The sequence below is a fragment of the Microcebus murinus genome, chromosome 14 (genome assembly GCF_040939455.1).
Source record: "Microcebus murinus isolate Inina chromosome 14, M.murinus_Inina_mat1.0, whole genome shotgun sequence".
In the NCBI taxonomy this organism is placed as follows: domain Eukaryota; kingdom Metazoa; phylum Chordata; class Mammalia; order Primates; family Cheirogaleidae; genus Microcebus; species Microcebus murinus.
In genome coordinates this window covers 78299836-78588193 of record NC_134117.1, presented here as the reverse complement: position 1 = coordinate 78588193, position 288358 = coordinate 78299836, and the positions used below count along the sequence as shown (strand labels likewise).

Here is a 288358-nt window from a genome sequence, read left to right as displayed (position 1 = left end):
AAGTGGACCACCTGGATCTCAGGACGTCCTGAAGTTCCACTCACTCTTCTAACATGGAATATTTTTTCACTTCTATTCCCAATTCCCAAGTTTAGGAGTGCTTAGATAGTGTAGTGGAAACAAGACTTGGCCCCACGTTTATTCTGTTACCCTGTGCAAATCTCCCCCTCTCCTCTGTTTCTCTATCTGTGGACAAGGACTGGGGTCTGCCTCTCAGGCCGCTCACAGGCACCACCCTGGGAAGGAGGACGGAGTGTGACGCGTCCAGGGCCTTGGGCAACAGCGGTGGCCAGAGGAGGAGGGCTTGTTGTCAGAGCAGCAAAGCCCATCAGCAGACCTAAGCCTGCCATGACGGTTAGCCCAGAGTCTGCAACCTGTGCAACTGCTCCAAAGTCCTCTCTGACCTGGAAGGACTTGACATACGAGGACGAAGTGGCGTCCTGCTCCGGCTGGGCTCTGCTCTCATTCCCAAAGAGCCAAGCATTTTCAGTTACAGCCACATCCAAGCAAGAAGTCGGGGGTGCCTGGCTGGCCCCAACCTGCCTCTGCCTCTCCCTTCTTCACACCCCAGCCTTGGTTTGAGACAGGGGTATTTGGACAGCCCCAGCTCCTCAGGTGGGCTGAGTTTAGGGTCACATCTGCTGCCGGGTCCCTTCTGGGAACTGCATTTCTGCCTTGTACCTAAGGGTCAATTCCCAACAGGGCTCTGTTCCTCTCCGGCTAGAGCTATTTTTGCCCAAGGGAGTAGCCCCCTACATCAAGGCTGGAGACCTGACCCAGAATCTGCCTGGGGGTCAGGCCAGCCTGCCACCCGCCAGCCTTCCTGAAAGTCCACGTCATCCTGTGTGTGACCATCATGTCCAGCTAGACTCCCTAATGGCTTTGGGGGCTAGGACTACTGCCTGCTGTCTGTCCTGTGCCTCCTATGCCAACTGTCCCATGCCACCTGGATATGTCGTTTTATCTGTTAGCCCCCCATTGTCTCCCCACTGATGTTTGGCAGGTTGAACTACAGACACAGTACTTCTCCCTTCGCAGCTCCTTCCATGTCCAACCGGGACAGGAATTTGCTCCACTCAAGTTTCAAGGGGAGCCCGGAAGGAGCCATTAGGCAAGTCCTCGAGAATTCCAGATGTGGGAGTTCTTATCGGAATTCCTGTAGCTGACTGACACATGGAGAACTGGTTTGCAGAGGTTTGAAGGTCAAGCTGGAAAATTCTGGGAGCACAGTAGAAAGGATGAGGTGAAGAGAGAGGGGCTTGCTGTTGGGAGTAGTGAAAGGAACCTTTGACAGACATGTAACTGAGTAGCAATCAAGTTCTAGGTTCTATGTGGGAAACAACAGGGAACAGTGTAGACAGGGCCCCTCAGACCCTTCTGGAGCTGACAGGTCCACTGGTTCCACTCTCACAGGAAGATCAGGAGGAAGAGGCAGGTCATGTGTGGGAATCAAACCAGAACCAGGCCTGAAGCCAGTTCCTCTGAAAGCTCGAGGCACAACAACTCTGCACCTCTGCCACCAAGCCCTCTGCTGTGTTGTGGCGCTCGCCCCCAGCCAGCACACCAGGCCCTTCCACTCGGTCCTCCAGGACAGACATTGCTTCCAACGAGGCTGGAGAACACCCTAGCAGCATCAAGACATCCTCAATCCCAGGGCTACAGACAAAGTCAGAGGCTTTACCCAGACCTGCCCTCACTTCTAATCCAATTCCAAACCCACCTAGAAGCATGAAGCCATGGGGTTGACAGGTTTCAGATTCCACTGCAAAAATGCTTGTGTACCACAGTTGAAATGTGTTGGCAATTGACTTTGAAAAGGGCTTTTTGGAAATGCAAATCAATGACACTTACTGGATTATGTCTTCAAAGGGACATGGAATCTAAACCAAAAAGTGAGTATGAGCCAAAGAAGGCACTCCTTGGCCAAGCCTTGTGTCTGTTAGAACCCTACTGAATTTGGGGTTCTGACCCTTTCTCAGACCTTGGCCAACCAGAGATTGCTCACCCAGAGTCCAGTACAACTTCCCATCCTGAGAAACGAACGATCAGAACATTTAATCATCTTGCAGAGAACAACTTCAGTGACTTAAGGGTAAATGCAGGGTAAAGATAAAAGGCTTGCATTTTACTTGATGTACAAAGGGATTTAAAAATTAAGAGGAAGTCTCTAGGAAAGGCACCCCAGGGCACGGGCATGGGGAAGACCCTGTGGTTGACTAGCTCTGACTCCCCTTAGGCTGGACCTGAGGACAGAGCCAGGAACCCCCCTGAGCAGCCTAGCACCATATCACTGAAGCCTGCAAGAACTGTCTTAGTCTGTTTTGTGCTGCTGTTACAGAATACCATGGGCTGGGTAGTTTATAACAGAGATTTACTGATTTATTAAATAACAGAGACTTATGTGTTACAGTTAGGAAGGCTGGGAAAGATCCAAGGGACCACATCTGGTGAGGACTTTCCTGCTACATCATCGAGTGGCAGAAGGAAGCAGGGCAGAGGTGGCTAGACTGACTTTTATAGCAAACTCACTCCTGTGACAGCAACATTAGTCCATTTGTGAGGGCAAAGCCACTGTGACCTAATCACCTGTTAAAGGTGCCACCCTCAACACTGTTGCATTAGGGATTAAGTTTCCAACACATGAACTTTGGGGGACACATTCAAACCACAGCAAACTCTTTGCAGCAGGGAGCTCTGGCCCATCGTACAGTGAGAAAACTAAGGCCCTGGGAGGGCAGGGTTTGCCCACCATCAGAGTCTGGTGGTCTGGAGCTGGGCTCACAGTTGCTCGTGTCCAGGGGCACCACCTGACCGAAGAGCGCACTTAGGGGGCATTTGTCTGTGCTGGAGCTGCAGCTGCGGCTGTCCTGGCGTGTGGTGAGAAGAATGGGAGGGACTGGCTTCTGTCCCCAGCCCTGCATAGCCTCAAGCACTGTGCTGTCATCTTTGACTCCTTTCCTCCTTGGCAGAATGAAGCAGACAGCACATACAGAGTTTGCAGGATGATTAAAGGAGATGAGAGATGAAGCAGGTGTGTGGGGCAGTGCCCAGCATAGTGACAGTTTGTCACTATAACTGCAACCAACCAGCTGTAGATGCCTGCTTAGCACCTACACGTGGCCTCCGTCCTACCTAGGGAATGTCCACACCCAGGCTTACCCACCTGGTCTAAACAACAGCTAAATCGCTTTGGCTTCATGGTGAAGGCAGCAGGGAAAACAGTCTAGCTGTGGCTTCTTTGTGACATTCCCTTCTAATTAAGTAGGTATAAAAACCACGCAATTTTAACCACAAACAAGCATCCAGAAACCAATCCACATATCATGAACAAAAGTGCTTTCAGATGACAGAGGCATGACTGAAAAGCTTACTGAGAATAACCACACTTCATAAAAAACAAAATTCATGATTCAACCCTGCCCAGAGGGTGAGGATGAGGATGAAGGTGGCCGGCTGAGGCCATGAGGTGATCAGACCTCTTTCTTCCCAGGAGGCAGAGCCCCAGGTGCCCAGGCGGGACAAAGAGCCCATTAGAGGGCACAGGCCTGGGGCCGGGGTGGCGCAGGGTGCAGGGCTGGGAAGCTGGGCCTGGGGCACTCACAGGGGAGCCCAGGCCCCTGCTGGAAGTCAGTCACAGGAAGCGTCAAGGAACATGACGTACGACACCAGGCTTTGCAGATGTCCTGCTGAGGTGCCAGGGAATTGTGGCTGCAAGAGAAGGACACATTTGGGACCCAGAAAATGCTCTTTATGATGCCAATTTCGAGAGTATGGGGAGTTCATAAAACATGCGGGGGCCTCTGGTTTCTGACTCCACTGTGAAAACAATGTGAAATAGAGCAGCATTTTCACTAGGCGGAGAAAACAGAGTGTTCAGTCTGAATTTCTTAGCTTACAGGTAATTTCTGTAGGGCCACAGCTGTGCCTCCAGTGGTGGCCCGTGAGACCGAGTGCTCTCCTGTGGAAGGCTTGGCCAGGGGGTGCGGACACCATGCATTCCCAGGAGTGTCTTCTGATTCCCTCCAACGCGGCTGCACTCGCATCCTCTCAAGGACCTTCGAGGTGGCATTACTGCCCCATTTCTCAAATGGGGAAACTGGGTCCACAGAGAGGCAGGCCTTCCCAAGGCCAGCAGCTGGTCAAGGGACGGGAGGGGACTGTTAAGTCAGACGTGCGTCTTGCTCTGAAGGTGGCTCGCGTCCTGCCTGTCTTCTAAATGAGACAGGTGTGTGAACTCGGGGACCACAGGAGGCTAGGTCCGTCTCCCCAGAAGCCATGTGGGTTAGTCCAGACCGTGGTGACTGGGTCTGGGCTCAGGGCAGAGTCGTTATGCGCCAGCCTGAGTGGACAGATGCATCAGGCATCAGTCTGGTCATCTGTGGGGCAGAAAGGGCTCCTGGGTGCTAACAGGTGTAGGAGCTACCCTTTATCAGGCAAACCCTGCTCAGCCTTTAGAAAATACTCAGGGAACCAAAGTCACAAGGTTGCCCAAATAGCCTGATGCTTCCATGTCCTCTGCCTGAGTTTCTGTTGCCCCAGGAAGCTGGCAGGCTATGCCCTGTGGCCAGCACTGCCTGTTCCCCAAACTTGCTTTTCCAGGTGTGGCCCGTGGGCTGGCAGCCCAGGCACCACCTGAGGCTTGTGGGGTGCAAACCATAGGCCCGCTCAGGGCTGCTAAACCAGACACTGGGAGCCCCGTGAGCACGGTGAAGAAGGAGAGGCACTCACTGCCCAGGTAGCGCTAGGGAGCACTATGCCAACTTGTCCCCTGAGGCACTTCCTGGCTGTGCCCTGGCTGTGCCTCCCCTTGCAGCTGGCCGCAGCATTCAAGACTGAGGGTGACTGGCCTCACAGTGCCCCAGATCCCTGCCTGTCAGTGGGATTGGCACCCGTGGTGCCTGCGCACTCAGATTCTTGGGAGGAGGAAATCAGGCCAGGGCCTGACAGCCCACAAGCACCGGGCTCCCAGCCCTTCTGCTTGAGACATTCACTTTGCTACACATGCAGCTTGGTTAAAGTCACAGCTTACCAGCTTGGGAGTCTTTAAAGGGATTTTATAACCTCTGCTCTGAACTCAGTAAGGGTTCATTTAAAATTTATTTTTCATTTATATTTCCCACATTGCCCAGCTTTATAGCAACTGTTACGAACTAAGCAGGCTCTGCATAACTCACGTGCCTGCCAGCGCTTGCGTTCATTCACGCAGCCACTCAGCCAGGCCAGGCGTCTATGGAGGACCCCCCTGTGTGTGGACTCCCCATCTCAGCATCAGTTAGGACGCTCCCTCTGCCCTCATGATCCAGTCAGCCTTAGAGAGTGATTCGGTGCAGGATGGAGGGAGAACTGGCTTCCCTGGGGAAAAGAAGTCCCTAACCCAACCAGGGAGGAGGCCTTCCCCAGAGCAGACGACAAACAGGGCCTGCAGCTGGCCCCGCCCCTCTCCCACCTATCCTTCTTGCTAAGAAAACCCCAACTGTGTATATCAAGCAGAGAGTGGGGAGAAATTCCAGTTTGTTAGAGGTTTTAAACAGCAAGATATTGTATTTGCACAAAAAGAAGTGGCTGTCTTAAAAAGGAAGGAAATTCTGTCATATGCTATGGCATGGATTAACTTTGAGGACATTATGTTAAGTGAAATAAGCCAATTGAAAAGGACAAAAACTGTATGATTCCACTCACGTGAGGTTCCTAGAGGAGTCGAAAATCTCAGAGACAGGAACTGGACTAGTGGTGGCCAGTGGCTCGGGAGAGGGCGACAGGGAACTGCTCTTCCATGGGCACAGAGTTTTCAGTTTTGCAAGATGAAGAGAGTCTGGGCATGGATGGTGGTGACAATTGCACAGCAAAGTAAATGTACTTAATGCCATTTAATTTTTCACTTAAAATAGTTAAGATGGTCAATTTTATGTTGTGTGTATTTTACAATTAAAAAAATTTAAAACAAAAGAAATGATTATGATATATTAAGGAGAAAGGAGAGAGAAGGAGGAGTAAAAGATGCATATGCTTATTCTCATCACTCAAATAAGTGAAAAAAAACCCAATTTAAGGTCAAAGTTATTCCTTGGCTTTGTAAAGGGCATCAGATGCTGAGACAGATAGACCTAGCTTCTTATCTTACTCTTCCAGTTACTGGCTCTGTGGACTTTTCCTCTGGGACCCTCAGTCTCTTCACCTATAAAATTAGCAAAATGATATACGAGTTGTTGCAAACCCTCACTAAGCTATCATTAAATTCTCTCTATAGCCTGGTATGTCCTTCAAACTCTGTAGAAAGAGGTCTATAAACTGGCTGTGAGTTTACTCACCCCCAACCCCTCGATTGCAGAGGAGTTATCCAGAGTTCCCAGTGTACCTCACAATTAAAAAGTCATATAATAACAAAACACTTTCTAAGTCATTCCAAAAATGTTTGTGCTGTGACCAGAGGTGCTATCATTATTTAACTTGGGTGTCCGAGAGTACACAGGCAGTTCTTAATCTTGTCCTTGAATACCCTAAACTTGCCAGGATGGTTGCAAAGCCTTGCTCAGTGTTGAAGTCTGCCGTCTGATGGTACGAGCTAGCCCAACACCTCCTCATATTGACTAGTGTCTGCTATTGAATGCTGTCCTCAACTTTAACCTTTCTCCTAGGTGAACTTTGCATGAATTGTCTATTGCTACATAACAAATTGCTCCAAAAGTTTAGTGGCTTAAAACAATAACAATCATTTATTTTGCTCATAAATCTTCCTCCTCTGGGCAGTAGCATTGCCTGTTCTCAGGTGTCCTCATTCCAGGCTCAAGTGACGAGGTGTATAAGACTCTTTCTAGAGTCTCCCGCCAGAGAAAGGGCTCAGAGGTGGGACTGAGCACAGAGGGAGCTGAGCCTCCAGGGACAACACCCAGGGAACCAGGGTGGCCTCCAGGCAGTATGTACAGAACCCCTTCCTTCTACACTCCTGAACTGCCGTAGTCTGCTAGGAAGAAAGGGGTGTGGTGCGACTAAAATACATTCGCAGAAGACTGGGTCAAACAACATTAAACAAGCTTCCTTACATCATAAATGTCACGGCACTGGAGCAGCTGCTGTGATACCAGTACCATCTCTATCACCCCCGAGACTAAAGGACTTATTCTCCAAGCTGCTGGGAGATCTGTTGGTAGCCAGCCCCCAGTGCCCTTTTAGGTCTATTTCAGCTAGAGAGTCACCTTGGCCCCTGCCCTACCTCCTCCCGAGAGCCTTCTCCCATGGCGGGCCAACGCAGGACATGAAGTCTCCATCACCCCGTCTGCCAGTGTTGTGTGGTTATCTAGCTCAGGGTTCCTTGAGGGGTCAGCCAGGTCCTTCTCCCTCTGCTCTGTCCCTTCCACAGGTGCTGATCCCAAAGTGTCCCCAAGCCACCTTCTGACATTAGACCTCAGAGTTTCCTCCCAGGGGGCCTAGTCTACAGCCACTCTGGTACCCAGTGTGGGAAAAGTAATATTTGACTGAGATGTGATTTTGGCTGCTCTTTTTAGAAAAATATTGCTATCTATGTTAAGGAAGTCACTTCCTGTCCCACGTTTGTGCAGCAGGAACTGACACTGAATTTCAGCAAAGGCCTTTTCACGTCTATTGAGATGACCTCTCTTGCCTGTAACCTGTCGCTACAGAGCATGGAAGGGGCGGTCGCTCTCCTTTCTCTTTGCCCAGAGAGGCGCACTTTGTGATAGAAGCAGATCATCTTAGCTCACGTGGGTGGCGGAGAGTCATCTCAGCAGAAGAGGGAGAGGGTCCCCACAGCGCCTTCCAGCCTGCAGAGCCCCCAGCGGAGCCCCCACCTCCCACCCCCCCCAGGCTTCTGACCACTGAGGGGTGGCTCCTCGCTGCTGACCTGGAGCAAGGCACCATTTTCAGAGGCAGCTTTCTAGGTCCACATCACAACACAAGTGACAAAGACAATGGGGCCCGTGGTGGCTGCCTCCCGAACCCTGCCTCTGGACTCTGCCCTTGGCCTCAGTGCAGGGCTTCAGGGAGTCCATGACAGCCACCCACTGTCCCTGGACACTTGTCTTTCATTCATCTCCATACCATGCAGTGTTGTGCTCTTCTGAGCATTTCATCCTTTTGGCTGAAAACAGTGGGTCTTTTATTTAACTGAATAGAAAGGATTTATTTGGACTTTTGCCTAAAACCACAAAGAGGAGGAGGTCACTAAGTCCTCCGGAGGGCTGGGGCCAGGACCTGCAGATGGGGTGGCTTTGGGGGCCACTCTTACTGCGCACCTTTGTAAGTGAATACACCCAGACTCAGGGAGGTGGTTTCATTTGCTAGAAGTCACCCAGCCAGAAACTGATGTACCTGGAATTTGAACTCAGGAAGTCTAGATCTGCAACACCCCAAGGTTGACAGTTGTGCTTTCAGTGCCCAGTACTGTCTTAGTCCATTCCAGCTGCTACAACAAAATGCCTTACACAGTACAGGGTAATTTATAAATGATGAAATTTATTTCTCATAGTCCTGGAAGCTGAGAAGTCCAAGATCAAGACACCAGCAGATTTGGCTTCTGGTGAGGGCCTGCTTCTCATAGATGGTGCCTTCCGTGGAGCCCCACGCGGCAGAAGGGCAAACAGGCTCCCTCAGGCCTCTTTTATAAGGGCACTAATCCCACTGACAAGGGCTCCACCCTCATGACCTAATCACCTCCCAAAGGCCCAACCTCCTAATACCAACATATTGGGAGTTGGATTTCAACATGAATTTTGGAGAGGCACAAACGTTCAGACCATAACAAATACATATATATATTGAACAAATGAATACATTTTGGAAGTTTAATTTTTCCTATGAGTTCCTTCATTTTATCATGTGTTTCAATTTGTCAACATAAGAGTTACAGTTTTCTCTCAATTCTAATTAGACATGTTTACATGTCAGTCTCCACCCCTATATATTCCCTTGGCTAGACTTGCCAGAGTTATGCTCATTTTGCTGTTGGTTTTCAAAGAATTGAGCTGGGACTCCTCCCTATGCCCCAGGACCCAGAACAGTATTTAGCATAGAGTGTTCTGGGAAAGATTTGGAGCTCCACAGAGCATCCAACCAGGATTTAGGTGCTATTAAGCAGGGAAGGAAGATGGGTAGGTGGCCGGCCAGGGATACCAGGGGCTTCAGGACAAAGGGCATCTTCTGAGACAGAACTTGCCTTATGGGAAGATGGAGCCACATGTGGACTTGTGAAGGAATGTCAGTGCCATGGTGGTCCCATAGGAGGGTCTTGGGGTGTCTACTGGTGTCAGAAAGGAGGAACAGAGAGGACAAAATACCTTCCACCGCAGAAAGCATTCCCAGAGTCCAGGCAGTGGTCAACTCTTCCATCTTCTTCACTATTCCTGCTTGCAAAGGAGGTGAGAAATGCAGCCTCTCTCCTGGGCACATCGCTGCTCCAAATAAAACGGGGCTGCCTCAGCAAGAGAGAGGGAGCAAGGGATGCCGGGCAGGCACCTACAGAGCAGCCTCTGCCTCCACCACCCTGTCAGCTGCCCAGCATTCACGCATGCTCTTCTTAGCCACAGACCACATGCTTCCCCTCCTTGAGGGACACACCCCCCAAGTGCCACCAGTTGCCACAGGTGACCCAAAGTCCTGAGTTCCGTAATGGACAGCCCTCTCCTTTGGGTATCAGCATGGCTTCTCGTGGCTGGGGAGCTGCTCGCCTGAAAACAATCACCCTCCCCAGCACCTCCATGTGAAAGGCAGAGAAGGACAGGACAACCCCAATAAATACTCAGGAAACCTTCCCACCTGCTGCTGTTCATAGCGACTGTCAAATCCTGCTTGTCAGAGCGAGGATTCCCTCCCTGGCACTGGAGTTGGCCCTGGTTCGTCCCCCTTCACAGTCTCTTCCGAAATGCAGAGTCCCCTTCTCCTTCCAGGGAGCTGCACCCGCCCTGTTGGTGCAGTTCGGAGGCATGAAATCGACCTGGGGGATAATGATCTGTAATCTCTACGTTCATGTTTGGCAGATGACGCTGTGGAGCTGCAGGCTGGGTCCAAGCCCTCTCCCTGCCCCTGAGCTCAGGGCTTCTTCCCAGCTCCTCAGAGCCCCCAGGAACTAATAAATCTGGCAATTCCTTGCCTTGTGATATTGGATTTAACCATGTGAAACTGCCATTTTATAGGCTGAAATGGTCAAATGACAACAATGGTCAATGACAACAAATTCATATTTCAATTTCATGTGATTCAAGCTAATACAAATGTGAGTTATTCATTTTAAATGAAGAGGGTGTCTTCATTTAAAACTGGATTTGACATGAGGGAGTAACTTCATATAAAATATTTACACAATTACACATCACAAGCACTCAGTGAATACTGACTGTTGGTATCATCACCAAACATGTAACATCAACAAATGTTAGATATTGTGGAAAGTTTAACAGCAATTGGCAGAGGTATTTTGGACTCCAAGTTGCCCTGGTTAATAATTCCTCTACTGTACCCAGGATCAAATAGTGTTGCGTTCAGTATTACACTATCTATTGAGACTGCACAGATCAAGCTCTCTTTATCTCAGATTTGGCCGCCTTTGTTCGAGCTCATTCTGGCTGAGCATTATACTTGTTTGGAGCAGTTTTTCGGAGTTGAATCGGTGTCTTGCAGTGAGGCTTTGACATCAGCATGACTCCAACATAGGGGAAGAAGCACAGCCAGGTTGACATGCAGAGTCTGTGACATTCTTTCTGGTGTCGGTGCTCATAGTGGGCAGGGATCCATTCTTCAGTGTTCAGGAGTGCTCAGCAGGCAAGGAGGGGACAGACCCTGGCTAAGGTGGAGGTGACCCCTCCCTGGTGCTGCGGTGGGAGGCCCCGGGGGCTGGTGCAGTGGGCAAAAGCAAGGCTATACAGTTCTCAGGATGGAAGTGCACCGCAGCCCCGTCCGTTCCACTGTTAGTGGCATTGGGATTATGTGTGGCTTGGGACAATTGCATAAAGCTGTTATTCTTCTCTATTTTTGTAGACATAAGCAATCTCTCTTATATTATTATAGGTTCATAGGGTTATTTTTTTCAAAGTGTTATATGTCTTGATACTTAAATTATCTTAAATAGGGTCAACAGGGCCCCTTATGGCCCCTTTTGACATTTCCTGCGTCACTGTTCTTCAAACTCTTTCTTACTTTCCTTACTTTCTGACATCATCTTTTAATTTCCCTTCCCCAGACCTGGAATCAGCTATTTGTCCAAGAATATCTGGTTCATCTTAGTGAAGAGTAGTATTTAGGTCTGGGTCACTAGATAGACTCTTTGACTTGCTATGGGTATATTGGTCTTTTAGTAGACAGAGCTAGGAAGGATGGTTGGATGGGGGGATTTCATACACGAAATCATGAATTTATAGTGATATTTTCAATTCAAATGTAATGGAATAGAATATTTTCTTTATTTCAGTTTTTACTCATATCCCCTTGTTTATAGTGAACATTTTAGTACTCAATATTAGTATAATTTGTATTTGTTTTAACTTATTAATATAATATCCATTCTATTTCTTGATCCATGAAATAAATATAATCAGTATCCTGTGATTTCTCACTAAAGAAATACGTAATTTTGTGGCCCTAAACTTCTTTCCACCTCTCTTCACTCTTCCATGTGCTAAACATTCCATGGCTTTTCGATTTTCAAAGTTTTATCATTTATATCTTGCCCTGCAACCATAATTATGTTTTTCATGATTTATTTATATGTTGATTATGAAAATTAAAAACAGATAAGTAGCCTTTTTGAAAGTATGATTATATATTCAGTTGAATCCTATGAATGAACTTCCTTATATTCAACCTTCTTTTATCTACAAAAATTATGCCAATATAGTCAGATATTTTTACTAGTGAAACATGTACATAAAGATAAGAGTATTTTCCTAGGCCACTGAAGATTTGCTCTTTTACTAAGACAATTTTAAGGTTTAAAGTCAAATAGATTCCCTTTCTTAAATGCCATTAATTGTTTAAGGTTATGCCAAGTTTTAGCTTGTTTCACATTTGTACCATGACTTTCCTTTAGAGCTCTCTGTTTTGTCTGGAGGGTCTGATTGCCTTTCATTTTTCTCAATGGCAGAGGGATCTCTTGCCCTCTAAACTGCATTTATAAGACATTTGAACTTTTAATCATATTTTTGTCAAGTTTATTAAGGTTTTGGGGGCTGCTGCCCAGCTGTCATTTAAGGATTTCTGTTCATTATACTCCTGGGTTTATTGCATTGTTTCTTAGAATGTTTCTTGGTTATGTTTTCTTTATTTTTTTATTGAATATAATCAAATGATAAAATTTGGTGTTCTTTTTTCAGGGAGGGTTCAAGGGTAGTAAATTTACCAAGTCCTTACAAGATTGAAAATATCTTCCTTTCACTCTCATACACAGTTGACAGATTCGTAAGTAAACAGTACATTTCCCTTAGCACACTGAAGACCTCTCTGCATCTGATTCCAGTTTTTACTGGTGTTGGCAAGAAGTCTGATGCCAGTTTGATCCTTCTTCTCAGACAACTGTATCATTTGTTCTCTTCGGAAGCTGTTAGGGTTTTCCTTATGCTCTTCCTGTCTTTCCTGCGTGTCAGCCAGCAGTTCCTTTCGGTCTGAAGATTGTGTTTTGCTTCAGCCTGTGAGAGTGCTCTTCTGTGCTTTATGAAAATAATTTCTTCTCCATTTTCTTTGTTCTTACTTTTTGGAACTTCTCTCAGATGGAGGTCGGAGGTTCTGCATGTCACTCTCCAGTCCGCTCCGCTCTTTCCTGATGTGTTTTCATCTTTCTGGTATTGTTCCATGTCCTGGGGGATTTGCTCTGTATTTTCTCCTAGGCCTTATGCTGAATTTGGAGGTTTGAGGAAAATGCAATTTAACTTCTGTACATGTTTTACATTCTCTGCTAAGAGGCCAAGAAGTTTTTCATAGCAGATTTTTTTTCTTTCATGTTTTGTGGACACAAGAACATAATGTCTTCTTTGAGTGTTTCTGAGAATAGTAATCAGAATTTTACAGCACAGATAGCCAAAAGAAAAGCTATGGACATATAAGAAAAATCTGCATGAAAGTAGATAAAAGTATCAGGGAGAAGATAATGGAAAATACAATATAACATGGAAATAATTGGTATCTCAGAGAATTGCTAAGTAGGAAAAATATGTAAGTATTTGAAGATATTAATGAAAAAAAAACCTGAAATGAAAGAAAATCTTAATCTGCATGTGAAAATGCACATATCATGTAAAAAACAAAATAATTGCAAATCTAGACAGAGCTTGGTTAAGAAATCGTATAGAAATGATATATATAGAATACTTCAGGCCAAAAACAAAAAGATGAGTTACATATCCTACATTCCTACAGCCACCGTCAATGTTGAAGACAATAGAGGAATTTCTACCAAAGTGTGTGTGGGGGGAATGGATGTGTCCCCAAAACTAGGATGGACAGCTAAGTTGATATTAAATTATAAAGGCAATAAGAGGACATTCTTGAATGTAAGAAAACTCAGAGAATTTAAACACAATATTTTTTAAAAGATAAAACCAATAACAAAAAAATTCACTCAATGATGGAATTCAGAGAGCCTAGAAACCTGCAACAGAGAGATGAAATCACAAATGCACAGTAGAGTTCAGCGTCTGCACCGTTTAGCCATGTTTAATCTGGTTCTGGAAGAGGAGGAACCCACTTAACATACAAGTTCCTTTTCCCAAAATTGAAAGTGAAAACAAAGTCAGAATTTTTTAAACCAGTGGCCACATAGTAAAAGCTACATTGTTGCCCATTTATTTACAAAGCAAAGTCATGATGATGGTATAAAAGTGATAAATGGTGCCTTTTACCTTTTTGATGATGAACACCGTTGTCAGTGTGAGAACCACCTCCACTCGCTCTGCACAACAAGGGACAAGGCACGGAAGATGGGGGGGCAGGCCGTGTCCCCGCATGGGCACCAGCATTGTCAGCGGCTGGTTTTTTCTCTGTTTTACTTTTGTCATTGGTGTTCTTCCCAGTATGCATTGTGCCCAAACTCCCAAGGCCCCTGCTGATACACTCACTTCTGCTTCCTTCCCCGTCCCTTCCATCACCGGTGTCATGGACGTCTACATCACTGCCCTCATAAACACTCCTCGTTTTCCTGGTCATGACCCACGGGGCGGTGGTGTGACGAAGGATCGGCGTGGCCGGGTGGCTGGCGTCAACCTGGACCTCCAGATTACAGCCCTGCTGGGCTCATCGCTTCCTGCCACTGCTCTCCCTCCTGTCCCAGTGGTCGCCCTCATTGCCATTTCCCAGGGCTACCCTCCCATCACTGCAAACACGGGTAGAAAGAAAAGACCAGGACTTCTTGGCCTGGGGAAAGAAAAGGCAAAAGAAGAAAAAGAGAAATGAAATAAGCTGTTAAGGGTTCCTTGGTGGCATTGAGTTCTTCTAAACACAAAACTAAGTCTAAAGAATTGTGAGAAATTACATGGTATCAGTTCTGACAATATGAAAATGACAATATGATGAAAATTGGAGCAGAGAAGGAGAGATGAGAATACACTTTTAAAAAGTAATTTCCTCTTCTTCCTTGGTGTGAAACTAAGAGAATAACTAAATACTGTTGAACGTAGAATCTTATGAAATAGCAAGTAATTTAAATTTATAGATTCAATAACTAGAATAAGCAAAGGCACATGTATATAATCATATACAAATACTAAACAATATCTGCTGGTATTTAAATTTTTCTAAAGGAAATTACAAAAAAGTGTAAAAATGATGATAATTGAAGAGAAGAAATTGAGGGATGGGGGAGCAGAGACACTCACTTTCATTGCTGTATGTCTCTAAACTGACTTTGCACCAGTGCTTAGGCATTGCGTGCAGATGAACATACATGATATACACACAAATGCGTGCACACACAGATGCTCCTTGACTTATGACGGGGTATGTCCCAATACTCCCATGCTAAGTCAAAAATATCTTAAGTTGAAAGTGTGTTTTTGACTTACGATATTTTCAACTTGTGGGTTTATCTGAACATAGCCCTGTCATAGGTGCAAGAGCATGGCGACCTGCATGTCACAAGCCCTTCCCTGCCTCACGGAAGACAGGGCTGAAAGCCACTCTGAGCTCTCGCACCAAACCCTGTGTTGCTTTAGAAATGCGTCTTTCCTGTCCTGGAGACGGGCCTGTGTCTCCAGAAAGGGAAACGGGAGCCACGAGAGGGAGGCCCATGGCCGGCCCCGGTGGCGTGCCGGCCAGCCCGCTTCTCCATCCTGGGAGCCGCGCCTGGGCCGGTGCTGCCCTGCAGGACCACGCCGAGTGCCCGCCCCTCCAGCAGGTGCAGCATGGCGGGTCTGGGACAGCCGGGGACAGCCACCCTGCCTCGGCCCCATGCCGGGGCAGAAGGGTTCACCTGCTTTTGAGTATTCTTACTACAAACAAATTACATCCAATTACTCTCCTTTCATGGGGACTCTCAGAAAAAGAGATTATTTGAAAATAACATAATCACACCACAGATAAACTTCAAATTAGATTTACTGGGCAGTTAAGTTCAGAAACAGCTAATTAGGGGAAGAATTTTCCAGCGTGGGTTATTTTGACTGCCAACCCCACCACCCACCCACGCCATCCTCGTGCACCACACACGGACCCGCCCCCAAGCGCCAGCATCAGCGCTGGGGGCCGGGAGGCCCGGGGAGGGTGGGCTGCAGTAGCAGTGCTCATGTGTGGTCTTGGGCCCTGTGTCTGCAGCCCTCACACTGCGGTTCAAATCCTGTTATTCTGTCCTGCCTTCCTTGCATTCCCTTTCACAAATGCTCTTTCTCCTGACTACGATTTCTGTCTCCTTGTCATAGCAGGTGCTATGACCTCTCCATGCTGGAGCCCCCTCGTTCTACCAGCACTGCCCCAAGGAAAGGGGATCCTATTTGTCAAGTGCCATGATGTCCCAGACACATCTGATACATTATTTTGCATAATTGCATTTAATCTCCATGACGATTCTGGGAGGCAAACATCATGCCCACTTTCTAGATGAGAGAGGTTCAGAGGGATGCCTAGCAGTGCCCGAACCAGACAGACACGCCTGGCCCAAGGGCGGGGCGCCAACGTGCCCAGGCCGCTGCGGTCTCTGCCTCTCACGGCTGCAGCTCCTCCCTCTCCGGGGCCCCAGCACTGGACCCATGGGCTTCCTGCCTGTGGCTCTGACAGGCTATCTCCCTGTCCTGGTAGAAATGGTTATTTATGTCCCTCAGGGCAGTGCTGTACATAGGTCACAGAAGTGGATCTCTGAGTGACATCAGAGAGGCCAGCCACTTGGGACCAAAATACATCCATCTCTGCAAAACCTTCTACACCTTTAACCTGCCTGCCTCCCGGTGACCCATGAGAGCCCAGGGGTTCTCCAACACTTTCCTCCAGGGCCTACTTGGTGGTCAAGGGGACATATAACACACACACACACACACACACACACACACACTACACACACACATCCCTGGGCCTCAGCCGTTTTCACAGTGCTAATGAAAATGCCACAATCTTCTCTCCTGCAGGGAATACAGAAGTCCAGCTGACAATCCCGTAATGGTGACTATTTTGGGAATGACCTTGGTTCCCTAACCGCCCCCGAGAAGCATTCAGAAAGCTGCCCCAGTGGGAGGCAGGCAGCTGACACTGACCTCCCCAAACCCCCCTGGGGGAGAGAAGGATTCTCCATAAAGATACTGAGGTGTTATTAAGAAGGGAAGTGGCAGGAAAAATAAATAAATAGATACTCCAGGAACAGGCCCAGATCCCTGCAGGGCAGGGGGTCGTGGTGGATGTCCAGTGGAGACGTCTGTGGCCGGGCACGGATGTGCACATGGACACATATGGAACACCTCCATGTGTTCTCGTTGTGCAATCCACTCAGACGTCATGAAGCTGCTGTCATTATCCTTGTCTTACAGGAAAAACACTCAGGGCTCACCAAGATGAGGAGATATACACAGATTTACTTTACAGTTTATTAACCCAAGCAGACTAGAACATCAGAGTGAATAGAAAATGCATGTTCTATAGAAAACTTGGAAATGCATTTTCTTTAAAACATTTTATATGTGCCGAGCTGAACGCGATGTGACTGCACTGCACGTGAGCGGACTCCCATTTGACCTGCTGAGTGTGCTCCCGTTGTCATAAGGGAACTAAATTGACCAATAGTCCATGGAGCTCTGCAAACAGCTGAGTCTCCCGGGAGCTTTGCGACTTGAGCAAGTTGAGAATCACTGGCTGACGGGATTCCGCCCAGCTCCTTCACTGCGTGTGCAAACCTCCTCCCCAGCACCCGGCCTTGGCCCGAGGCAGAAGAGGCGAAGGGTATTCCAGAAAGCCACAGAGCTTGTGTAAAGGACGAAAGTCATGCAAGGGCACCTCGTGTTCCCAGAGTGGGACGGAGTTCGGTGTGATGGGGCTTGGGCTGTAAGGTCAGGAGGGCAAGGTGCGGGGAAGGCCTCAGGCCAGAGCAGAGCAGAGGGCCTGGCTTCCTGGGACGGGGATGGGGTCTCCTCCCACCGCAGGCAGGAGCCCATGGCACAGACAGTGCACGGGGAGATGTGTGAGCGGTGTCCACCTAGAGGGACCTTGCTGGCCACTCGATGGCAGATGCATTTAGTGGAGAAAGACGGCAGAGGCCGAAGAGGCAGCAGCAGCCCTGAGGAAGGTGGTGAGAAATGGGCAGGAAGGAGAGGGAGAGGCCGGCAATGAAGTCCTGGTGGACATCCATGTAGGCTGGGCGGGACCCAGGAGGACCCCAAGCTCTGCGACGGGATGTGGCTGTGTCCAGGAAGCATGGAAAGGAAGGGATGGGCTCCACTCGGTGTCTAGGGCAACCGTGAGGACACTTTACCACGGCAGTGTCACGCCCCTAACCTGGACCCAGCTCAAATGCACAGGAGCAATGTGACTTTGCTAGCAGAAAAGGGGAAGGCTGCTTTCGACGCACCACTTCGCCGGGCTCTGTGCCGCCGCCGCCCTCTCTTCTCCACGCCTCTGCCCGCCTGAGGCACGGCCGCGCAGGGAGGCTGGATGGCGAGCCGCGGCCACGCACTCATCTGATTCCCTCTCCGTCCGCCCTCCTGCCCGCTCGGACCTCAGCGACAGGCCTTCTCTTCCCTCCCACAGCCGCGAGGGTCAATAGAAGTCAGGAGAGAGCTGTTCTCTCCAGCCCCTCGGGGGAGCGGCAGCCGGGCCTTTCTTCACGAGGTGCTCGCGAAGACGCGGCGCGCTGAGAGCCGGAGCCAGGCGCCCTGCTGCTGCCGCCGGTGTCAGAGCCTCTTCCAAGCGCGCTCTCGGGGAAAGACGCAGCGGCCCTGCAAGCGTCTGCCCTGGGCCGGGGCTGGAGTGAGGGGCGCCCGGCGAGCCTGGGTCTGGGCGTGCGAGTGGTTGGGACGCAGCCGGCATGGCCGAGGGCCCAGGCAGAGAACACAGGACGCGGAAAGGAGCCGCGACCAACTCCTGCCCACCTCACGAGGCCAGGAACGTGCTCGGCGCCGCACAGACGCTGCGGCGCGGCCTGGGCTTCCCACGGGCAGCACAGCTGGCCCAGGAGGGTCTCCCAGCCCACCGCAGGGACCCTGAGAGCACCAGAGGCCGCTTGGGGAGCTGGAGCAGGTGCTCCTGCCCTCTCGTAAGCCCTTGCTCCTCTGACCCTGCAGCTGGGACCTGCCCTCTTCTCTCACCCCTGAGACTCATCCCTTGCCAGGGCCGCCGGGGCTCGGGAGTGCTCCTCTCGGTGCCCGGCAGAGCCTCCCAGTGCCCAGCGCTGCCCCGGCAGGCCCCTCCATCAGTGCTTCGGTCAGTGAGCCCATCACTCAGGCTTGCCTAAGGACCTCCTCTCACCTCGGCTCCTGCCCTTTCCACCACATTTTACCCTGCACCACCTCCACCCCACCTCAGAGATGCCAAGCCTCGCGGAATACCACACACCTTATTAGTCATTTGCATCTCAGTGTGCCTTGGGTGGCCAGCCCCTGTCCTCAGAATGTTTATTCATTGGTGAACACTTGCTGATCCTCGCCCTGCACCAGACGCTGCGCTGGCAGGTGGAGTGGAGCGGTCCCGCCTCTAGGAAGAGAGAAGGCCCCTGCAGCGGAAGCTCTAGGTGCAAGTCACCCTAGAGGCACTGATACCTGCTGTGGGGTCAGATGGCCCAGAGGAACGTCACCAGGAAGGTGACATGGGATCAGGCCTGGGAGGATAGATAGCTTTTGTAGGCAGAAGAAGGAAACACCAAGGAGACTGGAAGAGTGTGAACCAAAGCAGGGAGTAGGAATGTGCCAGGCTCTGAGAAACAGCTGGATGCCCAGGTAGGAGAGACAGGGGAGATGCTCTTGGGCACAGGTGGCAAATGGCCTGGAATGCTAAGCTAAGCTGGGACCCACCACCGGGGACAGGAGGAGATTACATGTGGTGGGGCAGGGAAGGGCCCAGAGCAGCTGAGCGGGCAGCCCAGGGTGTCAGTGGCAAGCGGCCACATGAGTGGGTGTGCCAAGACAGGTGCAGCCGGGTGGCTCTCATGACACCCCTGCAGTTTGTCCCACGCAGCCAAGCAGGGTGGGGCAGCAGGGAGCTTCTTCAGGACAGACTGGGCCAGGGGCTCTGGAGACCACCCCCCCACACAGACACCCCCATCATCTGGTCCGACCCTTTGTCTCTACCATGCCCTAGAGCACCCTGCCAAGGAAAGGTCGAGTGGAGTTGCACCATGTTTCTGTTTTGTCTTCCCTGCTTTAACCACCTAAACTCATTGGGAAATGGCCCAGCTCACAGCAAGGATGAGGAAGGCACTCGCGTTCTCTGGGCCCAGTTTCTGAGCACACGGTGGTGCCCGCGGCCCGGCAGTGCCCGGCATGCCCGCTGTGCCATCTGTGGGGTCCCCTCCAGCCGGGAGGGCCACTCTGGCCTGGGCAGGCCCAGCGCGGCCCGCCGCGGGAGCCCTCTGCTCGTCACGCTCCACTGCGGTTTCTCAATTGACTGTGACGTCGTCTCAGAAACCCTATTTGGCATCAGAGTTACAGAAGATTGTTCTCCTAGGGCACTGCAGAGATGTTCAAAGCTTGCCTCCCAAAGATGACCGGAATTTGCTTGAAGTGTTAAAAAAAATAAACAAAACACAAGGCAAATAATACCGCTATTGTCCTTGACTCTCAAGTGCAAAAACTAAAATCCTCAGACATAAAGCAATCTTGAAAAATCTTATGGCATTATATTCTCTTTAGAACTGAGGCCAAAAACTATAAAAACTTTCCTCCCTGAGAGGGCACCGTCAGCTCAGAACAGGAGAGCACGGCACAGGCGCAGGGGAGAGTGCAGAGGCGCCCAGGCCACTCCAGCCACCCGACACCCCCCAGGGCCTCACAGGCCTTAGCACGGCGGGGGTTGGAGTCCCAGGAATGAACAGTCTGCCGTGCAATTTCAAGTGGAGCACAGTGCTATTAAGAAGGGATTAAAGTGTGAAAAGATTGGGAGTTTGCCATTGAGGGGTCAGGGAGGCCCCCTCGAGAAAATGCTGTCAGGGAAGAATGCTACAGGACAGGAAGAAATGAGTGGTGCAAAAAGAAGGAGGGAGCAGATGGAATGTGGGTCTGAGGAAGGAGATGAGGTCGAGGAAGGCAGAGCCCAGGCCATTTAGGGCAGGAATCTCTGCGAAGGGCCAGGTAGGGAATATAGGTTTTTGGCCATATGGTCTCTGTTGTAGCTACTTAACTCTGCCAGTGTAGCATGACAGCAGCCACAGGCACTACATAAGTGAATGGGTGGGACTGTGTTCCAATAAAACTTTATTGACAAAGACAGGCTAGATTTGACTAGAGGGCCAGAGTTTGCTGCCCCTTGTTTTGGAGCCCTGTAGGCCAGGGTAAGGACTTATTGTAATGGGATGGAAGCTCTCTGAAGGTTTAAGCCTAAGAATAAAGTGATATGAGCTACACTGTAGAAGATCATTCTGGCCCTTGTACAGAGAAGGAACTGTATGGCAAGGGCAGAAGCAGGAGGCAGGGAGACCAGCTTGAGCCCATTAAAGTCCTCTGGGCAAGGGAGGCAGGAGACTGGCTCCTGTGCTAGGAATTTAAGCTGCTCACTGTGCCCCTTAGAGCTCCCCATTGGTCCATGATAGGATTGCACTTCCCACCTTGTGAATTTTGATATGACCATGGGATTAGCTTCAGCTGATAGCATGTGAGCAGTAGGAACCTCTAAGAGCTAATGCACTATTTGCTCTTTCTTTTCCCTACCTTGTTGACATTGTGCTACAGATTCTGCCAACGTGGGTCATTGGGACAAGGGGATAACTTGGAGCAGAACCCCCACAGACCTGCAACACATGTGTAGCAAAAGCACGGAATACACGTTTGCTATTTTAATCCACTGAGAGTTGGGTGTTGTCTGTCATTCTGTCGTGACTGCTTCGTGGCAGGTTGGGTGTGCTAAGGGTGAATTGTCAAGGTAAAGCTGACTTGGGAATTATTTGCAGGGTGTTTGAGAATAAGAGAAACAGAGGACACCTCCTAGGGAATTTGGCCTGAACCATGTGTTCACCTGAGTGAACAACGGCTCCGATTAATGAGAAGCAGAAGGCGGGGGAGGAGCTTACTAGTGGCTCGTCACACACCAGCTGCGTGACAGGGCGGCGTGGCTAGATTCCCCAGCAAGTCTCCTTGTCTGCATGATGAGCATAGGATAGCATCTGGTTCCTAGAGCCGTCAGGAACCGTCAAGGTTATACTTTATGCAAAGTGCTTAGCCTAGACCCTAGCAAAAGGGAGCTAGTCAATGTCATTACCCCTATTGTTGTCATCATTATTGTCATTATTATTATCATTATCTTAAGAGGTTACTTGTTTCGAGTCAATCCCTTGTGCTTGGTTAGTTCCAGGTACTCTGAAAAGCCAAGCTTCTGGACATGCAGAGCTGGTCTGGGCCTGGCCTGGTCCTCCCTCCAGCCCTCCGCTGGCCCAGATGCTAGCCAGCCGAGTGAGCTCCTCCCCAGCTAAGCTTCACAGGGCTGTTGATCACCCAGAGGGAGCCCGCCCGCTTCCGCCTGCTTGGCGCAACTCCAGGCGTCCAGAGCCAGCCAGCGTCGGCTCCTACTTCCCCTGAGAATGCAGAGCAAGAAGACATCCTGCCTGGCATGGCTCTGGCTCTGCCTTCTCTCCCTTCTGATGTGCCCTTCCCCAAGGGGGCAAGTGTAATCACAGCAGGAGTTCTAGAAAGTTCTGGAACAGTATCATAAGTCAGTTACATCTATCTGGTCATTAAAAGGACTGAAAACATGCTGAAGTAAGTGGCTATTTTTCCAAGGTCAGGATGCCACACTTGAGGGGTTGTGTAGCCCCCACCCCTTCAGAACCAAGTCCCTGCCCCCCAGTTGCTGGCAGTATGCAGCCGGGGTGACGGGCACACGCCCCAGGGCCAGCCCACACTCAACTCGGTGCAAAGGCCCTGTCTCCCCACCTCAGTTCAGGACTACGGCCAGGCCATGCCTGCGCTTGCACGCCCTGTGATTGGCCGAGGCGCCGCACCGCCCGGGCCCGGCTCGCTGCCTGCCTAAGCAGCCGGCTGTGCCCGCGTCCGCTGCTCTGGACGGTGCTGGGATTTCCTGCACGCAGATCTCAGACTCAGAACCTGCTTTCTAGAAACCCTGGCCATGACAGGCCGGTTGCAGTTACACAGGCCAGGACCTAGGTCACAATGGCCTGAGGCATTTTGTCCCACAGGGAGGGGAGTCAAGTCTCTTATCCCTTAAAAACAAACATATTTACAGGAGAAGAGAAAAATCCTTAGAGTTACCCTGAACACTATATGCAATTCTTGCCTGAAAGGTCCTGATGTCTTGAGAAAGTTCAGTGTCGGGGGCTACAAGGTGAGGGCCTGCCCATGCTGCAGGGAGGCCACATGCCCCTGGTCCCCTGTGCAGGCCCTTGGCCCCATAAAGTCCTCCTGAAACGTTCCCCTCCACCCCTTGGTGGAACATGCTTCTAGCATTAAACCATGCTTCTCAAACTTGCTGTCCCAGATGAACGTCTTTGCTCGGGCGTGAGCAGGGGCAGGGGGAGAGCGTGCATGCGTGTGAAGCTCTTGCAATTATGTGCAAAATTGTAGCACTTTCTTTTGGAGAGACAGAGAGTGTTAATTGCTTTTATCAGATTCTCAAAGGCCTATGACCCCAAATAGATGAAGACCCATGGTTGCCCCAGGGAAATCGCTGAGCTGCTGAGCCCCGGCTCCTGGTACAGAAGAGAGCCCAGCTCCTCAGTCTCCAGAAGACTGGCCATAGGGCTGCTAGGCACCTGCAGTGAGCTGTATTTAGACGCAAGACACCATCTGGAGAGTTGTATATAAAATGCACACATGACGCTTCATAAGGCTGGCGCTGCCCTCCTGGTGCACGCCCCAGAATGCCACACGCCAGGCACAGCCAGCCCGGGAGCTCCACAGGCAGGATTGATGGGCCCCATTCTTCCTGTGGCTCCAGGAGGTGAGTGACATTCCCAAGTTACACACCCTGAGGGTAACAGAGCCCGGATCAGAGCACCGTCAGGCCAGTCAGAGGCCAGCTCTGGTCCTTGGAGAGTAGGGAGTGAGCTGAGGGGAGACAGGCTGGTGTCAGGGTCCAGCTGAGGCTCCTTGGCTGCTTACCTGGAGCCAGTGGCTTCAACTCCTTATGACACAATGAAGGGCCTGCTACCTGAGTAAATCAGCTAGTGTCAGTAAAGGGCAAGGACAGGACATAGGCCTCAGTGATGGGAGCCGGGGCTGCCCCGCCCTGGCCAGGCTGCTTCCAGCCCCCCGGATCCTTGAACTACTGCCGTGTGCAGAGAGCCAGGGCTGCCTCCCTCCGTAACTGTTCTTGCCAGCCGTCACTCTCTACAAAGGCTCTGGGAAAGCCACTGCACTGTGTGAGGTGGCATTTTCCAAAGATACCCACAGGACCCCCATCCCACGTGCGCGTCTGTGTGTGACCTCCCACTCCCTGTGGGAGCGGCTCTACGACCCCTTCCCTTGCAGCTGGGCTGTGGTCGCCACAGCTTGCTTCTAGCCCACAGAATGTGGCAGAAGTGACAGTGCGGTGGCTCCCCAGGCAGGTCATGTCAGGATGCTCCCTCTGGAACGCCAGCCATGTGCTGGGAGAAGCCAGGCCCCCTGGAGAGTCGGTCTGCTTGACAATCCCAGTAAGTCAAGCCTTGTGGTCACCCCAGCCCAGGTGCTGCCAGGGGGTGGAGAAGCCTCTGGCTGAGTCCTGCCCCAAGCCCTTCAAGTCCTGCACAGTTTCTCACCGTCCCGATGAAGTCCCGGACATCACGGAGCAGAGACGCGCCAGTCCCGCCGTTCCGCATCCAGCGCCTGACCGGCAGCATCTGAGAGCGTATGAAATGGCTTCAATTTGTGCCACTCAGTGTGAAGTGCTTTGTCACAGGAGGGAGCATGGAGTGTTTGGAGGCCCCTTCTGGAGAGCCCTTCACCCGCTCTCCTCTGCCCACTCCCTCTCAAGGTGGTGGTGAGTCCGGACATGGTCCCTCCTCTCCACCCCCATGGTGGCTCCAGGAAGCTCAGAAGCCAAGCCATGAGGCGCTCGCGTGGTCAGATGGAAACACAGTGTGGCGTGGTACAAGGCCCCAGCCACCAGTGCAGACCAGGCCGCACGGCCTCAGAGGCTGCTGTCTCCAAGCCCCACTGCAGCAGGAGCTGCAGCCCTGCCAGCCTGTGTGTGGCATGTGAGAAGAGAACCCACCTGTAGACCGGCTCCTACCGCGCCATGTCCCAGCTCTAAAACCCTCCTGCACGGAGGGGAAGGAGGCGCAGGGCACCCTCCGTCCCTCCTTTTCCTTCCCGCTGGACCCCTGGCCTTTGGAGCACGAGGTCAATCTCCCGCGGTGAGGAGGGCAGGAGGGGCCTGCTGGAACCTCCCAGGAGGGGAAGGCGCATTCCAACACAAAGACTGCCGAGCCGGGCCGGGTCACCTGCCCTGTCTGAGTGCTTCTTCTCCTCATGTAGGGCCTGGCAAGGGATCCCAGTTCTGAGAGGCCCAGGAGCTACCGCAGGAAGGTTTGTAAATGAGCCGGATATGAGATAACATTGTGGTGTCATAAGCTTCTTAGGTGTGATAGTGATGTTGTGGATGTATTGGAAAATGTCCTTACCTTTAGAAACTGCAAGCTGAGGAGTCTGGGTGTGAAGGCGTCATATGCACAACTTTCAATAGTTCAGCAAAGAGAGGTGGAGCAAGATGGCGGACAAATAACACCACCAGACAGAGTGTCTCTGCAGAAAAGACAGATTCTAGCAGAAATTAGAGGAAAGAAGCAAGAAGACGAGCATACAGCAGACAAGGGCCGGAGGGAGGGGTACCTGAGATGCCGGGAGACTCCACAGGAGGAGGCTGCGGAGGAGAACTGGAGGCTGAGACCACCGGAGCAGCCCGGAGACCAGCGGCAAGGGTAGGTGGATTTGCTGTTTCCCCTCCCCTCCATTTGGGACTGCTGGTGGGCTCCCCAGCGGGTGGAGAGACCTGCGGACACCAGCCCAGAGACCGCCGCCGCCAGCCAGCGGTGAGCCTGTAGCAGACGTGGTACCAGGTTCCCAACTTCCTCCGGGCACCTCCGTGTGCACAGACCCGAGCCTTGCGGCAGGCGCCATACTGCCTCCTCCTCCCCTCCGCCGACCCTACCCACGGCTGCCCAGAGAGACAATACAGCCACCAGCCAGAGGCACCTCCAGGGAACGGGACCTTCCCTTTTGGGACCCTACAGCTGACTCAGGGGAACTCAGACTGTGAGCTCCCTACCCGCCAGCCCTCCCAGGTGCTGCTGGCATGGTGTTCCCAGGAGAACGGTGCCGACTCAGAGGCTGAGAGACACAGACCCAGCTTGGGCTCCCTGTGGGTCAATTGGGACTAGAAATCCTCTCCCTGGTAGGGATACAGTTTAAACTCTGGGACCCAGAGGTCGGACCTGCAGACCAGATCCCCTGCACCAAGGGCTAGCATTGCCCGGGGCACAGAAGGGTTATACGTGAACAGCCTACTGAGGTGTGTGTGCCTCCAGGGGTGGATCGGCATCCTAGAGGGCAACCCTCCTCACAGGAGGAGGCTGTGCACCCAACCCAGGTGGCATTCCTGTGCAGGGAACCTCCCCGCTGACATCATAGTCCTGGCAGGCCTGGTGGCTTGTGGTCTGGCCTGCTGGCAGAGGCCCAGGAGTAGCTGCGGACTTGGGGAGGGTGGAAAGAAGCGAAGCCCGCTCCAGACTGCGGGTCTCAGACAGCCCCACCCCCACACCCAGACTTTCTGGCTGAGCAGGACCATTCCAGCCCCGCCCTGACAGTTTTCCCTGGAAGCAGAGAACAGAACTTTGACCCCTGCTAATGGCCTGAGGGCAGGCTTACCCAACCCAGCTCCGCCCAGAACAAGAGCTGATAACAGGACACAAAATCAACAGCATAGCCTGTTCCTCCAAGCAAACGCCACCTACTGACAGGGACGGCATCTTGCACAGCCTTTCCATGGCACCCACTGACTCAATATACAGGGAGTGGTCCGATTTCACCCACAGACACCACCTAACGCCTCAGAAACTAAACAAGGTGTGTGAATACCCAAACAATAACTTAAGGAAAGAAACAACAACTGATCGACATGGAAAGAAATCAGAGAAAGAACTCAGGAAATATGAAAAACCAAACGGAAAACACACCCCCAAAGAGGAGCAACAGCCCCCTAGAAACGGACACCAACCCAAATCAGGCAACCAATATGACAGAAGAGGAATTTCGTATGTGGATCATAAGAACACTCACCCAGCTGCAACAACAACTCAATAACCAACACAAAGAAACCACAAAATGCCTCCAGGATAAGAGAAAAGAAATAGACACAATGAAGAAAACTTTAACCGAACTCCTGGAAATGAAGAATCAATTCAAGGAACTACAAAATATAGTGGAAAGTCTCAAGAACAGGGTAGATCAAACAGAAGAAAGAATCTCAGAGCTTGAAGATAACACCCTCCAATTAAATAAATCAGTCACAGAAATAGAGCAGAGAAACAAGAGAAAAGAGCAAAGCCTACAAGAGCTGTGGGATTATGTGAAGAAACCTAATGTGAGGGTCATAGGGTTACAAGAAGGGGAAGAAGACAACACTCAAGGGTTGGACAAGCTGTTTGAAGATATAATAGAGGAAAATTTCCCAGGCCTTGTTCAAAATCTTGATATACAAGTTCAAGAAGCTCAGAGGACCCCTGGGAGATTCAATGCAAACAGGAAGACGTCACGACATGCAGTCATCAGACTGACCAAAGTAAATAGGCCCTTCTAGGAGCTGTAAGACAAAAGAAGCAAGTAACATACAAGGGAAAGCCAATTCAAATAACATCAGACTTCTCTAATGAGACTTTACAAGCAAGGAGAGACTGGGGCCCCATTCTCACTCTACTGAAACAAAACAATGCCCAGCCTAGAATATTATTCCCTGCAAAACTAAGCTTCGTATATGAAGGAGAAATAAAAACATTCTCAGACAAGCAAAGGCTCAGAGAATTCACCAAGACAAGACCAGCCCTACAAGAAGTACTTAAAACAGCATTACGCACGGAACATCATAATAATAACCCACGAATATAAAAACAACCAAAACCCAAAGATATTAAAGGCAAGATATTACAATGGCTCAAGACAGAAATCATAGCAACAACATCCAACCCAACAGAATGATCAGTAATCTACCTTACCTATCAGTTCTCTCAATAAATGTAAATGGCTTAAACTCTCCACTCAAGAGACATAGGCTGGCTGAATGGATAAGAAAATACAGGCCAAGTATATGCTGTCTTCAGGAAACACATCTAACCTGCAAGGATGCATATAGACTAAAAATAAAAGGGTGGAGATCAATATTACAAGCAAATAGAAGCCAAAAGAAGGCTGGTGTGGCAGTTCTAATTTCAGACGATTTAGTTTTTAAACCAACAAAAGTAGTAAAAGACAAAGAGGGTTATTATATAATGGTGAAGGGCACAGTCCAACAAGAAGAGATAACAATTTTAAATATATATGCACCCAACTTAGGTGCACCCAGATTCATAAAGCAAACCTTACTGGAGCTAAGCAAATGGATTAATAGCAACTCCATTATCGCCGGAGATTTAAACACCCCACTGACGGCATGAGACAAATCCTCCAAGCAGAAAATTAATAAAGAAATAATGGACTTAAACAAAACTCTAGAACAATTGGGTCTGACTGACATTTACAGAACATTCTACCCAAAATCCACTGAATATATGTTCTTCTCATCAGCTCACGGGACATTCTCTAAGATTGACCATATCCTAGGACACAAAGTAACCCTCAAGAAATTTAAAAAAATAGAAATCATACCATGTACCTTCTCAGATCACAGTGGAATAAAAGTAGAAATCAACCCTAACAGAAACTCACATTTCTACACAAAAACGTGGAAATTAAACAACCTCCTACTAAATGATTACTTCATAAATGAAGAAATCAAGACGGAAATAAAAAAATTCTATGAAGAAAACGACAATGGAGAGACAAGTTATCAACTCCTCTTGGACACACTAAAGCAGTTGTGAGAGGAAAGTTTATCTCCATAAATGCCTATAACCAAAAGACAAGAAGATCACAAATAGACGATCTAAAGAAAGGACTCAAAGAGCTGGAAAAAGAAGAACAGACCAACCCCAAACCCAGCAGAAGAAGTGAAATCAACAAGATCAAATCAGAATTAAACGAAATTGAAAACAGGGAAGCTATTCAGGAGATTAATAAAACAAAAAGTTGGTTCTTTGAAAAAATAAACAAAATGGACACACCATTGGCTAAGCTAACGAAAAGCAGAAAAGAGAAATCTCTAATAAGCTCCATCAGGAACAAAAAAGGAGATATCACAACTGATCCCAAAGAGATACAAGATATAATTTATGAATACTACAAAAATCTTTATGCACACAAACTGGAAAATGTGGAGGAAATGGAAAAATTTCTAGAAACACACAGCCTCCTTAGGCTCAACCAGAATGAAATAGATTCCCTGAACAGACCAATCTCAACAGCTGAAATAGAAACAGCAATTAAAAATCTCCCTAAAAAGAAAAGTCCCGGTCCAGATGGCTTCACACCTGAATTTTACCACACCTACAAAGAAGAACTAGTACCTATCTTGCAGAAACTATTCTACAACATCGAGAAGAACGGAAAACCTCCCCGACACCTTTTATGAAACAAATATTCCTCTGATACCAAAACCAGGAAAGGATGCAACAAAAAAAGAAAACTACAGACCAATATCCCTAATGAATATAGATGCAAAAATTTTCAACAAAATCTTAGCTAACTGAATCCAGACACTTATCAAAAAAATAATCCACCACGACCAAGTGGGCTTCACCCCAGGGATGCAGGGATGGTTCAACATACGTAAATCTATAAATGCAATTCACCACATAAACAGAAGCAAAAACAAAGACCACATGATTCTCTCAATAGATGCAGAAAAAGCTTTTGACAAAATTCAACACCCTTTCATGATACGAACACTTAAGAAAATAGGCATAGAAGGGACATACCTAAAAATGATACAAGCCATATATGACAGACACATAGCCAACATCATACTGAATGGGGAAAAATTGAAATCATTCCCACTTAGAACTGGAACCAGACAAGGCTGCCCACTATCTCCACTTCTGTTCAACATAATGCTGGAAGTCTTGGCTACAGCAAGTCTTTCCCTACGGACAGGAAAATGGAATCAAAGGTATCCAAATAGGGGCAGAAGAGATCAAACTTTCACTTTTTGCTGATGATATGATATTGTATCTAGAAAACCCCAAAGATTCAACCAAGAAACTCCTGGAACTGATCAATGAATTTAGTAAAGTCTCAGGATACAAAATCAATACACACAAATCAGAGGCATTCATATACGCCAACAACAACCTAATTGAGAACCAAATCAAAGACTCAATTCCCTTCACAATAGCAACAAAGAAATTAAAGTACCTAGGAATATACTTAACCAAGGACATAAAAGACCTCTACAGGTAGAACTATGAAACACTGAGGAAGGAAATAGCAGAGGATGTAAACAGATGGAAATCCATACCATGCTCGTGGATCGGCAGACTCAATATCATCAAAATGTGTATACTACCCAAACTGATCTACAGATTCAATGCAATACCTATTAAAATACCATCAGCATTCTTCACAGATATAGAAAAAATAATTTTATGCTTCGTATGGAACCAAAGAAGACCCCGAATATCAAGAGCAATTCTAGGCAACAAAAACAAAATGGGAGGCATTAATATGGCAGATATCAAACTATACTACAAAGCTGTAGTAATTAAGTCAATATGGTATTGGCACAAAAATAGGAATATTGACCAGTGGAACAGATGTGAGAATCCTGATATAAAACCATCCTCATATAGCCATCTAATCTTTGACAAAGCAGACAAAAACATACGCTGGGGAAAAGAATCCCTTTTCAATAAATGGTGCTGGGAAAACTGGATAGCCACCTGCAGAAGGCTAAAACAGGACCCACACCTTTCACCTCTCACAAAAATCAACTCACGCTGGATAAGAGATTTAAACCGAAGGTATGAAACTATTAGAATTATAGAGGAAAAAGTTGGAAACACTCTCCTAGACATCGGCCTGGGCAAAGAGTTTATGAAGAAGTCCCCAAAGGCAATCACAGCAGCAACAAAAATAAATAAATGGGACATGATCAAACTACAAAGCTTCTGCACAGCCAAAGAAATAGTCATGAAAGTAAACATACAACCTACAGAACGGGAGAAAATGTTTGCATCCTATGCATCCGATAAGGGACTGATAACTAGAATATACTTAGAACTCACAAAAATCAGGAAGAAAAAATCAAATAACCCCATTAAAAAGTGGGCAAAGGACTTGAACAGAAACTTTTCTAAAGAGGACAGAAGAATGGCCAACAAACATATGAAAAAATGCTCAACATCTCTAATCATCAGGGAAATGCAAATCAAAACCACAATGAGATATCACTTAACCCCAGTGAGAATGGCCTTTATCAAAAAATCTCCAAACAATAAATGCTGGCGTGGTTGTGGAGAGAGAGGAACACTCCTATACTGCTGGTGGGACTGCAAACTAGTTCAACCTCTGTGGAAAGCAATATGGAGATACCTTAAAGTGATACAAGTGAATCTACCATTTGATCCAGCAATCCCATTATTGGGCATCTACACAAATAATCCAATGACACTCTACAAAAAAGACACCTGCACTCGAATGTTTATAGCAGCATAATTCATAATTGCAAGGCTGTGGAAACAGCCCAAGTGCCCATCAATCCAAGAATGGATTAATAAAATGTGGTATATGTATACCATGGAGTACTATTCAGCTATAAGAAACAATGGTGATATAGCACATCTTATATTTTCCTGGTTAGAGCTGGAACCCATAATACTAAGTGAAGTATCCCAAGAATGGAAAAACAAGCACCAGATATATTCTCCAGCAAACTGGTATTAACTGAGTAGCACCTAAGTGGACACATAGGTACTACAGTAATAGGGTATTGGGCAGGTGGGAGGGGGGAGGGGGGCGGGTATATACATACATAATGAGTGAGATGTGCACCATCTGGGGGATGGTCATGATGGAGACTCAGACTTTGGGGGGTGGGAGGGGAAATGGGCATTTATTGAAACGTTAAAATCTGTACCCCCATAATATGCCGAAATAAAAAAAAAAAAGACTAGAACCAACCCATGTAAAATTCATTGTAGTGTTAATCATAACCCTAGAATGGAAAAATAACTTTCCAATAACTATAGAAATTTTTAAAATATATGTAAAGTAACAATTCATACAGAATTAAAACAAGTTTTGAAATAACATGTAAAAAAATGCTAACTGCTTACCTTATGATATTAAATGAAAAAATAAAGATACAAAGAATAAAAAAAAATAGTTCAGCAAAAATAATAAATGGACAGACAGATAGATGTGTATATAAATACGGCCAAATGCAAATGGTTGTTGAATCTGGGTCTAGTGCCTTCAAGGCTCTACTGTACTATCCTTTTAACTTTGTGTGTGTTGGAAATGCTTGTAAGAGTGTTGAGAGCAAAACCAAACCCGTCCAAGCTGGTGGACGGCGCGTCATCACGCCTCCCGGAGACTCGAGTGCCCCGCAGCCTGGCTCGGAACAGGAAGCGGAAAACAGGAAATGAAGGCAGACTCAAGAGCATAAACATTTTGCGTGGGTGATTGAAAGAAAATTCCCCTGTGTTCGTGGTTCTATGTTTGTGTGTTTGCAAATCAGAAGTAATTTGGAATAGCTGGCAAAGCTTATGAAAACCAAAGCTCTTCACACATTGCTACCCCAAGAGAGGGAGGCTTCTCCCCCAAGGGCCCCGGCTTTAGAAGCTCCCTCTCCCCTCCGTCCCCACCACCACCCTCTACCCTGGGCAAACGAGAGCCCCACCTGGATTTATCCATTGGTGCTTGACCCAGTGCATTTAATAAGCTGTTAATCGTGCTGCCAGAGGCAGTTATTAGCATTTGTCTATAGTCCTTTCAGTGATGTGCATTTCCATGAACGCTGAGTGGCCATGAAGCACAATAGGACATACCTGTCAATTAAGGCTGCCATGTCCACAGGTCGTAAGGAGTGGCTTTATGAGGAGAGAGAAATCCAGAAAGACTGAGCTGAAAGACCAGAGAGAGCAAGTCTGGGAGAGCCTGTGTGCAGTCGCGTGAAGGACAGGGGGCCGGTGACACACGCACGCGTGTCGGTGTCACGCACAGGCGGGGAGTGGCGGTCTTCCCAGTAATTAGTTCCATGGAGGGTGGCCCTTCTGGCCCCCAGTGTGCAGGGAATGTGAAGGTGCGAGGCGACGTCATCGGCACGGAGTTCCGTCAGGAGACGTGACCGGCAGGAAAGACGTGCAGTGCACGCCTGTGGCGCGCGTTAGGGCAGACAGCTCCGCCCTGGAGCATCTCTTGCAAACCTAAACCCCTCGCTCACCAGGAAACCGGGGGTCTGTGCTGCCGCATAGCTGAGGACACGGTTTCCCCTTGGCCCAGAGCTTCCTGCATGGGCTGGCTTGGTCTCACCACGACCTGCTTTCTGCTTCCCAAATCCGGGCTCCTGGGTCAGGCGCGGCCTGCCACTAAAGAGCTGGCCCACCACCGTGCAGGGTGGACCTCCCCGGTCTCTACAGATGCCTGAACCCAGGCATGTGGCCCTACATGACTCACTGCTTAGGTGACAGGAGGTTCAACTGCTTTCTTGGGTGACAGTCTTTCTTGTCACCATCCTGTGGTTCAACTGGCAGAGCTGGGGCCACCTTCTCAGGGTCTCACATCTCCTCACCGTGCAGCCCTGAGCTCTGGCCCTTACAAACCCTCTTTTGGTACATTCTCAAAGTATTTACCTAAAGACCTGGATGTGACAAACGCACACAAAGAGTAGGAGGAAAACCGGATACAGAGCTGAGGTGGGGTGGAGGTGGGGTCCGAGCAGTCGCGGTCTGGGTGTGGCCCTGCCACATTTTCAGTGCAGACCTCATGGCCTCAGCCAATGGACTCCTCCTCCCTGAGTCTTGCTTTCCTCTTCCAAAAAGTGGAGGTGAAGTAGTGCTTGCCATGTGCGGTTTTCATGAAAATTAACTGGATGTGTGAGGGCTCAGCACCCTGCCCCGCCTGGGGTCAGCCCTGACAGGGACCAGTGTGCAGGGTGACCCTTTGCAGGTGCCGCAGTCCACAGACTGCAGACGCCGGGACATTTACTCTCTGCATCGACTTTACTTTGAGGGGGCTCTTCAGTGGTATTTGAGACCAACAAACGTGATAGTGCCAAGTCAAAGTAACTCGGTCACTTGTGGTCTGAGACTCCACTCTCCAGGTAAACACATCTTCGGCGGAAGCCCAGGGGCTCTTCTCCTCCCCGTGTCCTCCCTCCTAGCTCCGGCTTCCAAGGGCGGACAGAGCATGGGGGTCACTGCTGTCCTGCCGCCCATCTCTGTGGGGTGAGAGCCACCTCCTCCAGCTCTTTGGTTTGCTTCCTCAACAAGGGTGATCCGTGGGGTGTGTCCTTGTGACAACAGGGGGCCCCTTGTCCATGAGACTCCTGAGCATGAGGGATCTTGAGAGCATCTGGTAGTGACCCTCCCACCACTGGTGGACCGGTGTTTGTCCTGTCCCCTCACCAGGTAGCCTCTGAGCTGGCACCTCGGCCCTGTCTCCCAACAAATCTCATGGGGCCGCAGGACTGGCTGTATGTGCAGGTGACCAACACAGATCACAGGTGCTGCCCTCAGGGGCCTCTGTCTGGGGTTTAACACACTGTCATTGCTGACTGCCCCCTGGAAAGTCTTCGTAATCTTTGAATCCGTGTTTCACAGTGAGGTCAGATGGACGGAGGAGCACACACTGGGGCTCTCAGCCTCGGCACAGGCGACCCCCCTCATTGCCCTTTGCTACCTCCCAGGGTGGGTTCTTGGACATCAGCTGTTCCCAGAATCTAGGATCCTACTGAACCACCCCCACCCAGTGACAACTGCTACCCTCTGCCCCCGACGGAGGCCTGGGTGTAGATGGGGGAGGGTCAAGGTCAGATATGGGTGTCCCATAGCATCTTGGTGGGGAGGCATGACAGTGGCCATCCACACACAGGCTGTCAGCACCTCGGTGTGTTCAGCAGGTGACTTGGCAGGTGCAAGCCTCTCGCTGATCCCCAGCCCAGGTACCAGTGTGTCCTGCTGTGAAGATTGCAATGCCCTGGGTCCCCTCTCCACTGCATGCTGGGCAGCAGGCCCACCAGGAGAGAAGATGTGGGGCTCAATGTCCCACCCCTGGTGGCCAGGAGCAACTTGTGAGGGCCCCGAGTATCCCCAAGCTGGAAGGAGCAGGACATTCAATAGCTAATAGAAAATGCCACAGGAAGGAGAGAGACTGGAAGACAGAAAATCTTTACAGTGTTGTTCCTTTAATGGCCCTTTGCTGCTTTTTGAACAGGTCTGGCATTTTCATTTTGCCATGAGCACCCCAAATAATGTAGCTAGTCCTATGGTAACCTCCAGACACCTTCTACTTCTCTCAGGTGCCTGGAGAGCACATTGTAAGGTGCACATGTTTCCAGTTATTGCTTTGCTTTGTTAGTGCATCACTTCACACGCTGCACGATGATTTTTATGGTTGTATTGCCATTATTATTGTGCATGCAAATAAATGACCATGCAGAAATGAAATTTTATAGTGTCTGAATCTGTTAAAAATCACAAACTGTCATTGAATGAGTTATCCCAAACGTTCCTTCCAAATATCTCTCCATTGTAAAACATATCTGTGGTTTTTAAATCAAGATACATCCAAATATAAATGTAATAACTAAAATCATTGAACTCTTAGAACATGTATGCATAAATCGTCATGAACTTGGATTTGGCAAAGGATTTTTAGATATGATACCAAAAGCACAAGCAACAAAAGAAAGTAGATAAATTATAATTCATTAAAGTTAAAAACTTGATGGTATCCTTTGATAGATCAACATGAAAAATCAATCCACGGAACAGGAGAAAATATTTGCAAATCATAAAGCTTATAAGGGACTTATCTCTAGAATATAAAAAGAATATAATAAAAAGATAAATAACCCAATTTTAAAATGGGCAAAGGATCTGAATAGATCTTTCCAAAGAAGATACACAGATGTCCAATAAGCATGTGAAAGGGTGCTCAACCTTTGGCCACCAGGGAAACACAAATCAAAACCACAATGACATACTACCTTGTATCAGTAGGGCAAATATAGTCAAATGGACAGATAATAACAAGTGTTGGCAAAAATGAAACCTTCATACACTGCTGGCAGAAATGTGAGATGAAGCCACTGCTTTTCAGAACAGTCTAGAAGTTCTTCAGAAAGTTAAACATATAGTTACCATATGGCCCCACAGTCCAGTCTTAGGGATATACTCAAGAGAATTGACAACGTATGTATACACACGCACACACACACACACACACACACACACAACTTGTACATGAATGTTAATAGCAACAATATTCATAATAGTAAAAAAGTGGGAACAACCTCATCAACTGATGAATGTATAAACCATATGTGGTACATCCATATGACGGAATAGTATTCAGCCATAAAAAGGAATGAAAAACTGATTCATGCTACAAACATTCACCTTAAAAATGTCATGCTAAGGGAAAGAAGCCAGACACAAAGCCCTATATAGTGTGCGATTTGATTTATAGGCACTACCCATCACGGGCAAATCTACAGAAACAGAGAGTCGGTTAGTGGTTTCCTGCAGCTGGGGGGTGGGGGGATCATGGGGTGCAGGGTTTTGTTTGGGGGTGAAAAATGTCTTCTAAAATTGGCTGTGTTGATTGTTGCACAATATTGAATATACAAAAACCCACTGAATTGTACATTTTAAGTGAATAAATTATATAATATGTGAGTCATATCATAAAAAGCTGCCTTTTAAAAAAGATACCTGTGGCTTTGGTGACAAGCATGGTACTTTTTCCCTCCAGCAGCCCTGCTACATGGCATGGGGCACCACGCTCCGACCTCGCGCCCTCCCCACTCCCAGTCCTCAAGTCTCCTTTGGTATGATTGCTTTTGTGTTGGTTGTCTGTGCTTCCTGGAAACCAAGCAAAGCCTGCCCCCAGCCACCACCACCCCTGCTGGCAGCGGCATACTGTGATAGGGTGTGAGTCTGCTTCCAGGCTGGGGCTTGCCAGTTGCCCGGGACACGTCTGACCCAAGGTGTGAGAGGAGCCTGTCTGGGGCGCACCCGCACTGCTCCAGCCCCTGCGCTCTGCACAAGGTCAGATATCCATGCTCAAGATCACACCCTCGGGCCCTTTATGCTGGCAAAGCAGAGGTGGATCTGCATCCCATTCAGCGACAAGCCCTTGCTTGCACAGTGCACAGAGTGCACAGTGGCACAGGGCCTCCACGTCCCCATGCTTTACTTCAACAGAGAGCAGGCATGACATCCTTCCTTCCACTTCTAGGTAAGCAGTGTCCACCTCATTGGTCCCCTCAGAAATTAGCATAGGCCTGTTGTGAGTTGACTTGTCACACTGTAGTTCCAGACAGATGGCAGCTAAAATTCACTCCCCCTCTCACCAGTCATAGCCTGTTCCCCATCTCCTGGAAACGGTTGGCATTAGCTGGTTCATCACCCCTTCATCTTCCAAGAAAACTTAAACGTCCAAGTTCTTCTATGTCCTGTTGAGAGGCTCCTCACTGGGCGGATGAGAGCTTTGCCTGAGGTTGTCATGTGGTTAAACTGTCGCCAGTGACCGACCGATGCCTCCTGAGAACATGGACAACAAAATGGATTTATAAAAGTAAACAGTGCCTGCCCAAACCCCTACACAGATGTCACACACCAATCCTCCCGACAACCCCCCAGGCTTCTGGGATGTTGAAAGAAGTTCTCAGAAGAAACAATGTTTTTCTCCTCTTTTCTTTTATATGGAAAATCAAAATCAAAGCAACACTCTAATTAGCCCTTTGAAGAAAGGAAACAATGGCTCACAATTTGAGCTTGGGCTTTGCATGCAAAAGTGGGAAAAACTTTTCTCCCTGGTCTTCCCTTCCATGTCATCTGGGGTGCACAGGGCACTACACCTGCAGACAGAGCTCCTGCTGCAGGGAGGGGCTTCTGGGGGTCCAGACCATGTGGACACTCGGGCCTTGGTTAAAGAGAAAGAAGTGGTAAAAGGGTAGAGTGTGCAGAAGAGGGGCAGGCACGGGAGGAGCTCTCAGGGACACTGGGCAGTCTGTGAGTGGCGGCACGTCTGGCCGTACGCGGTGAGAGCCGCAGGGGTTGCAGGTTGGGAAGCAGGCAGCGCTATGGAAGTAAGAGCAGGATGTGAGCGCGTTTTAAAGATTGCTCTTTGGTCTCCATCTTCTACTAATTTGTCTGTGAAAGGGGAGAAAGCAAGATCAGATTGACAGCCCAAGAGAGCTCTCGGGATGTGAGAAGGTGTAAGTGCCGAATCTCGCTCTCAGCTGGGGAGGAGGCCCCAGAGGGGTGGAAACTGCCAGAAGGCGATGCAGGAGGCTCGCCTCCAACAGGAGGAGGCCCGCCCCTCAGAGCCCACAGGCCAGCAGAGGGGCAAAGGTGGGAGCCCTCTGCGGCCTGGGAAGGGGTACAGAGCTTTTCACGCTGGACTTGGTGGATACAAAGTCTATCCAATTGTCACCTTCAGTCACCTTGGGCAAACTCTTTCCACTTCACACTGAATTCTCGGACCTTTACATGATCTCGCCCAGTGAAAGAAAGAAGAACGAAGAAGAAAAGAAATCACTTTCACAACAAATATTACCAAGAATTATATATTCTTAATATATAATCTCTATAAATTAGTAAGAAAGAAAACTACTAGGAAACGCAGGAATAAAAACAAGAGGACTTCTGGCTTCAGCTCTAAAACGTAAAGAGTTTAGAAATCATCACTCCATCCTCACAAGAAAAAGCTGGAAAACTGAAGATTAACAACTTTTCTTGGACCCATCAGAGAACAGAGGTCACAGGGCAAACCACCACCTGGGAATGCGGGCGGCCGGGCCAGGCCAGCGTCGCGGCGAGCTGAGCCAGAGCTGGCGGGATGGTCAGGGCAGTTCTGAGGGATTACTGGAGGTGGAGTGTGGAGCAACGCAGCCATGAGAAGCTCCAGGGGGCTGCAGTTTTGGGGTGTCTTGCTTTCGTGGGCTTTACCTCTAGGAACCCCACTAGGTTGTCATGCTGAAGAGCTCAGAAAGTTCCCCTTGTGGCTCTTGCAGGGGGCAGGGAAATGACTTTCTTCAAAGAACACAGTGTGGAAAGGCATGTTTTTAAAAGAGTGACTCTCAGCGGAGACACCCGCAAGGCTAACCCAACCGGGCGGTCAAGGTCCTTCTCAACAGTTACGCATAGAGCGGAGGACAGCTCACCTGTCTCGTTCCCTTGACACATGGACGAGAAGGGCCCCTTTCCTCTGTGGGCCTCCTTCCAAGAGCACAAACCCCGGTGTAACCATGAGAAAGACATCAGACAAATCCCAACTGCAAGACATTCCACAGAATTCCTGATCAGCACTCCTTACAACTGTTGAGGTCATCTGCAGAATTCCTGATCAGTGCTCCTTAAACTGTCAAGGTCATCAAAAACAAGAACCAAAGAAACAGCCACCACCAAGAGGAGCCTAAGGAGACACAATGACTATATGTGAGGCGGTGTCGTGAACGGGATCCTGGAACAGAAGGAGGATGTGAAGTGGAAACTAAGGAAATCGGCCTCGAGTGTGGGCTTTACTTACGGCGATGCACCCGTGTGGTTCATGGGTGGTGACAAACGCACCACGCTGACAGCATGACACGTCAGCAGTGGGACCTGGGTGGATGCAGGAGCTCTCTGTGCTGCCTTCTCTGTAGTTCTTAAATTTAGAACTGGTATAAAACTAGAAGTTCGTTTTTAAAGTAATGAAAACATCTGTGGCATCTTAATAATCAAACAAATATAAATTATGAGGTATGAAACTTTCTCATTACACAGTAATCAAGATATAAACTTTAATATTAATCAATGCTGGCTTGGGTGGAATAAAATAGATACTCTCTTATGTTACTGTCAATTAGTGTAGACTTTTGGAAAGCAAGCTTTGCAATATAGATCAAAAACACGTTAAGCCTATATATAGGCATCTATAGTAATGAAACAATCAGAAACCAGGTAAAAGACTATTTGTAAAATTTTACATTTTTGTAAAATTAAAAATAGTAAAAACTGAAAAAAATTAAAAAATGGCATAGTAACTAGTATGTGGGCTATCACTCTGCTGTGACTCATATAAAAGCTGGACAGAACATATAAAACAACTTCCTGGCTGTGACCCGAGAGCAGAGCCCGCTGAGTGCGCATCTCGGCTGACTTGCCCCAAGGCACCCTTCAAAGGGTAGCCCGGGGTGTGGAGCCAGGGGAGCAGGCTCTTCACTTTCATGCAGGGCTATTCCAAGAAGGCAAAGATTATTCAACACTTGAAAGTCTGTCAATGGAATAGCAAGTTAAAGAAGAAAATTCATATGATTATTTTAAAAAATATAAGAAATGCATTTGAAAAAACTAAAAACCCATTTACAATAATGACTTTGAGCTAAACAGGAGTGGAAGGGAAATTCTTTAGGGATGGGTATCTCTATCAATAAAGTACTAAAAGGTGAATGATCAGTGTATTTCTGCTACAGAAAGAAATGAAAGAAGGCTGCCTCTCGCCAGCACCACTATTAAACATTCAACAGATACTGAAGTGTTCATCAAAGCAATAACACAAGAGCTGTTTACAAGAAGTACGAATATGGGAGCAACACTGACATCATTAGCAGATAATATTATCACCCAGGAAACCCAAGCGATTTACCTTTAAAAAGCACTTTATCTACTAAGACATGCAGCAACATCTCCAGTAACACCTGTGTAAAGAAAATGGTAAGACTTACATACAAAAAGAAGGCCCCAAAATAGATGTGCTGTGTCTCTAAAGGAGACACTTAACATTGAGATATACATCCTCCCAGAACTATACATTTTGAGCCATTCCAGTAAAAATCCAAACAAGATTTCTACAGAATATGAACAACTAACCCAAACTGCACCTGAGCGTGTGACCGAGCCAGAATGGCCAGCCAGTTCTGGAGCAGGGTCAGGCCCGGGCCTAGCTCACCAGACATCACGCCATGACACCATCGGAAGCAAGACACAACAGCTTTAGGTGAGAAAAAGACAAAGTAAAAGTGAAGTAGAATGGGGGTGATATGAAAAGGTGACATTTCAATTCAGTAACTAAAGGACGATGAGTAACTGGCACTGGCTCAGCTGGGGAACCACCAGTGTGGGGATGAAAGATGGTCTCAAAGTCTCGAGACGCCTCCCATGGAGAGGTGGGGGCTCGGCCCCTCCCTTTGCATCTGGGCTGGATTGTCACTGCTTTCACCCACAGAGTATGTTGGAAGTGGCGCCGTGCCGGTCACAGCTCTGGCTTTAAGAGGACTGCAGATTCTGTTTCCTCAGTCTGGAGCCCTGTGCTGCCCTGTGAGAGGTTTGATTATCCTGAGTCCGACGAACTGTGGGGAAGTCCATGGGGCACAGAGGAGGAAGGCGTGGGCCACCCCCTCATCTCTTCCATTCTCTAGCTGAGCGCCCAGACTTTGAGGACCAAAAGCAAGTCATTACTGCTGTTCCCTGTCCCAATTCCTAATCCAGAGAATCAAATGATGTAATAATAATACTAGTGAATTATTGGTTTAGGGTTAACCAAGTTTGCAGGTAGTGTGTCCTGCAGTAATAGCTAACTGGAATGACTTACAGGGAAAAAAAGATCCCTTTCTACACTACATATTTCAAAGTAATTTCCAAAGGAATTTAAATATGTCACTTATAAAGTGATAAAATATTAGAATAAAACTAAGAAGACTAAGAGTTTACATTGCTAGCAAGGAGGTGGGGAAAGGGCTAATTTCATATATTTGCTAGTGATAGTGTGAATTGCTACAATTTTTTGAAAAGTGGTATGCAATATCTATTAAAATTATTAAATCTGAAAATCTAGCTTACGGAAATCCAGTTCAAGTTCTCGCAAATATGTAAGAATCTCTGCAAGAGAATGTCTATCACAGCATCATTGGCAATAGTTAAAAGACCCAAAAACCTGAGACACCACCACCAGGGTGGTGGAGTCAGTCACACCACCCCTGCACTGTGGCACGCTGCAGAGCTACTAAATGAAAGCAGGCTAGGTCTGTGTTGGTCAGCTCAGGCTGCAATAACAAATACACCATAGGGTATGGCGCTTAAACAACACAGTTATTTCTCACAGTTCTGAAGGCTGGGAAGTTCAAGATCAAGGGCTGGCAGTTCTGATGTCCGGTGAGGGCTTCCTTTCTGGTTTGCAGACAGCGGTCTTCTCACATGGCTGAGAGAAAAATCACCTCTCTCACCTCTCTTCCCATAAGGGCACTGACCCCTCTCATGAGGGCTCCTCCTCATGACCCAGTCACCTCCCAAAGGCCCCACCTCCCGATACTATCACATTGACGCTTAGAATTTCAACATATGAATTTAGGGGGGACACAAACATTTAATTCATAACAAAGTTGTGCCGAAATACACACCCACACGAGTACAAGTAAAATAGAGATAAAATGGCTACATTGCATCAATGTCACTATCCTGGTTGTGATTTTGTACTACAGTTTTGCAAGATGTTACCATTGTAGGAAATCAGGTAAAAGGTACACAGGATCCATCTGTGTTATTTTTCACAACTGCATATGAATCTACAGTTAGCTCAATCAAAATTTAAATTAAAAATATTTTTAAAACGTTGTAATGAAATCTATAAGGTATAAATAATTAGCTTCAGATGTATCCAAAGGTCGTCGTCCCACTTTGGTAAAACAAAATAAAATCAAACTCCATTTATTAGAATACATATTTATTAATATATGAGCACCGAGGAAGGTGAGAGAGAGACCTCAACTGCCAACTCTGGCTACTTGCAGAAGCTGGCCTGGAGGTAGAAACAGAAGACATCGTTAACTGATTTAGTCATATACTCTGTATTGAGGTTTTTGCTATATTAGGGTGCATTTTTGTAATAAAAATAAATATTTAAAAGACCTAAATGGAAAAACACACACACACAAAACTTTAGGAGGAAAAAAGACATTTTTACAACTTTAGGGTGGAGATTCCCTTCCCAAGAAAGGAAGATTCAACACCCAGAAGCCATAAAGGAAATAACAACAGATTAATCTCATAAAAATTAAAAACTTCCATAGATCAAAACACATAATAAAGTTTAGAAACAAGTAACATGCATAATTTTCTAACAAAGGATTAGAAGCCCCAAATAGCTCTTACAAATCACAAATGGTAAACAATACGATAGAAAAATGGGTGAAGACTGGGACAGATCGTTAAGACAAGGCAATAATACTGAACACTAAGATGGGCTTTTTCAGTCTCCCTCTGGCCCGAGGCTCCAAAGGTGAAGAATAACACAGCAGGTGCCAACTAACCCCAGGTGTAAACGCTGGACCTCTATTTCAGGACCTGCTGAAAGGATGGTCTGATCCTGTCCCCTCACCCATAGGAGAGGCAGAGAGTTGACTGTATCCCCTGAGCTTCCTGTGAGACACACACACACACACACACACACACACACACACACACACACACACAGGAGGACACACACACACAGAGGAGGACTCACACACACACACACAGAGGACTCACACACACACACAGGAGGACTCACACACACACACAGGAGGACTCACACACACACAGAGGAGGACTCACACACACACACACAGGAGGACTCACACAGAGGAGGACTCACACACACACAGAGGAGGACTCACACACACACAGGAGGACTCACACACACACACACAGGAGGACTCACACAGAGGAGGACTCACACACACACAGAGGAGGACTCACACACACACAGAGGAGGACTCACACACACACACAGGAGGACTCACACACACACAGAGGAGGACTCAGACACACAGAGGAGGACTCACACACACACAGAGGAGGACTCACACACACACACACAGGAGGACTCACACAGAGGAGGACTCACACACACACAGAGGAGGACTCACACACACACAGGAGGACTCACACACACACACACAGGAGGACTCACACAGAGGAGGACTCACACACACACAGAGGAGGACTCACACACACACAGAGGAGGACTCACACACACACACAGGAGGACTCACACACACACAGAGGAGGACTCACACACACACAGAGGAGGACTCACACACACACAGAGGAGGACTCACACACACACACAGAGGAGGACTCACACACACACACAGAGGAGGACTCACACACACACACACAGAGGAGGACTCACACACACACACACACACAGAGGAGGACTCACACACACACACAGAGGAGGAGAGGCGAGCTGCCCCTCAGCCCGCGCCACATGGAGTCTCGTTATGAGAGGAACTTCAAGAAGGTTCCGGAGTATGACACATGTCCTTCAGAAGGCTGAGGGGTGGGGGTGTGGCACACCTGCTCAGGGTGGCCCAACTGGAGTCAAAGGACTCTGCTGAGAAGGAAGGGCCCAGGGCATCAGGACCCCAAATTAAGGGTGAGGGGCACTCCAAGGGACCCCAGTCAGAGACCTTGCCTCTGTCACGAGAACGGCCACGTGGCCCACAGCAGACGGCGTGCGCAAACGCCCAGAGCGCCCCTCGAGAGCGCGCCAGACACTGCAGCAGCCCTGCCTCTCCCCTGCCCGCCCTCCCGAGTCCAGGCAGAAAGACAACGAACGGTCCCTCTCGGGTGGGGGAGGGCGGGGAGGACAGCTGGGTCTTCCCCGGCAGTGCCCTCGGGCTGCTCTGGATGGGGTTGAGGAAGTGTCGCCGGGGTAAAGCCCACGCTCTCCTCACGCTGGTCCTGACGGCGCGGCGCCCCCGGAGCGGCCAGGCAGAGCAGCCCAAGTTCAACGGCATCGCGCAGACTTTATCAGCGGCAGGCAGGGGAAACCACAGAACGTATTTGCGGCTCGGTTCTTTCCCCGTCGAGAGCTGTAACACTAGCTGTGCACTAGCCACAACACAGCTGTCCCGGGGCTGGAGCAGGAGTGTCACTTGAGCCCAGGAGTTTGAGGTTGCAGTGAGCTGTGATAATGTCACGGCACTCCAGCTTGGGCAACAGAGCGAGACTTTGTCTCCAAAAAAAATATACAAATTAAGACAAAAGGTATTTTTCTCCATTCAGAGAGGCAAACATGCAATGCACTGATGTTGTCACAAGAACATGGGGAAAGTACTCATGGATCATACTTTCCCCATGTTCTTGTGACAGAATTAAAGAGCGATCATGGAAACGTTGTGAATGGCCACCTCTGGGAAGGTGGACACGTGAGGAAAGGTTTGGTGAAGAGAAACTTTCATATTTTTCTCTGAGTAGACTTCAGTGCTATTTGATTCTTTGTGATGACAATGTACTTAGTGTTTGTATGATAAGCATTAATAAATATTAGGAGAGTTAAGAGAAGAAAGAGTGCTGTGGAGGATGGAGTGGACGAGGGGCGCTGGGCGGGACAGGGATGCCCAGGAGGGCCATGAGGGCCAGAGCTGTGGACACAGGCAGATACTATTTCCACGAAATGAGAACCAGTTGCTTTTACAAATAATAAAATAAACGTTCAAGGGATCATTCTGAACTTAAAAAGTACTCTTGGAAATTAAAATGATAAATATATAAAGGAATAGCATAAAAGAAAATTCAGTAGAAAGATTGAGGAAAATCTTTTAAAAGGTAGAACACAAACAAAGAGATGAAACATAGGACAGAAGAGCTACAAAAATTAGAGAATCAGCCAATGAGGTCCATAATTAAAAAATAAAGTTTTATTTCTTTTTAATTTTCTTTTCCTATTTTTTTTTTTTTTACTTTGAGAGTATCAGAAAAATAAAGTTTTAGAGAAGAGAACACAAAAAATATATGCAGTGGGGAGAAAGGCAGTAATTAAAGAAAATAATAAAATAAAATGTGTCAGATTGTGAGTAATGGTCATGAGTCTCCAGTTCGAAATGACCCGCTGAGCACTTTCACTTGAAATGAGATGCGCACCAGAGCACTCCCAGGAGACAAAGATAATTCTGGAAGATTTCAGAGAGGAATCGGGCCCCAAGTAAAGGAAGGGGGATCAGAAAGACATCTGACTTCTGGAGGCAGGCCTGTGAGCTGGAAGGCATGGCCACAGCTTCAAAGTCTGCGCTTGAGAACCTCCAACCAAGCTGCCATCAAATGTGAGGGTGGAATAACCAACTTTTGCACGCAGGAGCTCTCAGAACACATGCCACATGTGCACAAAACGTCTTCCAGGAAACTACAGGTGGACATGCTTCTCCAAATCTAGGGAGAAAACCAAGAGAGAACCTATCATTCAGCAAGTAGGGATCCAACACAGGAAAGACAACGGTTTCCCAGGACCCCAGAATGACAGCTGGGCAGCTGGGTGGAGCAGCTCCTGCAAGGGTGGGATCCCCAGGAGGCTGGGGCGGGGCCTCCGCAGCTGGTCTGCACGCTGCAAAGAGAGCCCCCTTCTGGCCTAAGCTAGGGATGAATAGGGATAGAAAACCAAACAGGAGAACCTGGGCCACTGTTTATTCCAAGTAAAACAAGAAGTTGCACAGAATAGGAAATGTGCGCTACGTGGTTCAACTGTGAATCACATGAACACAGCCATAACTATGTAAAGACCTCATATTGCTTTGGCCAAAAATCACGCTACAGCTACCGTGACGGGCGCGGTGGAGAGAGCGCGCATATGCTCAGAGGGGGTTCCCAACAGCTGCGTCCTCCTCTTCCGCAGTAGGAGTTCATTAAACCACATCTACACCGGGAAATCAAGAAACAGCAGTCCAAGCCTGTGGCAGTGAAGTGAGGGAGACAGCACAGAACAAACACAGAATTCAGAGTCCCTGCCCCGGGCGGGGGAGGGATGCTGGCTTTCCTCACCAGCCTCGCATGGAGCAGGGGAAGGAGAATGGCGTCCAAGGAGGGAGAGACATCCCAGTCTCAGCTCAGGAAGACCCCGGGCCACGCCATAGGGCTGGGCTAAAGCCCACAGCGGCAGGAGAAGCTGGGATAGTGGGCTTTGAGGAACAGAGTGGAGAATCCCGTCCCCAAACCCAAGTCCTCTGGTGAATTCTGGAATCAGTGCAGTTGTTAGACTCAAGGCAAACGGATCTTTTGGGGTATTCTCCTTACACAATAGAGCTTCAAAATATACTATGGTTTCAACTAGTTACCTTTTCTGGTCATTTATGTGCAAAGTTTATCCTGAGGTTTAGGACCCCTAAGTTCTTGCAAAGACCTGAGGACGCCAGTCTAGGAGGCATGGAGATGACAAGTGGAAAGTGGTGACACCAGTGGGACAGACCATGCGGTGACATGTGTGGGATCTCTCTATGCCCATCCAGCTCTGTTCTGGCCTCCCTTCTGGGGGCTGCAGAGGGGCAGAAAGCAGAGGCTGCCCAGAGACGCCCCCACCCCCCTGTTGTTCTGCAGATGCAGAAGGCAGGCGTGAGGGCAGGAGCAGGGAGCCCGCCACGGAAGCTGTGAGCAAAAGGAGATCGTGGAGACTGGGAGGGAGGCAGCACCCAGGGGGCCCTAGAGGAGAGGAGGCCCTGCCCAGCTTGCTGTCGGCACCAAGGAAAGAGACCAGACCTCCAAGGGCAGTGGCTGTGGGCAAGCATGGCATTTCCAACTCCTGCATAGGTGGCTGTCACCTTGGGGTCCAGGCAGGCCGCGCCCTCCACATCACGGCCTGCACGGGGGCTGGCAGGTGTGCCTGCGGTTCTCGCGAGACCCCAGCGCCTTCAGGAGCCTGCGATGCGGAGCGAATGTCCTGCAGACTGCGTCTCTCGGTGGACTGAGCTTCTTCCAGAGGCGGACGTGCCACGAATTCGACGGTGCTCGGGAAGCAGGGCGCATGCCTGCCACCTTGGCTGTTTTGTCGTTGTTTTGAATGGCTGATGCCTTTGCTCCAGGAGAGGCCACTGCCTGGCCTGGCCCCAGGGCCGGTGGGGAGCTTCCCTGCAGGCTGCGCTGCCCCCGGGCTGGGCAGTTCCCCTGGAACCCGCTCCCTCGCCTTTCCATTTTTGCCTCTCTCTGCCCTGACAGCGAAGTCCAGAGCCAGCTGTCACAACCCACCTTTGACCGTCGAGACGCGTGGCTGTGGGAAGGATCCGCAAGAGCCAGGAGGTTCTAGGTATGGGGGGACGAGGAGAAGATCCAGAGACAGACACACCTCGAGCCCCCACAGCCTGCGGCAGGCGGAGCCCTGAGGAGCCGTGCTGAGCGGGACAGAGGAGGGAGCGAGCGCCCCACCAGCGTGGGTTTACCTTGCTTGTCTCCCCAGGCGTGGCCACCAGGGGGCCCCCAAGCCAACGTACCCAATCACACCGTGACCATGGCCTTGTGGCCCAAATGCCACATGGAAGGGAGCTTGTCTTGCAGGTCCTGCCACGGGGACCCAGACTTCAGAACTCGCCTGCGACAGACCAGTGGGGCAGAAAGACTGCACCTGGCGCCTCTGAAGTCTAGGCCTACGGAGAGTGCTGGGAGGCGCAGGGCTGTGGACCCACAGTGGAGGTTGGAGAAAAGAGCCCCCAGGGCAAAGGCGCTGAGGCCTGGGACAGTGCCCTTCCAAAGCACCCCACTCTCAGAGGCGCCCTCAGGACCCCCCCAAACTCCGCCAGCCTCGGCGAGAGGGGCCTGAAGAGCCAGCTGTGGCACAAAGCCCAGAGGCTGCCTCGGTGCGCTGTGCGCCCTGGCAGCCTGGCGCCCTGGGCCAGGCCCTGTGTGTGGGCCCTCTGCCCCGCCCCCACGCGCGGCCCCTGTGCTGCTGAAAGGGGTCAGAGTTGCACTCGCCTAGTGCTGGGGCTGCGGTCGAGGGCGACCCCTCCCAAGGGTTCATGGTGGGTTATGGTGCGTGTGGGGAGACCTCCACCAGAGTGGAGCTCCCTGCCTCCTGTCCCTCACCCCTGATGGCTGGTGACAGTGCTGCCACTGTCCTAGTCTGGGTGGGACAGAGCCACAGAAAGGCAACACACCTCGTCCCCCAACCCAGGACTTATTTCCTCGTGGCTTCTCTCTCTGCTCTGGGTCCGTTTGTCCTGCCAGCCCCCATGTCCCCATGTTGTTTCAGGGGCTGTCCAGGGTGCAGGGGGCAGCCCAGTGGACCCATTCCTCCGGGGACAGTGCCGGTGAGCAAGCGGACCCTCCTCCTGTTATCTCTCTCCTGCGTCTCATTTCTCAGCTGGATGTGAATGGAGGAGGGGAGCAATGGGGTGTTTTTTATGAGTCCCTTAAAACCCCAGCAACCCAACTATGTGCCAGGCACAGTGCCGGAGCCCTGTCCATGCCCCAGTCATTGTACACTACAACTCCCTGGAGTGGGATTATTGCCCTCCAAACCCGAGCCTTGGTCTCTGTGGTCACCAGCCCTGCACTCTGTCCTCCCTGCTACAAACGCCCGTGGGCGTGAGCGTGCTCGCCTCCCAGGTTTGGGTCAGGAGCCCTGGGGACCAGGTGTCGGGGGCGGCGCTGGGGAGCATCAGCGAGCCTGGGCTCTAGAGGGCCCTGTGCATGCGGCGCTGATAGTCCCTGCAAGTGTCCTGGCTCCGGCTCCCGACAGCCACAGATGGCGTGGTGCGCACAGCCCTGTTCCCGCTCTCCTCAGCCCACACGCTCCCCTCAGACGATTTCAACCGCAGCATGGCTCCAATTCCCAGCTCTCTACTCAGATTTACGTCTCCCACCCAGACTGTGCACAGGGCTCCAGACGCACCCTCTACCCGCACACACTCCCTCTGCCGCCGCGGCCCCACATCTGCTCCTCCTCTGGCGCGCTCTGTCTCAGGACACAGCATGCACTGTCCCCAGGCACTGCCCCCTCGGCCCCCAGGTCTCGTCAGGACCTAAGGCAGGTGGGGTCAGCTGAGACCTGGCCCGCGGCACTCCGTCCTGCCCAGCTCTGCGATAGCCCCTTTGCTGGTCTTCTATTTCCGCCCCGCCCCGTCGGCTCCATGCTGTGTGCTAGCCACGGTGACGGGGACGGGACGGTTCTCAGATGCAAATCTGATCACCCCACTCTTGCTTACAGCCCTTCAGGTCTTCCCAGTGCACTCGGAGAGAAATCGGATGGCTGGCGTGGGCCGCGGGCACTGCCGGGCCGGGCCTTGTCCGAGCTCCACTGGCAGAAGTCCGCTCTCAGGTTCCGGAAGCACCAGGTCCTTCTCACTCCGGGTTCCCACACGTGCCCCCTGCCTGGCCTCCGCCTCCCTCTCTGCGCCTGCCAGTGGCAGCGCCCTCAGCCTAGAGGGCGCTTCCCGGGAGCCCACCCTCAGACTGGCTGAGGCCCTGGCCCTTGCTCCCATGAAGTGCAGGGTGGCTGAAAACACACTTATTGTGATTCTAATTTTAATTTGTCACCAATACTCGTGTACTGATGCTCTTCCCTGAGGCGCCACGCCGGCCGGCCTCTCCTCTGCGCCCTCGGCCTCACACAGGCCCCGCCCGCAGCAGGGAGAGTGGGCGTCGAAGGAGCGGCCTGCGTGGAAGTGTCTGCTAAAACAAGTCACAGACTACTGAGAGCGTGCGTTTCAGTAGACTAGACCTTCAGAGCAGCCTTAGGTTCGCAGAGACGCGCAGATCTCTCTGATATGCCCCGCCCGCAGGGGCACCCCAGGCGGGGCCTTTGTCATGAGGGTGGGCCTGCAGCGGCACAGCCTTGCCACCCGGAGCCCGAAGTCGACACCAAGGTCACTCTTGGTGTCCCGCACCCTGTGCGTTTGGACCAGTGTCCCCACCGCTGTGTCACGCAGGTAGTGTCACTCCTTAAAGTGCTCTGCGCTTGGCCTGTGGGTCCGCCTCCGCCAGCGCCTGCCAGCCACCCATCCTTTCATCGTTTCCATAGCTTTGCCTTTTCCAGAATGCCATAGAGTTGCAGGCAGACAGTGCACGGCCTTCTCAGATTGGCTTCTTTCTCTCAGCAATGTGCATGTGAGGTTCTTCCATGCCTTTCCACGGCTCGATGGCTCATTTCTTTTCAGCACTGAGTAACGTTCCGTTCCCTGGATGTGCACCGTTTATTTATCAGTCACCTAAGGAAGGTGCTTCCGAATTTTGGCAATTACAAATAAAGCTGCTGTGAACATCTACGTGCAGGACTTTCCGTGGACACAAGTTTCCCACTCCTTTGGGTACATGCCAAGGGATAAGATTACTCAGTCACATGGTAAGAGCATGTTTAGTTTCTTAGCAAATGTCAAACCATCGTCCACAGTGGCTGCACCACGCTGTGTTCCCACCAGCGATGAAGGAGAGCTCCTGCCCTCCATAACCTCCCAGCATTCAGCGTTCCCAGCGCTTGGGATTTGGGCTGTTGCCCTGGTGTACAGTTGCATCTTGTAATTTGAAATTCTCTTATGACATATGATGTTGAACATCTATCCATGCGCTCATTTGCCACACTTCAGCCTCTTTGGTGAGGCGTCTGTTCTGGTCTTTCATCCATTTCTTACTCAGGTTGTTCATATTTTGTTCAGTTTCAGGAGTTCTCTATTTTGGATGACAGTCCTTTATTAGATGTACTGTTTGCAAATATTTCCTCACAATCTGTGGCTTTTCTTCTCATTCTCTTGAATTATATTGACTTTTAAAGACAAAAAATGAATCTATTTTAAAGAGTTTTCAATAAGACAAAATCCAGAGCCTTCTTCCTAGTTCCAGAAGCAACACGCAGTCCTGGTTGGGAGGCACCCTTGACCGGAGACAGCAGGGTGTCAGGAGTCACAGCGAGATGAGATGCAGCTGAACCGAGCGAGGATGTAGCCCAGCCCATCGTCCTGGCCTGCTGGGTTGTGACCACTCATCCCACGTCCCTGTGTGGGCCCTGCCGTCCTGAAGCCAGCACCCAGACTATGCTCTGGGTAGGAAGGCCAAAGTCCACCCATAGAGGCTCCACCACGTAGGCCTCCCCTTCCACGTAGGAGGCAGTGGTCCCTCTAAGAAGAAAAATTCCCACTCTTGGTCATCCCAGCAAAAGACAGCACCAGGGCGCCAGGTCAAGCCCTTCCTCAAGGTTCCAGGGAGCACTCTCCAGAAGGAGCAGCAGCCAGTCGACATGCCCGTGCGTGAGCCTGGCACCCCTTTGTTTTAAAGAGAGTAGAGGTGGACCACTAAGCTTTGGGGCCACCTGCTTGGTTTTGTGCTCTCTTTGCTCCAGTTTTTTCCTCATGGGAGCACTTGTGCATCTCTCAGCTCTCCACGCACCCAAGCCTGCAAGGGTGGGAGCACAAGGAAGCAGGACCCCTCCCACTTCTCCCACCCCACACGGTAAGGCCAGAGCCAAAACAGGAGGTGCACTTGGTGCAGAAGACCCCAGTGCGGGGCCTTGTGTGCACAACCCCACCTGAGAGCCTTGTCAGGAGACGGTATGAGCCAGGACACAGAAAGGGGTGCAGGCATAGAAGCCAGGCCCTCTTCACAGGCCAGCCCCAGAGGCAGTGCAGCCCAGACAGGTGGTGCCCACTTCTTTTTCTCCCCCTCCCTCCTCCTTTCTCGCTGCTGACTGTTCTGCTGGGGCCCCTGGATCATAGGTCAGGGATCGTGGGGGGACCCTTTCAGACTCATCATGTTGGAGCCGGCCACCAAGTTGGGCCCGGTGCCCAGGGTCCTGACCCCCGCAGCCCTGAGAACGCCCAGGTTGAGAATACCTGTGGGCAGTGGAGGTGCGGGCAGGATGAAGAGTTGGGACTGGATTCCCCTGGCCGATCTCCTTCCTTGGCACTCGTCTGGCAATCACAGGACAGGGTAAATTGGGCACGGAAAGCAAAGAGCTGGGGCAAGCAGGAAGATGGCTAAGGAAGAAGGGGTGGAAACAGCCCTTGCCCCAGTGAAGGGAGTTGTGGGGTCCTCTGGGAGCCTGCAGTTGGGGCGTGGCAGCCACAGAAGGGTCTTTTGCTCCAGGAATCAGGAAGGACAGGAAAATCAGCCAGCCGGAGTGTAGGCCCAAAGCCCAACTGTCAAAGGATGTTGGCTCTGCCTCCTGCAGCTGTGCGATGGTGTGTTGGCACAGATCCTTGCCCGCCCTCCCCACCGCTCCCCGTCCCGTACCCAGAGACTACTCGGAGCAGCAAGGGTGGGCCAGGCTCTGCGGACTCCTGAGATGGGGCAGATGGGGGGGTGTAGCCCAGGACTGATGTCAGAAGGAGATTCACCTTGAAGCTAATGGCGGTTCTAGGACGACCCCCACATCTGCAGGAGCCCCGGGACCCAGAGCCGCCCTAGCCACCTGCAGAAGCCAGCTCTCAGTCCCAGGTGCTCCCTCCCGCGCCACGTGGGGCTTGGACGGGCCCTGCAAAGTGAGTAGATAGCCTTCTCTTTCTCTCACAATACACCTGTCCCCGTCAGGTGGCACTGCAGTGACTCAGGCAGGTGAGAGAGCAGCTCAGGAGAAGTTCAGTTGCAATATGTTGCTACTGCATCCATAACCTGGAAAGGTGCTTTGAAATGTTTCAATTAAACAAATGAGAAGTTATAGTCTCCCACTTTGGACAAAAGTATGATTTTGTCATACTTAAACTTTTAATTAAGGAACTAAGAAAAATTTAAGATAAAGATTAATGGAATATAAGTTATAAAGATAAGTGATGGAGCCAATAGAAATTATTGTCAATCAGATTACACTTTTAAATGTTCAGATTTTATCATAAAGAAGAAGAAGAAATAAATGGCTAATAAAAATAACAAGGCTCTTGAGATGTTTAGTAATCTAATTGAGATAAGTGAGTCCTATGGCAATATTGCAAAGATTTAAATTTCTTTCTGAGTTAGTCAAAACCAACAACAATGAAGAAAACACAGAACTCAAACATGTCACTACAACATGGGCACACACGTGAATGTCATCACTCAGCACGTAAGCTAAAGCACCATGTAGAAATCTTGGCATGCCCTAAAATCGTGCGGCCCAGAAATGAAAGAAACATGCTACACATATTCCACAAATCTGTCAATAATTTGCTATAATTTATGCATTACCAATTAGTTATGAAGTTGAAAGAAACTTTTCTAAACTATAAATATTTTTTTTAAATTGGCCTGCCCTGCCAGAGGAAAGACTGAATTGTCTTTCTATTATGACTCTAGAAATCATTGTCATGCCATGGGGAGAACTGAAGCACACAGCCAAAAATGGAAAAAGGAAAGTATCACAAGAAGGCTGTCTAGAAGTTAGGAAAGTAGTAAAAATTATGTTTTTAAAGAGTTGTGTGATATTTACATTATTTATCAGCTTTTTAAATGTGTAATTTATTTTGATTGCTGCATTATTTAAAATGAATATTCACTTTTATACCTAGTTTTGTATTCATAATCTTGTATTGTTTTTCTTTAGAAAGTGCCCCAGGTTGAATAAGGAATAGCAGAACCCAGACGGGTGGTGGCTGACAAGGTGACAGGGATGGCCTCAGACAGCCTTAGCCAGGAAGCTACCTGGTGGCCCTGGGACCCAGAGCCACCCAACCACCTGCAGCAGCCGGGCGCTCCCTCCTGTCTCAGGTGGGGATTGGACTGGCTTCTGGTGCCTGGTGTCTAGTCACTAGGTCAACTCTGGGTCATTCCAGCTCTGACTCTTCTGTCAGGGCTGGCGGTGGCACACGCTCCTGGAGGGCAGATACATGACTCCAACTTTCTGGAGGACAAGTTGGCAATAAATATTCAACGTGTTCATGCCCTTGGGTCCAGTGATTCACCTTCCAGGAGTCGGTGAACAGAGATGACGAGAGAAGCAGACAAATATGTGAGTGCAATGAAGTTCCCGTGGCCTGTGTGACACAGCAACGACACAATAGCACAGTGCTGACAGAACAGCATCTTACTGTGTTTCCCTTGCCATCAGGCATCCGGAACCAGGAGAAGCCTAGCAGCACATCCACTGAGGTGCTCTGAGTGGTGCCATTTGGGCTGGTGGTTATTTTCTCCTATATGCATTTACACGTGTGTGATAGACGGAGGACTTTGATAATCAGAAGAAAATGCCCTTTTGAAATGAACCAGTTGTGAAAGGAAATCAATCAAACACCCAAACTAGAAGGCTTTACATATCTGCTCCCGGAGAAATGTCTCAGTACACGTCAGTCTTTTTTTAAATAAATGGCTTTAGCAGACTGAAAAAGGAGCCCCACCCACCTCCTTTCGCCAGGCTCAGACACGTGATTCCGTAAAGTTCACAAATAGGGCGGCCCTGCGAGACTCCCTGTGTCCCAGTGCGGGGCAGCGCTCACCCATGAGGTTCGTGGACCAGGATGCCTAAGAGAATAGCCTAGAAACTAGGGAATAACCTAGAAACACCCATCTTCTGACCAGGGGTCCCTTGCTCTGTCCCAGAGAAGAGAAAAAATGAATAATAGCCCACACAAATGAACTCATCTCACCTTCCTGGCCTTGGCAGACTCTTGTGCAAAGTGGGGAGATGGCCTTGAGTGGTCTCCCGGAGCTGCCCAGTTCAGCCACATGGGCATTTGTACAAAGGAATGCTGTCTGGCCTGGAGCCTCGTGTGCAGGACTCAGCCAGGGCGGGGTCCACCCCACCCAGAGTGACTGCCCTGCTCCGGCTTCAGTGTCACTCATCTTGCAGCCAAACTGCCTGCGCTAGCCTTCCGGCGTCTCTCGTGAAGCAAGGCTGGGATTACGTAAATGCATAAATTAAACATGTTTTGCAGGCATAACTTATTAAGCAGAGATGAGGAAGGGAGCAGCCAAAACATATTATGCACCTTCTGTGTGCCAGGCTCCTCCCAGTTTCATGGAGTCCAGCAGCCTGTATATATGAGGGGCAAGCCTGTGAACTTGGCCACCAGCTCTGAGTCCCAGGAGGCGGCTGAGCAGGCGGGGACAGGCTGGTGCTGCCACCCAGTACAACCTGCCTCCCTGCGGGGGGTACCCGCATGGGGACCTTGGCATGGATCTTGGTGCCTCAAGGGTGTCCACACTGGCCAGGGGAGCCCTGGAGCCCAATCCCAGGATGGGAGGGTACTGCAGAGAAAAGTCGGGGCAGGAGAATCAAACTAGAGATTCGATTCTGTGCACAGTGCAAAGGGCTGCCCAGGGGCAGGCCAAGAAGTCAAGAGCACAGTGTGGGCTCAGAGCACCTCAGGTCACCAGCAGGGAAGGACGCCCCCAGAACTGAGTACCTGAACATAGTGTGACCCCGTCCTCCCCCGAGGCTCTGCACCCACACACTCTCAAAAAAGCCCATCTGGGCTTTTACACCAAAGGGCTTTTATGTGCCTATCAGCTCACCAATGCCACCGACAGCCACAGAGATGAGATGGGGCAAATGCCATCTGGGAGCCTGTTCAATCTTTGATCCTATTCATTATTCAGGCCAGTTTGTGATTTGGATGGACCATCTGAGTAACATAGATGCTCCATCTGCCGGGGAGCATTGGGTGGGTGCAGGCTTCACGCTCACTCTGAAGAATGTAGGAAGAGAAGAATGGTCAGCACCTTGGAAAATCTGGGGAAACTGAGGACCCTGGAGTAAAGGTGAAGGGTTTAACTTACTCTGAGTCCCAGCTGGTGAAGGCAGATTTGGAAGCAGCTAGAAACCCACACTGTGAATAACTGTGGTTTGGCTTTGGCCCCCCACATTGCTTGGTTACGGGGTTCCAAACCTTCTACCTGGAAGCGCCCCACCACCAGCCTCTAATGAATTGCACTCGATATCCGACCGCGTCCCCACCTCCCCCCGTCATGGCTGCCCCGAGTCCAGCCACAACACTTGGGCACAGCACTGCGGCTGCACAAAGCCACTCTGTTATGAGATGCTGGGAAACAGTTTGCAAAGCTCCAATATTTATTACTTTCCAAATTTATCAGGCTCACCCTTCCAACATGGAAAAATTCAGTTTTGATTTTGTTGTTGATGCATCCCAAAGGCTCAGTCTGTGTCTGGCTAAGGCTTGCCCGGAGTGCTAGAAGACGGTTCTTCTCCTGAGCTTGGGCTCAGAGAGGGCCGAGCCTTCCTGCGCGGCCCTCCCCTTCATCACCGGCTGCGCAGAAGCCCACCCGACCACGCCGGGCCTTTTCCAGCACACCCTTGAGCCAGCCAAGACCTTCCCCATGTGCCCTTCCTGGCGAAAGGAAATCTACACTCTCAGGAGCCATGGTCACAAAGCCTTCTGGAGCCCCTTGAGCCAGCCAAGACCTTCCCCGTGTGCCCTTCCTGGCGGAAGGGAATCTACACTCTCAGGAGCCATGGTCATAGAGCCTTCTGGAGCCCCTGGCTGTGCGCACACCATTAGCAGACAGCACTCTCCCTGGCCCTGTCTCCCCAGCGCTGCGGGGAGCCAGGCAGGCCCTGGCTGCAGAGAGGCCAGTCAGGAGCCAGCGGCCGTCCAGCGGGGCCCAAGTCAGGCAAGGCCCCGGGAGCTCGCTGCCCAGCCCAGCCCGCGGCCTCGCTCACTCGCACACCCAGCTCCAGGTCTGTCTGACCCCGTGTCCTTCACTGCTTTGGTTTGTTTCTGCCTCTATGTCTGTCTTTCTGTCTCCCTTCCTCTCTTCTCCCTCACGCTTCATTCCCCTAGGGAGGGTGGAGTTCCCTCTGGGTCAGGGGTGTGCCTGGCAAGGCAGCCCGGCCTCTCCCGCCCATGAGAAGAGAGCCCCAAAACCCCTCAGGTTCCGGGGGGCCGATCCCGCCCGTCCCCTGCCCAGACTCTCTGGATCACTGGCCCTGGGGTGGGGGGCTCCTTCCTGGTCCCGACGCTCAGTCCCAGTGGAGACCAGCGACCTTAAGTGCCTGTCACATCCGTCCCTCATGGCGCCTTCTGGAGCAGCGGTGGTGGAGAGCCACAGCCAGATGGAGGCCGGCAGGTCTCGGGCTAGGCAGGGCGGCCCACCAGCGCTGGCGGTGAGTCCCCGCAGGGCACAGCGCAGGGACGGGCGGCACAGTCAGTGGTGAGTCTGCGGGACTCTGCCGCCGGCGAGACGGGCCAGCTCTCCTCCACACGCCTCCACACGCCTCCACACGCCTCCTTTCGTGTCTGCTGCCAGATCCTGCAGTGTTTTCAAGAGAAACTGCAGATCCGGATTTTTATATGAAACTGTTGACACATAGCTCAAAGTTGTTTGAGAAGCACGCTGCAAGCCAAATAGAACATGTCGCGCGACAGACCTCGCCCGCGCAGCACATCCATGCCCTGTATTCCTATCCCCTAACGCCCACCCCAGCCCAGCACCTGCGGGCCGGGGCAGGCCCTCCGCGCAGGCCCCTTCCTCCAGCGGCCCAGCCCGGCCACGGCCACGGCCAGGGCCACGGCTCTGCCCTCCCAGGGCTGCCCCAGCCACACACGACCCTGCCAGTCTGCGGCCCCCAGGCGGGTGGGCGCTGGCCTGTGGCCCCAGCCGGCCTTCCTGCCTCTCAGCCTGCACGGCTGGTCGCAAGCAGAGGCAGTAAGAGGGTCCATGCCACGGGAGCCCCAGGAGCACCAGGCTGCGAGGCAGCGCTTGCTTGGCTTTCCTGGCCTGCGTCAGTGCCGGGCCGCAGCCACCAAGGAAGCTCGGCGGCGGCCCCAGCCTGGGAGGAGACACGGCTGCGCCGTCACCGGCTTCCCTCCCCTTAGCTGTGGGGCGAGAGCAGGTGCCCTCAGGGCCGCCAGCCTCTGTGTCCACTGCCTTAACGGAGATGAACAGGACCAAGTTAGAGAGATGACACGACTCCCTCGCAGTCCCCTCTGCTGCAGAATCCTGGAATAACGGCAACGGCGCTGACAGGTGGCCGCGCTCGGAGGGAGGCACGCCAATGGGGCTGACACACCTTGCCTCTCCTACTCCCGCGCGCCGGGACTGTGTCACCCATGTCCACCCTGCCTCGCCACTCCCGTCGCCCAGGTGGAATCCCGAGCTCCAGAGCAGGGGAGCTCTCTGCCTCCGCAAGAGCCCGGATTCAAGTTGGGATGCTCACAACATCAAGCCCGCAAGCTCCAGGGCAGAGAAACCAGAAATCCAATGGAATCGCCCAGATTTAATCCCAGGGCAGGGAAACACCCAGGACAGATGCCAAAGGGTGCTTGAGGCGGGCTCCAGATCAGCCTTGGGCCGCACAGCCGTCCCCAGCGCCCCGTCCCTTGTTCCCCTGTCGCCCGCACAGCCGTCCCCAGCTCCCTGTCCCTTGATCCCCTGTCGCCCGCACAGCCGTCCCCAGTTCCCTGTCCCTTGTTCCCCTGTCGCCCGCACAGCCGTCCCCAGCTCCCTGTCCCTTGATCCCCTGTCGCCCGCACAGCCGTCCCCAGCTCCCTGTCCCTTGATCCCCTGTCGCCCGCACAGCCGTCCCCAGCTCCCTGTCCCTTATTCCCCTGTGGCCCGCACAGCCGTCCCCAGTTCCCTGTCCCTTGTTGCCCGCACAGCCGTCCACAGCCCCCTGTCCCTTGTTGCCCGCACAGCCGTCCCCAGTTCCCTGTCCCTTGTTCCCCTGTCGCCCGCACAGCCGTCCCCAGCTCCCTGTCCCTTATTGCCCTGTGGCCCGCACAGCCGTCCCCAGTTCCCTGTCCCTTATTCCCCTGTCGCCCGCACAGCCGTCCCCAGCGCCCCGTCCCTTGTTCCCCTGTCGCCCGCACAGCCGTCCCCAGCTCCCTGTCCCTTGATCCCCTGTCGCCCGCACAGCCGTCCCCAGTTCCCTGTCCCTTGTTCCCCTGTCGCCCGCACAGCCGTCCCCAGCTCCCTGTCCCTTGATCCCCTGTCGCCCGCACAGCCGTCCCCAGCTCCCTGTCCCTTGATCCCCTGTCGCCCGCACAGCCGTCCCCAGCTCCCTGTCCCTTATTCCCCTGTGGCCCGCACAGCCGTCCCCAGTTCCCTGTCCCTTGTTGCCCGCACAGCCGTCCACAGCCCCCTGTCCCTTGTTGCCCGCACAGCCGTCCCCAGTTCCCTGTCCCTTGTTCCCCTGTCGCCCGCACAGCCGTCCCCAGCTCCCTGTCCCTTATTCCCCTGTGGCCCGCACAGCCGTCCCCAGTTCCCTGTCCCTTATTCCCCTGTCGCCCGCACAGCCGTCCCCAGCGCCCCGTCCCTTGTTCCCCTGTCGCCCGCACAGCCGTCCCCAGCTCCCTGTCCCTTATTCCCCTGTGGCCCGCACAGCCGTCCCCAGTTCCCTGTCCCTTATTCCCCTGTGGCCCGCACAGCCGTCCCCAGCGCCCCGTCCCTTGTTCCCCTGTCGCCCGCACAGCCGTCCCCAGTTCCCTATCCCTTGTTCCCCTGTCGCCCGCACAGCAGTACCCAGCGCCCTGTCCCTTGTTCCCCTGTCGCCCGCACAGCCGTCCCCAGTTCCCTATCCCTTGTTCCCCTGTCGCCCGCACAGCAGTACCCAGCGCCCTGTCCCTTGTTCCCCTGTCGCCCGCAGAGCCGTCCCCAGTTCCCTGTCCCTTGTTCCCCTGTCACCAGCACAGCCGTCCCCAGTTCCCTGTCCCTTGTTCCCCTGTCGCCCGCACAGCAGTACCCAGCGCCCTGTCCCTTGTTCCCCTGTCGCCCACACAGCCGTACCCAGTTCCATATCCCTTGTTCCCCTGTCCACCTCACAGCCGTACCCAGCGCCCCGTCCCTTATTCCCCTGTCACCCACACAGCCGTCCCCAGTTCCCTGTCCCTTGTTCCCCTGTCGCCCACACAGCCGTCCCCAGTTCCTGTCCCTTGTTCCCCTGTCGCCCGCACAGCCGTCCCCAGTTCCCTGTCCCTTGTTCCCCTGTCACCAGCACAGCCGTCCCCAGTTCCCTGTCCCTTGTTCCCCTGTCACCAGCACAGCCGTCCCCAGTTCCCTGTCCCTTGTTCCCCTGTCCCCCGCACAGCCGTCCCCAGTTCCCTGTCCCTTGTTCCCCTGTCGCCCGCACAGCCGTCCCCAGTTCCCTATCCCTTGTTCCCCTGTCGACTGCACAGCCTCCCCAGTTCCCTGTCCCTTGTTCCCCTGTCGCCCGCACAGCGGTCCCCAGTTCCCTGTCCCTTGTTCCCCTGTCACCAGCACAGCCTTACCCAGTTCCCTGTCCCTTGCTCCCCTGTCCCCTGCACAGCCGTCCCCAGTTCCCTGTCCCTTCTTCCCCTGTCACCAGCACAGCCTTCCCCAGTTCCCTGTCCCTTGTTCCCCTGTCCCCTGCACAGCCGTCACCAGTTCCCTATCCCTTATTCCTGTCGCCCGCACAGCCGTTCCCAGCGCCCTGTCCCTTGTTCCCCTGTGGCCCGCACAGCCATCCCCAGTTCCCTGTCCCTTGTTCCCCTGTCGCCCGCACAGCCGTCCCCAGCGCCCTGTCCCTTGTTCCCCTGTCGCCCGCACAGCCGTCCCCAGTTCCCTGTCCCTTGTTCCCCTGTCACCCGCACAGCCATCCCCAGTTCTCTGTCCCTTGTTCCCCTGTGGCCCGCACAGCCGTCCCCAGTTCCCTATCCCTTGTTCCACTGTCCACCGCACAGCCGTGCCCAGCACCCTGTCCCTTGTTCCCCTGTGGCCCAAACAGCCGTCCCCATTCCCTGTTCCTTGTTTCCCTGTCGCCCGCACAGCCGTCCCCAGTTCCCTGTCCCTTGTTCCCCTGTCGCCTGCACAGACGTCCCCAGCACCTCGTCCCTTGTTCCCCTGTCGCCTGCACAGCCGTCCCCAGCGCCCTCTCCCTTGTTCCCCTGTCGCCCGCACAGCCGACCCCAGTTCCCTGTCCCTTGTTCCCCTGTGGCCCACACATCCGTCCCCAGCGCCCTGTCCCTTGTTCCCCTGTCGCCGGCACAGCCGTCCCCAGTTCCCTGTCCCTTGTTCCCCTGTCGCCCACACAGCCGTCCCCAGTTCCCTGTCCCTTGTTCCCCTGTCGCCCACACAGCCGTCCACAGCCCCCTGTCCCTTGTTCCCCTTTCGCCCGCACAGCCGTCCCCAGTTCCCTGTCCCTTGTTCCCCTGTCGCCCGCACAGCAGTACCCAGCGCCCTGTCCCTTGTTCCCCTGTCGCCCGCACAGCCGTACCCAGTTCCCTATCCCTTGTTCCCCTGTCCACCGCACAGCCGTACCCAGCGCCCCGTCCCTTGTTCCCCTGTCGCCCACACAGCCGTCCCCAGTTCCTGTCCCTTGTTCCCCTGTCGCCCGCACAGCCGTCCCCAGTGCCCTGTCCCTTGTTCCCCTGTAGCCCGCACAGCCGTCCCCTGTTCCCTGTCCCTTGTTCCCCTGTCACCAGCACAGCCGTCCCCAGTTCCCTGTCCCTTGTTCCCCTGTCGCCCGCACAGCCGTCCCCAGTTCCCTGTCCCTTGTTCCCCTGTCGCCCCCACAGCCGTCCCCAGTTCCCTGTCCCTTGCTCCCCTGTGGCATGCACAGCCGTCTCCAGTTCCCTGTCCCTTGTTCCCCTGTCGCCTACACATCCGTCCCCAGTGCCCTGTCCCTTGTTCCCCTCTCGCCCGCACAGCCGTCCCCAGTGCCCTGTCCCTTGTTCCCCTGTCGCCCGCACAGCCGTCCCCAGTTCCCTGTCCCTTGTTCCCCTGAAGCCCGCACAGCCGTCCCCAGTTCTCTGTACCTTGTTCCCCTGTGGCCCCCACAGCCGTCCCCAGTTCCCTGTCCCTTGTTCCCCTGTGGCATGCACAGCCATCCCCAGTTCCCTGTCCCTTGTTCCCCTGTTGCCCGCACAGCCGTCCCCAGTTCCCTGTCCCTTCTTCCCCTGTCCCCCACACCGCCGTCCCCAGCGCCCTGTCCCTTGTTCCCCTGTGGCCCGCACAGCCGTCCCCAGTTCCCTATCCCTTGTTCCCCTATCGCCCACACAGCCGTCCACAGCCCCCTGTCCCTTGTTCCCCTGTCGCCTGCACAGCCGTCCCCAGTTTCCTATCCCTTGTTCCCCTGTCGCCCGCACAGCAGTACCCAGCGCCCTGTCCCTTGTTCCCCTGTCGCCCACACAGCCGTCCCCAGTTCCCTATCCCTTGTGCCCTGTCACCTGCACAGCCGTCCCCAGTTCCCTGTCCCTTGTTCCCCTGTCGCCTGCACAGCCGTCCCCAGTTCCCTGTCCCTTGTTCCCCTGTGGCCCGCACAGCCGTCCCCAGTTCCCTTTTCCTTGTTCCCCTGTCGCCTGCACAGCGGTCCCCAGTTCCCTGTCCCTTGTTCCCCTGTCGCCCGCACAGCCATCCCCAGTTCCCTGTCCCTTGTTTCCCTGTCGCCCACACAGCCGTCCCCAGTTCCCTGTCCCTTGTTCCCCTGTGGCCCGCACAGCCGTCCCCAGTTCCCTATCCCTTGTTCCCCTGTCCCCCACACAGCCGTCCCCAGTTCCCTGTCCCTTGTTCCCCTGTCGCCTGCACAGCCGTCCCCAGCACCCCGTCCCTTGTTCCCCTGTCGCCCACACAGCCGTCCCCAGCGCCCCGTCCCTTGTACCCCTGTCGCCCACACAGCCGTCCCCAGTTCCCTGTCCCTTGTTCCCCTGTAACCAGCACAGCCTTCCGCAGTTCCCTGTCCCTTGTTCCCCTGTCGCCCGCACAGCCGTCCCCAGTTCCCTGTCCCTTGTTCCCCTGTCGCCTACACATCCGTCCCCAGCGCCCCGTCCCTTGTTCCCCTGTCGCCCCCACAGCCGTCCCCAGTTCCCTGTCCCTTGTTCCCCTGTCGCCAGCACAGCCATCCCCAGTTCCCTGTCCCTTGTTCCCCTGTCGCCTACACATCCGTCCCCAGCGCCCCATCCCTTGTTCCCCTGTCGCCCGCACAGCCGTCCCCAGTGCCCTGTCCCTTGTTCCCCTGTCGCCCGCACAGCCGTCCCCAGTTCCCTGTCCCTTGTTCCCCTGACGCCCGCACAGCCGTCCCCAGTTCTCTGTACCTTGTTCCCCTGTGGCCCCCACAGCCGTCCCCAGTTCCCTGTCCCTTGTTCCCCTGTGGCATGCACAGCCGTCCCCAGTTCCCTGTCCCTTGTTCCCCTGTGGCATGCACAGCCATCCCCAGTTCCCTGTCCCTTGTTCCCCTGTTGCCCGCACAGCCGTCCCCAGTTCCCTGTCCCTTCTTCCCCTGTCCCCCACACAGCCGTCCACAGCCCCCTGTCCCTTGTTCCCCTTTCGCCCGCACAGCCGTCCCCAGTTCCCTATCCCTTGTTCCCCTGTCGCCCGCACAGCAGTACCCAGCGCCCTGTCCCTTGTTCCCCTGTCGCCCGCACAGCCGTACCCAGTTCCCTATCCCTTGTTCCCCTGTCCACCGCACAGCCGTACCCAGCGCCCCGTCCCTTGATCCCCTGTCGCCCACACAGTCGTCCCCAGTTCCCTGTCCCTTGTTCCCCTGTCGCCCACACAGCCGTCCCCAGTTCCTGTCCCTTGTTCCCCTGTCGCCCGCACAGCCGTCCCCAGTGCCCTGTCCCTTGTTCCCCTGTAGCCCGCACAGCCGTCCCCTGTTCCCTGTCCCTTGTTCCCCTGTCACCAGCACAGCCGTCCCCAGTTCCCTGTCCCTTGTTCCCCTGTCGCCCGCACAGCCGTCCCCAGTTCCCTGTCCCTTGTTCCCCTGTCGCCCGCACAGCCATACCTTGTTCCCTGTCCCTTGTTCCCCTGTCACCAGCACAGCCGTCCCCAGTTCCCTGTCCCTTGTTCCCCTGTCACCAGCACAGCCGTCCCCAGTTCCCTGTCCCTTGTTCCCCTGTCGCCCGCACAGCCGTCCCCAGTTCCCTGTCCCTTGTTCCCCTGTCGACTGCACAGCCGTCCCCAGTTTCCTGTCCCTTGTTCCCCTGTCGCCCGCACAGCGGTCCCCAATGCCCTGTCCCTTGTTCCCCTGACGCCCACACAGCCGTCCCCAGCGCCCTGTCCCTTGTTCCCCTGTCGCCCGCACAGCCGTCCCCAGTTCCCTGTCCCTTGCTCCCCTGTGGCATGCACAGCCGTCTCCAGTTCCCTGTCCCTTGTTCCCCTTTTGCCCGCACAGCCGTCCCCAGTTCCCTGTCCCTTCTTCCCCTGTCCCCCACACCGCCGTCCCCAGCGCCCTGTCCCTTGTTCCCCTGTGGCCCGCACAGCCGTCCCCAGTTCCCTATCCCTTGTTCCCCTATCGCCCACACAGCCGTCCACAGCCCCCTGTCCCTTGTTCCCCTGTCGCCCGCACAGCCGTCCCCAGTTTCCTATCCCTTGTTCCCCTGTCGCCCGCACAGCAGTACCCAGCGCCCTGTCCCTTGTTCCCCTGTCGCCTGCACAGCCGTCCCCAGTTCCCTGTCCCTTGTTCCCCTGTGGCCCGCACAGCCGTCCCCAGTTCCCTTTTCCTTGTTCCCCTGTCGCCTGCACAGCTGTCCCCAGTTCCCTGTCCCTTGTTCCCCTGTCGCCCGCACAGCCATCCCCAGTTCCCTGTCCCTTGTTTCCCTGTCGCCCACACAGCCGTCCCCAGTTCCCTGTCCCTTGTTCCCCTGTGGCCCGCACAGCCGTCCCCAGTTCCCTATCCCTTGTTCCCCTGTCCCCCACACAGCCGTCCCCAGTTCCCTGTCCCTTGTTCCCCTGTCGCCTGCACAGCCGTCCCAGCACCCCGTCCCTTGTTCCCCTGTCGCCCACACAGCCGTCCCCAGCGCCCCGTCCCTTGTACCCCTATCGCCCACACAGCGGTCCCCAGTTCCCGGTCCCTTGTTCCCCTGTAACCAGCACAGCCTTCCGCAGTTCCCTGTCCCTTGTTCCCCTGTCGCCCGCACAGCCGTCCCCAGTTCCCTGTCCCTTGTTCCCCTGTCGCCTACACATCCGTCCCCAGCGCCCCGTCCCTTGTTCCCCTGTCGCCCCCACAGCCGTCCCCAGTTCCCTGTCCCTTGTTCCCCTGTCACCAGCACAGCCATCCCCAGTTCCCTGTCCCTTGTTCCCCTGTCGCCTACACATCAGTCCCCAGCGCCCCGTCCCTTGTTCCCCTATCGCCCCCACAGCCGTCCCCAGTTCCCTGTCCCTTGTTCCCCTGTCGCCAGCACAGCCATCCCCAGTTCCCTGTCCCTTGTTCCCCTGTCGCCTACACATCCGTCCCCAGCGCCCCATCCCTTGTTCCCCTGTCGCCCGCACAGCCGTCCCCAGTGCCCTGTCCCTTGTTCCCCTGTCGCCCGCACAGCCGTCCCCAGTTCCCTGTCCCTTGTTCCCCTGACGCCCGCACAGCCGTCCCCAGTTCTCTGTACCTTGTTCCCCTGTGGCCCCCACAGCCGTCCCCAGTTCCCTGTCCCTTGTTCCCCTGTGGCATGCACAGCCGTCCCCAGTTCCCTGTCCCTTGTTCCCCTGTGGCATGCACAGCCATCCCCAGTTCCCTGTCCCTTGTTCCCCTGTTGCCCGCACAGCCGTCCCCAGTTCCCTGTCCCTTCTTCCCCTGTCCCCCACACAGCCGTCCACAGCCCCCTGTCCCTTGTTCCCCTTTCGCCCGCACAGCCGTCCCCAGTTCCCTATCCCTTGTTCCCCTGTCGCCCGCACAGCAGTACCCAGCGCCCTGTCCCTTGTTCCCCTGTCGCCCGCACAGCCGTACCCAGTTCCCTATCCCTTGTTCCCCTGTCCACCGCACAGCCGTACCCAGCGCCCCGTCCCTTGTTCCCCTGTCGCCCACACAGCCGTCCCCAGTTCCCTGTCCCTTGTTCCCCTGTCGCCCACACAGCCGTCCCCAGTTCCTGTCCCTTGTTCCCCTGTCGCCCACACAGCCGTCCCCAGTGCCCTGTCCCTTGTTCCCCTGTAGCCCGCACAGCCGTCCCCTGTTCCCTGTCCCTTGTTCCCCTGTCACCAGCACAGCCGTCCCCAGTTCCCTGTCCCTTGTTCCCCTGTCGCCCGCACAGCCGTCCCCAGTTCCCTGTCCCTTGTTCCCCTGTCGCCCGCACAGCCATACCTTGTTCCCTGTCCCTTGTTCCCCTGTCACCAGCACAGCCGTCCCCAGTTCCCTGTCCCTTGTTCCCCTGTCACCAGCACAGCCGTCCCCAGTTCCCTGTCCCTTGTTCCCCTGTCGCCCGCACAGCCGTCCCCAGTTCCCTGTCCCTTGTTCCCCTGTCGACTGCACAGCCGTCCCCAGTTCCCTGTCCCTTGTTCCCCTGTCGCCCGCACAGCGGTCCCCAATGCCCTGTCCCTTGTTCCCCTGACGCCCACACAGCCGTCCCCAGCGCCCTGTCCCTTGTTCCCCTGTCGCCCGCACAGCCGTCCCCAGTTCCCTGTCCCTTGCTCCCCTGTGGCATGCACAGCCGTCTCCAGTTCCCTGTCCCTTGTTCCCCTTTTGCCCGCACAGCCGTCCCCAGTTCCCTGTCCCTTCTTCCCCTGTCCCCCACACCGCCGTCCCCAGCGCCCTGTCCCTTGTTCCCCTGTGGCCCGCACAGCCGTCCCCAGTTCCCTATCCCTTGTTCCCCTATCGCCCACACAGCCGTCCACAGCCCCCTGTCCCTTGTTCCCCTGTCGCCCGCACAGCCGTCCCCAGTTTCCTATCCCTTGTTCCCCTGTCGCCCGCACAGCAGTACCCAGCGCCCTGTCCCTTGTTCCCCTGTCGCCTGCACAGCCGTCCCCAGTTCCCTGTCCCTTGTTCCCCTGTGGCCCGCACAGCCGTCCCCAGTTCCCTTTTCCTTGTTCCCCTGTCGCCTGCACAGCTGTCCCCAGTTCCCTGTCCCTTGTTCCCCTGTCGCCCGCACAGCCATCCCCAGTTCCCTGTCCCTTGTTTCCCTGTCGCCCACACAGCCGTCCCCAGTTCCCTGTCCCTTGTTCCCCTGTGGCCCGCACAGCCGTCCCCAGTTCCCTATCCCTTGTTCCCCTGTCCCCCACACAGCCGTCCCCAGTTCCCTGTCCCTTGTTCCCCTGTCGCCTGCACAGCCGTCCCCAGCACCCCGTCCCTTGTTCCCCTGTCGCCCACACAGCCGTCCCCAGCGCCCCGTCCCTTGTACCCCTATCGCCCACACAGCCGTCCCCAGTTCCCTGTCCCTTGTTCCCCTGTAACCAGCACAGCCTTCCGCAGTTCCCTGTCCCTTGTTCCCCTGTCGCCCGCACAGCCGTCCCCAGTTCCCTTTCCCTTGTTCCCCTGTCGCCTACACATCCGTCCCCAGCGCCCCGTCCCTTGTTCCCCTGTCGCCCCCACAGCCGTCCCCAGTGCCCTGTCCCTTGTTCCCCTGTCGCCAGCACAGCCATCCCCAGTTCCCTGTCCCTTGTTCCCCTGTCGCCTACACATCCGTCCCCAGCGCCCCGTCCCTTGTTCCCCTATCGCCCCCACAGCCGTCCCCAGTTCCCTGTCCCTTGTTCCCCTGTCGCCAGCACAGCCATCCCCAGTTCCCTGTCCCTTGTTCCCCTGTCGCCTACACATCCGTCCCCAGCGCCCCGTCCCTTGTTCCCCTGTCGCCCGCACAGCCGTCCCCAGTGCCCTGTCCCTTGTTCCCCTGTCGCCCGCACAGCCGTCCCCAGTTCCCTGTCCCTTGTTCCCCTGACGCCCGCACAGCCGTCCCCAGTTCTCTGTACCTTGTTCCCCTGTGGCCCCCACAGCCGTCCCCAGTTCCCTGTCCCTTGTTCCCCTGTGGCATGCACAGCCGTCCCCAGTTCCCTGTCCCTTGTTCCCCTGTGGCATGCACAGCCATCCCCAGTTCCCTGTCCCTTGTTCCACTGTTGCCCGCACACCCGTCCCTAGTTCCCTGTCCCTTCTTCCCCTGTCCCCCACACAGCCATCCCCAGCGCCCTGTCCCTTGTTCCCCTGTGGCCCGCACAGCCGTCCCCAGTTCCCTATCCCTTGTTCCCCTGTCGCCCACACAGCCGTCCACAGCCCCCTGTCCATTGTTCCCCTTTCGCCCGCACAGCCGTCCCCAGTTCCCTATCCCTTGTTCCCCTGTCGCCCGCACAGCAGTACCCAGCGCCCTGTCCCTTGTTCCCCTGTCGCCCGCACAGCCGTACCCAGTTCCCTATCCCTTGTTCCCCTGTCCACCGCACAGCCGTACCCAGCGCCCCGTCCCTTGTTCCCCTGTCGCCCACACAGCCGTCCCCAGTTCCCTGTCCCTTGTTCCCCTGTCGCCCACACAGCCGTCCCCAGTTCCTGTCCCTTGTTCCCCTGTCGCCCGCACAGCCGTCCCCAGTGCCCTGTCCCTTGTTCCCCTGTCGCCCGCACAGCCGTCCCCTGTTCCCTGTCCCTTGTTCCCCTGTCACCAGCACAGCCGTCCCCAGTTCCCTGTCCCTTGTTCCCCTTTCGCCCGCACAGCCGTCCCCAGTTCCCTGTCCCTTGTTCCCCTGTCGCCCGCACAGCCGTCCCCTGTTCCCTGTCCCTTGTTCCCCTGTCACCAGCACAGCCGTCCCCAGTTCCCTGTCCCTTGTTCCCCTGTCACCAGCACAGCCGTCCCCAGTTCCCTGTCCCTTGTTCCCCTGTCGCCCGCACAGCCGTCCCCAGTTCCCTGTCCCTTGTTCCCCTGTCAACTGCACAGCCGTCCCCAGTTCCCTGTCCCTTGTTCCCCTGTCGCCCGCACAGCGGTCCCCAATGCCCTGTCCCTTGTTCCCCTGACGCCCACACAGCCGTCCCCAGCGCCCTGTCCCTTGTTCCCCTGTCGCCCCCACAGCCGTCCCCAGTTCCCTGTCCCTTGCTCCCCTGTGGCATGCACAGCCGTCTCCAGTTCCCTGTCCCTTGTTCCCCTGTCGCCTACACATCCGTCCCCAGCGCCCCGTCCCTTGTTCCCCTCTCGCCCCCACAGCCGTCCCCAGTTCCCTGTCCCTTGTTCCCCTGTCGCCAGCACAGCCATCCCCAGTTCCCTGTCCCTTGTTCCCCTGTCGCCTACACATCCGTCCCCAGCGCCCCATCCCTTGTTCCCCTGTCGCCCGCACAGCCGTCCCCAGTTCCCTGTCCCTTGTTCCCCTGACGCCCGCACAGCCGTCCCCAGTTCTCTGTACCTTGTTCCCCTGTGGCCCCCACAGCCGTCCCCAGTTCCCTGTCCCTTGTTCCCCTGTGGCATGCACAGCCGTCCCCAGTTCCCTGTCCCTTGTTCCCCTGTGGCATGCACAGCCATCCCCAGTTCCCTGTCCCTTGTTCCCCTGTTGCCCGCACAGCCGTCCCCAGTTCCCTGTCCCTTCTTCCCCTGTCCCCCACACAGCCGTCCACAGCCCCCTGTCCCTTGTTCCCCTTTCGCCCGCACAGCCGTCCCCAGTTCCCTATCCCTTGTTCCCCTGTCGCCCGCACAGCAGTACCCAGCGCCCTGTCCCTTGTTCCCCTGTCGCCCGCACAGCCGTACCCAGTTCCCTATCCCTTGTTCCCCTGTCCACCGCACAGCCGTACCCAGCGCCCCGTCCCTTGTTCCCCTGTCGCCCACACAGCCGTCCCCAGTTCCCTGTCCCTTGTTCCCCTGTCGCCCACACAGCCGTCCCCAGTTCCTGTCCCTTGTTCCCCTGTCGCCCACACAGCCGTCCCCAGTGCCCTGTCCCTTGTTCCCCTGTAGCCCGCACAGCCGTCCCCTGTTCCCTGTCCCTTGTTCCCCTGTCACCAGCACAGCCGTCCCCAGTTCCCTGTCCCTTGTTCCCCTGTCGCCCGCACAGCCGTCCCCAGTTCCCTGTCCCTTGTTCCCCTGTCGCCCGCACAGCCATACCTTGTTCCCTGTCCCTTGTTCCCCTGTCACCAGCACAGCCGTCCCCAGTTCCCTGTCCCTTGTTCCCCTGTCACCAGCACAGCCGTCCCCAGTTCCCTGTCCCTTGTTCCCCTGTCGCCCGCACAGCCGTCCCCAGTTCCCTGTCCCTTGTTCCCCTGTCGACTGCACAGCCGTCCCCAGTTCCCTGTCCCTTGTTCCCCTGTCGCCCGCACAGCGGTCCCCAATGCCCTGTCCCTTGTTCCCCTGACGCCCACACAGCCGTCCCCAGCGCCCTGTCCCTTGTTCCCCTGTCGCCCGCACAGCCGTCCCCAGTTCCCTGTCCCTTGCTCCCCTGTGGCATGCACAGCCGTCTCCAGTTCCCTGTCCCTTGTTCCCCTTTTGCCCGCACAGCCGTCCCCAGTTCCCTGTCCCTTCTTCCCCTGTCCCCCACACCGCCGTCCCCAGCGCCCTGTCCCTTGTTCCCCTGTGGCCCGCACAGCCGTCCCCAGTTCCCTATCCCTTGTTCCCCTATCGCCCACACAGCCGTCCACAGCCCCCTGTCCCTTGTTCCCCTGTCGCCCGCACAGCCGTCCCCAGTTTCCTATCCCTTGTTCCCCTGTCGCCCGCACAGCAGTACCCAGCGCCCTGTCCCTTGTTCCCCTGTCGCCTGCACAGCCGTCCCCAGTTCCCTGTCCCTTGTTCCCCTGTGGCCCGCACAGCCGTCCCCAGTTCCCTTTTCCTTGTTCCCCTGTCGCCTGCACAGCTGTCCCCAGTTCCCTGTCCCTTGTTCCCCTGTCGCCCGCACAGCCATCCCCAGTTCCCTGTCCCTTGTTTCCCTGTCGCCCACACAGCCGTCCCCAGTTCCCTGTCCCTTGTTCCCCTGTGGCCCGCACAGCCGTCCCCAGTTCCCTATCCCTTGTTCCCCTGTCCCCCACACAGCCGTCCCCAGTTCCCTGTCCCTTGTTCCCCTGTCGCCTGCACAGCCGTCCCCAGCACCCCGTCCCTTGTTCCCCTGTCGCCCACACAGCCGTCCCCAGCGCCCCGTCCCTTGTACCCCTATCGCCCACACAGCCGTCCCCAGTTCCCTGTCCCTTGTTCCCCTGTAACCAGCACAGCCTTCCGCAGTTCCCTGTCCCTTGTTCCCCTGTCGCCCGCACAGCCGTCCCCAGTTCCCTGTCCCTTGTTCCCCTGTCGCCTACACATCCGTCCCCAGCGCCCCGTCCCTTGTTCCCCTGTCGCCCCCACAGCCGTCCCCAGTGCCCTGTCCCTTGTTCCCCTGTCGCCAGCACAGCCATCCCCAGTTCCCTGTCCCTTGTTCCCCTGTCGCCTACACATCCGTCCCCAGCGCCCCGTCCCTTGTTCCCCTATCGCCCCCACAGCCGTCCCCAGTTCCCTGTCCCTTGTTCCCCTGTCGCCCGCACAGCCGTCCCCAGTTCCCTGTCCCTTGTTCCCCTGTCGCCTACACATCCGTCCCCAGCGCCCCGTCCCTTGTTCCCCTGTCGCCCCCACAGCCGTCCCCAGTGCCCTGTCCCTTGTTCCCCTGTCGCCAGCACAGCCATCCCCAGTTCCCTGTCCCTTGTTCCCCTGTCGCCTACACATCCGTCCCCAGCGCCCCGTCCCTTGTTCCCCTATCGCCCCCACAGCCGTCCCCAGTTCCCTGTCCCTTGTTCCCCTGTCGCCAGCACAGCCATCCCCAGTTCCCTGTCCCTTGTTCCCCTGTCGCCTACACATCCGTCCCCAGCGCCCCGTCCCTTGTTCCCCTGTCGCCCGCACAGCCGTCCCCAGTGCCCTGTCCCTTGTTCCCCTGTCGCCCGCACAGCCGTCCCCAGTTCCCTGTCCCTTGTTCCCCTGACGCCCGCACAGCCGTCCCCAGTTCTCTGTACCTTGTTCCCCTGTGGCCCCCACAGCCGTCCCCAGTTCCCTGTCCCTTGTTCCCCTGTGGCATGCACAGCCGTCCCCAGTTCCCTGTCCCTTGTTCCCCTGTGGCATGCACAGCCATCCCCAGTTCCCTGTCCCTTGTTCCACTGTTGCCCGCACACCCGTCCCTAGTTCCCTGTCCCTTCTTCCCCTGTCCCCCACACAGCCATCCCCAGCGCCCTGTCCCTTGTTCCCCTGTGGCCCGCACAGCCGTCCCCAGTTCCCTATCCCTTGTTCCCCTGTCGCCCACACAGCCGTCCACAGCCCCCTGTCCATTGTTCCCCTTTCGCCCGCACAGCCGTCCCCAGTTCCCTATCCCTTGTTCCCCTGTCGCCCGCACAGCAGTACCCAGCGCCCTGTCCCTTGTTCCCCTGTCGCCCGCACAGCCGTACCCAGTTCCCTATCCCTTGTTCCCCTGTCCACCGCACAGCCGTACCCAGCGCCCCGTCCCTTGTTCCCCTGTCGCCCACACAGCCGTCCCCAGTTCCCTGTCCCTTGTTCCCCTGTCGCCCACACAGCCGTCCCCAGTTCCTGTCCCTTGTTCCCCTGTCGCCCGCACAGCCGTCCCCAGTGCCCTGTCCCTTGTTCCCCTGTCGCCCGCACAGCCGTCCCCTGTTCCCTGTCCCTTGTTCCCCTGTCACCAGCACAGCCGTCCCCAGTTCCCTGTCCCTTGTTCCCCTTTCGCCCGCACAGCCGTCCCCAGTTCCCTGTCCCTTGTTCCCCTGTCGCCCGCACAGCCGTCCCCTGTTCCCTGTCCCTTGTTCCCCTGTCACCAGCACAGCCGTCCCCAGTTCCCTGTCCCTTGTTCCCCTGTCACCAGCACAGCCGTCCCCAGTTCCCTGTCCCTTGTTCCCCTGTCGCCCGCACAGCCGTCCCCAGTTCCCTGTCCCTTGTTCCCCTGTCAACTGCACAGCCGTCCCCAGTTCCCTGTCCCTTGTTCCCCTGTCGCCCGCACAGCGGTCCCCAATGCCCTGTCCCTTGTTCCCCTGACGCCCACACAGCCGTCCCCAGCGCCCTGTCCCTTGTTCCCCTGTCGCCCCCACAGCCGTCCCCAGTTCCCTGTCCCTTGCTCCCCTGTGGCATGCACAGCCGTCTCCAGTTCCCTGTCCCTTGTTCCCCTGTCGCCTACACATCCGTCCCCAGCGCCCCGTCCCTTGTTCCCCTCTCGCCCGCACAGCCGTCCCCAGTGCCCTGTCCCTTGTTCCCCTGTCGCCCGCACAGCCGTCCCCAGTTCCCTGTCCCTTGTTCCCCTGTCGCCTGCACAGCCGTCCCCAGTTCCCTGTCCCTTGTTCCCCTGTGGCCCGCACAGCCGTCCCCAGTTCCCTTTTCCTTGTTCCCCTGTCGCCTGCACAGCCATCCCCAGTTCCCTGTCCCTTGTTTCCCTGTCGCCCACACAGCCGTCCCCAGTTCCCTGTCCCTTGTTCCCCTGTAACCAGCACAGCCTTCCGCAGTTCCCTGTCCCTTGTTCCCCTGTCGCCCGCACAGCCGTCCCCAGTTCCCTGTCCCTTGTTCCCCTGTTGCCCGCACAGCCGTCCCCAGTTCCCTATCCCTTGTTCCCCTGTCGCCCGCACAGCCGTCCCCAGTTCCCTGTCCCTTGTTCCCCTATCGCCCGCACAGCCGTCCCCAGTTCCCTGTCCCTTGTTCCCCTGTCGCCCGCACAGCCGTCCCCAGTTCCCCGTCCCTTGTTCCCCTGTCGCCCGCACAGCCGTCCTCAATTCCCTGTCCCTTGTTCCCCTGTCGCCCGCACAGCCGTCCCCAGCGCCCTGTCCCTTGTTCCCCTGTCGTCTGCACAGCCGTCCCCAGTTCCCTGTCCCTTGTTCCCCTGTGGCCCACACATCCGTCCCCAGTTCCCTGTCCCTTGTTCCCCTGTCGCCTACACAGCCGTCCATAGCGCTCTGTCCCTTGTTCCCCTGTCACCCTACAGCCGTCCCCAGCGCCCTCTCCCTTGTTCCCCTGTCGCCGGCACAGCCGTCCCCAGTTCCCTGTCCCTTGTTCCCCTGTCACCAGCACAGCCGTCCCCAGTTCCCTGTCCCTTGTTCCCCTGTCGCCCACACATCCGTCCCCAGTTCCCTGTCCCTTGTTCCCCTGTCGCCTACACAGCCGTCCATAGCGCTCTGTCCCTTGTTCCCCTGTCACCCTACAGCCGTCCCCAGCGCCCTCTCCCTTGTTCCCCTGTCGCCGGCACAGCCGTCCCCAGTTCCCTGTCCCTTGTTCCCCTGTCGCCCACACAGCCGTCCCCATTTCCCTGTCCCTTGTTCCCCTGTCGCCCACACAGCAGTCCCCAGTTCCCTGTCCCTTGTTCCCCTGTCGCCCGCACAGCCGTCCCCAGTTCCCTGTCCCTTGTTCCCCTGTAACCAGCACAGCCTTCCGCAGTTCCCTGTCCCTTGTTCCCCTGTCGCCCGCACGGCCGTCCCCAGTTCCCTGTCCCTTGTTCCCCTGTTGCCCGCACAGCCGTCCCCAGTTCCCTATCCCTTGTTCCCCTGTTGCCCGCACAGCCGTCCCCAGTTCCCTGTCCCTTGTTCCCCTATCGCCCGCACAGCCGTCCCCAGTTCCCTGTCCCTTGTTCCCCTGTCGCCCGCACAGCCGTCCCCAGTTCCCCGTCCCTTGTTCCCCTGTCGCCCGCACAGCCGTCCCCAGTTCCCTGTCCCTTGTTCCCCTGTCGCCTGCACAGCCGTCCTCAATTCCCTGTCCCTTGTTCCCCTGTCGCCCGCACAGCCGTCCCCATCGCCCTGTCCCTTGTTCCCCTGTCGCCTACACAGCCGTCCCCAGTTCCCTCTCCCTTGTTCCCCTGTGGACCACATAGCCGTCCCCAGTTCCCTGTCCCATGTTCCCCTGCCGCCCGCACAGCCGTCCCGAGTTCCCTGTCCCTTGTTCCCCTGTCGCCTGCACAGCAGTACCCAGTTCCCTGTCCCTTGTTCCCCTGTCGCCTGCACAGCCTTCCCCAGTTCCTTGTCCCTTGTTCCCCTGTCCCCTGCACAGCCGTCCCCAGTTCACTGTCCCTTGTTCCCCTGTCGCCCGCACAGCCGTCGCCAGTTCCCTATCCCTTGTTCCCCTGTGGCCCGCACAGCCGTACCCAGCGCCCTGTCCCTTGTTCCCCTGTGGCCCGCACAGCCGTCCCCAGTTCCCTGTCCCTTGTTCCCCTGTCGCCCGCACAGCCGTCCCCAGTTCCCTATCCCTTGTTCCCCTGTCCACCGCACAGCCGTGCCCAGTTCCCTGTCCCTTGTTCCCCTGTCGCCTGCACAGCTGTCCCCAGCACCCTGTCCCTTGTTCCCCTGTCGCCCACACAGCCGTCCCCAGTTCCCTGTCCCTTGTTTCCCTGTCGCCCGCACAGCCGTCCCCAGTTCCCTGTCCCTTGTTCCCCTGTCGCCCACACATCCGTCCCTAGCGCCCTGTCCCTTGTTCCCCTGTCGCCCGCACAGCCGTCCCCAGTTCCCTATCCCTTGTTCCCCTGTCCACCGCACAGCCGTGCCCAGTTCCCTGTCCCTTGTTCCCCTGTCGCCCACACAGCTGTCCCCAGCACCCTGTCCCTTGTTCCCCTGTCGCCCACACAGCCGTCCCCAGTTCCCTATCCCTTGTTCCCCTGTCACCTGCACAGCCGTCCCCAGTTCCCTATCCCTTGTTCCCCTGTCACCTGCACAGCAGTCCCCAGTTCCCTATCCCTTGTTCCCCTGTCGCCCACACAGCCGTCCCCACTTCCCTGTCCCTTGTTCCCCTGTCGCCCGCACAGCCGTCCCCAGCGCCCTGTCCCTTGTTCCCCTGGGGCCCGCACAGCCGTCCCCAGTGCCTTTCCCTTGTTCCCCTGTGGCCCACATAGCCGTCCCCAGTTCCCTGTCCCTTGTTCCCCTGTCGCCCACACAGCCGTCCCCAGTTCCCTGTCCCTTGTTCCCCTGTCGCCCCGCACAGCCATCCCCAGTTCCCTGTCCCTTGTTCCCCTGTCGCCAGCACAGCCGTCCCCAGTTCCTGTCCTGACCCGCGGGACCTTCTGTTACTCGCGGGGGCGAGGGGGACCGTGCCTGAAAGAGATGAGCGAGAGAAAGAAACGAGACCAAGCGAATGATTGTCAAGGTCTGCTTTACTTAGATTCTTAGTAGGTTATATAAGCATACAAAAACAAGGAAGTAGAGGCAAAAAAATAGAGTGTTAACGATGAGGCTTGGGTCTGGGTTAATCAGCCCCAATCAGCGTCTTATCGGTATCCTGTTTTTGACTGGTTACTCATCTCCAACCTGACAGGTGGTCGGGAACATTTGCAGTCAGCATACCCTGGAGCATCTCGTGGTCAGCACGTCATGGACTGCGTTCTTCTCGGAGCTATAGCTGGAATTTTCTAGGGCGAAGTCCGTGTGTAGGACGAGTCATAGGGGAGTTGAGGGTCTTTGAGGGTCCTTGCCTCTAACATCTCCCCCTCTCCTTATTAATATGAGGGAGGTTTATATAAGTTGGTGGAGAGCCTGTCTTAGGCTACGCGATGTGCTTCTGCGACCAGCACCCCAAATATAAGATCTGGCGATTAATGTGAAGGTGAGGCCTCTGTCTTAGGCTATGTAGGTGACATCCAGCTCCGGCACTTCTGATTATGAAGTGTGCCCCCGGGCATGGACCTACAATATTCCCGTCATGGAGTTACCTCACAGCTGGCGGGGTGTGCACCTGGTACACGGCATCGCGATAATCCCGTCATGGGCGTCTCCACAGCCTTTGGAACCAACTGCGTTCCATGTCTGAGGCGAGGTCTGAGAAATTTAGACCCTCTGTGGCTGAATGGGGAGACTCTGTATGGAGGTCTTCTCTGGAGCCTCTTTGTTCTAGCCGTTGGTAAAACACGGAGACCGATTTTTGTGTGGCTGCGTCTACCTGTGACTTGACAAAGTTGGTTAGTTTTTTGAATGCCCAAGGCCCAAAGGTGAGGAGCAACAGAAAGCCTACAAGCGGCCCTAAGACACTGGGAAGCAATGTGGATAGCCAGGGGGATGTGGAAAACCAATTTTAATACCATGCCTCACTTTGTTCTCTCTGTTTCTTTCTATTTTCAAGGCTTTGTCTAACTTTTTCAATACTATCTTCTACCAGGCCTGTTTTGTCTGCGTAGAAGCAGCATTCTTCTTTGAGTGCTGCGCACAAACCTCCCTCTTGGAGGAACACTAAATCTAAGCCTCTTCTATTTTGTAACACTACCTCAGAGAGTGAAGCAAGGGACTCCTTGAGATATTTTAGACCTTGCTGTAGCTCTCGGAGGTCATTATCGATGGCTACAGAGAGCTGTAGGTATTGTTGATTGGAGGTGACTAGAGAGGCTATGCCTGTTCCAGCCCCTGTGGCACCAAGGCCTAGAACAACTGCGAGTGTTATGGCCGTGATGGGTTCTCTTTTTACCCGGGGCATTGTGGTGCCGCGCTCCCAAAACTGAAGTAACTCATTAGCAGGATGTACAGTGAGCCTGGGGAAGAGCATGACTAACACACAGTATTCTCTATGCTCAAGAAACGTTGCAGAGACTACATACGGGGTAAGGCCGGAAGAACAAGCAAAATAAGAGGTGTTAGATGCCTGAATATACTGAAAAGTGGAGTTGACAGTAATTGACTGATTACATATTTTTTCTAAGGGTGCGGGGGGAAGCATTCTTGGGCTAAGAAGGCAAAGGCCTAGGCCTGTGACTTGGCTGAGTGTTAGGCCATCATGGGTCTCTAGGCCCCATCTGAGTCTGCTGGTGTCATTAGTAAATAATGGCTCACCAAAAGTAGCGACGCCTTCATAGAAGGGAGGCCGGGGGGAGTAGCATACCCAACACTCCTGATATTCTGAGTTGTTGGCCTCTCGGATGGTCCTGACAGAGTCGTTGACTAAGGAGAGAATTAGTTCTGCAGAGGAGGGGGGCCCCTCGGGCAGGGTAGGTTGGTATAGGAAGGTGCTGAGCAGAGGAGGGGACACAGTTGGGGAGGAGGGTAGGTCCCTGGAGGGACCGTGAGGTCGAGGTGGGTGTAGGTCGTGGTTAGGACCTATTGCGACCACAGGACCTCTGGGGAGGCTTTTAATTAACTTGATTTTAAATGTGAGACCAATGTTTTTTCTAGATGTGTAAAGTCTAAGTCCCCACTCAAATCCCCTGGACTGAGCCCAGGAAACCTTTTTTCCAGCTTTGGTGAATGAAATCAACAGTGGGTTGCACCACTGGTTTTTACACTGAGGGTCAGTGGGGGGTTGTGGGGCGTAAGGGGATGAAGGAGCTCGACGGGGAAACTGCTTTTTGACGGTGATATAATCCCAGGAAGAGGAGGGATTCCAGTAGGCATCACCGGTGGTCTCACAGCCCCAGGAGGCACAGAAGAAGTCAGGGGCGTAACCACATTGATAGTTGTTGGTGCGAGGCCGATGAGCCCCTGGGCAAACATAAAAGTCTATATACCTTGTTGCGGAGCGTCCGGCTCCCGAGGAACAAAGGCCTGGGGAGGAGTCAGCTGTCGGAGGAGCTGGCTGAGGGGCGAAAAGTGCGGGAAGGCCCCACGCAGGGTCTTTAGCCCCAAGAGCTAATACGCATAGGTCAATTTCTAATGGATCCCATGGTATAACTGCAGAGAGACGTGAGGAGGAATTAACAACGTCTCCTGCCTCATTAATTACCTGCCATGTATAGTTGTAGATCTGATGGATGTTGGTTGCGATGGTGCTCTTGATCACGACTAGAATCAGGCATAGGAGAGGCAGCGCCTTTTCTCGGGGAGTCATTGTATTTCTGGAAGAGAACAGAATTAAGAATTCTTCTCAGGGGATTCCCTGGGTGGGTTATATAGCTTAATCGCTCTCTCTGGTAGCCATCTGGCGTTTCCTGCCTGGGTATCATAGATGCAGGCATGTCCTTTTCCCCATATGAGGACAGGGTCAGGCCCCAGCCATTTGCCTGTAAGCGGCTCCTCCCATAAGGCCTGTGCATAAGTATCTGTGGTGGATGGGTGCCAAAGGCGGCCGGCGGCCGTTTTGCCGGCAGTGTCAAAGGTGAGAAAGTTTAAAATGAACAGGGCATGATTAAGCAGGGTTTTGGAATTACCTGTTAAAGGGTACAAAATTCCTCCTCCCGATTGTAGTTTGGAGAGCATATTTTTTAACGTCTGATGAGCTCTCTCTACAATACCTTGGCCCTGAGGGTTATATGGAATGCCTGTAATATGCTTAATGCCTAGCTGAGCACAAAAGCTTTTGAAATTGGAACTGATATATCCCGGGCCATTGTCAGTCTTAATAACTTTAGGCTGAGGGAGGGAGGTGAGACAGGCTATAATATGACTAATAACGTGGCGGGTGGCCTCGCCTGTTTGTAGGGAAGCAAAGATAAATCCACTGCAAGTATCTATAGAGACATGTACATATTTAAGCTTTCCGAAAGGGGGGTAATGAGTGACATCCATCTGCCAGAGCTCCCCAGGGATCAGGCCTCGAGGGTTGACTCCTAGGTGTGGCTCAGGGAGAAGGGTAAAACAAGCCTTGCATTGGCGGACGATTTCTCTGGCCTGTTCTCTAGTAATGGAGAATTTAAGCCTGAGGGTATGGGCATTGAGATGGTGTAAATCATGAGCCTGGCGTGCAGCGCAGACAGGATCAACAGTGATATTGTGAACAGCGCCTGCAACGCGAGTCGCCTGATCAACAAGATTATTTCCAGCTACTAGAGGCCCAGGAAGGCCAGTGTGGGCGCGAATATGGCCTATAAAAAAGGGCGCGGGACGGGAGTGAATGAGTCCTTGTAGTTGCTGGAACATTTGAGTGGTATTGTTGGAGGGCCGAATATGAGGCACAGTTTCTAAAGTGGCGACAGCATGAGCAACATAAGAACTATCAGTATATAAGTTAAATGGTGACTGATCTACGTATTTGAAGACTGCGACTAAGGCTGCTAACTCAACCAGTTGAGCAGAGGAGAATCTAGTGGGAAAACTGCGGACCTGGCCATTAATGCTATAGGCCGCGGTGCCTGAGGAGGATCCGTCGGTAAAGACTAAGACGGCTCCTGGAATGGGGGAGACTTTTGTTTTCTTGGGAAATATTATAGGTGTCCGATAGAGGAACTGAATTAGTTTATCAGGGGGGTAATGATTATTTAGTTTGCCCTGGAAAGACGTACAGTTAACTGCCCAATCATCATCATTCTGTATTAGCCACTGAATTTGGGAAGCATTGTAAGGAAGTATTATGATATCTGGATCCTTTCCAAAGAGCTTAAGGGAGTTTTCTCGCCCCAAGCGAATAATTTTAGCTACTAAGTAAGGGTAGGTGGGAAGGACTTTAGGGGAGGAAGCCGATAGGTGAACCCAAAAAAGAGGCTTGCCCTGCCAAAAGAGTCCCGTGGGCGAAAAGGGGGTGGGGAGGACAATGAAGTACAGGTGGGAATCTGGGGAGAAGTAGCCAATGGCCTGGGCATTTATGGCCTGCTCGACTAAATCGAGTGCTTGCTGCCCTTCTTTAGTTAGGGAGCGGGGAGAGGTTGGGTCAGTATCTCCCTGCAGGATGTCAAATAGGGGTTTTAACTGTCCTGTGGTGAGTTTTAAATATGGGCGAAGCCAATTAATGTCACCTAGAAGATGCTGAAAATCATTAAGGCATTGAAGAGAGTCTTTCCTGATCTGTACTTTTTGGGAGAGGACCTTATTGGGGAATAATTTAAAACTTAGGAACAGGTGAGGGGGGCAGACCTGAATTTTTTCAGGGGACAGGCGGAGGCCTCGAGCTTGTAAGGCCGAGACAACCTGCATAGTAACTTGATGTAAGGTTGCCTCGTCGGCTCCGGCTAAAAGAATGTCATCCATATAATGAATTATATATATTTGAGGATGTTGAATTCTAAAAGAATCAATTGTCTGAGCTACATATTTTTGGCAAAGGGTAGGGCTGTTGGCCATGCCTTGAGGCAATACTTGCCACTGGAAACGTGGGGAGGGTCCTATACAATTTACTACCGGAAGACTGAAGGCGAAGCGCTTACAGTCATCTGGGTGCAATGGTATGGAGAAAAAGCAGTCTTTTAGGTCAATGACTATTTTATAGTAGCCTCTGGGGATAGCTACGGGTGAAGGCAAACCAGGCTGGAGTGCCCCCATGGGAACCATTGTTTGATTAACAGCCCGCAAGTCTTGTAGCAGCCGCCACTTGCCAGTCCTTTTTTGGATGACGAAAATGGGGGTGTTCCATGGTGAAGTAGAGGGCTCTATGTGTCCGGCAGCTAATTGTTCCTGCACCAACACTGTAGCTGCGGCTAGCTTGTTAGATGGGAGGGGCCACTGATCGATCCAGACAGGTGAGTCACTTTTCCAAGTGATTTTATCTGCCTGAAGTGCAGGGGGATCAATGGCCCTTACAAAAAATGTTCTTTGAACCCTAGTCCTGATCTGTCTGACTTAGGGGGGGTGGTCAGGGGTGTTCTTAGTCCCTGACCCTCCTTGCCTAAGCCCTGTCCTGGGAGGAATCCCTGTTTAAGCATTTGGCTGGCTACAACTTCATTGGGGCTGCACATAATGACATTCATTTGTGCAAGGATATCACGCCCCCACAAGTTAACAGGCAGGTTTGGGACTACAAAGGGTTGGGTGGTGCCTTTATTTCCCTCAGGGTCTTCCCATGTTAAAATTTTTGAGCTCTGGAGAGTATTATTAGACTGTCCTATACCTTGTAAGTGCGTAAGGGAAGGCTGCAATGGCCATGATCGAGGCCAGGTGTCCTGGGCAATAACTGTGGAATCGGTGCCAGAATCAAGAAGGCCTTCAAAAAGTTTACCATCTAACTTTAACCGCAGGGTGGGTCGCTTTTTGGTGATAGCTTGGACCCAATAGAGATCAGAAGAGCCAGGGCAGGAAGCACCTCGGTTAGAGGTGATGGCTGGGAAGGACGTATTAAGGGGCAAGGGCAACGCCTGAGCTAAACGCTGTCCCTTAGAGACACACACAGGGCCTGTAAGCGCGCTGGCTAAGATGTTAATCTCCCCAGTAAAGTCACTATCTACTATGGAGGGGTGGACTATGAGCCCTGCAAGAGTAGAGGAGGCTCGGCCCAGAATAAAAAAGAACATATTAGCCAGTGGGGGTCCAAATGAGCCAGTAGGCAAAATTTGAACACCATCCTCAGGTTTTAATATTGTGTCGGAGGAGGCACACAAGTCCACTCCTGCGCTCCCTGTGGTGGCTCGGAGCAGTCTAGGGGCTGGGGATCCTCTTGTCGGCTGTTCCCCGAGGCCGACTGAAATTGAATAGGACAAGGGGAAGGGCATGTTGGTCTCTCAGGATCATTAGGAGAAGCGGACTCTCCGGTCGCCTCTAAAGAAGTTCTCAAAGCAGACCGCGACACGGGTCGGAGGCAGAATTCTGCTACAGAGAGCAGCTGCTTTTTATTGGGGTCTGAATCTGCCCCTTCAACAATATCTCTGATTAGTCCCCAGTACGAAAAAACAGATCCAGGGACGGCATCTGGGCCCTGACTTAGAAGTAAATCGTTTAAATCTCTACCTACTTTTTGCCATTTGTGTGGGTGAATCTCAGGTCTACCAATAATAAACCAAGGACAAGCACAATCAATGAACACAAAAAACTTTACTAAGTCTTTTTTCTTAAATCTCTACTTACTTTTTGCCATTTGCGTGGGTGAATCTCAGGTCCACCAATAATAAACCAAGGACAAGCACGATCAATGAACACAAAAAACTTTACTAGATCCTTTTTCTTAACTCTAATTCCTCTCTCTCTGAGTGAGGCCTTGAGATCCTTAATAAAAACGGCCTCCTTAGACAATGAATGGCCCATCTCAATGGGGTGACAATGTAAAATTTTACTCACCAGACCGTCGACTCTGTGAGCGGCAGAACGAGGGTCTCTGTAGGGTTTCCTTCGGCCGAAGAGCATTCCGTGGCGTCACCCGACAAAAGTCCGTACCTCGAGCCCCACGTTGGGCGCCACTTGTCCCGACCCGCGGGACCTTCTGTTACTCGCGGGGGCAAGGGGGACCGTGCCTGAAAGAGATGAGCGAGAGAAAGAAACGAGACCAAGCGAATGATTGTCAAGGTCTGCTTTACTTAGATTCTTAGTAGGTTATATAAGCATACAAAAACAAGGAAGTAGAGGCAAAAAAATAGAGTGTTGACGATGAGGCTTGGGTCTGGGTTAATCAGCCCCAATCAGCGTCTTATCGGTATCCGGTTTTTGACTGGTTACTCATCTCCAACCTGGCAGGTGGTCGGGAACAATTGCAGTCAGCATACCCTGGAGCATCCCGTGGTCAGCACGTCATGGACTGCATTCTTCTCGGAGCTATAGCTGGAATTTTCTAGGGCGAAGTCCGTGTGTAGGACGAGTCATAGGGGAGTTGAGGGTCTTTGAGGGTCCTTGCCTCTAACAAGTTCCCTGTCCCTTGTTCCCCTGTTGCCCGCACAGCCGTCCCCAGTTCCCTATCCCTTGTTCCCCTGTCACCCGCACAGCCGTACCCAGCGCCCCGTACATTGTTCCCCTGTCGCCCGCACAGCCGTCCCCAGTTCCCTGTCCCTTGTTCCCCTGTCGCCCACACATCCGTCCCCAGCGCCCTGTCCCTTTTTCCCCTGTCGCCTGCACAGCCGTCCCCAGTGCCCTGTCCCTTGTTCCCCTGTCGCCCACACATCCGTCCCCAGCGCCCTGTCCCTTTTTCCCCTGTCGCCTGCACAGCCGTCCCCAGTGCCCTGTCCCTTGTTCCTCTGTTGCCCGCACAGCCGTCCCCAGTTCCCTGTCCCTTGTTCCCCTGTCGCCCGCACAGCCGTCCCCAGTTCCCTGTCCCTTGTTCCGCTGTGGCCCACACAGCCGTCCCCAGTTCCCTGTCCCTTGTTCCCCTGTCGCCCGCACAGCCGTCCCCAGTTCCCTGTCCCTTGTTCCCCTATTGCCCACACAGCCGTCCCGAGTTCCCTGTCCCTTGTTCCCCTGTGGCCCACACAGCCGTCCCCAGTTCCCTGTCCCTTGTTCCCCTGTCGCCCGCACAGCCATCCCCAGTTCCCTGTCCCTTGTTCCCCTATTGCCCACACAGCCGTCCCCAGTTCCCTATCCCTTGTTCCCCTATGGCCCACACAGCCGTCCCGAGTTCCCTGTCCCTTGTTCCCCTGTCGCCCGCAAAGCAGTCCCCATTTCCCTGTCCCTTGTTCCCCTGTCGCCTGCACAGCCTTCCCCAGTTCCCTGTCCCTTGTTCCCCTGTCCCCTGCACAGCCATCCCCAGTTCCCTGTCCCTTGTGCCCCTGTCGCCCGCACAGCCGTCCCCAGTTCCCAGTCCCTTGTTCCCCTGTCGCCCGCACAGCCGTCCCCAGTTCCCTGTCCCTTGTTCCCCTGTCGCCCGCACAGCCGTCCCCAGTTCCCTGTCCCTTGTGCCCCTGTCGCCCGCACAGCCGTCCCCAGTTCCCTGTCCCTTGTTCCCCTGTGGCCCGCACAGCCGTCCCCAGTTCCCTGTCCCTTGTTCCCCTGTCGCCTGCACAGCCATCCCCAGTTCCCTGTCCCTTGTGCCCCTGTCGCCCGCACAGCCGTCCTCAATTCCCTGTCCCTTGTGCCCCTGTCGCCTGCACTGCCGTCCCCAATTCCCTGTCCCTTGTGCCCCTGTCGCCCGCACAGCCGTACCCAGTTCCCTGTCCCTTGTTCCCCTGTCACCCGCACAGCCGTCCCCAGTTCCCTGTCCCTTGTTCCCCTATGGCCCGCACAGCCGTCCCCAGTTCCCTGTCCCTTGTTCCCCTGTCGCCCGCACAGCGGTCCCCAGTTCCCTGTCCCTTGTTCCCCTGTCGCCCGCACAGCCGTACCCTGTTCCCTGTCCCTTGTTCCCCTGTCCCCCGCACAGCCGTCCCCAGTTCCCTGTCCCTTGTTCCCCTGTGGCCCGCACAGCCGTCCCCAATTCCCTGTGCCTTGTTCCCCTGTCCCCCGCACAGCCCTCCCCAGTTCCTTGTCCCTTGTTCCCCTGTCGCCCGCACAGCCGTCCCCAGTTCCCTGTCCCTTGTTCCCCTGTCGCCCGCACAGCCGTCCCCAATTCCCTGTCCCTTGTTCCCCTGTGGCCCGCACAGCCGTCCCCAATTCCCTGTGCCTTGTTCCCCTGTCCCCCGCACAGCCCTCCCCAGTTCCTTGTTCCTTGTTTCCCTGTCGCCCACACAGCCGTCCCCATCTCTATGTCCCTTGTTCCCCTGTGGCCCGCACAGCCATACTCAGCGCCCCGTCCCTTGTTCCCCTGTGGCCCACACAGCCGTCCCCAGCGCCCTGTCCCTTGTTCCCCTGTTGCCCACACAGCCGTCCCCAGCGCCCTGTCCCTTGTTCCCCTGTTGCCCACACAGCCGTCCCCAGTTCCCTGTCCCTTGTTCCCCTGTCACCCACACAGCCGTCCCCAGTGCCCTGTCCCTTGTTCCCCTGTCGCCCAAACAGCCGTCCCCAGTTCACTGTCCCTTGTTCCCCTGTCGCCCGCACAGCCGTCCCCAGTTCCCTGTCCCTTGTTCCCCTGTCGCCCACACAGCCGTCCCCAGTGCCCTGTCCCTTGTTCCACTGTCGCCCGCACAGCCGTCCCCAGTTCCCTTTCCCTTGTTCCCCTGTCGCCCGCACAGCAGTCCCCAGTTCCCTGTCCCTTGTTCCCCTGTCGTCGGCACAGCCGTCCCCAGTTCCCTGTCCCTTGTCGCCTGTCGCGCACACAGCTGTCCCCAGCTCCCTGTCCCTTGTTCCCCTGTCGCCCGCACAGCTAACCCCAGTTCCCTGTCCCTTGTTCCCCTGTGGCCGGCACAGCCGTCCCCAGTTCCCTGTCCCTTGTTCCCCGTCGCTGGCACAGCCGTCCCCAATTCCCTGTCCCTTGTTCCCCTGTGGCCCGCACAGCCGTCCCCAATTCCCTGTGCCTTGTTCCCCTGTCCCCCGCACAGCCCTCCCCAGTTCCTTGTCCCTTGTTTCCCTGTCGCCCACACAGCCGTCCCCATCTCTATGTCCCTTGTTCCCCTGTGGCCCGCACAGCCATACTCAGCGCCCCGTCCCTTGTTCCCCTGTGGCCCACACAGCCGTCCCCAGCGCCCTGTCCCTTGTTCCCCTGTTGCCCACACAGCCGTCCCCAGCGCCCTGTCCCTTTTTCCCCTGTTGCCCACACAGCCGTCCCCAGTTCCCTGTCCCTTGTTCCCCTGTCACCCACACAGCCGTCCCCAGTGCCCTGTCCCTTGTTCCCCTGTCGCCCACACAGCCGTCCCCAGTTCACTGTCCCTTGTTCCCCTGTCGCCCGCACAGCCGTCCCCAGTTCCCTGTCCCTTGTTCCCCTGTCGCCCACACAGCCGTCCCCAGTGCCCTGTCCCTTGTTCCACTGTCGCCCGCACAGCCGTCCCCAGTTCCCTGTCCCTTGTTCCCCTGTCGCCCGCACAGCCGTCCCCAGTTCCCTGTCCCTTGTTCCCCTGTCGTCGGCACAGCCGTCCCCAGTTCCCTGTCCCTTGTCGCCTGTCGCGCACACAGCTGTCCCCAGCTCCCTGTCCCTTGTTCCCCTGTCGCCCGCACAGCTAACCCCAGTTCCCTGTCCCTTGTTCCCCTGTGGCCCGCACAGCCGTCCCCAGTTCCGTGTCCCTTGTTCCCCTGTCGCCCGCACAGCCATCCCCAGTTCCCTGTCCCTTGTTCCCCTGTGGCCCGCACAGCCCTCCCCAGTCCCTGTCCCTTGTTCCCCTGTGGCCCGCACAGCCATCCCAGTTCCCTGTCCCTTGTTCCCCTGTGGCCTGCACTGCCATCTCCTGGGCACTGTCCCTTGTTGCCAGGGCAGAGGTCCCCACCCCTAGCAAACTTCATCTTGCTGGGAGGCCCTGGGGCTGCGGAGGCCAAGGAGGCTGGGGATGGTGAGATGGAGCTGAAGTCCATGCTGGGACTGAGGCAAACCCTGGGGGAGGCCCCGGCCTTCACGCTCCAGGTGGCTCTCCTGTGTTTGCGCAGTGCCGGGCTGCAGACTGGACGCCTCTCCTCCCCTGCTTTCTTCCTGCACCCAGTGCTGGGTGTGTCTTGCCAGGGATGTGCATTCAGTTCTCAGGCCGAGCAATGCCGAGGTGCCCAAGAGCCCCAGTTGCCCCAGGGTGACAGCCTGTGGCATTATTGGCAGGGGAGGTAATGAGGTGAGGATGGTTGGTCAGCTAGGACTGGGGCTGGATTATCATCTAAGGTATGCCAGAGAGGGGCACGCACTCAAAAAATGTACAAACTTGCTTTCTAGCTGTTGGAAGTGCTTCCTGGGCTGTCTGGTGGCACAGCACTCCCTGTTGGTCACACTGATAACGTGGCTTCCTTCACAGGTGTCTCTGCAGCAGGGACCTGGAGGCCTGGCCAGGGAGTGCTAGGGTGGGGTAGGGGTGGATAGGGGTGTGCATGCATGAGCCATTTCTCTGTCTTCTCTCTCCATCACACACAATTATGCCTCTCTAGAGGACCCGTGTGCCCACTGGCACCACTTACAAACCAATCACATAGTCAGTCAACCAATTGCATGTTTACACTGGCCTAGACTCCCCTTGTCCTGATGCCCCCTGGCCTCCCTCCCTGTGTTCCACTGGCCAGAGCCCTCCTGCCCCACCTCCAATGCCCACAGCCCACGGAACTGGCCCTCACCCCCTTTTCCTCCAGGACCTCATGCTCCCACCAGGACAGGTGGCCCAACCAGCGGGCCTGGCCTGCGCCCCCTGCCCCCTCTATCCCACACCCCACATGCACTCTAGACCTCTTGTCTAGGCAGCGGGAGAGCGAGCACCTCCCACTGCAAACCCTCTGGGAAAAGAGCCCAGGTTCCTCACGGTGGCAGGTAAAGCCTTAGGTGATCAGACCCAGCCTAGGACACAGCCCTGCTGGCCCGGACACCCCATACATCGCCCTCTGAGCAAGCCAAGCACTGCATCACCAGGCCCTGAAAACACCTGCCACCTCCAGCCTCACAGGCATTGCCACACCCCCCACTGCATAGGACACCAGCTGCACTGAGCCCCCGCGTCTGGCCCCCCTGCCTGTGGGCCGACTGCACGTGGACCCACCCGCCAACTTGCCACACAGACGCCCAGGACCAAAAGCAGCCACGCCCAGACACCCTATCTGTGCCCACCCTCATGCCCACGAGCAGGGCTCTGTGCAGAAGGAGGAACACAGGAGGCGGGAGAGCCCACCCCTATGCTCACCCCCATGCCCACGCCCAGGGCTCTGTGCAGAAGGGGAAGGCAGGGGGCGGGGAGAGCCCACCCCTATGCCCACACCTAGGGCTCTGTGCAGAAGGGGAAGGCAGGGGGCGGGGAGAGCCCACCCCCATGCCCACGCCCAGGGCTCTGTGCAGAAGGGGAAGGCAGGGGGCGGGGAGAGCCCACCCCCATGCCCACGCCCGGGGCTCTGTGCAGAAGGAGGAAGGCAGGGGGCGGGGAGAGCCACCCCCATGCCCACGCCCGGTTTCCCAGGAGAAGTTTTCAGAGGCATCACATTCACCCTGCAGCTTTGGCCCTCCAGGAGGGCAGCGGCTGGGGAGAGGTGAGACGGGGCAGCTGGCAGGGCACTGTCCCGCCTTGGCTGCTGGAGCCAGTCCCCACCAAGCTCAGCCATGGGAGGAGGTGGCAGGGAAGACAAGGCCTCTTACCCGAGGGGCCCAGCAGCCCGTTTGAGCAGCGCCCCTCAAGCAGAAGTTTCCCACATGACCTTCCAGGCAGGCTGAGCCCTGCTGCCACAGCAAGCCCGCCCTCGCTGGCACTGTATCTTGGCCCAGGGCTCAGGGCAGGCTGTGGCGAGAGGAAGCAAGAGGTGGGGAAAGGCTGCACAGGCTTGGCCAGGCCCGGCTGGCAGCAGCCTTCCTGTGAGGACTTCTGGGCCCCTGCGTCCTTGGACATCTCCTCCCTCTGCCCGGAGCTGGCTGGTCATGGCCCGTGTGGGTTTGGAGCCCAGCAAGGTTCAGCCACATCACGGGGCCCCTTCCAAGCAGCTATGTGACTCTAAACAAATGCCAGGACCTTGGGTCCCTTGTGCCCTCCTGGCTAAGTCAAGCCTGGAGGCCCGTGTGGAGATTAGAGGGAAAACACGCACGCACAGGCCCTGGAGCCGCTACCAGCGCATTCTCTCCACCTCAAGTCCGTTTGCCCCCAGACTTGCGCTTCCTGGGTTTTGGCTGAGTTGGGCCCAGAAGCTGCCCTCCGCCCCCTGGACACCTGCCTCCCCTTGGACGGCAGGGCTGGGTGCTGCCACTTGGTCTCCGGAACAATGTTCGGAGCAGTGCTGGCCCCCCCCCCCCGAGTCGCAGCGATGGTGCGCCTCTCTGTTCTGGGCACATCCACGCCCCCAGAAGCTTCCTCACCCGTCCCACCAGGCCCTTGGGACTCCCAGCCCTCTCCATCCCTCAGACAGGCTCTGCCGAGAGCCCAGGCCCCTGGCAGGGCCAATGTGCTTCAGCAAGGGCTTGTCTGGGGGTGGCAGGGGCACACAGGACCCCTCCATGGTGCTCTGGGGGAGGACCCAGCCACCTGCTTGTTCTCCCCGGGGCCCCTTTGGAGGGAGCCGCTGTCCTGCGCATCGCATGCAGTAGCTGGGCTGCCTCTTACCAGCGCCTCCCCTTCCCCAGCCCAGGGGCACAGGGCCTCGCCGCTCTTGGGCCTTGCCTGCTGCGCTCCTTGGAACCTTAGGTCGCAGGTGCTGACAGCTTGGTGTTGCCTACTGAAGGTCTCGCAGGGTCCCTCTCCCAGGCCTGGCCACTGGGCTACCTAAGCACCTGCCTGCATGGGGTGTGGCATGTTCTCAGGGCTCTCAGCCCGACCCACCTGCCCACCTGGCCCACACCTGCTAACTGGCTCTGGGGTCTCCCTGCTATGCCCCTGTCTTCAACCTCCCTCTTACAGCTCAGCTCCCCCATTGGATTCAGTCCTGGGATTTGGAGATCTGGCCTTGACCTCTGGCTCACCCCAGACTATGCCTTGGACTTGGCTCTTTGGCCTTTTCTTCTGGCACATGCTCAGGTGGGCTGCCTGGAGCCAGTTTGGACCTCTCAGGACGCCTCTCCTTTGGAGGTTGGTGCTGTGGACAGGAAGGCCAGTAGGAGAAGGGTGCTGTGGCACACGGGGACACTGGGGACTGTCATGACCGGTGCTAAGCCCACCGCTGCACAGGGCCACCGGTTGCGCTGGCCTCCCCTCCCTGGGGCCTGCGTCTGCCCGGCAGTCTGTGACCTCGGGGTTGGCACCCTCCTGGGGTACCAGGAGGTTGGCCAGCAGAGGGTCCTGCAGGAGGCAGCCTGCTGGGGACTCAGGCCCCTACCCCAGCTCAGGCTCTGCTGCCCCACACGCAGTGCAGGAAACCCCAGCGTGGACACGGAGCATGGCGCATCTATTCCGGTTCCCTTGGGAACATGAGAAATATTCAACATGACGTCTCAGTTCTCTTCAAACAATATCTAGTGACCTATACAGGGCATTTCGCTAATGCCAAACATCTGAGTCAACAGTGAAAATGCCTCTAGTCACTTGGATGGTTCCTACTATCCAGATGTCAGGCGCCAGGTGAAGTGGGGAGGGCCCCAGAGGCCATCGGAGTGGTGACGGTCACTCGGGTAAATGTGCACATCTGGACTCATTTCCATCACTCGTGATCACACCAGGCAGGATCAGGGGCCCCAGGGAGGATGGGGGACCCCAGATCCTGCCCTCATCTTGGCCCTGGGAACAGAAAGGCTCTGCACCCTCTTCCGGGTCAGAAGTGCCCACTGCGAGTGCCCGGCACACAGAGGGCGCGGAGTGCGTGCTGGCGACTGCTGCTGACCTCCCTGCAGGCTCCGTCCCCACTGCACACCGGCCTCACCTCGGCCAGGGAATCGCGGGACAACGGGGAAGCTTCTCCCCACCCCTCGGGCAAGTGGGCCAGGTGCCAGCACCGAGGGCCGGGGCGTCCTTGCCAGGTGTCCAGGCTCCTGTCACGCTTCGCTCCCACCCGGGGGCACCCTGCACTTTCTCACTTCCTTTGAGACAAATCAAACTGAAGAGCGTTGGCTCGCAGCGAAGACGAGCCTATTTCATTTGCACACGTTTTGGGGAAGGGGCGCAGTTATTTTCTTTCTTCTCCCTGGGCTGCTGGCAATGGGCTCTGGGAACCGCTCCGAGGGACCTATGGCTACTCCCCGGGGCAAGGCAGGGCAGAGCTGGATTGACTGCCAACTGCCACGGCCCTGAGATCAAAAGAGAAACTGCTGCTTGGGTTCTCCAAAGTCCAGCGGCAGTGGCTTTGGGGCACACTGGGGCCTTGATGGTGCCTGACAGTCTCACAGGCGCTGGCCGCGGTGGACCGGCAGGCGGGAAGGGCAGATCCCGAGTCGGCCAGGTGTGTCTCTCCCTGGGTGCATCCGGACTCCGGGCAACGGATCAGGGCCCAGGGGAGGTGGGTGCGTGTCCCCAGGCTTGGCCCCACTGGGCGTACCACACAGTGGTGGGACCCGGAGGCAGCCTGGACCTGAGGGCGTCCTAGAGGACAGGGCCCGACACATGCTGCAGCGCAGTGCCGGCGGTGGCCGCTGCCCTGAGAGGGTCCTCTGGGAAGAGGCGCGGCCTCGCCAGCGACTGCAGGGAGCAGAGGGTGCGCCCTGGACACAGACCGGGGCAGGGGCCCCTTGGCGGCCTGCCCGCACGGGGTCTCCACGGAGGGTGCGGGGCGTGCGAGGAGCTCTGCTAACACTTCTGTTCTGTCTGAAAAGAAACAAGGAAGCGGCACTGCTGGCTCCCCAGCCCCGCACGGGCTGCCCCGCGTCTAGGAAGCTCTGGCCTCCCGCCCCAAGCGAGTCCTGACGCCCGGCCCTCTCATGAGGCCTCTGCCGCTCGGCTCCGGCTCCCTGCCCTGCCCTCCTCTCCCTGCAGCCTCCTCACCCGCTGCCCCCCCAGCCCGCCCTCCCCACGCAGTGCCACCCGGGGCATCCAGTGCCTCCCGAAGGCGGCTGCTGTGACAGTCCCCGTGCTATGGTGGGGAACAGCCCCAGACAGCCTGCTGGCCTGGGGCAGAGCAGCGGCTCCGCGCGGCCTGTCTGGCCCAGGGTGCTGCAGCTAACCCCTGGGCCACGGCCTCTGGGCCACGTCATCTAAGGGCTGGGATTCGCGCGGTTGCCTTAGTCCCAGGGGCTAAAATGATGGGTGGCACATAGTGAGGGCTTCAAACATATTTGTCGAATGAAAGAATTTAGACCCTCTCTTCAGCCTCCCCGGCAGCGGGTTTGCAGCCCCAGATCCGTGCACCACAGCGAGAGACCATTGTCACCTGGGAGCACTGAACTCTTGTTGGTTCTGAGCTGGCACTGAACGCTTATCAGTAAAGGGTCCCCACTGGCTGCGCCAGAAACCCCTGGGGCCTGTGAAAGCAGTGCCCCCGCCCCCGAGTGCGGGTCAGCCTGGGCTGCCAGGAGACAGAGTCAGGCATGCCTTTGGGTGGAGCCAAGCAGCAGGCAGTGTGGAGTGTCGGCTGGAGATGCTTTCCTGCCCCTCTGTCCTTCCACCCTCATCTTTCTCCCGTTTCCAACATAGCCTAGAAGTCAGAGACCTCCAAAAAGTTCTCACTGAAGAGACAATGGTTTGTTACTGAAAAGTTCAGGGTGGTGGAGGGAATAATTATGGTTAGAACTTGGGTGGAATTCCACCTTCTCTCTTAGGAGCTGTGTGATCTTGAGCAAGTGTCCCAACCTCTCTGAGCCCTAGATACTTCTGGATCTACAGGGCCGGGCTAACTTCATGACATACTCATCAGTGATCTCATTCCTTTGTCCTGTGTTCTGGGTCACTTTGGATCAGTTCCAACCTGGAAAGGGCAGGGGACCCTCCGGACAACCCCCATGTTCGAAGCCCACCTTCCCACTGTCCTGCAGCAGCCTGTCCACAGTCCCCCAGGCCTCGGTACAACTCTTTTGTGAGCATAAGGTGAGCTACAGAAGTGTCCTTGTCCAGTCTCAGAGTATTTTATTGCCAAACTCAGTTCTTAAAATCTTACCATACTTCTTAGAGCAAGTGATACTTGACAACTTTATCAGCAGTCACCTTAAATCAAGTGTCGTTTACGGTGCCAAGACTAAAGATGTTTCTCATCATAAAAAGTCATTTCAGTGATGAAAAGGCTGTTGGGAATACCTTTCGAGAATTCGCCAGTGGTACTCAGAGGGCTTTGGGTTTGCCTAACAGGGAGGAATCTCCTCTTAATAAAGGACTGCAGGGTCCAGATGTCGTCTCAAGGGACAGAAAGAATTTCTTCCCGCATGCTTTATGAGAAAGAGGGTGCCTGGGACATGACTTCCACTTCATTTGAGGAAACACAAATTATCCTGATAAGTAGAAATATTTTCTAGCAAATAACCTGCTGTTGCAAATTTTTAAAAATAGCCGGGCGCGGTGGCTCACGCCTGTAATCCTAGCACTCTAGAAGGCTGAGGCGGGTGGATTGCTCAAGGTCAGGAGTTCGAAACCAGCCTGAGCAAGAGCGAGACCCCATCTCTACTATAAATAGAAAGAAATTAATTGGCCAACTAATATATATATAAAATTAGCCGGGCATGGTGGCGCATGCCTGTAGTCCCAGCTACTCGGGAGGCTGAGGCAGCAGGATTGCTTGAGCCCAGGAGTTTGAGGTTGCTGTGAGCTAGGCTGACGCCACGGCACTCACACTAGCCTGGGCAAAAAGCGAGACTCTGTCTCAAAAAAAAAAAATAAAAATAAATAAAAATAAATAAAAAAAAATAAACACAGTTCCATGATATGTTTCGAGTTCAGTGGTTGCAAAAAGAGCTTACAGGTCGATTGTCATCTGGGTACTGGGAAACTCAACATGAGTATTGATTCAGCAATGAGGTTAATTTTTAAAAGGCACTTTTAATTTTTTTGTTAATAAGAAATGAGTTAACTTCATACTAAGGCCATATACAATGTGGAACATACTAAGTGGTAAAGACTGGCATAAAGTGGCAATCTACAGGCGTGTGGTGTCTGCATCTGTTTGCCACCTGGGCCTGTCACCACACCCCACGGAAAGCACCTGGTGACCTTGGCGACTTGATCTGCAGATTGGGGACGACACCTGCCTCTCAGCGTTGCTTGTTCATTTCTGCAACAACATTCCCAGGCGCCCTCCCGTTCTAGGCGAGCCCCCAGCAGCAGGCGCCTGGCTCCCCAGGCTGGGCCCGGGGCTGGGGGTCCTTACCCCACACCCTGAATGACAGCACGCAGCCACCAGCTCCGAATACATCCCTCCCTCCTTTCCTCCCTTCCTCCCTCCTGGCTCCCTCTTCCTTCCTCCTTCTCCCTCTCCCTCCTGCTTCATCTCCTCCCTCCCTCCCTCCCTTCCTCCCTCCCTCCCTCCCTCTTTACTCCACACCTCTGTACGGAGCATCTTGTGGGCACAAGCCAGGGGCAGTGCTCCTGGACTGGTGATGCAAGAGTGAGCACAGTCCCGTCCTCACAGCACTTAACGTGCAAAGCAAGAAGAAAGAGTAAATAAACACACAAGCATTTGAAGTTGAACACAAGTTAATAAAAGCAGGGTAAATGAATAGAGGGTTGAGTCTCAGGTCTTTTCTGTCTTTCCCCTTTTTAAAAGAATCCCCTCTGCTCTCCTACTGATGGGAGGAAGGTGCCCACTGAGCCACCTTCCTCCTATCCCACTAGCCCAGGCCAGGACATCCAGAGGGACGTCCTGAGAGCTCCAAGTGGAAGTGGTGGCCCAAGGGATCAAGTGGAAGTGGTGGCCCAACGGCCCGCCAGCTTGCACACTCAGCTGAGGCCCAGGGAGCATGGCCACTGCCCCCGTCCAGGGCCCACGCAGGCTGGGTGGGCTTGGGTCTGATCAGTACCCACGGCGGAGAGCAGAGAGCAGGAGAGAGTGCGGGCATGGCTGAGAAACAGGCCACACTCCCTTCCACCCCACATGTGGGTGGAGGCGGGTGCCCCGGTGCAGCTGAGGGGCAGGACTATGGAGGTGGGCCCAGCTCCAAAGATGAGTATGGGGCAGTTTCGCAGGGCCTGGGACAGATGCGTGCTGCAGCCTGGCGGGCAGCTTGACCGTGCCAGCTCAGAGGGCAGGCTGGGCCATGGAGGCTGGCACCTGTGGGTGGGCCTCCAGGCTTTGGCTTGTGGAGGGACATCCCCAATGCCCAGGATGGGCCTTCGTCCATGATGCGGGCCTGGCGGAGAGCCAGCTGGGTGGGGGAGCAGCAGTGGAGTCAGGAACGAGGACAGGAGTGGTCCCCCAGCCTGGTCCACCTCGAAGGCAAGCCCAGCTCAGGGCACTCAAGGCAGCTGTCCCGTCCCAGTGGGGCTGGCATGGGGCTGCGGAACCAGTCTGAGGGTCAAACCCACTTCTGCCCCTATTGGCTGGGTGACCTTTGGCGATGCGTCCTAATCTGTAACTTGGGAACAATGACACATGCCTCTCAAGGCTATTTCGAGAATTGGTGAAATCAGAACCTCTAGAGGGAGTGGGCAGAACACGGCCGCTGCTGTGAACAGTGAGTTTACAACGGCCAAGGCACACGGCGGGGGCTGTCCTGCCCTCTGCCATCCTGCCAGGCGAGGCCAGCAGGCGAGGTGCTGCAGATTCTCATCCTGCCCACCTCCCCTGGCCTGTCACAGCTCTAAAGCCCTATCACTAGAGGCCATGAGATTTCAAAGGAGCTTCTTGTCCAGAGCCATGTTGCTCTGTCCATAATTAGCACAAGTTTCCATGAGCTCGGCGAGGGGCCGGAGGCACTGCCCTGTGGGCTGGTTTGTTAGTGTAACACATTCCTGGGGCTTTTGCACCCCCCCCCAGCTATGCCTCTGCAGCCCTCACCCTCCCTGGCCCCTGCCCTCAGTGGCCCCTGGGCCCTCATTAGGGATTAGCGCCCTGGGCCCTGCAGTGCCTTGGCCGTGCACTTGAGGACGGGTGCTCTGCCTGCGCCCCTGAGCTTATCAGTGGTCCTTGAGCAGTGTTTGTGCCGGAGAAATCAAAGCAGGGCTGGGCGGAAGTTATGGACTGTGGGTGTTGTGAGCTAATTAAAGACTCGGGGTCAAGCACCAGGAAGAGGACACAGACTTCTCCCACCGCTGTCCCTTTGCTAATGGGACGTTGACAAGCACAGACTGGGCTGCGGCTGAGAAAACCCATATTGCCAACAGCCTGTGCGAATTTGATAAAGGGTGACAGTGACAGACCTTGCTTAACCAAGCGAGGCGGGGGACGGATTCTCCTTACTGGGCAAGGGGCCTGTCACAGAGGGTGGGGCTGCTAGAGCGGCGGGGAGCACACCCCAGCAGCCGACTGTCGTCCACACCCTCCGCCTCAGAGCCAGAGCGAGGGGCCTGTGGGGGACAGTCTCATGTGGACAGCACCACATTTGTGACCTAGAAGGAACTGGAGGACAGTTCTGAGTGTCTATGTCTCCACCAGTAAAAAACAGATTAAAATTCAAGGACAATTCTGAACAATGGAAAACAGCCAAATCGGCAGGAAAAACCAAACGTGACACTGAGCAGCTTCTCCGCTGTCCTCTGCCCGCCAGGCGCTCTGCCCACCCACTGCGGGCTCCTCGACGGGTGTGAGTGGGGCTGCGGTGCTCTCCCTTGCCCTGGGGTGAGGTAACACCCAGGCGTCCCCATGCTCCCTCCTGCTCCACATCCGCCCCGCTTCCAGCCCCAGACAGGTAGACCTGAGACTCCTCCTGCTGAATCCAAAGTAAAGGCTACGAACATGTGACCTCCAAGGTCAAGATCTGGTGATATAGGTCCTGCCAAGAGAGCTTGGCGTGGCTCTGGCACAGACAGCAATTGTACACTCAGTTCCAAAACTTCCGTGGACCAGTGAAGGGGGTCACATGAGCACAGCCCCACCCCCTTGCCAGGCCAGTGGTGCTGCAACGGCCTCTAGTCAGGACCCCCGAGGTGGCACTCGTCCCCCAGTTCAGAGAGTCAGTCATGCCCCAGGACTGTGTAGGGCCCCACTCAAGGCACCCATGTGGCCCCTCCCCCAGGGGTGTAGGACACTCTTCAGGCCCCCTGCGGACCCCTGGGGGGACAGGGTATTCTAGGAGGCCTGGCTTGGCCTCAAGCCTGCAGGGAGCAGGTGCTCTATGGTGCAATCTGGGGATCCCCGTGGCATCTTTCTGGGCCCCTGCTCCCCCCGGCCATCCACACCCATTGTTGAGCATATTCCTCAACTTTTTATCCCTCAAACCAGCTTTCCCTGACAGAAGGCCTCACACTAAGTACATGCCACTATTTTATAGGACAGGCTCCTCAGACTAAGGCCTGCAGGCAAATCCACCTGCTGTCTATTTTTGCCAGAGAAGTTTTACTGGGACGCAGCTGTGTCTACCCACTTGTGCATCGTCTGCGGCTGCTCTCAGGCTGCGCAGCAGAGTGGGTCATTGCAACAGGTCGTGTGGCCTGCAGACCCTAAAGTATTCACCATAGGACTCTTCACAGAGAAAAACTTGCTTTCTCCTATTCTAGGAGGTTTATAAAAATTTTTCTGGCATGTCCTCATAATGTCCCTGGGCAATAGACCCTGAATTCTCTTTACAGCAAAGCCACTAAGGCCCGGCAAAGGTCAAACAGCTCCTGCAGCTGGGAAGGAAGGGAGGAGGACCTCACATCCTCACCCGCCTGTGCTGAAGACCACGCTCTTGGCATCTGTCATATCTCATCTTTGAAAGAGGAAGTTGAGGGTGAAACATCACCTTGCTCCCGTTGCTGGTGCAGCCAGACCTTCCATGTCTCCCAAACCAGCAGGAAGGCTAGTAACAGATCCCAACTTGTCTCCGTGGAAATCCTGGTTAAAATCAGAAAGCTCATGACCCTATCATCTCCCAAGATCCAAAAAATTACCCACGCAGACAACGGCCTCCTTCCTCTCCTTCCTTGGTTTGCGACATGAAAGTCAATCATCCAGTGATCTGCCTCCTCCTCCCGGGCGTTGCACACTTGGGGCTGAGCGGTGGGTGAGGCTAGACTGATGCCCCACACGGTCCTTTCTGGGACCATCAGGTGTCTCCTCCTGGGCAGTGGAGACACAGGATGGGAAGTCAATTTGAGGCTGCAGAGAAGCTGCCCAAGGCAGCACCTGTGATCACTCAGTGAGGGCCTCTGGAGTCAGGGACTCAACAGACCTCATCTTTAGTCTCTGTAATTTTCCAGAAAGCAGATGAACTGGGCGCTGGTGGCCTCTTGCTCTCCTTGTTGGCTGCCAAGCCTCTGAACCCCTTCCATGCCTGGAGAACTGGCCCTGTGTGTGAGTCCTGTGGGAGGTAGGGCCCAGCCAGCACCACACCATGGAGGGGCAGGCTAGACTCAGCACTGTCCTGCCCCTGTGCCCGCTTGGGTGAGTCACCTAAGCTCTGCCTCCCAGCAGTGAGCTCTGCCAGGCCTGGGGCAGGGGTGCCAGCAGCTGAGCCCCCCCCATCCTCCCAGCTGATCTCGGCATCCAAGCCTGCCTCGATTGCTGCCTGGTCTGCAAGGCTGTGCTCCAGGCTTCTCTGCCAACCGCCCCACCTCCGCGATAAACTCATTTACTACTGATGTCGCCCCGTCCACCTCATGCAGAAACGGAGCTTGCAGCTCTTAGGTGGCTTGCCCCAGTGACACAGCTTGTCCCTAGGCAGACTGGGGTCAGGCCCAAGCCCCCCCGCACTGGAAAGCATGCACCTGCCCCACCAGCCCACACTACCACGCATGGAGCAGCACCGTTTGTTCTGGAACCTCAGAAACAGGCCACCTCCACGTGTCCCAATGCCCATCTCCGCTTGGCCCCAGCCAGGGCCCTGCTCATGGATTCTCCCAGGCCCCTGAGGTGACCTCTTGAACTAAGCCTGCCTTCACGGGGAGCACTGCCAAGTCCCTGGAGGGTCAAGTGAGTTCCAAATGGAAGTGGGGTGCTGCATTGGGTGAGGACCAGTGAGGAAGGGAGCAGGTGGGCTGGGAAGGCACAGTCAGCCTGTGGTGGGGTACCACAACATGAGGACACAGGGGGACCCCAGACACCGGAGGGCCGGGGGGGGGGCTGAGCGGGGAGCTGCGGGAGCAAGCTTGCTGTGACCTGCCATTCTCCCAGAGCAGGACAGGCCGGGTGTGGCCACAGGGTGGGTCCTGCAAGTGTGGCCCGGCGGCCGGCCGAGGCAGAGGGGAGGTGGCCTGGGCACAGCCCGGGAGCTCCCAGCACCATGGCCAGTCGTCAGACAGGGGCCTTCGGGGCTCAGAGACTTGTTTTTATTTTTTAACATGACACAGTTAGTTTCCTGCCCACACCACTCTCTACACAAGTGCAGAGGGCTCGCCTCGCAGTCTCAGGGACACAGGCGTCAAAGGCTCAGTCTCGACACACGCTTCCACAATAGCTTAGGCAGGGAAGACGGAGGAGGCAAGTCACATGGGTGCTCCAGGAATTGACTCGTCACCTTCGTGCACGTGTCGTTGGCCAGAGAAGGTCACATGTCACAGCTAACTTCAAAGAATAGTTTCCTATTTTCACACAATCCTACTACATGCCCCAAAGAAAGAAATGAAACATTTGTATCACCATTGCTGACTGCTACAGTCTAACTGTAGTTCTTTTACAGAGGATCTTTTCTTTCTGACGTTTTTTTTGTTTCTAAATATTTTTAATTGAAATATAATAATTGTACACATTTATGGGGTACATATTGATGCTTTGATACATGTAATGTAGAGTGATCAGATGGGGTAATTAGCAGATCCATCATCTCAAACATTTAGTATTTCTTTTGTGTTGGACACAAAGCTTTTTGAAACTATATGTTATTGTTAACTATAGTCATCCTACAGTGATGCAGAACACTGGAACTTATTCTGCTTCTCTCGCTGTAATTTTGTATCCTTTAACAGAATCCCCCGTGCCTCCCATCCCCACCTCTCCCAGCCTCCAATATCCTCCATCCTGTTTTTTACTTCTATGAGGCCAACATCTTCAGCGTCCACGTGTGAGTTAGGACACAGTGTTTGCCTTTCTCTTCTGGCTTATTTCACTTGACACGACATCCTCCAGCTCCACCCGTGTTGCTGCGAGCGGCAGGGCCTCCCTGTTCACGCTGAACAGTGCCCGTGTGTGCCTGCCACCCGCTCTCACCACTCGCCTGCTGCTGGGCGCTGCGCGGATTCCACGCCGGGCCCTGTGAGCAGCGCCTCTGTGGCCGTGGGGTGCAGGTGCCTCTTCAGTACACTGACTTCCTTTCCTTCGGCAATCTCCCCGTAGCCGGGTTGCTGGGTGCTGTGGCAGTTGTGTTCGCAGAGTTTTGAGGGGCCCCGTGCTCTTCTCCACAGCGACCGTGCTGGCCTACACTCCCACCCGCAGTGTGTGCGAGGCCCCTTCTCCACATCCTTGCCAGCGTTTGTTATTTTTTTGTCTTTCTGATAATAGTCATCCTGACTGGAGTGAGATGATAACTCGTTGTGGTTTTGATTTGCATTTCTTTGATGATGAGCGGTGTTGAGCACTTTGTATATTTTTTGGCCATTTGTATTCTTGCTCATTTTTTAATCGATTGTTCACTTTTTTGTTGTTCAGAGATTTCCTTTCAATGCCTAAAGCTTCGCTCTCTGAGCCTATGGATAGGTCAGGTGTGGACCTTACCTCCTCACCCTGCCTGCTGCACCACGCCCTCCAGCCCTGGCTGCACTGACGCTGGACACTAGGGGGAAGGCCAGACTCCTTGATTCAGGCGCCTGAGGCCCTGCTGTTGCTGTTCCTGGCCAGGTGTCTTTGTCCGTGCAAGTCTACCAGGTGTGTGTCCCTCAGCAGGCGAGTGGCCCTTACCCACTTGGTGTGAGTGTTCGGGAAGTGGAAGGGACATAGGGTTTTGCAGGTGACCACGCCTGCCATGGCAGCACATGGTCAAGTATCTCACACACTGTGCCCAAGGCCACTTGTCTCCTCATGTTACAGGAGGAGACAGGTGGCCTCCTGAATAAGCTGACAGGAAGATTAGAGATCTTGGTCCCCCCAGTAGTAAAGGTGAGTCTGGGGCTCCATCTCAATGAGGGGCTGTCCGAAGCAGGCTTTTATCAGCGAGACTCGCCCAAGACCAGGATGGCAGGGCCACTCCAACCTGCTCTCGCCACCACCAGGAATTGTGAAGTTTTCCACTAATTCCACAGCTCTCCCCTGTTCCTAATCTAAGCATTCAGCTTCACACACACACACACACACACACACGCACGCACACGCACGCACACACCCGACCTACATTTAATACACTCAATAATCATCTCTGCTTGAATCGAGGTGCCCATCTGTGATGGGCATGGTGGAGGTGACTGCTCATGACCACAGAGCCACCCAGCACAGGCCCTTCCTCCATGTGACCCACAGGCCAGCCCCGCTGGAAGGGGCGGTGGGTGGCGGGAGTCATTTCCTCAAGCATTTGATGGAGGCTGGAGGCAGCAGCCAAGCTCTGTGGCGGGCTTCCAGGCAGAAGGTGCAGACACTTGCTCTGGATGAATGACCAGGACCCAATCTTCACCCTTCAAGGACAAAATGGAGCAAGAGCCTGAGAAGTCCAACCTCATGGCACCGTTACGAGCCAACACATGGGAAGGACGAGGTCATGGGGTGGCGTGGCCCCGCCCATGGCAGGTGCTCCTAGCAGTAGCAGCCGCAGCCGCCCCGCCTTATCTCAGGGACATTGTCGTCTGCATTGTCCCTGCCATCAACCTCCCCAAGTTTTCTGTTCGATGTGGTCAGCCGTGCCTGCGAGCCGACAGCCGTGCACAGCCGGGACAGTGACTGGGAGGACAGCAATGAACACAAACCCTCCCTGGGTACCGCAGAGCTGTCATGAGCAGCTAGGCTCTGGGCACCAACCATCCTTGCCCCCTCCTGGAGCGCTGCCAGGCCGCTGAGGTCGCGGCTTGATGAAGACGATGACGGCCACTGCCTGGGCCAGGCGGCGCAGCTGCGCAGCTAATCAGAGCTCCGCTCTCGCCGGGCTGCGTGACTGGCGGCAGGTGCTAAATGCAATTCAAATAAAATGTGCAGCTAGTAAGGACAGTCGGCGAGATGTTACAAGTCCCCTGTCCAAGTTCTCAACAGGAATTCGAAGGCAGTTTGGAGGCCTGAGAAACTGTGACTCAATTTCTTGTTTCCCTTCAAAAACAAGTAAAATGAATTCAAGTTTTACACAGTTTATTTATTCTCACTTTTGTAATTTAAAAGTAAGATGCTGAGGCAACCAGCATGCATGTCCAAGACACCTGTGATGGGCCACAGAACACAGCCCACTGGCCCGGCCCCTCTGGCCTGTCCACACCCTCACCGTGTATCAGCCAGACCTCCGCCAGCACGGCTCGCTGGAGCGGGCGTGGCGCCACTCCCCTGCAGAGTCCGTCAGGGCTCTCGTCTCCTCGGGAGCAGAACTGAGCCCCGGCTCTCCATGGCCTCGCCCTCGCCACTCCCGCCCTCGCCACTCCCGCCCTCGCCACTCCCGCCCTCGCCACTCCCGCCCCCTCGTGGCTCCAGTCATGGGACCTTGGAAACTCTCAAGCCTAGCTGGAGGGTCCCCACCGCCTCCAGGTCTTAGCGCCCTCTGCTCCCTACACTGGAGATCTTCCTCCCTCCCTCCTCCCACACTTCTTTCTGTGCCCACCCCTCCCACCCACAGCACCATCCTGACACCACGCTCTCCACGAGCTGCCACCAACATCCCCTGTCTCCTGCCACCACCAAGTCAGGGACTGTGATGCCTGCACCTGCGGGGTCCCATGGGAGACACTGGACATGCCTGGGCCATCCTTTTGTCATGTGCTGTCACTTATTAGCCAGCACGTTCCTCCCAAAGCTCTACGAGTGACTGTGGCTTGGCCAGTGCCCACCCTCTGCATCCTCAAAATAGTCCCAGTTTGTGACTTCATTTCATAAAGAGACCCCATGACCACCACCAAGAGCCAGAGCCACAACAGAAAGGCAGATGAATGCACAGACAATAGAATCAAGTGGAAACCCTCCCCACCACCGTCCAGGGAAGGCCAGCCCAAGCACCTGCTCAGGTTCCATCTGCTGTGAAGTGACACCTGGTGAGGACGGGCTGTTACCTGTCCACCTCACCAATAAATACATGGAACAGTCACCTGGAGAAGCCAGGTGAGTCCTAGAGTCACCTGTCTCAGTACTGAGGGGACCCTCAAGGTCCACTGGACCCAGCTCTTGTAGGGCTGGGGGACCCTCCTGCATTATCCCCGAAGAGGGAGTCCAGCTTCCCAAGACACCCCAGGGGAGGGACTTCTGGCATAAACAACAGGCCTGAGGTCAGAAAGCCCCTCCTAAGTCTTTGCAGACCCCTCCTGTCCCTCTCCTGGAGCTACAAAGCCACCCGATGAAGTGTGGCCCTGGCAGCAGGTGCACCTGCTCTTTTCCCTGCCCCTTCTGGACACTGTTCGAGGCCTGTCTCTTTCCTGCTCAGCCTGCAGAGGGCATTCACGGGGTGAATGAGCAGCACTGAGCAGCACTGAGGAGGCCTCAGCCCCATCCAAGGAGTCCTACCTCTGTGGAAGAAGGCGGCATGGCCCTTGCTGGCCGTAGGCTTCCCTCTTCCCTGCCCAACTCCCTGACTGTGTGAGGGACTCTGCACACAGTGTCCCTATTCTTTTCCATCCTGTCTTCAAGCCAGAGTAAGCCCAGTGAAGCAGAGACCTGAAGGCTGTGCTTCCACGAGGCTCCTGGCCCCGCCCTGGTCTGCTCATCGCTGCTGCTCCGGGGGAGCCCTGCCAGCTCCCCAACATCTGCAGCCCAACTCCCTGGCACCAGACTGCATCTCAGTCTAGAAGTTCTGCAGGCAGCTCAAGCACAGGTCCCAAACTGAACTCAGTATAGAATTCTCCAAACTCATTCCTCCTCCCACTCCTGCTCCAAAGAATGACATCACCGCCAGCCCATGTCCACATCAGAAACCTGGGACTCATTTAAGGCATCTCCCGGCCTGGTCTCCACCAGCCATCAGCAGACGCTGTGGCTGCGTGGGCCTGACATGTCCCAGCTCCAGCCCGCTGCCCGTCGCTTCCCTCATTTAGCCCTCGCTGGTCTCTCTGGTTCACAGCTGGCTCCTTCCAGGCCACCCCTGACACAGGTCTGAGATGGGCTCTCGAAAGGTCCGACATGATCGTGTCATTCCAGTGCTAAATCCTCAATGTCTCCCGTGAGTTTCAAGGGAAGCTGGAAGTTCATGCCACCGTGTGCGAGGCCCTCACAGCCTGGCTCACGCCCGCGCTCCTATCTAGCCACCATTCCCACCTGCCTACTCACCTTCTCTGTGACCCTCAGATTCAGACCCCTGTCCTCTGGCTCCAGCCTGAAGGGCAGCGGCCCCCAGCCTGAGTGTGCCCCAGGATTGGCTGTGGGGCCTGCTGAGGCACGGAGTGCTGGGCCCCCTGCAGCATCTCTGATGCGTAAGTCCAGACTGGGGCCTGAGAACTTGCATTTCCAATGGCAAATTCTCAAGGGTGCTGCTGCTGCTAATCCAGCAGCCACACTCCAGGAGCTGCCGTGACTGTGCTTCAATAAGCACCAGAGAGAACTCAAACCTGCCAGCCGAGCGAACGAACGGATGAGCAAGTGCACGAGCGGCATACTCTGTCCACCAAGTTTCGCAGCCAGTCCTTAGAACCCTGTTGATCAGTTCTCATGCATATAAGTGAACTCGGGTGGAATTTATGCATGAGTTAGAGGAGACAAAGCTACACCCTGCCTTTAACATAGTCTGAGCTTCTCTCCGTGGCCGGTCCCACTGTGCGCCTGGGGGACCGGCATCTACCCCAGGAGCAGAGGTGAGAATTGGAGGGCCTGGGCCCAGGACCTCGGGACACGTTTCCATTACATCATTTGGATTTCTTTATAGACTGGAGAGTTTACAACATCATCAAAATACATGTTTTTGTGACTCTCCAACAGCCCTGATTCCCGCTACCATGTCCTGTTCCCAGGCCACCGCTAAGCACAGTGGACACGTGCCAGCAAGCGTCTGAGCTCTCAAATGCACACAGCATGTCCCTTCTCATGGGAGTGGGGGCTGGAAAACGGAAAACAGGGTGTGGAAGGCCTGGAAAACACAGCTCTGCCAGGCTGCTGGAGCCGGGATCGGTGTGGGACAGCCTCCACCAGCCAAGCCGTAACCGTGGAGACTCCACGTGTTTCCAGAGTCATGATCGGCACAGCGAGGCCCGTGCCCAGCACAGCCGTGCTGGCTGCCACCCACCCTGCTCCAGCCACCGCCAGGCAGAGCCGGGGCTGCTCCGCTCGGTCTCGGACTCTGGTCAGGACTCGCTGCAGCCGCAGCTTCACCCCACCCTCCTGCGTCTGGCCTGGCCGCCGTGCGATCCACGTCCGGGGAAAGCCAGTCTGTGGTGACACGGCCTCCCCTTGAGACCCGCCAGGTGGCAACGGGGACTCCCAGCCCTTTTCCAAAGAGGGATTCTCCCCATGTCCTTGAGATGCATTTCTCTCTGGCGGGGGCTGTCACAGGCTGAATTGTGTCCCCCAGATGCAAGCGTTGAAATCCCAACCCCTGGAACCTCAGAATGTGCCTGTTTGGAGGCCGGTCTTCACTGAGGTGATAAAGCTAAAACGAGGCCATCAGGTAGGCCCTAACCCAGCATGACTGTGCTGCTGCCCAGGAGGGAGGACACCGACACGCAGGGAGGGAGGACCACGTGAGGACACGGAGAAGGCGGCCACCTGCAAGCCAGGGACAGAGACTCAGGAGAAACGCACCCTGCCACGCCCGAGCAGACCACACGGCGCTCAGGCCGCTGGCCGGCGCAGCCTTCTGCCAGGGCGCGCCAGGCTGAGCATGCCTGTGAAGGGCGCCGGGCCGAGGTCCAGGGCTGTCCCTGCGGCCCGTGCCCTCCCTTCACTGGGCAGGATCCTCAGCTCTGTCCCTCCGAGGGCTCAGCCCAGCCCTTGCTCTTGAAATGCAGGCGTGTTCGCCAGGAGAGGCCTTTCTTCCAGGCGGCCCGCCCTGCCTGAGCCCCGGGGGCCAGAGCCGCCCGCGCCGCCACCCAGCACCGCCCAGGTGCCGCGGCCACCCAGTCACCACGAGCGCCCTTTCCTCTCTGCCTGGGTGTCAGCCTCCCCCAGGGGTGCCCTTGCCCTTCCCACTCCTTCCACAGGGCCCCGCAGGCCGCCCCGCCTCTGGGTAGGACCGGGACCGTGCACCGTGAGCCGGAGACATCGGCAAGTGGGGAGAAGGGGGAGGTTAGAGAAGGGCTGACAGCAATTCTCTGACACCAACGGAGGACCCCACAATTCACTCCAATTCGGACACTAACTGCCCAGTTAGTGCGGACCCCACAAGTGAAAGGCTCTGCCCTTCAAGACAGCCCCACTTCAGATGCCAGCCACAAATCTCAGAGCCCCCAGGCTACCTGCCCCTCTGCCCAGCAAACCACGTATTTGGGGGTTCACGCCCCCCAGGTTTGATGATTTGCTAGAACAGCTGACAGAACTCAGGGAAAGGCTGTCATTACAGCTTATGAAGGACACAGACGAGCAGCAGACGGAGAGGGACCCGGGCTGGGCACGGGCAGCACCGAGCCTCCACGCCTGCCGCCCACCGGGAGCTCCTCCGCCAGGAAGCTCCGTGAGCCTCCTCAGGTCAGGGGTTTTCCTGGGGCTCGTCACACCAGCGTGACTAAGTCGCTGGCCACAAGAGGGAGGTCAGAGGTGGGCGGGGCTGGAGGTCCCAACCCTCTCATCAAGTGCCAAGTGCTCCGTCTCCCTGATGACCACCCTGTCCCAGTCCACGTGGCCACCATGACAAAGTGCCATAGGCCGCGTGGCTTAGAAACCACAGAGAGTGATTTCTCGCAGTTCTGGAGGCTCAGGTCCCAGACCAGATGCAGCCTGGCCGGCTCTGGGGGGGACCTCCCCCAGGCTGCGGACAGCCGACTTCTCCTGGGCAGGAAGAGGGCGCGAGCTCTCTGGGGCCCTTTTGTAAGGGCACTAATTCCATCCATGAGGGCTCCACCCTCATGACCTAAATTAACTCCCGGAGGCCCCACCGCCTAATCCCATCACGTTGGGGACTAAGATTTCAGCCTCTGAATTTGGGAGGGAGGGACGGAAAACTTCCATCCACCGCACCCCCCTTCCAAAGTGACCTTCAGGGCTCCCGGGTCCGGGGCGCCCTCGCATGCAGACGGCCCGTGGCAACTGCGCAGACGCAGAGCGGGAGAGCCCGCCCTGTCCCGCGTGGGCAGCCAGGCTGCTGGCCACTGGAGGGGCAGAGGCTGCTGGCACTCCAGGGCCCCACCATATCTGCTAAGTGACAGGGAGCTGTGGAAGCAGCAATGGCACCGTGAAGAACGGCCACTTTGCCGTCCACATGAGTGTCACTCCTGGTGGGAGCACAGAGTGCAGCTTCAGGGAAGCTGCTCCCCAAGTGTGCGGGAGGCAGCATAGGCGGAGTGGGTGGAGGGGAGGACCCCATAGTCTCGGACCTGCAGCCAGGCACGCACGACTCGGTGAGTGAGTGGCGGGGGGGGCAGAGCAGGGTCCAGCCTTCCTGCCTGGGCCGGGCCAGCAGCCTGGGGAACGCCGTGCGGAGGCCGGCGGGCGGCTGGGTGTGGCTGCTTTTCTGTGACAGGCCGAGGACGAGGGAGCAGAGACTGAGCAGCCACTGCACGCGAGGACACCGGTGTCTGGGGCTAGAGTCAGGGCTAGAGGCACAGATGTAGGGGCAGCCACGCTGGGGCAGCCACGAGGGCTGCCAGGGCCTCTGCTGAGTCCCCGCGCACGCCCGGCCCGGCTCTCCCCCGCGCCCTGGGCACAGCCCCCCGGGCAGGAACAGGGAGGCTCACAGTCCCCAGGCCTGGCGGTGCGCGGCGGCACCGTCCCTGTGCGGCCTTGCCGGGCAGGGCTGCTCTGCCAGCAGGTTTCTCTAAGGGTTCAGCGTGGCCACCCTGAGAAGCAGCAGGCTCACAGGCAGGTGCGCCGCTCTGGCTGGGTGGGTGCTGGCTAGCCCCACCCCCCTCGATCGGGCCATGTTTGGTGACCTCGGGGAACGCGGGTGAGATCTAGGATTCCTGGCTATGGGGACTGATGTCATGCTCTTCTGACTGGGTGACTGCAGGGCCTTCCAGAAGTGCAGGGTGACAAGCCTGCCACCCTCAGTCCCATCAACCCCTCCCAAGATCTTCCTTCCTCCCTGCTCCAGTGCCCTGCACCTGAGGTTGGCCCTGGCGTGCCCGCTGGGGAGGCCCTTGCCCTCCTCCCAGGGCTGAGGCCCAGCCTCCTCCCAGCAGGGCACGTTCAGAGTTGTTAACTTGAGCACTTTGGGTGCCCAGGGGGCAGTTGTGGAGCCAGGCTAGGCAGCTTCAGGCCAACCCCATGACCATGTGTAGCCTCAGTTCCCTTCTCTGTGAAGACAGGCAGGGGCAGAGGAGCCGACAGACCTCCATGCCCTTCCATGGAAAGCCAAAGGGATCCCAGGCCTCCACCCAGCCTGGACGGCTCTCCAGGGCCAGTTACAGGGATTTGGCCCAGAGGAGGTGAGGGCCAGAACCCGGCCTGTCCAGCGGCAACAGACTGGTTTCCCTGCAAGGCCAGGCAGGAGTGGGAAAGAGCTGAGCAGGGGCCTGTGGGGGCTCGGCCACCTCTCACAAGGGGGCAGCCACTGACTGCATCTGTGGCCTTCAGGCTGCGACCTCATGTGCACAGGGTCTGACCACGCCAGCCCTGCTCACGCCACTCTGGGCTCACAAAGCCCTGCAGCCCCTGCCCTCCAGACAGGGCAAGGAGCAGAGGCCCGACTGCAGAAGCCCCTCTCCATCTGACTCCAGTCTTCCCTCTGTCCCTGGTCCCTGAAGCACCCACAAGTCCCCTGCTCCTTGCACCCTCCTCTGCCAAGCTCCCCAGACTCCCCTGAGGGCAGGGCCCAGGCAGTGGCTATGGAAGAGGGCAAGCTCTAGGGCCCAGGCCCAGCTCCCTCCACCTCCTGGCTGTGTGTCCCTGGGCAGTTGCCTAAGCTCTCTGAGCCTGTGTTTTCTCACTTGACAGGTAGTTGTGAAGATCCAAAGTGCCAATGCGTGTAAAGTACTTTGCAAAGGAAGCCTTCCTTTCCTTCCCAAGGTGAACACGAGTGCAGCCGTGGGCAGCGGAAGGCAGGTGCAATATTAAGCTTGTGCTCAATTAGGATGGGGTCTGACAGCAGCAGTTTCATCTGTTGACCGTGAACTTCTGGCCCAGAGCAGAGCAGGGGCACAGGCCCAGCAGCGGAGCATGTGTGTGGGGAGTCCCCACGTGGCAGCCACACAGGCAGGTAGCGCCACCTCGTGGACACGCCTAGCACTGTGACTCAGGATGCTGGATGACAGTGACACCTGCCCCCACGAAGGCACAGCACACCGCAGGCGCTAGCACACCCACCGCACCAGATGTCTCCCGGCCTCCTCCCCTTTGGAGCTGGCCACCAGCAGCCACAAAGCCCGCTCCCTTTCTCTTTCCCAAAGCTGATTTGGGCTGCGCGGGGACAGCCAGACTGTCTGAAACGGGGGAGGTTTGCCAAGGGCAGGCGAGTGCAAACCAGGCTCCAAGCCCAAGGTGCCACACAGAAAGGTGAAGGGCCTCGCTTGCGCCCACTGGGCCAGCACGAGACTCCGGCCCCAGCTGGCGGCTGGGCGACTTGCTTCCTGCGAGCTCCATGAGCTACTCCACTTTTAACACGTCTGTCTGATCACCTTCCTTCTGGAACTGACGTTTTACCTGAAATGGAATCATGCTGGCTCCTAATCTACTTAGAGTCCCAAGATGGTTTTCTAAGTGACACCAGAACCCCTATTCTCAGCAGCTATTGTCAAACCCCCACCCTCCTCCGCCTCCTCCAGGCAGTGGAGTGTGTGTGTATGTGTGTGTGTGTATGGCATTTGTGTGTATGCATGAGTGTGTGGTGCTGTTGTGTGTGAGATTGTGTGTACATATGTGTATGTGAGGGGTATGTGTGTGTACAGGTGTCTATCTACCTGTGTGTGTACAGGTGTGTGAGTGTGGCATATTTGTGTGTTTATGTATATATGTGTGTGTATGTATGAGTGGTGTGTCTGCATATGTGTGCATGTGTATATGCATGTGTGCATGTGGTGTGTGTATGTTTTTGTGTGTGTGTGGGTACATGTGTATATGTGATGTGGTATGTGTGGTGTGTATGAATGTGGAGCAGTTGTGTGCTTATGTGTGTATGTGAGACTGTGTGTACATGTGTGTATGTTGTGTGTAGCATGTGAGGGGTGTATGTATAGGTGTATGCGTGCATGTTTGTGAGTGCAGTATGTTTATATGTTTATAGGCATGTATGCAGGTATGTAGTGTATTTGTGTGCTTGTGTGTGTGCATGTGTGTATGTGGTGCACATTTAGTGTGTGCACTGTGTGTATGTGCTTTGGAATGTGTGTGCACATGTGTACGTGTGTGTTAGTGTGTGGGTGCGTGTGTGTATGCCATGTGTGAGGTGGCGTGCGGAACGTGTAGTGTGCATGGTGCATGGGGTGTGCGGCACAGACACACACTCAGAGAGAGACAGCGCGTCCCGGTTCTGCGCTTGGAGTCTGGGCATGCCCCTCCTGGTACCCACGCTCTCGTGGACCCCACACCTAGTGCCTGGTTTCTAAGGAGCAGAATATAGCACAAGTCACAGGATACCCCTGCCAAGATCAGCTTACAGGAAAGGCCCGGGTGGTGCTGTGTGCCCTCTCCTGCCTTCTTGCCCTGCAGGGAGCCCAGTGCGTGCGGTGGCCTGGAGAGCCCATGTGGCAGGGAACCGGGATGGGCCTCACCAGCAGAGATGACCGGATCTCACCAGCAACCACTGGAGCGAGCTTGGAAGCGGACCCTCCCCTGGAGATGGCAGCAGCCCCAGCCGACGATGGGCCTTTCCTTCGCCTTTCTGAGCCCCGTCTCCCTGCTCTAAAACAGGGCGTGGGTCATAGGTCATGCCTACCACAGTGCTTGACAGCAAAGAGGCAACAACAGTTCCCTTTTTCCCTTCCGCATTGAGAGGCAGGCTTGGCGCTGCACACCCAAACAGCTCTGTTCCTGGCTGGCAGCTGGCGGAGAGCCCACCCCTCCCCAGCCAGGCGGCTGGAGGACCAGGGCCCCAGCAGCAGGCTGGAGAGCAGATCTGGCCATCAGCTCGGGCCTCCCTCCACCCAAGCCAGGCTGGGGAGCAGCCTGCATTCCCAGCTATGGGAGCGCCTCCATCTCTGGCCTCACCGGTGGGAATGGGCCCTTCTTGGGACACACTCAGTCAGCCACCGGGAGCTGTCTAGACCACGCTCTGACAGTCCCAGTGGAACCTGACTTCCGCCTTTGCCATGGCGAGCCCAGGAGGAGGCACCCAGCCATCACCCACCTCTGTGGGGGGACACACCTGGCTATCCCCCATTTCCCCAGCTTTGCCCCAGGCAACCCCAAGTCTTCTATCTCCTGGCCAAAGGGTGGGAGGCAGTCTCTCTGCTCCCAGCTCCCTCCCCTGCTGCTGCTTGAGCTGCAGGCCCTTGAGTAGGGCCAGGACTCGACTCTCCAGGACAGGCGCTGGGAGCAGCATTTCCTTCCCCAGGGAGCCTGGCCAAGTCCCTCTGCTGTCCTGATGCGGAAAATGTCGGGCGCTGGGACGCGGCTGCTAGCCGCCTCCCTGTCGCTCTGCATCTCTGCGGGCCAGCGCTGTGTGTGGCCGGTTGGAGGGCACGCTGCTGGGGCCAGGCCCCAAGGTAGAGCCTCCTGGGGCCCCGAGTGCTGGAATGCCCCCGGGCCCATGTGCTTCTGGGCCCTGCGCGCTGACGTCCGCTGTCCAGGCTGTGCTGGGCTCGGCAGCCTCCTGGCATCCAGCTGCGCTGGTCACATGATCCTGATTGGGTAATTTTTGAATCCTACTGTTGCTGATTGGATGTTAAAGCTTATTGCTGATTGGATGTTAAAGCTTGTAGTTGATTGGATGCTTTTTGAGCCCTATCAAGGGTATAAAAGCAGGAGGAGAAAAAGGAAGGGGGTGAGAAGGTCAGAAGACAGGAAGAGAGCTTTAATACTAAGTGTGCTGAGCTCTGCCAGAGGAATAAAGGCTGTTCTCCGACTCTGTGTGCCGCTCGGTTCTTTCCCCGGTCAAGAGCTATAACACTAGCTGTATACCTGCTGCAACAGTCCCTCAGGACAGGTGCGTTGGCCACCGGCTCTGCAAAAGTACAGAGAATTCACCTCTGAGACCCTCCACATGTTGTTATCTTGGGTGATCCACCCTGTAACACCCCTGGGAAGGTGTTTTTCCTATTTTCTAAATGAGAAAAGTAGAATGTTAAGGGTCAGAGTCTTTGGCAAGGTCATGTAGCAAGGGTGGCCGTTCTTAAACATCACCCTGGGTTTCTGTGACTCTTTCCACTGAGAATGGGATTTATGCCCTCTCTCCTCCAGCCTGGGCTCAGTGGCTGCTCAGAACCTAGCAGGGGTGGTGCTGGGCCCACTTTGGGCTCAGGCTATAAGAACCCAACAGCTCCACCCCCATCTCTTGGGATGTTGCTCTGGGACCTGAACACCCTTCTACAAGGACGCCCTCGTGGTCCGTGCAGAGGCCCCCAGCCCTCAGCTCCAGCTCAGCTCCCTGCTGCCAGCCAGCCATACAGTGAGCCCCTCTAAGTGGCCCTCCAGCCCCGTCCAGCTGCCCGCTGACACCGTGTGGAGCAGAGACCAGCCGTCTCCACTAAGCCCCACCCACACTGCATTTCATGAGCTAAATAAATGTTGTGTAAACTGCTAGGTTTGGGGGTAATTTTAAGTAACGGATATAGCAAGAAGGGCCAACACAGCTCAGCTGACATCAAAGTCCACCCTCCTTTTTATTCCCAGCATGGCTGCCACCCTCACTGCCACTGCTTTAGTCTGGGGAGCTTATTAAGGGGAACAGAGAAGCCCTGAAAAGACCCTTAGACTGAGCTCTCCACCTCACCAGGGCCAGCCCCCACCAGGAAACTGCTCCCAGGCACGCCCTCACTGCACATCATCCTCAGCCCTGTGGCAGGGCAGAATTCTCAGACGACTCCTCATGCCCCTTGTCCTTGCATAATCTTCTTCATAAGAGTAAAATTTGTGACTATGATAAACTGTCACTATGACAATCATATTACTGATTTGGCAAAAGGACTTTGCAAATGTTATTAAGGTTACTAACCAGTTGACCTTAAAGGAGACGCCCCCTCCCCCCACCGAGGGCCTAACCTAATCATAGGAGACCTTTAAAAACAGGGCATTTTCTCTTGCGGTGTGAAACAAGATAGTCAGGAATTTGCAGTGTGAGGGGCTTGGCCACTACGGGTGTTCTTTACTGAGATGAAGGGGCCATGTGGCCAGGACCTGGAAGCAGCATTTAGGACTGGAGTGGCCCCGAGATATCAGCCAAAAAGAAAATGGGTGCCCCATTCCAGCAACTACAAGGACCCAAACTCTGCCCAGAGCCTGAGCAAGCTTGGAAGCAGGTTTGTCCCCAGAGCCCCAGATGAGAGCACGGCCCAGTGCACTTTGATCTCAGGCTGCGGGAGCCTAAGCAGGTGGCCCGGCTGAGCCCGAGAGACCTCTGACCCACAGAACTGTGAGAGGACAAATGAGTGTTGTTCTAAGTAGCTCACTTTGTAATTTGTTACACAGTAATAACAAAATTGATAGAACCCCATTCTTTTTGTTTCCAGATTCTTCCTTCTCCAAAAGTATCCTTTCATTTTTGTAGATATCCTAAATGGGGTGCAGTGTAGGCCCTCAAGCAATGGCTGGGGTGTGGGTCTGCAGCCTTGGCCAGGGCTCCTGGGCCAGCCCTTGGGAGGAAGGGGTTCTGCCGGTCAGAGGGGCCGGGGTTGGGCCCAGAATGGAACGCCTTAGTGGCCATCCACCGGGCTCCACGGCCTGGCAGAGACAGCACGGGTGGGCTGAGCCTGTGGGTACAGGGCACGGGCTCCAATTATCAAGCCCCTGTTAGGGTGACTAAGCCCAGCCCTAATTTGCTAGACCCTGATGACCTGGACTCTCCCAGTTCCTCATTTCCAGGACAACAACAGCACCGTCTGTTCACAGCAGACTGTCCTCCTGAAGGACAGGTCCCAGACACCTCATACACAGCAGTCTGCCCTCTGCCGCCCCGGCTCCTCACTCACCCCAACCCAGCCTGGCTCTCAGAACAGCCCCGCACACCGGGGTGCAGATGGGGCTTCCTGCACCCGAGCCCTCCCGCCTGCTCCTCCCCCGTTCCTGGCCACACTCAGGAGGCAGGCGACACTACAGTCCCACATTGCACAGGAGAACCCCAAGCTCAGAGCCCTCAGCACAGAGCGTGGGCTTCAAATGCAGACCCAGAGTCTTCAAGTCACTGCATGTCTCCACAGGTGCCTTTTGGTTTACAAGGACAATGGTTTTGTCTTCTATCGCCACTAAACCTGTCCCCTTCAGCAGGATGCTCCAGCCTACATATACAGCAGACTATTAAGAAAACTGGTCTGATAAGTCCAAGCTTGAAGACGATTCTCCATGTCCTTACTATTTGTCTTACCTATATGTTTTTTTAGCTTATGTAGAAGTAAATGAAAATCTCCTATTATGGTTATAGTTTTGCAATATCTTAAGACTGTCATGTTTTCTTTATGCATGTTGAGACAATACTGTTTTGATATCCTGGAGCTCCACTGTCCAGGGCATGCAGCTCATAACGACAGGCTGTTCCGTCTGTCCCACACTATTCCTAGAATGCCTTTGCCTTACATTCTGTTTTATCTGCTTTTAGTATTGCTTTATTGTCATTATTTTGGTTTGTATTTTCCTGATATATTTTTTCTACCTCCTGATTTTTCTGTGCAGTGTTGTTTTAGTTGTGTCACTTGTAAGCAGCATATATTGTAGATGGATTCTTAAAATTTGAATCTGATGATATCTGTCTTTTAATAGACAAATGCATTTGTTTACTTTTTTGTTGAGTACTCAGATTTCTACCTCAGTTATTTTATGGATTCTATTTTCCATAATTTTTCACTATTTTCCTTGCTTTTTTTCTCTCTCTTTTTTTCTGGCCTAGTGAATTTTTGCTTCTCTTATAGTTTTGAACTCACACATTATTTTTCTGCTCTTGTAGTCAGCACCCTCACCTTTGCAATCTACATCCTGGACTTAACCTTTTTCTCTGAGAAAACCTAAATTATTCATTACTATCCCTTTCTAGGACAACGGGGACCTTGCCAGACTTTAATCCCCTAATCACTCTTCTCCTCAGTGTGCTATTTTTATCTGAAGTCAGCTTTACCTCGTACCTTCAGATGTCAAACACTGCTTTCAGTTTTCTCAGTCAGGAGTTGATTCCAGCACGCCACAGGTTGTGGCGCCTCGCGCCCCCGCGCGCCCCCGGCGCCCCCCAGGCCCCGCCCCCCCCCCCGCGCGCCCCGTGCCCCCCGCATCCCCTGCGCCCCCCGACCCCGCCCCCGCCACGCGCCCCGTGCCCCCCGCATCCCCTGCGCACCCCGGACCCCGCCCCCGCCGCGCGCCCCGTGCCCCCCGCATCCCCTGCGCACCCCGCGCCCTCCGGACCCCGCCCCATGCCCCCCTTATCCCCTGCGCACCCCGGACCCCGCCCCCGCCTCGCGCCCCGTGCCCCCCGCATCCCCTGCGCACCCCGCGCCCTCCGGACCCCGCCCCATGCCCCCCTTATCCCCTGCGCACCCCGGACCCCGCCCCCGCCGCGCGCCCCGTGCCCCCCGCATCCCCTGCGCCCCCCGCGTCCCCCGGACCCCGCCCCGTGCCCCCCCCCCGCATCCCCTGCGCACCCCGGACCCCGCCCCCGCCGCGCGCCCCGTGCCCCCTGCATCCCCTGCGCCCCCCGCGCCCCCCGGACCCCGCCCCGTGCCCCCCGCATCCCCTGCGCCCCCCGTGCCCCCGCAGGCCCTCTGCGCCTTTTGCCCTCTGCGCGCCCCGAAGATCCCCGCCCCCCCCCCGCGCCCCCTGAGCCCCCACGCCCCTCACGCCCCGCGGATCCCCGCCCGCCCCCACGCCTGCTCTGTGGGGGCGTCCCTGCAAAAGCGGCTCAGGCGGGTGAATGGGCCTCCACAGTCTCATTAACTGACAAGGTCCCCCAAAAGGCGGTCAGATTGCAGGCACCGCGACATGGTGACTGAGAACAACTGCGAACTACACACCGTTCACTGCTCACTCCTTGGCTCACAGATCACGACCAGAGATTCAGGTTCCCTTCCCAGGTCCGCAGCCGCTGTTCCTCGCCCCTGCAGCCCTGCGCAGGGCGCCAGCCCCTCGTCTCCTGGCCATATCTTACAGAACGGAATGTTTTAAAAAAGGGAATTGCCTAAGAAAATATAAAACATGTGGCAGAGAAATGAAAAGCGGGCCAGGCGCGGTGGCACACGCCTGTAATCCTAGCACTCTGGGAGGCCAAGGCGGGCGGATTGCTCCAGGTCAGGAGTTCGAAACCAGCCTGAGCAAGAGTGAGACCCCATCTCTACTATAAATAGAAAGAAATTAATTGGCCAACTAATACATATACAACAAATTTGCCAGGCATGGTGTAGCATGCCAGTAGTCCCAGCTACTCCGGAGACTGAGGCAGGAGGATTGCTTGAGTCCAGGAGTTTGAGGTTGCTCTGAGCGAGGCTGATGCCATGGCGCTCACTCTAGCCTGGGCAACAAAGAGAGACTCTGTCTCAAAAAAAAAAAAAAAAAAAAAAAAAAGAACTGGAAGCTGAGACCACCGGAGCAGCCTGGAGAACAGCGGCAAGGGTAGGTGGATAACTCACCTTTCCCCTCCCCTGCATTTGGGACTGCTGGTGGGCTCCCCAGCGGGTGGAGAGACCTGCGGACACCAGCCCAGAGATGGCCGCCGCCAGCTAGCGGTGAGCCTTTAGCAGACGCGGCACCAGACTCCCAACTCCCTCGGGGCACCTCCATGTGCACATTCCCGAGCCTCGCGGCAGGCACCATATTGCCTCCTCCTCCCCTCCACCGACCCTACCTGTGGCTGCCCAGAGAGACCATACAGCCACCAGCCAGAGGCACCTCCAGGGAAGGGGACCTTCCCTTTTGGGACCCTACAGCTGACTCAGGGGAACTCAGACTGTGAGCTCCCTACCCGCCCGCCCTCCCAGGTACTGCTGGCATGGTGTTCCCAGGAGAACAGTGCAGACTCAGAGGCTGAGAGACATAGACCCAGCTTGGGCTTCCTGTGGGTGAATTGAGACCGGAACTCCTCTCCCTGGCGGGGATACAGTTTGAACTCTGGGACCCAGAGGTTGGACCTGCAGACCAGATCCCGTGCACCAAGGGCTAGCATTGCCTGGGGCACAGAAGGAATATACGTGAACAGCCTACTGAGGTGTGTGTGCCTCCAGGGACAGATCAGCGTCCTAGAGGGCAACCCTCCTCCCAGGAGGAGGCCGTGCGCCCAGCCCAGGTGGCGTTCATGTGCAGGGAACCTCCCTGCTGGCATCACAGTCCAGGGAGGCCTGGTGGCCTGTGGTCTGGCCTGCTGGCAGAGGCCCAGGAGTAGCTGCAGAGTTGGGGAGGGTGGAAAGAAGCAAGGCCCGCTCCAGACTGTGGGTCTCAGACAGCCCCACCCCCACACGCAGACTTTCTGACTGAGCGGGACCATTCCAGCCCTGCCCTGACAGCTTTTCCTGGAAACAGAGGACAGAACTTTGACCCCTGCTAACGGCATTGGTGGTGCCTGAGAGCAGGCTTACCCAACCCAGCTCCGACCAGAACAAGAGCTGATAACAGGACACAAAAACAACAGCATAGCCTGTTCCTCCAAGCAAACGCCACCTACTGACAGGTACAGCATCCTGCACAGCCTTTTCACGGCACCCACTGACTCATAATACAGGGAATGGTCCAATCTCACCCACAGACACCACCTAATGCCTCAGAAACTAAAGAAGGGGTGTGAATACCCAAACAAAAACCTAAAGGAAAGAAACAACAACTGATCGACATGGGAAGAAATCAGCGAAGGAACTCAGGAAATATGAAGAACCAAATGGAAAACACACCCCCAAAGAGGAGCACCGGCCCCCTAGAAACGGACACCAACCAAAATCAGGCAACCAATATGACAGAAGAGGAATTTCGTATGTGGATCATAAGAACACTCACCGAGCTGCAACAACATCTCAATAACCAACACAAAGAAACCACAAAAAGCCTCCAGGACCTAGAAGAAAAGTTCACTAAAGAAATAGACACAATGAAGAAAAGTGTAACTGAACTCCTGGAAATGAAGAATCAATTCAGGGAACTATGAAATACAGTGGAAAGTCTCAAGAACAGGGTAGATCAAACAGAAGAAAGAATCTCAGAGATTGAAGACAACACCCTCCAACTAAATACAACTGTCACAGAGATAGAGCAGAGAAACAAGAGAAAATAGCAAAGCCTACAAGAGATGTGGGATTATGTGAAGAAACCTAATGTGAGGGTCATAGGGTTATCAGAAGGGGAAGAGGACAACACCTAAGGGTTGGACAAGCTATTTGAAGATATAATAGAGGAAAATTTCCCAGGCCTTGCTCAAAATCTCGATATACAAGTTCAAGAAGCTCAGAGGACCCCTGGGAGATTCAATGGAAACAGGAAGATGTCACGACATGCAGTCATCAGACTGACCAAAATATCAACTAAAGAGGCCTTTCTAAGAGCTGTAAGACAAAAGAAGCAAGCGACATACAAGGGAAAGCCAATTCAAATAACACCAGACTTCTCTAATGAGACTTTACAAGCAAGGAGAGACTGGGGCCCCATTCTCACTCTTCTGAAACAAAACAATGCCCAGCCTAGAATCTTATTCCCTGCAAAACTAAGCTTCATATATGAAGGAGAAATAAAGACATTCTCAGACAAGCAAAGTCTCAGAGAATTCACCAAGACAAGACCAGCCCTACAAGAAGTACTCAAAACAGTGTTATGTACAGAACACCATAATAAAAACTCACGAATATAAAAATAATCAAAACCCAAAGATATTAAAGACCAGATATTACAATGGCTCAAGAGAGAAATCATAGCAACAACATCCAATCCATCAGAATGAACAGTAATCTACCTTACCTATCAGTTCTCTCAATAAATGTGAATGGCTTAAACTCTCCACTCAAGAGACATAGGCTGGCTGAAAGGATAAGAAAATACAGGCCAAGTATATGCTGTCTTCAGGAAACACATCTAACCTGCAAGGATGCATATAGACTAAAAATAAAAGGGTGGAGATCAGTATTCCAGGCAAGTGGAAGCCAAAAGAAGGCTGGTGTGGCAGTTCTAATTTCAGACGATTTAGTTTTTAAAGCAACAAAAGTAGTGAAAGACAAAGAGGGTCATTATATAATGGTGAAGGGCACACTTCAACAAGAAGAGAGAACAATTTTAAATATATATGCACCCAACTTAGGTGCACCCAGTTTTATAAAGCAAATCTTACTGGATCTAAGCAAATGGATTAATAGCAACTCCATAATGACCGGAGATTTCAACACCCCACCGACGGCACAAGACAGATCCTCCAAACAGAAAATTAATAAAGAAATAATGAACTTAAACAAAATGTTGGAACAACTGGGTCTGACTGACATCTACAGGACATTCTACCCAAAATCCACGGAAGAGACGTTCTTCTCATCAGCTCACGGGACATTCTCTAAGATTGACCATATCCTAGGACACAAAGTAAATCTCAAGAAATTTAAAAAAATAGAAATCATACCATGTACCTTCTCAGACTACAGTGGAATAAAAGTAGAAATCAACCCTAACAGAAACACACATTTCTACACAAAAACGTGGAAATTAAACAACCTCCTACTAAATGATTACTTCATAAATGAAGAAATCAAGATGGAAATTAAAAAATTCTATACTCCTACACTGCTTGTGGGACTGCAAACTAGTTCAACCTCTGTGGAAAGCAATATGGAGATACCTTAAAGCGATACAAGTGAATCTACCATTTGATCCAGCAATCCCATTGCTGGGCATCTACCCAAAAGATCCAATGACACTCTACAAAAAAGACACCTGCACTCGAATGTTTACAGCAGCACAATTCATAATTGCAAGGCTGTGGAAACAGCCCAAGTGCCCATCAATCCAAGGATGGATTAATAAAATGTGGTATATGTATACCATGGAGTACTATTCAGCTCTAAGAAACAATGGTGATATAGCACATCTTATATTTTCCTGGTTAGAGCTGGAACCCATACTACTAAGTGAAGTATCCCAAGAATGGAAAAACAAGCACCAGATATATTCTCCAGCAAACTGGTATTAACTGAGTAGCACCTAAGTGGACACATAGGTACTACAGTAATAGGGTATTGGGCAGGGGAGGGGGGGGCGGGTATATACATACATAATGAGTGAGATGTGCACCATCTGGGGGATGGTCATGATGGAGACTCAGACTTGTGGGGGGAGGGGGGAAAGGGCATTTATTGAAACCTCAAAATCTGTACCCCCATAATATGCCAAAATAAAAAAAAATAAAAAAAATAAAAAAGAAAAGCGATGGTGCATTGAAGAGGCATGTGTGCTTCCAGCTACTCTTCCCAAGTGTTTTACTTTCCATTCTCCATGTTTCTAATATTCTAGATGACAGCGAGCTAGATGCATGCTACTTTTACTATATTTTCATCCTCCGCTATATTTAAAACCAACAGTAACAGGAGTATTTAATGCCTTCTCAAAGGTCACTGTGAAATGGCAATTTGTCCCACTGATTAAACTTGTGTTTCCTGAGCTCAGCCTCCAGCCCTGCGCGTCCGCGCGGTGCGAGCGAGCAGGCGGGCACTGCGGCTCACAGCTCTGTCGCCGAGAGTCAGAGAGCAGCAGCTCGTGGCCTTTGCTGTATTAATATCTTTATATCTCTACGCTTGTTTTCAGCTTTGCTGATGTGAAAATCAAGTCGTAATCATTTTCCGTCAGCACTTTGAAGTACAAAACTCACTCCGGCATTTCTGGCTGTCGATAGGAAGTCTGTTACCACTGCCATTCCTTTGAAAGTCACCTTTTCCTTCTTGCGCTTTTATCCTCTTTGCTTTACTCACTGTCCTTTTTGTTTTGAAAGAACTATAGATTCCCGAACAGTTGCAAATAGTACCAAGAGGTCCCACGCAAGCTTCACCCAGTTTCCTCCTCTGGCCCGGCCGGACCTGGCGATAGCACGGCGTCAACACCGGGAGTCGGACGCTGGCACGTTGTGTATACATGTGGGCCGGTGCCAGCTGTCACTTGTGCAGATTCAGGTAGCCACCGCCACAGTCCAGGAACAGGCTGTCCCGCGAGTTCTCGCGTGGGCTTTACAGACACAGCCGCCCACCACCGTCCCTAACCCCGGGGACCACTGACTTGTTCTGCACCGCTACGATACTGCCATCTAGGGAATGGTATAAAAATGAAATCACGGGGCGCGCGGATGTTGGCGCTGACTTGTTTCCACGGAGCGTCCTGCCCGCCACCGGCGAGCGCCCAGAGACCGACCTGGGCCTGTGCGCTCTTCCGCAAGGCGCCCCCGCCCCGCCCCGCCCCACTCCACCCCACTCCACCCCGCCCCACCCCGCACTACCCCACCACCACCCCGCCCCCACGCCGCCCCCGCACCCCCCCACGCCCTGGCCCGGCCCCGCCCCCACACCCCCTCCCCTCCCCGTCCCACCCCGCACCGCCCCCGCACCGCCCCCGCAGCGCCCCCGCACCCTGGTCTGGTCTGGCTGTCACCGTCCTGGCGGCTACACGCAGAGCCGCCGCACCGGCTTTCCTGGGGGCGGGCTCCGTCCGCCCTCCGTCCCAGCTGCAGACTCGCGCCTGGCCGCCGCACGTTCGCCGGACGACAGCTACCGGGCGGCCAGCCCTCCCTTCCGTCTGGAGCCGGAGCCGGGTGGCGCGCCCTCGCTCCCGCCCAGCCGCCCTCCGGGTGCGCCCCGGGCCCGCCCGGACTCTCCACCCCGCTCCGGTCGTGCGCGCCGTGACGCCCGCAGGTTGCGCCGCCTTTCCGCCGCCTCGCCTCAGGAACGCCGAGCTCCGTGGGTGGCTGCCTGTGACTCAAGGGCCTTGTGCCACCGCGCACGTCGTCCTGTGGCTTGGCACAGACGCCTGGGACACTCGTGAGGAAACGGTTAGCCTCCTTTCTTGAGAGCCCCTTGCTGCAGTCCCGCTGTGTCCTCTGTGTCCGCTCCGCAGCGGACACCACGGGAACACCGCCGCCCCGCAGCCCTCCCGCCGCCCCGCAGCCCTCCCGCCGCGCCGCGATGCTGCGCTCCTGCTTCCCCGGAGGACGGCGGCCCGCACCCCTTCCGCTCACCGTGCGTCCACTGATCCCGGACCGGTGAGGTGGGCACCGGCCTCCCGCCGCGCTGCTGCGCTCCTGCTTCCCCGAGGACGGCGCCCCGCACCCCTTCCGCTCGCCGTGCGTCCACTGATCCCGGACCGGTGAGGTGGGCACCGGCTTCCCGCCAGCAACTCTTCCAGAACTCGGCCCCCCAGGCCCTCGGTGGCCTCAGTTCCACTCCGCAGCCACGCACAGACGCAGTCTCGCCTGGGCTCCTCGCCCTCAAGAGCCACGCCAGCTCCATCGCCATGCCCTCTGCCGCCCCCCGCCGCCCCCGGCCTGCTCTCCTGCTTCTTGTCCTCACAAAGATCGCCCCTTCCCGTCCTGCAAGGCCCTCCCGAAACCGTGTCCACTCTGTCCGCACACACAGCCCTCCTGACATTTGTCTGTTCCCACCGTGTCATTTCAGCGAGCCCGGGTGAGCCGCCGCCAGCCTCCCCTGTCGCTCCTGGCCCGCAGCGCGGGAGGCTGTTGGGCTGTGAGCCCCGTCCTCGCGCCAGCCGGCCTCCCGGCCCGGCCTCCACCTCCTGCTGGCTTCCCGCAGAGCCGAGGCAGCTGTTCCCAGTCTTCCTCCTCTTCCCAAGCCCACAAACCCACCCCCACTTCCTGAACTCAGAGCAGATGGATGCTCTTTATAATTTATTGATAATTTCATACGATAATGACGTTCTCACCTGCTCTCCACTTCTCCTCGGAATGTCTCTATCTTCCCCCAGTGTGTCTTTTTCTGAGAAATTACTCTTCCTTTTTTCAAGACTAGCTTTTTCCTGGACTATGGGCCCCTCCCCTCGCCTTCCTGAATCCTTCTTGACCTTCTTCCATTTTTCTGTCTTATAGCTTCTTTTTAAATTTTTAATTTTTTAGCTTTATTGAGGTTTAATTGATATACAGGAAATTACACACATTTAACGTCTACCTCTTGATGAGTCTGGGCATATGCACACACCTGTGATACCATCACTACAGCCAAGGTGCCAAACGTAACACCTCCGGAATTTCCTTGTGTTCTTTTGTGGGTCACTTTTTAGTGTGTGAGAACACTTAACATGAGCTCTATCCTCTTAACGTGCACAATATCATACTGCTAACTGTGTAGGTACTGTGCTGTACGGCAGGTCTCCAGAATTTACTCATCTTGCATAAGTGAAACTTTATTCCCATTGAAAAACAATTCCCATTTCCCCTCTGCCCAGCCCCTGGCGACCACCCTTCTACTCTCTGTTTCTGTGAGTTTGACTACTTCAGACACCTCGTATTGATAGAGTCGTGCAGCATTTCTCTTCTGTAACTGGCTTATCTCACTTAGTAAAATGTCTTCTAGGCTCATCCATGTTGTCACAAACGGCAGGGCTTCCTTCTTCCCAAAGGCTGAATAATATTCCATTGTGTATGTACACCACGTTTCCTCATCGGTCCATCCACTGATGGGCACTCGGTCGATTCCACATTTTGGCTATTGTGAATAGTGCTGCAGTGAGTGTGGGGTGTGGATACCTCCTCAATATCCTGACTTCCTTTCTCTGGGACGTGCATACCCAGCAGTGGGGTTGCTGGATTATATGGTAGTTCCATGTTCCGTTTTTCGAGGAAACCCCATAGAGTTTGCGTAGCAGCTGCTCTAGCTTACATCCCCACCAGCATGTGGGGTGTGAGGCCCTTCTCCACTTCCTCACCAGCATGTTACTGCCTTTTGACTCAAGCCATTCTTTTTGATTTTCATTTCTTTGATGATTAGTGATGTTGAGCATTTTTTCATTTACTTTTTGGCCATTTGTAGGTATTCTTTTGAGAAATGTTTATTCAGACCTTTGCCCATTTAAAAATCAGATTATTTGATATTTTTTGTTATTGAGTTGTTTGTATTCCTTATGTTATTCTGGTTATTAATCCCTCATTAGACGCATAGTTTGCAAATACTTTCTCCCATTCTGTAGATTCACTCTTTGTTTCCTTTGCTGTGAAGAAGTTTTTTAGCTTAATGTGATCCCATTTGTCCATTTTTGCTTTACTTTCCTGTGCTTTTGAGGTCTTACTCAAAAAACGTTTGCCCAGGCCAAGTCCTTTAGCTTTTCAAACTGGGACATTTTTGAGAGGGAAAAAAAGTGTCAGTAATAATTGCGTAGGACAAAAGGTGCCAATGGGACTGTCCTAGTCACCCTACCCTCAGTGACTGTTATAAGAGTATGTGTCATTTGTTTTAATCAGGTATGATCAGACATAAAGGCGTAGAATGACTGTCATGATCTCTAGAAAGTGGAGGCATGGCACTGTGCCGGGCCACATGGGAAAGCACTGGTCGGTCAGTGGTCAGAGGGGAATAGGGAACTATTGGCAAGTGCCTTTATTGTGACTTCACGGGAAGGAATGGGCGAGGCAGGGGAAGCTGGCTTAGGATTGACTGGTTTGAATGACTGCAGAGGGCCCTGGGCCACAGGGGCTGCCACAGCTGTCTGGTACCTGGCTCCGGGTGATTAGGGCAGGTGAATGGCAGTCCTGAGTGTGAGAGTCCCACAGCTGGGCTGTGAGCTCTGGCTTGGCTGCTTTGTGTGTGAAAGTCACACTCTGGGGCAGTTGTCTACTCTCCCAGGGCCTGGCCAGTCCTGGGAGGGCAGCAAGGCCCCAGCCTGCCAAAGCATCAGAACACAGAAAGTTCGAGACATGACTAACATGGAGGCTACCACAGTCAGGGGAGAGGCTTTTCCAAAAGGCACGTGCTCCACTCCCGCCTCACTTCGCCCTACCCCGGCGAGAACGGGCACCGTAGGGAGCCAGAGCCAATGACACTCATGTGTGCACGTCAAGTGTGCCGGGAAGGGAGCCGCGAGCCACTGCTTTGCAGGCGCGTCCCTCCCACATCACGCACACTGGGCTCCTCTGACGCCTCAAGCCCGAGTCCCACCCTGCTGCCTGCTCCTGCGCTGACTGCCATGGTTTCCACCCGGAACACCCTCTCCCCCTCTTCCTCTCCACCTACCAAACACCCAGCTTTCGTCAAGGCCCCGCTAAAAGGCGTTTCCTGGAGACTCATCTCAGGCCCCTCGCCCGGCTGTGTCCCGGCAGCAGTTTACGCTTCCCGCCAGCGCCCTCAGCCGGCCTGCGCCGCCCCTCTGCCGTCAGGGCGCCGGCGTCCTGCCCCGCTCACCTGGGCAGCGGGCCGCAGAGATGCTCTTGGAGTGAATGGTGCTGCCCTCCGGGGACCGTGTGAGTGTGGACGTGCCAGCGCATTATTCAAACCGGACAGAAGCCCTGGGGGACATGCCGTCCGCAGGGAACACAGGCTTCCTGGGCGCACAGACACTGCTGAGCAAGCAAGCCTGGCTCCGGCCTACACACAGTCACAGGCTGCTGAGCTGCAGCCTTCTCTCAGCTTTAGATGCAAGGGCCCTCTAGGGGAGGAAAAGGGAGTTTGAAGCATTTTTTATTTTTTTTGTAATTTATGTACTTGACCCTTTTTGTCTCCTGGGACTGTGGTTTTGGAAAACACCAATGTAGTCTGAGAGGGGTGCTTTCTGGAGACCAGGGGGCTGTGCTTAAGCAGCGGGGGCTCCCACAGCTTGCAGATCACATCAGTGGGACCGTCGCTTGCTTCACCAACGTGAACCTATCCCAAACCTCCAGTTAAGGTGACCTTTGCCCAGAGAAGCTAAGATGTCCCATCTGCTCCTTCTCTTTGGTCACCCCCAAGGACATAAGCTAAGCTGATCAGCTTTCAGTTCCCTGAGTACGCCTCTCTGCTTTCTCACTCTGCTCCAATTCCTAATCTCTCTCATACATACATCACCTCATATAACTATATAATCCACATATGCACATATATATAAACCACATATGTGAGGTTGGAAATGCATATGTATATATTAGACTAAAAAGACAGAAAGAAATAGAGACAAGTGGTGGACAAGGTGGATCTGTCACGGTGCATGGGTTCCACTTTTTCAATAGTCTCACATGTTCTGCATTTCAAATCTACCATGATTTTCTTGTCAGTTTACTCTCCTGCCCTCCACAATGACTACTTCTGACCTTCCCCATTCTCCTCCAATGTGTCCTACTGTCTCTCCTCCTCACTCTACGCAGATTGCCTTGCCCTTGTTGTCCATGAGGAACTGTCTTCATGGTATGAAGTCCCAACGTGAGGGAGGGCCCAACCATGATTCCCCGCCCCCACCCTGCACACACAGCCCTGGTCTCCACCAGGCCTTGGCCTTGGCCTGCTGAGCTCAGTTTATGGAGACCCCCCCCCCAGCCCTTGATATCTGATCCACTTCCCCTTGGTAACTTTCCATTGGCTATAAACCTCCAGCTGCCATTGGTCTGTGCAGAGCTGAGCTCAGTGCTGTACTGAAGTCCCTTTCCCTCCCACAGTAGTTTGAATGAACTCTCTCTTGCCGTCTTTAATAAATACCCAGTGCAATTTTCCTTGGCTGGCTGTGAACATGCATAGGCGCTAGGCTGGCCTCACGTGGCTATCTCGGGCAAGTCTTCAGTGTTGCAGGCTGTCGTTTCCACATTTGTGACATGGACATGCTGCCCACAAGGCCCTCCGAGGTAAGGCTTCCGAAAGGGTCAGAGGGTGACTCACACAACGTGGCGTGTGCCCCACGAGTCAGCCTGGATCTGCAGTGGTGCGTGAGCACCCACGTCTGAATGCACAGTGTTCTCCTTCCTTGTGCTGCGAGCAGGGCTGGTCCACACAGCCTGCAGCAGTGAGTGTTACTGACCCACATTTGTCCTCTCGGCTCTGGGGTGGCCAGAATAAAAGACAGCTTCTCTAAAATCCTATGAGCAAGATAACTGGGGGGAAGGCAGGAGGGAAGGGGCGCTGGTCAGCTGCTGCTGAGTGCCCGGCTCTGTGCGAAGCAGCCCATGCACGTGGGCTCAGCAAGCCTTGCCCTAATATGGCTCCGTGAGTGGAGATTGTCACTGTGTCCCAACTGGGTGCTCATCCACATGGCCTCTCTCCTTTCACCTGGGTGCTGAGCATTAGCGTGGCCCATGCTGCCCCATACCAGTGGCTCCCCAGGGAGCAGAGACTGCCGGTCTTCTTGCGGGCCGAGCCAGGACTGGCTCACAGTCATCACTATGTCCTCATTTTGTTGGCCAGCGCGTGTTCAAGATTCGGCTCCAGTTCAGGGCAGGGCAGGACTCCACCCTTGAAAGCAGAGCAGTGCCTGTGCACGGCGGGAGCCAAATCCGCAGTGGCATCTCCAGAGACCCTCTGCTGCCCCCTGAACCTGGAGGCTACTCCTTGGGGAAGGGTCGTGGTGGGTAAGCTGTTCACAGAGGCTAGGAAGCAAGTATTGGACACCTGTGGGATCATGGGCAGGAAGTACCTTCCTGGGCCAGGTTCCTGTGCTGCCAGACTCAGAAAGGAACAGGAGGTTCCTGATACCATTAAGTACTGATGAGACGAAATGAATATGGCAGAGTTTAAATTATGTTTGAAACAAGGTTGTTATCACAGGTAAATAATGAAATTGTCAACCCAGCAACTTGTAATGCTGTGGTCTGTGGGTTTTTATTTTTCTTTTTCAGTGGGGTTGGACATTTTTGTAAGAGGAAATTCTACTTGTATTATTAGAGAATGGCAGTTCTGGAGTTCTGAAGGAGGGTTCAGTACTGAATTCCAGGGCAAATACACTCGCTTACAGTCACAAATCCAAGGTGGCCCTTAGCAGGAACCACGGCCTTTTTCTGTCTTGGGTCCAGCTGGCCCTGGGCCACAACAGCTGGCCCAGGAGAAGCCTGAGGACGGGCAGAGGTGGCCTCTGGGCTTGCAGGGGAGGCAGACTGGCTGTGCAGGTAGATCGCAGTCCAAACCTCTCCTCCCAGCCTTTCCCGGAGCAGAGCTTCTGGGGCAAACCCCTGCCGGTCGTTCCCCTTCCCCAAACGGCTATGTTTTACAAGGTGTTAAGTTTGGGGTGGGGATTCCTCCATCTGTGCAGTTGGCCCAGCTGAAGGCATTCCTGGGACAAGGACTTATGACCTGCTGAGTGCCAGCATCGCCCGGCCATGAGGGCCCAGAGGAGGCCCGGCTGGGGTGCGGCTCCAGCCCAGCAGGTGCCGCCGAGGCCCTCCAGGCTGAGGCGCCTCTTTGTGGGTCCCCAGCTCCCCGTGTGCTGTTGCGGCCTCGAAACCCTTTGAGCTGAAGGCCCTCTGTGTCCTGGTCGCCCAGGGAGTGAAGTCCGTGGTTCACTGCGACACCTCAGAGCAAGGCCTTCGGTCCTGGAGCTTCTTTGGCCTGGGCAATGGCCTCGTAAGCTGGAAGGCCCCACAGCCTTGCCCCACTTGGAGCCCGGGCCGCGGTGAGCGGAGCCTATCGGTCCCGAGACCAATCGGGGACCTCAAAGGAGCCTTTTTATTTGCTAGGTCCTCCCTCCCAGACCTGGGCATGAGGCCAGCTCGCCCTGCCTTCCACCCGGGCAGAGGCAGTGCGAGCGGAGAGCCCTCCCAGTCGGCCTGGCCTGGCTGGGCTGGTCGCGTGGGGCCACGCCAGGCTTCTGAGCAGTCACCTCCTTACAGGTGTCCTTTGGAGACAGGCTGTCTGGGAAGGGCATGTCCAGTGTCTGTTGTGTGTCTCTGCACATGTGCAAGGCGGGGGGTGCACAGGTGGGACAGGGCCTTGGAAGGAAGGCCATTTAGAGGTGGGTATAAAGGACCCAGATAAGGCCTGAGCAGACAGCCTCCCTCCCCCTTCTTGGAGAGTGCGGCTCCCACCCCCTCAAAGCTCCCCGCGGACCTGCTTGCCTTGGAAGCTGCCTGTAACTCTGGTCCCCCTTGAGGGCGGGAGTCAGTAGCCCAGCAGGGCAAGGACAACTAGGGCTTGCAGTCCGTGTGAGCTTCTGGTCCCACGGCCTGCATAGGCCCATAGAAGCCACCTGAGCAGCGAGGGATGCTGGCAGGTAAACAACAGGTGGGCACAGAACGTAGCAGGAGAGCTGCTCATTTCAGTTCCAGCTCAAGGCAGAAAATGAGTCCATCAAGAGAACTTTGCTTCCCCCACACCCCGCACGCCTGCACAGCCCTCCTGCATCCCGTCTCAGGAGAAGCCCGAGCCTCTGACCCCAGCCCTGGAGAGCCCAGGCACGAGCGCCCGGTGGAGAGCCAGAGGACCGCGGTGGCCGGCCGGCGCTCCAGGGCAGCAGAGCCTCCTGGGCTGTGGTCACACACGGCTTTGAGTTCTCCGCTCCAAACCAGAGCCAGCAAATCTCTCTTGGAGGTTGTTGTGAGCTTCGGAAGAGATGCTGGGTGGGAAGTGTCCGGTGTCACGCTGTGACCCTGGCCCCTTCCCTGTTCCATAGGGAGCACAAAGCCCTGCACTGCTTCCTCTGACCGGCCTTGCAAGGAGCAGGCACGCAACTAATTTTAGGGTTAGAATGAGCTCGTTCTGCTACCCATTCTCATAATACTTATTTAACAAATCCTTCTGGGGGCCAGAAAATACATTAGGTACTGATAAGACAAAATGAATATGGCGAAGTTTAAATTATGTTTGAAACAAGGTTGTTATCACAGGTAAATATTGAAATTGTCAACCCAGCAAACAACTTGTGATGCTGTGGTCTGTGGGTTTTTTTTCTTTTTCAGTGGGGTTGGATTTTTTTGTAAGAGGAAATTCTACATGTATTATTAGAGAATGGCAGTTCTGGAGTTCTGAGAGGTTTGCCTGTTCTACGCCCAGCCTGGCGCTGGTCTCCGCGGTGCAAGGGACTGTGGATTAGAAAGTGACAGGTCAGAGTATGACGCAGTAAGAGATAGACTGAAACACCGGAATGGTGTGTTCAGTGGTTCCCGACCTTTTTGGCACCAGGGACCGATTTCATGGAAGACAATTTTTCCACGGACCGGGGCGGGCAGGAGGATGGTTTATGTATGATTCAAGCACATTACATTTATTGTGCACTTTATTTCTGTTATTGTTACTTTGTAATATATAATGAAATAATTATACAACTCTCCATAATGTGCAATCAGTGGGAGCCCTGAACTTTTCTTGCAACTAGACGGTCCCATCTCGGGTGACGGGAGACAGTGACTGATCTGACGGGAGGCGGGGCTCAGGCTGCGATGTGAGCCATGTGAGCGGCTGCAAACACAGACGAGGCTTCGCTGGCTCACCCACCGCTCACCCTGCTGTGTGTCCCGGCCTCCTACAGACCAGAGACCAGTACTCTAGATGGGTCAGAACGATTCTGGCCTAGGGAAAACAGTTACACCGTAGGGGCCTCAGATTCTTACTGATATTTGTGAAAGGATGAGCAGCCACTTCTACTTAAGGAAATGCCCAGGATCCCCTTCCTACCATGGGAGGGACACGAACACAGACCACGCCCACTAGGAGGGCCCGTGGCCCGGCGTGCCAGAGGTGACAAGGCTCTCAGCCCAACAGCAGTGCCGTGAGGAAGCTTGCGCTGCTGAGCCGCAGTGTTGATTTAAAGACTGTTTCTGTCTTTGTTCTCCCTTTGTCCCCATTTTCTTGTTTCAGATTGTGCTCGGGGAGTGGGCAGGGCTTTGTGTCTCATGTCACCTTTTATCGTCACTGGCACCTTCTCCTTCGGCTCCCTGAGACAGGCAGGACAGTGGGCTTGAAGCATTTGAGCAACTGCACATGCAGAGTGGCACCCTAGACACAGTTGACATGCACCTTGGCCTATTTGACTTTTAACCAGTATCTTTGGTCTATCTGTTATCAGCAAAAGCTGCTAAGCAAGGCAGGGATTACAAAAATCATAAGGATTAACTTGGCAGATTCCCCGAATGCCTGGGACAAACAGCAGCGCGAGTTCAGATGTGACCTCTGCATGGCACACTCTTCACTACCAGCCTGCTTCTCTTGAAAAATGGCCTGGAGAGAACGGGACCACAGGTGCCGTTCCGTCTGTCAAATGTTACCTATTTAACAGCCCCATTGGGCACTGCAGAATAAAATTCAATGTGTCTCTTTTCATTCCATGGAAAAGGCAGGCTCCTGAAGACCCTCTGTGACATTACTCAGGCTATTTATTTTTGGCCCTATGGCTGCAGTTTCTCCAAAATCAAAAGGGCACTGTGGTGGCCTTCTCCTCCAAAACACTAGGAAAATGCACAGTGAGAATCAGGTACTGGCATTCATGCACTCATCCAGAGCCATTGAGCCTGAGGAGCAGGGCCATCCCTAGAGGACAGCGTTGGTGAGGACGGGTTCAGGGACAACAAGCAACATCCCCTCGGCCCTGACTCTGCATTAGCTGGTAGAGAGAAGGAAGAGCTGCCCTCCAAAAAGGAAAGGAATAGCCAAGGAAGACACTGGACGAGAGGAAGCAGACGACGGGCAGTGGAAGGACACTCACTAGATGGAAATTACGGCTTCCACGCAGTAAGAACAAAAGGAGAGAAAGGTCCTCCCAAAAAGGTAACAGGATAATAAAAGTGGTTTAAAAGTGAGTTGACAACAGTGCTTATGGAAAAAATTGTTGTTCCTTAATGTCCCCCAACCCTACTATTTTGTCTTCCTGCTGGCAGGTCATTAACAAGTTAAAGAAACAATGAAATGTGATCACTCCCCATTTGTGTAAGAATTAAGTTTCAACACAATAGATTCCTCCCTGACAACATTCAATGTTAACAGGAAGTACAATGTCTACAAAGGTTTCCAAGTGAGGAAAGAATGATACATGAATTTTGTCCAGCTGAAATGTCATGTGTGTTGAGTATAAATACGTTTTCAAATATGCCAGAAATCAAGAAACATAGGATTCATAAGGCATCTTGCAAAAACTCATGGAGGATGAACTCCAAGCAGGCTATGAGTAATGAAATTCCTATATCCCAGCTCAAGAGACAACACACAAGTTCATCACTACATCATGCTCTTCAGACATTTCATTCACCTTATGCTATATTCATAATTTCATACCAGAGGCTGAGTGACGGCGTCTTCATGCGACTTCTCCTCCGCTCGGCCCTCACGTGCCAGCGTGCCAGCACGCACTTCGGAGCTCCACCAGGGGCCCGTTGGACACCGTGTTTCCCAGACTCCTCTCACCACAGAGCCCTCCTCTCACAGGGCTGGGTTCTGAGAGCAAGCCTTAGCGCTGCGTTTGAGGACTGTGTGCTTGTGTCACACGCCAGTGTCTGCAGTGTGACTAACACTCCAGAACACCGACACCCCGTGCAGGGAAGGCCACAATCTCTCTGTCCCCGGTGCTCCCGCCAGCTCACATCTACTGAGAACCGTCCGTTGAGGCATCACACAGACAGCAGTGACTCAAGACCAAATAAAGCACAGGGGAGCCTTTGAAGAGCTCACAGGAAAGTCGTAAATCGATAGTTATGCGATGTTATGTTTGCCATGGCAGTGCCAAACCACTGTAGTAGTAGTCTAGGGGGGAAAGTGACACAAATGTGTTTGCTTCACAAATCTGCACACATTTCATTACCTTTCTCACATGTGATAGGAGACTGCTGGTGATAAATATGACCATGTGCCCGTCTGCCTTACTCAGAAGACAGGTGTGTCGCCGGGCACCTGGAGAAGTGCGGGGATACACGCATACCTACAGGAATCCACGTGTCCGGGGTGAACAACCAGAGTGCACGTGAGGACTAGAAGTTCCACCTCTGTGACTTTCCAGGACCAGAAGTCACATAGAGTCAGGCTGGAGCACAACCCCAGCCTCTCCCCACCCGCCTGCTTAGGGTCTCCCAGCCCACCTCCCAGTGTGGCCATGCCGGCATCCCTGCTTGCCCTCTGGGCCTCTGCACACCTCACGCTCTGGTTCCCCTGGCAGGACCCCTCCTGCCACAGGGGCAACTCCAGTCGTAGCCTCACAGCCACACGTGCTGTGCCTTTGTCACTACAGCGATGAGCTGAGAACTCTCCACTTCTCATTAAAGCCCTGTAGAGGCCCAGCATTATGGTGTCCCAGACTATCTGTCCTTATCGCGCTTGCACTATTTTATTTGACTTGCATTTACACTTCATCATCCTGTCTACCCACCCTCAACATGACATTATTTCCCTTTAGGTCTAGATCCAGAAAAAATACAAGCAACCCCGCTCAACACTGGGCCTTCCTTACAAATGCCTTATTCATGGTCCTTGGCTCTGTCAGGAGCCTTGGCTGTCTACCTCCTGGACGATTCTCCCCACAGAGCTGGACCTGAGAAATCAGGGGTGGCCATTGTCCTCAAATGTCATGGCAAGTAGGGTGCTATGTAGCTCTGGAGGAGGCAGCAGGCAGTGCCAGGGGCCCAGTCATTGTCTTCTCCAAGAGATCATTAGAACCCTCATAATAATAAGTTCCTCCCACAAGTATGCCAGCCCAGACATTCTGGGTAGGGCCCAACATGCCCAGCTCGGGCACGTCACTTAAGGCAAGCAGCTCGGGCAGTCACTAGGGGACCCGCACACCACTTGTTTTGCAGGCCAGTAATGCTCTCTCCGGGAGGCCATGCTCTGTGATGTAGCCCTTTGTTGGCAATGGCTTTAATGTTCTGCTTCATTTTCTGCTTCATATAGGCTGAATTCCCAGTAAATAAGCACTTCAACACCAGGAGAGTACTGTTTGCTGCTAGAAGAGATGTATTTTCATGGAGAATGAAATAGCTGTCAACATACGCATTTCTGTTTGGCCTGTGAAGAACCTTCTATACATCTGATTTGCACCAGGACTGGTTTCGATTTCAGTGGTGATCCTGAGCAGAAAGGAGACTGGCAGAATTTTAAAGGTGCTCTATGGGGTACAAGTCACCAAATCCACTTCTCCATATTTGAAAAAGAATTTCTGCATAGTCACCAGTAAGGAAGATATGTTATTTTGCATAAAGGGACATTTAGTCAGTTCCTTGGGGTTATTATCTCCAAGGCTAAATGTGTGGTAGACTCAGTCTCCCCAGTTATACTCCCATTCATTATTCAGAAGACAAGTCCAAGACAGTACTTGAGTTGTAGGAGAGAAATAGTGTTTTACCATGAAATGCACGTCTGTCGTAAGTTTGCTGTAGACATCCTCTAGCAATTCCTTTCTATTCCTAGCTTGCTAAGACTTTTCTTTTATAAAATAAAGAATGGATTTCAAATTTGATTAGAATTTTTTTCTATATCTATTGAGCTGTCCAGAGAAAGGGCTCATGGAAACAATATTCCCCAAGTTCTTACATGTTGATATCAGTTTGCACCCTTTGTCCGTCAAGTTCAGTTTTTCTAGACATAAAATCTTTGGCTTATAAAATCTTTCTTTGGAAACCTTAGGTATATTATTTCATTTTATTTTGTCATAAAGCATTACTGTAAAAGAAAAAACTCCTGATGATAATCTAATTTTCTTTTCTTCATATTCTTTATGTGTAGATGCCCAGGGGATTTTTTTCTTTTACATCAAACTTCAGTAATTTTACTAAAAAATTCCTTGGTATTGATCATACTCATTGGATATTCTCAAGTACGTGCTGTGATATCTCAATATGTAATTTTAAGTTGTTTTATGTCAGAAATATTTCCTTTAAATTATTATTCAAAATACGTCTAGAAATATTGAATTTGTTGTGAACTCTTGCTTTGGTTTTTTTCTTTAAAACTTCTATTATCTATATGCTGTCTTCTTTGCCTACCATTGACACTTGTTAATGCTCTCAAATCCTGTTTTCTTTCTCCATTTTGTTTTGAAATTATTCTTCCTAAGTTTTCTATTTCTTGTAAAGTATCAGTTATCAAATGTAGTTACTTGTGTTCATCCTAGTTTAGTCTTTTTTCTAAAATTTTTGTTTCTAATTCCTTGATTTGTCATCTCATTTTGAATTTTTCTAATCCTCTGTGTCTCGGGTAATTTTCCTAATGTCTTTAAACTCATTTTGAATATAATAGTAGAGGATTATTTTTCTGATCTGTTTTTGAGTATATTTTTCTGATGTACCTTGGTTGTCTGTAGGCCTACCATTTAATTCCTTAGCCTTTTGTTCATTATGGTAGCTTGTATGAGATTTGATGATGATACTTTTCTATTGCTCATTTCTATGTGAGTTTAGTTTCCCTGAACTTCTAGGTGGCTTGTCCAGACGGCTCTTGTCACCTCACTGAGCTATTCTGACGTCTTCCACTCTGTACCTCCCACTCACTTTCATGGGGACCTTCTCTTCTCTTCTGCCATATTCTCTCTACTCTACCCACGTTTGCTTCTAAGCTTCCTCCTCAGTGTGTGGAAGGAGCCTCGGGTGGTCTGTGTTTAGAGGAGGTAAGAACTAGACTGACGCTGTCCTGTGCTCCGTGCTCTTGTCCACTGTGGAAGTGAGCAATACCTGCTGTCCTCAGCGTAGCCCACCACACTTCCAGCAACAACCTGCTGGCTCTTTGGGCAGTGATCAGGTCCATCCGTGTGTAAATAAAATGGGTCCTTCAGCACAGAGTTTGAGGAGCGCTGCCGAAGGAGTCAGAGGAGGGGAGGGCAGTGTCAGGCGGCTTCATGGAAGAGGTGGGGCCTAGGCCGGGCATGAAGAGTGGTCAGAGTGGGAAGGAATGCTGGCGCTCCCCAGGCTCTGCCCTTGGCCTCCCTCTCACTTTCTCTGGGGGCTCGGCCATTCTCACGCCTTCCAACATCATCTTCAAGGAAAACGTTATCCAGATCTGAGTTTTCGGCTCAGACATCATTTTTAACATCAAACTTGTAAAGCCATTTGGATGTCCTATAGGTATAACAAATTTAGCATGGCCCAAACCAAGCGCGTGACTTTCCCCCCAAACTTTGTCATTACATCTCACAAGTTAAATTGTGTTTTAATTCTCAAATTAGTTAAAAATATTTTCTAACTTCTATTGTGATTTTTTTCTTTGACCCATGGGTTATTTAAAAGTACATTGTTTAATTTCCAAATATTTTAGAATTTTTGAAATATCTCTATGATATTGATTTCCAGTTAATTCCATAAACATACTGTATATAGTTCCATTCTTTTGAATTATATTGAGACATTTTATGACCAAAAATATAGTCTTTTTGGTAAATGTTCCATGTGCACTTGAAAAGAATATGGTTCTGTTGTAGTCTGATGCAGTGTTCTATAAATATCAATTAGGCCAAGCTGGTTAATAGTGTTATTCAAATCTTTTATATCAGGCGTCCTCAAACTACAGCCCACGAGCCACATGGGGGTGTTTTTGCCCGTTTATTTTTTTACGTCAAAATAAGATATGTGCAGTGTGCATAGGAATTTGTTCATAGTGTTTTTAAACTATAGTCCGGCCCTCCAATGGTGTGAGGGACAGTGAACTGGCCCCCTGTTTAATAAGTTTGAGGACCCTTGTTTTATATCCTTAGTGGTTTTCTGTCTAATTTTCTATGAATTACTAAGAGGCAAATGCTGAAATCTCCAACTGTAATTATAGATTTATCTATCTTCCCAGTTTTATCAGACCTATCAGTTTTTGCTTCATGTATTTTGAAGCTCTGGATTTGAAATGCTATCTTTAGCATATAATAAATTCACAAATATAAATGAGTCTGTAATTATCTGATCTATGTACCCCTGCACCAGCATCTTGCTGTTTCAATTACTTTGACTTTAGACAAGATTTTCTGATCATTGCTAAGGCAAATCCTCTCCGTTCCCCCCAGGTAGCTTTCCTTTTTCACCAATATCTTGGCTCTTTTCATGTATTTACTGTTCATTTAGAATGAGAGCATCAACTGGTCAAGTTCTTGTTAAGTATTGCATATATTTTATAACATATTTATTTCATATATCCCTGTTGCTCAGAAATATTCTTCCTATTGAACACATAGAACAGTGGTTGACAACTTTTTCTCTAAAGGGCCAGGGGGCAAATTCTTTAGGCTTTATTAGCCACATGGTTTCTACCAATACTATTAACTCAGCCGTTGTCATGATGGCACAATGACAGCCACAGACAACATGTAAACAAGTGGGCATGAAACTTCATTTACAAAAATAGGCAACAGATCAGAGCTGGCCAGCAAGCAATAGTTTGCTGACTATAAGGAGAGATTAATAGATATAAAGAATGATTAATTTTTACATAGTTATCTGGTATCCTAACTTCATAATGAATTTCCTAATATTATTTTTCAGTCAAGTCTATTATTTCTATGTGAGCAAATATATAAACAAAAGATCATTTCCTTCTAGTTTTCCAATATTTGCAACAATTATTCTTGTGTAGTCTTATTGCTTTGGCTAGATAGCCTGGAGCAATCAGCTGTAGTGTTTTTTTAAATAAAAAGGCTATGTTTTTTCACCTTCAAATGTGATGCTGTTTGTTCCTTAAAAATGTTCTTTATCATGTGCAAGTTTCAGATATGATGTTGTATTAGCTATCTTTTAAGATCCTTCTAATTCAAACTGTTTCACTATGAGGTAATCTCTGGTTTTTGATGGTGGCTATGGACAAATGAGTGCTCCATGGAGCACTCCGTCACCCCTGAATACCAGGGACCTGTTTTCACTTCATGGAGACTTTCCAAATCTTCTGGTTCAATTACTCAAACTTCATGACAACAAAGAAGAAAACTAATTCTTCCCAGGGATTAGAAAAAATTAAGTAGGAAAAAAACCTTTTTTGTTTTAGAGTTGTTCAAGGTGTTTTCCTTTGTGGTTTTTTAGTAAAAACAAATCAGTGAAATGACCTTTGAGTACCAAAGGTAAATTTAATTTAAAATTCAATAACATTCTATGGAAATTCAGGTGAAAAGTCCAAAGAAAAGTAAATTACTAAGTTTAATATGAGAATAAAATCTATAAGGTTATTTCTGAAAAGCTTTGGTTTAACATGTAAGCATTAAGAACACAAAACTTTAAAAATATGTATTTAAAGTTGAAAATTAATAAATGTATATATGTTTATATTTAAACATTTTAAAACTTCCTTTAGCATTCATATATTCACAAGTGTCAATGAGAATTTCATATATCTTAGGCAGAAATTGTTTCATTATTGGTATAAAAGTTAGTATTTTAAATAATCAAAGGTTTTCAGTTTGTAATTCACCTTCTAAGAATAAAGTGAAAACAAATGCAATCAGTATTTCCACATTCGCTTAATTTCCCTGAAAAACTAAAAATTAATCCAGCTATAAAAATACGAGGTACACATTAAAGAAGGGACATGTTTAACATCAAGAATGGTGAAATTTTTCTTTACAAGAACATTTCAAGGTCCAGATACATAAAAATACTTTAGGTAATACATAGTAAATATTTTATTTTAGATAATAGCATAGAATCTTTCTTAGGAATATTGTTATACATTATACCTATTTTTATAGTAACAGAGAGAAAATAAAATTAGTGATACAAATATTAAAGGCTCATCATTAAAATAAAATTAATGTTTAGTACAGAATATTATTTATTTTAATAATATAAATAGAATAATCTATTTAATATCAAATATATTTCTGGCATATAATCATTTTAAAATTAAGAATTATCAATTTTAATTCAACCAATTCAAATATATTCATTTAGGCAAAGAAACACAATAAATCTCTTAAAAATTTAGAATTTATAAATTAATCTTAAACATTTCCTCAACATAACACATAGCATAGTCTGATCTCCACAGAATTACACTGTACAAACACACATGCCAATTCTTTGTAGCTTACAATCAGGTATAACTGGTCACCACACTCCTTAACCACAATATTGCTATAATCATACAAGGCAAAGTCCTATAATAAAATGAATGTAATAATGGCCACAGTCTTTTCAAAAACAGAGTATGGAAGTTTCCATTTTCAAAACTATGAATCTGGTTTTCCAAAATCTGGTTCCCAAATCCAATTTCTAAATGTTTCAGCCAGAGGTGGGGCAGTAATGGAAAGAAATGATTTAATGGAACTCTGAAAAAAACCCAAAAAACCTATCACAGATCTTAGTTTTAACAATAGATCAGGAATGAAAGACATAAATGACTCAGAATTACATAATAATGTTTATATCAAAGTTTATTGGTTAGCTAAAAGGCAAAGAGTAAGAGGCAAGTAAAGTGTAATATTTGCTTTTAACAAAGCAAACTGAGTAATATGTTAAGTGTTAGGGTGGGTTAGGAAAAACTCAGGCTAGGCAAAAATTTCCTCTCGGACTTTCTATATCAACATCTATTTTAGTTTTGGGCTGTTGCCAGTGTGCTCATGTGATGCAGAGGAGGAGCCCTGCCCACCCCTGCGATGCCTCCCAGACCGGCTCTTCCTAGCCTTGCTGCTCTAGGAAGGAAGGCAGGTCCTCCGAGGTCTCCGCCCCGCAGGAGTGTGAGGGAGAGGAAAACCGGAAAACCGACGCCAGTTTGTGTTGAAAGTTAATACATTCTAACTGGACTCTTTGCCTTTCCAAATAAAATCTTAATGAACATAGTTTCAGTCCTTTATTGGGCTCTGTAATCCCTTCAACCAAACAGCAAAACTGCAGTTGCTTTATGTAGCTTTTGCTTCACTGGAAAACATGGGAGGGTATTTTGATATTGTCTAATAAGATGAATGAGTAAACATTGCTCACCCCAAACCAAATGATGCTGCCTCCAGGGAGTTTTTACGCCAAGAAAGCAGACTGTATGCATAACAAAGCCCTTCAGCACAGCTCCAACCCATTCTTTATGAAGAGGCTCAAAGCCACGGGGTAATTTCAAGTGAGAAGCAGCAGAAGGCTTTCTTAGTCCAAAGTCAGAAGTTTCTGAAGAACTTTAAGCACGATTTCATAACAAAAGTGATACTGCTCCTATAACACATATATGAAAACAACAGAATGTTAAGTAATTGAATATCACTATCCACAGAGAACACATTTGTAATTTTCAACCACACTGAGAGGTTCCTAAAGGGAACAAACAGTTAACTACAAACACTTAAATAACTTCTTTATGACAATACACATTTTTAAATACAAGGAATATAAATGATCATAATATAGTTTTTGGTCTAGAACTAATTCCTTAAAGGCTTAACTAAACTTAGGGAAAACTATCAATCTCAACTTCTTTATATCTTCCCCCAGGATAAATCAAATTAAAAAGTCCCTTATATTAATTTTGACATTTCAAACCATATGTATACGTAAAGATCTAGCCTCAACTCACTCAAGCCATACTAGTTCAAATAAAATGCTTCATGAGATTGACCTAAGAATAAGACAGTGTAAAGATTTAGGTGTAACTGTTTTCATTATCCATACTCTCTAGACACCCTCTTCCAATGATTAATTAATAACTAATCTATGACATAAATATATTTTTATTACATGCCAATAATCTTGTCAGTGGCAACTAAATATTTCGAATTGCTATCCAAAAATTTATTAGAACTAACTTTAGATGTTACTTAAGTACCATGGCATTATGGGCAAGGCTTGTGCACAGGCATCAGAAGACCTCAGTTTGAGTCTTGGCTCCTCCCCTTGCTGTCTGAGTGACCTGTGGAGCCGACCTCATTGCACTGAACTTATGCATTGTCAGGAATTTCAGAGCAAAACTACGTCTAACTCATACAGCAAGAATTCAGTGAGCTCATATAGGTGAAAATGCTCTATAAATTGTACAGTGCTATGTAACGCTAATCTTTGTATTCACTACTCTCGTCAGAATTCATATCGTGAAAGCTTACCTGTGTTTGAATCATGCCAGGACGCTGCTCTCTCATTTGGGTTGCTATATTCATAATGTCAAACTGCAATAAGAGGACAATAATTTTGCATTATCCATGTAGAGGGAAAAACACAAACTTGTGTATTGCCAAATGAGTATTCCATATCTCTTTCTAGTAAAAGAGCTTTTACTGGAAAGGACTCATTTTCAGCTACAAGTAAATATAACATTTTTAGTTACATGGCTAAGAAAGACTTGTTTTAATAGGTTTTCAGGTAAAAGCAGTAAGCAGTCATCTATAATAAGAAACAATCTAAAAAAATAAATAACACATTTGCCCTCATATTCACTTATCTGTTATCCAAAGGGAGAACCTGCAGCGGCATCATAATTCTGAAAAAGTAGAAAGGACTTTCTCTGTCCCAAGAGTAGCACTCTGTTTCTCACACAAAGAGCCCTGTCAACTCCAACGGAGACCCTGAGCCGCTGCCAGCCAAACACCAGGTTCTGCAGCTGCACATGGAGACCATCCCAGCTGGGGGTGGGTGCTGAGCTGTATAGGTCAAAAAAGACCTGCTGCTAGTCCACAGTGAGATGAGCTTAGGAACCAGGAGTGTTTAGAAACTCTCATGGCAATCCACACTGACACAGCGTCAGGAGTGCGATAAATTGAACAGGATAGATCACCTAGGTGTTGCTGAACTTGCTGGGAGAGTCACATGTGGTATAAGCTTAGTACTAGCCATGTGTAGCAAAACCATGTTGGCACATGACACATTTTATTTGAAGATTTGTCAACTGTAACCCAAAAGCATATAAGAAGTGAAAAAAGTAAGCAATTCTTTACTTTTATAACTTGTCATTTTATAATAATTAAGATTTTCAGGAGATAATCAAGATGGCAGACAAGAAACAACACCAGACAGAGTGTCTCTGCAGAAAAGATATATTCTCTAGCAGCAATTAGAAGAAGTGTCTCTAGCAGCCATTAGAAGAAAGAAGCAAAACGATGAGCATACATCAGACGAGGGTCAGAAGGAAGGATACCTGAGACCACGGGAGACTCCACGGGAGGAGGTTGCGAGGAGAATTGGAAGCAGAGACCTCTGGAGCAGCCAGTGGCAAGGATAGGTGGAGTAGTTAACTCTCCCCTCTCTTGCATCTCAGACTGCTGGTGGGCTCCGCAGTGGGTGGAGAGACATTCGGACACCAGCCCAGAGACGGCCACCGCTAGTGAGTGGTAAGCCTGTAGTGGATGCGGCACCAAGCTCCCAACTCCCTCAGGGCACCTCCGTGTGCACAGATCCGAGCCACGTGGCAGGCGCCATATTGCCTCCTTCTCACCTCCCCCGACCCTATCCTCAGCTACCGAGAGAGACAATACAGCCACCAGCCGGAGGCACCTCCAGGGAATGGGACCTTCCTTTTTGGGGCCCTATAGCTGACTGAGGGGAACTCAGATGGTGAGCTCCCTACCCACCAGCCCTCCCAGGTGCTGCTGGCCAAATGATTCCAGGAGAGCGGGGCAGACCCTGAGGCTGAGAGACATAGACCCAGCTTGGGCTCCCCATGGGTGAATTGGGACTGGCACTTCTCTCCCTGGTGGGGATATAGTTTGAACTCTGGGACCCAGAGGTCAGACCTGCAGACCAGATCCTGTGCACCGAGGTCTCGCATTGCCCGGGACACAGAAGGGATATATGCCAACAGCCTACTGAGGTGTGTGTGCCTTCAGGGGCAGATCAGCATCCTACAGGACAACCCTCCTCCCAAAGGGAGGCCATGCACCCAGCCCAGGTGGCGTACCTGAGCAGGGAACATCCAAGCTGGCATCACAGCCAGGGGAGGCCCGGTGGCATGAGGTCTGGCCTACTGGCAGAGGCCCAGAAGTAGCCGTAGAATTGGGAAGGGTGGAAAGAAGCAAGGCCTATATCAGACTGCAGGTCTCAGACAGCCCCGCCCCCACATGCAGACTTTCTGACTGAGCAGGGCCATTCCAGCCCCTCCTTGGCAGGTTTTCCCAGAAGCAGGGAGCAGAACTCTGACCCCTGCTAACAACACTGGGTGGTGCCTGAAGGCAGGCTTACCCAACCCAGCTCCGCCCAGACTCTCTCTTAGACCAGCCCTAACTGAGGGGGAGTAAAGGACACACCTGGAAGTTCCAGGGCCCCACCGACCACCTCAGGCACTAGAGTGCCTCTCTACAGGAACAAGAGCTGGTTACAGGACACAAAAACAACAGCATAGCCTGTTCCTCCAAGCAAGCACCACCTACTGACAGGAAGGACATCCTGCAAACCCTTTTCACGGTACCTACTGACTCATTATACAGGGAGTGGTCGAATCTCACCCACAGACACCACCTACTGGCTCAGAAAATAATCAAGGCCTGTGAATACCCAAACAAAAACCTATGGAAAAGGAGCCACAACTGATCGACATGGTTAGAAATCAGTGAAGGAACTCCAGAAATATGAAGAACCAAATGGAAAACACACCCCCAAAGAGGAGCACCAGCCCCTTAGAAATGGACACGAACAAAAATCAGGCAACCAAAATGACAGAAGAGGAATTCCGAATGTGGATCATAAGAAAATTCAATGACCTGCAAGAACAACTCAATAACCAACAAAAAGAAACCACAGAAAGCCTCCAGGACTTGCAAAAGTTCACTAAAGAAATCGATACAATGAAGAAAAGTTTAACCGAACTCCTGGAAATTAAGAATCAATTCAGAGAACTACAAAATTCAGTGGAAAGCCTCAAGAACAGGGTAGATCAAACAGAAGAAAGAATCTTAGAGATTGAAGATAACACCTTCCAATTAAATAAATCAGTCACAGAGATAGAGCAGAGAAACAAGAAAAAAGAGCAAAGCCTACAAGAGATGTGAGATTATGTGAAGAAACCTAATGTGAGGGTCATAGGGTTACCAGAAGGAGAAGAAGACAACACTCAAGGGTTGGACAAGCTATTTGAAGATATAATAGAGGAAAATTTCCCAGGTCTTGCTAAAAATCTCGATATACAAGTTCAAGAAGCTCAGAGGACCCCTGGGAGATTTCATGCAATCAGGAAGACGTCACAACGTCATGCAGTCATCAGACTGACCAAAATATCAACTAAAGAGGTCCTTCTAAGAGCTGTAAGATGAAAGAATAAAGTAACATAAAAGGGAAAGCCAATTTGAATAACACCAGACTTCTCTACTGAGACTTTATAAGCAAGGAGAGACTGGGGCCCCATTCTCACTCTTCTGAAACAGAACAATGCCCAGCCTAGAATCTTATTCCCTACAAAACTAAGTTTCATATATGAAGGAGAAATCAAGACATTCTCAGATAAGCAAAGACTGAGGGAATTCACCAAGACAGACCAGCCCTTCAAGAAGTATTCAAAACAGTGTTACCCACGGATCACCACAATAAACACTCGTGAATGTAAATCTACTCAAAGCAAAAGATAAAAGCCCAGACACTACAATGGCTCAAAAGAGAAAACAAAACAACAAAGTTCAACCCAACATAATGAACAGAAATCTGTCCCACCTATCAGTTATCTCAATAAATGTGAATGGCTTGAACTCCCCACTCAAGAGACATAGGCTGGCCCAATGGATAAAAAACACAAGCCAAGTATCTGCTGCCTTCAGGAAACACATCTAAACTGCAAGGATGCAATTAGACTAAAAGTAAAGGGGTGAAGAACAATATTTCAAGGAAATGGAAGCCAAAAGAAAGCTGGTGTGGTGGTGCTGATTACAGATAACTTAGTTTTTGAATCAACAAAAGTAATAAAAGACAAAGAAGATCACTATATAATGGTGAAGGGTACAGTTCAACAAGAAGACATAACAATTATAAATCTATATACACCCAACCTTGGTGCACTCAGATTCATAAATCAAACTCTACTTGATCTAAACAAATGAATAAACAACAACACCATAAGAGTTGGAGACTTGGGGAGTGGAGCAAGATGGCGGACGAGAAACACCTCCAGACAGAGTGTCTCTGCAGAAAAGACAGATTCTAGCAGAAATTAGAAAAAAGAAGCAAGAAGACGACCATACAGAGGACGAGGGCCGGAAGGAGGGGTTCCTGAGACCCCGGGAGACTCCACAGGAGGAGGCTGTGGAGGAGAACTGGAGACTGAGACCACTGGAGCAGCCTGGAGACCAGAGGCAAGGGTAGATGGATTTGATGTTTCCCTTCCCCTGCATTTGGGACTGCTGGTGAGCTCCCCAGCTGGTGGAGAGACCTGAGGACACCATCCCAGAGACGGCTGCCGCCAGCCATCGGTGAGCCTGTAGCAGACGTGGCACCAGGTTCCCAACTTCATCCGGGCACCTCTGTGTGCACAGACCCGAGCCGCGCAGCAGGCGCCATATTGCCTCCTTCGCCCCTCTGCTGACCCTACCCGCGGCTGACCAGAGAGACAATACAGCCACCAGCCAGAGGCACCTCCAGGGAATGGAACCTTCCCTTTTGGGACCCTACATCTGACTCAGGGGAACTCAGACTGTGAGCTCCCTACCCGCCAGCTCTCTCAGGTGCTGCTGGCAGGGTGTTCCAAAGAGAATGGTGCCGACTCAGAGGCTGAGAGACATAGACCCAGCTTGGGCTCCCTGTGGGTGAATTGGGACCGGAAATCCTCACCCTGGTGGGGATACAGTTTGAACTCTGGGACCCAGAGGTCAGACCTGCAGAGCAGATCCCCTGCACCAAGGGCTAGCATTGCCTGGGGCAAAGAAGGGTTATACGTGAACAGCCTACTGAGGTGTGTGTACATCCAGAGGTGGATCAGCATCCTAGAGGGCAACCCTGCTCCCAAAAGGAGGCCATACACCCAGCCCAGGTGGCGTGCCTGTGCAGGGAACCTCCCAGCGGCATCACAGTCCAGGGAGGCCTGGTGGCTTCTGGTCTGGCCTGCTGGCAGAGGCCCAGGAGTAGCTGTGGAGTTGGCAAGGGTGGAAAGAAGCGAGGCCTGCTCCAGACTGCAGACCTCAAACAGCCCCACACCCAAACCCAGACTTTCTGGCTGAGCGGGACCATTCCAGCCCCACCCTGACAGCTTTTTCTAGAAGCAGAGAACAGAACTTTGACCCCTGATAACTGCCTGAGGGCAGGCTTACCCAACCCAGCTCCGCCCAGAACAAGAGCTGATAACAGGACACAAAATCAACAGCATAGCCTGTTCCTCCAAGCAAACGCCAACTACTGACAGGGACAGCATCTTGCACAGCCTTTCCACGGCACCAAATGACTCAATATACAGGGAGTGGTCAAATCTCACCCACAGACACCACCTAACGCCTCAGAAACTAAACAAGGTGTGTGAATACCCAAACAATAACCTAAAGGAAAGAAACAACAACTGATCAACATGGGAAGACATCAGCGAAAGAACACAGGAAATATGAAGAACCAAATGGAAAACACACCCCCAAAGAGGAGCACCAGCCCCCTAGAAACGGACACCAACCAAAATCAGGCAACCAATATGACAGAAGAGGAATTTCGTATGTGGATCATAAGAACACTCACCGAGCTGCAACAACATCTCAATAACCAACACAAAGAAACCACAAAAAGCCTCCAGGATATGGAAAAAGAAATAGAAACAATAAAGAAAACTTTAACCGAACTCCTGGAAATGAAGAATCAATTCAAGGAACTATAAAATACAGTGGAAAGTCTCAAGAACAGGGTAGATCAAACAGAAGAAAGAATCTCAGAGCTTGAAGATAACACCCTCCAATTAAATAAATCAGTCACAGAAATAGAGCAGAGAAACAAGAGAAAAGAGCAAAGCCTACAAGAGCTGTGGGATTATGTGAAGAAACCTAATGTGAGGGTCATAGGGTTACAAGAAGGGGAAGAAGACAACACTCAAGGGTTGGACAAGCTATTTGAAGATATAATAGAGGAAATTTTCCCAGGCCTTGCTCTAAATTTTGATATAACCGTTCAAGAAGCTCAGAGGACCCCAGGGAGATTCAATGCAAACAGGAAGACGTCACAACGTCATGCAGTCATCAGACTGACCAAAATATCAACTAAAGAGGCCCTTCTAAGAGCTGTAAGACAAAAGAAGCAAGTAATATACAAGGGAAAGCCAATTCGAATAACATCAGACTTCTCTAATGAGACTTTACAAGCAAGGAGAGACTGGGGCCCCATTCTCACTCTTTTGAAACAAAACAATGCCCAGCCTAGAATCTTATTCCCTGCAAAACTAAGCTTCATATATGAAGGAGAAATAAAAACATTCTCAGACAAGCAAAGGCTCAGAAAAGTCACCAAAACAAGACCAGCCCTACAAGAAGTACTTAAATAGCGTTACGCACGGAACATCATAATAATAACCCACGAATATAAAAACAACCAAAACCCAAAGATATTAAAGGCAAGATATTACAATGGCTCAAGACAGAAATCATAGCAACAACATCCAACTCAACAGAATGAACAGTAATCTACCTTACCTATCAGTTCTCTCAATAAATGTGAATGGCTTAAACTCTCCACTCAAGAGACATAGGCTGGCTGAATGGATAAGAAAATACAGGCCAAGTATATGCTGTCTTCAGGAAACACATCTAACCTGCAAGGATGCATATAGACTAAAAATAAAAGGGTGGAGATCAATATTCCAAGCAAATAGAAGCCAAAAGAAGGCTGGTGTGGCAGTTCTAATTTCAGACGATTTAGTTTTTAAACCAACAAAAGTAGTAAAAGACAAAGAGGGTCATTATATAATGGTGAAGGGCACAGTTCAACAAGAAGAGATAACAATTTTAAATATATATGCACCCAACTTAGGTGCACCCAGATTCATAAAGTAAACCTTACTGGAGCTAAGCAAATGGATTAATAGCAACTCCATAATCACTGGAGATTTCAACACCCCACTGAATGCACGAGACAGATCCTCCAAACAGAAAATTAATAAAGAAATAATGGACTGAAACAAAACTCTAGAACAATAGGGTCTGACTGACATTTACAGAACATTCTACCCAAAATCCACTGAATATACATTCTTCTCATCAGCTCACGTGACATTCTCTAAGATTGACCATATGCTAGGACACAAAGTAAATCTCAAGTAATTTTAAAAAATAGAAATCGTACCATGTACCTTCTCAGATCACAGTGGAATAAAAGTAGAAATCAACCCTAACAGAAACTCACATTTCTACACAAAAACGTGGAAATTAAACGACCTCCTACTAAATGATTATTTCATAAATGACAAAATCAAGACGGAAATAAAAAAATTCTATGAAAAAAACGACAATGGAGAGACAAGTTATCAACTCCTCTGGGACACAGCTAAAGCAGTTCTGAGAGGAAAGTTTATCTCCATAAATGCCTATAACCAAAAGACAAGACGATCACAAATAGACAATCTAATGAAATGACTCAAAGAGCGGGAAAAAGAAGAAGAGACCAACCCCAAACCCAGCAGAAGAAGTGAAATCAACAAGATCAAATCAGAACTAAATGAAATTGAAAACAGGGAAGCTATTCAGGAGATTAATAAAACAAAAAGTTGGTTCTTTGAAAAAATAAACAAAATGGACACACCATTGGCTAAGCTAACGAAAAGCAGAAAAGAGAAATCTCTAATAAGCTCCATCAGGAATGAAAAAGGAGATATCACAACTGATCCCAAATAGATACAAGATACAATTTATGAATACTACAAAAATCTTTATACACACAAACTGGAAAATGTGGAGGAAATGGACAAATTTCTAGAAACACACAGCTTCCCTAGGCTCAACCAGGAAGAAATAGATTACCTGAACAGACCAATCTCAACAGCTGAAATAGAAACAGTAATTAAAAATCTCCCTAAAAAGAAGAGTCCCGGTCCTGATGGCTTCACATCCGAATATTACCACATTTACAAAGAAGAACTAGTACCTATCTTGCAGAAACTATTCTACAACATCGAGAAGAACGGAAACCTCCCCAACACCTTTTATGAAGCAAATATTACTCTGATACCAAAACCAGGAAAGGATGTAATGAAAAAAGAAAACTACAGACCAATATCTCTAATGAATATAGATGCAAAAATTTTCAACAAAATCTTAGCTAACCGAATCCAGACACTTATCAAAAAAATAATCCACCACGACCAAGTGGGCTTCATCCCAGGGATGCTGGGATGGTTCAACATACGTAAATCTATAAATGCAATTCACCTCATAAACAGAAGCAAAAACAAAGACCACATGATTCTCTCAATAGATGCAGAAAAAGCTTTTGACAAAATTCAACACCCTTTCATGATACAAACACTTAAGAAAATAGGCATAAAAGGGACATACCTAAAAATGATACAAGCCATATATGACAGACCCATAGCCAACATCATACTGAATGGGGAAAAATTGAAATCATTCCCACTTAGAACTTGAACCAGACAAGGCTTCCCACTATCTCCACTTCTGTTCAACATAGTGCTGGAAGTCTTGGCTACAGCAATCAGACAGGAAAATGGAATCAAAGGTATCCAAATAGGGGCAGAAGAGATCAAACTTTCACTATTTGCTGATGATATGATATTGTATCTAGAAAACCCCAAAGATTCAACCAAGAAACTCCTGGAACTGATCAATAAATTTAGTAAAGTCTCAGGATACAAAATCAATACACAGAAATCAGAGGCATTCATATACGCCAACAACAATCTAATTGAGAACCAAATCAAAGACTCAATTCCCTTCACAATAGCAACAAAGAAATTAAAGTACCTAGGAATATACTTAACCAAGGACGTAAAAGACCTCTACAGGGAGAACTATGAAACACTGAGGAAGGAAATAGCAGAGGATGTAAGCAGATGGAAATCCATACCATGCTCGTGGATCGGCAGACTCAATATCATCAAAATGTCTATACTACCCAAACTGATCTACAGATACAATGCAATACCTATTAAAATCCCATCAGCATTCTTCACAGATATAGAAAAAATAATTTTATGCTTCGTATGGAACCAAAGAAGACCCCGAATATCAAGAGCAATTCTAGGCAACATAAACAAAATGGGAGGCATTAATATGGCAGATATCAAATTGTACTACAAAGCTGTAGTAATTAAATCAATATGGTATTGGCACAAAAATAGGAATATTGACCAGTGGAACAGATGTGAGAATCCTGATATAAAACCATCCTCATATAGCCATCTCATCTTTGACAAAGCAGACAAAAACATACGCTGGGGAAAAGAATCCCTTTTCAATAAATGGTGTGGGGAAAACTGGATAGCCACCTGTAGAAGGCTAAAACAAGACCCACACCTTTCACCTCTCACAAAAACCAACTCATGCTGGATAACAGACTTAAACCTAAGATATGAAACTATTAGAACTCTAGAGGAAAAAGTTGGAAACACTCTCCTAGACATCAGCCTGGGCAAAGATTTTATGAAGAAGTCCCCAAAGGCAATCACAGCAGCAACAAAAATAAATAAATGGGACATGATCAAACTACAAAGCTTCTGCACAGCCAAAGAAATAGTCATGAAAGTAAACAGACAACCTACAGAATGGGAGAAAATTTTTGCATCCTATGCATCCGATAAGGGATTGATAACTAGAATATACTTAGAACTCACGAAAATCAGGAAGAAAAAATCAAATAACCCCATTGAAAAGTGGGCAAAGGACTTGAACAGAAACTTTTCTAAAGAAGACAAAAGAATGGCCAACAAACATATGAAAAAATGCTCAACATCTCTAATCATCAGGGAAATGCAAATCAAAACCACAATGAGATATCACTTAACCCCAGTGAGAATGGCCTTTATCAAAAAATCTCCAAACAATAAATGCTGGCGTGGTTGCGGAGAGAGAGGAACACTCCTACACTGCTGGTGGGACTGCAAACTAGTTCAACCTCTGTGGAAAGCAATATGGAGATATCTTAAAGCGATATAAGTGTACTACCATTTGATCCAGCAATCCCATTGCTGGGCATCTACCCAAAAGATTCAAATACACTCTACAAAAAAGACACCTGCACTCGAATGTTTATAGCAGCACAATTCATAATTGCAAGGCTGTGGAAACAGCCCAAGTGCCCATCAATCCAAGAATGGTTTAATAAAATGTGGTATATGTATACCATGGAGTACTATTCAGCTCTAAGAAACAATGGTGACATAGCACATCTTATATTTTCCTGGTTAGAGCTGGAACCCATACTATAAAGTGAAGTTTCCCAAGAATGGAAAAACAAGCACCACATATACTCACCAGCAAATTGGTATTAACTGAACAGCACCTAAGTGGTCACATAGGTACTACAGTAATAGGGTATTGGGCAGGTGGGAGGGGGATGGGGGCGGGTATATACATACATAATGAGTGAGATGTGCACCATCTGGGGGATGGTCATGATGGAGACTCAGACTTGTGAGGGGAGGGGGGAAATGGGCATTTATTGAAACCTTAAAATCTGTACCCCCATAATATGCCGAAATAAAAAAAAAAAAAGAAAAGAAAAAAAATAGTCGGAGACTTTAATACCCCACTGACAGCACACAACAGATCCTCCAAACAGAAAATCAACAAAGAAATGATGGACTTAAACAGAACTCTAGAACAAATGAGCCTGACTGACATTTATAGGACATTCTACCCCAAAATCACTGAATGTACATTCTTCTCATCAGCTCATGGGTCATTCTCTAAGATTGACCATATCTAAGGACACAAAGCATGTCTGAAACAATTTTAAAAAATAGAAATTATACCATGTATCTTTTCAGAGCACCATGGAATAAATGTAGAAATCGATCCTAACAGGAGTCCTCATTTCTACACAAATTCATGGAAACTAAACAACCTTCTGCTGAATGATCACTTCATAAACGAGGAAATCAAGATGGAAATCAAAAGATTCTTTGAACTAAATGACAAACGTGACACAAGTTACCAAAACCTGTGGGACACAGCTAAAGCAGTCCTGAGAGGAAAGTTTACTTCCATAAATGCCTATATCTAAAAGTTGAAAAGATCACAAATTGACAACCTAATGAATCGTCTCAAATAGCTGGAAAAAGAAGAACAGACCAACCCCAAACCTAGCAGAAGAAGTGAAATCATTAACATCAAATCAGAACTAAACGAAATTGACAACAGGGAAACTATATGGAAGATTCATAAAACAAAAAGTTGGTTCTTTTAAAAAATAAACAAAATTGACACACTATTGGCTAGACTAACAAAAAGCAGAAAAGAAAAATCTCTAATACGCTCCATCAGGAACAATAAAGAAGAAATTACAACTGATGCCACAGAGATACAAGATATAATTTATGAATACTACAAAAACCTCTATGCACACAAACTGGAAAATGTGTAGGAAATGGACAATTTCTTAGAAACACACAGCCTCCCTAGGCTCAACCAGGTAGAAATAGAATTCCTGAACAGACCAATATCAAGTACTGAAATTGAAACAGCAATAAAAAACCTTCCTAAAAATAAAAGTCCTGGACCAGATGGTTTCACACCCAAATTTTACCACACCTACAAAGAAGAACTGGTGCCTATCCTGCAGAAATTATTCCACAACATCGAGGAGGATGGAATCCTCCCCAACACATTTTAAGAAGTGAACATAACTCTGATGCCAAAACCAGGAAAGGATGCAACAAAAAAAGAAAACTACAGACCAATATCCCTTATGAATATAGATGCAAAAATTCTCAAAAAAATCCTAGCCAATCGAATCCAGGTGCTTGTCAAGAAAATAATTCTTTACAACCAAGCGGGCTTCATCCCAGGGATGCAGGGATGATTCCGCAAATCTATAAATGTAATTCACCATATAAACAGAAGCAAAAACAAAGACCATATGATCCTCTCAATAAACGCAGAGAAAGCGTTTGACAAAATTCAACACCCTTTTATGATAAGAACGCTCAACAAAATAGGTATAAACGGGGCTTACTTAAAATTGATACAAGCCATATATGAGAAACCCACAGCCAATATCATACTGAATGGTGACAAATTGAAAGCATTCCCACTTAGAACTGGAACAAGACAAGGTTGCCCACTATCTCCACTTCTGTTCAACATAATGCTACAAGTCCTCATTACAGCAATCAGACAAGAGAGCGGAATTAAGGGCATCCAAATAGGAGCAGAAGAGATCAACTCTCACTCTTCGCTGATGGCATGATATTATACCTAGAAAACCCCAAGGATTCAACCAAGAGACTCTTTGATCTGATAAATGAATTTGGTAAAGTCTCAGGATACAAAATCAATACACACAAATCAGAGGCATTCATATACGCCAACAACAGTGAAAGTGAGAATCAAATCAAAGACTCAATTCCCTTCAAAATAGCAACAAAGAAAATAAATTACCTTGGAATATATTTACCTAAGGAGGTAAAAGACCTCTATAGGGAGAACTATGAAACACTGAAGAAATAAATAGCAGAGGACATAAACAGATGGAAGAATATACCATGCTCATGGGTCAGCAGAATCAACATTGTTAAAATGTCTATACTACCCAAAGTGACCTACAGAGTCAATGCAATCTCTATCAAAATACAAATCATCATTTTTCACAGATATAGAAAAAATAATTTTATGCTTCATTTGGAACCAGAGAAGACCCCATATAGCAAAATCAATCCTAGGCAATAAAAACAAAGTAGGAGGTATCAATTTATCAGACTACTATACTACAAGGGTATAGTCATTAAAACAGCTTTTTACTGGCACAAGAATAGGGACATTGACCAGTGGAACAGAACAGAGAATCCAGATATAAAACCATCCTCATATAGCCAACTAATCTTCGACAAAGCAGACAAAATCTTACACTCGGGAATAGAATCCCTATTCAATAAATGGTTGTGGTAAAACTGGATAGCCACATGCAGAAGACTGAAACAAGACCCACACCTTTCACCTCTCACAAAAATTAACTCACGCTGGGTAACAGACTTGAACCTTAGGTGTGAAACTATTAGAATTCTAGAGGAAAATGTTGCAAATACTCTTCTAGACATTGGCCTAGGCAAAGAATTTATGAAGAAGACCCCAAAGGCAATCACAACAGCAAAAAAAAAAAATAAACAAATGGGACCTGATCAAATTATAAAGCTTCTGTACAGCCAAAGAAACTGTCAAGAGAGCAAACAGACAACCCACAGAATGGGAGAAAATTTTTGCAAGCTACACATCTGATAAAGGGCTGACAACTAGAATCTATTTAGAACTCAGGAAATTCAGCAAGAAAAATCAAACAACCCTATCAAAAAATTGGCAAGGGACATGAACAGAAACTTCTCAAAAGAAGACAGAATAATGGCCAACAGACATATGAAAAAATGTTCAATATCTCTAATCATCAGGGAAATGCAAATCAAAACCACAATGAGATGTCACTTAACTTCAGTGATAATGGCCTTTATCAAAAAGTCCCCAAACAACAAATGCTGGGGTGGATGCAGAGAGAGGAAAATTCCTCCACTGCTGGTGGGACTGAAAACTAGTTCAACCTCTGTGGAAAGCAATATGGAGATACCTCAAAGTGATACAAGTAGATCTACCATTTGATCCAGCAATTCCACTACTGGGCATCTACCCAAAAGATCAAAAGTCACTTTACAGAAAAGATACCTGCACTCGAATGTTTATAGCAGCACAATTCATAATTGCAAAGCTATGGAAACAACCCTAGTGCCCATCAATTCATGAGTGGATTAATAAAATGTGGTATATGTATACCATGGAATATTACTCAGCTTTAAGAAACAATGGCGATATAGCACCTCTTGTATATTCCTGGATACAGCTGGAACCCATTATACTGAGTGAATTATCTCAAGAATGGAAAAACCAGCACCACATGTACTCATCAGCAAATTGGTATTAACGGATCAACACCTAAGTGGACATATAGGAGTAATATTATCGGGTGTCAGGAGGGTGGGATGGGGCAGGAGATGTGCAATGTTTGGGGGATGGATATGCTTGAAGTTCTTACTCGAGGGGGGAGGGGGGCATGGGCAATATAAGTAACCTTAAAATTTGTACCCCCATAATATGCTAAAATTTAAAAAAAAAAGATTTTTAAGTGAAAGAGGTGTTTGAAGATGGCGGACAAGAAAAACCATCAGCCAGAGTATCTCTGCATGAAAGACAGATTTTAGAAGAAAAGTAAAAAAATAATAATAATAATAAACAGGCAGACAAACATAGATCAGATGAGTGTAGGAAGGAAAGTTGCCTAAAACTACAGGAGACTCCATGGCAAGAAGTTGAGGACGAGATCTCGAAGGAGACAGGTCTCAGAGGCCCTTGCAGACCAGTGACAAGGGTAGGTGGAGAAGTTAACCTCCCCTCCCCCCCCCACATCTGAAACTGCTGATCGGCTCCTGAGTGGTTGGAGAGACCTGCCAACACCAGCCCAGAAATGGCCACTGCCAGTGAGCAGTGAGCCTATTGCAGTCAGGGCACCAGGCTCCTAGCTCCCTCAGGGCACCTCCCCGCCCGCAGACCCACGCCGATTGGCAGGCGTCATATTGCTCCACTCTTCCCTTCCCCTCCTCTATCTGTGGCTGCAGAGAGAGACAATTCAGCCACCACCCAGAGGTATCTACCGGGAATGGGACCTTTCCTTTTGGGACCCTATAACAGACTGAGCAGTAATCAGACTGTGAGCTGCCTACCCACCAGCCCTCCTAGGTGCTGCTAGCCTGGTGACCCCAGGAGAACAGGGCAGATCCTGAGGCTGAGAAACATCAACCCAGCTTGGGCACCTCGTGGGTAACTTAGGATCAGCACTCCTCTCCCTGGCAGGGTCAGGGATTGAATTCCAGGGCCCAAGGAACAGGCCTGCAGACCAGATCTCGTGCACCCAGGTCTCACATTGCCCTGGGCACAGAAGGGATATTTGTGAATGAGCCTACTGAGGTGTGTGTGCCTTCGTGGGCATATCAGCGTGCTTGAGGGGAAACCCTCCTCCCACAGGAAGGCCATGTGCCTAGCCCAAGCTGTAATTATGGACAGGGAACCTCTCCGCCCACATCGCAGCCAAGGGAGAGCTGCTGGCATGAATTCCTGCCTGCTGGCAGAGGCCCAGGAGAAACTGTGGAATAGGGGAGGCTGGAAGGGAGCGAGGCCTGCTCCATACTTCAGGTCTCAGAAAGCCCCACCCCCACACACAGACTTCCCAGCTGAATGGGGCCATTAAAGCCCCTCCCTGGCAGTTTTTCTCAGAAGCAGAGAACAAACTTTTGATCCCAGCTAACAGCATTTGTGGAGCTTTGAGGGCAGGCTCTCCCAACCCAGCTCCTTCCACACTCACTCCCCTGCCTGTCACCACTGAGGTAGAGAATAAGGACACACCTAGAAGTCCCAGGGCCCCACCAACCATGCACTAGAGTGCCCCTCCATAGGAACAGGAGCTGGTTACAGGTCCCACAAAACAACACTGCAGCCTGCTCCACCCAGCAAGCACCACCTACTAATAAGGAGATCATTCTGCACACCCTTTTACAGCATCTACTGACTGGATAAAGGATGTGGTAGAATCTCACCCACAAACATAATCTACTGGCTCAGAATCTTAACAGGGCCTGTCATCATCCAAACAAAAATCTAAACGTAAGAAGCAACAGCTGATACACATGGGAAGGAATCAGAGAAAGAACTCTGGAAGTATGAAGAATCAAATGGAAAGCACACCCCCAAAGGGAAACACCAGCTCTCTAGCAATGGACATCAACCAAATTCAGAACAATAAAATGAAAGAAGAATTTTAAACATGGATTATAAGAAAACTCAATAATAAGCAAGAAAATATGGATAACCAACACAAAGAAACCACCCCCCAAAAAAAAAAAATAATTCAGGACTTGGAGTAAAAATTCAGTGAAGAAATTGAAATATTAAAGAAAAATCAAACTGAACTCCTGGAAATGAAGAATTTACTCAAGGAATTACAAAATATAATGGAAAGCCTCAAGAACAGGGTAGATCAAACGGAAGAAAGAATCTCAAGGATTGAAGATACCACCTTTTCAATTACATAAGTCACTCGCAGAGATAGAAAAGAGAAATAAGAGAAAACAGCAAAGCCTATAAGAAATGTGGGATTACCTGAAGAGGCCTAATGTGAGAATCATAGACATCCCTGAGGCTGAGGGAAAAAATACACAGGGATAGGATAAGCTATTTTGGAAATAAAAGAGGAAAATTTCCCAGGCCTTGCTGAAAATCTAGATAACCAGGTACAAGAAGTTCAAAGGACTCCTGGGAGATTCACCGCAAACAGGAAGACTCCACGACACACAGTCATCAGACTGACCAAAATAGCCACTAATGAGGCCCTCCTATGAGCTCTAAGGCTACAGAAGCAAGTAACCTACAAAGAAAACCCATCTGAATAACAGCAGATTTCTCGACGGAAACCTTACAAGCAAGAAGAGACTGGGGCCCCATTCTTACTCTTCTCAAATAGAACAATGCCCAGCCTAGACTCTTGTACCTTGAAAAACTAAGTTTTGTATATGAAGGCGAAATAAAGATCTTTCCAGATAAGCACAGATTAAGGAAATTCATCAAAACAAGACCTGCCTTCGTGGAAGTACTCAAAACTGTATTACACATGGATCAGCACAATAAAAAATCACGAATGTAAAACCATCCAAAATCTAAAGATCAAAGGCCAGATACCAAAATGGCTCAAGAGAGAAAACAAACCGAAAAAGTTCAACTCAACAGGATGAACAGAAATCTGCCATACTTATCAATTCTCTCAATACATGTGAAGGGCTTGAACCATCCACTAAAGATACATAGGCTGGCTGAATGGATAAATATACATAAGCCAAGTATCTTCTGACTTCAGGAAACCCATCTAACCCACAAAGATGCATTCAGACTCAAGGTTAAGGGATGGAGAACAGTATCTCAAGCAAACGGAAGTCAAAAGAATGCTGCTGTGACGGTTCTGATTGCAGATAACTTGGTCTTCAAATCAATAAAAGTAATGAAAACAAAGAAGCTCACTATATAATGGTGAAGGGTATAGTTCAACAAGAAGACATGACATGACAATTCTATATATGTATGCACCTAACTCAGTTGCATACAGATTCATAAAGCAAATCCTACTTGACCTAAACAAAATGATAAACAGCAACACCATAATAGCTGGAGACTTCAACACCCCTCTGACAGAGCAGGACAGATCCTTCAAACAGAAAATTAACAACAACAACAACAACAAAACAATGCACTTAAACAGAACTCTAGAACAAATGGGCCTAACTGACATTTATAGAACCTTCTACACAAAACCCACTGAATATATGTTTTTCTCATCACCTCATGGGAGATTCTCTAAGATTGACCATATTCTAGGCCACAATGCACATCTCAAAAAATTTGTAAAAATAGAAATTATACCATGCATCTTCTTAGACCACAGAGGAATAAAATTAAAACTCAACTCCACAGAAACTCTCATCTCTAAACAAAGTCATGGAAACCAAACAACCTTCTGTTGAATGATTATTTAATTAAGGATAAAATCAAAAGAGTATTTGAACTATTTGACAAAGGAGACACAAGTTATCAAATCTGTTGGTCACAACTAAAGCAGCACTGAGAGGAAAATTTATATCCATAAATGCCTACAACCAAAAGACAGAAAGATTGCAAACAAACAATCTAATGAATCATCTCAAAAAACTGGAAAAGGATGGCCAAACCAATCCCAAACCCAGAAGAAGGAAATAACAAAAACCAGAGGAGAACTAAATTAAATTGGTAACAAAAAAACTATATGAAAGATTAATAAAACAAAAAGTTGGTTCTTTCAAAAAATAAAATTCACATGCCTCTGGCTAGATTAATGAGAAGCATAAAAGAAAGAACCCTAATAAGCTCCATCAGAAATGAAAAAGGAGAAATTACAACTGATGCCATGGAAATGCAAAATATCATCTATGAATACTATAAAAACCTTTATGTACATAAACTAGAAAATGTGAAGGAAATGGACAAATTCTTAGAAACCCACAGCCTCCCTAGGATTAATCAGTAAGAAACAGAATTCCTGAACAGAATCAATAGCAAGTGCTGAAATTGAAACAGCAATAAAAAACCTTCCTAAAAAGAAAAGTCCTGGACCATACAGTTTTACACCCGAATTTTACCAGACCTACAAAAAAGAATTGGTGCCTATCCTGTAGAAATTATTCTATAACATTGAGAAGGACAGAATCCTCCCCAACACATTTTATGAAGCCAACAACACTCTGATACCAAAACCAGGAAAGGATGCAACCAACAAAGAAAACTACAGACCAATATCTCTATGAATATATATGCAAAAATTCTCAACAAAATCCTAGCAAACTGAATTCAGCTGCACATCAACAAAATAATCCATCACGACCAAGTGGGCTTCATCCCAGAGATGCAGGGATACTTCAACACATGCAATTGTATAAATGTAATTCAACACCTAAATAGACCCCAGAACAAAGACCATATGATCCTCTCAATAGACACAGAAAAAGCATTCAACAAAATTCAATACCCTTTTATGGATAAGAATGCTTAACAAAATAGGCATAGATGGGATTTAACTAAAAATGATACAAGCCATATTAAGACAAACCCACAGCCAACATCATACTGAATGGGGAAAAACTGAAAGCATTCCCACTTACAATTGGAACCAGACAAGGTTGATATCTATCACCGCTTCTATTCAACATATTGCTGGAAGCTCTAGCCAGAGCAATCAGACAAGAGAAGCAAATCAAGCGCATCCAATGGGGGCAGAAGAGGTCAAAGTATCTCTCTTAGCTGAAGATATGATCTTATACCTAGAAAACCCCAAAGATTCTGCCATGAGACTACTGGAATTGATAAACAAATTCAGCAAAGTCTCAGGTTACAAAATCAATGTAAAGATATCAGTAGCATTCCTATATGCTAATAACAGTTAAAGTAAGAACCATTTTCTTTTTTTCTCTCTCTTTCTTTTTTCAGCATATTATGGTGGTACAAACATTAAGGTTATGTACATGGCCCTTGACTCCCCTCCCCCCTTGAGTCAGAGCTTAAAGAGTGTCCATCCCCCAGACTGTGTGAATAGCACTATGTATGTAAATACCAATCCCCTCTCCTCCCTCTCCCAGACTCACGATAAATTTTTTTTTAACATTTTGGTTACATTTTATATCTTTGCCTCTCCCTAGCAAGGGTTAGAGGTATGCCCTTCCCTTTCACAATGCTCTCCACATTCCTCAGATGTGGGAGTACCCCACCAACCCCTGGATCCTTGGTGAAGACCACCACCCTTTGAGCACCATAGTGTAGTCAGTACCAATTTGATCGCGAGTATACGTGGAGCCCATTCTTCTGATCTTGTGTCACCTCACTTTGGATAATGGGATTAAGCTCAATCCAGGATAATATAAGTGGTGCTAGCTTGCTATAATTTCTTAGAGTTGAGTAATATTCCATTGTAAACATATACCAAATTTTAATAATCAACTCATGAATTGACAGACACTTAGGTTGTTTCCACATCCTTGCAATAGTGAATTGTACTGCCATAAACATTTGGGTGCAGTTGTCTTTATAATAGAATGTCTTATGCTCTGTTGAGTAGATGCCTAATAATGCTATTTCTGGGTCAAATGGTATTTCTATTTTTAGTTCTTTGAGGTATCTCCAAATTCTTTTCCACAAAGGTTGCAGTAATTTGTAGTCCCATCAGCAGTAAAAGAATGTTCCTGTCTCTCCACATCCTCGCCAGCATTTGTTATATTGGGATTTCTTGATACAGGCCAATCTCACTGGGGTTAGGTGATATCTCATTGTGGTTTTGATTTGCATTTCTCTGATGATTAGAGATGTAGAACATTTTTTTATATGTTAGCAGGCCATTATTCTGTCTTCTTTGGAAAAGTTTCTGTTCATTTCTGTTGCCCATTTCTTGATGGGGTTGTTTGAGTTTTTCTTGTTATTTATTTTGAGTTCTAGATAGATTCTTCTTATTATCAGACCTTTATCAGAAGTGTAGAGAGCAAATATTTTCTCCCATTCTGTAGGCTGTCTATTTGCTATAATGATAGTTTCCTTGGCTATGCAGAAGCTTTTTAAGATCCCATTTGTTTATTTTTGTTGCTGCAGTTCTTTGGGGGGTCTTCTTCAAGAATTCTTTGCCTAGGCCAATGTCTTAGAGGCTTTTCCCAACCTCTTCTTCCAGGATTCTTAAGGTTTCATGCCTTAGGTTTAAATCTGTTATCCATCTTGAGTGGATTTTTGTGAGAGGTGAGGTAGGGATACTGATTCATTCTTCTGCATGTAGCTATTCAGTTTTCCCAGCACCATTTATTGAAGAGAAATTCTTTTCCCCATTGTATATTTTTGTCTGCTTTATCAAAAATTAAGTTACCATATGCAGATGGTTTCATATTTGGAATCTCAGTCCTATTCCAAATATCGATGCTTTTGTTCTTGTGTCAATACTAGGCTGATTTAATTATTATTCTTTATAGTATGGCTTAAGTCTGGAAGACTGATGCCTCTCAGTTTGTTCTTTTTATTTAAGATTGCTTTGGCTATAAGAGTTTTTTTCTGGTTCCATACAAAGCGAAGAATTATTTTTTCTAGATCTATAAAGAATGATGGTGTTACTTTGATGGAGATTGCATTAATTCTGTGGGTGACTTTAGGTAATATTGACATTTTAATGATATTGATTCTACCAATCCATGAATAAGGTGAATTTTTCCATCTGTTTACATCTTCCACAATTTCTTTTTTTAGTGTTTCAAGTTCTCCTTGTATAAGTCTTTCATATCTTTTGTTAAACATATTCCTAGATATTTAATTTTCTTTGGGGCTATAGTAATTTATAGCATTTTTTATTTAAGTGTCAGCTTGACTGTTCTTGGCATATATGAATGCCTGTGATTTCTGTATATTGATTTTATAACCTGAGACTTTAACGAATTCATTTATCAAGTTTAGGATTCTCTTAGATGAATCAATGGGGTTTTCTATGTATAATATATCATCAGAAAAGAGCGAGAGTTTGGTCTCATTTACCCCCACTTGGATGCCCTTAATATCTCTCTCTTTCCTGGCTGCTATAGGACTTCGAGCACTATGTTGAATAGAAGAGGTGACAGTGGGCATCCTTGTCTAGTTCCAGATTGAAGTGGGAATGGTTTTAGTTTTTCCTCATTGAGTATGATATTGGCCATGGATTTGTCATAAATGGATTTGATAATTTTAAGATATGAACCACCTATGCCTATTTCGTTAAGAGTTTTTATCATAAAGGTGTGTTGGACTTTGTCAAATGCTTTTTCTGCATCTATTGAGAGAATCATATGGTCCTTTGTTCTTGATTTTATTTATGAGGCAGATTGCATTTATAGACTTCCGTATGTTGAACCAGCCTTGCATCCCTGGAATAAAGCCCACCTGGTAATGGTGAATTATTTTTCTGATGTGCTGCTGAATTCTGTTAGCTAAAATTCTGTTGAGGATTTTTGCATCTATATCATGAGGGATATTGGTCTGCAATTTTCTTTTATTGTTGCATCCTTTCCTGGCTTTGGTATCAAGGTGATATTGACTTCATAGAATGAGTTAGGAAGGATACCATCCTTCTCAATGTTGTGGAATAATTTCTTTAGTATAGGTATGAGTTCACCTTTGTATGTTTGGTAAAACTCTGAAGTGTAGCCATCTGGTCCAGGACTTTTCCGTTTGGGGAGGTTGTTAATTACTGCTCCAATTTTTGCACTTGAGATTGGTCTATTCATGAATTCTGTTACCTCCTTGGTTAACTTAGGGAGGTTGTATGAATCTGGGAATTTTTCCATTTCTTCCTCATTATTTAGTTTTTGGGTATACAAGTTTTTCTAGTAGTCAAACAATGTTTTATATTTCTGTGGTGTCTGTTGTGACCTATTCTTTTTCATTTCTTATTGAGTTTATTAGAGTCCTTTCCCTTTGGGTTCTTGTCAGTCTAGCAAGAGGGCTATCAATTTTGTTTACCTTTTCAAAAAAGCAGCTTCTGGTTTTGTTGATCTTCCGTATAATTCTCTTGTTCTCCATTTCATTTAGTTCTGCTCTGATCTTAGTTATTTTTTTTCTTCTACTAGGATTGGAATTGGGTTGGTATTCTTTTTCCAATTCCTTGAGTCTATTCATTAGGTTGTCAGTATCTAATCTTTCTATTTTTTTGGATGTGAGCATTTATTGATATTCATTTTCCTCTGAGTTATGCTTTTGCTGTATCCCACAGGTTTTAATAACATGTGTCTCTGTTATCATTTTGTTCAAAAAAACTCTTGATTTCCCTCTGAGTTTCCTCCTTGACCCAATAATTCTTAAATAATAGATTGTTTAGTTTCCATGACTTTGTGAAGCATGAATGTTTCTATAGGAATTGAACTCTAGTTTTATACCACTATGGTCAGGAAGATGCATGGTATAATTTCTATTTCTTGAATTTTTTGAGATATGATTTGCGGCCTAGTATGTGATCAATTTTGGAGAAGGATCCATGGGCAGCTGAGAAGAATGTAAATTCAACTTTATTTGAGTGGAATGTTCTGTAGAGTTCTGTCAGGACTTTTTGAATAAGAGCTTTGTTCAAGCCCATTATTTCTTTGCTTATTTTCTGTGTGGAGGATCTATTCAGTTCATTCAGTGGAGTGTTGAAGCCCCTTGCTACTATGGCAGTATTGTTTAACATGCTATTTAGATCATACAAGGTTTTCTTTATGTAATTTGGTGCTCCCACATTAGGTGCATGCATATTAGGAAATGTTAAATCTTCTTGTTGGATCTTCCCTTTCACTATTATAAAGTGGCTGTCTTTATCCTTTTTTACTTTTGCTATCTTAAAGCTTATTTTATCTGCAAATATTATAGCTATCCCTGCTTTCTTTTGACTTCCATTTGCCTGGATGATGGTTTTCCATTCCTTGACCTTCATCCGGAAGGCATCTTTGTGGGTTAGATGTGTTTCCTGTAGACAGCAGACACTAGGCTTGTGGATTTTTATCCACTCTGCCAGTCTATGCCTCTTCAGAGGACAGTTTAAATCATTTACATTTATTGAGAGGATTGAAATTGGAGGAAGGTTATTGGGTGAAGTCCTATTGCTTTAACTTGCTCCTTGAGCCATCATGCAGTTCAAGTTATTGCCTTTAATTCTTTGAAGATTTTGCTTTGAGGAGTATCTATTACCCTGTTCAGTTGGAAGGCAGATCTGAGAACTTCCTGTAGGGCTGGCCTGGTCTTTGCAAATTCCTTCAGCAATTGCTTGTCTTAGAAGGACTTTATTTCTCCCTCATAGATGAAACTTAATTTTGCTGGATAAAGAATTCTAGGTTGGGCTTTATTCTGTTTTAGAAGATTAAGGATAGGCACCCATTCCCTCCTGGCTTATAAGGTTTCAGATGAGAAGTCTACTGTTAGTCTGATAGGTTTCCTTTATAGGTTATTTGCTGCTTTCATCTTGCTACACGGAGGATTGTTTCTTTCATGTTTACTTTGGTCAGCCTAATAACCACATGACGAGGTGACTGCCTTCTCACATTGAATCTCCCAGGAGTTCTGTGTTCTTCTTATATTTGGATATAAAGAGTTCTAGCCAGGCTCTGTATATTTTCCTCCAGTATTCTGTGAAATAAGTTTTCCAGCCCTTGTGAGTGTTCCTCTTCCACCTTCCGGAATCCTGATCACCTTGTGATTTGGCTTTTTTACATAATTCCACACTTCTTGTAACCTTTGGTCTTGTCTCTTGTTTCTGTGTTCCCTTTCTTCCTATGATTTGTTTAATGCATAGGCATAATCTTTAAGCTCTGAGATTCTTTCCTCTGCATGGTCCATCCTGTTCTTGATGCTTTCCACTGTATTATGGAGTTCCTTGATTGTTTCCTTCATTGCCAGAATTTGTTTGGTTTTCATAAATAATTTCAATTCTTTGGAGAATTTTTCATTCATTTCTTGGATTATTCTTGTGGTTTCTCTATGTTGGGATTCTATTTTATCTTCAATTCCATTGAGTTTTCTAATAATCCATATTCAGAATTCTTCCTCCATAAGTTTAATCATATCATGAAAGTTGGTGTCCATTTATGGAGATTGAGTATTTTCTTTTGGAGGTGACTTTTCTCTCTGTTCCTTCATGTTTCCTGTGATCTTTTGCTGGTTTGTTCTCATGTGGGTGCTTTATCAAGAACTGGAGGTGCAGGGACTGAATTATGAGCCAAGTTCTTGGATTCCAGAGGAATGATCCTCGGCAGATCTGGGGATACGTGCTCTGGTTCTGTAATGTCTTAGAGGAGTTTGAGCCTGTTGGGTTATTTTTGACCTGTTGTATTCACCATCTTTTAATAAAGATTAGTGAGATTGGATCCCTTGCTTAGACTCCCAGAAGTTGTATCACTCTTGTGTGCATGACTCCCCTAACAACTACTAGTATGAGGTGGGAGGCACTGTAATGAGCTATGAGGTTACTCTCTCTTTTTATTGCTTGTGGTTTGCATGGGGGGGGTTGTTATCAAGCTATTCCAATACCTATGTAATGACCTCTAAACCCCTAAATGTAGTAAACAAGAATCTCAGTCTTTGGGGAGTGTTGTGCCACTCCCAGGGGATCCTTGAGCCCTGTTACCTATTTAGATGGGGTGAGATAAGCAACAGGTATAGGCAAGCCTAAGAGAGTGTACTTCAGAGGTTGCTTGATCTGTGGCTAGGGGGGAGCTGCTAAAAAGTTATTCAGAGATCTTTCGCCACTTACATGGGGAAGCTCCTGGTGGGAGGTGTCTTTTGGTCAATTGTCTTTTGGCAATTGCTAAGGATTCTGGTTGAGATTTTCCTTCCCAGAACACAAGCCTGTAATTTGGCAATTGCCTGGATACCAAGGGCAAGCCCTTGTATTCTGCTTTTATCAGATGATCCAAACCAACTCGCTATAGTAGGACATCAACTCTCGTTACTCTGCCCCTCCAAGGATGGGGTTTATCTAGTTGGTATGAAGTAAACGCCACAGGGCTGTTGAAAAGCTCCTGCCCAGGGCCACTGAGGGACACAGAACAGAGAGCGAGCTGCCTGGCTGCTCTGCTCCTGCATAGGAGGAGTCAGGCCCTTTCCTATGAAATACCAGTGGCCTGGTCACACACAAGGACCCTCTGCAACCCAGGCAGGTCTTAGCCCTAAAAGAGGTCTCCCTCCCCACTCTGTGCTTCCAAGACTTGGGGCTGATCCTTTGTCTGAAGGCCTTGTCTACCAAGTCGCATCCAGGAAATGGCCATGGGTTTCAGTTTGGGTAGCAGTGTAGAGAAGCTGTTACTAAACCCTTTCAGGGGAGGGATCTGGCCCTTTGATGAAAAATGGGCCAGCAGTGGATAATAAGCAAGAGGAGGTAACCCTCCAGCCTCTGGTTTCAGCTTGAAAAATGGCTTGTTTCACAACTCCGCCCAGGGGTGGAGTCTGGAGTAGCTTTGGAGAGAAGCATCTAGCCCAAAACATAAGAAAGTGCAAGTGGTTCTGTTTTCCCAGGTCACAGTTGGAAAATCAGTCTCCCTCCCAACTCCACCCTGCTAGGGAAGGGTCTGTTCTTCAGGTGCAAAACACAGGCGGCAGCATGGAATGGGGGACCGCCTGACTTCACTGGGAGACACTGCCAAGAGAGCAATCTCTCTCCCTCTTCTGCCCCCTCACCAGTGGGACTTGAGTCACTGGGGTCCACCAGGAGACTCCACTGAGGAGCCCCCTCCCTCCCTCTTGTGCCCACTCAGAGGCAGAGCTTGGGCCGCCCAAGTCCACCAGGAGGCACTGCCAAGGAGCAAGCACTCTCCTTTTTCCACCCCGTCCCGAACGGAGCTTGAGGGCCAGAGTCCACTGAGAGGCTCCGCCAAGGAGCGAGCATCTCCCTTTCCGCCCCGTCACCGGTGGAGCTCAAGTGTCTGGAGTCTACTGATAGGCTCTGCCAAGGAGAGAAAACTCTCCCTTTTCTGTCTCATCTCCAGTGGAGCTTGAGCTGCCTGAGTTCACTAGACAACTCAGCCATGAGCAATCTGTCTCACTTTTCTGCCCCTTCAAAAGCGAAGCATAAGCCACTGGTGTGTACAGACCCCCTCCATCCAGAGTCCCTGCACCGTGCACTGGAGAGTTCAAATTGCTTTCCACTCCTGTCTCCTCTCCGAACCGCCTGACCGCCCGTGTTACCTCTTGGCGCTGACTTCAGGCATTTGGATGCTTGCGTGGGTGTGGAGGTCGGTGAAGGAAAAGGCATCCCCCCTGAGGGACAGATCACAGAGTCCTGGCCAGCTGGCCGCTGAGCACAGCCAGCCTATGCTCCAGTTCCTGCTGTACAACTCAAACTCTCATAACTGCGGCAAATCCACTGAGTCACTTTCTTCCTTTTCCCAATACTGCTTGACCCTAGAAGCTTCCCTGCAATTCCTCGAAGCTGATCCTGTGGGAGTACTACCCACTAGAGTGATTTAGATTGCTTTCTTCACCTCCTACTCTGAGAGCAGAGAGCCAGAGGTCCTCCCTAATCCACCATTTTTGACAATATCCTGAAAGTTACCATTTTCTAATGAGACCATAGCTTGATGAATTTTGAAACTAGCTAATGATAGGGAGTGCTACCAACTTATGGAACAAATAAAGGTAGAAAACTATTTAACACTGCAATTGAATGAATGCTTAGATATTGCTAACACAGTAATTATTTCTGTGTATGTGTGATATAAACACAATGTGATAAGAAGGAAGAAAACTTCCTTATTTCAGCTTGATTGCTGACAAACACAACTAGTTCTAAACTGTAAGGATACAAAGTATTCTTACTACATTGTCAGTGAATGTGATTTAAAGCTTAAATTTTATGTGGAATTATGTTCTTATAGTAAAGCTGACATGGCAACAAACAATCTGGGGCAGTTACCACAAATTAAGGAATGTATGTCAAAAGATAAATCAACATACCACTTCATCAAAAAAAAATTGCTGCAGAAAAAAAAACCAACCCAGACAGATGAACTAAACAGTATGCTTAGTGATATAGTATACATAATTAATTATAAGTATATAAAGGGTAATACATTGAATTTTGGATTATATTCTTTATGATGTGATAATATGGTTATTGTAAATTAAAAATGTTTATTACACGCTGAAAATGATTAATGAGGGGAAAAGTAATGTTGAGAATGTTTGAACTCTAGAGAAAATGCTTTGTGTTTTCTGTAAGAGTAGAACTAGTTTGTTCCCAACATTTTAAGGATTTTTAAACAGACTTAATTAAAAATTAAAATAAGTATAAAAATAACAATAAAAAGAAATAAATGATTAAAAATTCTAAGACTTTCATATCTTTAGAGTTATAATTGATCAACTTAAAATGGCACAGGTCATAACTTGTCTACCTATACATCACTGGTACTCAGCTTATCCCAAGTGAGAGTCCCCATGTGAGTTCCACAACACACAAACTGGCCTTCACCCTGTTAGACAAGATGAACCCACTGACGATGCTCTTGAATGCCACAGCAACATAGCAAGCTGCATTGAAAGTCTCTAAATGCTTACTCTCAATTTCTATATCCTTATCTTGCTGCAGATAACAAACATGCTCTGTAAATAAAATTTCTGAAGAGGGGAGAGGAACATCAGTAAGGACATTTAAGTTGGTTACAGACACTTCAGGGCTGTATGGAAAGTTAAGCATCCTTAATTCTAAGATGCAGCATTATTTTATACACCAGTAAGAAAAAAAAAACACTTTCAAATGAACTGATTATAGGATTACTGATTATAAGACACATTTTAAGTTTAAAGAAGCTATAATATGGGGGGAAAGTAGTGTTCTTTAGAAAAAATGAAATATAACATTTAAAATTTTCACAATTTCTTTAAGGGATATAAGTATGAATATAAAAAATGATTTTAAAAATTACGCTGATAATATATATATGAATATATATAATATATTCATATAAGTATGAATATAAAATGATTTTAAAAATTACACTGAAGAAACATTATGCTAATGAATTTTCTGGTAAAAGGATAAAACAGTATTAGTTATAGAAGTAAGGTAACATCAGATTCATACTACTTAAATTTTCACCCTTTTTTGAAGACATTTATCATGTTTTGATAACCAGTTTATATTCATTCTTTGTACTGATACTCGGTTTTCTTTGTAAAACCATTCCTCTGTTATTTTCAACCATATGGGCAGTAGTAGTCCTGACTGGCCTAAGGGACCAGCATATCCCACAGTTATTAGTTCACGGAAGGGGCTAAAACTCAATCAGAAAGTGAAATGCTAGGAGATACTGGCTTGAGCTTTTGAAAAAGAAAAAGTTTCTCTGTCCTCTAAGGGGTAACTGGAAGAGACTATTTTTCTACGCTGTACGTGATGTAGGGAGTTTGAGGGTGGGAGTGCTAGAATCACAGTAGCCTTTTGCTGCCTCAGGGGAGACCTGTCACTATTGGGATGAGACTGTGTAAAGCCAGAGAGGGCAGAGATTTGACACTTGTTCTGATAAGAACATAACTCTGTAGAATATGCCTGCCAGGACAAATGTCTTGTAACCTCTGTTTTCTCATGACTGAGTTATGGCTTTTCACATTTCTTGTGGTCACTGTAAGAGCCTCTTTTCCCCCAGTGTCTTTTTAGTAAACAGACATCTTCACCTCCTCACTGCTGCAGCAAAGAAAAATAATTCAATAAGTAAGCCATTTGGCCACAGATATAAAGTCACATTCCCTAATCAGTTTAGTCAATAATAAAGAAAATATCTGCTTAAGTTCACTACTGCCACTGCCTGCACCTGCATATGGTCTCAGGAACCCAAGGACTACCGTGCCCAACCTGCTACCACCATCACTACCAATTCCTGAGCATGCCACCTACCAGCCTGAGGACTGGCCCACCTGAAATTCCCCATCCCCTGCAAAGCCTAGGCACAGCCTCCACTTACAACTTCAGCCTAAACCACAAAGGAACTCAGAGACACTGCACTCACTGATTACAACTGAATAAATCATATGGAGACTACACTACAGCACCCATCTAGAGTTAGGGCCAAAGCATCCTACCTAACCAACACTATAGATATATCTACAAAAAGAAGTCTTTCCATATAAAATCAAACCCATGAACTAAGAATAAGTGACTGTTACACATGATGCACAGATATCAATGCAAGGGCACAAAAACATGAAAAGGTAAGGAAACATTACATCTCAAAAGAAGCACAATAATTCTCCAATAACAGACACCAAAGGAGAGGAAATATATGAAAAGAAAGCTGAAAAGAAATTCAAAATAATGATCTTAAGGAAACTCAGCAAGATATAAAATAACACAGACAATACAAAGAAATCATAAAAACAATTAATGATCTGAATGAGAAATTCAGGATAGCTATCATAAAAAAAGAACCAAACAGAAATACTGAAAAATTCAATGAGTGGAATAAAAAATACAATTAAGATATTCAACAGACTAGATCAAGCAGAAGAAATAGGTTCAGAACTTGAATACAAGTCTTTTGAAATAACACAGTCAGGCACAGAAAAGAAAAAATAATTAAAAAGAATGAAGAACACTTACATGAAATATGAGACACCATAAAGTGAACAAATACTTGAATTTTTGGAAGTTCCAAAAGGAAAAAGGAAAGGAAAAGGCATAGAAAACCTATTTAATGAAATAATAGCTGAAAACTCCCAAGTCTTTCAAGAGATATAGACATCAAGATACAGGAAGCTCTAAAATCCCAAGTAGATTCAACTCAAACAGGTCCTCTCCAAGGCACATTATACATAATATGTCAAAAAAGAGAATTTTATAAAAAGTAAGAGAAAAAGATCAACTCATATATGAAGTAATCCCCATCAAACTAATAGTAGATTCCTCAGCAGAAACTTTACAGGCCAGGAGAGAATGAGATGATATATTCAAAGTGCTGAAAGAAACTAATTGTGAATCAAGAATACTATACTCAGCAAATCCATCCTTCAGAATGAAGGACAAATAAAGTCTTTCCCAGACAAGTGAAAGCTGAGGGAATTTAATCATCTCTAGATCGGCTCTACAAGAAGTGCTTAAGGGAGTCTTACATTTGGAAGCAAAAGGATAATATCCGCCATCATGAAAACACATGAAAGTGTAAAACATAGCAGATACACATATGAAAAAGAGAAAGGAATCAAATGTTACCACTATAGAAAAACCATCAAATTGTAAAGGGAAACAATAAAAGAGGATGAAAGGAACAAAAGATATTCAAAACAATTAACAAAATGACAGGCGAAAAATCCTTACCTATCAACAATAATCTTGAATGTAAACAGTTTAGGAATTCCAATTAAAAAATATAGACTGGCTGAATGGGTAAAAGAACAAGACCCAGCTGTATGATACCTGTAACAAATCTACTTCACCTGTAAAGACACACATATACTGAAAATGAAGGGCTAAAATAATGTTCCACACAAATGGAAACTAAAAGCATGCAAGAGTAATGGTAAATTTATCAAACAAAATAGACTTTAAGTATAAAACATAAAAAGAGACAAAGAATGTTGTTATATTGTTATAAAGGGATTAATTCAGCAAGGGAATATAACAATTGTAAATATATATGCATCCAACATCAGAGCAACCAAATATATAAAGCTAATATTATTAGAGATAAAGAAAGACATAGGCCTCAATATGATAACAGTTGGGAACTTCAACACCTATAAGCAGCATTGGATAGATCATCTAGATGAAAAATCAACAAAGAAATATTGATTTAATATGTACTATAGACCAAATGGACCTAATATAACATTACAGAACATTTTATCCAACAGCTGCAGGACACATTCTTCTCATCAGCATGTGGAACATTTTCTAGAATAAACCATATGTTAGTTCACAAAACAAGTCTCAAGAAATTTTAAAATATCAAAATCATAGGAAGTATATTTTCAGACTACAAATAGATATTTCTAGTTTTTTCTTAAAAAAACAAACAGAAATCAATGACCAGAGGAACTCTGGAAACTTTACAGATTCATGGAAATTAAATAACATGCCCATAACCAACCACTGAATGAATGAAGAATTAAGGAAGAAAATTTAAATATTTCTTGAAACAAATGAGAATGGAAACATGTCAAAACCTATGAGATACAGTAAAAACATTACTAAGAGGGAAATTTATAGCACTAAACATCTACATTAAAAAAAAAAAAAGAAAAACACCAAATAACCAAATGATGCACCTTGAGGAATTAGAAAAGTAAAAATAAACCAAACCCAAAATAAGTAGAAGGAATGAAATAATAAATATCAGAGCAGAACTAAGTGAAAGAGACTTAAAAAATAATACAGAACATCAATGAAAGGAAACTTTGGCTTTTAAAAAAGATAAACAATACCAATAAACCACTATCTCGACTAACCAAGAAAAAAGAGAAACCAAATAAAATCAGAAATATAAAAGGACACATTACAAATGATACCACAGAAAAACAAAGGATAATTAGAGACTATTAAAAACAACTATAGGCCAACAAATTAGAAAACCTAGAAGAAATGAATAATTTCTTAGATACACACAACCTACCAAGATTGAACCATGAAGAAATAGAAAACTTGGACAGATCTATAATGAGTAACAAGAGTGAATCAGTAATAAAAAGTCAGCTAACAAAGAAAAGCCCAGGACCTAATGACTTAACTGCTAAATTCTACCAAAGTTTTCAAGAACTAACATCAATTCTACTCAAACTGCTGTAAAAAATTAAAGGAGAGGGATTATTTCAAAATCCATTCTGTGAGGCTGCCATTACCCTGATATCAAAACCAGACAAAAACAAAACAAATAAAGAAAACTACAGGCCAATATCCCTGATGAACACAGATGCAAAAATACTCAACAAAATACTAGCAAACCAAATCCAACAGCATATCAAAAACAAAATACACCACCACGATCAAGTGGGATTTGTACCAAAAATGGAAGGTTGGTTCAATATACATAAATCAATAAATGTAATACATCACATCAACAAAATGAAGGGGAAAAAAACTACATAATTACCTCAACAGACACAGAAAAAGCATTTGTTAAATTCAACATTCCTTCATGATAAAAAACTCTCAACAAATTAGGCATAGAAAGAACATCTCTCAACACAATAAAGACCATATATGACAAACACACAGCTAACAGAATAATAAATGGGCAAAAGCTGAAAGCCTTTCTTCTAATAACAGGAACAAGACAAAGATGTCCACTTTCACTGCTTTTATTCAGCATAGCACTGGAAGTTCTAGCCAGTGTGATTAGTCAAAAGAAGGAAATAAAGTGCATCCAAATTGGAAAAGAGGAAGTTAAATTGTCCCCTTTTGAAGGTGACATAATTTTATATAGAGAAAAACTTAAGGACTCTACAAAAAACCTCTTAGAACTGATAAACAAATTCAGCTGCAGGATTAAAAAAATCAACAAACAAAACCCAGTGTTTTTTTATATATATTAATAACAAACTAGCTGAAAAAGAAATAAGGCAATTTCATTTATAATAGCTCAAAAAGATACCTAGGAAAAATTTAACCAAAGAGATGAAAGATGTAATGTAACCAAAGAGATGAAAAGATACCTAGGAAAAATTTAACCAAAGAGATGAAAGATGAAAAATGTAATACACTGATGAAAGAAATTGAAGAGAACAAAGATAAATGAAAGACATCCCATGCTCATGGATTAGAAGAATATTGTTAAAATGTCCATATTACCCAAAGAAATCTACAGATTCAATGCAATCCCTATAAAGTACCAATGACATTCTTCATAGAAACAGAAAAACAATCCTGAAATTCATATGGAAGCATGAAAGACACCAAATAGCCAAAGCAAAAAGAACAAAGCTGGAGGCATTATAGTACCTGATTTCAAAATATACTACACAGCTATAGTAAACAAAACAGCATGGTTTGGGTATAATAATAGACACAGACCATGGAACAGAATAGAGAACCCATATATAAATCTATGCATTTACAGCCAACTGCCTTTTGACAAAGGCACAAAGAACATACATTAAAGAAAGAATACCCTCTTCAATAAATGGTACTGGGAAAACTGGAAATCCATATGCAGAATAATGAAACTAGACCCCTACCTATTACCATTTACCAAAATCAACTCAAAATGGATTAAAAACTTAAACACAAGACCCTAAACTATAAAACTACTAGAAGAAAACATAGAGGAAATGCTTCAGTACATTGATATAGGCCAGGGGTCCTCAAACTTTTTAAACAGGGGGCCAGTTCACTGTCCCTCAGACCGTCGGAGGGCCGTTGGAGAGTGCGGTGCACATTCCACACATGCGCACTGTGGGCCTGGAATGAGTCGGCTGCTAAGCAAGACAGGCAGCGGCAGCAAAAACACCCAGCAGGCCAGATAAATGTCCTCAGTGGGCTGTGTGTGGCCCGTGGGCCGTAGTTTGAGGAACCCTGATCTAGGCAATGATTTTATGGTGAAGGCTTAAAAACATAGAAAACAAAAACAATAATAGACAAATGACACCGTATTAAATGGCAGGCTGGTTCTACACAGCAAAGGAAACATGTAATAAATTGAAGAGACAACCCTCATGATGGGAGAAAGTATTTGCAAACATTCTTCCAACAAAAGGAAGACTGTTAATATCTAAAATATAAAAGGAACTCACACAACTCAACAGCAACAAATAAAGAGCCTGATTAAAAAGTGGCCAAAGGATCTAAACACATATTTCTCAAGATTAGACATACAAATGGACAAGAAATACATGAAAAATTTCAACATCACGGCTGGGCGCGGTGGCTCACACCTGTAATCCTAGCACTCTGGGAGGTCGAGGCAGGTGGATCGCTCGAGGTCAGGACTTCGAAACCAGCCTGAGCAAGAACAAGACTCCGTCTCTACTAAAAACAGAAAGAAATTAATTGGCCAACCAAAAATATATATAAGAAATTAGCCAGGCATGGTGGTGCATGCCTATAGTCCCAGCTACTTGGGAGGCTGAGGCAGGAGGATTGCATGAGCCCAGAAGTTAGAGGTTGCTGTGAGCTAAGCTGATGCCATGGCACTCTAGCCCAGGCAACAGAGTGAGACTCTGTCTCAAAAAAAAAAAAAAAATTCAACATCATGAATCATCAGGAAAATGCAAATCAAAAGCACAATGAGATATCATCTCATCCCAGTTTTAATGACTATTATCAAAAAGACAAAAAAAAAATGTTCACAAGGATGCAATGAAAATGGAGCTCTTAGACACTGCTGGTGAAAATGTAAATTAGTACGGCCATTATGGAAAACATCCTGGAGATTTCTGTAAAACTAAAAATAGAATTACTATCTGATCTAGCAATGCCACCACTGGGTATTTATACAAAGGAATGGAGAGCAGTATATCAAAGGGATGCCTGTACCCTTATGTTTATTGCAGCACTATTGACAACAGCTAGGATGGAATCAACGTAAAAGTCCATCAACAGATGAATGGATAAAGAAAATTTAGTGTATGTACACTATGGGATTCTATTCAGCCATATTGAATAATGATATACTGTCATACATGGTGATATGGTTGAGCCTGGAGGGCATTATGTCCAAAGAAATAAGTCAGGCACAGAAAAATAAATATCATATGTTCTCATTCATATGTGGGTGCTAGAAAATAATTGAGTTCGTGGAAATAGAGAGCAGAATTGTGGTTATTAGAGGTTGGGAAGTGTAGGAGGGAGAGGAGGAGACAGGTTGGTTAACAGATACAAAATGACAGCCAGATAGGAGAAATGACTTCTAGTGTTCTATAGCACGGTAGGATGAATATGGCTAAGTATAATTTATTGTGCATTTTCAAAAAGCTACAAGGACACTGAATGTTCCTAGCACAAAAAAAAATTATAAATGTTAGAGGTGATAGATATGCACATAGTCTACATATATTGAAATATCACTCTGTACCCCATAAAGATGTACAATTCTCACAAGTCAACTAAAATTAAAAGAAAAAGAACACAGATGTGATCTATTTTAATAAATAAAATTTGAAAAATAAAAATATAATAATACATAAATAATACAGAAAATAGTCTGATTCATGTTTCTCTCTCTTAGCTGGTTCCAAATTAAGGAGGATAGTAAAGGATTAGTAATGATTGAGTCAAAGGCAACAGTATTATTATCCTCATTTTACATGAAAACGGGGTTTGAGAGAGGTTGAACAATGTATACAAAATCACCAAAATCTAAAGCATGTGGCAAACTGGCAGTCAAACCCACAGATCTCTCATTAACTCTGAAGTATACATCGTCTTCTAACACACACATGTGCATGTTATTTATGTTCATTAAAAACAGGCACACTTCATCAACATCCTCTAGCAAGTTCTAAAAACCATGTGTGGGGTGGAGGGAAGGAAAAGGAGAATGCACTCACATTGACTGTGTATCTGCCATGTTCTAAGTCATTTATTTACATTAGGTGCTTTCATCCTCACAGCAACCCCAGTCACCTGCAATGAGCTCAGTGAGAACCAAGTATCCCACGCACATGTGCTTTCAATTTACCAAGTCGCTCTTGAAGGCTGAATATCAGTCTTCCAATATCGTCAGGCTGTTAAAAGTAGTGTGTTTGCCAACATCGACTCCCGCACTTACTGAGTAGTTCTTTTCGATGGCACAGAACACGACATCCACACATATGAACACCCCTGTCCGGCCTACGCCAGCACTGCAGTGAACAACCATGGGTCCTGTAAGGTGGCTCTTCCTCACGTAACGAGCGTATTTTATGAAACCATCTGCTGAGGCAGGAGTGCCATGGTCTGGCCACTTGGTGAACTGCAAGTGTTTCACAAAGTGACTAGTTCCTGTCTGTTAGAGAGACAGAGAGAGAGCTTTATCAGTTTCTTATATTACAAATCTCCTTTCAATGTTTAATATGCCAACAGCAATAATATTGTGGCCATGTGGTACTATATTAACATTATACAGAGCTTTCAAAGAGTGCTCAAACCTCATCTTGATGTTTAAGAATTCTGAAAGTTACCAGGAATAGAAGTTTTTTTCCATTTTACAAAGGAGAACACAGTAACAATAATAAAAATAAGAACACTAATAGGTAACATAAATTATGCACTTACTAGATGTCAGGAAAGCTAAGGGCTTCATGTGCATTGCCTCATTTAATCCTCGCATTGACCACGTGTGGTAGGCACTATTTTACCACCCTTTTGCAAATACAAGAGTAAGGCTGAGGGGATTAAGACGCATACTAGCTCAGGACTCCCACGTTTAGAGCTGCCACTGAAATGCAGGCCTCCTGCATCCCAACCTACCACTCTCCTGTGCGCCATGAGGCTGCAGGAAAGCCAAGATTTCAAAACACTTAGAGTAAAAGATGGGCTGACGTTTTAGGAATAAGGCCAAAAGACAACCTGTCTTAACTTAAATATTATATACCAAATTTGATTAGAATAGGTAGGTCCCTGACCAGGGAGGCACCAACCTCTTCTGGCAATGAGGACCGAGCAGTTACTGACCATGAGAGTAGACTGTGGCCCTGGCTGTCGTGCTAGGCCCCCTGGCAGTGTAGTCGTGCGGCTCTACTCAGGGCTGGCAGATGAAGCACTTTGAGCTCACCTGAATCCCACCCAAAGGGATGTCACCCTTTTCTCAGTGCAAAGCCCTCGTCATAGCTCACTTGGGACCTACACCGAAAAACTCAGAATGGGTTCCTCACTCCTCCTCTGCTTCTGCCTCATGCACCTCTATTTTCCTGAGTTTCCTGAATAAAGATGCTAGTGTTCAGAGCCCTATTCTAATCCAAAGTACCTACTGAAATTTGTGATGGTTAATTTTGTGTTAACTTAGCTGGCCCACAGTACCCAGATTTGGTCAAACATTATTCTAGACATTTCTGTGAAGGTATTTTTTTGGATGCAATTAACGTTTAAATAGGCACACTTTGATTAAAACAGATTACCCCCCATAATGTGGCTGGCCTCATCTAACCCACTGAAGGCCTTGACAGAATGAAGACCAACCTGCTGTGAGCAAGAAGGAACTCTGCCAGCAGCTGCTCTGCACTCGAACTGCAATTCCTCCCTCGGTTTCCAGTCCATGCTCCCCCCTGCAGATTTGCCAACCTGCCACAATCACTTCAGCCAGTTCCTGAAAAGCAGTCTCTCCCTCTATTTCCATACGTGCTATTCATTGTGTTTCTCTGGAGAACTCTAATCCTATACTGACTTATCTAATACAATTTTCTACCTAGAATCATAACACTAGAAAACACTCAAGTCACTTAGGTTATTAATGATTTCTGTATTATATGGCATTCTACAGTGGCAGAAATCTGTAAATGGCAGTGGGAAGGAGGGGTTATATTTAAAACATCTTTGAACTTAATATCAAATAGAAACTCAAGTCTGAATCACTGATACATGAAACTAGATGAGGGAAACACTTGAAAATTTTGTGAAGACACTAAGTTGAGGATTGGTATCACTAGATCATGTATTTTAGGGGTTAAATCTCTCCTGTCACCACTGACCATTGAGAATCTGCACAAAGGTGGACCTCATGGATTTCCTTCCCCGGTGACATGAAAACAGTGCACCTGATGCAGCCTCTCCAAAGTAAACCCTGGGTTCTGAAGCTTGCGGGCCTCAGCCCAAATCTTGCCACAGCTCTACACATTGACCTTTCAGAGAGACCATTGCTCCGTGCCTCCCATCTGGCCTATATTCTCCAAGCATACATGTCATTTAGAAGTGGCACCTGCACTCGAATGTTTATAGCAGCACAATTCATAATTGCAAGGCTGTGGAAGCAGCCCAAGTGCCCATCAATCCAAGAATGGATTAATAAAATGTGGTATATGTACACCACAGAGTACTATTCAGCTCTAAGAAACAACGGTAATATAGCACATCTTATATTTTCCTGGTTAGAGCTGGAACCCATACTACTAAGTGAAGTATCCCAAGAATGGAAAAACAAGCACCACATATACTCACCAGCAAACTGGTATTAAATGAGTAGCACCTAAGTGGACACATAGGTACTACAGTAATAGGGTATTGGGCAGGGGGGTGGGGGGTGGGTATATACATATATAATGAGTGAGATGTGCACCGTCTGGGGGATGGTCATGCTGGAGACTCAGACTTGTGGGGGGAGGGGGGGAAGGGCATTTATTGAAACCTTAAAATCTGTACCCCCATCATATGCCGAAATAAAAAAAAAAAGGAAGTGACTCATTTAGTGTCTTCCTTCCCTACCAGACTCTAAATGTTCTAAGAGTTAAGACTTTGTCTGTCTTCTATCCCAGGAAAGTAGAAGCATTCAAGACATCCCTTGCTGCCTACTTCTTTTTGCAATTCATTATCCCTTTTCCTTGTATATAAACCCTTCTTCCTTATGAGTTTCATACCTCTTAGCTTCATCTTCTCATTGCCATAACCAAGTGGCTCAACCTCCTGATCAAGCCTTCACATTCACTGAAGATCCTAGCCTTCTCCCTGCCACATATTCTGGCATCGTCCAGGGCAAATTCAGTGTCTCATCAGCCCTGCAGACACTAACTCCATGACATTTTTATTTCTCTCTTGCAGGGGAGATCACCTCCTTTCTTCTTATTCCCACAATGATGACCACTCCTTGGACTTACCATCATCTAGAATCAAAATTTTCCAGTCCTACAACTCCAGTCATGAATTTAGGACCAGAAGCTCTTGCTGACACCCCATTTGTGCTTCACAACAACAACGTGGCCAAATGGAGCTCTCCAGTCCTTTCCATCCTCAATTTACCTCTAGCTGACTGGCCCCCTGATTCCATTCATATCCCTAAATGATTTTGACTTCATGGCTGATTATCTGAATGTATTCTCTTCACCAAACTCTCAACTCCTTTGATCTTTTGCATCTTGCCACATGTACTAGACAACATCTCACTCTGGGTCAGTCCCATACCTGTGTTCAGTGAGCCTATAAATTATGCTACTGCAAAGCAAATAATCACATAGTTGCACATTTTGTTGCCATTGCAAAGTTATATGTCCAACCTCAGCATCACTCAGTTACTCTTTTCTTGGTTATTGTCTGTGTACCAATCAACCTCTTTGGTGATGACTCCAAGCCTCACCACTGTCTTCAAGCTTCCTGTTCAACTCCTACTCTTTTCACTCACTTGAACACATATATCACTTACCTGCTAATGCAATCCATTAGAGTAATATAACTCATTACTTTCTCCTATAAACCATTCCTTTCCTATTTTCCAAATCTACTTGAGCAAAGAAATCCATGAATTATTCTAGACCAATGCTTCCCAACAGAATTTCCTATGGTGATACAAATGTTCTAAATCTGTATGTTCAATATGGTAGCCACTCATAACATGTGACTAATAGCACTAGAAATGCTGCTACTATAAGTAAGGAACTGAATTTGTTATTTTATATAAATTTAAATAACTCAAATTTAAACGTAAATAGCCATATGTGGTTACCATCTTGAATAGCATAATTTCAAACCCCTCCTATTACCTATAAGTCACAAGTCGTAAGTCATGTATGTCTACCAGTTAGTTTTATCTGCAAAACATTATCTGTGCTCTCCATGCCAATGCCAAATGTCCTAGCTGATCATGCCACTCTTACTAAATTCTTCAATGTCTCCCAATTACCTTCATAATAAAGTTTATGCTTACTAGCTGAAATCTAAGACATTTCATGTTCCAGCTTACCCTTGCTTACTTTCTATAGCCTCATCTCTCATTATTCCCTGTAATTGAACTTTTTCATTCCAGAAATACTTAACTATTTATATTTCTCTATAGATACTCCATCCTATTTAATATTTGATTACCTACTTCCTCCTTCCATCTTTCTCATTTGGGTCATTCTCAAACCAGATGTTACCTCCTGCAGTAAACCTTTCCCCAAACCTCAAGCTAAGCTAAGTACTTCCCTTATAAGCCCTCAAAGTATCCCTTATAATCTCAAAGTATCCCTTATAATCTCAAATTGCCACTGACCACAGTAATTGAGGTATCAGTGAGTGCACCAGGCACAGCTCAGGGATAGGCACACCTTAAGTACTTAAAACATCTCTACATTCAGCAAAAACAGTTGAATTACATCCTAGAATCAGACAACTTCTAATACTCACTCTTCCCACCCCAATTCTCCTTTCTAATTTTTTCTTCTCTCCAGTCAGGGTCTGGTTAAGCAAAAGCAGAAATAGTGGTGGCTTAGTTTCTGGTCCCAGGGAAAAGTAAAAATTTACCTAAAAAAGTATTCTCAGTCTTGTTTTTCATCCTACTCTTAACTTTTAGTCCTAACACATCTGCTTGTGTAGTGAAACATACATCTAATACTGATTTTTCAAAGACTTACAGACTTCTCCACAATCTGAAACATTCGAACGGTGAAATACTGAAGTATCTGGTAGTTCTCCAGGAAGATACGGAGGCATTTCAATTCCAAAGGCTTCTTCAGAGAAGTAGGCCAGTAATGGTAGCATTTCATAATTCCACTTTCTATCTCTCTGGTTATCATGGCAATGATATTAGAATTATTTTCCAAAACCATTTGCCAAAAGTCATCTACGGTGCCTGGCAGTGGTCCTTGGGAAGCAATATAAAAATACTCTTCTTCATAATTGACTATTCTAATATAGCTAGCATTGATGTAGTCCTTGCCTTTTCCAAGAGGAACGCGTGTTGAATCATCTATTACAGAAAAAGAAACATTGGCGGATGAAGGAAAGGTGGGAGATGCAACACACCCGCACTTCATGAAAGCATTTCATATAGGTGAATCCACATATCTCTTTGACTGACAGAAAAGAGGGCATAGAAGTTTCTTTTCTAAAGGGTTATTTGAGCTCATCAGTTAAAATTCTTCCCTCCCCAAAACCTACTGGCATGACATAAGATATACAGAATTAGGGGAGGTTTTATTTTTTAGCAGTTTTCAATAAATACAGAAGGATACCATTAGCATCCAGGCACTTTGAGAAATTTCTGTTCGTTACGGTGCAGGCAGAATGAGGCCACAGGAAGTATCTACTAGTTTGCAACTGAACACAGCAGAGGAGGAGCCCTCTGAGGGAGTAAGCAGATGGCGTTCCCCTACAAATCTGTGAAATCTGCACACCCAGCACAGCAGGGGGCAGGGCTAAAAAATGGACGGTGATAGTTAGAGATAAATGATAGGATTCATGGAATTCGACCGGAGCCCCACACGAGACAGCCAGTTTGTATGTGCATCCTCAGCTGCGCCTGGTGCCGTGGCTGGCTGACCTGCTGGGACTCAAGTCTAGTTACAGGTCTAGAAGCAATGAGGGGTTGTGGTATGAGGGGTTGAAAATGTTTTGTCTTGCAAGGTAGCAAGCTCAGGGGACATCATAAACATCTCCTTAGGCAAAGTGGGGTTAATCTCTTCAGGTCAGGGCGGAGTGGCTGCTTCTGTTTGCAAAGGAGACTCAACACAGCCCAGAGGCTCGATAGGCGCAGCTGCACGAGGCTCTCCCTGTAGGTCTCCATTCCCATTTTCACAGTCCCATTCCTTCCCGTCAATGCCCTCACTTTACAAGCAGACAACCTACAAGGCTGGGAATTCAATTTGCAATTTAATCCAGTCATTTTCAGGATGAGACTTTGAGTCTAGTTTTCAGCAATCTCAGCCTTGTGGTTACAGGATATAAGGGTTCCTTTCAGGGCAGAAAGAGAAATTTTTAGGTTATTTATGTGGCACTTGAGCTGGGAAATTGAATCCCTAAGATCATTTCTTTCTCCCTCCATCCAGTAGTATGTTAGGAGTAACCAGCCAATCTCACTATACTCACAAGTTTGACAAAAATGTTCTAAGGTATCAAATACAGTCACCCAGAACCTTATTTCTTGCAAGTATTTGAACAGGAGTATCCAATGGCAGTATTTTGAATATCCCCATTGCCACATCACATCGTAGGTTATCAGTGCGCTCTATTCACTACTAGGAAGTCCTTAAGGTCTTTAAATCTTATCATATAGAGAACCAATTCATGAAACTCATCCTTAAGATTCTGTTCCTCTAGAATCACTCTCAATACCAAAATGTGTATTACTCCGGGTTCTCCAGAGAAATAGAATCAACAGGCTGTATATACACAATGAGAGAGATTTATTTTAAGGAATTGGCTCATGTGATTGTGGGGCTGGCAAGTCTCAACTCTGCAGGGCAGGCCAGCAAGCTGAAGACCCAGTGAAAAGCTGATGTTTTGGTCTTGAGTCCAAAGGCAGTCTAGAGGTAGAATTCCTTTTTCCCTGGAAGACTTCAGCATTTTATTATCAATGCCTTCTACTGATTGGATCAGGCCCAGCCACATTATGTAGGCTAATTCGCTTTATTCAAAGTTTACTGATCTAAATGTTAATCATATCTAAAAATATACTTTCACAGCAACATCTATATTAGATTAATATTTGACCAATGGCCTAGGTACTATGGCCTAGCCAAGTTGACACATAAAATTAACCATCACACAAGCTAAAACTTTTAGCAGATAATTTGAAGGAGGAAGGTCTTCCTTGAAACTTAAATTAGTTCCCTAAAAGACCAAGTGAAAGAAGAAATGAAAAATAAAAACTAGAGAGAGAGAAAGCATGTGCAAAACTACATAGAGGCAGAAGTAAAAAAACAATCAGAGAATATATGAAAGCCTCATAAGGGAGAACCCTACAATTCATAGGCACTCCAGAAAAGAAAGACAAAAGTAGATCAAGGTGGAGCAATTACTAACTGAAGAAACTTTCTTACAGCAAAGGAAGACCAGTTAAAAGGGTCTATGAGTTCTAGGTGAGACTGATAGAAATGAAACACATCTGGTAACATTCCTAAATACAAGGAAAAAATTAAAGATTTTGGAATGAAATAGCATACTTCTAATTAAGAAAAAGAGATTACAACTAGAATTCTCATCTAAAACAGTGGAAGTTAGAAGACAGTAAAGTAACAGAGAAATTGCGAGCAAAAGATTAAAATCCCAGAATCCTAAAATCAACAAAGATATTCATTTATCAGAATAAAAAGGGAGATATAGCAGCAAATATGAATAATTTGAGACCACATATACTACTTATACCATCTCCAACCAAACAACGAATGAATCAGCACGGCGACCTCAAACGAAGGGAAGACAGAAAGAAAACTAAATAACAGCAAAAAACTTATAAAATATCACTTTACATCTATATAAAGAGTGACTAGGAATCTTTTAAATGCTAAAAGTATTTCTTGAAATAAAAAAACAACACATTGCACAAGAATAATCCATTAAGAGTATAAAAAATTAATACAGAGAAGCATTATCACATAGTGGTGGTTAAGTGTGGATTTGAATCCCAGATCTGTCTCCTATTTAACCTTTTTGTGAAACAAAGACACTAACATTACAAACACTATGGGGTGTTGTGAGGATTAAACATTACTACCTATGATAGACTTAGATCAGTAATACACAGTAGTAATAAACATATTACTATTAGTACTACTACTATTATTAGTATTTTTGGTGGCGGTAGTAATAGAAACAAATATAGAATAAATTCAAAAGTATACACATGCTTGTTAAATTTATGCCTTAAAGAACTGGTATTTTCACAGCTTTCTGTATTATGATGGTAAGATGTACAAAATTTTTAAAAAGTGTAATATGTCTTTTGCACTCAGAAACCTCCTTTTAAACAGTTTATTTAGGTATAATGGTCATACCTGTGCAACTGTGAAACCATCACAACAAAGGTAATGGAGCATCTCTATCACTGCAAAAATGTTCTCATGCCTCTTTGTAATCTATCCTCCTCGCTTCAATCCTGCCCCAGGACAACAGCTGATATACTTTATGTCAATACAAATTAATTCGAATTTTCTAGAATTTTATATAGATGGATACATACAATGTATTAGTTTGTTAGGGCTACCATAACAAAATACCACAGACTAAGTGGCTTAAACAACAGAAATTTATTTTCACAGTTCTGGAGGCTGGAAGTTCAAGATTGTTATGGTTTGAATGTTTGTCTCCTCTAAACCTCATGTTGAAATTTGATCCCCAATGTTAGAGGTGGGGCCCAATGGTAGGTGTTTGGGTCACAAAACAATCCCTCCTTAATAGATTCATATCTTTCCTTGGGAGTGAGTGAGTTCACACTATTTTCATTCCCAGTTGAGCTGGTTGCTAAAAAGAGCCTGGAACCTCCCCTTTCTTTCTCTTGTTCCTCTCTCACCACATGATTTCTGCACACACTGACTCACCTTTGTCTTGCCATGAGTGAAAACAGCCCCAGTCCCTCACCAGATGCCCAATCTTGAACCTTCCAGCCAGCAAAACTGTGAGCTAAAAAAATAAATACATACATTTCTTTATAAATTGCCTAGTCTTGGGTATTCCTTTATAGCAACACAAAATGGATTACCACAGAAAACTGGTATTGAATGGGGCATTACTGATACAAAGATACCTGAAAATGTATTAAGAGCAGCTATGAAAATGGGTAAGAGGCTGGAGTCTGGAGGGCTCAGAATAAGACACACACACACAAACAAACACACGCACACACCCCAAACAAACAAGGGAAACTGAAATTTCTTAGAGTGGTTAAGGGTTGTGACCAAAAATGCTGATAAAAAGATAGATAGTAAAGACCATGCTGACAGGTCTCAGATGGAAATGAGGAATTTATTGGAAACTGGAGCAAAGGTCAGCCCTGTTATACCACAGCAAAGAACTTGGCTGCATTTTGTCCATGTCCTAGGGATTTGTGGAAGGCCAAGCATAAGCAGGGACCCTCAAACTACGGCCCCACAGGCCATATGCGGCCCGCCGGGTGTTTTTGCTGCTGCTGCCTGTCCTGCTTAGCAGCCAACTCGTCCCGGGCCCACAGTACACATGTGTGGAATGTGCGCTGCACTCTCCAATGGCCCTCCAACAGTCTGAGGGACAGTGAACTGGCCCCCTGTTTAAAAAGTTTGAGGACCCCTGTATAAGAGAATTCTTGGAGGAAGAAATGTCTAAGCAGCAAAGCACTCAAGAAGTGGCTTGGCTACTTTTAACAGTTTGTCATCAGTTAACGCAGCAAAGGAATGATCTGAAGGTAGAATTAATAATTAAAAGGAAAGCAGAGCATAAAGTTTGAAAATTCACAGTCTGCTCATGTGGTAAAGAAGAAAAGAGCATTTTCAGGAGATGAGTCCCAGGATGCAGCTGGAGACTTTTGCTAGAGAAATTAGCATGACTAAAAGGGAGCAAGGTGCTAATAGTCAATATGATGGGAAAAAGTCCCTGAAGGCATTTCAGAAATCTTCAAGGGCACCCTCCCATCACAATCCCTGAGGTCTAGGAGAATGGAATGGTTTTGGGAGACAGGCCTAGGGGCACCAATGCCCTGTACATCCCTGTCTTGTGCCACCTCAGGATGCTGTTCCCCACAACCTGGACACTCCAGCAGCTCCAGCTGTGGCTCAAGTGGCCCTAGGTACAGCTTGGGCCACTATTCCTTAAGGCCTAAGAAGTAAGCCTTGGTGGCATCCACATGGCGTTGAGTCTGCAGGCACCCAGAATGCAAAGACATGGAGGCTTGGCAGTTTCTACCTATATTTCAGAGAATTTACTGGAAAGCCTGGGAGCCCAGGTAGAATCCTGCTTCAGGGGCAAAGCCACTGCAGAGAGCCTCTACTAAGGCAATTCCTACTGGAATTCCAGTAGGCATTTCCTACTGGAAACGTTGGGTTGGAGTTACGTCAGAGAGTCACCACCAGGGCAATGCCCATTGGACCCACATGGGCCAGGCTGCCATGGGACTGACCACAAAATGGCAGAGCCATTGGCAGTGTGCCACCTCAGCCTGGAAAAGCTGCAAGCATTCAGTTCTAACCTGTGGCAGCAGTGACATGGGCTGCACCCAGCAAAGCCATGGAGGTGGGGCTGCCCAAGGCTTTGGGAGCCCACCCCTGTACCAGTGTGTCCAGAATGCAGGACATGGAGTCAAAGGAGACTATTCTGGAGCTTTAGGGTTTAATGTCTGCTCTGCTGGCTTTCAGACTTGCATGGGGCCTGCTACCCATTTCTTTTGGTCAGTTTCTCCCTGTTAGAATGGGAATGTTTACCCAAAGCCTCTACTACCATTATACCTTGGGGGTAAATAACTTATTTTTTAATTTTACTGGTTCACAGCTATAAGAAACTTACCTTGAATCTCAGATGAGACTGCAGACTTTTACATTTGGGGGACTTTTAAATTGGGGGGACTATTGAGAAGGGATGATTACATTTTGTTATGTGTGAAGAACATGAGAATTGGGGTTCGAGGGTTAGAATACTATGGCTTGGATGTTTGTCCCTCTCAAACCTCATAATTTGCTCCCACCTCCCCTTCTCTCTGGCCTCCTCTCTCACCATGTGACCTACTCTTAGGGCTCCCCTCACCTTCCACCATGAGTGGAAGCAGCCTAAGGCCCTCACCAGATGCCCAATCTTGAACCTTCTAGCCAGCAGAATTTTGAGATAAACAAACCTTTTTCTTTATAAATTACATAGCCTTGGGTATTCCTTTATAGCAACATAATGCAGAATAAGCCAAAGATCAAGGTAGTGGCAGTCTGGTTTCTGCTGAGGCCTGTCTTCTTGGCTCACAGATGGCTGCCTTCTTGCTATGTCCTCACATGGCCTTTCCCCTGTGCCTTTGAATCCCTGGTGTCTCTTGTATGTGTTAATTTTCTTTTCTCATAAGAACACTGGATTGATTGGATTAGGGTACACCCTAAGGGCCTCATTTTATCTTAATTACCACTTTAAAGGTCTATCTTCAAATAAGGTCATATTCCGTGGTACTGGGGGTTAGAACTTCAACATATGAATTTTGGAACAAACAATTTGGTGCACAACGTACAGTAACTACTCTTTTGACTGGCTTCTTTCACTGAGCATAATCATTTTGATACTCATCCATGTTACTGAATGCATCATTAGTTTGTTGCTTTTCATTGCACAGTCATGTTCCATTGTGTGAACATACCACAATTTGTTTATCCACTCTCCCACTAAAGGATAGTCGAGTTGTTTCCAGTTTTTGGCTATTGAAAATAAAGCTGATAGGAACATTCATATACAAGTCTTTACACAGACAAATGCTTTAGCTTCACTTAGGTAAAACATGGAAGTAGAACTGCTGAGTCATAAGGTACATATAAGAAACCATTACATTCTATTCCATTGCAGTGGGTAAGAAGAGGTAACTCATTGTTTTAGTTTGAATTTTCCTAATAATTAATGTGTTAAGCATCTTTTTATGTAGTTATTTGCCATCCATATATCTTCCTTCTATATATACAAGAATTGGCTGCCCAAATATTTTGTTCATTTGTTGTTGGGTAATTCATCGTTTTTTGGGGTTATCGGAATGAATTCTTTATACATTCTAAATACATGTCTCTTATCAGATAAATGTTTTCATGTATTTTTCTTCTAATCTGTTACTTGCCTTTTTGTTTTTATAATTGTATGCTTTGATGAGCAATTGTTTTTAATTTGATTAAATCCAATTTACTTTTCTTTTATAATTTGAGGTTTTTATGTTCTATTTAGGAAAACTTTGCCAAACCCAAGGACATTAAAATTTTCTCTTAGGTTTTCTTCCAGAAATTTTATGATTTTAATTCTAATATTAGGACTATGATCTATTTTGAGTTAATTTCTACATAACATGTGAGGTAAAGGCCAAAGTCCACTTTTTTGGCATATGAATATACAACTGTTCAGACCATTTGTTGAAAGATTGTCCTTTTCTTACTGTTTTGCATCCTTACATTCAGATATTACCATCTTCCCCACACCCCTACAAGACTATAGAGAGTATTCCATGAGATATGTGTAAACATGCTCTGAAAAGTGAAAACTAATAGAAACCTAAGTCACTATTTTTATTAGTTATGAGTAGAACCTCATCCAGAGACAAGTAAGAGAAAAGGCATTAATATCAGGCCAGGAGTCAGAAAACCTGATATATAGTGGCACCACTCCTTTTCTGGCCTTTAAAATGCTTTGTAAGTTGTAAAGTGTTAAAGAAATACAAGTTACTGTCTTTATACTTGAAAATATCTGTGCTACATAATAAAGGCCATTCTTGCTTTGCACAGTAGTATAGGGCCACAAATATGACTGTGCAGACTGAAATCATAAAAACGATCTTAATAATTAACAGGAAAAATTGTGATTGTTTCACAGTCCTTAAAAATTTTTGTGAATGTATTAAAAACTCCCTTATTTCTTGTTATAGAGAGGTGAGAAAGTATCAAGGATAATATTTATTTAGAATATTATAATTTTAACCATTGGAAACATTGAGAATTAAAGCATTTAATTTGTAAAAAATTTGTCCATAGTAGTTTGAACAGCATTTGCTTTTTTTGTATTGTAAGTCATATAACTTACAATACAAAATAGGTATTTTTCCCATGTCTTGGCTAACTTCTAAGCTTGAATCATCTTCCACTATTTTATCCTTTGCACTTACATTGTCATGAAATAGCTCGACAGTTCCTTTATGTGAAGTTTTTTGCCAGCATTACTTCTCCTAGGTCACGTATGTCCTTTTTGTCACAGCCACTTTCCTCATTCATGTCAATAAGTTCCTCTTCAACAAGTGCCTCTTGCAGCTCTAGAATCTCTTGAGTGGTGGTAGTGACAACATGTCCCCAGTTACTATTTCTTCTATAACTCCATTTACATTCAATTCGAATTTCACTCCCAGCATTATCACTTTTATTTCCTTACTGCAGTTTCATCTCTGTCTTTTGATTATCCATTCTTATAAAATGTCATGAGGTTTATCACTTAAAGACAAGGAGGCAAAACAACTACATGTTCTGCTGTGTGCAAAATGAGTAACAGGTGCTGTTAGCTATTGCCAACATATTTTGAAAAAAGTGACATGATTAGTCACTGATTATAATGCATATCTGTTATTTGGATAGTGACTTGTGGACTGAAGATCTAGCAGTGACATTTGTTATTTCATGCAATTACTCAGTTAATATGTGTCTATAACTGAAATGTGAATCCTGTGGTTGTGGACCTGGTGTTATTTAATGAAACACAGTAACTGATATTCATGTATATTGGGACTGTGCAAAGTGAAGACTGCCACTATTTGCACTGTCCAAAGACACATGAGTTCATCCATTTAGTGTTCTCAGCATTTGAAGAGGAGGGCAAATAAATGATTTCCCTGAATTTCTTGATGTGAGTCTTCAGGAACTTTTTCTATAAATTCCAGAAATCTGTGGTCAACAAATCAAAGAAGCCTTCTATGACTGTCACTTAAGCAGACTGTTTTTCATGTTAGATTACACTATATTGTGAGGGAGATAAACCAGTGCTCCTTAAAATAGAACCAGGGTGAATTAAAGTTTATTTTATTTTAAGAAAAGCCAAAAAGTTTTACATGATTTCCCTTAGTTTTAGTAATTTAACTTTACTTTTTAGTACTTTTTTTTTTTGAGACAGAGTCTCACTTTGTTGCCAGGCTAGAGCGAGTGCCGTGGCGTCAGCCTAGCTCACAGCAACCTCAAACTCCTGGGCTCAAGTGATCCTCCTGCTTCAGCCTCCCTAGTAGCTGGGACTACAGGCATGCACCACCATGCACGGCTAATTTTTTCTATGTATATTAGTTGGCCAATTAATTTCTTTTTTATTTATAGTAGAGACGAGGTCTTGCTCAGGCTGGTTTTGAACTCCTGACCTTGAGTAATCCGCCCACCTCGGCCTCCCAGAGTGCTAGGATTACAGGCGTGAGCCACCACGCCAGGCCAGCTTTTTAGTACTTTTTAATCTCCTCATTTTTCATTCTTTTTATACCTAGAATAAAGTATTCAAGTCGGATTAAATGTTATGTGTGCCTTATATCCTAAAATGAACTTCTTACAATCCTGAAAGCCTCATTTTAAAGGTCTATTTGCTTTCAGTCTACTTAAGGGCTAACTGCACATGTAGGAATAGAAATTATATAATTGGGACCTCTCACCTCCCCGAGTAGCACCAAATTGCTGATATTACCTGCCAGCAATAGGTAATAGTGTTTCCTTACCTTAATGTCTAATAGCGGTTCATTACCTTAATTTTAGAAGTATTCTTCAATGTAATTATACATACTCTCCCTGCAGAAGATAGCATAATAAATTATTTTAACCATGCTGGGAAAGTATTCATCATCTTTTATAATCGTAAAGTTATCTTAGATCTTAATGAACCAACTAAACATGAAAGTATTTATCTAATGATGGCAGTCAATGTGTTCTACTCTGATTTTTATGATAACTACCTCAAATCTAGTGGGAGAAACAGGAAAGAAAATAATTAAAATATAGTTTGGTAAGTGGGAGATAGTGGTCACAGATGCTATATGACTACTGGAAAACCACCAAGCCTAGCTTTGGGGAAAATAGGGAAGGCACCGCCAACATAGCTATGAAAGACAGCAGGTATTACCTCAGCAAAAAGGGAGAAGAGATGTTTTGTGCAAGAACCACAAGTTCAAAGCCATGGATGCAAGGAAAAGAGAATGGATTTCAGAAATCAAAAGAAGTCCTATGGTAAACAGAGGAGAACTTTATAAGCCATGCTAAGGAACTTCACCATGACTGCAACAAAGCACCAAGGAAGAGCTTTGAAAGGAGAGCAACACGTTCCGCCTTGCATTTTAGGAAAATCATCTCAGTAGCTGCAGGGAATGAATGAGAAAGGGAGGCAGCAGACAGAAGACCAGCTGAGAAATGAAACGGTCTCAGTCTCATCAGCAGTGAGGATCCAGAGATGGGAGAGGACTCTAGAGGTATTAATCAGAGTAGAAACAAAAGAATTTGCAACCACTTTTTTGATATCGCAGGTGACCCAAAGATTTCTGGCCTGAACAGCTAGATGTTAAATAAGGTGTAAAATATAGGAGGAGTCTCAAGTTGGAGGAAGAGACATGATAAACTTAGTTTGAACAAATTTTGACTTTGAAAGGAATATGAGTCATGGAATGAGATTTCCTGCCACAGATAAAACCGCATTGTTGCGTTTTGTTTCTGATCTGCAGACAACCTGAGATGGACGAATCCTGTGAGTAGCTGGTGGGGAGGGCAGGGAAGCAGTGTGGAGGGCGCTCTGAGGACAAAGGGCAGCCTCTGTTGGAGAGTGGATTCATAGCTTTATTGTCCAGGACAAAGGAGACACATAGCCCCATTGTATTTCTATGTCTAAATAAAATTGCCAGGGAAGGTGGTCAGGGCTTGGGGTATCAAAAGTGGCAGGTGTCTCAGACTATTGGACTTTGTGTTCCGGGTGGCTCATGGCACGAGAACAACGCTGAAGCCCTGCTGCAAGTGACCCTCTGGCAGTGGCTGGAAGAAATGCCAGAAATAGGCGTTACCCACACCGTACCCTAGAATACACCCTAAAATGCTCATCACCATGGTCACAGGCCAAAATGTCTTATGGAGAAAGCCATACAACCCTCTTTTTATCTTTTCCCAAATATAAACAGAAAAATAACCAAAACCATTTTTAGCTTACATGGAAGAATATCTCGGTATCGGTTTTTCTCTCTGTTGCTTGGTTGATTCCCAAAGATGAACTCACCAGGCAGATTCTTAAATTCTAAATCCTTTAAAAGGTAAAAAATATAAGTCATGTATTTATGGTAACCAAAATACAAAAGAACTCTGCCTTTGTTTCGTGCTCATGATCCTTAAACCCCTATATGATGTGACCTGCTACTTAACATGTTGTATGATAAGTTAGAACCCCATGTAAAAAGTACTACATAAAATATCTCAAGTTTGAGATGCCAATCAATGAGTTGTATAATTAAAAACATGTTAAACTCTCTGGAGATACTTTTCCATCTGAATTTCATTATTTTTTCTCTTTCATAAAAAATGGAAATATAGAATATTCACTTTTTAGAACCTACCTATAAATCAATCATTTTATAAACAAAAATAACAACAAAAACAAATAAACAAACAAAAAATTAAACAGCCTCACAATTTACCCCTTGCCCTTTGAAAAAAATATAGTAGGACACCAAGGATTCTTCTTTTCAAAAAATTTCTTTACCAAGTATGAATTCACAAACACTTATTGAGCATTCAGTATGTTCCAGATGTTGGAATACAAAGATGAACAGAAAAATGGGCTCATTCTTAAGGAGTTAACAGCATAGTCAGAGGACCTGTAATCACATACCATGTGGCCACTGAATAGAGACACCAGTGTAAATTACAAGCACTAGATTGCACCTGAAGGCACATGAAGAAAAGCTCTAAAAAGGAAGTAGCGCTTGAACTCAAAGAAATTTAGGTATTTATCCATATAATTAACTACCATGTAGTACTTAAAAAGAATGAGATATAGCTATATATGCTGGTAATATATTTGGAAATCATATCTTATGTGTAAACTTTTTTTCAAGAAGGTAGAAGACTGAGTAAAGTACGTGCCAACAATTTTTCTTGAAATTTACGTGACAAGCTTAATAGTGAAAAGGAGCCCAGGAAGTCGAGAGAGACAGGGAGAGAGGGAGAGAGGGAGAGAGGGAGAGAGGGAGAGAGGGAGAGAGGGAGAGAAGGGGAGAGAGAGAGAGAGAGAGAGAGACTCTTACTTTCTATCCATTTATACCCTTTTATGCTATTTAACTTTTCTTTTTACCATGTATACCTATTACTGTAAAAAGCATACATAATATTGAAGGGAAGGAGAAAAGGAAGGGGTAGGGAACTCTCTAGTAATGATACTGAAAAATAAATCATATACAGACTCTTATTAAGACCAAAATATTTACCATAAACTCCTGGATGATATCATATTCTGCTACTTTTTTCTCAAGCATTTTCAAACAATCCTTGATGGCTGATTGCTCATGAAAATTGAATATTAATGGTCGAATCTGAGCCAACTGATTAAGCTCCCCTTCAGTAACAATTTTGTGTATATCTAAGAAAGAGAAAAATTCACATCTGTAAGTTACTTGTATGTATGTAAAAGGAGACTTTATTTTTTGTAACTGTTGTTTTCTCTTAGGTATAGGCACAGGCATTTAAGGATCAATGGAAGTTTATTTTTTCAGAGGTGAAAAGTCTATTACTTTAAAAGAGACTGCCTTTGCTTTAGAAAAATCATGGCTATGTACACTGAAATTACACAAAACCACTGTTCTTGGAGAAAACTGTTCAGTGCTATCAATGTAACAGATGAAGTAGAATGAGAAGTGTTCTATTTTATAATGTCAATTGGGTATATGTATTGACAATTATGCCAAGGCAAGAAAGTACAAGATTTGGATTAGGAAAAAGGGAGAACTTTTGCCCTCCCTGGGACCAAGTGTTTGGAAGTCCCTGGAGTCTCAGATAAGCAGATATGGGGAGTCCAACTCACACCTTTCTCTAAAACAGACAAACACACACATGTACGCATACACACATCCCAAGGATAGAGAGGATCTATATGATATAATGGCTATAATATGAATACTTATATATATGGGCACTTATAACCAATAATAAGAGAGCACATTCTATTTAATAGCATACATGAAATATTTTTTTTTAAATGATGATCTTTCAGGTCAAGTTGACAGTCTATGTTCCAAATATCTGAAATTTTATATATAACGTCCATTGGCCAAAATGGATAAAATCTAGAAGTCACTTGTAAAAGAATGTTTTAAAATTTTAAATTTTTGACATAAAATGTTGGAGTGAAACCACTTCTAAAATCTCTTTTCAAAGCAAAAAATCAGGTTACAAAAATCAAGTTGATATTAGCAAAAATTATATAAGAAGCAATTAAGCAAAAGAAAGATGGAAGTTTCTGAGAATCTGCACAGCACTGGGCAGTGCATCTCGTATTGGAGCTTCCGTGTTCAGAAGCTCTTTGTAAGGGTAGGGATGAGGGGCTGTTGGTTGGGATAGACATTCACAGAAATCCACAATTTCTCACAGATATCTCTAACCTCAGTATTAGAGGATGTCCAAGTAGCCCAGAAGGGAGGATAAAAATTCTCACAAGAGTAGAAGCCATTTTGATTATCATTTGACCCTTCACAGAAAACCCTTTACAACTTCCCATTGTGTTCTAGCTTTGCTGGAATAAAAGCTGGGAGAGCGCAGAGAGGAAAGAAAAGGCGGAATGACCACAGTGAATATTGGCATTGACTCCCCAGCACTGATTCTACCCTGAGGGTTAGTTAAAGCCATTCATGATCATTCCACAATAAGACCTTTGCCAGTGAATAATTCAGAAGTAGCAGATGATTTGGGTCAAAGGGAAGCAAGGAGAAGTTTCTTCTGGGATTCTGGGAAAGAGAAGCAAGCTTCTCTCACCCCCACCCCTCTGTCCAGACATAAACAAAAAACCATAAGGCCCTAATACCACAGGCTTCCTTCTTATGACCATACAAGGAAGGAGTTGACTATAGCAAATGTGAAAAACATAGAAACTGATTTCCTGATGACATCAGCAGCTGATCACATTGAACCTGGCATCCTTCCTACTTCTGGACTTACATTATAGGGGAAAATATATTTCTTCATCATTAATATGATTTTGAATTTGTTTTCTTTTTCTTGTAGCCTGGTCCAAGAATTTCAATCAAAGTATATAGATCAAGCTTTAGCTATGTAGATAATGGCAATCATTCCAGCCTGTCTACAGAAAGGGATCTGATCTAGCTATTTGGTGCTGGCATCATCATCAGGCAGGCTTAAAAAGCAGATGCTTTCCCCATTATGATGCATGAACAACAATGCAGAATGGTTTGCCAAAGAAAGTGCTGCCTTTGCCAAAATGAGGAAACTGAGGACGTTAGAGATCATTGTTCTAACCACTGGCTCCAGGATGACACCACCTTAGCAACAATGGAGAAGTGAGAAAGCCACCATTCCAACTGTTGACTCTAGTAACACAGCACTTCAGCTATAATGAGACCCAGGAATGCCATGTCTGCTATGGTGTCTACCAGCAAAATGGATGCCTCTCTACGTACTTACATCCTAGCTAAGTGCATATGACTGGTCATGACCACACCAACTACCACCAAGTCTTGGAAATGTCACTTTTAGTTTTCCTGCCTGGCCATATAGGAAGGAATGCTGCGGGGGGGGGGGGGGGTGTGTGACTGATGTGGAGTAAGGGCATCTATAATATCTGCCCAATATTCATCCACACCCTTTGAGCTTTGTGCTCCTTTCCCCCTACCCCTTTAGCACACTTGTAATTGTCCTCAGGCAAAATGCAGCCCTCAAAATGTACTTTATAATGCAAGATAATGAGATTCAAGAAAATAGACTGGGAATCAGGAAGAAATCATTCATGCTCAATTAACAACATTAAAGAGATAGAGCTATACATGTTCATGAACAAAATGGAAATCACACATGACAGACAGAAAAAAATTAGTAATGCAATACAGCATGCAAAAAATTTAAAAGTCCATTATAAAATGCAAGATAACATAGAAAAAGAAAATTGACTGTATCTGCAACATCTGTAGAAAAAATAAGAACATAAATTATTTTAAATAAGAGTTCAGAATTGAGATGAGAATAGAATGAAGTGAAAAATAAGTTTGAAGACCTAAAAAAAGAAAATAAAAATTCAAAAGTACATGATTATAGAACTAATTTATAATTAAATCAAACATTGTAAGAAATAAAACAGTTGAAAATAAACTATCGACATAGAACAAAGGCACGTGTATATAAATTAGTGAAGAGAAGAGAGGTAAAAAACAAAGAAAAGATAATGCATGTGAGGACCTTGTCAGAAACTCAGGAGAAAAACTGGAGACAGGGTGAGGAACTTGAGAAATCCTCCTTCATGATGCATGCTTGGGGAGAGGAGAGGCAGCTTCTGCAGGAAAGGCACAAACCCCACTCAGGATCCTTTCCCCTCTCTCCCTAATGGATGGAAAGCATAAGATACTGAGGGAAAGTACCCAACACTGTCACCTTCACAGCACAGGTGAAGGCTCACTAACGCTGGGGGCAGAGAAGGGAAAAAGCATCCTGGACCCAGTCTGTAAGACACCCCCCTCTACCTGTGGAATGGAACCGCCTGAGACCCAAGGACACCGCAGGCTGCACAGGCTGAGGCTGAACAAGGACCTCAGGGAGTATCACCCCCAACCAGGTTAGCAACAAGGGAATCACAAGTAAGAGCACTCTACTGCTGGGAAGTAGACAGGGTCATAGTGAGAAGCCTCTTCTGAGGTGCAAGTACAGTGGGAAGGCCTAAAGCAGAGGGGGAACCGACTGATGTGAATCCTCTAGCAAACCACTTCTCATTCTACACTCAAGGTAACACTAGAGGAATCGGAAGCTGGTGGTGCACCGAGAGTAACCACAGCAACATCAAACCCTGAACCCTGCTCAATTGCTGACTATAGTGACTCAGCTCCTCACACTGAAGACCTACTAAGGAAAAAGGCATATCCATTCCTACATACTGTGTTTCCCCGAAAATAAGACCTACCCATAAAATAAGCCCTAGCAGGATTTCTAAGCATTTGCACAATAGAAGCCCTACCCCGAAAATAAGACCTAGTGATGGGCGTGGCTACACAGGGTATCTGCACAACCCATGCATTTTGTCACAGAGCAGTAAAGAAGACGAGCAGCCCTTCTCATCTGCCCCATGAGAGCTCTATTGTTTGACATGAGAGACTGGGGCCAATGGTTCTAAAGGAAATAGAGTTGCAAGAAATTTCAGGATGGAATTTGGGGTTTGGAGAGTTATGATGATGTTCCAGAAGAAGATGACTTAACTATATTTGAATAAATGTAGATTGTTGTACTGTCCTTAAAAAAATAACACATCCCCTGAAAATAAGCCCTAGGATGTCTTCTTGAGGAAAAATAAATATAAGACCCTGTCTTATTTTCGGGGAAACACGGTACCTCAGACTCTAGAGCATAAGATGAAATATACTACACCAGTTCCCCCTCATCCACATGGGGTATATTCCAAGACCCCCAGTGGAAGCCTGGAACTGCAGATAGTATAGAATCTGATTGCTATCAATTGAGACATTTCTATTCATGTATTCTACCCACCAATTTAGTGCTTTTTGCATCTTAACTAAGACTTATGTACAGTGTCCATACCTTTTTCAGTTGAGGTGCAACAGCAAAACTAGCATAGATTTCTTTTCTTTCTTCACAATTTCACAGAAGACTTGTTCTTACTGTAGATCTTAGTGACTTTAACATACAATTTTTTTCTTTCCTTTATTAAGTTAAGAACTTTCAGCTTTTCATTTAGAGGAAGCACTTAATGTCTTCTCTTTGGCATATCCAATTTTCCAGCATCACTATTTTTGTGCTTTGGGGCCATTATTAAGTGAAACAATTGCTACTTGAACACAAGCAGTGCAGTACCATGACAGTAGATCTGATAACCAAGACAGCTGCCTATTGACTAACGGGCAGGTAGCACAGGTGGCACGGATATGCTGGGAGAAAAGAGAATTCATATCCTGGGCAGTACGGAGTGGGGTGGTGCCAGAGTTCATCATCCTACTCAGAGGAACATGTAATTTAACACTTATGAATTGCTTACTTCTGGAATTTTCCATTCAATATTTTTCGACTGCCTTGACTGTGGGTAACTGAAACTGCAGAGAGTGAAAACATGAATAAAAGGGGACTACCATATTTTACTTCAGTCTCTAGATTACACAATATCCATCTTTCAACAAAAACATTATATAGCACACAGAGAAGAAAAAGAAAAAAAAAGTCAAGAGATAAAGCAATTAACAGAACCAGAACAAGTTATAACATAAATGTTAAATATATCAGGTGATGAAAATACTGATAATCAACTTGTTAAAAGTTAGTGGGAAAAGTGGATAAAATGTATGAACAAATGGGAAATTTCATCAGAGAGATGGAAGAAAGAACCAAGTAGAAATGCATAAAACAAAAACTACTGTAAGAAATGAAGCATGCCAATGGATGGGCTCATCAGCAGACTTGATACAGGCAAGAGAAGAATCACTGAACTGCAAAGTAGGTCAAGAGGGAATACCCAAATTAAAAAAGAGAAAAAAAACTGGGTTGAGGGAGAAGAGATCATCCAAGAGCTATAGGCCAATATCAAATAGACTAATACACCTACAAATGGAATTCCCAAATAAAAGAGAATTGGGCAGAATATTTAAAAAGATAATGATTGGGAATTTGCCAAAATAAAGACATGAAGCCTCAGATCCAAGACCACATCAAAAATAATATAAGCCAGAAGACAATTAAGTGACATTTTTAAAGTACTCAAAGAAAAAAAGCCATATGAAAAAATAAAGATCTCAGTAAAGAGTAATTATAAAAGCTGTTATTGTAACAATGTTACATGAGTAATTATAAAAGTTAGCATTGTAACAATGGTATACAACTATACTTTTCTATTGATTTAAAAGACTAATACATTTTTCTAAATTATTAATCTAAAAACTAATTACAGTTATAGTATTATAACTTTGGCTTATAACTCCACGTAACTCCATATAACTTTTGTTTTCTACACAAGAAATTAAAGCACCAAAAAATATTAGTTTATGGCCACACAATGTATAAAGATGTAATTTTGTGACATTAATGAATGAACAGGGTAAAGATGGAGCTATCAAAGGACCACAGTTTGTATATCTTAATGAATTAAGATGGTATATAAGAGTGTTATGCTCTTAGGATGTTAAATACAATACTCATGGTAATCAGAAAGAAAATAGCTAAAGAATATACACAAAATCATATAAAAAGATTTTATTAATAAATATTTCACTATAAAAATCAACACAAAAGATGGTAATGCAAGCAATGAAGGACAAAAGAGCTACAAAGTATATAAAAAACAAATAGCAAAATGACAGAAATAAGTCCCTCTTTAAAAGTAATGTTACTTATCTTTATTATTATTTTTTTTTTAGAGACAGGATCTTGCTATGTCTCACCAAGGTTAGAGTGCAGTGGGGCAATCAAGCTCACTGCAGCCTCAAACTCCTGGGCCCAAGTGATCCTTTTACCTCAGCCTCCTGAGTAGCTAGGACTACAAGTGTGTTCCCCACACCCAGCTAACTTTCTTAAGTTTCTTATAGAGACAAGTTCTCACTATGTCACCCAGGCTGGTCTCCTGGCCTAAAATAATCATTCTGCCTCAGCCTCCCAAAGTGATAGGATTGCAGGTGTGAGTTGCCACCTCTGGTCAGTAATTACTTTAAATGTAAACAGATTCAACTCTCCAGTAGAAAAACAGAGATTGGCAGAATGGATTAAAAAAAAATACATGATCCAACTATGTACATTGTCTACAAAAGACTCATTTTAAAGACACAAATAGATTAAAAATAAAAGGATGAAAAAGGATATTCCATGCAAATAGTAAACCAAAACAGCAGAAGTAGCCATACTAATATCAGACAAAATAGACCTTAAATCAAAAAAGGTGACAGGCCGGGCGCGGTGGCTCACGCTTGTAATCCTAGCACTCTGGGAGGCCGAGGCGGGCGGATTGCTCAAGGTCAGGAGTTCAAAACCAGCCTGAGCGAGATCCCGTCTCTACTATAAAAATAGAAAGAAATTAATTGGCCAACTAATATATATATATAAAAAATTAGCCGGGCATGGTGGCTCGTGCCTGTAGTCCCAGCTACTCGGGAGGCTGAGGCAGGAGGATTGCTTGAGCCCAGGAGATTGAGGTTGCTGTGAGCTAGGCTGACGCCACGGCACTCACTCTAGCCTAGGAAAGAAAGCGAGACTCTGTCTCAAAAAAAAAAAAAAAAGGTGACAAATGGCAAAGAATATATTAATAAAAGCTTCGATACAGCAAGAACACATAACAATGATAAACATTTGTGCACCTAATAACAGGCTATCAAAATATATGAAGAAAAATTTGACAGAATTGAAGGGACAAATATACAGTTCTACAATAATAATTAGAGACTTCAATATCCCATTTTTAATAATGGACAGAACAACCAGACAGAAGATAAGTAATGAAAGAGAGGGCTTGAGCAACACAATAAATCAAGTAGATTTAACAGATATATACAGAACACTCTATGCAAAAACAGAATACATATTCTTCTCAAGTACACATAGGATATTTTCCAGGATAGATCATACATAGAGCTATCATACATAGGCCACAGATTAAGTATCAATTGATATTTAAGATTGATATCTTCTCCAAACAAAAATATGAAGATAGACATCAATAACAAAAGGAAAACTGAAAAAATCACAAATATGTAGAAATTAAATAATACACTCTTAAACAACTAATAGATCAGAGTAGAAATCACAAGGTAAATTTAAAACACTTGGAAATAAATGAAAACTAGAACACAACATATCAAAACTTATGGGATACTACAAAAGTAGATATAAAGGGGAAATTTTCAGCTATAAATGCTTACATTAAAAAGCAAGAAAGATCTCAAATAAACAAACTAACTTTACAACTTAAATCACTAGAAAAAGAAGAACAAACTAAATTTAAAGCTAATAGAAGAAAGGAAATAATAAAGATTAGAGAGGAGATAAACAAAATAGAAATAGAAAAATAATAGAAAAAAATCAATGAAACCAAAAGATAGTTCCTAAAAAAGATCAACAAAATGACAAAACTTTAGTGAGATGGACTAAGAAAAAAACAAGAAAAGACTCAAATTACTAAAATCATAAATAAAAATGGGGACATTACTACCAACTCTAAAGAAATGAAAGAGATGATTATAAGAGTATTATGAGCAATTATAAGCAAAAAAAAAAATGGATAACTTTGCTGAAATGGCAAAATCAGTAGAAACACAAAACCTACCAAAATCAAACCACAAAGAAATAGAAAATCTAATAGACCTATGACTAGTAAGCAGATTGAATCAGTAATCAAACATCTCCCAATAAAATAAAGCCCTGGACCTGATGGCTTAACTGGTAAATTCTACCAGACATTAAAAGAACTAACACCAATCCTTTTCAAACTGTTCCAGAAAATTAAAGAGGAGGGAACAATTTCTAACTCATTTTATTAGACCAGTATCATCCTGATATAAAGACAGACAAAGATACCACAAGAAAAGGAAACTATAGGCCAGTATAACTTATGAACATTGATATAAAAATCTTCAACAAAGTACCAACAAATCAAATATTCAGCAGTATATTAAAAAGATTATATGCCATGACCAAGTGGGACTTATTCCTGGAATGCAAGGACAGTTCAACACACACACAAAAAACTGATCAATGTAACATAACACATAAATAGAATGAAGGGGAAAATCTCAATGGGTACAGAAAAAGCACTTGACAAAATTCAACACCCTTTCATGATTAAAAAAAAAAAAAAACATTCAACAAACAAGGAGTAGGAAAAAACTACTTCAACAGAATAAAAGCCATATATGAAAAACTCACAGCAAACACCATACTCAAGGGTGAAAATCAAAAAGTTTTCCTCTAAGATCAGAAACAAGGTGAGGATGCCTCTTCCATTACTTCTGTTCAACATAGTACTGGAAATCATAGTCAGGACAATTAAGAAGAAAAAAAAATAAAAGGCATCCAATTGGAAAGCAAAAAGTAAAATTATTTCTGTTTGCAGATAATATGTTCTTATATATAGAAAACCCTAAAGATTCCCCCCACACACACAAAAAAGAAACTATTAAGACTAATAAACAAATTCAGTAAAGTACAAGATACAAAGTCACATACAAAAATTATTTGCATTTATATGCACTAATATGAACAATATGAAAACAAAATTAAGAAAACAATTCCATTTATACTAGCACAAAAAAGAATAAAATACTTTGGAGTTAATCAAAGGGGTACAATGAAAACAACAGAACATTGCTGAAAGAAATAAAAGATACCTCATGTTCATGGACTGAAAGACTTAATATCACAAAAATATCAATACCATAAAAAATCTTTAATGTATTATACTATCCAATTTAAAAGATTATCCTTTGCCTCTGGTGTACCTTTCCCTGACCTCATTGTCCTTCTCCTTCAGGAATAATCACTATTCTGAATTGTGTTATCATTCATTTTATTTTATTTGCTTTGTTTACCAATATGTTGTTTTGCATATTTTGGAATTTATATTGATTAATCATATTTTCTTTTAAATATTGATTATTTTTTTTCTGAAACTACCTCTGAATTTATTCATCTTCACATCATACAAATATACCACATCTATTTTATCCATGTAGTGTAAATTAGGGTATCTGAGTGAAGGGTATCTGAGTTTTATACAGTTTAAGGACATTACAAATAGGCCCAGTGGGAACATTCTTATATATGTATTCTGGTATAAAAGAGAAAGAGTTTCTCTAAGCTAAATAACTAGGAAGAGAACTGCTAGGGTATAAAGGATGCATACTAAAGAAATACAAAATGATTTTCTAGAATGGTTTCTATCATGCCACATACCATATTGAGTATTATCACAATTTTAAATAGTGATTTAAATTATTCACTGTGATTAAAGTTTCACTTCCCTGATTCACAATTAGGTTGAACCACTTTTTTTATACTTCCTCCTCTGTGAAGTACCTGTTAATATCTCTTGCTTATTTTTCTATTTAGTTGCCTTTTACTTATTAATATGTAGTTCTTTATATATTTTTCTGGGCATTAATCCTTTGTCAGTATAGACCTCAATAACAGACCCCAGGAGAAACCTATCCTGAGTCCCAAACTGAAACTCAAAAGGAGGATATCGAGAAAGAAAAGGGAACTGATCTCACTCTAACAGGCCATAGTATTCCCTGTTGAAAATAAACATACTTCATACAACACCAGCATAAATTGCTATTCAGAGGCCGTAATAAAGCAAAATTAAACAAAACCATTAGTCATCCAATCTGAACACCAGTAGAACTAAAAACAACAGCCCTGGATATGCTGACTGTGAGTTTCTGGTTTCTCTGTGATTCAGAATGTCACCCCTTTTCCTTTAAAACACCTGAACACCACTTGCTTGGCCAGATACTTTTTTTAGACTGTGCTCTTCTCACTGTAGTTGCAACAGTAGCAGTTTGAATAAAGTTTTCCTTCTTTTTCTCAATTCAATGTTAGAGTATTCCCAAAGATGCAGCTCTATATAAGTTTGTCATTGCACTATATATTATAATATTTTCAAAAGAACTACTCTGAATGTCCAAGAAGAGATTGGCTATATAGATTATGATGCAGCCATACAATGAAGTATTATTTAGCTTTTTAAAATTGTAGTGTGTAACTATATGTTTATTAAAAAGATATGTTTACAAACAAATGTTATTTTATTTTAAAAACATATTTATATTAAAAATTCCACTTCTGCCTTCAATGTAGAGAGCTAGCGTGAATGTAACTCTCACCCTAACAATATATACAAGTTGAAAAAAAACACTAAATCAAAATTTCATTGAACCCATCAGAAAGCTAAAGTTGCAGGGCAACCAAATAGTGTGAAATTTAAGGACAAGGCATGAACACTGGTGCACGTGTGGCAGCTCAAAGGAGAAAGAGATGCCAGGCACTATACAGATGGGAAAGGAGGATTCAGATGGAAAACTTCACCTGTTGCTGATGACTGGGGTGGGAACACGAGACAGTGCAGAGCAGCAAGTGCCACAGACACAAACACATCTGCAGACTCACCTTCACACATGTCCAGTGGGTCCTCATAAGAAGGACTAGGAGCAGAGCAGATGGGAAGAACTGTTCCCTCCGGTAGGATTGTAGGTAGGATTGGAGGAGAGGACCTATGCCATCACTGAAAATGCATTAAAGCCCCACCTGGACCTATCTCCCCCATAGAATAAAAGCCTTAAACTGCAGGAGGAAGAGCAACAGGAAAAGAACAGACAAAACCCCTCTGCTCCTGGAGGAGGGGCAGGAAACAGTCCTGAGCCCAGGGTTCCACGCCAGAGCTATCGCAGACCTCCTACCACTGCACTAAGCATGGAGCAGGAAACCCTTTCCCACAGTGGACCTACCAAAGGTAGAAGGCAGCGTGCAGATGCCACGAGAAGGGGCAGGATCAGCGACAAAGCCCCACCACCGAGAACCAGGAACAGAGGGCCTGCCTAAGGCTGAGACTGGACTGGGACGACAAAGAACGCCCGGCCCTCCCTGCCATGTAGGCAGCACCAGTTCCCTGCTGGCGAAAGGCAAGGAGAGGCAGCCCTGACGAAGCACAGGCACACAGGGAAGGCCTAAAGCTGATGGAACAGGAAGGTCAAGACAAACTCTCTAGAACCCCAGCTGCTGCCCAAAGCACAATTAATTCTTGAAGAGTTCTAAGCCAGTGGTTCACTGTAAGTAATGACAGCAATACGAAACCAAAATCCAGCTCATGTCCTAAATACACTAAATCAAGAACCTGTACTAATGGCCAACCAGAGGAATAGGCATGACTATTTCTAGGCATAAATTCTATTTACCTCAATCTCTACTTTTCTATACCCAACACCAACACTCAATCAAAAATTATGAGACACAAAGAAGCAGCGGCAGCAGCAGAAACAATGAAACCACTGTCAATAAACAAGGCAATCAACAGAAAGAAATCAGCAACAATCCATCTGTCAGAATTATCTGAAGGAGAACTTTAAATAATTATGATTAACATGTTTGAGCTCTTGTGAAAAATGTGGACAAAATGCATGAACACATCGGGAATGTGAATGTAGACACAATTGATAAGACAGTGACAAGTGGACATGTTATATACAAAAACACAGTAGCAGAGATGAAGAATGCTTTCAATGGGTTCACTCGTGGACTCAACACAGCCAAGAAAATAATCAATAATTGAAGATAGGTTGACAGAAAATGACCTTAACTGTAACACAAAGGCAAAAAAGAGAAGGAAAAAAAGTAGTAAAAAGCAACCAGTAATATTGGTACAGCTTCTTTGAAACAGTTTGTCTAGTATACACTTATGGCCCAGCAATCCGACTTTTAGATATTTACCTGCAAGTAATGGAAACTTATGTTTACACAATACTAGTATCTGAATGTTTGCAGACTTTTACACATAATTGCCAAAATATGGAAACCCAATGTCCTCCAACTGGTGAATGAATAAACAAACTGGTGTAGCCATGCAATGGAATACTATTCAGCAAAAAAAGAAATTAAATACTTATAAATGCAATGACACAAATGAATATCAAAAGCATTATGCTAAGTGAAAGAAGCTGGACTCAAAGGCTACATATTTATGATTCCATTTATATGACACTGAGAAAAAAATACAAAAGTAAAGAGAAAAAAAAACAGATTACTGGTTGCCAGGCACTGGTGGTGGGGTTAGGGACTGACCACAAAGAACACAAAAGAAATTTCTGGGGTGGGAGGTATGGTGGGCATTGATACAAGTGTACTATACCTTGATTGTGGTGGTAAACTTTGGTCAAAGCTCACAGAACCGTATGTTATAAGGGTGAATTTTACTGGGTATATAATTTACACCTCAGTTTATAAAAGTATGTTCTTGTAAACTATTTTTATATGAGACCTGAATTTTAATAATTACATAGTATGATACTGTCCTAATTAGATTTGACATTTTTCAAATAAAAAAGTCATTAGACAAGATAATTCCAATACTTGATAGGAGGATAGAATAGATGACCTCTAAAATCCTCTCCATCTCCAAGGTTTTTAAGGTGTACATGTGATTCCTCAACTTCAAACACAAATTTTATATATATATATACATATATATATATATTAAGCATATGTCCATAGCTATGTTCATATTTTATGTAAATATAAATACACATACACACAAAATTTGGGGATATTATTCAGTGTTATTTTCCTTTCCCCCTATAAACATGTGACTATTTGTAATCCAAAAAAAGTTATTTTACTTACAAAGTATATATTTTGCAACAAATTAATTTAAGGAAATGAGGAAGCAGGTCATATTTTTCAAATCTATAGAAATCTATAACTTCCAGTTTAAGAAAATTCAAGTGGATCATTTTATTAAATTGACATGTTTGATCCATTAAAATACTTGAAAAAGGGCAGAAATTTGCCTTTATGAATGTGAAATATGGAATATTTTTCTTTATTGAAAAAAAATCCTAGAAAACACATTTTCCCATTTTTAAAAAGTTTTTCCTAGTTCTTTCCTTCATTCATATTAGAAATATCTTTGTGCATATCCCTAAAATAGAGCCCTTCCCAAATTTGCTCCTCCAAATAGGATGATGTCATACCAGAAAGCAGAGGGGAGACAGTCTGAGATGGTCCTGCAGAGCCACCATACTCGCTGCTCCACCTGTCTCTTCCTAGGGAGCCATGAGGAGTCCACACACTGTGATCACTCTCACTAGAAAAGAAAGATGTATATTTTCCATGGTTTCAAAGAATATATACATTTAAGAAAGAATCCCTGATAATCTCTATTAATTATTCAATCGATACCTCCATTTCAGTTCAGCCTCCCACTCCCATAGTCATCACCCGAAACTGGCTCACTTCTGAGATAATTCCAAAATCCCAATGTCTGATCATAAACTCCATCTCCTCCCACTTTTACCTGGCTTGCAAACTAGTCACCTCAAATCCATGCACCTACTCACCTTCTCTCCTCCTTTACCTAGGCTGTGGGTGAGAAGTACTAGAGTGGCTGGGATTTCTAATATCAGCAGAGAGCCATTTGGAAAACAAGGTATAGGTGTATCCCTGGCTGGTTTCCTCTACCATTTCTCCATGGCAACTATTAATAATTTCATGACACCACCCTCTTGAAGTCCTTATCTTAATCCTCTGCCTTAGTAGAAATGCAGCCCCTTCTGTTATAAAAAATGCAAGTCAGAAAGCAGGAACTCTTTCAAGTTACTTATTTTAAAACATTTACCTAAATGCATCAATGTCTTCATTATTTCCTGCTTTCTCCTTGGTTCAGAATTAGCCTTTCCATGCTCTCGACCCCATGCCTTCTGCCTCCTTGGAAACATTTTTCTGTATATTATCTTTTTCTTAAATATATAATGAATCTTTCCCTATCTCCAAATAATTTCATATCATAAGAATACTCACTCAGTTGTCTCTCATCTTAAAAATAAGAAACCCTTTAAACTCTCTCCCTCCGTCTAGTTAGTAACTGCTAACAGATTTTCAAATACTAGCCCATACTCACTTTCTGTTTTCCTTTCCAACCTCTCCCTTCTCAATTCACTCACTAATGCTACCTACTTGGCCATTGTTGCACTTTCAGTCACAGCCCCACTTAGCAAAAGCCTCCTAATTTGACTTTATTCAATGTCTAGAGAAAATTCTCCTAAAATACAAATTTAATTACAACTGCCTATCACCTTCAGGATAAATCAAGTCCCCACCTTCTCAGATCCCAATCAAGTTTAGGATGTTGTCCATTTGGCCCTTGCCTTTTTCATCATTTCTATTAATTTCCTGCATGCACTTTATTATGCTTTGACCTCAGCAAAATAAATGCATTTTTATTTTACTTCTGTGGGTTTTCAGGTTTCTTCTTCTTTTCTCCTTCTCTTTTCTTGGATTATTGTAAACATTTAATTGGTCTTCATATCCTGTCACTCTCAGCTATCCTTGCCTTCCTACCAGCAATCCTCCTTCTATAATAGGTAGATCAGATAGAGAGACACATAGATGCCTGAATAAAACAAAAAGCCTCTACCTGTGCTTCACTTTCATTTTAACAGACTGAATAAAACGCATGCTCAGCTTCACATATACTGAGTTCCTTCACAGGCTAGCCCACACTATTTTTTTGGCTCTAGCTTTCATCTCCTCCAGCTTCCTGGCATTCCAACTCACAGGTACCCTACAACTCTTGACACCGAATATTTCTCGCCATTAATATTTCCACAGCTCCTTGCCTTTGCTCAGACTTCTTCCCCCAGCATGAAATTTTCTTTCTTTCCTTTTAACCTGCTAGGTTTTTATTTAATTAAATCCTAAATTCAATCAAAATAGATCTTCTTCAAAGAAGCTAATGAGAAACTCCCCTCATGCATAGTTCGATGTCTTCTGTACTCACAGTCTTTGGATTTTGACACTAAAATAATATTTACTACATTGTACTTAAATTTGTCTTTTATACTTCTGTTTCCCTAAATTAAACTGTGAACTAAAGAGCAAGAAATATGTAATATTTTGTATTGGTATACAGTGCTTAGTATGTATTAACAGAATCTCAAAATCCCATTCAAATTACTATTATTTATTTGTTCACTTAATGCACTTCTGAAAGTCGTATATACAAATTTTATACATACACATGTATATAACACACAATAAAAAGAATATGTACATTTTTATATAGTGCTATTCCAGTGAGTATAGATAATATTACTGATAAATCTCTAAGAAAATATGGCTTAACAAAATGTTTCCTTATTTGATAAGTTTTTGCTTATAATACCTCAATTTCAAGGTAAGCATGAAATTGCTGTTTCTTTTGTTTTCCTAATGGAAATTTACTTTTCTTTAGTACTATTTTTTTATATATAATACCAAGAACTCACTACACTAATAGTCCTATTGTTTCTAGCGTGTCATTTTCTTTCTGAAAACAGAATGAATTGCTAATAAAATTTAAGTACACTGTCCCCTCCAAGAGCTACGAGCACATTTGCAAAGGCTTTGAAGCTGTATAACTATTGAAATGATAGAAAAATTAAATCCTTCAAGAATATGGTTTTTTTCTTAATTGTCACATTTGTGAGATCATAAATACATCATATTTCTAAGCAAACTAGATCAGGTTTGCAAAAAGCTGTATCTTGAAAAGTTAATCAAACATTTGAGGCCATAATTCGCTGTCTCCATTCAGTGGCTACCTATGAATATAAGGAGCATAAACAGAGAATTCACTGAGCAAGCATATTAGTTATACCTTTCTGAAGCCTCTTCAGAAGAATACTCATAGTTATCATGTGGGATTTTCTGAAGAGAGAGTTTTTTTACCTTCTTTGAGTTAGCTTCATTTCCCAAAACCTATAGGCATAAGAAAGGCACGCTTTTAGGGAAATATAGTTTAAAAGAAATATGATTTCAACAGATTCTTAAAAAGAACAATAAGGTATACAATAATGTAATTAAAACCATAATCACATAATTTAACTTCTACTCCTAGAAAATCACTCAAAATATATATCTCCCTATTAAAAATTCTCTAATCTGTCAAAACAGAGTCTAGAGTATTATCTAGACTCTGTTTATTTATCAAAAATCAATTGAACCACTCAATTTATTTTTCAAGTGAATTTTACAGTTCCATTTAAAAAAAAATAGGTTTATTATTACAGCCCAGAGGAAATACTTATAATTAGTGCTTACCACATTTAGTTTACTACAAATATAAAATTCCTAGCACTATATTTGTCTTTTTTTAGTACTTGTACCATCTAATTCAGTAATTCTAAATAAGTCCCCACCATGAGATTTTGCACTACCCAGTGCAGTCCACTTTGATACATTTGCAACCTCTTGTACTGTATCTGACTCAATAGTGAACAACATCAAATTTAAGCAGAGGGAAAAAAGTCCCATTAAAATAAATATTCAGTAATTAATAGCCCTCAGTTCTACTTCAATTAATGTACTTGTTCATTTGACCATTCTTTCTGAGAGCCCAGTATGTACAGACATTATTCTAAGTGCTGAATACAAAATAGTAAACAAGGGAGGCAAGTGGTCTGCCCTTGTGGAATGTATATATTCTCACAGGGAGATAGATAATAAACAAGCATAAAAGTCATTACAAGTGACAGGTGTTAATGTGGTAGCAAATAAAGTATGTTATAGATAACTGCCATGTACCAAAAAGATGAAAAGGGGCCGGGCGCGGTGGCTCACGCCTGTAATCCCAGCTCTCTGGGAGGCCGAGGTGGGCGGATTGCTCGAGGTCAGGAGTTCAAAACCAGCCTGAGCAAGAGCGAGACCCCGTCTCTACTATAAATAGAAAGAAATTAATTGGCCAACTGATATATATATAAAAAATTAGCTGGGCATGGTGGCGCATGCCTGTAGTCCCAGCTACTCGGGAGGCTGAGGCAGAAGGATCGCTCCAGACCAGGAGTTTGAGGTTGCTGTGAGCTAGGCTGACGCCACGGCACTCACTCTAGCCTGGACAACAAAGCGAGACTCTGTCTCAAAAAAAAAAAAAAAAAGATGAAAAGGAAGAAGAAAGACAAAGGCACAGGGAGGCATTCTGGGTAAAAACACAAAGAAGATACAAAGTTCTTGCACCCTTCCATGGTCTAGCCTCTGTCCAACTGTCCACCTTACCTCATGCCTCTGTTTCTCATACAGCATCTCCAGTCACGACCTAGGCCCCATATTTATCTTTTTGAAGTATCTCGGTGATAATTTTAATTTTGTAAAATTTATTAATCTTTTCATTTCTTGCTAGTGTGTGTGTGTGTGTGTGTGTGTTTTACTCAATTCCACAAGACTTCTTAGCCCTGGATGCCTCGTGCAAACATAAATACAGCCATTCTTCCAGAATATGGACCCACACACAGTCATTATTTAAAATAAGCATGTTAAAAGAAAGATGACACTCTAATCAAACATATTAGTTTTGCTGTAATAAATCAAAACATATAACTTATGTTTTTAGCCTAACATGAATAAGCATTTTCTGAAATATAAAGTTAACATATTTTAGCAATAGCATTACCATTACAGTATGTATTAAATCCTAATTGTCATTTAAAATAATATATAAAATATAAATTTTTAAAATTCCTTCTCCATGCTGAGCCAAAAAATATCAATTATTCTATATATTTTTCTAAAATTTTAAGTTCTGCTTTTCCTATTTGAGTATTTAACCCACCTAGAATCACTTTTGGTATACAGTGTACCTTGCTTTCTCTGCTCAACCCCCAACAGTGATCTTGCATTCAGCAGGACATTCACAAGATCCAATAGGCTATACCTGGCACCGGTGAGCTTTACAGAAAGATATAGGAGAGGGGCCACAACATAATAGTAGGACAGCATTAGGCACAGGCATCACTGGAAGAAACTTAGTATCAGCTCAGATGTAAGAGAGTGAGACCACATAGGTAAGTGTAAGAGTCACTCTGGCTTAGAAGTTGCATGCTGAACAGGGCCTGGCATCTCTCATAACAACCCTTGACTCTAACCTCTGAGAATTGCAGCAAGGGACTTCCCCCATTCAGAGAAGACCCCATTTGTACTTCAATAAGAAATTCATCATTCTAATCACAGCCTTTCCAGTCTTGGAGTCATTTTACCATAACCAATACTGCCTGCCAACACAGCTGACTAGAAGACTAAGAAAATCATTTTCCCACAGAGAAGAAAAGATTTTGTTAGCTTTCACCTGCAGGTACTAATACAGTTTTATTTTTCCTATTGAAATAACCAGCACCATCAACTAAGCAAACCATTCTATCACCGATATGCAATGCCACCTGTCACATACAAAGTTCCCATGTATGCATGGGTCTTTTACTGTACTTTCTATACAGTTTCATCAGTCTTATCTGCCAATTCCTATTCTGCTACTACAGTTTCTAAATTTTTATAACTCTATAAAATCTTAATAACTTGCAGTGCCAGTCACCCATCCACCATACACACACATTTTTCTTCTTTTTCTAATATTGTCTTGCCTATTCTTGGCCTTCTGTTTTCTCAAATCAGTTTTTCAATCAGTTGATCAAATATCATACACACAAAAAATACTTTGGGGTTTTTGTTGAAATTAAGTTAAATAATTTTGTAATTTAAATTGGGAATAACTGATATCTTTATAATATTAAGTCTTATTATCCATTAATATGATATAGCTGTCCATTAAAAGTATTGATGTAATATTCTCAATAAAGAAAATTCACATATTTTCTTACAATTGTCCTTAGATATTTTGTCGGTGAGAACATTATAAATGTAATGATATAGATTAGATGATTATATTTACTAAGCACTGCCCAATCAGCAAACCACAAGTTTTTATATCTAGTATTTTGATATATATTCTACTCTAAATACTTTAAATTTACATTAGTATTACTTCTTTGACTATGAGTATAGAAATGTGTGTTTTTAAATTCCAAATGTATATTTCACTTTTTCTGATTTTCCTCTACTGAATTGCTTTTATGTCAGAAAGCACAGTAAGTATTATAAAGGTTATTTGACATTAACTGAGATATACTTTATAATTTAGTACATGGTAAATTTTTATAAATGATCCATGTATGCTCTAAAAGAATGTATGCTATCTAATTTCTAAGTTCTATATATGTTCATATATATATATGCCACCTTGCCAATTTTAAAAAATATTTCCTATACTCTTAACCAACTGTCTAATCTATTAGCAGAAGAGATATATATCTTAGCCCAATATCATAGTAAATTTATTAATTCCTCCTTATAATTCTGTCAAATACTGATTTACATATTATGAGGCTATTAGGTACTTATAAATGTAGAATTCTTTTATCTTCCTTATGAACTAAACCTTTTAGCATTGTATAGGGACCTCTTAATACTTAATGCTTTTTGCGTGTAAGTCTATTTTGTCTGATGATGCCACAGCTACCCCATTTCTCTATTGTTAGTGTTTGTTTGGTATGTATTTAATTCTTTTACTTTGAAATATCTCAGGAAAATGTCCCCTTAAGATTCCTTCTTCTTAAACTACATGGCTGACCGATACATTAAATGAAATGAGCTTTACAGAGTTGACTTAGTCCTGAAAACTATTTTATCAACACTAATTGGTAAAACAAATCTCCAAAAATTAATTTCAGGATAATTAAAATTGGAATTTGGTGATTTTGAATAAAATGGGATAGAAGAAAAGTGGAAAAGTGCTATTACACACACATGACCCCTCCTCTCTCCTATGAGTCATGTTTAAAAGTCATCTGGATACAGCTCATTTACTTAGAAAAAGTGACATCATCTGAGTGAGAATTCCTAACACAATTCATACCTGAAACATCTTTAAAGTCACACTTCAAAATCAACTTGATTATATTTTCAAAGAAGCAAACTGTTCTAGATGGCTGCATTCAAACTGAACTCTCACTGAGGACTCTAGCATGCCTCTGACTGAATGAGATGTGATTTGTCTAACAACACCAAGAAGTAACAGGGGGAAATACAATAAATTATAAAGATGCAAGGTCTTTCAGAGGTTGCTCACTGAATCAAATTAATGTCAAATTAAAGATAATTTTTTCCGAGGAGCCTAAGTTAGCTTTGTTGCACTGTGTGCATCAAGGATTTATGAGGACAAGTGAAAAGAGCAATACTGGGAACTCAGAGCCTAGTTTCTAGTCTTTTCTCTGTGACTGAAAAGCTGTATAATCAGGCACAAATTACTCTGGCTTTCTGGGGCTCAGTTACTCCATCACTAAAATGAGTGTTAGAATAAAAATTTCTCTAAATTTCTTCCAAATCTAACCACCCACAAGTCTATGAGTCTAGACAGGGGACATATCTGAAAGGACATCAAGTGGCTACAAAATTAATGGCTTCATGAAATATAAGAAAAGCAAATTATGATAAAATCAGCTAATTTTCCCAATATGCTCTAAAAAACCATCCAGGAATATTCTAAGCTCTTCTTTTCTAAAAGAAAACTTTAAAAGATATTGAAACTCATCCTAGATAGGCCAAGCCATAAAATCAAGTAATAATAATAATAATAAAAACAAAATCACAAAATGTATTCACTTTTGGAGGAGAGTCAAGCAAGGTTACATAATATAAAGGATCTACTTGAGGCATTCTGTGAAGCTGCTTATTTTCAAATCATCTGTACTTCAAGTGGAAAATCATTCTGATCAGAGAAAAGCACTAGTAGCAGACTGAGAACCCAACACTGCACTCAGAGCTAGAGGTTGCCAGCCAGAGGTGCAATGTTGACATTGATATGGCCACCTTATGTATAAAGGAGGAATGGATACACTCCTATACCAGAAAATATACAAGCTACAATGTTGTTCTTAAAAGTAGCACTCCTGCCTGGTCACCTTGGGTGGAGGTGGCAGCTAAATTGGGGGAGTAGGGGCACAGCATTTGTTCTTGGTACTGACTTTTATCTCTGTTGCTGCTGGAATCAAGTGCGAGGACAGAAGCTTGGCATTCCAAAGCTCCTTTGACTTGATAAGAGAAAAAAATGCAAGGCACCCACAAGATGAAAATGCATGTCCCTTTTTGGTACTCTAACCCTGGCAGTGTCTCCACAAGGAGGGTAGTGTTGAGGGTAGAGGTTTTGTCACAGAATTTTTACTGCCCTCTACTTTTCCACAGTTTGGAGACACTGTGCCATGCCATCTCTATCAATGAAAAAGTCCATTCATCCATATATTTAAGGGTGCTACATACTTCATGTGAAATTTATTTTGTGTCTCTGTAACACAAAATGAAATAAATGCCAAAATAAGTAAAATTTTCAGAGAAGCATTGAAAGGGATTTTCTTTAGAAGTGTAATATGTTCCACTCTTTTAAATCCCTATTTTGGTCACCTTCAACATCAGGGGGACAAAGAATTGAGAAATCAGTTTAGAGAGGAAAACAAGATAGATACCTATTCCCCAGAAAGTTCAGTCAGTGATATAGGCATCAGCCACAGTCCACTAGCAGAGGTCCTTCTCCGTTTAGTCTTACCTTTGATTTCTTTTTCTGACTTGATGAAGGCAAAGTCTCCCTGAAATCCAGGTCTTCTGTAACAGAGTCATCTCTCTTGTAATCCTTCACTGAACACAGACAAGAAAAGAACTGATCAAATGGAAAGCACTTACACACACGGAAAGATGCAGCCTTAATAAGAAAAAGCAAGCTACATGAGGGAAATTTGTACCTAGTTTTCCTATTTTTGAAACATCTTAACTTTATCTTTTATATTAATCTCTTTTCCTTCTGCTTTGAAAAAAATAACATAGCAAAGATGATCCTTCTTCTAGGATTATCCTCAGGGAATTGATTATGGAGCAGTTCCTTTGTTCCTAACTGCCATATTACCCAAGAAAGTACTCTTTAAATTAATCCTAAATACATACAACCTGCAGAACCTATATATGAAGATCTATAGAACATAATCTTCTGTGTTTCAGAGTCTACTTCTTGATTAAAGAATACTGTGTTACAAAGTCTCACTTTAACTACTTGTGTAAAATCAATGTAGAAAGTTGATGTAGGCTTTATTGAAGAACATAGTATGAACCACCCCAAGGAAACTCATTCCTGGGTTTATTATATGAATGTTGCTAATTACTTTGTTAATTCTCTGTGCAGAATCTTTCAGATAAGTAGCCAAGGGAGAAATTTTTCTGAACTCAGTATTGAGAAATTAGAGTATTGTTTCTCATATCATGGTACCCTTAAATATAATTTAGATATTTTGTGACATGGCATATTATAAAATCAGTAAAAAATACAGTAAATAAGCACTTTGGAAACTAAAAAGTGCATTCCTGAATGTGTGTTAAAAAGGAAATCAAAGAGAAAGTATGAACTATTATAATATATGAATAAATCTTATATCAACAAAGGAACAACATACCAAAACTAATGCAGAGTATCTGAAGCTGTGTTTGAAGGCAAAATCTATAGTTTTAAATATGTTTATGAAAATGACAAAAAAATCAGAGAAAAATGAGTTTTGTATTTAATCACATAGGCTAAACAAAAAAAATGAGGAAACCCAAAGGAAGTAGAAAGAAGGATATCATAAAGAAAAATAATAAATAGAAAATAAGATAAAAGAATATAATAATCAAGGGGGTGCAGCACGATGGCGGACGAATAACACCGCCAGACAGAGTGTCTCTGCAGAAAAGATAGATTCTAGCAGAAATTAGAGGAAAGAAGCAAGAAGACAAGCATACAGTGGATGAGGGCCGGAAGGAGGGGTACCTGAGACCCCGGGAGACTCCACAGGAGGAGGCTGCGGAGGAGAACTGGAGGATGAGACCACCGGAGCAGCCCGGAGACCAGCGGCAAGGGTAGGTGGATTTGCTGTTTCCCCTCCCCTTCATTTCGGACTGCTGGTGAGCTCCCCAGCGGGTGGAGAGACCTGCGGACATCAGCCCACAGACGGCCGCCGCCAGCCAGCGGTGAGCCTGTAGCAGACGTGGCACCAGGTTCCCAACTTCCTCCGGGCACCTCCGTGTGCACAGACCCGAGCCGCGCGGCAGGCGCCATATTGCCTCTTCCTCCCCTCCGCCCACCCTACCCGCGGCTGCCCAGAGAGACAATACAGCCACCAGCCAGAGGCACCTCCAGGGAACGGGACCTTCCCTTTTGGGACCCTACAGCTGACTCAGGGGAACTCAGACTGTGAGCTCCCTACCCGCCCGCCCTCCCAGGTGCCGCTGGCATGGTGTTTCCAGAAGAACGGTGCCGACTAAGAGGCTGAGAGACATACACCCAGCTTGGGCTCCTTGTGGGTGAATTCGGACCGGCACTCCTCACCCTGGTGGGGATACAGTTTGAACTCTGGGACCCAGAGGTTGGACCTGCAGACCAGATCCCCGGCACCGAGGGCTAGCATTGCATGGGGCACAGAAGGGTTATATGTGAACAGCCTACTGAGGTGTGTGTGCCTCCAGGGGCGGATCAGCTTCCTAGAGGGCAACCCTCCTCCTAGGAGGAGGCCGTGCACGCAACCCAGGTGGCGTTCCTGTGCAGGGAACCTCCCCGCCGGCATCGCAGTCCGGGGAGACCTGGTGGCTTGTGGTCTGGCCTGCAGGCAGAGGCCCAGGAGTAGCTGTGGAGTTGGGGAGGGTGGAAAGAAGCGAGGCCCCCTCCAGACTGCGGGTCTCAGACAGCCCCACCCCCACACCCAGACTTTCTGGCTGAGCAGGACCATTCCAGCCCCACCCTGACAGCTTTTCCTGGAAGCAGAGGACAGAACTTTGACCCCTGCTAACTGCCTGAGGGCAGGCTTACCCAACCCAGCTCCGGCCAGAACAAGAGCTGATAACAGGACACAAAATCAACAGCATAGCCTGTTCCTCCAAGCAAACGCCACCTACTGACAGGGACGGCATCTTGCACAGCCTTTCCACAGCACCAACTGACTCAACATACAGGGAGTGGTCCAATTTCACCCACAGACACCACCTAACACCTCAGAAACTAAACAAGGTGTGTGAATACCCAAACAATAACTTAAGGAAAGAAACAACAACTGAACAACATGGGAAGAAATCAGCGAAAGAACTCAGGAAATATGAAGAACCAAACGGAAAACACACCCCCAAAGAGGAGCACCAGGCCCCTAGAAACGGACACCAACCAAAATCAGGCAACCAATATGACAGAAGAGGAATTTCGTATGTGGATCATAAGAACACTCACCCAGCTGCAACAACAACTCAATAACCAACACAAAGAAACCACAAAAAGCCTCCAGGATAAGAGAAAAGAAATAGACACAATGAAGAAAACTTTAACTGAACTCCTGGAAATGAAGAATCAATTCAAGGAACTACAAAATATAGTGGAAAGTCTCAAGAACAGGGTAGATCAAACAGAAGAAAGAATCTCAGAGCTTGAAGATAACACCCTCCAATTAAATAAATCAGTCACAGAAATAGAGCAGAGAAACAAGAGAAAAGAGCAAAGCCTACAAGAGCTGTGGGATTATGTGAAGAAACCTAATGTGAGGGTCATAGGGTTACAAGAAGGGGAAGAAGACAACACTCAAGGGTTGGACAAGCTGTTTGAAGATATAATAGAGGAAAATTTCCCAGGCCTTGCTCAAAATCTTGATATACAAGTTCAAGAAGCTCAGAGGACCCCTGGGAAATTCAATGCAAACAGGAAGACGTCACGACATGCAGTCATCAGACTGACCAAAGTATCAACTAAAGAGGCCCTTCTAAGAGCTATAATACAAAAGAAGCAAGTAACATACAAGATAAAGCCAATTTGAATAACATCAAACTTCTCTCATGAGACTTTACAAGCAAGGAGAGAATGGGGCCCCATTCTCACTCTTTTGAAACAAAACAATGCCCAGCCTACAATATTATTCCCTGCAAAACTAAGCTTCATATATGAAGGAGAAATAAAAACATTCTCAGACAAGCAAAGGCTCAGAGAAATCACCAAGACAAGACCAGCCCTACAAGAAGTACTTAAAACAGCATTACACATGGAACATCATAATAATAACCCATGAATATAAAAACAACCAAAACCCAAAGATATTAAAGGCAAGATATTACAATGGCTCAAGACAGAAATCATAGCAACAACATCCAACCCAACAGAATGATCAGTAATCTACCTTACCTATCAGTTCTCTCAATAAATGTAAATGGCTTAAACTCTCCACTCAAGAGACATAGGCTGGCTGAATGGATAAGAAAATACAGGCCAAGTATATGCTGTCTTCAGGAAACACATCTAACCTGCAAGGATGCATATAGACTAAAAATAAAAGGGTGGAGATCAATATTCCAAGCAAATAGAAGCCAAAAGAAGGCTGGTGTGGCAGTTCTAATTTCAGACGATTTAGTTTTTAAAGCAACAAAAGTAGTGAAAGACAAAGAGGGTCATTATATAATGGTGAAGGGCACAGTTCAACAAGAAGAGATAACAATTTTAAATATATATACATCCAACTTAGGTGCACCCAGATTCATAAAGCAAACCTTACTGGAGCTAAGCAAATGGATTAATAGCAACTCCATAATCACCAGAGATTTCAACACCCCACTGACGGCACAAGACAGATCCTCCAAACAGAAAATTAATAAAGAAATAATGGACTTAAACAAAACTCTAGAACAATTGAGTCTGACTGACATTTACAGAACATTCTACCCAAAATCCACTGAATATACGTTCTTCTCATCAGCTCATGGGACATTCTCTAAGATTGACCATATCCTAGGACACAAAGTAACCCTCAAGAAATTTAAAAAAATAGAAATCATACCATGTAACTTCTCAGATCACAGTGGAATAAAAGTAGAAATCAACCCTAACAGAAACTCACATTTCTACACAAAAACGTGGAAATTAAACAACCTCCTACTAAATGATTACTTCATAAATGAAGAAATCAAGACAGAAATAAAAAAATTCTATAAAGAAAACGACAATGGAGAGACAAGTTATCAACTCCTCTGGGATACAGCTAAAGCAGTTCTGAGAGGAAAGTTTATGTCCATAAATGCCTATAACCAAAAGACAAGAAGGTCACAAATAGACAATCTAATGAAAAGACTCAAAGAGCTGGAAAAAGAAGAAGAGACCAACCCCAAACCCAGCAGAAGAAGTGAAATCAACAAGATCAAATCAGAACTAAATGAAATTGAAAACAGGGAAGCTATTCAGGAGATTAATAAAACAAAAAGTTGGTTCTTTGAAAAAATAAACAAAATTGACACACCATTAGCTAAGCTAATGAAAAGCAGAAAAGAGAAATCTCTAATAAGCTCCATCAGGAATGAAAAAGGAGATATGACAACTGATCCCAAAGAGATACAAGATACAATTTATGAATACTACAAAGATCTTTATGCACACAAACTGGAAAATGTGGAGGAAATGGACAAATTTCTAGAAACACACAGCCTCCCTAAGCTCAACCAGGAAGAAATAGATTCCCTGAACAGACCAATCTCAACAGCTGAAATAGAAATAGCAATTAAAAATCTCCCTAAAAAGAAAAGTCCCGCTCCAGATGGCTTCACACCTGAATTTTACCACACTTAAAAAGAAGAACTAGTACCTATCTTGCAGAAACTATTCCACAACATCGAGAAGAATGGAAACCTCCCCGACACCTTTTATGAACAAATATTACTCTGATACCAAAACCAGGAAAGGATGCAACAAAAAAAGAAAACTACAGACCAATATCCCTAATGAATATAGATGCAAAAATTTTCAACAAAATCTTAGCTAACCGAATCCAGACACTTATCAAAAAAATAATCCACCACGACCAAGTGGGCTTCATCCCAGGGATGCAGGGATGGTTCAACATACGTAAATCTATAAATGCAATTCACCACATAAACAGAAGCAAAAACAAAGACCACATGATTCTCTCAATAGATGCAGAAAAAGCTTTTGACAAAATTCAACACCCTTTCATGATACAAACACTTAAGAAAATAGGCATAGAAGGGACATACCTAAAAATGATACAAGCCATATATGATAGACCCATAGCCAACATCATACTGAATGGGGAAAAATTGAAATCATTCCCACTTAGAACTGGAACCAGACAAGGCTGCCCACTATCTTCACTTCTGTTCAACATAGTGCTGGAAGTCTTGGCTACAGCAATCAGACAGGAAAATGGAATCAAAGGTATCCAAATAGGGGCAGAAGAGATCAAACTTTCACTGTTTGCTGATGATATGATATTGTATCTAGAAAACCCCAAAGATTCAACCAAGAAACTCCTGGAACTGATCAATGAATTTAGTAAAGTCTCAGGATACAAAATCAATACACAGAAATCAGAGGCATTCATATATGCCAACATCAATCTAATTGAGAACCAAATCAAAGACTCAATTCCCTTCACAATAGCAACAAAGAAATTAAAGTACCTAGGAATATACTTAACCAAGGACGTAAAAGACCTCTACAGGGAGAACTATGAAACACTGAGGAAGGAAATAGCAGAGGATGTAAACAGATGGAAATCCATACCATGCTCGTGGATCGGCAGACTCAATATCATCAAAATGTCTATACTACCCAAACTGATCTACAGATACAATGCAATACCTATTAAAATCCCATCAGCATTCTTCACAGACATAGAAAAAATAATTTTACGCTTCGTGTGGAACCAAAGAAGATCCCGAATATCAAGAGCAATTCTAGGCAACAAAAACAAAATGGGAGGCATTAATATGCCAGATATCAAACTATACTACAAAGCTGTAGTAATTAAATCAATATGGTAGGCCGGGCGCTGTGGCTCACGCCTGTAATCCTAGCTCTTGGGAGGCCGAGGCGGGCGGATTGCTCAAGGTCAGGAGTTCAAAACCAGCCTGAGCAAGAGCGAGACCCCGTCTCTACTATAAATAGAAAGAAATTAATTGGCCAACTGATATATATATAAAAAAATTATCCGGGCATGGTGGCGCATGCCTGTAGTCCCAGCTACCCGGGAGGCTGAGGCAGAAGGATCACTCGAGCCCAGGAGTTTGAGGTTGCTGTGAGCTAGGCTGACTCCACGGCACTCACTCTAGCCTGGGCAACAAAGTGAGACTCTGTCTCAAAAAAAATAAATAAATAAAAATAAAAAAAAAAAATCAATATGGTATTGGCACAAAAATAGGAATATTGACCAGTGGAACAGATGTGAGAATCCTGATATAAAACCATCCTCATTTAGCCATCTAATCTTTGACAAAGCAGACAAAAACATATGCTGGGGAAAAGAATCCCTTTTCAATAAATGGTGCTGGGAAAACTGGATAGCCACCTGTAGAAGGCTAAAACAGGACCCACACCTTTCACCTCTCACAAAAACCAACTCACGCTCGATTACAGACTTAAACCTAAGGTATGAAACTACTAGAACTCTAGAGGAAAAAGTTGGAAACACTCTCCTAGACATTGGCCTGGGCAAAGAGTTTATGAAGAAGTCCCCAAAGGCAATCACAGCAGCAACAAAAAAAAATAAATGGGACATGATCAAACTACAAATCTTCTGCACAGCCAAAGAAATAGTCATGAAAGTAAACAGACAACCTACAGAATGGGAGAAAATTTTTGCATCCTATGCATCCGATAAGGGACTGATAACTAGAATATACTTAGAACTCACAAAAATCAGGAAGAAAAAATCAAATAACCCCATTAAAAAGTGGGCAAAGGTCTTGAACAGAAACTTTTCGAAAGAAGACAGAAGAATGGCCAACAAACATATGAAAAAATGCTCAACATCTCTAATCATCAGGGAAATGCAAATCAAAACCACAATGAGATATCACTTAACGCCAGTGAGAATGGCCTTTATCAAAAAATCTCCAAACAATAAATGCTGGTGTGGTTGCGGAGAGAGAGGAACACTCCTACACTGCTGGTGTGACTGCAAACTAGTGCAACCTCTGTGGAAAGCAATATGGAGATACCTTAAAGTGATACAATTGAATCTACCATTTGATCCAGCAATCCCATTGCTGGGCATCTACCCAAATGATCCAATGACACTCTACAAAAAAGACACCTGCACTCAAATGTTTATAGCAGCACAATTCATAATTGCAAGGCTGTGGAAACAGCCCAAGTACCCATCAATCCAAGAATGGATTAATAAAATGTGGTATATGTATACCATGGAGTACTATTCAGCTCTAAGAAACAATGGTGACATAGCACATCTTATATTTTCCTGGTTAGAGCTGGAACCCATACTACTAAGTGAAGTATCCCAAGAATGGAAAAACAAGCACCAGATATATTCTCCAGCAAACTGGTATTAACTGAGCAGCACCTAAGTGGACACATAGGTACTGCAGTAATAGGGTATTGGGCAGGTGGGAGGGGGGAGGGGGGCGGGTATATACATACATAATAAGTGAGATGTGCACCATCTGGGGGATGGTCATGATGGAGACTCAGACTTTTGGGGGGAGGGGGGAAATGGGCATTTATTGAAATCTTAAAATCTGTACCCTCATAATATGCCGAAATAAAAAAAAAGAATATAATAATCAACAAAATGAAACCAAAATCAAATCAACTATATCTTTGAAAAAGACTTAAAAATGTGCAAATCTCTTACACTAGTAATCAATGGAGAAAAAATGAACAAATAACATTAAAAATGAAAAAGGGCATAACTACAAATGTAATTATCATTTTTAAAAGGAATAAACAAATACCACGTACAATTTTAGAAAAACGATGAACTGGAAATTTTTATAAGAGAATTATAAATTATTGAAATTTACTCAAGAAGATGTAGAAAGCCTGAAAATTATAATAACCATTTAAAAAGTTAAACCAATAATCAAAAATCTCACTCCCACGGCTGGAGCCACCATGGCTATAATCCTAGCACTCTGGGAGGCCGAGGCGGGAGGCTAGTTTGAGCTCAGGAGTTCGAGACCAGCCTGAGTAACAGCAAGACCCCGTCTCTACTGAAAAAATAGAAAGAAATTAGCTGGACAGCTAAAAAAATACATAGAGCAAAAATTAGCTGGGCATGGTGGTTAACGCCTGTAGTCCCAGCTACTGGGGTGTCTGGGGGAGGATTACTTGAATCCAGGAGTTTGAGGTTGCTGTGAGCTAGGCTGATGGCATGGCACTCTAGCCCGGGCAACAAAGTGAGACCCTATCTCAAAAAAAAAAAAAAAAAAAAAACTCAGTCCCAGGAGGAAAAAGCAAAGCATTTGGGTTCAAAAAAGGTTTACAGATGAGATTTTATCAAACTTTTAATTAACAAAACTCCCTTTCATATGCAAACAGTTTCAAAGAATATTTTTAAAAATGTAAATTTACCTAGTTTATATTAAAAGGTTAGTAAAATTATTTTTTAATTTCAGAATGTTATAGAAGTATGAACATTTAGGTTACACATATTGCTTCTGCACTGCCCAAGTCAGAGCTACAAGTGTGCCCGACACCAGACAGTGTGTGCCATACCCATTGGTGTGAACATGCCCATCCCCTCCTCCCCCCCAACCTGCCTGCCACGCAACATATGTTACTTCCACATGTGCACATAAGTGCTAATCAGTTAATATCAATTTGATGGTGAGTACATGTGGTGCTTGTTTTTCCATTCTTGTGATACTTCACTTAAGAGAATGGGCTCCATACAGGATAATACAAGAGATGCTATATCACCATTATTTTTTGTGGCTGAGTAATATTCCATGGTATACATATACCACATTTTATAAAGGTTAGTAAAATTCTGACATGAAAACAAAACATGTAAAATACATGTAAGAAAATTAAAAGCCAAACTCACTAATGAACATAGATGTAAAATTCCTAAATGATGCATAACTAAATGGTGCAGTGGAAAAAATACATCTAGACTAAGTTGGATTTATCATAAGAATTCAAAGTAAACTCAGTATCATGAAAATCTATCAATATAAATTAGCATATTAACAAATGTTAACAAAATAAAGGATAGAAATCATATCATCTGAACATATAAAAATCATTTGAAAAATCCAATAGTCATTCAAACTAGAAATAGAAGGAAACTTGTTTTTGTGTGTGTGTTTCTTTTTATTTTTTTCAGCATATCATGGGGGTACAAAAGTTTAGGTTATGTGTGTTGCCTTTCCTTCCCCCCTGGAGTTAGAGCTTCAAGCGTGTCCATCCCCCAGATGGTGCGCATCGCACTCATTACGTATGTATATACCCATCCTCTCCTCCCCACTCCCATATGCCCGATGCCCAATAAATGTTATTCCTATATGTCCACTTAGGTGTTGATCAGTAATACCAATTTGCTGGTGAGTACATGTGGTGCTTATTTTTCCATTCCTGGGATACTTCACTTAGTAAAATGGATTCCAGCTTTATCCAGGATAATACAAGAGGTGCTAGATCACTATTGTTTCTTATAGCTGAATAGTACTCCATGGTATACATATACCACATTTTATTAATCCACTCATGGGTTGATAGGCACTTGGGTTGTTTCCACATCTTTGCAATTGTGGATTGTGCTGCTATAAACATTGAAGTGTAGATGTCTTTTTTATAGAATATCTTTTGTTCTTTCGGGTAGATGCCCAAGTAATGGGATTGATGGATCAAATGGTAGATCTACTTGTATCTCTTTGAGGTCTCTCCATATTGCTTTCCTCAGAGGTTGCACTAGTTTGCAGTCCCACCAGCAGTGTAGGAGTGTTCCTATCTCTCTGCATCCACGCCAACATTTACTGTTTGGGGACTTTTTGATAAAGGCCATTCTCACTGGAAGTAAGTGATATCTCATTGTGGTTTTGATTTGCATTTCCCTGATTATTAGAGATGTTGAGCATTTTTTCAAATGTTTATAGGCCACTAGTCTAGTCTATCTTCTTTTGAAAAGTTTCTGTTCATGTCCTTTGCCCACATTTTGATAGGGTTATTTGATTTTTTCTTGCTGATTTTCCTGAGTTCTAAATAGATTCTAGTTATCAGCCCTGTGTCAGATGTGTAGCTTGTGAAAATTTTCTTCTATTCTGTAGGTTGTCTGTTTGCTCTCGTAACTGTTTCTTTGGCTGTTCAGAAAATTTTTAATTTGATCAAGTCCCATTTATTTATTTTTGTTGTTGCTGTGATTGCCTTTGGGGTCTTCTTCATAAATTCTTTGCCTAGGCCAATGTCTAGAAGAGTATTTCTAACGTTTTCCTCTAGAATTCTAAGTATCAATTTACCAGACTTCAAACTATACTACAAGGCTATAGTAATTAAAACAGCTTCATATTGGCACAAAAACAGAAACATTGACCAGTGGAACAGAACAGAGAACCCAGATATAAAACCATCCTCATATAGCCATCTAATCTTTGACAAAGCATACAAAAACATACACTGGGGAAAAGAATCCTTATTCAATAAATGGATCTGGGAAAACTGGATAGCTACATGTAGAAGACTGAAACAGGATCCACACCTTTCACCTCTCACAAAAATCAACTCACACTGGGTCTTAAACCTAAGGTGTGAAACTATTAGAAGGGAACTTCTTTTAACTTATAGTAAAAGTTATTCATCCAAAATATTGAACTAGCATTATAGCTTAATGGAAGCACAGACCATGCTTATGATTCTTTCAAACAAGAAGCCAAAAACCAGGACAACAGGTCTCAAAAACCACACCTGACAGTATTGTATATGATACAGAGCCCAGGCAATAAAGAAAAAAAAGACAGAAAGGAAAAAAAGGCATAAAAATTGGAAATAAAGCAAGAAAATTGTTATCTGAAAATACTGTAATTGTCTAGAGAAAAAATTAAAAAGACTCTATGGTCAAACTACAGGGTGAGTATACCTAATCTAAAAATTCAAAATTCAAAATTGCTCCAAAATCTGAAACTTTCTGAGCATTGACATAAAGCCATAAGTGAAAAATTCCACATGTAAGTACTTAACACAAACTTAGTCTCACAAAATTATTAAAAATATTGTATAAAACTACATTCAGTCTATGCACTTAAGGTATATATGAAACATAATTTAATGTTTAGATTTGGGTCATTTCCCAAAAATATCTCATTATATATATGCAAATATTCCAAAATCCATAAAAACTCCAAATCCAAAGCACTTCTGGTCCCAAGCAGTTCAGATAAGGGATAATCAACCTATATTATAAATAAGAGAGTTTGACAGGATAGCTGATATAAGAATCAATAAATTAGGGACATTCCATATATTAACAATAACTAACTAGACATGTCAACAGAAGAAAATATATCATTCACAAGAATGCTAAGTAGCCCCCAAATTAAGCCACAGATTCAACAAAATTAGAGCAGGATGTTTGCATATGTATGTACCTTTGTGTATAAACACACTAGCGAATACAGGTCTCAGAGCAGCAAAGAAAAGTTGGAAAGGAGAATAGATTAGGGGCATTTGCCCTACCAAAAATCTATAGTTATTATAAGGTAAGGTAATCAAAACTGTGTGAATTGGTACACAGATAGATAAATAGATCAATAAAAGAGAACAGGAATTCAAAAATAGACTCAAGCACATAAGGCATTGCAATATGATAGTGGTGGCACTACAGATTAGTGGGAAGAGTACTAAAATAAACATGGTTGGGACAACTGTTTTCCCATCAGAAGAAAAGATTTTACTCCTACCTCATAGCATGACAAGATCAAAAATCAAAATATGACAAATGAAATAAAGAAGACTTTTTATTATCTCAGGGTAGGATTGAAATTTTGAGTTATAAAAGCACAACTTATGGAAGAAAATATTGACAAAGGGGATATTCAATTAAAATATACCATCAACAAAGTTTAAAAAATAAGCATTCACCAGGAGAATAGAATAAACAACAGAATATAATTAAAGAATTCCTAAAATTCAATAGGAAGACAAATAAACCAATAGAAAATACATAGAATATATTAAACTAGTTGGTCTTCTAAGTTGCAAGTAATAGCAAACAACTCTTGCTGATTTAAAAACATCTATGACGTGTCCCCTGGGCAGCTCCCTTAACCACCAGGAAGGCTGAGCAATAAGACTCGGGTCCTCTGGATGCTACAGGTGCACACCTAACATCCCAATGCTGGACACTAAAGCCACACCTCAGCCTCCACAGCCCTTGACACTGGGTTTCACTGCCACTATTGCTTCATAACAAGATTCGAGGGACGGGAAATTCTGAAAACCTAGGAAGGAGCTTCAAATGCCAGGGAGGTAAATTAAAAGGAAAAAAAATGAATATAAGAACTATAAATAAGCAACTCACAGACGAAAACTTACAGGCTAATACATAGGTGAAAAAATATCCAGCCTCACCTAATAAACAAAGAAATGAAAAATTAAAACAACTAACAATTAACTTTTACTTCTACTCATGATGAATTTGCTATAATAGGGCTTAACCACAGCAACCCAGAAAATAGAACAAAATATATCAAATGATAATTTTCAGACACTGCACAACAGACTGTGATCTCTGAAAGAAGGAAAATGAAGAGGTAAGCTTTATGATTGCTCCAGATTATGGCCTCAAGGAGTTTCCAGGCTACAGCTTAGGAAGGGAACCAAAGAGAATCCAGTGATCTCTCTGAGTTGAGAAAAAAGAGATCAAAGTTAGGAGAGGCAGAGGCAGCTAGGATTTGTGGGGCAGAGTATCTAGGAGGAGGGAACTATAAGGACAAGATTAGTCTGAATATCTGCAAAGAAATCCTTGTATGTCCTTTGTAGAATACGGATATGTTTATATGTAGGCAGACAATCCATCATGCCCAGGAAGGTCCTCTGGAAAGCAGACAAGAAATTAGTAAGAGCTAGGAAAGGTCTATGTTCTCATAAGGCAGAATGAGGAGACCTGGTAAGACAGGAGGCATTGGAAATAGTGTGCATAAGAGACATTTCTTAGTAGTAAAACCACCTCTAGAATAAAGGATCCTTGGGGCTACCTGTAAAAAGCTTAACAGCAAGTCTCAAAAAGGATCAGGTTAAATTTCAAGTAACATACTACAAGGTGAAAAATGCCCAACATTCTTTAAACGTATATAAAGAAAAAGCTAGCAACCAAAATCATATAATTTACAATGTCCAGTCAATGATTAATAGGTATGTAAACAAGCAGGAAAACATGACTCATAACCAGATAAATTAATCAATAGAAATATACTTAGAAAAGACAGATGATGAAATTCATAAAGAAGAATCTTTAGCAAGCTATTATAAAATTTAAAAAGGAAATAAAGGAAAATATAATGAAAAAATTTAAAAATGTAAAATTTAGATCTATTGGAACTTCTAGAGATGAAATATATAATGAATGAACTAGAGGTAATTAACAGCAGATAAGACAGTGGAGAAGAAAAAAATCAGTGTCTGTTAACACACAGAAAAAGTAATTATCAAAAGTGAAGCACAGAGTATGGGAAAAAAGAGACTGAACAGAGACAGCAAATTGGAACAGTAACAGATGGACTAAAATTCAAGTAATTGGAATGCCAAAAGCAAAACAAATATGAATAAATAACTGAAATGTTTCCAAACTAAATGAAAACTACAAACCATAAATCCAAGGTCAATAAAATACAAGCATAATATAATAAACTTATAGCAAAGTCACACTAATGCATATCATATTCAAATTGCTCAATGGTGATACAGAGAAAATCTGAACAATAGCCAGAGAGAATGACAGCAGATTTCCCATAGGAAATCATGCAGGATAGAAGATAATGGTGAGGCATCTTTAAACAACTAAAGGAAAAAATAAATGTCAATATAGAATTCTATACCCTGCAAAAACATATTTCAAAAAGTAAGACTCCTACGCACTAATAAAGGAAGGATAATTTATTACAGCATGCCTGCAACTAAAAAAATTAAAAAAGAATGTTAAAGGAAATTCTTCAGGCAAAAGGAAAATGATAAAATATGAAAATCTGGAACTATACAAACGAATGAAGAGTGGCAAAATTGGTAAATATATGAATACACATAGCATACTTTTGAATGTTTTAATTTCTTTAAAAGATAATTCAGTTATTAAGGAAAAATAATGATAATGTATTGTGGGGTGGACAATACATACAATAAAATTGATGACTCTATAGCATGAAAGGCAGATGGGAGGAAATGGGAGTATTTTATTGTTCTTACAGTATATGTGAAGTGGTAAAACAGTCCCCCCTTATCTGCAGAGTTTGTGTAACAAGACCCCAAGGCGGTGCATGAAACTGCAGATAGTACCAAATCCTATATATACTTTTCCCCCCTATACATACATACCTATGATAAAGTTTAAGTTATCAACTAGGCATGATAAGAGATTAACAACTGCTTATTTTCTAAGACTGTTAAATGGAAAATAAACAGTTGTTTATTTTCTATTTTATATCAGATAGCAAAATAGTGTAAAGCACACTATAAATAGCCTCATCCACTATAAATAGTGAAACAGTGTAAAGAACACTGTAAGTTTTATTCAAGAAGAAATGAAGGACACTTTAGATCCTAGGAAAAAGAAGGTAGACAAGCAGCAAGTGTGGTAGCATTCAGGTGAGAAAAGTGAGTGAACCCCCTGTACATGAGAGGAGCTGAGAGTTCTCCTCTATGATTCACCTTTCCACTGGGAAACCTTAGAGCCCAGGCCTCGGGAGAGCACCATATTTCTCCTAAGCTCTTGAGCTAACTTGCATAGAGGCTGTGGGACCAAGAGATGAATGGCCCAGAAGAAGACACTATTCTCATGGTGTCTCACTCATATGAAGCCAGTCAGTGGTTGGTGAACAGGCAGCTGTAGCTGAGTCTTGGGCCTGAGATTTAAGCACCTGATCTGGAGGAGAGGAAGGACTCCCCACAACCAAAATTGAGTGGCAAGTGTGGAGAGCATTCCAACCACAGGTGCTAGAACTGGGCTCTCTCCCCTAACAAAATCTCAGAGGGAGATTTGCTGAAGCCCTGTGTTTCTCCTGGACAGTAAGATCTGTGAAGTTAGTCTGCATGTGACATTGCTGCACACTCCAGCCTGTTCCTTTGGTCAGCTCAGGGAGGGAGTCCTTGGGGAGTGCTGCTCTTAAGGGAAAGGACGGTGCAGGGCTCTAAGGGGGCACCTCTTTGGGACAAAGGAGACCAGAACATGTGCTCTTCCTGTGCCTGAGAGCTCCTTACCTGAGGGCAGAGAATGACTATACCACTTTCAGTAAAGAGAGGGGCACTACGCCCAGGTAAGCAAGAGGGAAGTATGGTTCCATTCCAGTGGACAAGTAGCCTCAGCACTCTGAGATAGATGTGGAGAAAGGAACTTTCCTCCATACCCCCACCCATACAGCCATGGTAGCTGCTCCCATGGGGCGTCTACACAAGCACACCAGAGGACAGCCACTCTAGGGCTTTTGAGTATAGCTGTGACCCCACTGGTAAAGCAGGGGCAGCTCCCTTCCCTAAGCAGAGTCCTCGGCACATTTCCCCAGGAACTCCCACTGCCACCCCCACCAGGGCAGGTACTTGTGCCCCCCATAGGGCTATCCAAGAGTAGGCTTAGCAGTTCAGCTCCATCCAGCTTTCCTCTCCTCTCAGGGGCTGAGTAGGAATTTCAGGCCAATACACATTCCATAGACCAGCCCACTGCTTGAAGCAATGGAGAAATTCTCCCAGTAAGCAAATATCAAGGTTATAGCCATCTGTTTCTGCCATAGCTGGCTCTTGCCCTTAAGTGTCATCTATTGACCTAGAAGTCAAACTTCACAAACCAGTAAAAAACCTACTGACATAAGTATACAGTTCTAGGGAAGGATATAAGCTTCTTGAAACCTCAATCATCCCAACCCTGCAGGAGGCAGTTAGCCTGCTGACACACCCAGCATATCACTATTACAACCATCATTTGAAAAAGCCACCACACAAAGACTATTTATAAATAAGGAACACATACAAATGATTTGTCACTGAAAGCATCCAGTACCAAAGCCAAATTACTCTACACAACATACAATACAATCACACCTTCATAGGGAGAAAATAATCTCATCCAAACAAAAGTAAATTCAAATGTAAGGAGAAGAGATATTTACCCAGATGAGAAGAAACTAGAGAAATAATTCTAGGAATACCGATAAAGTGTTACATCACTCCCAAGGATCACACTAACTCTCCAGCAATGTATCCTAACCACAATGAAATATTTGAAATACCAGATAAAGAATTCCAAATACTTATTTTAAAGAAACTAAATGAAATCAAAGAGAAAGATGAAAGTCAACACAAAGAAATCAGGAAAGAGAAATTCAGGATATGAATGGAAAATTTACTAGAGAGATAGATAATTTACAAAATACAAACAAACAGAACTCTGGATATGAAAGACTCATTGAAATGATTATAAAACACAGTGACAGCTCTAACAATAAAATAGACCAAGCAGGATAAAAAATTTGAGAGCTTGAAAACAGGTTTTTCTAATTAACCTGGATAGACAAAAATAAAGAGAATTAAAGAAAAAATAAACACAGCCTTCAAGAAATATGAAATGTGTGTAAAGCATCCAAACCAATAAGTCACAGGTATTCCTGAAGGTGAAGAAGAAAAAATTAAAAAGTGTAGATAATCTACTTGAGGGAAACATTAAGGAAGACTCTCCTGGTACTGCAAGAGATTTAAACATCCAGATACAAGAAATTCAGAGAACTCTGGGGAAACAAATTGTAAGACAAACCTCACCAAAGCATACAGTCATCAGACTATCTAAAGTGAACATAGATGGGAAAAAAATCCTAAAAGCACCAAGAGAAAGGTGTCCAATTACCTATTTCCTTTAGGCAATCCCTTCCAACTAACAACAGACTTCTCAGCAGAAACCTTACAAATTAGGAGAGATTGGAGCCCTATTTTTATTCTCCTTACACACACACACACACACACACACACACACACACACACACACACACACACACACACCCCTGTCAGCCAATTATTTTTTACCCTGCTAAACTAAGCTCCATGATTGAAGGAGAAATAAAGTCTTTACCAGATAAGCAAACACTAAAGGAATTCCACCACTAGACCAGCTCCACAAGAAATACTCAAGGGAGTTCTAAACAGGGAAACAAAAGAGAAATCACAAAACACATGAAAGTATAAAAATCACAGGTCAATTACACAATGGAGATTACAAAGAAACTAGGAAATAATTAACATTATGACAGGAATATAACCTCACACATCAATAATAACCTTGAAAATAAATGGACTCAATGCTCACTTAAAAGATATGGATTAACAGACTGGATTGAAAAAATAGGATATAACTATATGCTGCTTACAAGAAAGTCACCTAACTGGTAAAGACATTTATAGACTCAGGGTAAAGGGGTAAAAAATATATTTCATGCAAACAAAAACTCAAAATGAGCAGTAGTAGCTATACTTAGATAAAACACATATTAAATGAATAGCAGTAAAAAAAGTCAAAGAAGGTCATTATATAATGACAAAAAGATCAATTCAACAAGAAGATCTAACAATCCTAAATGTATATGTACCTAACACCAGAGCTCCCAGATTCATAAAACAAATAACAACTAGATCTAAGGGAAGAGACAGATAGCAATACAATAATACTGGGGAATTTCAGCATCACACTGACAGCACAAGACAGACCATCAAGGCAGAAAATCAACAAAGAAACACTGGACTAAAATTGGACTATAGACTAAATTGACCTAATAGACATTTATAAAACATTCTACCCAACAACCACAGAATACACATTCTTCTCATCAGTGCATGGATTATTTTCCAAAATAGGCCACAAAACAAGTCTCTATACATTTTTAAAAATCCAAATCACATAAAGTACCTTCTTGAACAACAGTGGAATAAAACTAGAAATCAATACCAAGAAGATCTCTCAAACCTATACAAATATATGAAATTAAACAATCTGCTCCTGAATGATCTTTGGGTCAACAATGAAATTAAGACAGATATTAAAAATTTTTGAAATGAATGAAAATAGAGACACAACATGTCAAAACCTCTGAGACAAAACAAAAGCAGTGCTAAAAGGGAAATTTATAGTGTTAAATGACTATATCAAAAACATAAAAGATCACTAATTAACAACCCAATGTGGCAGCTCAAGGAATGAGAACAATAAGAACAAACCAGACCCAAAACTAGCAGAAGAGGAGAAATAACAAAGATATGAACAGAAATAAATGAAATTGAGACCCAAAAAAATACAAAGCAGCAACAAAACAAAAAGTTGGATCTCTGAAAAGATACACAAAACTGATAAACCTCTATCTAGATTAACCAGGAAAAGAAGAGGGAAAAATTCAAATAAGCATAGTCAAAAATGAAAAAGGAGACACTACAACTGATATCAAGAAATATAGAAGATCATCTGAGATTGCTATGAACACCTCTACATAAAAACTAGAAAATTTAGAGGAAATGGATAAATTCCTGGAAACATACAACCTCCCAAGATTGAACCAGGAAAAAATGGAAATTTTAAACAGACCAATAATGAGTACTGAGATTGAATCTGTAATTTAAAAAATCCCCAATTAAAAAAAAAAGTCCTGGATGAGATGGATTCACAGCCAAATTCTACCAGACATACAAAAAGAAATGCTACCAATCTATTGAAGCTATTCCAAAAATATCAAGGAGGAAAGAATCCTCCCTAACTCATTCTTCAAAACCAGTATCACCCTGATACCAAAGCCAGGCAAGGATGCCAAACAAAAAAGAGAAAACTACAGACCAATATCCTTAAGAAACATAGATGAAAAATCCTCAACTAAATACTAGAAACCCTAATCCAACAGCACATAAAAAAATACTACACCACAATCCAAGTGGCTTTTACTCCAGAGATGACAAGATTGTTCCACATATGCAAATTAGTATATGTCATTCACCGCATAAACAGATTTTAAAACAAAATTCATATGATCATCTCAATAGATGTGGAAAAATTATTCAATAAAATTTTGCATCCCTTCATGAATCCTCAATAAACTAAACATAGAAGGGAGGTATATACCTCATAATAATAAAAGCCATACATGAAAAACCCACAGTCAACATCATACCAAAAGGGAAAATTTGAAAGCCTTCCCTCTAAGAACTAGAACAAGACAAGGATGCCAACTTTCACTACTCATATTCAATATAGTACTGGAAGTCCTAGCCAGAGCAATCAGGCAAAAGAAAGAAATAAAGGGCATTCTTATCAGAAAAGAGGAAGTCAAATTATCTCTGTTTGCTAATGATAAGATTTTATACCTAGGAAACCCTAAATACTCCTCCAAAAGACTCTTAGATTTCATAAACGAACTCAATAAACTTTCAGGATACAAAATCAATGTACAAAAATTAGTAGCATTTCTATATACTATTAATGACCAAGCTGAGAATCAAATCAAGAACTCAATCCCATTTACAACAGCTATCAAAGAAAGTAAAATACCTGGAAATATATTTAACTGAGGAGGTGAAAGATCTCTACAAAGAAAACTACAAAACACTGATGAAAGAAATGGCAGATGAGACAAACAAATAAAAGAATATCCCATGCTCATGGATAGGAAGAATCAATATTGTGAAAATGACCATAGTGCCCAAAACAATCTACAGATTCAATGCAATTCCTATCAAAATAATAACATAATTTTCCACAGAGTTAGAAAAAACAATCTTAAAATTCATATGATAGCAAAAATAGAGGGTGAATGGCTAAAACAATCCTAAGCAAAAAGAATAAAGCTGGAAGTATCCCATTACCTGACTTTAAATTACACTACAAGGCTACAGTAAAGAAAACAGCATGGTACCTGTATACAAATAGACAAATAGATCAATGGAAAAGAATAGGGAACCCAGAAATAAAGCCAACTACCTTCAACCATCTGATCTTTGACAAAGTACACAAAAATATATACTGGAGAAAGGACACCCTGTTTAATAAATGGTGACAGGAAAATTGGATAGCCATATGCGGAAGAATGAAACTGGATTCCTATCTCAAATCATACATAAAAATTAAGTCAAGATGGATTAAAGACTTAAATGTAAGACCTAAAACAATAAAAATTCTAGAAGCAAACACAGGAAAAACTCTTCTGGACATTGGCCTAGGCAAAGAATTTATAACTAAAACCCCAAAAGCAAATGCAACAAAAACAAAAATAAACAAGTGGGACTTGATTAAACTAAAAAGCTTTTTCACAACTAAAGAAATAATCACCAGAGTAAATAGACAACCTACAGAACGGGGAAAACATATTCACAAAGTATGCATATGCATCCGACCAAGTACTAATATCGAGAATCTACGAGGAATTCAAAGAACTCAACAAGAATAAACAAATAACCTCATTAAATAATAGGCAAAGGACATGAACCAAAATTTTTCAAAAGAAGATATACAAAATGGCCAATTAACATATGAAAAATGCTCAACATTCAATGCTCTCTATGAAAAATGCTCAACATACTTATCATCAGAGAAATACTAATTAAATCCATAAGAAATTATCTTATGCCTATTAGAATGGTCATTATTAAAAAGTCAAAAAACAAGGTACATTGGCAAGGATGTGAAGAATAGGGAATGTTTATACTACTGTTGGTAGGAATGTAAATTTGTACGTCTATGGAAAACAGTACAGAGATTTCTCAAAGAACTAAAAATAATTCTATCACTCCATCCAGAAATTCCACTACTAGTTATCTACCCAAAGAAATCATTATGTCAAAAAGATACCTGCACTCACATATTTATCACAGCACTATTCACAATAGCAAAAATATGGAATCCACCTAAGGGTCTATCAACACATGACTGGATAAAGAAAATGTGGCATACACGCGCACGCGCGCACACACACACACACACACACACACACACACACACACACCATGGCATACTACCCAGCCATTAAAAAAAAGAATGAAATCATGTCTTCTTCAGCAACATGGATAGCCATTATCTTAAGTGAAATAACTCAGAAAACAGAAAATCAAATACCACATGTTCTCACAAATGGGAGCTAAATAATGAGTACACATGGATAATAGAACGTCGAATAATATACATTGGAGACTTAGAAGAGCAGGAGGGTGTGACAGTGGGAGGGGAGTGTGGGATGAGAAATTACCTAATGGATACTATGTACATTAATCAAGTGAGGGTTACACAAAAAGCCCAGACTTCACCACTATGCAATATATCAATGTAACAAATCTGCATACGTAAATCTATTTTTAAAATATAAAAATAGATTAACAGCAATAACTAATGATAAAATAGAACAATTATAACAATATACTATAATAAAAGTTATGTGAAGGTGGTATTTCTTTCAAGATATCTTTTATACTGTACTCATCCTTCTTCTAGTGATCATGTGAAATGACAAAATGCCTACATGAAGAGACGAAGTAAGGTCAATGATGTAATCACTGTGATATACTGTTAGGCTACTATTGGAAACTAATCTAAAATTTATGAATTGTTTATTTCTGGAAATTTTCATTTAATTTTTTTGGAATGCAGATGACTATGAGTAACTGAAACTGTGGAAAGCAAAACTGTGCATAAGGGGGAATTACTGCATAATGTTATTTGAAAAAACACCATAGTAAGTTAAAGATGTATAATGAGAATCCCACAGTAACTATTAATACAAGTCAAAGTGAAATAACTAAGAAGACAATAGTGATGATAAAATAGAATACAAAAAAAATTCATTTAATCCAAAAGAGGCAGGAAAGAAAAGACCAAAAACCCAATGAGACAGACAAATAGAAAACAGCAAAACCATAGTTGTGAAATCCAACTGTGTAAATCAAAAGTTGGCAAATTTTTGTTAAACATCCAAATAATAAATATTTTAGGCTGGTGAGCCATCCAGTCTCTGTGACAACTAGCCAACTATATCATTGTGGTGCAAAAGCAGCCATAGACAATACATAAATAAGTGGGTGTGGCTATCTTCCAATAAAATTTTATTTACAAAAACAAGTGGTGGGCCTGTAGGCCATAGTTTGCCAACCTGGAATATAAATAATTACCTTCCATGCAAATGGTCTCTAAACTCCACTGACAAGGCAGAGATCGTCATACTGGATTTTTTTTTAAAAAGGCAAGACCGAAGTATATGCTGCTCATTAAAAAAACCTACTTTAAATATAAAGGCACAATTAAGTTAAAAGTATAGAAATGAGACACCATTCTAATACTAGTCAAAAGAAAGCTGGCATGGCTATATTAATATCAGACAAAGTAGACTTAAGAACAAGGAATGTTACCAGGGACAAAAAAGAATGTTACATAATGATATAGATGCCAATTGATTAAGAAATACAACTCAAACTATGTATACAGATAATAGTAAAACTCCAAATTACATGAAGTAAAAATTAATAGAATTGAAAGGAGAAAGACATACTCACAAAGTTTTTCTTTCAGTAATTGACATAAGAAGTATTAATAAAAAAAAAAAAAGGACATGGAAGACTTGAAACACAATATCATTCACATTGTCCTAATTTAATTTAAAAGTATATAACATTTCACCCCCAAACCACAGAATATATATCCAAGTACCCATGAAACATTCACAAAGATAATATTCCAGGCTATAAAACAATTACCATTAAATTGATAAATTTTGAAATCACAGTTTATCATATATGTGACAAAATATACAAATACTCTCACAGACTATAATGGAATTAAATAGCAATCAATAATAATAAGACAGGAAAATGCCCAAATATTTAGAAACTAAGCAACAATTTCTATTTAAGCAATGAGTCAAAGAATAAGTCATCAGGGAATCTAGAAAATATCTTGAACTTCATGAAGGTGAATAAAACAACATATTGAAAGGATGGAGCCAAAGCAATGCTTTATGGGAAATGTACAGTATTGAAAGCTTCTATGAGGAAAATAGAAAGGCCTAAAATCTAATGATGAAAACAACCACCTTTAGAAATTTAAACAAGACAAAATTAAATTCAAAGGAGTAGAAGAAAGGAAATGATAGTAAAAGCAGAAATCAATAAAATAAAACCACACATGCTTTATTCAAAAGATCAATAAAATTGAGTTTTTGACAGATTAATCAAGAAATACAGAAACATTGAGAGGATCATATGGTCTTTGTTTTTGCTTCTATTTATGTGGTGCATTAAATTTATAGATTTGCGTTTGTTCAGCCATTCCTGTATCTCTGGGATGAAGCCCATTTGGTCATGATAGATTATGTTTTTGATAAGCACCTGAATTCAGTTTGCTATAATTTTCTTAAGAATTTTTGCATCTATATTCATAAGTGATATTGGTTTGTAGTTTTCTTTTTCTGTTGCATCCTTTCCTGGTTTTGGTATCAGGGTGATGTTGGCTTCATAAAATGTATTGGGAAAGATTCTATCCTTCTCAATGTTATGGAATAATTTCTTCAGGATAGGCACCACTTCTTTGTAGGTCTGATAAAATTCGGGTGTGAAATCATCTGGTCCGGGACTTTTCTTTTTAGGAAGGTTTTTATTGCTGTTTCAATATCAGTACTTGATATTGGTCTGTTGGAGAATTCTATTTCTTCCCGATTGAGTCTAGGGAGGCTGTGTATTTCTAAGAATTTGTCCCTTTCCTCCACATTTTCCAGTTTATGTGCATAGAGGTTTTTATAGTATTCATAAATGATATTTTGTATTTCCGTGGCATCAGCTGTAATTTCTCCATTTTCATTCCTGATGGAGCTTATTAGAGTTCTTCTTTTCTGCTTTTTGTTAATCTAGCCAGAGATGTGTAAATTTTGATTATTTTTTCAAAGAACCAACTTTTGTTTTATTAATCTTTTGTATAGTTTTTTGTTATCAATTTAATTTAGTTCTGCTCTGATCTTTGTATATCTTTTCTTCTGCTGGGTTTGAGGTCGGTTTGCTCATATTTTTCCAGTTCTTTTAGATGATGCATTAGAATGTTTATTTGTGATCTTTTTGTATTTTGGATGTAGAGATTTATAGATATAAATTTTCCTCTCAGGAGTCCCTTAGCTGTGTCCCACAGATTTTGACCTAAGGCATGAAACTACAAGAATTCTAGAAGACAATGTTGGAAAAAATCTTATAGACATTGGCCTAGGCAAAGAATTTATGAAGAAGACCCCAAAGGCAATCACAGCAACAACAAAAATAAATAAATGGGACCTGATCAAATTAAAAAGCTTCTACACAGCCAAAGAAATGGTTACGAGAGCAGACAGACAACCTAGAGAATGGGAGAAAATACTAGCATGTTATACTTCCGATAAAGGGCTGATAACTAGAATCTATATAGAACTCAGGAAAATCAGCAAGAAAAAATTTAAAAACTGTAACAAAAAGTGGGCAAAGGACATGAACATAAACTTTTCAAAAGAAGACAGAATAATGGCCAACAAACATAGTAAAAAATGCTCAACATCTCTAATCATCAGGGAAATGCAAATCAAAACCACAATGAGAGAGATATCATTTATCCCCAAAGAGAATGGCCTTTATCAAAAAGTCCCAAAACAATAAAAGTTGGCATGGATTCAGAGAGACAGAAACACTCATACATTGCTGGTGGGACTACAAACTAGTACAACATCTGTGGAAAACAATATGGAGAGACCTCAAGGAGATACAAGTAGATCTACCATTTGATCCAGCAATTCCATTACTTGGGCATCTACCCAAAAGAACAAAAGACATTCTATAAAAAAAGACATCTGCACTCAAATGTTTATAGCAGCACAATCCACAATTGCAAAGATGTGGAAACAACCAAAGTGCCCATCAATCCATAAGTGGATTAATAAAATGTGGTATATGTATACCATGGAGTACTATTCAGCTATAAGAAACAATGGTGATCTAGCACCTCTTGTATTATCCTGCATAGAGCTGGAACTCATTCTACTAAGTGAAGTATCTCAGGAATGGGAAAAAAAGCACCACATGTACTCATCATCAAATTGGTGTTAACTGATCAACACTTAACTGCGTATATAGCCATAACATTCATTGGGTATCGAGCAGATGCGAGGGGGGAGGAAGGGAATGGGTATATTCATACCTAATGGGTGCAGTCCACACTGTCTGTGGGATGGACATGCTTGAAGACTCGAGTGGGGCAAAGGCAATATACATAACCTAAACATTTGTACCCCTGTAATATCCTGAAATTAAAAAAAAAAGAAATAAAAGAAATAAGAACCTAACAATCTCAGGAATGAAGAGGGGGGCCCATCACTATATTTTCTATAAAATGAAAACAATTTTATGGGAATATTATCAATAATTTTATGTCAATACATTTGACAATGTACATGAGATGAACAAATAAAGGACACAAAGTACCACAGCTCAGTCAAGAAGAAATACATAATCTGAGTAGCACTGTATCCAGGAAGTTGAATTCATAATTTAAAATCCTAATACAAAGAAAATACCCAGGCCAAAATAGCTTAACTGGCAAATTCTAAAAAACATTTAAGGAAAACAACAGTATCAATTCTATACCAGCTTTCCAGAAAACAAAAGAAGTCAACACTTTCCATAACCCACACTGGGTGGCCTGAACAACAGAAATGTATTTTCCCACAGTCCTGGAGGCTGGAAGGCTAAGATCAAGGTGTGAGTGTGTGTGGCTTCTCCTGAGGCCTCTATCATTGGCTTACAGATGGGCACCTTCTAGCTGAATCTTCACATGGTCTTCTCCCTTTGCACATGCATCCCTATTGTCTTTTCCTCTTCTTTTGGGTACACAAATCATATCGGATTAGGGCCCCACAATCAGGACCTCATCTAACTTTAGTTACCTTTTTAAAGGCCTCATCTCCAAATACCGTCAACATATTTTGTGGACATACATCAGTCCAAAATAACTCCCCTGATACCAGTATCAAAGACACTGGAAGAAAACTACAAATCAACATGCATTCATGAAGAGAAATACAAAAATCTTTAATAAAATTTGGCAAATCAAATCCAGAAATATATATTAATAAAAATTATAGTACATCATGACCAAGTGGAATTTATCCAAGAATGTAAAGTTGGGTAACATTTCAAAAATAATCAATGAAATTCACCATATAAATAGACTTAAAAAGAAAAAAAATATTTTACTATATAATCATCTCAATAGATTCAGAAAAGAATTTCACAAAATTCAATTCCCATTCCCTATGAAACCGTCAGCAAACTATGAATCAAAGGGAACACGCTCCACCTGATAAAGGACATCTACAAAAAACCTGTGGCTAACAACAGACTTAAGAGTGAAAGAATGAATTCTTTCCCCCTAAGATTTGGAAAAAGTGGAGGATCTGCTCCTACCATATCTTTACAACACTGTTCTGGAAGTATTAGCCAGTGCTGTGAGAAAATAAATAAATAAGATAAAGATTTCTAAAGAAGTATAAAACTCTTAGTCAGAGATAGTATGATCACATATGTAGAAAATCATATGTAATCTACAGAAAAGCTGTTAGAAATTTATAAATAAGTTTAGCAAGCGTGCAGGATACAGAATCAGAATTTGAAAATCAACTGTATTTCTATATGTTAGCAACAAACAATCTAAAATGAAAATCTTAAAATTTAATAATATAAAAAAACTGAAATCCTTGGAAATAAATTTAAAACATGATTAACACTAGTACACTGAAAAATAGAAAGCACTATTCAGAGAAATTAAGGAATACCTAAGTAAATAGAGAGATATGCATTGTCTTTGGAAGACTCAATATTGTTAGAATTTCAAATCTCTCCCCATTGTTCTATAGATTCAATGATGTCTCAATCAAAATCCATCAGGATTTTTGTAGAAACTGACAAGCTAATTCTAAAATTTATATGGTGTCTTAGTCTGTGTAGTGTTGCTATAAAGGACTACCTAGGGCTGAGTAATTTATAAAGAAAAGATGTTTATTTACCTCACAGTTCTGCAGGCTGGAAGGTTCAAGACTGGGTATCTGGTAAGGGCCTCAGGCTGCTTCCAACCACTTCAGAATTGAAGGAAGCCTGTGCCGAGACCATATGGTGAAAGAGGGGAGGGAAGTGCTGGGCTCTTTTTGACAACCAGCTCTTGCAGGAAGTAGCAGAATGAGAACTTACTCATCATCCCCACCAGGAAGGACATTAATCTATTCATGAGGGATATACCCCATGACCCAAACACTTTCCATTAGGCGCCCAGCTCCCATGTTGAGATCAAATTTCAACATGAGGTTTGGGAAGACAAACATTCAAACTATTATAGATGGAAATGCAAAGAATCTAAAATAGCAACAATAATTTTGGGGAAAAAAACATTGAAGGAATTATATTATTTGATTTCTAGATTTATTATAGAGCTATAATAATCAAGATACATTAGCCTAAGGATAGTTGTATAAATCAATTGAGCAGAATAGAGTTTGGATATGTTTCTACACATATATTATCAATTGATTTTGACAAGTGATTCAATTCAATGGAGAAATTATCATTGAATGGTAATTCAATGGAGAAAGGACAGACTTTTCAAAAAATAATGATGGAATAACCAGACATGTGCATGAAAAAATTAACATTAATCTTTATATCATACCACAACAAAAATTCAGAATAAATCACAAATCTAAATGTAAGAACTAAACCTATAAAATTTCAGGAGTAAACAGGAGAAAAATGTTTGTGACTTTGAAAAAGTCATATATGTCTTAGATAATACACAAAAAGCATGAAGAATAAAAGAAAAATTGATAAACTGGGTTTCCTCAAATATACTATTTTACTGATTATAATAATTTCTCACAAGCTTCCTCTAGATTTTAGACATAAGCAATAATTCCCAATGGTCACATACCTTATTTTAATTTTACCTCTTTGATTCCAGTTTTGTCATTTACTTGGTACATTATCTTAGTCAAGTTTCTTGATCTCTCTGTGCCTCAGTTTCATCATCAATAAAACAGAAATACTAGCAGCACCAATGTCATAGGATGTGATAATGACGAGATGACGAATTACATGTGAAGCCCTCAGCACAGTGCTTGGCACTGGGTCAGATAGCACTGAATATGCTGGTCACTACTATTAGAGTTTCCAGAATTCACTTTCTTTTCTTTTTTTTTTCTATTTTTTCCAGCTTCAGTTGCTAGAATGAGACAGAATTCATTTTCTTCATTTATATTTTTCAAGAAATATTTATTCCATTAAACCATGTGGTTATTTTTCAACCTATTAAAAAGAAATGTCCAGGGCCTAGAAATAATATTATAGTAGCAACAAGTATACCCAGTGCCCAGATCTTGGTTTCTAAATACTATTCTCCAATAAATAAATAAATAAAGCTCCTTGGTTAAATGGCTGAATTTGGGGCTGAGGCAAAGAAAACTTCAAATGAAGCCTGAAGTACCTTATAATACCATAAAGCAACGAAGGACACAAAACACACAAGTCTGGGGTATGTCAAAGGAACACAGGAGCCAACCTGAAGTATCTCCCAGTGGCCAGAGCTAAAACAATTTGAGCAACAAAATAAGTAACAGTGAACTTTAACACAAATTATAAAATATACATGAGTTCATAGTGATGTAAACGGATGACTAAATAAATAATTGGGGAGAAGAGACAAATCTCCCTATGGAAGAATTCAAAACAATATATACATGCATACTCACTCCGCTAGGAGGTAGAGCTTACTTCTTGCTCCTTTCCCCACGTAGGAGGGTGGGCTACACCAAGTGACTCACTTCCAAAGACAAGAAAGAGTAACAAAATGGAAATATAATAACATCACAGTGAAAAACCTGGCAAAAACCACCTTAACCAAATAGCGAAGGTTAATGTTATCAGTGATGTCATGTGGCTATCATGTGGCCCATGATGTGATGTGACAAGAAGGGCATTTCACTTCTGCGATATTCCTCTTCCAAATCCGTGACTCCTGTCTAATAATGAGAAAAACATCAAACAAACCCAGACTGGGGGCTGTTCTACAAGATATCTGGCCACTACTCCTCAATCCTCTCAAGGTCATGAAAACACAAGGGAAGACTGAGAAATTATCACAGAGTAGAGGAGACTGGAGAGACCTAACAACTTAATGTGACGCAACACACTAAATTCTATCCTGGAACAGAAAAAGGACATTATTGTGGAAAAATGGTGAAATTCAAATAAAGTCTGGAATTTAATTAATACTAATGCACCAAGGTCAGTTTCCTAGTCGCGACAAATGCATAATGGTAACATAAAATGCTAACAATTGGAGAAACTGGATGAGGGGTACACAGGAACTCCTTGCTCCATCTTGGCAACTTGTCTATCAATCTAAAATTATTCTAAAATAAAAGTTTATTTAGACAAGAAAAGAAAAAATGAAATTTCCTTCATGTGCTTTCCTTACCACCTTCTACATTATAATTTGTGTAATTATTTGCCTTTGTTTTACTAGTTTGCTAGACTTTTTTTCAGTTCTTTCAAACTAGCTATTTGCTAGTTGCTCCAGTTTTCTGTTTTCTAATTCATTTAGGTGTTATAAATTCCTTCTGATTCTTCTATTCTTTTCCTAACATCTTAAGGTAAATGGCTAGTTCACTTATTTTCTTTCCCTTCAAATGTTTTATTAGTAAAAACATTTAAGGATACAAATTTGCCTCTGAGTATACCTCAAACTACATCTCAGATGTAGGATTCTTATTTTCATTTGTAGGGCCCCCCACTTTCCCTGTTTTCCTTCTGCATCCTCATCCAAAATCACAGATTGCCTTAGCCTCTCTGTGACCCAACCAGCTGTGTGTTTCTCCCACCAGGCCTGAACCCAAACTAGGGCCTTGAACATTCTCAGGCACTAACAAAAGTATCTAGGTCATTGTGCAAAACATGCTGACCCAGAGCCAAATTCCTTAAACACTGATATAAACTCCATATACAAACTCCATAGCCTGACCCCTCACTGAGCATGCACCTGGACAGCACACCCTTTTCCTCCTGCTGTCCATCTCGAGGACTGCTGTAGCACTCTGCACTACTGGAGTTCCCTAACGAACTCTTTGGACTGATCATCCTGGCACTTGGTGCTCCTGTCTTTGGAATCCCAGCCAACCCCAGCTCAGGATGGGTTGGGGCACTTGCTGTGGGAATTCCCTTGCTGCCATTTCTGGGTGATTTCAACCATGGGCTCAGTGTTATGAAACATCACTACTTCTAAAATTGTCTGAGAGTATTTTAACTAGTCTATAATCTAATTACATGAGTTTTCTGGAAAATTCACTGGGAATTGTATTTCCCAGTGGTTGGTGCTTTGCTTTTTTAACTTAAAACAAGTTTAGCTCTTTTGCTTCTTTCCATCACCCACCTGGCAAAACCTCAACAGTGGATGAATTCATTAGCCACCGTCTCTGTATACTGTACCCAAGCAGAAAGTCACAAGGCAGATTGAATTCTTTAATAATTCATAATTATTTTGGCAGAGACAACTAATTGTCCCAATATTTATTCCCTCTAGTTTTGGCTGGGTGCCTGGTCACCTAGAATTCAGACCATATTCTCAGCCTTCCTTACACTTAAGAATGGTCATGAGACTAATTTCTGTCTAATGGGATAGAAGCAGAATAGTCTATAGCAGTTTCCAGAAAGGTGCCTTAAAACACAGTTTGTGTATGTCCTTTGCTCCTCCTTGCCTCTGTTTCCAACCTGCTGCTTAGAATAGAGATGCGATAGCTATCGCCCCGTTTGCATATGGACCATGCCCCAGGGGTGGTAAGTGCAGAGCTGGAAGCAACCTGCATCCCTAAAACTTCTTGGAGAAGAACAAACATTCTAGGCCTGGACTGCTCACCTCAGACTTACTACATGGAGATAAGTAAACTTACAGCTTTTATAAAGCAATATTTTAGTTTTTCTGCTATTCACAAGTCTACTGATATTTTAGTTTTTCTCTTATTGACAACTGTATCTAATCCTAACATATACATTAACTTTCAAAGTGGTCTACTATATTTCAGGGATTAACTTATTCTCCTACTATTCCCCCAAATTATTTCAAGCCTTTCCTATTTTCCTAAGCCTCTAACACCTTCACATCTCCTTACTCTCAGCAGATGACTAGCCGGCACTTCACAAACACAGCCATTGGGTGGAATTCCCTGGTATTCTTGCTATACAACAACAGACATCTGCCACCCCTGCATGCACTTGATCTTCTTTTCCTAGTGGGATAACACAGGAGCCATTCCCCCAACTTAGGCTTTTGGGGTCTTATCCCTGCTTTGCCCTTTCTCTTTCTCACCTATTCAACTTCTCTCTCTTACACACAGCTCAAAGTTTCAGAAAATATCCGTTATCCCCACAACCTCCCCCAGATACCAGTCCATTTCTCTCCCTTTACATTTCTAAACTCAACTATTTACTGTCTTCATTTTATCACCTCCCACTTACTCCTCATCCCACTCCAACCTGGATTCTCACCCCAATGCACCAATAAAATGGTACTCTCTAAAACTACCAATGACCTTTGGTGACAGTACTAAATCTGACTGGCTTTTAAAATGTTTCTTATTTTTCTTTAACTCTCAGCAGCAGATCACATTGTTGAGCATTACCTCCCTATTTAAAACAGTCTTTTACTGTGGCTTCCATGGGAACCACTCCTGGTTCTCGTCCTACATTTCCACAGCACATCCTCTGTCACCTTTGCCAGATCTTCTTCCTCTACCTAGACATTAAATGCTGCAATTCTAAGAATTCTTCTCTCATCAAGATGAACAATACCTCCCTGGGTGTTCTAATCTATACCCAAGTCTTCACTTATATTTATACACAAATGATTCACAACTGTCTATCTCTGGTACAGACCTGTCAACTATCTTCTGCATGGAAAACTGCTTAACACATTGCACCACTTGGATGTCTCATAAACATCTCAACTTTATTATATCCAAATTTGAACTCGTGATTTCCCTAATGCTCCCCACTCAATAACCATCAGCAACAACTGATCCTTTTCCATAATCCTTTCCTCTGTGAAAGGTGATGACACCAACATGCATCCAGTTATGCAATTTGAAAACTCAGTAATCATCCTTTATATACATCTCTCATTTATGTGCTATCCACCACCAACCCTATTGTTTTGACCTCCTGAATATCTTTCCCTCTGTAATGCCACCACTAGGTCTAAGCTACCATCATTTGTTTTTTACTACTACCAGAGCCTCTTAATAAGCTTATTTCCACTGTTACTGTCCATTCAATACACTCACAACATTGAAGCCAGAGGAATAACAGACAGTAGACACAGAGAGACAAGAATTCCAGATGTTAGTATAAACAAAAAAAAGAGTTTAAGAGTTCTATGTCTAAGACATAAAAGACAAATTGAAAATTTTGGAAAGGAATTGAATAAAAGATTTCTGTGGTTGAACGGAACCCAATAGAAAGACTAATACTAAAAACACAACAACTGAAACTAAAACACCAATGACATGCTTAACAATAGATTCAATACAGCTAATGAGAGAATTAGTGAGCCAGAAGAAGAGTCATAAGAAACACGAAGTTACAAGAAATGGAAAATACACAATAAGAGGTGAAGAAACAGAACATACAGTAAGAAGATCTAACATAGGTAAAACTGGACTCTCAGGAGGAGAAGAGAGAGAAAATAAGAAAGAAATAATATGGGAGCAAAACCAAAGATTTTTCTGAAATAAGAAAAAAAAACAATTATCTTTAAAGAAGCAATAATTAGATTAAAGCTGACTTTTCAATAGCAATAGTGGAAACTAGAAGACACTGTTGAAATAAAATAAACTGTCAAACTAGAATTCCATAACCAGGGAAAAATTCCTAAGAGAGCAAAGGTAAAACATTTTTTTTAATATATATACACATATATATATGAGAAGACATCTGCACTAAAGGAAATACTAAATTGTATTTTCAAGCAGAAGGAAAAAATACTGCATGAAGGGTCAAAGATGTTTAAAAAATACAGAAAAACAAAAATGGTAAAATTTTGACTAACTACTGTCTAAGACAATGATAATAATGATGATAACATGTATATGGAATTAAAACAGGACATATACATGGCATGTACATGGAAGGAATGGGCACAGTAAATAGGGTAAAAGATATGATCTGCATTGCGTAGGAATTGGGTAAAAGAGGGGATATCACTACATATCCTACAGACTTTAAGTGGATAATAAGGAAATATCATTAAAAACTTTAAGCCAATATAATTAAAAATTTAGAGAAGTAAATTTATTGAAAGACAAATTATGAACAGATATTCCAAGAAATACACTATCTGAATAAAGAAACTGAATTTGCATTTAAAAATCTTATAAAAGACATCTAATCCTATATGATTTCATTTATCAAAAACATTTCAGGAATAAGTAGTATCAATTTTACACAAACTATTCCAGAAAACAAAGGAAAAAAGAATACTTCTGAAAACATTTTATGACTTTTATTTTATAATTACCCGGTTATCAAAACTAAGGGCTCACAAACCATTTGTTTGGTAATAATTTGTTATAAATCCAGATGACTAAATGGTCATTTCTTAAAAAGCAATATATTATAGAAATATTTATTAAATATCTACAATATACAAAGCACTGAGCTTGCTTAAACAAAGAGGAAAAGACTTAACCTTTATCCTCAAAGAGCTTCCACTTCACTAGAGAAATATACAAATAACTATAAAATGATATAACAAAATAAGAACTTTAACAAGAATTTTAAATAAAGCCTATGGGAGCCCAGAAAAGAGAGTATTAAAAAAAAATTCCAGCTACACTACAAATGCTTTTAATAAGTAATTTAGGGGCTAATTTTGTGCCTAATATTTTAATTCCTTTAAGGCAATTTGGTATTCTCTCTCTTATTTTGGACTTTTAAATCTATCTTTGTTTTAACTTTTCAATCTTCCATGTCATTCTCTTTCCTTGAGAAAAGAGACCATTTACTAGGTGGCAATAAAGAATAAAACTAGAAATTAGCATAACATTATACAGTACTTCTTAAATACAGAAAAATATATTTAGAATATAAAAAGTTCTGCCAATAAAATATGAGAATTGCTACTTTCATTATAATTTCTTTTAAGGAAATTCACCCAGTTTGGCTGCTTGCATATTAATTTGTGAATGTTTTAAATAAATGAATGCCTCAACTATCTTTTTGTGTGCTTTTTTGGTTCCTTTTATGGAAGCTAAAACAAAGGCATGGAGCATTTAGGGTGTAAAATAGAAAAGAAACTGTGTCAAAATTATATTTTAAAAGACTCCAGTAAAATTTAACATTTCACCAGATTCCTAAGAGCAGATAGGAAGAAATCAACCATTAATTGATAGAACTGCTAGTCCACACTTAGCTCAAAAAAAAAAAAAAAGCATCAGGTGGATTAAAAAATTGAGCTACAAACAAAACGAGATAAATGATCCTGGATAATAATCAGAGAAGTATAAAATAAAGGAAGCTGAAGGCATCATTTCACAACAATTAAATTAGCAAGATTTCTTCTTGCTGTGATAATACAAATGCTGTTGAGGTCACAATATACCTGGTATACTATTGGTAAAGTACTTAACCACTTCTGGAAAATAACATGGCAAATATAGGCACACTTCAGAGATTTTGTAGGTTTGGTTCCAGACTACCACACTATTGCAATAAAATGAGTCACACAATTTTTTTTGGCTTCCCAGTACATATAAGTTATGTTTACACTATCATATAGTCTATTAAGTATATAACAGCATTATGTCTAAAACAACAATGTACATATACCATTTAAAAATATTATTGCTAAAAAATGCTAATGATCATCCGAGCTTTCAGTGAGTCATAATCTTTTTGCTGGTGGAGTGTCCTGCCTCAATGTTGATGGCTGCTGACTGATCAAGGTGATGGTTGGTGAAGGCTGGGGTAACTGTTGCAATTCCTTAAAATAAGACAACAGTGAAGTTTGCCACATCCACTGACTCTTCCTTTAATGAAAGACTTCTGTGTAGCATACAATGTTGTTTGATAGCATTCTGCCCCACAGTAGACCTTCCTTCAAAATTGGAGTCAATCCTCTCAAACTCTGCTGCTGCTTTATTAGCTAAGTTTATACAATATTCTAAATTATGTATTGTCATTTCAACAACGTTCCCAACATCTTCATCAGGAGTAGATTCCATCTCAAGAAACCACTGTTTTTGCTCATCCATAAGAAATAATTCTTTATCCATTAAAGAGAGTTATTCTGAGAATGAAGCAATTCAGTCACATCTTTAGGCTCCACTTCGAATCTAAGGTAGTGTTAATTCTACCACATTTGCAGTTACTTTCTCCACTAAAGTCATGAACCCCTCAAAGTCATCCATGAGGGTTGGAATGAACATCTTCCAAACTCCTGTTAATACTTTGACCTCCCCCCATGAATCACGAATGCTTTTAATATCATCACAATAGATATCATAAAAAGAACAGAAATTTTGAAGGTGAAACATTGAATGAATGAAATAAAAAATACCCTTAACAGCTTCAATAACAAACTATATCAACCAGAAGACAGACTTTCTGAATTATAAGGCATGTTATTTGAAATAGACAAAAAAAAAAAAAAAAAAAGCGAAAGAGAGAAAGAAAGAAAAATGAATAAAAAAGAATAAAGAAAGCCTACAGGATTTAGGAAATATCATTAAGTGAACAAATATTTACATTATTGGAATTCCACAAGAAGAAAAGATGAGAAAAGGCACAGAAAACCTGTTTAATGAAATAATAGCTAAAACCTTCCCAATTCTTGGGAAAGATTTGGACATCCTGATCCCGGAAACTCAAAGATCCCCAAATAGTTTCAGTATGACAGTTAAAGTGTCAAAAGTCAAAGACGAAGAGAGAATTTTAAAAACATCAAAAGAAAAGGATTAAGTCACATACAAGGGATCTCAATTAGAATAAAAGCTGATTTTTCAGCAGAAACTTTATAAGCCAGGAGAGTTTAAGCTGATATATTCAAAGTGCTGAAAAACAAAACAAACAAACAAAAAACCCTGACAGCCAAGATTATGGCTAACAATGCTATCCTTCAGATATGAAGATATAAAATCTTTTCTAGACAAGCAAAAACAAAGAATTCATCACCACTAAACTGGGTTTGTTAAGAAATGTTTAACAGGATCCTACATCTAAAAGCAAAGGAATGATAACTACCTTCATGAAAACAAGCAAAAGTCAGCAGGGCATGGTGGCTCATGCCTGTAATCCTAGCATTCTGGGAGGCCGAGGCGGGTGGATTGTTCAAGGTCAGGAGTTCAAGACCAGCTTGAGCAAGAGCAAGACCCCGTCTCTACTAAAAATAGAAAGAAATTATCTGGACAACTAAAAAACAAAACAAAACAAACAAACAAACAAACAAAAAAATATATATATATAAAATTAGCCAGGCATGGTGGTGCATGCCTGTAGTCCCAGCCACTCGGACTACTCGGGAGGCTGAGGCAGTAGAATCATTTGAGCCCAGGAGTAGGTTGGTGTGAACTAGGCTGATACCAAGGCACTCTAGCCCAGGCAAAAAAGCCAGCCTCTGCCTCAAAAAAAATAAAAAATAAAAAACAAGCAAAAGTATAAAACTCAATGGTCGAGCAAATACACAAATGAGAAAGGAATCATATCTTATCACTACAGAATACCACCAAAGTACAGATAAACAGGAAAAAAAAGAAAGAAGAAACAAAAACTATACAAAACAATCAGAAAACAAATATGTTTATAGCAAAATATGCCTACATCAAAAAATATTTCGAATAAACAACCTAACAATACACCTCAAGGAACTAGAAAAGCAAGAAAAAACCAAACCCAAAATCGGTAGAAAGAAAAAAAATACTAAAGATTAGAGCAGGAATAAAAATAGAGACTAAAAAAAGACACAAAAGATCAATAAAACTAAAAGGTTGTTTTTTGAAAAGATTAAAAGAATGGACAAACCATTGGCTAAATTAACTAGAAAAAAAGGAAAAGACCCAAATAAATAAAATCAGAAGTGAAAAAGGAGACATAACTGATATCACAGCAATACGAAAGATCATTATAGAGACCATTACAAATATATGCCAACCTAAAAAATATGGATAGGTTTCTATACACAAACTGCCAAGATCAAACCAGTAAGAAATAGAAAACCTGAACAGATGAATAATAAGTAACAAGACTAAATCAGTAATAAAAAGTGGGCTAAGGATATGAATAGGCATTTTTCAAAAGAAGACAAACAAATGGCTACCAAGCATCTGAAAAAATGTTCAACATCACTAATCATCAGAGAAATGCAAATTAAAACCACAATGAGATATCTCTTACACCAATCAGAATGGCTATTATTAAAAAGACAAATAACAACAGATGTGGGTGAGGATTCAGAGAAAAGGAAACTCTTATAACTGTTGGTTGGAATGTAAATTAGTACAACTTCTGTGGAAAGCAGTATAGAGATTTCTCAGTATAGAGATTTCTCAGATAACTAAAAATAGAGCTACCACATAGAGCTAGCAAAATACCTCAGATGTTTAATGCAGCAATATTCACAATTGCAAAGATATGGAATCAACCTAAGTGTCCATCAGTGAATGACTGGATTTTAAAAAGTAGTATATATGCACAATGGAATGCTATTTAGCTGTAAAAACAAAGGAAGAATGAAATTATTTCTTCAGCAGCAACATGGATGTAACTGGAGGCTATTCCTTAAGTGAAACAACTCGGACACAGAAAGACAAATACCGCATGTTCTTATAAGTGGGAGCTAAATAATGTGGATACGTAGAAACAGAGTGTGGAATGACAGACAAGGAGACTCAGTGGCGGTCAAGGGAGTGGATGATGGAAGGCTGTTTAGTGGGTACAATGTGTGCTGCCTCACTGACGTGCTCACTGAAGACCTTGACTTCACCATTATGCAATATATCAATGAAGGAAAAATTGCACCTGTACAAATAAAAAATAAATGGGAAATAAAGCCTCCTAACAAAAAAGGCCCAGGACCAGTTTGCTTCTCTGCTGAGTTCTAACAAACTTTTAAAGGACAGAAAACACGAATACTACTCAAATGATTCCAAAAACCTGAAGGGGAGTGAACTCTTCCAAACTCATTCCATAAGGCTTGCCCTGATATCAAAACCAGATAAGAATACAAGAAAAGAAAACTACAGGCCAATATTCCTGATAAACATAGATGCAAAAATCCTCAATGAAACAGTAGTGAACCAAAACCAACAGCACATCAAAAAGATTATATGCCATGATCAAGTGGGATACATGTCAGGGATGTAAGGATGGTTCGAAACATACAAATGAATACACGTGATACATCACATCAACAGAATAAAGGACAAAAATCATATAATTATCTCAATAGATACAAAAAATACATTTGATAAAATTCAACATCTCTTCATTATAAAAACTCTGAACAAATCAGGTACCCAAGGAGCATACCTAAGCATAACCATCATCATACTAAATGGGGAAAGGTAAAAGTCTTCCCTCAAAGAACTAAAACAAGGCAAGGATGCCCACTTTCACCACTATTATTCAACATAGTACTAAAGGTCCTAACCAGAGTAATCAGGCAAGAAAAAGAAATAAAAGGCATCCAAATTGAAAAGGAAGAAGTCAAATTGTCCCTGTTTGCAGTTGATCTTATATACACAAAAAGACTCCATCTAAAGACTCCACCAAAAAACTCTTAGAATTTATAAATTAAATGGATTTAGTAAAGCTGCAGGACACAAAATCAACATACAAAAATCAGTAGCATTTCCATACGCCAATAATGAACTACCTGAAAAAGAAACCAAGAAAGCACTCCCTTTTGCGACAGCCACAAAAAATAAAATACCTAAGAAAAAATTTAACTAAGGAAATTAAAGATCTCTACAATGAAAACTATAAAACAATGATGAAAAAAATTGAAGAGGACACAAACAGATATCACATGTGCATAGATTGCAAAAATATTGTTAAAATGATCATACTACCCAAAGCAACCTACAGATTTGAGGCAACCCCTATCAAAATACCAATGACATTCTTTACAGAAATAGATAAACAGTCCTAAAATGTATATGGAACCCCAAAAGACCCCAAATAGCAAAAGCAATACTGAGTAAAAACAACAAAGCTGGAGGCATCACACTACCTGATTTCAAAATATATTACAAAGCTATTGTTACCAAAACAGCGTGTTACTGGAATAAAAAAAGACACATAGACTAATGGAACAGGAAGAGAAAAACCCCAAAATTAACCCACATATCTACAACCAACTGATTTTTGACAAGGTACCAAGAACACTCATTGGGGAAAGGACAGTCACTTCAATAAATGGTGCTGGAAAAACTGGATATCAATATGCAGAAGAATGAACTTAGAACCCTATCTCCCACCATATACAAAAATCAACTCCAAATGGAAAAAAAAGATTTAAATGTAAGACCTGAAACTATGAAGCTACTAGAAGGAAATATAAGGGAAATGCTTCAGGACACTGTTCTGAAAAATGATTTCTATGGTTAAGACCTCAAAAGCACAGGCAATAAAAGCAAAAATAGACAAATGGTATCATGTCCAACTAAAAGCCTTCTGCACAGCAAAGAAAACAACAGGGTGAAGAAACAACCTAAAGAATTGGATAAAATATTTGGAAACTATTCACCTGATGAGCTATTAATATCCAGAAGGAATTCAAACAACTCAACAGTTAAAAAACAAATAATCTGATTTAAAAATGGAAAACAGATCTGAATAGACATTTTTCAAGATATACAAATGAACAAACATACGAAAAATGCTTAATATCACTAATCATCAGAGAAAAGCAAATCAAAACCACCCCAGTTTGAATGGCTATTATCAAAAAAACAAAAAATAACAAACTGTCAACAATGTGGAGAAAAGGGAACTCTTCTACACTGTTGGTGGGAATGTAAATTAGTATAGCCATTATGGAAAACAGTATGGAGGTTCCTCAAAAAAATAAACATAGAACTACCATATGTTACAACAATCCCACTATTGGGTGTATGTCCAAAGGAAAGGAAATGAAAAGATATGTTGAAAAGATATCTGCACTCTCATATTTATTGTAGCACACTATTAACAATAATCAAGATACAGAATCAACCTAAATGTCCATCAACAGATGAATGGATAAAGAAAATGTGGTGTACACAAACATGACTGAAAAATATTCAGCCTTAAAAAAGAAGGAAATCCTGCCATTTATGACAACATGGATGAACCTGGAGGCCATTATGCTAAATGAAATAAACCAGACACAGGAAGACAAATACTGCATGATCTCACTTGTCTAGGGAATCTAAGACAGCCAAACTACAGAAGCAGACAGTAGAGTGGCTGCTGAGGGTAGGGACAGGGCGAATGGGAGATGGGGTGTTGCTGGTCAAATGGTACACGTGTCGGTTATGCAAGATGAAAAAGTTCTGAAGATCTGATATAAAGCATGGTGCCTTCAGTTAACAATACTGTATTGTACACTTGAAATTTGCTAAGAGGATAGATCTTAAATGTTCTTAACACACACACACATACACACACACGAAGGAAAACAGTAATTATGTGAGGTGATGGGTGTATTAGCTTAATTATGGTGATCATTTCACATTGTATACACATAATCAAAACATCAAATGTACACAATTGGTAAACCTTAAATATACACATTTTTATTTGTCAATTATACTTCAATAAATCTGCAAAAAAAAACCCCACTTCTAAGGGAGAAAGCAAAAATGAAGAGGAGGGCAGGATGACAGAAAATAGGAGCTGAGCTGAATGTGAGAGGAATGAGGTAAGGAGTAAAAGAGAGAGAAAAATGATGGCAAGCTACTAATGTTTTGAGGCAAGATAATGACAGTACAGGACAACAGGGAGAGAGCTAGAATTTAATTAAGACACTACATTAGTATGATATGCCAAAAGCATTAGAAATGTGTATGCCCTTAGTTCACATCTAAGAAAATTATGGAAATAAGCAGAGCTTTGTGGCAGTTTACAGGTCGTTTTCATTGTCTTACTATCTTCTTTGTGTTTCTGTGCTTTTCTGTGCTTCCCAAATTCTTTGCAAGAAACTTATGTTATATATATATATATATTTTTTTTTTTTTTGAGACAGAGTCTCACTTTGTTGCCCAGGCTAGAGTGAGTGCCATGGCGGCAGCCTAGCTCACAGCAACCTCACACTCCTGGGCTCAAGCGATCCTACTGCCTCAGCCTCCCGAGTAGCTGGGACTACAGGCATGCGCCACCATGCCCGGCTAATTTTTTCCGTATGTATTAGTTGGCCAATTAATTTTCTTTCTATTTATAGTAGAGACGGGGTCTCACTCTTGTTCAGGCTGGTTTTGAACTCCTGACCTCGAGCAATCCACCCGCCTCGGCCTCCCAGAGTGCTAGGATTACAGGCGTGAGCCACCGCGCCCGGCCGTATATTATATTTATAATCAGGAAAAAAACGTTATATGAACAGAGTAAAATAAAACACTAGAGTCTAATCCTTGGTACTCTAAGTGTGATAGCTTATTAGAAATGCAAAGTCCTGAGCCCCTTCAAAACTAGGGGATCAGAATCCACAGGTGAACAATCCGCAAATGGTCCCCACGCAAATCTGTAGTCTGAGAGGTACTAGCTGCCCGTCTAGCTCCTACACCCCTCGCAATGGACGATGCACCTACCAGCATCTGCTCTAAAGTTCCTCGGTGAAGACATGTTGTCCCCATAGCCCAAGTGAGATGGGTAAAAGGCTTCTGCAGATACTAAGTCTTAGTGTCCTACAAGTCAAGCAGAAGTTCTAATTAGTATCCGGGGGACAGCATACAATTGTTGTTTACATGGTCAAACACAAAGCAATAGATTTTCTATTAGACAACTGGAGTTTCCACAGTTTTGACATATTATTACTTATTAATTCACTCACTGAGTACTCAATTCTTTAAATGCCAAACCTAAGCTAAATCAGGTGCTGGGGATTCATTTGATACTGAATAAATAAGAATTAACTTCAGAGCCCATATCCAAGGAGTTCATGCTTATTCAAACTATAAAAAGTCCTAACACAGAATAAATATTTTTTTCTTTTCTAATCTTTGCAGTAATTGGCCTGTACATTGCTCTTATTGGTTAAAATCAAGAAATTTTTTGTCTGAAGACCTTTTCATCAATTACCTGCAAATGAAATGGGATTACTGTAATCTGAATCTAAAGTTAATGTTGTGAAACAAACATATTTTAAAACTTTGAGTATAGGATGTTTAAAAACTGTTTAAAACATAGATGTAAGGCAAAAAGATAGGTGGCATGTCCCCTTCAGTGTCATACAATGGTGACAGGCCATCCAAACGATTATTTATGCACAGAAATTGTACTTGTTCAACTCAATGCTACTATTGATTAAAATGCCTAGACTTAGTGAAATTACATGGTAACCTATAGATTTTTGTCCAGTGGTAATATAAATAATTTCTATCTGATAAAAAGCTAATACCAAAGATTATAATTTATTGCCCTGCCCAGCATTAACTAGGTTTTTTTAAGCTAACCTAGCATTCTTACTCTAACACTGGTTTAAAATGCCAATAAAAACCCATATCCTCAAAGTGTTCTTTGAATTACCTTTGCCATCTTCTTGGTTTCTTCACTAAATCACTAATTAATAAATTGATTAAAATCATTTCATTTCAAATATGTATGGGTCACATGTTAATTTTTTTAAAAACTCTACTTTGACAAGGGGATAAAAAAACATATCTTTTTTTAAAAGGAGGACAGCAGTGGCCTTGTGACTGGCAAAAAGGTAATGGGCTCCAGTGACCAACCTTCCCTGGAGGTAGACCCAAGATGTTAAAGATCCCACTGTTAACTAAGAACCTCTTTAGAAAGACAACCAAGCTTTGGCCTCTCAGCTATGTGATTAAAAATATTTAAAATAGGCCGGGAGCGGTGGCTCACACCTGTAATCCTAGCACTCTGGGAGGCTGAGGCAGGCGGATTGCTCAAGGTCAGGAGTTTGAAACCAGCCTGGGCAAGAGTAAGACCCCGTCTCTACTATAAATAAAAAGAAATTAATTGGCCAACTAATATATATAGAAAAAATTAGCCGGGCATGGTGGCGCATGCCTATAGTCCCAGCTACTTGGGAGGCTGAGGCAGGAGGATTGCTTGAGCCCAGGAGTTTGAGGTTGCTGTGAGCTAGGCTGACGCCATGGCACTCACTCTAGCCTGGGCAACAAAGTGAGACTCTGTCTCAAAAAAAAAAAAAAGAAAAAGAAAAAAAATATTTAAAATAGTACAATTTTAATTAAAGACAATTAAAAAGAATTTCCTTTGAAATTTAATCAAATAAGTTTTAAGATATTCCTTGATAACTGGAGACACTTATTTAAATACGAGGGTTTAAATATGCTATACCCTGCATTCCACAAATAAATATGTGAATGGCCCTTGGCCCCAACAACTTATGCTCTTTATATAAATACACACATACACATTAGTAAGATCTCTCTAACATATAGATGAGTAGACTGAAATCCATGTCCATCCATACTAACAGTTACCTGTTTCAAATCTTCCATAAAAATCAGCAATGCTTCCAGAACAAACAGCTTCAATCAGAAATGCATGCCCATTTGTGACATTTTAACAAACACCAGTGCAGTGAGTCAGAGATAATCCTACAGAAACACAAAAATAAACTAGATGAATTTCTGTTCCCTTACATGTTATCTAGTATATATTAGAACAAATAGAAAAAACAAATCGATATTAAGATGATTAACATTTAATTCAATTTTTGAGTTGCAACCACTGTAGTAAACCAGTAACAATGTAAGATCATACAATTCACCATCAACATATATGTATTGAAAGCTGAGGCAATCTATAAAGTCTACAAAAGTAAAAGTTTTTCAGGAAATATAGCACACCTTTTACCGTATTTCTCACCTCCCTTCAAGTTTGGCTAAGTAAGTCCCATAAATGCTTCCCCTATAATGTATGTGCTTTATAATGATTTCTGGATTCATCTCCTCAAGTCAGACTATAAGCATCTTGAGGAAAGGAACTGTAAATTTTTCACTTTTGTAGTGTCAGTGACCAGCACATTGGAGACACTCATGAAATGTTTGATGGATTAATTCATTAACTCCATGAAAAGTGTATGCATCCTCAGGGAATTAATCTGCATATCCACCTTAAGAACTCTGGGAAGTCCCAGAGGTCTTCCTTGCATGATATACACTGAGTCCCCGAGGGAAAGACCATGAAAGACATTTAGGGACCTACGGTCAGGTCCTTAAGATAAATGTTTCTCTCCAACTCCTGGGGAAGATACTGAAGTGTAGAAAATCAGGAAACTAACCCTGAATAAAGGGAAACCTAAAAAAGTATTGTCTATTCCAGGATACAGCACTGAGGATAGAGGGAAAAAAGCTCCAATATGGTTCTAAGTGATCCCAACTGATCCTAAGAGGAAAAAACACAAGTGTTTGGTTTCTGCAGGCAACCAAAGCAGGACGTTTTTCTTCAAGAGTTAGGGTGACACAAAAGTGCCAATGAATACTTCACATATTATCAATTCTCGGTTGGGGTGCTATTTTCAGTCTATCTCAAACTCTCTCAAACCTGAAACGGGTGCTAACAAAAACCACTTCTTCATAGCAGACTCCGGGTTGGGTGCAAGATGCCAAACACAGAATTTTAAATGATATGCTCAACACCTTGTCCTGGCAATTCTTTCCTCAAGGGCTGGGACTGCTTCAAACTCTTGTGACGGTGACCTATACTAGGACAGATAGCAATAAAAGCAGCAGCCCTAAAGCCCCAAAGCTCAATTCTGATGGACACTTGCTACCCTATAGTCACCCCTAGGTTAAGAGTTCCTCCCTATGAAATCTGTATTTTCTGTGACCAAATTCCCAGTATAAGATTCTTGGACTATTATTAATTATTTGGTATGTTTTCTGCCTTTTAAGAATTATTTATTGTTTTTAGTTTCTTTTAAGGAAAATTATTGTTACTGTTTTCCAACTATAAGGATAACCAATACTCGTAGCATAAGTAAAGTTACCAAGGGGAAATTTCATTCAGTGGTTTACTAATCATTCTTTACAGCAAGTGAGCATGGGACAGGGAGTGCATGGGAGAGGAGCAGGGAGGAAGGAAGTGCTATCTCCAGAGCTACTGAAGGTATGGCAGTGCAATCAGGCAAAAAAAAAAAAAGAAAGAAAGAAAAGGAAAGGAAAGGAAAAAAAGGAAAGGAAAGGAAAGGAAAGGAAAGGAAAGGAAAGGAAAGGAAAGGAAAGGAAAGGAAAGGAAAGGAAAGGAAAGGAAAGGAAAGGAAAGGAAAGGAAAGGAAAGGAAAATAGAGGGATTAAAATTGGGAAGAAAGAAAACCATCTTTATCTGCAGGATTAAGATATATAATTATAGGGGGGCATGGGTAATATATGTAACCTTAACACTTGTACCCCCATAATATGCTAAAATTAAAAAAAGGAAAAAAAAAGATATATAACTATACCTCAAAAAGGTTGCTTTTAAAAAGCCATGGAAAGATAATCTTAAAATAAGAAACAGAAATAATCATGTAAAGATAATAACAATCAAGTTTCAATGAAAGTTTAAACATTAAAGAAATAGTCATCACCCACCAATCATAGATAAGAGAGCAAACTGTCGCCACTTGTGTTAGCAGCAAGCTCATTAAGGATTACTGCAGGACTCCACTGGAACAGTGGAATACTTAAGGTTCTAAAAGCACTGGAACCCTATGTCAACAATGCTTAGCCACTTGCAACCCAGGGACTGACGCTACAGTTACCATGAGCTACCCTCTGAGCAAATACTTTTTCAATTATAACAATGGCACAAGTAAAAATAACTAAATCACTTAAAACGTCTTTTTTGAAATGACTTCATTATTTGGATGTTTCTGCTACTTAGATGCCAAGGTAAACAATATCCTACTGTTTGTTTCATTCATAATATAAATCAATTTGACATATTCACTTCAACCTCCTGAACCTCAGGTCCATCTGTCTATCTGTCCTGTCTTTCTTCCTTCCTCTCTTACCTTCTTTTCTCTCTCTTTTTGAAATACACCAGTAAATACATGACACTGGTTTATTTCAAAACGCATAGTTCCTGTACCTCCAATCAGTAGACATTGGCTTCCATAACCCAAAGAACTACAGATGTATAGGGTACAGCTGAACCATTTCCATAACTGAGATCATGTCAATCAGGAACTTACCCACATAATGTATATGTGCAGACAAGAGTTCACAAAGCAGGCCTGAGCCTGCTCCCCTTAGAAAGGCCTGCTTGCAAGGTTGGTCCTTGGCTGGTGTCTGGGAACTTGAATGGTAAAACAGTAAGCTACAGTAACATAAAACTTTGTCTAAATAATAGGAGAAGCTCACTGTGCCTAGACTGTACAATGTTTGTATGCTGAACACTTGCTTTCCTGCTGGGTGTCTGGAATTTCAGTGACTGCCATCAGTCACACTGGCAAGCCATGCCCATGACTGACCTCCAATAAAGACGCTATACTCTCGGGTTAAGGTAAGCTTCTTTGCCAGACAACACTTCACAAAAGTTTCAACAACTTTTTGCTTGGGGAATTAAGTACATCCTGTGTAACTCCACTAAGAGATAATTCTGGGAACTTTGTGTATGATTTCCCTTTGCTGATTTTGCTTTGTACTCTTTCATTGTCATGAACCTCAGGCATGAATATGACTGTATGCTGAGTCCTGAGTCCTAGCCAATCACTGACCCCGGGAGTGGTCTTGGAGGGCCTTGACAGAGCATAATTTTACCTAGCCTGGGGAACACACTGCCACTCTCCTACTTTCTGCCTCACAATTCCCAAGAGAGATAAATCTACACAGCATTACCTGCATGTCATCCCTGGGCAATCACAGAATACCCATCTCTGCAAAAGAAGAAAGAAAATAATTGTGTAATGCTTCATTATTTTTACTGCAAATAATTTTGCATACAAGGCCCGCTTGCATCTAACCATTTTTATAAGAAGTTTTTGGGAAGTAAGAAGCTAATATCCTCTTAAAATGAAAATGCACCTGTCTAACAAAATTTAGCTTGTTCTATGATGAAGAGAGGAATTCCAGACAAATGCCTTCTAATGTATAATCAATGGCCATATATAAATAAGGCCCCAAACTTACAGATTCAATAAAAGATTATTAAACTGAGGCAGGTTCCAAGTAAAACTGTAAAACACCATGTCTGTCCCACCTGAGACTCACACTCTCCTTCCAACATGTCTACCCTACTTATTCCCTCAAGACTCAAATTTCAAACCAATTCTTATAAGCTATGAACATTTTAATAGCAGTATCCTAAAAAAAAAAACCAACAAGTCACCTAAAGGGCAGGGAAGGCAACTAAATTAAGGAGCATAAAGAAGCGCGCGCGAGAGAGAGAACGTCCTGACTTCACTTAAATTATGTCCATGCATCCACATATCCCTAAAGGGATATCTTTAGTCATCTAATATGTAAAATAAAAGATTTAGAACAGTGCTATCAGCAAAATGGATTTTTTCAGGGACAAAATTTTTAAAGTCCATAAACTCTCTCCTTAAAACACTGAAGATCATATGCTATGGTTATAATATTCTTCTCTGAACTGAGAGCTCCATATAGCAACTTTTAGAAGCACACAATCAGAGAAAAAAGAAAAGGCATGTTCCTACTCTCCTATCCTCAGCAGGAATCCTCCCTGTAAGAAGTTAATAGGGAGAAAAGAAACCAAATATTCTAGAGCTTTTTACATCACTTAACACTTTGAACCCTGAGCTCTCTCTCTCTGCAGGCTGGTAAAAAAAAAAAAAAAAAGCAAGTTCTCCACATCTGAAATTCTTCCCTCCCTCAGCTCATCGTGCCCACCTTCTCCTTTCTCTGTGGTCCCCAAAGCCAGATATGAAGTGAAAAGTGGAAAACCACTGCCCTGTGATGGGGCAGTAATGACTGTGTTATCCACTTCTATAAAGGAAGCTATTCCTAAATAACAACAAATGGCATTCAGATGTTTATAGCCATTTTATTCATCATCACCAAAAACTAGAAGCAACCAAGATATGCTTCAATATTTGAGGGATAAACAAATTATGGTATAATCATATAATGGAACATTATTCAATGATAACAGAAATGATCAAGCCATAATAAGCTATGGAGGAACCTTAAATGAATGTTGCTAAGGGAAAAAAGCTAATCTGAATAGGCTAAATACTATCTAATTCCAACTATACGACATTGTAGAAAAAGCAAAGGTAGAGATAGCAAAAAGGTCAGTTGTTCACAAGGTTTAGAGGGAAAAGTGGAAGAATGGATAAAGCATAGGAGATTTTTAAGAAATGAAACTATTTTATATGATACTATAGTCATAGATATATAGTCATAGATGACATACTTTGTCAAACCCATAGAGATATATAGTACAAATAAACCCTAATGTAAACTATGGACTTCAGTTAATGATAATGTATAGATTATTGGTTCATTAATTATAACAAATGTACCCAACTAATGCAAGATATTAATAGGAAGGAAAACTGTGAGGGTAAGGGAATACATGGGAACTCTGTAGTATCTGCTCAATTTTTCTGTAAATCTAAAACTATTCTAAAACATAGTCCATAAAATAAATTTTTAAAAATCCAAGAGAACAGAAATTTTTAAAAAGATGATTGACTACCTAAAGCAAAAATAATAGGTGGGTAGATCAAGATGGCGGACGAGAAACACCGCCAGACAGAGTGTCTCTGCAGAAAAGACAGATTCTAGCAGAAATTAGAAAAAAGAAGCAAGAAGACGAGCATACAGCGGATGAGGGCCGGAAGGAGGGGTACCTGAGACCCTGGGGGACTCCACGGGAGGAGGCTGCGGAGGAGAACTGGAGGCTGAGACCACCAGCGCAGCCTGGAGACCAGCGGCAAGGGTAGGTGGATTTGCCGTTTCCCCTCCCCTGCATTTGGGACAGCTGGAGAGCTCCCCAACGGGTGGAGAGACCTGCGGACACCAGCCCAGAGACCGCCGCCGCCAGCCAGTGGTGAGCCTGTAGCGGACGCGGCACCAGGCTTCCAACTACCACCCGGCACCTCCGTGTGCACAGACCCGAGCCGTGTGGCAGGCGCCATATTGCCTCCTCCTCCCCTCCACCGACCCTACCCGCGGCTGCCCAGAGAGACAATACAGCCACCAGCCAGAGGCACCTCCAGGGAACGGGACCTTCCCTTTTGGGACCCTACAGCTGACTCAGAGGAACTCAGACTGTGAGCTCCCTACCCGCCAGCCCTCACAGGTGCTGCTGGCAGGGTGTTTCCAGGAGAACAGTGCAGACTCAGAGGCTGAGAGACACAGACCCAGCTTGGGCTCCGTGTGGGTGAATTGGGAACGGCACTCCTCTCCCTGGGGGGGATACAGTTTGAACTCTGGGACCCACAGTTCGGACCTGCAGACCAGATCCCGTGCACCAAGGTCTAGCATTGCCTGGGACACAGAAGGAATATACATGAACAGCCTACTGAGGTGTGTGTGACTTCAGGGGCAGATCAGCATCCTAGAGGGCAACCCTCCTCCCAAAAGGAGGCCGTATGCCCAGCCCAGGTGGCTTTCCTGCGCAGGGAACCTCCCCTCCAGATTCACAGTCCAGGGAAGCCTGGTGGCGTGTGGTCTGGCTTGCTGGCAGAGGCCAAGGAGTAGCTGCGGAGTGGGGGAGGGTAGAAAGAAGCGAAGCCCGCTCCAGACTGCGGGTCTCAGACAGCTCCACCCCCACATGCAGACTTTCTGGCTGAACTGGACCATTCCAGCCCTGCCCTGACAGCTTTTCCTGGAAGCAAAGAACAGAACTTTGACCCCTGCTAACGGCACTGGTGGTGCCTGAGGGCAGGCTTACTCAACACAGCTCTGCCCAGAACAAGTGCTGATAACAGGACACAAAAACAACAGCATAGCCTGTTCCACTAAGCAAGCGCCACCTACTGACAGGGCCGGCATCCTGCACAGCCTTTTCAAGGCATCCACTGACTCATTATACAGGGAGTGGTCGAATCTCACACACAGGCACCACCTAACAGCTCAGAAACTAAACAAGGTGTGTGAATACCCAAACAAAAGCCTAAAGGAGAGAAACAACAACTGATCGGCATGGGAAGAAATCAGTGAAGGAACTCAGGAAATATAAAGAACCAAACAGAAAACACACCCCCAAAGAGGAGCACCAGCCCCCAAGAAAGGGACACCAAACAAAATCAGCTACCAAAATGACAGAAGAGGAATTTCGTATGTGGATCATAAGAACACTCACTGACCTGCAACAACAACTCAATAACCAACACAAAGAAACCACAAAAAGCTTCCAGAACTTAAAACAAAAGTTCACTAAAGAAATAGACACAATGAAGAAAACTTTAACCGAACTCCTGGAAATGAAGAATCAATTCAGGGAACTATGAAATACAGTGGAAAGTCTCAAGTACAGGGTAGATCAAACAGAAGAAAGAATCTCAGAGATTGAAGATAACATCCTCCAACTAAATAAAACCGTCACAGAGACAAAGCAGAGAAACAAGAGAAAAGAGCAAAGCCTACAAGAGATGTGGGATTATGTGAAGAAACCTAATGTGAGGGTCATAGGGTTACCAGAAGGGGAAGAAGACAACACTCAAGGGTTGGACAAGCTGTTTGAAAATATAATAGAGGAAAATTTCCCAGGCCTTCCTCAAAATCTCAATATGCAAGTTCAGAAGCTCAGAGGACCCCTGGGAAATTCAATGCAAACAGGAAGACGTCACGACATGCAGTCTTCAGACTGACCTAAGTATCAACAAAAGAGGCCCTTCTAACAGCTGTAAGATGAAAGAAGCAAGTGACATACAAGGGAAAGCCAATTAGAATAACACCAGACTTCTCTAATGAGACTTTACAAGCAAGGAGAGAATGGGGCCCCACTCTCACTCTTTTGAAACAAAAACAATGCCCAGCCTAGAATATTATTCCCTGCAAAACTAAGCTTCATATATGAAGGAGACATAAAGACATTTTCAGACAAGCAAAGTCTCAGAGAATTCACCAAGACAAGACCAGCCCTACAAGAAGTACTCAAAACAGTGTTACGCACAGAACACCATAATAAAACTCATGAATATAAAAACAACCAAAACCCAAAGATTAAAGGCCAGATAATACAATGGCTCTAGAGAGAAATCAAAGCACCAACATCCAACCCAACAGAATGAACAATAATCTACCTTAGCTTTCAGTTCTCTCAACAAATGTGAATGGCTTAAACTCTCCACTCAAGAGACATAGGCTGGCTGAATGGATAAGAAAATACAGGCCAAGTATATGCTGTCTTCAGGAAACACATCTAACCTGCAAGGATGCATATAGACTAAAAATAAAAGGGTGGAGATCAGTATTCCAGGCAAGTGGAAGCCAAAAGAAGGCTGGCATGGCAGTTCTAATTTCAGACGATTTCATTTTTAAACCAATAAAAGTAGTGAAAGACAAAGAGGGTCATTATATAATGGTGAGGGGCACACTTCAACAAGAAGAGATAACAATTTAAAATATACATGCACCCAACTTAGGTGCACCCAGTTTCATAAAGCAGACCTTACTGGATCTAAGCAAATGGATTAATAGCAACTCCATAATCGCCGGAGATTTCAACACCCCACTGACGGCACAAGACAGATCCTCCAAACAGAAAATTAATAAAGAAATAATGAACTTAAACAAAACCCAGGAACAATTGAGTCTGACTGACATCTACAGGACATTCTACCCCAAATCCACTGATTATACGTTCTTCTCATCAGCTCACGGGACATTCTCTAAGATTGACCATATCCTAGGACACAAAGTAAATCTCAAGAAATTTTAAAAAATAGAAATCATACCATGTACCTTTCAGATCACAGTGGAATAAAACTAGAAATCAACCCTAACAGAAACTCACATTTCTACACAAAAACGAGGAAATTAAACAACCTCCTACTAAATGATTACTTCATAAATGAAGAAATCAAGACGGAAATAAAAAAATTCTACGAAGAAAATGACAATGGAGAGACAAGTTATCAATTTCTCTGGGACACAGCTAAAGCAGTTCTGAGAGGAAAGTTTATCTCCATAAATGCCTATAACCAAAAGACAAGAAGATCACAAGTAGACAATCTAATGAAACGACTCAAAGAGCTGGAAAAGGAAGAACAGATCAACCCCAAACCCAGCAGAAGAAGTGAAATCAACAAGATCAAATCAGAACTAAACGAAATTGAAAACAGGGAAGCTATTCAGGAGATTAATAAAACAAAAAGTTGGTTCTTTGAAAAAATAAACAAAATTGACACACCATTGGCTAAGCTAACGAAAAGCAGAAAAGAGAAATCTCTAATAAGCTCCATCAGGAGCAAAAAAGGAGATATCACAACTGATCCCAAAGACATACAAGATATAATTTATGAATACTACAAAAATCTTTATGCACACAAACTGGAAAATGTGGAGGAAATGGACAAATTTCTAGAAACACACACCCTCCCTAGGCTCAACCAGGAAGAAATAGATTCCCTGAATAGACCAATCTCAACAGCTGAAATAGAAACAGCAATTAAAAATCTCCCTAAAAAGAAAAGTCCCGGTCCAGATGGCTTCACACCCGAATTTTACCACACTTACAAAGAAGAACTAGTACCTATCTTGCAGAAACGATTCCACAACATCGAGAAGAACAGAAACCTCCCCGACACCTTTTATGAAGCAAATATTACTCTGATACCAAAACCAGGAAAGGATACAACAAAAAAAGAAAACTACAGACCAATATCCCTAATGAATATAGATGCAAAAATTTTCAACAAAATCTTAGCTAACCGAATCCAGACACTTTTCAAAAAAATAATCCATCACGACCAAGTGGGCTTCATCCCAGGGATGCAGGGATGGTTCAACATACGTAAATCTATAAATGCAATTCACCACATAAACAGAAGCAAAAACAAAGACCACATGATTCTTTCAATAGATGCATACAAAGCTTTTGACAAAATTCAACACCCTTTCATGATACAAACACTTAAGAATATAGGCATAGAAGGAACATACCTAAAAATGATACAAGCCATATATGATAGACCCATAGCCAACATCATACTGAATGGGGAAAAATTGAAATCATTCCCACTTAGACCTGGACCCAACAAGGCTGCCCACTATCTCCACTTATGTTCAACATAGTGCTGGAAGTCTTGGCTACAGCAATCAGACAGGAAAATGGAATTAAAGGTATCCAAATAGGGGCAGGAGAGATCAAACTTTCACTGTTTGCTGATGATATGATATTATATCTAGAAAACCCCAAGGATTAAACCAAGAAACTCCTGGAACTGATCAATGAATTTAGTAAAGTCTCAGGATACAAAATCAATACACAGAAATCAGAGGCATTCATATACGCCAACATCAATCTAATTGAGAACCAAATCAAAGACTCAATTCCCTTCACAATAGCAACAAAGAAATTAAAGTACCTAGGAATATACTTAACCAAGGAGGTAAAAGACCTCTACAGGGAGAACTATGAAACACTGAGGAAGGAAATAGCAGAGGATGTAAACAGATGGAAATCCATACCATGCTCGTGGATCGGCAGACTCAATATCATCAAAATGTCTATACTACCCAAACTGATCTACAGATTCAATGCAATAACTATTAAAATCCTATCAGCATTCTTCACAGATATAGAAAAAATAATTTTACGCTTCGTGTGGAACCAAAGAAGACCCCGAATATCAAGAGCAATTCTAGGCAACAAAAACAAAATGGGAGGCATTAATATGCCAGATATCAAACTATACTACAAAGCTGTAGTAATTAAATCAATATGGTATTGGCACAAAAATAGGAATATTGACCAGTGGAACAGATGCGAGAATCCTGATATAAAACCATCCTCATATAGCTATCTAATCTTTGACAAAGCAGTCAAAAACATATGCTGGGGAAAAGAATCCCTTTTCAATAAATGGTGCTGGGAAAACTGGATAGCCACCTGTAGAAGGCTAAAACAGGACCCACACCTTTCACCTCTCACAAAAATCAACTCACGCTGGATAACAGACTTAAACCTAAGATATGAAACTATTAGAATTCTAGAGGAAAAAGTTGGAAACACTCTCCTAGACATCGGCCTGGGCAAAGAGTTTATGAAGAATTCCGCAAAGGCAATCACAGCAGCAACAAAAATAAATAAATGGGACATGATCAAACTACAAAGCTTCTGCACAGCCAAAGAAATAGTCATGAAAGTAAACAGACAACCTACAGAATGAGAGAAAATTTTTGCATCCTATGCATCTGATAAGGGACTGATAACTAGAATATACTTAGAACTCACAAAAATCAGCAAGAAAAAATCAAATAACCCTATTAAAAAGTGGGCAAAGGACTTGAACAGAAACATTTCTAAAGAAGACAGAAGAATGGCCAACAAACATGAAAAAATGCTCAACATTTCTAATCATCAGGGAAATGCAAATCAAAACCACAATGATATATCACTTAACCCCAGTGAGAATGGCCTTTATCAAAAAGTCTCCAAACAATAAATGCTGGTGTGGTTGCGGAGAGAGAGGAACACTCCTACACTGCTGGTGGGACTGCAAACTAGTTCAACCTCTGTGGAAAGCAATATGGAGATACCTTAAAGCGATACAAGTGAATCTACCATTTGATCCAGCAATCCTATTGCTGGGCATCTACCCAAATGATCCAATGACACTCTACAAAAAAGACATCTGCACTCGAATGTTTATAGCAGCACAATTCATAATTGCAAGGCTGTGGAAACAGCCCAAGTGCCCATCAATCCAAGAATGGATTAATAAAATGTGGTATATGTATACCATGGAATACTATTCAGCTCTAAGAAACAATGGTGACATAGCACATCTTATATTTTCCTGGTTAGAGCCTGAACCCATAAAATTAAGTGAAGTTTCCCAAGAATGGAAAAACAAGCACCACATATACTCACCAGCAAATTGGTATTAACTGAACAGCACCTAAGTGGTCACATAGGTACTACAGTAATAGGATATTGGGCAGGGGGGAGGGGGGAGGGGGGCGGGTATATACATATATAATGAGTAAGATGTACACCATCTGGGGGATGGTCATGCTGGAGACTCAGACTTGTGGGGGGAGGGGGGGAATGGGCATTTATTGAAATCTTAAAATCTCTACCCCCATAATATGCCGAAAAAAAAAAGCAAAAATAATAACAATTATATTGTGGGGTTTATAACATACATAGAAGTAAAATGTAGAAGAAAAGCAATCATAGCACAAACTATGAGTGGAAAGCAATGAAAGCACACTATTATAAGTTATATATATATATATATATATATATATATATATATATATATATATGTGATATGGTATGCCATTTGAGGGTAGAATGTAATAAACTATTGTGAAGTCTAGAGCAACCACTAAGAAAAAGAATAAAAAGGAGGAGGAGGAGGAAGAAGGGGCAGGGAGAGGAAAAAGCAGCAGTAGCATAAGCCAAAATTAGAGATATAATGGAGGCATAAAAAATCCTCACGTAAGACAGAAGAGGTTGGGAAAAGAAGAGACTAAAAACACATGAGACAAATAGAAAACTAGCAAGATGGTAGATTAAGATCCAATCATATCAATAATTATATTATGTAAATATATGACCACTCAAATTAAAAGGCAGGGACTGTCCTATTGGATTGAAAAAGAGACCCACTTGATTTGCTTTGACATTGATAAACTTCAAAAAAAGAAAAACCGTGTAAATACTAATCAAAAGAAAAGTAGTTTGAGCAACATAATGAGACCTCATCTTTACCAATAAATTAAAAAATCAGCCGGGTGTGATAATGTGCACCTGTATTCCTAGCCACAAAGAGACTAAGCTGGAAGGATTGTTTGAGCCCAGGAGTTCAAGGTTACAGTGAGCTATGATCATGCCATTGCACTCTAGCCTGGGTGACAGAGGAAGACCCTGTCCCTAAAATGAATAAATAAATAAATGGAAAATAAAAAAAAGAAAAGGAAGGTAGAATGGCTATATTATCATCAGACAACACAGACTTTAAAAAATGAAAAAATATTTCCAGAAATAAACGGAGGCATTACATGATGAAAATACGTAACAATTCTAAATGTATATGTACCCAATATAGCTTCAAAAGTCATAAAACAAAAACTGAAAGGAAAAACAGAAAAATCCACAATATTGTCAAAGTAAAGTAGACAATATTCAATAAGGATATATTAATAGAAGACATGAACAACACTATGAATCAATTTGACCTAACTTTTAGCTCACCAAACAGCAAAATAAGTATTACTTTCAAATGAACATGGAACATTTACAAAGATAGAAGATGTTCCGGGCCTAAAAACAAATCATAAAAAATTTAAACTGAAATACAAAATATGTTTTCTAAAATGGAATAAAAATAGAAATCAACAGAAAGAGCTCTCAAATATTTGGAAATTAAACAATGTATTTCTAAGTAACTCCCACTTCAAAGAAGAAATGATAAAGGAAATTATAAAATATTTTGAAATGAATTAAGGTGAAAATACAACATATCAAAAATTTTTAGATGCAGCTAAAACAGTATTTAGAGGCAAATTTACAGTATTGTTTATATTGGGAAACAATAGAGGTCTCAAACTAATGATCTAGGTTCCCACCTTAAGAAATTAAAAAAGAAATCAAATCCAGAGCAAGCAAAAGAAGGAAATAATAAAGAGTAAAAATCAATGAAATAGAAAATAGAAAAACAACAGAGAAAAATCAATGACACCAAAAATAAGTCTTTGAAAGGATTAAGAAAAATGACTAATCTCTAGATCAATAAGGTCCAATAGAACTTTGTGTGATGATGAAAACATTCTATAACTGCACTGTCCAATACAGTAGTCACTTGTGATAACTGAGCTTTTAAAATGTGGCTGGTGTGACTGGGGAACTCAATTTTTATTTTAGTTTTATTTAAATTAATTTAAATTTAAATAGCCACATGTGGCTAGGGATAATTACATGGAGCAGTACAGCTCTAGACAGACTACTGAAGGGAAGGAAAGGGGTGGGGAGCAAAGGGGGAGAGGGAGAGACAGAAGAGAAAGGGAGGGAGGAAAGAAGAAAAGGAGGAAGAAAGGAAGGGAGGAAGAGAAGATAGGAATACACAAATAACCAAAACCAGAAATGAAATGAAAAATGGAACTTCACTACAGATCCTAATGTTAGAGCCACTAAAAAGATAAGCAAGTATTATAAGCAACTATATGCTAAATTTGAAAACACAGATGAAAAGGAGTACTTTCTTGAAAGACACAAAGTATTAAAGCTCACTCAAAAAGAACTGAGTAGCATATATAATCTGAACAGCAATATATAGTTTTTAAAACTTCAGTCCATAGTATAAAACCAACACAAGGAAACCCTAGGCCTACATGGCTCCCTGCTGAACTTTACCAAACCTTTAGGGAAGAATAACAATTCTACACAAAATGTTCTAGAAAACAGAAAAGTTTTATGGGACTAATTTTATGGGACCGCCATTAACATTGATACCAAAATCAAGGATATGATAGACCAATGTCTTTACAGGCCAATATCCCCCATGAATATAGATGCAGAAAAATCCTCAAGTAAATACTATCAAATGGAATCAATATATTTCTCTATTTATTTGGTTTTCTTTAATATCTCTCTTCCATGTTTTATTGTTTTCAGTATTCAATTATCACAGAACTTCATTAGATTTATCCCTAAGTTTTACATGTTTTTGATGCCATTGTAAATGGTATTTTTTAATTTCCAATTGTTCAATGCTAGGATTGACAAGTACAATTAATTTTTGTATACTGGCCTAATTCTGTGTCTTTGTTAAAGTCACTTATCATTTCTAGTAGCTTTTTTGTAGATTGGAATTTCCTGTGCAAACAATCATGTCTGTAAATAAAGACAAATTCATTTCTTCCTTTTTAATCTGTGTACCTTTATAACTTTTTTTTCCTTTACTTCACTGACTAGGACCTCCTTATAATGAACAGAAATGGAGAAAGGGAACATCTAGACAATGTGGTATTAGTATAAGAACAGACACATACCTCAGGAGAATAGAGAGATCAGAAATAATTCACACATAGGGCCAACTGATTTGGGGGAGAGGAGCCAAGATAATACAATGGGGATAGGATAGTGTTTTCAACAAGTGATATTGGAAAAATGGGATATCCATATATCCATATACAAAATTATGAACTTCACCCCATACTTAGGCTATGTAAGAAAATCAACTCAAAATAGACCCAAATGCAAAACCTAAATCTATAAAAATTCTAGATGAAAATCTGGGCAAAAACCTTTGTGATATTGGATTAGGCACAAATTCTTAGGAGACTAAGGAGCACAAACCACAAAAGAAATAATTGATAACTGGATTTCACAAAAATTGAAAGTTTCTGCCCTTCAAAAGACAACATTAACAAAATGCAAAGTCAAACCACAGACCAGGAGAAAATATTTGCAAAATACATATCTGAAGAAGAGCTTATATCCTAAATACATAGACCCTTACAACTCAAAAAATAAGACAACCCAATATTAAATTAAAAAGCCCAAAGATTTGAACATATACTTCACCAAAAAAGAAATACAGAACGCAAATAAACACATCAAAAGATGTTCAACACAACTAGTAAACAGAAAATTGCAAAAGAAAACTGTAATGAGATATCACTACATACTTGCTAGAGGGGCTTACATCAAACACACACATACAAACCAATATGGAGTGTGTTCAGGTGAGGATATAGAGCAAGTGGAACTCTCAGGCATTGCTGTCAGGATCACTGCTCATTAATCTACTTTATTTTTCCCAAAAGCACTTTCTATTACCTTAAAGTTTGCTTATGTAGGTAAGTCCATGCATATGTGCTCACATGTTTATTATCTATCCTCTCTCACCAACAGAAATGCGATGAGGCTGGCAACTTGGTCTGTCTTGTCACCACTGTCACCACTGTGTCACCCCAGCACCAGGAAGAGTGTCATGCACAAAGTGGGCAATCAGCACTTATTTATTAAAAGGCAGGAAGGAGTGGGAAAAAGACACTAAGATAACTCAGTGAATGCATGGAGACAAGGAACCCAGTCATAGCAGTCTACAGAGGGACATTTGTCGGTGTAAAAGAGGATGCATAGTATAACACAGGCTTCCTCCAACTATGGCCCGAGGGCCACATGCAGCCCCCGCCGAGGATATTTACCTGGCCGGCCGGGTGTTTTTGCTGCCGCTGCCTGTCCTGCTTAGCAGCCCACTCATCCCCGGCCCACAGTGCACATGTGTGGAATGTGTGCCACACTCTCCAACGGCCCTCCAACGGTCTGAGGGACAGTGAACTGGCTGCCTGTTTAAAAAGTTTGAGGACTCCTGGTGTAATACATGATCCTCAATTTCAGCTGCACATTAGAATTAGCTAGAAAACTTTGAAAAATCCCAATTTCAGGCCACACCAGACCAATAAAATCAGAATCTCTGAGAATGTGACCCCAGCATGGAACACTTTTAAAGTTCCCAAGGTGATCCCAATATGCACAGTTGAGAACCAATGAGGAAATGGAACCCAGGCTTCAAACTGCACACACCTCTATTCTTTTCTGGTGAGGTATATGCCCACCTCAGCCCACTTAAGTATATGTGCAAGTAACCTTTCTCAGCCTCAGAATTCTCATCCACAAAATGGGAATAATATTTATACATACCTTCCAGAGTCTCTGTAAGACTGAGATTATACATAAAACTCTCAGTAAATGTTAATTCTCTTCCCTATGGTAAACTTGATCAAATCTTCATTGCTTACTGTGAGAAATGCTAATTTAATCATCAATTCACATCTTTCATAGTTACCTGATTACTAGAGTGAACATTTGCATTGGGGAAGTTCAGAAATGCTCATTTTTTCATTTTCCTGATGATAAGATGCTATTTTAAATTCAGGCATAACTAAACTATGGAGGGAAATCTAGCTGAGTATTTATGCCAGTGATTCTCAAACTCACCTGCACATTAGAATCACCTGAGAAGTTTTTTTTAAGACTACCAATGTCCAGACCTCACCCAGGCCAATGAAATCACAAACCCTGGGGGCTCTAGAGCATCAGTGTCTTTTGAAAAGATGATTGAAAGGTGACTCTAACACACAGGGCTGAAAAGCACACTGATTTGCACTAATGATATCCCATGCTAACTGTACATCAGAGTCACATGGAGAGCTCTCAAAAATCAGATTGATTCCAGAAGCCTAGCATGACTTACTAATTCAGAATCTGTGGAAGTGGAGGCCACCATCCACCAACCTTCATAAAGCTCCCCACTGGCGATTCTGGTGCAAACTCACTGGGAACCACTACTTTCTATCATGCATTTACTCTCCCTGTTGTATATCAAAGCAAAGATCATTTAGAACTTTCACTGGTCTCAAATGCCAAGCCTGCCAACAGCTTTTAATCAGTAACTGACACATCACAGTAACTCTTAGGATTTTACAGATCTTTTCAGAACACTTTTATGTGTAGCTCACTAACTCACACCATTTACTGTGTGCCGTGCCCACTACTGGCTACACCAGTCTTTCTAACCAAATCCCTCTAATGGGCTGCCAATCTGGGAACAGCAACATGGAATCACATTACCCTCCCAGGCTTATTCCCCTTTGTTAAGTGGTACGCAATGCCAGGATTAATGTAACAAACCCCATTGATCAGATGAGTCTGAATGAAATCTGAGTTATTTTCTGCACCAAGAAGCAAACTGTTATGTTTACTTCTCTCAGAGAGATAAAATCAGAGGATGGAAGGTGACCCCTGAGGTAGAAGTAGTAATATAGTTCCCTACAATTTTAAAACTCTGTCTAGACATAATAGTGGGACACTTAGAGAATGATTTTGACAGAACCAACTAATCAGTACATATAGCACCATGGTAGCTCTACAAGGCAGGTGATGAAAATAGCTCTATTTTAGGCATACTAAATATAGTAACTCATGTGATCCTCAAAACAATAACCCTATCAGGCAGGTACTATTATTATTCCCATTTTATAAAAAAAGAAACAAAGGTAATTAGAAGTTAAATGATTTGCCCAAAGTCACATAGCTAGTAATTGGCAGTTTTTGAACCCAGGCAATATGACTTCAGAGCACAATACCTTAAGTACTCCACTACAGTGTAGATGAATGGTCGACAAGCTGTTTGGTTTTTTTTATTTTTTTAAAGAAAAGTCTACAAAAGAAACTAGAAACTGGAGATCAGACCATGTGTACTTTGGGCAAATTACTTAACCTCCTGGAGCTTATTTTTGCATCTGAAAAATAGGGATAATAATAGAACCTGCCAAGTAGAGATGAGGCGAGGATTAAACAAGATCCTGGATGTGACCTGCTTAGAAAAGCCCTTAGCACTTTTAAGAGCTATGTCAATGTCAGCCTTTATGATTATTTGCATCTTAATACAGCCCAAGTGGTCAGGAAGAAATGATTGTCTGTTTTTCCTGGTTATATTAGATCAGTAGATTCTGTGGCTTGCCAGTACATCAGATCCAATATGAAATGCAGTAATAAAAGATTTTCAGAAAAACATAAGAACTCTAACTGCGACAAACCCCAACCCATCCAGTCCAGGACAATGGCTCTAAAATACAAACACCCTCAGTCATCCAGCTGTATAAACAAATGTAACCACATCAGAAGCCAGAATTCCAAGTGGCTGGGAAGTGCAGCTGACTCTGGTTCATTTGCAGAACATGCCACAAAAGATTCTATCAGGTGGTAAATGTCACCTGTCCTCAGTCACATTTGTATAAACAGAAAAGAAAAACAAAATGAGAATGCAAATAAAAAGAGGTTACATTCATCCTCCGTCTGGGACTCTATTAAATGCTTTACATGCATTACCTTATTTAATCCTCACAACACCCTACCAAGGTCGAATATTACTGCTGAAAATCACACAAACACTCTGGTTGGTCTCACTTTAAATTCATGACTATACATCTCAAGTGGGCACTCAACACTGCCTGGCAATTCAGCTCCATTCCCCTAGTAAGCTGGCTTTCCCACTCTCTAGGACTATGTCACTAGGCTCTCCTCCCAGTTCCAACACTTCTTCTCGCCCCTGCCGCCCTCCCTCTTAGCCCGTGACTGCCTACACAGACCCTCCTTCTGCCACCTACCTGCATCTGCATCCATAGTCTCAGCTTCCTCTCTAGTTGCATCAGCTTAAGTGTCCCTGCTCATTTCAAAACCAACCACCCACCCACCAGTTCTGTGGTCTCTTCCTCTCTTACGTATTCAAAGACTTTCGCCTGCAATGTTCACCTCTTTCGTCTGCACATTTCTTCCTTTCTATTAGTTTAATCACATTGGCATGTAAACATACTCTAGTTTCTTCTATCTTAAAAAATTCCACTCGACTGTAAGCCCCTCTACTCCACTAAAGTTGCTCTTGTTAAAATGATTATAATCCTCCTAATTGTAAGACCATCTTATACAGTAGCATTCAACATGGTTGACCACACCCCCTCAGTTTGTTAGCTTTCCCTCCCCTGTTTTGTGTACACTGTCAGCCTAGCTTAAATGCCATCTGTAAGTGAGGATTCCAAAGGATAGCTGTAGCCCTGACATCCCCCAAAAGGCTTCAAATTCAACTTTCTAACAGCCTATTTGACATCTCAACTTAAAAATCTAGTAGGTCATTTATGTTATATGTATTTTACCAAGGAATAATGATTTGTTCAAGCAATTCAGTAAATGGAGAGGGACAGATAGATGAACAGATAACATGAAGTGTAGCTAAATAATATTAAAGGTAGTCTCTACGTGGGAGGTGCACAGAGTTCACTGTAAAATTCTTTCCAACTATGCTGTTTGTATGTTGAATATCGGAAAAAACAACTAAGCTCTCAAACCTAATATATCCAAAATATGTCTTCCTTGAGTCACGGACTCGGCCTTGTCTGGCTCTCTCCCACCCGTAACAAACATATTAACAATTCCGTGAAGGCAGGAGACCTTGCCTATCTCGGTCATCGATATTCCCAGCTTCGAGAACGGTGCCTGGCGCACAGGATGTGCTCAAAGTAGTTGGATGGGCGACGAACCAACGCTGTGTCTCTGCAGGTGCCTCGACCTCACTGCCTGCGAGTCAGAATGGGGCTCTCGGCGCCAAACCTCCCGAGCCCGCGTCAGTCACCCCGGATCTCGGCTTCTCACCCTCATGTGGCACCCGCGCCCTCAGCGGGCTCAAGGCCTTCCCCGCCGCAGGGCCAAAGTGTCCCCTGTCCAAACCTGTCACACACTGGCCCCCGGACATGTCACAGAACAGCTGGGCATCACGCCCCGGCTGAGTCGCCCGCGGCCTGGCCAGACGCCCTCCCTCCGCCCAGGCCGCGGGCAGGCGCCGGGCGGCGGCGCTCGGCCCTCGGGCCGCCCTCCTGGGGGCCAGAGTGCGCCCAGCCGCGGCCTCCCGCCCGCCTCCCCGCCTCCCCGCCTCCCCGCGCCCGGCCTCGCCTCACCTGGGCGTCCGCTCCGCCCAACCGCCCCGCCGCGCCCCGCCCCCAGCTGCCTCGCCGTTGCGTTTGCGCCAGCCCCGCCCTCGCCGCCGTCCAATCCCGGCTGCTCGCGCGAGCCTGCGCACTGGGACCCCGCCATGCATTCCCTTGGGGGCTGTCCACCGGCCTGCGCGTGCCTCTCTCCAAGGCCTCTAACGCCTACAGCTGTCCGAGTCCTGTCCCTACTCTGAGCCACTGAGCACTGTGTTCCCCAGGAGCGGCCGCCTGCCCCACACCTGCCCCTGAGCTCTCCACTGGGTGCCCAAAGCGCTGGGGTGGGCAGTCGGCTTGCAGTATCACACAACAACTTCATAGCCTGTTCCAGAATGCGAGGTCAGTGGGCTACTAGTCAATTAAGTTTCGGCGAGGGTAGTTAGTATAGAGGAGATTCAAGGTGTAAACATTGCCTGAAAACGTGAAGCCAGAATCTTTCTATCTTGACAAGCACATCTCTATCCATTTGGTCCTGACCAGAGCCACTTCGTTGGATCCCAGTTTCCTTGAAGGCATGACCAGACCTGCCCCACTTATCCCCCAGCCTTCAATGCTGGTCCCAGCAGAGAGCCATATGCCTGAGTCGAACTGGGGTTGAGCAACAGCGGCCACCGTCCAGGCAGGAGAGGTCTGCTACCTGCTTGGTGAGTCACTCATGGCAGATGCCTTCTCTCCATCAGAGGCAGCACCCAAGACACCCACCAGGTGAGCCACACCCCAGAGTAGGGGTCTCCCTCAAAGATAGACCCATGTCTGATGTGGTTTTTTTTTCTCTTAGCGCCTAACATCAGGATTCTGCATGTGGTCACCATTTCAAAAACATGAGCAGCATGGCAGAATCAGAATGCTCTTGCTATTGCTGTGTCCCCACACAGATGGCTGCTCAGGGACACATGGAGGATCTCCTTCTCACAGCATCAGGAAATCTCAGCGTGGAATCCAAATGAACACTTGGTGGGAGGAGACCCTGCAGTCTCATCCCATCTCTCCCAGACTTCCTGCTACACCACACAATGCTCACGGAGGCCACTAACTCAGAAGCCTCTTCTTGGTTTTCCATCTTTTTACTAGTGAAAAATTCAAATAACTATAAAGTTTAGGACCTCATCACAGATTACTTCCATTCTCTGGAGGCCTCTTAAAACCCTTGTGTCCTGGCAATTACCAGTGGTATGAGGAATCTTGCAAGCCTGGCCTTAGCTCCCTGCTTTCCTACTGATTAGCTGATGACCTGGGGTAAGTTACTTCCCAACTTTTTTCTCAGTTTCCCTTTTTTAAAAAAGGAGACATAGAGTTCCAAGTGCTTAATGAGACAAAAAAACAGAAGCATTCAGCACTACTCCTCACAGTAAATTGTTGCTTTCTTTCTCAGGAGTGTGAACAAATGTGAGCCTAAAAGAGCCAATCCTTCAGATGGATCCCAAGTGGCTAACTAGGCCTAAATTTAAAATAGAGTCAAGCAGCATTTGCTGAATGGAAGTCACACACATACTCTAGTTCCCTAAAAACCCACAAGTCTTTAACTTTGGGATTTTCAGCTCACACGAACCAACCAATGAGACTGCCTTGGTCAATGAGGGCTCAGCTGCACTGAGCAATCAAAACTAAGCAAGTTTGGGGGGTGGAGCAAGATGGCGGACGAGAAACACTGCCAGACAGAGTGTCTCTGCAAAAAAGACAGATTCTAGCAGAAATTAGAAAAAAGAAGCAAGAAGACGAGCATACAGCGGACAAGGGCCGGAAGGAGGGGTACCGGAGACCCCGGGAGACTCCACGGGAGGAGGCTGCGGAGGAGAACTGGAGGATGAGACCACCGGAGCAGCACGGAGACCAGCGGCAAGGGTAGGTGGATTTGCTGTTTCCCCTCCCCTGCATTCGGGACTGCTGGTGGGCTCCCAAGCGGGTGGAGAGACCTGCAGACATCAGCCCAGAGACGGCCGCCGCCAGCCAGCGGTGAGCCTGTAGCAGACATGGCACCAGGTTCCCAACTTCCTCAGGGTACCTCCGTGTGCACAGACCCAAGCCTCGGGGCAGGCGCCATATTGCCTCCTCCTCCCCTCCACCGACCTTACCCGCGGCTGCCCAGAGAGACAATACAACCAACAGCCAGAGGCACCTCCAGGGAACGGGACCTTCCCTTTTGGGACCCTACAGCTGACTAAGGGGAACTCAGACTGTGAGCTCCCTACCCGCCAGCTCTCCCAGGTGCTGCTGGCACGGTGTTCCCAGGAGAACGGTGCCGACTCAGAGGCTGAGAGACATAGACCCAGCTTGGGCTCCATGTGGGTGAATTGGGACCGGAACTCCTCTCCCTGGTGGGGATACAGTTTGAACTCTGGGACCCAGAGGCCGGACCTGCAGACCAGATCCCCTGCACCGAGGGCTAGCATTGCCTGGGGCACAGAAGGGTTATACGTAAACAGCCAACTGAGGTGTGTGTGCCTCCAGGACTGGATCAGCATCCTAGAGGGCAACCCTCCTCACAGGAGGAGGCCGTGCGCCCAACCCAGGTGGCATTCCTGTGCAGGGAACCTCCCTGCCGGCATCACAGTCCGGGGAGGCCAGGTGGCTTGTGGTCTGGCCTGCTGGCAGAGGCCCAGGAGAAGCTGCGGAGTTGGGGAGGGTGGAAAGAAGCGAGGCCCCCTCCAGACTGCGGGTCTCAGACAGCCCCACCCCCACACCCAGACTTTCTGGCTGAGCCGGACCATTCCAGCCCCGCCCTGACAGGTTTTCCTGGAAGCAGAGAACAGAACTTTGACCCCTGCTAACTGCCTTAGGGCAGGCTTACCCAACCCAGCTCTGCCCAGAACAAGAGCTGATAACAGGACACAAAATCAACAGCATAGCCTGTTCCTCCAAGCAAACGCCAACTACTGACAGGGACGGCATATTGCACAGCTTTCCCACGGCACCCACTGACTCAATATAAGGGAGTGGTTCAATCTCACCAACAGACACCACCTAACGCCTCAGAAACTAAACAAGGTGTGTGAATACCCAAACAATAACCTAAAGGAAAGAAACAACAACTGATCAACATGGGAAGAAATCAGCGAAAGAACTCAGGAAATATGAACAACCAAATGGAAAACAAACCCCCAAAGAGGAACACCAGCCCCCTAGAAATGGACACCAAACAAAATCAGGCAACCAATATGACAGAAGAGGAATTTCGTATGTGGATCATAAAAACACTCACCGAGCTGCAACAACAACTCAGTAACCAACACAAAGAAACCACAAAAAGCCTCCAGGATATGGAAAAAGAAATAGACACAATGAAGAAAACTTTAACCGAACTCTTGGAAATGAAGAATCAATTCAAGAAACTACAAAATACAAGGAAAAGTCTCAAGAACAGGGTAGATCAAACAGAAGAAAGAATCTCAGAGCTTGAAGATAACACCCTCCAATTAAATAAATCAGTCACAGAAATAGAGCAGAGAAACAAGAGAAAAGGGCAAAGCCTACAAGAGCTGTGGGATTATGTGAAGAAACCTAATGTGAGGGTCATAGGCTTACCAGAAGGGGAAGAAGAAGACAACACTCAAGGGTTGGACAAGCTGTTTGAAGATATAATAGAGGAAAATTTCCCAGGCCTTGCTCAAAATCTTGATATACAAGTTCAAGAAGCTAAGAGGACCCCTGGGAGATTCAATGCAAACAGGAAGACGTCACGACATGCAGTCATCAGACTGACCAAAGTATCAACTAAAGAGGCCCTTCTAAGAGCTATAAGACAAAAGAAGCAAGTGACATACAAGGGAAAGCCAATTCGAATAACATCAGACTTCTCTAATGAGACTTTACAAGCAAGGAGACACTGGGGCCCCATCCTCACTCTTTTAAAACAAAACAATGCCCAGCCTAGAATATTATTCCCTGCAAAACTAAGCTTCGTATATGAAGGAGAAATAAAAACATTCTAGACAAGCAAAGGCTCAGAGAATTCACCAAGACAAGACCAGCCCTACAAGAAGTACTTAAAACAGCGTTACCCACGGAACATCATAATAATAACCCATGAATATAAAAACAACCAAAACCCAAAGATATTAAAGGCAAGATATTACAATGGCTCAAGACAGAAATCATAGCAACAACATCCAACCCAACAGAATGATCAGTAATCTACCTTAACTATCAGTTCTCTCAATAAATGTGAATGGCTTAAACTCTCCACTCAAGAGACATAGGCTGGCTGAATGGATAAGAAAATACAGGCCAAGTATATGCTGTCTTCCGGAAACACATCTAACCTGCAAGGATGCATATAGACTAAAAATAAAAGGGTGGAGATCAATATTCCAAGCAAATAGAAGCCAAAAGAAGGCTGGTGTGGCAGTTCTAATTTCAGACGATTTAGTTTTTAAACCAACAAAAGTAGTGAAAGACAAAGAGGGTCATTATATAATGGTGAAGGGCACAGTTCAACAAGAAGAGATAACAATTTTAAATATATATGCACGCAACTTAGGTGCACCCAGATTCATAAAGCAAACCTTACTGGAGCTAAGCAAATGGATTAATAGCAACTCCATAATCGCCGGAGATTTCAACACCCCACTGACGGCACAAGACAGATCCTCCAAACAGAAAATTAATAAAGAAATAATGGACTTAAACAAAACTCTAGAATAATTGGGTCTGACTGACATTTACAGAACATTCTACCCAAAATCCACTGAATATACGTTCTTCTCATCAGCTCATGGGACATTCTCTAAGATTGACCATACCCTAGGACACAAAGTAAATCTCAAGAAATTTTAAAAAATAGAAATCATACCATGTACCTTCTCAGATCACAGTGGAATAAAACTAGAAATCAACCCTAACAGAAACTCACATTTCTACACAAAAACGTGGAAATTAAATATCCTCCTACTAAATGATTACTTCATAAATGAAGAAATCAAGACGGAAATAAAAAAATTCTATGAAGAAAACGACAATGGAGAGACAAGTTATCAACTCCTTGGGACACAACTAAAGCAGTTCTGAGAGGAAAGTTTATCTCCATAAATGCCTATAGCCAAAAGACAAAAAGATCACAAATAGACAATCTAATGAACGACTCAAAGAGCGGGAAATAGGACAGACCAACCCCAAACCCAGCAGAAGAAGTGAAATCAACAAGATCAAATCAGAACTAAACGAAATTGAAAACAGGGAAGCTATTCAGGAGATTAATAAAACAAAAAGTTGGTTCTTTAAAAAAATAAACAAAATTGACACACCATTGGCTAAGCTAATGAAAAGCAGAAAAGAGAAATCTCTGATAAGCTCCATCAGGAATAAAAAAGGAGATATCACAACTGATCCCAAAGAGATACAAGGCTCAACCAGGAAGAAATAGATTCCCTGAATAGACCAATCTCAACAGCTGAAATAGAAACAGCAATTAAAAATCTCCCTAAAAAGAAAAGTCCCGGTCCACATGGCTTCACATCTGAATTTTACCACACTTACAAAGAAGAACTAGTACCTATCTTGCAGAAACTATTCCACAACATCAAGAAGAACGGAAACCTCCCTGACACCTTTTATGAAGCGAATATTACTCTGATACCAAAACCAGGAAAGGATGCAACAAAAAAAGAAAACTACAGACCAATATTCCTAATGAATATAGATGCAAAAATTTTCAACAAAATCTTACCTAGCTGAATCCAGACACTTATCAAAAAAATAATCCACCACAACGAAGTGGGCTTCATTCCAGGGATGCAGGGATGGTTCAACATACGTAAATCTATAAATGCAATTCACCACATAAACAGAAGCAAAAACAAAGACCACATGATTCTTTCAGTAGATGCAGAAAAAGCTTTTGACAAAATTCAGCACCCTTTCATGATATGAACACTTAAGAAAATAGGCATAGAAGGGACATACCTAAAAATGATACAAGCCATATATGACAGACCCATAGCCAACATCATACTGAATGGGGAAAAATTGAAATCATTCCCACTTAGAACTGGAACCAGACAAGGCTGCCCACTATCTCCACTTCTGTTCAACATAGTGCTGGAAGTCTTGGCTACAGCAATCAGACAGGAAAATGGAATCAAAGGTATCCAAATAGGGGCAGAAGAGATCAAACTTTCACTGTTTGCTGATGATATGATATTGTATCTAGAAAACCCCAAGGATTCAACCAAGAAACTCCTGGAACTGATCAATGAATTTAGTAAAGTCTCAGGATACAAAATCAATACACAGAAATCAGAGGCATTCATATACGCCAACATCAATCTAATTGAGAACCAAATCAAAGACTCAATTCCATTCACAATAGCAACAAAGAAATTAAAGTACCTAGGAATATACTTAACCAAGGACGTAAAAGACCTCTACAGGGAGAACTATGAAACACTGAGGAAGGAAATAGCAGAGGATATAAACAGATGGAAATCCATACCATGCTCGTGGATCAGCAGACTCAACATCATCAAAATGTCTATACTACCCAAACTGATCTACACATTCAATGCAATACCTATTAAAATCCCATCAGCATTCTTCACAGATATAGAAAAAATAATTTTACGCTTCGTGTGGAACCAAAGAAGACCCCGAATATCAAGAGCAATTCTAGGCAACAAAAACAAAATGGGAGGCATTAATATGCCAGATATCAAACTATACTACAAAGCTGTAGTAATTAAGTCAATATGGTATTGGCACAAAAACAGGAATATTGACCAGTTGAACAAATGTGAGAATCCTGATATAAAACCATCCTCATATAGCCATCTAATCTTTGACAAAGCAGTCAAAAACATATGCTGGGGAAAAGAATCCCTTTTCAATAAATGGTGCTGGGAAAACTGGATAGTCGGAGGGGGGAGGGGGGCGGGTATATACATACATAATGAGTGAGATTGCACCATCTGGGGGATGGTCATGATGGAGACTCAGACTTGTGGGGGGAGGGGGGGAAATGGGCATTTATTGAAACCTTAAAATTTGTACCCCCATAATATGCTGAAATAAAAAAAAAAACTAAGCAAGTTTGAATCCCTCATTTGCATAAATGGATCTGATTGGAAACCCTAGGCAGAAACTTTTGCTGTATACTGAACCTTCCCCTTGTTCTCTGGAACACATCTAGATTTTTCTCCAAAGGCTGTGTCTCCCTGGTTTGCAAACTGTTCACTGGAATTAAGTCTGTTCCCTCCTAATTTTGGAGAGCTTTTGTTCGTAGGAGGTTCAATCCATACATTTCTTCAGGGGTGTGACTCTCCCAGGGTTTCTTTGCTCACTGTTCCTGTCTCTCACTGTCTCTTTCTCTCTGAGAAACGGACCCGCTGCAGTCTCCCTTTCTGTACCGTTAGGGCTGATGCCCTCCCCACACCAGGCCAGATGCATTCATACCCTGGACAGTGATTCCAAAAGTAGAGGTTGGAGGCCTGGTTGCTAAAGTTGCCTCTCCTCATAGCCAGCATCTGGTGAGGGCCTTCTTGCTCTATCCTTCAGAGGGGAGGAACATCATGTCACATGGCAGAAGGACAAAGAGGCAAAAGGGGGCTAAAGTCACCCTTATGTAAAAGCATTAATTTCACCCTCTAAAGGTCCCACCTCCTAATACTGCCACAGTGGCAACCAAATTTCAACATGTGTTTTGGAAGGGACAAGCATTCAAACCATAGCATGGAAGAAGCTCAGCTGGGGCAGCAGCAAAGACCAGAACAGGGAGGCAGTGCTGGTTCTAGAATCTCATAACCTTTGCAGTCCTTGGCCCTGGTTTGGGCACCCAGACTCTCTCTGGGATGAACCCTGAAGACCAGGCAAATGCCTGTTCTTTGTTTAAACAGGCAAAGGCCCACCCACCCCTTACAAGTGCAAGAACTTATTGCCAAAATAGCCCCTCATCTCAAAGCTTGGGCCTCCAGATACAATCAGAGAGGACCCCACTGGACAGCTTGGACCCAGGACTTCAGGACAGTCCCCAAGGCCCATGGTCAAGTTCACAGTTTTCTAACCCAGGCTTGGGGCCCCAGAAGAACAGATAACTAAGAACAAGAAACACTGACAGAAAAAAAAATAATCACTTCAGCAACATTACCATTCTGCAACACCCCTGGTGCAGGCCTCTGCTTTGCAGCCAGTTTATCTGAGGATGGGCTCCTCACACCCACTGCTACTAAGTGGGAATTGATGAAGACTTGAGCTTGGAGAAAGCCAAAGGACTTGTCTGCATGTTTCTTTCTCTCTGCCAAGCTTTGAGACACTTCACA

General features: G+C 45.8%; 1 protein-coding gene and 1 long non-coding RNA gene across 10 annotated transcripts; one reads left to right on the top strand and one right to left on the bottom strand.

Moving 5' to 3' along the window:
* Nucleotides 1-139277: 139277 nt before the first annotated feature.
* LOC142860948 (tyrosine-protein phosphatase non-receptor type 20-like) lies at nucleotides 139278-280133 on the bottom strand. Of its 9 annotated transcripts, XM_076010323.1 has the most exons (16): nucleotides 279580-280044; nucleotides 263319-263356; nucleotides 261941-261979; nucleotides 259977-260093; nucleotides 258099-258194; nucleotides 215815-215903; nucleotides 210049-210149; nucleotides 207386-207498; nucleotides 193931-194082; nucleotides 192661-192751; nucleotides 191218-191261; nucleotides 185364-185445; nucleotides 181461-181795; nucleotides 176714-176929; nucleotides 140943-141005; nucleotides 139278-140061 (listed from the first exon to the last, which is right to left on the bottom strand). In XM_076010323.1, exons 5-16 carry the CDS (start codon nucleotides 258130-258132, stop codon nucleotides 139996-139998), a joined length of 1386 nt encoding a protein of 461 aa, XP_075866438.1. In that variant the 5' UTR covers nucleotides 258133-258194; nucleotides 259977-260093; nucleotides 261941-261979; nucleotides 263319-263356; nucleotides 279580-280044; the 3' UTR covers nucleotides 139278-139995. The 9 variants fall into 9 exon arrangements, with proteins under 9 accessions (XP_075866438.1, XP_075866436.1, XP_075866437.1 ...); XM_076010321.1 differs by lacking the exons at nucleotides 261941-261979; nucleotides 279580-280044 and adding an exon at nucleotides 280083-280130; XM_076010322.1 differs by lacking the exon at nucleotides 261941-261979.
* Nucleotides 280134-280378: 245 nt separating this feature from the next.
* LOC142875594 (uncharacterized) lies at nucleotides 280379-281217 on the top strand. Its single transcript, XR_012922923.1, has 3 exons — nucleotides 280379-280451; nucleotides 280593-280817; nucleotides 280891-281217. It is a non-coding gene; the product is annotated as an uncharacterized LOC142875594 (long non-coding RNA).
* Nucleotides 281218-288358: the final 7141 nt, after the last annotated feature.

Bases quoted from the DNA above. Each gene is read 5' to 3' on its own strand.
- LOC142860948 (XM_076010321.1), bottom strand. From the start codon at position 258,132: ATGTCTTCACCGAGGAACTTTAGAGCAGATGCTG. The intron at 207,499-210,048 runs GTATAACTAATA...TTTCTTTTCTAG, and splicing joins TCTGAAGAGGCTTCAGAAAG to TGAGAGTGATCACAGTGTGT. The intron at 140,062-140,942 runs GTAAGCTTTCAC...TATGTGTTATAG, and splicing joins CTGGCATGATTCAAACACAG to GAGCAGTATCACTTTTGTTA.